General features: G+C 35.9%; 1 protein-coding gene and 2 pseudogenes across 1 annotated transcript in view; 2 read left to right on the top strand and 1 right to left on the bottom strand.

Annotated features, from left to right (window-relative positions):
* LOC114197586 (serine/threonine-protein phosphatase 4 regulatory subunit 3B-like) overlaps window positions 1-1,122 on the top strand; it is a 2,346-nt gene extending 1,224 nt beyond the window's left edge. Inside the window, exons 1-2 of the mRNA XM_028088659.1 lie at window positions 1-286; window positions 446-1,122. The exon at window positions 1-286 is cut by the window's left edge and continues 1,224 nt beyond it. Coding sequence (XP_027944460.1) covers window positions 1-286; window positions 446-1,122 — 963 coding nt within the window. The remainder of the gene's footprint in view (window positions 287-445) is intronic.
* A 33,842-nt stretch (window positions 1,123-34,964) lies between these two features.
* On the top strand, window positions 34,965-35,450 carry LOC114197606 (protein tyrosine phosphatase type IVA 1 pseudogene; annotated as a pseudogene).
* A 200,695-nt stretch (window positions 35,451-236,145) lies between these two features.
* LOC114197585 (nuclear transport factor 2 pseudogene) lies at window positions 236,146-236,529 on the bottom strand (annotated as a pseudogene).
* Between the last annotated feature and the right edge of the window lie 51,829 nt (window positions 236,530-288,358).

Below are 288,358 nucleotides of genomic sequence, written 5' to 3' on the forward strand. Positions count from 1 at the left end.
AGTGAAGACGGTAACCTTTTCATTAATGTAGTCATTGAGCAAATGATCTGTGATACTGATCCTGAGCTAGGAGGTGCTGTTCATTTAATGGGACTTCTTCGTATTCTACTTGATCCAGAAAACATGCTAGCAACACCTAATAAATGTGAAAGAAGTGAATTTCTACATTTCTTCTACAAGCACTGTATACATAATTTCATAGCACCACTTTTTGCCACCACTTCAGAAGATATATGTGACGGGGATAATGTAGCTGGATCCGACAGAAACAACACAAATTGCCTCAATAATTATCAAACAGCACAGCTGCTTTCTTTAATTTTAGAGCTGCTCACATTTTGTGTGCAACATCACACATACTACATAAAAAACTATATTTTGAGCAAAGACTTGCTGAGAAGAGTCTTGATCTTGATGAATTCAAAGCACACTTTCCTGGTCTTGTGTGCTCTCCGCTTTATGAGAAGGATGATTGGACTTAAAGATGAACTTTATAATTGTTACATCATCAAGGGAAATCTTTTTGAGCCAGTTGTCAATGCTCTCCTGAATAACGGAACTCGGTACAATATGTTGAATTCAGCTGTTATTGAGCTGTTTGAATACATAAGAGTGGAAAATATCAAATCTCTTGTTGCACATATAGTAGAAAAGTTTTATAAAACACTTGAATCGATTGAATATGTTCAGACATTCAAAGGATTAAAGATTAAATATGAAGAAGAGAAAGACCAGCAGAATCATATACAGAGGAATTTACACTCTATACCGTATAGTAGAATACTTCACAGGCGTACCAGAGTCGTGGAGAAGGAAGAAAAGTGTTTTAAAGGAAATTCAGAAGAAGGAGAAGCAATTATGCCGCCATTGGAAAATGATTTTCAGGATCGTTACAAATTTATGGAGACTAAAAAAACAAAAGAAAATGAAGACAAGGTAGATCCTCCTAAAAGAGCATCTCGGGGGGGCTACAAATTTGCTTCATCCCATTCTGCTCCTGCTGCTAATGAAACACATAGCCTGCACGGTAGCAGCACAGTTGGCTTAATGAATCGTCTGGATGATGAAAAAGATAAGGAAGATGAAACACCCCCCAGGAAGAGACCACGTCTTAGCTTCTAAAATCTTTATGAGAGACCCTCAACATGACTGAAATCTACATTACGAAAATTCTGTAAACATCAGTTAGCTGAAAAGTCTGAATCCAAAAGCTTTCTCATTTGAACTTCTAAGTATACAATAAGTAGCAAAGATGTCAGGGTCATCACCTAAGACGGTTTAGTTCTGCAAAAACCAAACTTCACAGAATTAAAAAAAAAGAAAAAGAAAAAAAAAAGAACTAAACTAAAAAACTAACCAGAACCTGAATGATAAATTCTTTGCAAGAAAAAAAATCTTAGCTGGGGGGGGGGGGGTTGGGGAGGAGAGGAAACAGGTTGATAATATAAGATGAATGTAGTTTTGTTCCAGGGCTGTATTTTAAAAACAGCTATTAATACTGCAGTTGCAAAGCCTATAACATTACTTGCCTAGTGGTTCTGACTATGGTTTTCTTTGCCTCAGTTGCCTCTTTTTTTTTTTTTGCCATAAAAATTCTTGTTTACGTGGAAAACAAAGTCAACTCTAATCAAAAAAACAAACTGAAGCTATTCACATGTCTGTGAAGATATAACACAAATTCAGCCTCTGGGTAATTGGAGGGAAGTAACTTGCTGTGTGTATTTTCATAAATAAAAAAGGAAGCTGGATTCAAAATGTGCAGTTGTGAATTTAACTTTTTTTTTTTAGATAAGAGATGCCAAGAATCAGTCCACTGGTATTCTGAAAAGGTGTTCTCTATTACCCTGGTGGTGGGTAGATCAGAACACTTCCAACTGCCAGATGGTGAAAGGTACTTCTGAAGGTATTTCCTGACTCATTAATAAAGTTGTGTCCATCTTCAGAACAGCAGGTTAAGTTTTAAAGTATAATTTACAAAGACTAACAAAAAATAGTGCTGAATGAGGTGGCATTTAATACCTAGGAATCATTTTGGACCAAGAAGAGGTTACTTAAGTGTCGAATTCCACCTATAGTACCTGAAGTGTTTTTTCTAAAAACAAACAAGGGTGTAATATGAAAGGTGCTTTATGAAAGAATGAATGCAATGCATTTTTTTTTTTAAGATTTTATTTGTCAGAGAGAGAGCACAAGCAGGGGGAGCGGCAGGCAGAGGGAGAAGCAGGCTCCCCACTGAGCAGGGAGCCGGATGCGGGACCCTAGGATCATGACATGAGCCGAAGGCAGACGCTTAACGACTGAGCCACCCAAGCACCCAATATGATGCATTTCTAAAAATAAGTTGTAAGCAAAGAGTTAAGAGGATTTATTTTTAGAGGAGCAAGTTAACTAGAGGAGCAGGTTTTCCTGGAATGGCTAAAACTGAAGCAGTATCTCCTGTTTTGAAGATTTTAGAGTTGATTTTAATTTTGGTCATTGTTTGACCCAGATGGGCTGTGTCGATATAAAGTATAGTTTTCCATAAGACAGATTTTTGTTTTCTATTCAAAATACCATAGTAGTTGTTTTGCACCGTTTGATGATATTCATGCTGAACTATAAAATTCAGAAATTAAAAAGTCACCTTGTAATACCAAAAATAAAAGAGACCATTTTAAATGTACTATTGTGCCAATAGAAGACACATCTCCTGCAACAGTAAGAGTTGTGTAAGAGCTACAAAGAGAGTGTATTCTTAAAATAAATAATCATTTCATCAGACATAAAGCCTGCTAAAGTGTGGACATGACCTCAGGAGATATAATCACATATTGCTGAGGACATGACACAGCACGGAAACTGCATTTTTACATGTCTCAAGCCATGCTGGTTAAATGTTTTAATGGGACTATTCATGTTGTGAGTATATGTCAAAAAAGGCAGTTTGTTCCAAGAGCATCTCATGTTTTCCTTCTGGCTAGACTGTCATGGGGAATGTTATCCAGAGTACACACATTTACATGCATACTCAGAATGTTGTTTTGAAAAAAATATGCTTAACCCTTTGTTTTGGTGGGAGTAGCCCCAATTCCTTAACAGAGCAGCTATTTACAACTAGACAGAGAAGAACAATTTCTCTAGGCTCTTTCTGGTTATTCTCTTCAGCTAGTTTTAATCAGCCGTTAAAAGATGGGCACTGTAGGAGAAAAAAAAAAAAAGAGTATTTGCATTTCTTGCTGTACTGTTTCCAGTGAATTTGTAAGGAAGGGTGGAGGAAGGCATAAGTGTAATGGGAAGTTAAAAAAAAAGAAAAGAAAAAAGGACAGGCTTTCTATTGAGCTGTGTAACCTCTATGAGCCCTTTCCTAGTCTCACCTACTTAATGTTAGGGAAACAACATGACAGGCAAAATGGTGCAAAGGCAATCTGCCCATCAGATGGCATAACCTACTATTACAGGAACACTTAAGAGGGCAACAAAACACAGAAGAGCAATCCTTACTGTCTGCACACTGAGTGAAAAATTGACCAAAATGTTCAGCCTCTCGATACTGTGTGTGAGGAAATACCATGTCAAAAATAATTAATTTCATCTTTAAGATTTTTAGAAGTAATTTTAAAAGGACCCTTAAGTGGGTAATTTATGAAAAGAAACAGTTTGGAATGGCTTCGTATGTACAATAAAATATAGGTGAGCATTTTTGGAGAGGCACCCTGGGCTCATCAAGATCAGGGCTTTAAATACACGACTTCCAGTAATTTTTATGGCACAGGGACTTTCTAAATACACCAACAAAGGAAAGGTGATACAAGAGATAAGGCAAAAGCTTCATATTTGGGAGAAGAACCATGAGAGACTACGGACTCTGAGAAACAAACTGAGGGTTCTAGAGGGGAGGGGGGTGGGGGATGGGTTAGCCCGGTGATGGGTATTAAGGAGGGCACGTATCGCATGGAGCACTGGGTGTTATACGAAAACAATGAATCATGGAACACTACATCAAAAACTAATGATGTAATGTATGGTGACTAACATAACATAAGAAAATACAATTTTAAAAAATAAAAAAAAAAAAACTTCATATTCAGACAGCCCTTGCTGACAGTACAGGCTCTGACGCTTACCAGCCCCATGACCTTAGACAATTTACTATTTTTTTCCTCTGACCACAATTTCTCCATCTTGTCTGAAAACTCAGAAACTATATGTAAACTACCCAGATCATATTCAGCACTTAATAAATAGCTTTTGAAATTCTTTGTTATCAGCAATAGTAGCATAATCATTTCCCAGAAGATTGTGGATAAAGTCAGGTAAAAACACTTATATCACAAGTTATACTCATAAATCAATAATCCTATATTCTCAAATTAGTAGCAACATGATAAATTACAAATTGATGAGTTCAGTTCTGTTTAGCAGACAAGTCTATGTGTATGCCTCACGCCCCGCTGAGACACAGCTGAAATAAAAAACATTAAAGTATGGGGTGCCTGGGTGGCTCAGATGGTTAAGCGTCTGCCTTCGGCTCATGTCATGATCTCAGGGTCCTGGGATCGAGTCCCACATCGGGCTCCTTGCTTAGCAAGGATACTGCTTCTCCCTCTGCCTGCCACCCCCCCTGCTTGTAATCTTCCTCTCTTTCTCTCTGGCAAATAAATAAATAAAATCTTTTTAAAAAAATTAAAGTACAAACAAAAATAAGCTTGTGTAGCAATAAAGACACTTGGGTGGAGTGGTGTCTGGGTTGTTAAATATGGAGCGTAGAGCGAAATTGAAATCAGAAGAGTAGCAGGAGAGGTGGGGAGGGCATCCAAGATTTGTGAAAGTGACAAGAGTAACTAAGCATTATTCCCTTCCCTCCCACGCCCCGCCCCAGCAAGCAGAGCAGTCAGCTAGAACGTATCCATAGATAACAATCCAAGTGTCCTTCTCCTTAAAGCAAATGAAGTAATGGACAAAGCGGAGGGCCCTGGTATGGAGGTTGTAGCCTCAGAGTTAAGCTCTGCTCTTTAGGGTGTTGGGAGGATCCCAGATGCTGCAAGTTTCCCATCCTAAGGTGCAAGTCATGGTGCTTTGAAGATGCTTCTAACAGTTTGGAAGAGCTGCACCAGAATGTTTTCCTTGGGGAGGAAGCTTTCAGAAGCAGTTTTGAAAGACAGAGGTCCCTTAATGCGCCTTCCTCCCCTGTGCAACCCTTGATTCTGGGTTGTTGCTCTTCCATTTCCACAATACCTGAGTGTCTCTTTCTAGTAACTATAACTTTGCCCTTTCTTTCAGTTATTCCTTACTCTCACCCAAACTTTTCATCTAGGAGGATCCGGTGTGAGAGGGACAAAGACATTTTTATAAAACCAGAATCAAGTTTGAATCACATAGGTTTCATTTTTGCCAGGCTGCCACCCAGAGCCTATACCAACCAGCTGGCCTAGGGAAAGAAATCTGCATCATACTCAGGAATGGTCAGGACAGAATCCTGAATTTTCAAGATAGGTCTAGATAACTTCCTATCCCTTTAGTCCTGACTCAATGACCAAATTATCTTACTCTAATGTAGGGCTTCTCAGTCTCACCACGGTTGACATTTTGAGCCAGATATTTCATTGTTTTGGAAGGCATTCCTGTGCATTGTAAGAAATTTTGCAGCATCCCTGACATCTACCCACCAAATGCCAGCAGCACACCCCCACTTGTGACAACCAGAAATGTATACAGAAGATAATAAATATCCCTCAGGAGGCAAACTCACCTTTAATCGTGAATCATTAGTCTAAAGACACACAGAGCTTGATTCAAGAGCTTCTCTTACTTTATGGATATTGGGTTAACACTCACTAGGCTGAGTTACCTTTTTTCTTATGCTCTACCTGAAAGGGCCAAGTACATACAAGGGTCAGGTGTATAATACACTTTAATGAAAAGAGAATAGACTTTGCTTGGAATTACAGAGATCCTGTTTCTGCTTTTCATTACTTATGTAACCATGGCATTGGATGTGACACCTCTAATTCTCAGAGTTCTTATTTTTAGTGTATGGATGACGACACTGTTATGGGTGAATTGTGTCCCCCAAAGTTCCCATGTTGTAGTTCTAACACCCAGGGCCTCAGAATAGGACTGTATTTGGAGATAGGGTCTTAAAAGAGATAATTAAGTTAAAATAAAGTCGTTAGGATGGACCCGACTCCAATATAAGTGGTAGCCTTAAAGAAGAAATTTAGACACAGAGATGCACACAGAGGGAAGATACACACAAGATGGCCATCTACAAGCCAAAGAGATAGACTTCTGAAGAAACCAACTCTGCTGACACCTTGATCTTGACTTCTAGCCTCCACAACTGTGAGAAAACAAATTTCCACCATTTAAGTCCCCCAGTCTGTGGTACTTTGTTATGGCAGCCTTAGCAAACTAATACAAACACCTAATGGGAAGAAGTTTCCTGAGGATTAAACAATGTGTAACTTATGAATATCCCTGTTATTATGATATGATATTATGTTATTATGATAAACAGTTCACAAATAACATATGACAATAGCTATTCTTTTATTGAGCATGTATTACATGTCAAGCACACTTTCCCAGGCAATTTACCCATCTCATTTCTAATTTCACAGTAAATCTGCAAAAGGAAGATGTGGTGGCCATGAGAACGCACCTTGTAGAGAGGGAATATAATAAAATACAAGTAAAGGCCCCAGCCACTGCTCTGTAGTCATTGCCCCACTTTCTCCCAAGCCATGCTTCCTGGGGGCTGCTCCCAGCTAGTGACTTGCACAGCAGGGGTACTGAAGCAGCCCTGTTCTTGCGGGATGAGAGACTCCTCTGACTGGAGAGTTGCCTTGAGGACTTTCTGAAGGCTCTCCTGAACAATCTTTAGACTACAGGGTCATCCAGGACGCTTCCATCATTCCCTCTTTTCTTCATTTGAGGTCAGAGTGTGTGATGATCTGATGTTTTTTCCACCCTCCTCCAGCTTGCTCTCCATTGCCCTTCATCAGCATTTTCTCGAATGAAATCCTTGCATGCTAACTTCTCTCATGATGGCTCCTTCTTGGAGAACACGGACTAACACAGTATGGATTTTGACTCTTTTACAGAAGAAACAGAGGCACCCAGAAGTACGTAACTAGTACTTGGGAGAGTGTATTCAGATGTGTTCGTCTGACTCCATAGACCAAGTTCTTTCTCCTACATACAATGTGTCTTGAAATGTATCATGAAATTACTTTAAACATTAGAACCATTATGTGTACCTACCATATATATTTATTAATAATAAAGTAGAAATCTGTTATCAGTATATCAGGTCTATGAACAATCTATGCACACAGTGTCCCTCTTTCTGCTTTACCCATGCTTCCAAAGGTCATGTAAAGCTAACACTGCTTGAATTCTTCTCCATAAAAACACAGTACTCTGCAAACCACTGTCATTACACTCACCACAGGAGTTGCTAAAGAGGTAGCCTGTGAAATTTTTACCCTTGCCTCAGAAGTCAAGAGAGAGAAAATAACTAACTTTCACTATATGCCAAGCACCCCCACTAAAGTACTTTATATGTGTCATGGGATACGTTGACATGAAAAATGGAGGTCCGTATCACCAGTTCTTCTCATGCATTCCCCCATGCTGCAATTTCATTGTTAATGTGAGAAAAATGTTGGGAATAGAGGCCTACTTAATTTACTGAGATTAAGTTTCAGTCCCATTGAAGAATGGGGGCTTGAAATAGAAATTAAGCCCAATTATATACAACTCGAAATTAAATACCTTGCACATCTGAGTGTGTAGACTGAGTTTCCTAGCCACTAGACTTGCATCAGTTCCTGGTCCTTTTCTACCTTTCTTTTGGATTTTTCTTGTTTCTTTCCCCTTTCCCCTTTATTGCTTTGAAAGGTATTCTTTTGATTCTAATCTAGTAGTTAGTTACCTTTATGTTGTAACATGCACACTTCATTTTGCAAAGACTAAATTTAATCAGTCTATCCTCCCCTGGAATAATAAAGGAAATTGTTTTAGATCTACCATCCCTCTATAGTATTGCATATGATTGCTATTTTAATACAGCTGATACTTTTAGCTGTTTTTACTAGGTTTTTGGTCTCCAAACTGTTGGAATCAGAAGCAAACCAAATTTGAGATACATTATTTCCTGCCCCCACTGCAATGACTAAATTGAGCAATTACGTGGGTAGTATTTGGAGAAAACTGCAGAAAACTACTTTTGTTGGAGAGTTACTAAGGCAACCCTTTAGAAAAGAAGGACACATGAATGGACTGAGGAGCCTGATAAGCTAACCAATAATATTGGGATGTTTCTGCTGTACACATTTTCAAAGATACCCTAAAAAATCTGAAGAGTGCTTTAGTCTATCACATTTGGCAGTGGAGAAGATACAGTATTTTTGATGTATTTCCAAAGATTGCAAAATATCAAAGAATGGTTGATAGTCTGTGGAAAGCTATTTATATTTTTCTCAAATTTGAGTATCACTCTTTAAATGTAATAAAATTTTGTATGATTTCTATTGATCTTAAATATGAAGATCCTTTTCAATGTAGAATAGATTACATATTATGGGGAAAATGGCACTATGTTAGAGTTTAGAAAATACATCAGTGTCCTATAGATGAACACATTTTAAAAAAATTTTTTATTTAAATTCAGTTTAGTTAACATATAGTGTATTATTAGTTTCAGGGGTAGAATTTAGTGATTGATCAATTGCATATATTACAGTGCTCATTACATCAAGTGCCCTCCTCAATGACCATCACCCAATTATCCAATCCCCCCACCCCCTCCCCTCCAGCAACCCTCAGTTTGTTTCCTAGAGTTAAGTCTCTGATGGTTTGCCTCCCTCTCTGTTTTCATCTTATTTTTCCTTCCCTTCCCCTATGTTCATCTGGTTTGTTTCTTAAATTCCATGTATGAATGAGATCATGTTATTTCTCCTTCTCTGACTTAGCATAATACCCTCTAGTTACTTTTTTCCAGATTTATTAAGATACAATTGATGTGTAACATTGAATCAGTTCAAAGTGTACAACACAATGATTTGATATATGTGTATATTGTGAAATGATCACCACAAGTTTAGGTAATATCAATTAGCTCACATAGTTATAAATTCCTTCAGATAAATATGTTTTTAATAGTAGTACTGTGCATGATGCCTTTATTTATCTTCACTAATATTTCAGACATAGATGAAAAGTGTATTGTAAGGGATATGCATTTAGAATGGCTGGGTTTGTGTCATTACTGAAGCACTTCCTACCTATCTGGCTTTAGTTCATTCCTATAACGTCTCTGAGTCTCTGGGCATTTATCTATAAAATGATGCTTATGCTATAAATAACAATGTAGGTAAAATTATAAAATCTTAAAGTACCACAAGGATGTCAATAAACATTTCCTACTTAGTTAATATGATATTGTAACAATTTTTCTTTTATACCTAACAACTAATGTGATTTCATTATTATTTCTCAAAAAAATATTATATCAGGTATGCAGATATATTACTCCACATGATACCGTGAAAGTGAACTATGAGCAATGATTTACAGTAACTTCTATATGTTGTTCTTAACTGTAAGAAAATTGGCACGTTTTTCTTTTCTTCCTTTCTTCCTGTTTGAAATTTATAAAATGATATTTAATATATGAATATATTATTCCTATAAAAATACAAACTAGTAAGATTAAATCTCCTTTTACCATTATCTGAAATCTAAGATCTGTTTTTCTTATACTTTGCTCAGGAGCTCTTTCTTAACAGTTTGATGTACATGAATTTGGTGTTCCATGGGCTTTAAATATACTCACAGCAAATTCATATTATAGGTGTGTGCATATGTACATAAAATATATAATTTACTATGAAACATTAATAGATATTTACTCTTTGTCTTTTCCATTCTCCCTCCCTTTCCTTAAGAAGTATTCTAAATTTCTGGGACACCTGGGTGGCTCAGTCATTTAAGCATCTGCCTTTGGCCCAGGTCATGATCCTGGGGTCTCGGGATCCAGTCGCACATCGGGCTCCTTGCTCAAAGGGGAGCCTGCTTCTCCTTCTGCCTGCCACTCCTCCTGCTTGTGCTGACTCTCTCTTTCTCTGTCTCTCTCTCACCCATACAAATAAAAAATAAAATAAAAAAAAATAAATCTAAAAAAAGGAAAGAAAATGTCTTTTAAAAAAAGTATTCTAAATTTCCAGTAGGAAATTCAATTCCCAATTCTTAGCCAAGCCATCTAGGTGAGATTGACCCTTCCCCATCAGCAGCCCCAGGGATGTATTAAGGTATTCCTTGACATTTGTCACTGATACATGGAGAGATATACAACAAAGGCAGAGCAAATGAAATGCACAAACTTCTAGGAATTATACTCTCTTCTTCCATGAGAACTACTTGAAGAGATTCTCTCTGCTGCTGGCTGCAAATGAGAAATGTGTCCCTTTTGGAGCTGGTGGCAGCCATATTTTGAAAACAAGGGAAGAAGCTTTCTGCAGAAGAAACAAGTATCAAAGAAGCAAGGCATATAATGTCTTGAGAGAAATGCATCTATAATATTTAATCCCTAGATCAAGTGGCACCTGACACTTTGCTTTTGGATTATTGGATAACAAGAGAAACTGTTTCCTTTGTAATTTAAGCTAATCTACATTGGATTTTCTGTTATTTGAAATGTTCTGAGACTATAACAGGTGAATTGTTTAATCTTAAAGGAAAAAAAATTAACTCCAATGCAATTTTACATGTTTCAGGATGCAGACAGAGAAAAGAAGCTTCCAAACACTTCAAAAATTGGATTAGAATTTTACCAGAAAGAAAACAGACAAGGAGAACCCTCCTCCAAAAAAAATTAATTCATATTGAAGCAAATGCCTACATAGAATATCACCAATTGTAGCCTATTAGGGAGTGCATCATGATCATCATTTTATCCAGGGAGTAAAGAGAGTTTTCCATATTAAAACTACAATGAGAAAAATATATTCAGCTCACAGAAGGCAAAAAAGGAATTATAAAATTCAACGCCTATATCTGCTAAAAAGTAATACTCCTTTACCTGTGTGTAGCATGTATTCATGAGCTGATATTTGGTCAGTACATACTGGTACAGCACATTAGGTGGTGTACAATTGGACTGGTTGCTCAGTGCTCATAGACAGAGGTCAGAGTCTGTTGGGTGGATACTGTAGTATGTTTTGAATATCATTCCATTGTATGTACTGGTGTGTGTGTATGTGTGTATGTCTCTTTTAATGAAAATATGTTCCCTATGTACATATGAAAATCAGCATCATATTTAATGGTGAATCTAGAGGACTGTCTACTATAGTTGAGAACAAGATAGCAATGTAAATTAGCAGCCATTATTTTACACTGAACTGTTGCTCCAAGCCTATGCAATTAGATAAGAAAGAGTAAGAAATGAGACCTATAAATATTGGGAGGAAGGAGGGCATATTATGTTTTTCAGATATTATAATATACTGTGAAAATCCAGAAGAATATGAAAAATAGTAAGAAAATTCAGTAAAGGTATTGATGACATAAATTAGTACGTGACAATCAATAACTTTTCTTTATCCAGTAATAAGCATAGTAGCTACTTAAAATTAAATTGTAATAAATATGATACGAATCTATACGGAGGAAGCATTAAAGTTTTTTAAGCTACACAAAATCCTTTAATAAGATTTTTAATAAAAATCCTTTAATAAAAACAAGCCTTGATTTGGGATGGGAAATCATTATTATGAGGCATTCCATTTTTCCAAACATAAATTTGTTAATTTAATGCAATCTGAGGACAAGTACGATGAGGATTTTCTTTTATTTTCTTTTTAAAAATACAAAATGCCTATGAAATTCATCTGGAAATATTACTAGTCAGGAGTAACATGGACTTTTAAGAAAAATGATAACGTTAGAGGACAAGTTCTACCAGATATCAACATATGTAAGTCCGGTTTGAGAGAAACATGACTGCTTGGGTGCAGCAGGAAAGAAACATTTTGGTGGAAAGAAAGTGCAGAGATATGTGTAAGGGGTTTCTCATATGCTAAATATGGGGTAAGCTATGTTATACAAAACTGGTGTCGTTTCAGCAGGCTAGAAACTAGAAGAAAAATGCAGCTTCATTTTATATTACTTTTCTTATTAAAATAAATTTTACTGAAGTCAGATAGATACTTCAAGGAAAAAATTATAAACCTCTTAGATGTGTATTTGGTGAAAATTTTACTAATAGTAGATAGTAAAGGCCTGTTATTTTTATAATGACAAGAAATCCAAGTGGTGACAATGGGGAAGACTGATACATTTGATGGCTAAAAAATGTTCTGTATTAGTAGGGAAAAAGCCAAATATATCCCCTTTTCTATGGGTTAGGCCTTCATTTTCACAGTGAAAAATAGAAACATGCAAATGACTAGATTTGACCATAGGAGGAAACAGAAATTAGCAGTTTGCAGAAAAGGAAATACCCGAAATCAGTGAACATATCATGTACTCTGTGGCAAGCTGAAAATGATAACCCCCAAAAGATATTTACATCCGGAAACCTATGAATGTTACTTTGTATAGCAAATTCTTTGCAGATGTGACTACATTAAGGCTCTTGGGACGGCAAGAATAACCTGGATTATCCAGGTTGGCCCCAGATGCAATCAATCATGTGCATTGAGGTGCAAGAGGAAGGTGGGGGGAGGTTTGGCACACACACATACAGAGCAAACGACAATGTAAAGATTGAGCAGAGAGACATTTGAAATCTTAGCCTCAAAGACTGGAATAGTGTGGCTGTAAACCAAGGAATGCCAGCCATCGCCAGAACCTGGAAGAGGCAAGAACCAGATTCTCTTCTAGAGCCTCTGGAGGGAATGTGGCCCTGCTGATACCTAGTGATACTAATTTTTGAACTTTTGGCCCCTAGAAGTGTAAGAGAATCTGTTGTTGTTTTAAGGCACCTAGTTTGTGTAGTTTGTTACAGCAGCCACAGGAAGCTAATCCATGTTCTAACCATTAAAAATATAAATTAAAATAGCAATGACATGTTATTCTGTGCTAATCTCATGGGCAGAGATTTTAAGACCTTAATGAAATATGGAGATAGAAGAAAAGTGGGGTACTTTTGTTCTGTTTCACTGCAATTTCAAATATGCAAGGAAAAAGGCATAACCCTTGATTCATACATAATCTTCTTGGAATTTTTCCTAGTAGCATATTCAAAAATTGTGAAGAGATAAATGTACCTTGATATTAATTGCAACAGTTTTTAGAGCAACAGATTCTGTAAGTAGCTGATGTGTCCATTGAGTAACTAGAATTACCCATTAAGCATAGTATGCACTAATGTAAGATTATTTTATTTTTTTTATTTATTTATTTTTTTAAAGATTTTATTTATTTATTTGAGAGAAAGAATGAGAGAGAGAGCTCATGAGAGGGGGTAGGGTCAGAGGAAGAAGCAGACTCCCTGCCGAGCAGGGAGCCGGATGCGGGACTCGATCCTGAGACTCCAGGATCATGACCTGAGCCGAAAGCAGTCGCTTAACCGACTGAGCCACCCAGGCGCCCTTGTAAGATTATTTTAAATAAGATTCTTTTTGTCTAAGTTTCAGCTGAAGCCCTAACATTGGACAACAAAACAATAGTTGCTGAAGTGAGGCACTAATCCTTTTATGCAGTTCATATAAAGAAGTTACATGAAAAAGGTCTTGTGACCCATAGCCCACACCTGAGACTATAAGGGAATTTAAATTGAAGTTAGGTAAGGAGAGAATATCTTTTGGAAATGTTTGTGGTAAGACTCATACTTACTCTTATTTCACCATTACACTTATTTCTTGGAAGGAGAAGATGAAGGTACTTCTCACTGTTAGTCTAGTGAGAGGGGCTTTATTTAAGGAAAGCAGCTGAAGATTCTGAAAAGTGTCCACTGAAGTTTGGGGAACACAGAGTTCCGGTGTTCGACTCATACCTGAGAATTCTAAAGAGGCTGTGGAATTATCCAGAGAGAAAAAGAGTCATACTGGGGACAAACTGCACTTCCGCCCACAGAATGAGCAAGGCTATGAGTGTGTTTTCCACAAACTGGTATGCTGATATGTGATCAGAGATAAAGAAAGAAAATGGCTTGAAACCATCTTAGCAGGGAGTTGGCTCAAAACAGTTACCTGAAAGAGAACTGGGGCTCTAGTCTGGAGACTACCAGACACGAAGGAACTGAAGGGCCATCCCACACATTATATGGATGAATTTCTCAGAAAACTTTAAAATCATCCTGTGAAAGAATACGCTATCTTTGACCAACTGCCGAACCAAGAGATTGATGGCTGAGTACGTCTGTAACTCTAAACACCCCCCTCCTCGAATGGTCAGAAACTAATATAGTTAGTTAGGAAATGAAGAGGCAGTTGGTGAGGGGAGAGAGAGAGTGCATGCAAGCTAATTCTCTTTGCAGATTTCTTGCCTGAAACAGAATTAAGCTGAATCAAGATGCCCTTTGGAGGTTCATCTTGTTGGAAGGTTCATCACACTGACCAATTTATTATTCAAATGAAATGGATATAGTATCTGAAAGGTACCAGTGAACTATTGCTATTACTATCTGAAAGTAAGTGGAAAAAGTTGTAAGTATTATCCAAGAGGCAAAGAAGAGAGTCCACAAAACAAGTAGGAAGGCACCACTGGAATTCTTGCACCCAGTCAATTTGAACCTCCTCAATAAGACCGTTAAAAAAATTACGGGGTAAAGTTGATCAAAATATGTAGGCCCAGGAAAATATACCACAGATGCATTTTTAAGTAAGAATATAAAATGGATGTAGAAGAATACGAATAGTAATATTCCATTATGTATTTCTATAAAAATTCACTCAAGGAAGACGATGGTGAAGAAGGTTGCAATGAGGATGATGACAAAGAAGATGAAAAAGAGAAATAACGTATTGTACCCTTTGCTGCTACAAATGTCCCTTGCACTCTGTATTTCCACAGGACCTTAGCTTTACTGCCTCTGCTTTAAGAGCCTGGCCAATAAAAACGAAGGGTTTGTTCAAGCCCTACATGAATTGAATACCAGGCACTGTACCCTCTGATCCGTATCAGTGGTTCTTTCCCCGGCTTTGGGTAGTGTGTTCTCACACCAATCTGCTGATTAGTGGTCAGCCAAATTCTTGAGGGGCACCCTCTGCAGATCCCAGGAGTGGTCTCTCTCTCTCCAGTTCTCTTTTCTAAGAATAAGAGCTACCCTGGTCTCCCTGGACTCTCAGCTCCATCCCAGGGATCCTACAGGGCCATGCCTAGAAACTCGATGGCCAGGAAATTCTCTCTAAGGAGTGAGCTCGAGCAGTTCTAGGCCTCACCTTGTTTATTTCCCCTCTCTCAAGAATCACTCTCCTTTATTCCCTGATGTTCAGTCTCTTGCAACTGTTCTCTGTGCTTGGTTGTTCCAAGTGAGAGGATGAATATGGCCCCTGTTATTCCACATTTGTCACAACTGCAGCTTCAAGGTTTTTGAAGTAAAATTGCCAGGGAAAAAAAACAATAAAATTCTAAACAAAATGTAAAAGAGAGTCAGATCAAACACATATATCTTCCCTCTCATCCAAGAGGCTTTTGAAATGACAGCAAGAATAAATCTCTAAAAATCTGAATTCCTTGTCTTCACCTAGTTAACTCTTCCTTCAGATCTCAGCTCACTTTCAAGATTCATTTCCCTTATCCCTCACTTTTTTTTTTTTTGGTAAAGATTTATTTATTTATTTGAGGGGTGCCTGGGTGGCTCAGTTGGTTAAGCGTCTGCCTTCGGCTCAGGTCATGATCCCAGGGTCCTGGGATCAAGCCCCATGTCGGGCTCTCTGCTCAGAAGGGAGTCTGCATCTCCTTCTCCCTCTGCTGCTCTCCCTGCTTGTCCTCTCTCTGTCAAATAAACAAATTAAAAAAAAAAAGATTTATTTATTTAAGAGAGAGAGAGAGGGAGAGAGCACGAGCAGGGAAGGGGGAAAGGGAGAGAATCTTCAAACAGATCCCCCTGCTGAACGGGCGGAGCCCAACTCAGAGCTCGATCTCACATCATGACCCGAATCAAAACCAAAAGTCAGCCGCTCAACTGACTAAGCCACCCAGGCGCCCCCCTCATCTCTCACTTTTGAGGCTCTGTATTCCCACAATTCATAGTATATGCCTAGGTTACACTTTTATTTTTATAGAAGCAATCATTTGGTTAATCTCCATTTCCCTTTCTAGACTGCAAGCACTGTGAGGATAGGTGCCTAGGCCTTTTTTGCTCACTACTCTCTCCCCAGTGGCTATTTGTTACAGTGCTAGAGAACAAGCAACTGTGTCTCCTACATAATTTGAGGTACTCCAGGAAGATGCATATAGATGGAATCATACTGACAGAGAAATTTGAGCAAAGGAAAATATTTTCTAAGATTAGGCCATCAAATACATTCGCTAACATCCTTATAAGAATTTTGAAAAGCTATGTACCCTCCCACACACATATTTAAGTGGCATTTAGTTTCAGCGTAATTTGAAATCATTGTGAAGGATGTAATTTCTGATATACTGTAAAAATTATAATTTAAAATAAACCATGACATCATTTTTAAAATTGTAACCAATGAAATTTAAACATCATGAGTTTTTACTCATCATCATCATCCATTAAAAAATACATGAAAAGATCTTTATGTAGAGATTCTATATTTTCCGTTAATTTCTTGAAAATTGTCATAATCTATTTTATGTTTCCACATATTTTGTTGATCATTGTTAATGGTAAATTAACAAAAACTCAGAAATAAGACACTTGAGACTCTAAAGGCGTTCAAGTTGAAGGTAGGTAAAGAAATCACGTTTTTCCTTTCTCATACTGGACCATTGTCCAAAAGGTTCACTTGAGATTATTTGATTCTTTAAGGGATTGTGCCTTTGGTGTATTATTTATTATTTATTAGGGTTTAGGCTCTATGAAGTTACCTGTTAATTTATAGAGATGGTATGTAGTAGAGATGCACTGTTTCTCTCAGATAGAGAAAATAATTCTAATAGTTTATTTTTCCAGTAAGATATTAAATAGCTTTGTCTCAAACTAGCAAATGTATTTCAGCATGCCTCTCTTAAACTGACAACATAACCACTGTTTGAATTCTCCTTTGAACAAGCTTTCCCACATGCTGTTTTCTTCATTATTTCCCTCATTATTGAGTTAAATAAATATTTGACATATGTTCACTTTAAACTTTAGCTGTTGAAAGTTATTCTTGTATAATATCCTACCCTAAGTTAGAAAATGAAAATACTGTACATACATGGATTGAAATTTTAATGTGTCTTATGCCCCCGGGCATAAGAATTTAAGGATTAAAATAGGTCTTGGGGGTTTATTTTTGTTACAATGATGGTTGGTATATAACTGGTCAAACAGTATAAGTACGTTATACATTTTTATAATTATTACAAAGTAAAGTTTTATAGAAACTGTTCTTCCTCATAAAATAAAATAGGTTAGAAATTAGCCTCATTATTTGATATCTGGCAGCTAGCATTTTATTTTTTGTTAATGGGTGGTAGAAAATATTAAACATTTTACAAAATGAAATGAGAATTGAATGTAAAAAGAATAAATATTTCATAGTATGACAAAATAGGTTTAACTTCATTATCAAAAGCCTACACTAAATCTGAAAGAAATCACATAGAAGTTTTATCCTTGAATTTTATCCAGTGTGTCTTGCAAATGCTGCATATGAACCTTCCACTTCCATATGACAGTATTAAGATCACTAACCAGTACTACTGTGGCTACTGGAAGGTAGCTTTCTTTCAGGCCGATGACTTGCCCTTAGGGATGAGTATTGAGAAGAAGCTGAAAAGAGTTGCTTATATTTGTGTATGTGGAAAAATATCATTCTGAGCATTCAGTATGTCTTACTAAATCTTTCCTTACTTTTCTCTTATGAGACTCTCCTTCAAAGATGTGTTCCTTAACAATAGTCTGATGGAGGAGAGAGTCATTAAATAAAAATTATTGTTACTGTTACCATCACACTGTACTACATACCTGAATTCAGAATATCTCATCTTGGGGCAAAATACCAACTTTCTAACAGATGACTCATAACTGAAATATGTAGAAAACAGGAAAATACAGGAAACTTTACATGTTTATGCTTTCTTGATTCAAGTTTAAAACAGGCTTTCCTTTGGTTGGTGCCCTGGAGATTTTCATACCCTGAGGCAATGCTCCATAGTAGGCTTAGGGTTGGGTGAGAGTTGCAAAGATGGCTCAATATGTCATTCCTATGTAAAGACAGAGGAATTCTACTGAAAATACTGTACGTACAGCTTCCTTAGTCAAATCAGTTTCAGAGAAACATACTAATGGAACGCGACTATTTGGGATTTTATGCCTTTAAAATTATCTATCTATTCAGGGTGCCTGGGTGGCTCACTTGGTTAAGCGTCTTCTTTTGGCTCAGGTCATGATCCCGGGGTCCTGGGATCGAATCCCGCATCAGCCTCCTTGCTCAGCGGGAAGCCTGCTTCTCCCTCTGCCTGCAGCTCCCCCTGCTTGTGCTCTCTCTGTCTGTCAAATAAAATAAAAATAAAATCTTAAAAAAAAATTAAAAATAAAATTATCTATTCATAATTCCCTACACCCAGAAAAGGTTTGAGTAACCTCCAAGGATGGCTGATCTCCAGATAGAAGGCTTTGTCCAAAGCAGTCAGTGTGCTTCAGAGCAGAGAAATACAGAATGCAGAAATGTGCCACAGGGCAGTGTTTCCTAAATTTTTCTAATGATAAGAATTCCCTGATGTTCTTGCTAAACTTTGCAAATCCACTGGCCTTCCCTGGAAATTCTGATTCAGTAGATCCGGAGTGGGACCCTAAAATCTGTAGTTTTAACACATGATGAGGTGATATTTGCAACATCTAAAACTAGTTACACTTGGAGAAAAATGCCTCAAGGATGTGATTTTCGAATCTGGCTTCTCAATTATTGATTTAGGACTGCTAAAAAAAGAAGCAAGAAACAGTTGCCCAGCTTACTTCAATTAAATCAGACTTTATGGGTTGTAGAGCATAGAAAACTTTTTATTAAGACTTGATTGTTTAGTGTAGTTTTAAATTCACAACAAAACTGAGGGGAACATACAGAGATTTCCCACATGCCCCCTGCCTCCACACATGCATAACTTTCCCAGTATCAACATCCTGGCTCAGAGGGGCACAGTTGTCACAATTGATGAACCCACAATGACTGGTCATAATCACCCAAAGCCCATACTTTACTTAGGGTTCACTCTTGATCTTGTTCATTCTATGGGTTTGGACAGATGTATAATGACATATATCCATCATTATGGTATTATATGGAGTATTTTCACAGCCCTAAAAGTCCTCTGTGCCTCTATCTATTCACCACCCCCACCCCCCACCCTGCCCTCCCCAGACCCTGGCAAACACAGATCTTTTTACTGTCTCAAGAGTTTTGCCCTCTCCAGGATGCCATATAGTTGGAATCATAAAGTATGTAGCCTTTTCAGATTGAGTCTTCTACTTAGTTTTATGCATTTAGGGTTCATGGCTTGATAGTCCATTTCTTTTTAGCACTGAATAATATTATTCCATTGTCTGGATGTGCCACAGTTTATTTATCCATTCATTTGCTGACGGACATCTTGGTCACTCCCAAGTTTTGGCAATTATGAATAAAGTTGCTCTAACATCCATGTGCAGATTTTGGTGTGGACCTAAGTTTTCAAGTTTTCACCTCCTTTGGGTAAATAACCCAAGAGCATGACTGCTGGATCTTATGTTAAGGGTATGCTCAGTTTTCTAAGAAACTGCCTGTCTTCCAAAGTGGCTGTATGACCTTGCATTCCCAGCAGCAGTGAATGAGAGTTCCTGTTGCCCCACATGTGGTGTTGTCAGTATTCTGGATTCGGGCCATTCTAATAGCTATGTGGTGGTATCTCATTGTTGTTTTAATTTGCATTTCCCTGATGACATGTGACGTGGACCCTCTTTTCATATGCTTATTTGCCATCTGTAGAGACATCACTTTTTAAAGTAACTTGGATGTTTCGGTGCAAACTCTGGATTGGAGGAGGGTAGCAAACTACTTCACAGGGGCCAAATCTGGCCCACTGCCTGGTTTTGTAAATGCAGTTTCATTGGAACATAGCCACTCCAATTTGTTTATGTATTGTCTATGGCTGTTTTCATGCTACAATGGCATGGTTGAGTAGTTGTGACAGAGACCATATGGCCTATAAAGCCTGAAATATTTACTCTCTGGCCCTTTATAGAAAATATTTGCTTACCACTGCCTTAAATTTAGAGCAATCATGATGGTGTTTTAATTACTCTAGAAAGACCTGGGGTAGAGGGGAGGAGCAAGATAGCAGAGGAGTAGGAGACCTACATTTCGTCTGATCCCGGGAATTCAGCTAGATAAGGATCAAACCATTCTGAACACCTATGAAATCAAAAGGAGAGCAAAGTAAAGAATAGCAGCAACTCTCTGAACAGAAAAGCGACCTCTTTCTGGAAGGTAGGACGTGCAGAGAAGTGAATCCGAGACAATATATGGGAAGATAGAGAGCAGGGCGAGGGGGCCTCCGTCAGCTGCTTCTGGCAAGTGATAGAGCCGCAGAGCACAAAATTGGAACATATAAGAAGTCAGCTCCACTAAGGGACGTCACTCCAGTGGCTAAGCGGAGGGTGGAACCCTCACTGGGACAGTGTGGTCTCAGGACCCTCGGGGTTACAGAAAGACCGGGGGTGCCTGAGTGCGGCAGAGCTCCCAGGTATCGGAGCGGGGAAGCCGGCTGCAGAGACGGAGCCGAGGCACGGGATCTCAGCTCGGGGTTGCCATAAACTGTGATCCATGGCACAGTCAGGCCACTGCTCTTCCAGCAGGGACCCAACAAGCGGCAGATCCGGGGAGGCTCTCCCTCCTCCCCTCCCCCGGGAGGAGCGGCGCGGGAGCGCACCGCAGGGATCTGCTGGGTTTGGAGACTCCACACGGGGTCAGGTTCCAGAGATAGAAATGCTTGGTCACAGGTCGGGTGAGCACGGAGTGCGGCCGGAGACCGGGGAGACGGGAGTGAGTGACTACTTTTCTCTTGGGGGCACACTGAGGAGTGCAGCCCCGAGTTCTCGGCTCCTCCAGGGTGGAGATTGGGAGGCCGCCATTTTCAGTCTCCTCCTCCCAAGCTGTACCGAGAGCTTGCAGGGAACAAAAGCTCCGGAGAGCAAACCAGAGCAGATTACTTAGCCCGGACCGGCAAGGGCGGGGCAATTCCGCCTCCGGCAAAGACATTTGGGAACCATGGCAACAGGCCCCTCCCCCAGAAGATCAGCAAGAACAGCCAGCAGGCCAAGACCAAGTTTACCGATCAGTGAGAAACGCAGAACTCCAGCGCTGGGAGAATACTGCACATAGAATTCATGGCTTTTTTCCCATGGTACTTTAGTCTTTCAAAGTTAATTCTTTTTAACTTTCTTTTTCTTTTCCTTTTTTGAATTTTTCTTTTTCCCTTTTTTAAAAAATCTTTTTTATTTTTCATTTTTAGAGTCATATTCTATCCCTTCATAGTAGTTAACCTTATTTTTGGTACATATATATAAGTTGTTCTCTCTTTAAAATTTTGGTATACAGTTTCTTCTAACAGACAAAAATATACCCTAACTCTCTAGTTTATGGCTTTGTTCTAGTCTCCTGCCTGTTCACATTCTCTCCCTTTTATCTTTTAATCCTCTTTCTTTTTTCAACAAACTTCTTATCTTATCAATTCCGTTTATAAAACTTTTATAATTTTCATCTTTACAGTCATATTCCATCCCTTCATCATATTTACACTTATTTTGTATATATATAAGTTTTTCTTTCTTTAAAATTTTGGGAGGCAGTTTCTTCTAACAGACCAAAATATGCCCCAAATCTAGTGTGTGGCAATGATCTATGCACCAGCCTGATCATATTTGATCATATCCTGTTTCTTTTTTGTTTCTTTGTTTTTATCTTTTTCTTTTTCTTTTTTTTTTCTTTTTTCGTTCTTTCCCTTTCTTTTCCCCCGGTTTCAGGTCTCTTCTGATTAGTTTAGTGTAGATTTTTCTGGGGTCATTGTTACCCTGTTAGCATTTTGTTCTCTCATTCATCTATTCTCCTCTGGAAAAAATGACAAGATGGAAAAACTCACCTCAAAAAAAAGAACAAGAGGCAGTACCAACTGTCAGGGACCTAATCAATATGGACATTAGTAAGATGTCGGAACTAGAGTTCAGAATGACGATTTTAAAGATACTAGCTGGGCTTGGAAAGAAACATGGAAGATATTAGAGAAACCCTTTCTGGAGAAATAAAAGAAATAAAATCTATCCAAGTCGAAATCAAAAAGGCTATTAATGAGGTGCAATAAAAAATAGAGGCTCTAACTGCTAGGATAAATGAGGCAGAAGAGAAAATTAGTGATAGAGAAGACCAAATGATGGAGAATAAAGAAGCTGAGAAAAAGAGAGAAAAACAACTACAGATCACAAGGGCAGAATTCGAGAGATAAGTGATACCATAAGATGAAACAATATTAGAATAATTGGGATCCCAGAAGAAGAAGAAAGAGAGAGGGGGGCAGAAGGCATATTGGAGCAAATTATAGCAAAGAACTTCCCTAATTTGGGGAAGGAAACAGATATCAAAATCCAGGAGGCACAGAGAACCCCCTTAAAATCAGTAAAAATAGGTCAACACCCTGACATCTAGTAGTAAAACTTACAAGTCTCAGAGACAAAGAGAAAATCCTGAAAGCAGCTTGGGACAAGAGATCTGTAACCAACAGACCTATCCACAGAGACCTGGCAGGCCAGAAAGGACTGGCATGATAGATTCAAAGCACTAAATGAGAAATATATGCAGCCAAGAATACTATATCCACTAGGCTGTCATTGAAAATAGAAGGAGAGGTAAAAAGCTTCCAGGACAAACAAAAACTAAAGGAATTTGCAAACATGAAACCAGCCCTACAAGAAATATTGAAAGGGGTCCTCTAAGCAAAGAGAGAGCCTAAAAGTAACATAGACCAGAAAGGAACACAGACAATATACAGTAACAGTCACCTTACAGGTGATACAATGCCACTAAATTCATATATTTCAATAGTTAGCCTGAATGTAAATGGGCTAAATGCCCCAATCAAAAGACACAGGGTATCAGATTGGATAAAAAAACAAGACCCATCAATATGCTGTCTGCAAGAGACTCATTTTAGACCCAAAGACACCCCCACATTGAAAGTGAGGGGGTGGAAAACAATTTACCATGCTAATGGACATCAAAAGAAAACTGGGGTGGCAATCCTTATATCAGACAAATTAGATTTTAAACCAAAGACTGTAGTAAGAGATGAGGAAGGACACTATATCCTACTTAAAGGGTCTATCCAACAAGAAGATCTAACAATTGTAAATATCTATGCCCCTAACATGGGAGCAGCCAAGTATACAAGGCAATTAATAACAAAAGCAAAGAAACACATCAACAACAATACAATAATAGTGGGGGACTTTAACACCCCCCTCACTGAAATGGACAGATCATCTAGGCAAAAGATCAACAAGGAAATAAAGACTTTAAATGACACACTGGGCCAAATGGACTTCACAGATATATTCAGAACATTCCATCCCAAAGCAACAGAATACACATTCTTCTCTAGTGCCCATGGAACATTCTCCAGAATAGATCACATCCTAGGCCAATAATCAAGTCTCAAGTGGTATCAAAAGATTGGGATCATTCCCTGCATATTTTCAGACCACAATGCTTTGAAACTAGAACTCAATCACAAAAGGAAAGTCGGAAAGAACTCAAATACATGGAGGCTAAAGAGCACCCTACTAAAGAATGAATGGGTCAACCAGGAAATTAAAGAAGGATTTAAAAAAATTCATGGAAACCAATGAAAATGAAAACACAACTGTTCAAAATCTTTGGAATGTGGCAAAGGCAGTCCTAAGAGAAAACTATATAGCAATACAAGCCTTTCTTAAGAAACAAGAAAGGTCTCAAATACACAACCTAACCCTACACCTAGAGGAGCTGGAAAAAGAACAGCAAATAAAGCCTAAACCCAGCAGGAGAAGAGAAATAATAAAGATCAGAGCAGAAAGCAATGAAATAAAACCAAAAGAACAGTAGAACCGATCAATGAAACTAGGAGCTGGTTCTTTGAAAGAATTAATAACATTGATAAACCCCTGGCCAGACTTACCAAAAGAAAAGAGAAAGGACCCAAATAAATAAAATCATGAATGAAAACAGGAGAGATCACAACCAACACCAAAGAAATACAAACAATTATAAGAACAGGTTATGAGCAAGTATATGCCAGCAAATTAGATAATCTGGAAGAAATGGATGCATTCCTAGAGATGTATCAACTACCAAAACTGAACCAGGAAGAAATAGAAAACCTGAACAGACCTATAACCACTAAGGAAATTGAAGCAGTCATCAAAAATCTCCCAACAAACAAACCCTAGGGCAGGATGGCTTCCCAGGGGAATTCTATCAAACATTTAAAGAAGAATTAATACCTATTCTCCTGAAACTGTTCCAAAAAATAGAAATGGAAGGAAAACTTCCAAACTCATTTTATGAGGCCACCATTACCTTGATCCCAAAACCAGACAAAGACCCCATCAAAAAGAATTACAGACCAACATCCTTGATGAGCATAGATGCAAAAATTCTCACCAAAATACTAGCCAATAGGATCCAACAGTACATTAAAAGGGTTATTCACCACGACCAAGTGGGATTTTATCCCTGGGCTGCAAGGTTGGTTCAACATCCACAAATCAATGTGGTACAATACATTAATAAAAGAAAGAACAAGAACCATATGGTCCTCTCAGTAGATGCAGAAAAAGCATTTGACAAAATACAGCATCCTTTCTTGATCAAAACTCTTCAGCATATAGGGATAGAGGGTGCATACCTCAATATCATAAAAGCCATCCATGAAAAACCCACAGAGAATATCATTCTGAATGGGGAAAACCTGAGAGCTTTCCTCCTAAGGTCAGGAACACAGCAGGGATGTCCATTATCACCACTGCAATTCAACGTAGTATTAGAAGTCCTAGCCACAGCAATCAGACAACAAAAAGAAATAAAAGGCATCCAAATTGGCAAAGAAGAAGTCAAACTCTCACTCTTTGCAGATGATATGATACTTTATGTGGAAAACCCAAAGACCCCACCCCAAAACTACTAGCAGTCATTCAGGAATTCAGTAAGGTGGCAGGATATAAAATCAATGCACAGAAATCAGTGGCATTCCTATACACCAACAACAAGAAAGAGGAAAGAGAAATTAGGGAGTCGATCCCATTTACAACTGCACCCAAAACCATAAGATACCTAGGAATAAATCTAAGCAAAGAGGCAAAGAATCTGTACTCAGAAAACTATAAAATACTCATGAAAGAAATTGAGGAAGACACAAAGAAATGGAAAAACCTTCCATGCTCGTGGATTGGAAGAACAAATATTGTGAAGATGTCAATGCTACCTAGAGCAATCTACACATTCAATGCAATCCCCATCAAAATACCATCAAATTTTTTCAAAGAAATGGAACAAACAGTCCTAAAATTTGTATGGAACCAGAAAAGACCCCGAATAGCCAGAGGAATGTTGAAAAAGAAAAACAAAGCTGGTGGCGTCACAATTCCGAACTTCCAGCTCTATTACAAAGCTGTCATCATCAAGACAGTATGGTACTGGCACAAAAACAGACACATAGATCAATGGAACAGAATAGAGAGCCCAGAAATGGACCCTCAACTCTATGGTCAACTAATCTTCAACAAAGCAGGAAAGAATGTCCAATGGAAAAAAGACAGTCTCTTCAACAAATGGTGTTGGGAAAATTGGACAGCCACATGCAGAAGAATGAAACTGGATATTTCCTTACACCACACACAAAAATAGACTCAAAATGGTTGAAAGACCTAAATGTGAGACAGGACTCCATCAAAATCCTAATGGAGAACACAGGCAGCAACCTCTTCGACCTCAGCCGCAGCAACTTCTTCCTAGAAACATTGCCAAAGGCAAGGGATGTAAGGGCAAAAGTGAACTATTGGGACTTCATCAAGATAAAAAGCTTTTGCACAGCAAAAGAAACAGTCCACAAAACCAAAAGACAACCGACAGAATGGGAGAAGATATTTGCAAATGACGTATCAGGTAAAGAGCTAGTATCCAAAATCTATAAAGAACTTCTTTAACTCAACCCCCAAAGAACAAATGATCCAATCAAGAAATGGGCAGAAGACATGAACAGACATTTTTCCAAAGAAGACGTCCAGATGGCCAACAGATACATGAAAAAGTGCTCAACATCGCTCGGCATCAGGGAAATCCAAATCAAAACCTCAATGAGATACCACCTCACACCAGTCAGAATGGCTAAAATTAACAAGTCAGGAAATGACAGATGTTGGCAGGGATGCGGAGAAAGGGGAACCCTTCTACACTTTTGGTGGGAATGCAAGCTGGTTCAGCCACTCTGGAAAACAATACGGAGGTTCCTCAAAAAGTTGAAAATAGAGGTACCATACAACCCAGCAATCACACTACTGGGTATTTACCCCAAAGATAGAAATGTAGTGATCCGAAGGGATATGGGCACCCCATGTTCATAGCAACAATGTTCACATTAGCCAAAGTATGGAAAGAGCCAAGATGTCCATTGACAGATGAATGGATAAAGAAGAAGTGGTATATATATACAACGGAATATTATGCAGCCATCAAAAGGAATGAGATCTTGCCATTTGCATCGACATGGATGGAACTGGAGGGTATTATGCTGAGCGAAATAAGTCAATCAGAGAAAGACATGTATCATATGATCTCACTGATATGAGGAATTCTTAATCTCAGGAAACAAACTGAAGGTTGCTGGAGTGTTGGGGGTTTGGGAGTGTGGGGTGGCTGGGTGATAGACATTGGGGAGGGTATGTGCTATGGTGAGTGCTGTGAATTGTGCAAGACTGTTGAATCACAGACCTGTACCTCTGAAACAAATAATACATTATATGTTAAAAAAAAAAGAAGATAGTAGGAAGGGAAAAATGAAGGGGGGGAATCGGAAGGGGAGATGAACCATGAGAGACTATGGACTCTGAGAAACAAACTGAGGGTTCTAGAGGGGAGGGGGTGGGGGGATGGCTTAGCCTGGTGATGGGTATTAAAGAGGGCACGTACTGAATGGAGCACTGGGTGTTATACGCAAACAATGAATCATGGAACACTACATTAAAAACTAATGATGTAATGTACGGTGATTAACATAGCATAATAAAAACAAAAAAAGAAAGACCTGGGGTAATTGATGAGTTGTACTCCAACTAAAAGAAACATGGCTGATAGCTTTCAGCTTCCCCTTCAATATTGTACTTCTTTAAGAAGTGGATGATTTTCCCGGAAAAGGGTCCTAGTGTGGTCTAAGGGAAATGGCACAAGATTTGAGGTAACTGCACAGTTCAAAAACACAGACAGATACTTGTTTCTGAGGTACCGTGGTCTCCCCTTATTTCTGGTTTCTCTTTGCACAGTTTCGCTTCCACAGTTTCAGTTAGCCTGGCTAACCGCAGTCTGTCAACAAATTGTCCTCCTTTTGAGGAATCTTCAGAAAGTCACTAGTACTTAACGCTCATCACAATGCCTGCATCATTCACGTCACACCATCACTCGAAGGGTGAGTACAGTACAATAAGATGTTTTGAGAGAGAGAAAGACCATATCCACATAACTTTTATTACGCTATGTTGTTATAATTGTTCTATTATTATTGTTAATCTCTTACTGTGCCTATTTATAAATTAAAGTTTATCATAGGTATGTATGTATAGGAAAAAACAAAGTATATATAGGGTTCGGTACTGTTTGTGGTCTTAGGCATCCACTGGACGTCTTGGAATGTATCCCCTGCAGATAAGGAGGGACTACTGTTCATGTTTGGAAATGCAATTTTGCTTATGACAAACTTGTATATGAATAAAACTCCATTGTCCAAAGGACAGGAAGTTGGTTAAATACTAAGCACACAATCGAGGTCTTGCATAGATGGGGAAACTGTTTACTTATATGGGTAAACTCAAAATTATCACTTTCTCCTACATCAATCTATAACTCCAATACAATTCTAAATGAGTTTATTATTACCAATTAAAATAATTGAAAAAGTCATAGAGAAATTAAGACAGAAGAATTGCTAGGGGAAAACTTACAAACATAGGAATAAAGAGGGGATTCCTCTCCAGATATTCAATTATTTATAATGTTTACAATGAAATCTATTATTGGCTCAGGAATAGACAAATCACTAGGATTTATTAATATATGAAAATTTAGCTTTTTATATCAATTGGAGAAAACTGTAGATTGCTTTCATTCTCTCAAATACGATGAAAAGTGTTCACCAGTCCCAAGAGTTTGAAAAAAACCTTGTTAAAAGCTGAATGCTATAACTTTAGGTTTCCTAAAGTTGGATGATGTGTGACCACATAGAGAAAGATAAACAAAGACTCAGAAATCAATAATTAGCATTTGACTATAACATGGTCAGTCTTAAACTATCTGATACATGATGTTAGGAAAATCTGTTTAGTATTTATAGAAAAATAAAAAATAAAACCTGATTCCTGCTTTATCAAATATAAAAAGATGAATTCCAGATGGTTTAGAAAGCTACATATGGAAGACAAAATTATAAAGTCAGTATAGAACAATTTAGGAGAATATAATTGTCAACTAAGTTTGGGTGAGAACTTAAATAAGGCTCAAAAAGCATCAGTCATGAGGTCCAGAAAAGGAGTGATTTGATTAAATCAAAATAAAGGTTTTTGTGGATTTTTCCTGATGAGAGACACTAAGAATGAATCTAAGAGACAGAAAACATGAGGAAATTATATTTGCAACATCTACAACCAATAAAAACATAATCAGAGGATATAAACAGACAATTCAGCAAAGAGGACACTCAACAGGTGAATGAGTACGTGAAAACATAATCAAACACATTCATAATCAAAAAATGCAATTACAATAACAAGGAGCTACCACTTTACATTGACAAATAAGAAAAAGTTGCACATTGCAAATATTGGTGAAGGTGTGGGAAATAGGAACCCTTGTGTCCTGCTGTTGACTGTTGCGAATCTGGATATCAGTTTGCCAGTACTTAATCAAATTAAATTTGAATGTACTCTAGGATATGGTGATACCACTGAGCAGATACCTGGAAACAATTTAAATGTCTTCAACAAGTGAATGGATAAACAAATGTGATATATTCACAAAATGGAAGGATATTTGGATGTATGCTATATGAGTTTCCCAAGGTTGCTGTAAAAATGTGCCATAAACTGGATGACTTAAAAAACAGAAATTCATTGTCTCACATTTCTGGAGACCGAAATCAAGGTGTGTCGACAGGTCCAAGCACCATCTGAAACATGTAGGGACACTCCTTCCTTGCCTCTTCTCAGCTTCTGGTGGTTTTCAGGCCATCTTGGGGTTCCTTGGCTTGTAGATGCATCGCTCTAATGGTCCATCATCAGACGGCAAGGCATTCTTCCTGTATGTATCTTCACAGTCTTTTCTCTGTGTTGTCTTGTGTCCAAATGGCCACTTTTTAAAAAGGCACCAGTCACATTGCTTCAGGTCCCACCTCGCAGCTGCAGCACTTATTTTTCTGCCTCTGTCAATGCATGACATCTTCCTCCCACATGTCTGTGTGTCTCTCTCGTGTCCTCTTCTTGTAAGGACATCAGTCATAGTGGAAGAAGAGCTTACCCTACTCCAGTATGACCTCATCTTAATGTAAATAATTGCATCTGCAATGACCCTATTCCCAAATAAAATCACAGTCTGAGGTCCTGGGTATTAGGACTTCAACATATCTTTTTGGGAGACAAAATTCAACCCCTAATACAAGCTATAACGTGGATGAATCTCAAAACATTATTCTGAGTAAAAGAAGCCTGTGATGAAAGAGTATATACTGCATGATCCTATTTAAATAAAATTCCAGGAAATTCAACTGAATGTATAATAGCATAGAAAGGTTGCCTATGGTTGGGTGGCAGGGGCAATGTTAAGGGTTAAAAGGAGAGATTATAAAGGAAACTTTTGGGGACGATGCATATGCTAATTATCTTGATGGTTTCATGGGTATATACATATGTCACAATTTATCAAATTATACACCTTAAATATGTGCAGTTTGTTAAATGACAATTACATCTAAATATTTATGTTAAAATAGGTGCAAATTTTCATATTCCTAAAAAAGTATGAAGTATTATTCATTTCAGGATTCTAAATTTTATGTAGGCTTTGAAACTGTGATATAAAGGAAAGAGGCATCATGATGTCTTGACTCACAATTTACATTTTGCCCTGGGTGGACGCATTTGCTCTTAGAGGGGGAGTATGTGTTATTTCATCCGTACCTCTCTAAAGTAGTATGTAATGCTGTTTTTAACCATATTGTAATGGTCAAAATGTATATGCCGGGACTGAAGATACCACTAATGCATGTCCTCAGGAAAAATTTAAATCAACTCTGTTCTCATTAAATTCAAATGAATGCCAGCAGCCAGGCACTTTAATTGTTTTTGCCTCCCAAAGAATGGAGCAGATTTTATTGTGTGAATATTAATGGTGGTCCTGGTCTGGAAATTAACTCTTTTTGCACTCTTCATTGCGTGTATGAATATTGCATCACAACATTAATGCAACAGTCAGGTAACAGGCCATCTATTATGTGAACTGTTTAGCCATAGTGGCAAGAAAGGAATTCATTTATAACACAAACGCGGACAACATTAAATCCTGTTGTTTTCACATATAGTGCTATTTGGCAAGAGTTTGCTTTTCATACTTCCCTTTACCTTTAAGACCCAGGACAAAAGGGAAGAAAGGAATTTCTCCAAATCTCTCCCATGCTCTTTTTATCCTTTCTCTTTCCCAAGTTCTCCCTGATTATTATTCCCCTCCCTATTTTTTTCCTCTTCTATTCTATTGAATCTCCTTTGTCATTAAAAAAAAATGTTTTTTTCCCCTGATCTAGTAAAATGACAAGAAAATGAAATTTCAAGAAAACTTTGGGGTTTTGTACCCTTAAAAAATTAAGTGGCAAGATGGTCTAAAATAGTTACATCAACATCTTTTCACAATACCTGTCATTGTTCCCCTTTCTATCATCCAGATACAATTGTTTATTCTGATTTCAGCTTTCAGAGTTTAGGCTTACACAAGGTATTTGTTACAGATGCACTCTGTAAATAAATTTAAAGAAAGGAATTGAGAATAAAAATTTTAGACCACATCTAATGAATACCATTTATTTAGTCACATATTTTACAAACAAAACAATCTTGATAAGTTAGAATAGGCCTTAATAATTTATGTGAAAAATAATCATTTTCTGATATCTAAGATATCTAGCAATTTCTAAAATACTCTAGATATGTGGCAGAAGGGGGAAAAACTACTGTTCATTCAGCCTTATGCTTTTCTTTGCTTTTTATTTAGTAAATAGTATAACCTTTTATTCTTCATGAATCAAAATCAAAATAAAATGTCAAAAAACTAAAAATTTCAAAAATATAATTTCTACTGGGTTTATAGTTATCTTTGCCAAATATCTTAAAATATCTCTCATATTTCATATATCTTACATAAATAATCCAGTTTTCCCTCTAAGAATCCCTTGAAGAGGTGTTAGAAATTTTTTATGTAGAATTTATTTTTTTTATTCAGTTCTAAGTAGTTTGGTTTCACAGGCAGCAGGTTCGATTTTAATTTGCAAGTCTTCCAGTTTTCTCTGCTCTTTCTAGGGCATCAAAGAGCCATTACTGAGCTAATTATTTTTCTTATTTCTTCCTAGTTGTATTTCACTCCAACTTGCATGATGTTTCCTTCTTTACTAATCTCGCCTCACTTCTCCATTGGTTATTTGCTGTCAATTTTTTTTCATGGGCATTTTACCCTCATAAAAGCATATATAGTATACATCTATTGTAGAGACATATTGCAGTTAAAATGGTGAAAGATCAATGTACGAATGTAATAAATGTCCCTTAGTCCAAGAAGCCTTGTTCTAGCATCCTGCTTCATATGCCAGGCAGATTTACTCGTATCCTCCCCTGCACTCAGTTCGTTCTTATTAGAGGTATAATGTCTTTCATTTTTTTAACTTAGTTTTATATATGTGGATGTAGAACTCCTCCTGTAGATAACAAGCTTCTAATGGTCTAGGTCTAGATTTTACCAATATTTATATGTCTGGCATATACGAGAGCCTTAATAAATGTTTATTGAATTAATGCAGAAATCCCCCCCATGGTCTCCCTTTATACATATCCATTAATAACACATTTTTACTTTTTATGAGATGTTATAAATATGTTATTTTAAAATGCATATATGTCCTCTCATTTCATGGAGTTCTAGTCAGGAGTTGGGGAGATGCATGTGCTCTGACAGCGAACATAATTTTACAAAATATGGTAACAAAATAAGAGTCTTGAAAATAAGATTCTTTTCTTCCAGATTTTTATTTAATATGTCTGGAAAGGGAAAAGGAATATGTTTCCAGAGAAACTATAGGTAAATATGACAAATGGCTTCTTAGTCTACTTTTAATTATGGCTAATTTGGATATGTCATCTCAGAGAAGGAAATATGTACTACACATGTTTGCAGAAGCAGAACTAATTTATCATACACAATGTAATGAAAGTAATGCATGCTTGCATATGCACGTGTGTGAATATATGCATATATGCATAGAGTTGTACCTATGCATATAAATCATGGGATTTGCAATTCTCCAGTGACTCAGTGAATTATAGAAGTTAATCATACTGTGTTATGGCAAGTGTAGTGTAATTTTGAATTACCCACTCACTGTTTCCTTACCATGTGCTTGAATAAAGAACATGAATATATACCATGTAGGCTTATATCATTTTTCTTCTTATCTACTCTGAGAAGATAAGTATAATAAGTTCTCATTTTACACATACATGCATCGTATAAGACCTTTCCACAATCTCTTTTTCCACACTAACTTCCTTCTCACCCACTGTAGTTTAGATAGTGAAAATAGTTCCTTTGGATTTTTCAGAAAACACAGTGGTCACTTGTATTCTCTTGTGCCAATCCCCACTCCAGGATAGAAGGAGCTGGTTGTTCTTATTCACTCCACAATCCCTTTCCCAGTCCCTTATCCTGGATAAAAGTAAAGACAGGGAGGTTTATATTCCTCTTTAGACTGGTTGCCTTATTTTCATTCTTTTATTTATTTTCTCTCTCTCTCTTTTTTGTTAGATTTTATTTATTTATTTGAGAGAGAGAGAGAGCACAAGCAGGGGGAGCGGCAGGCAGAGGGAGAGGGAGAAGCAGGCTCCCCGCTGAGCAGTGAGCCCAACACGGGGCTCAATCCCAGGACCCTGGGATCATGACCTGAGCTGAAGGCAGACGCTTAACCGACTGAGCCACCCAGGCACCTCTATTTATTCTCTTTTTAATACTTTTTATTTTTAAGTCTTAGAAACCAGATCATACTCGTATGTGGGGAAACTGATTTGAAATGCCTTTAGAGGCTGGATCTAGAACACATCAGTTCTGCCGCAAATGGAGGAAAAAACTGGAAGATTTCTAAGTCGGTCTGCAGTCCAAAACCACCTAACAGCTGTGCCAAAAGAATAACCAGCATCATAACCAATTATTCTGTTGTTAAAGGATTATTAAATTGCCATGTTAATACAGGACAACCTCTAATATCAATTTTTATTTCTTGTTTATCTGTAGAAAGGGAACTGACACTCGATGGTCATGTAATATGAAACACGATGTGTGCCTTAGAGGTGATGCATGGGAAGACCTGTAGACTAGTTTGTGAAACATTTCTGTAGAAATAAACAGCTCTGGCATGTGAGCTGCCACTTCCCCTTTGAGACGCTCCAGGCGTCTCTTTACCCCTGCCTTGTTCCTCTTAGTAGTAGGCTGAGATCCCTTGATCATGACTGGTGGCCAAACTCTCCCTTTGTCCTTTGTGCAGAGAAAGGAGAAAGAGAAAGCTTGTGGTATAGAACATTTAAGGCACGTTTTGGACTCAGATGGCAATAGATCTGCTCAGAGATGCATTTTCCCCTGAGCTGTGCACTGCGCAACGTCACCTCTGCCTCGGGACTGCTGTCTGATTAGACCACATTCATCAATGAACAAACGTATCCCTCACTTCTCTGGTGTTCTTGGGCACACATTTACGGACTTAGTAAGGGGTAGTCCAACCTCTATGTAGACTAGTGAATTCTAGGAAGTTGTTACTACCTGAGAAGCACCCATAAAAATGAATAACCTGAACATTTAAGAGCCGAACTGAATGGCAGAACATTTTACAAGAGTTCTGACGCAAATGGGGTAAAGCTGAGTGCACTTCTTTTTTATTGACTCAGTATTACTGTACTGAAACATTGAAACTTTTTGTTTGAAGGTTGATTTCATTTGCTATTACTCCCAACTTTATATTCAACTCACTGAAAATTTCAACTGGTGTATTTTGGGTTTTTTTGTTTTTGTTTTTTAAGATTTTGTTTATTTATTTTAGAGAGAGAGAGCACGAGCAGGGTGGCGGGAGGGCAGAGGGAAAGGGAGAGAGAATCTCAAGCAGACTCTGTGCCCAGTGTGGAGCCTGATGTGGGGCTCAATCTCACAACCCTAAGATCACAATCTGAGCCAAAATCAAGAGCCGGTGCTCAACCAACTGTGCCACCCAGGTGCCCCTCAACTGGTGTATTTTGAAGTAGACTTCAGTTTCTTTCTGTATTTTTTTAATGTAATTATGTCAACACAACTGGGATGAACTACCCTGCTCTTGTAGAGATTGCATACAGGAATATGTGGTTTCTTATTGTGCACTATCCAACCCGTGCCTCCTTAAACAAATTCTTAAATGAATTTAAGAAGAACACAGTTACCACCATCATGAGTGTGTGAGGTACCTTACCACACTGCCAGTTTGGAGGAAGAGGGCATCCAGATTCTGGACTGGCCTTCTGATGATGGTTTTTGATAAATGCTTAAAACTTAAAAAAAAAAAAAAGAAATTTCATGAAGATCCTGGTTCTTGTATTGAGGTTTGCTGTGCTGCAGGTCTTGGGAGCTCCAGTGCTGGTTGCCCGAGAATTAAATGAAGGTGGAGTGAAATATGAAGATGTAGTACAATTCATAAGACAAAAGCAACGTGGAGCTTTTAACAGCAAGAAACTTTTGTATTTGGAGAAGTATCGTCCTACAGTGTGCTTGCCCCTCAGAAACATCAGATATAACTGTTTCATTCAATGAAAGGGTGCTGCCTGATGCTATGGCCTTGGAAGTGAAACTTGAGAGAGAATCTTATTTTGTTTATATTTTATATTAGCCAATATATGGACCCTTGGTGGATACTATGTCAAATGAAGCTTCCGTAGGAACATTGAAAAGCAGTTTTAGCAGGCCACAAGCTTGCCAGAATTAGAATTTGATGTTATTTTCACACTTAGTAAAAGATTCTAACTCTTCAATATTTAAAATATGTTTTCCATTTGTATCAATTGTATCTCATCAATATTTAGGAACCCTAGAGTTATGAAGTGCCGAAATACTCAGCACAATACCTGTACACTTCTAGTCTCAAGTAGTCCTTAGGTGATTTATTCCTTTAGTCATTCCAAACGCTGAAGGTAGTACCTGTATGGTCACCTGCTCGCTTATATTTACATCTTCCATATTCAAACTGATATATAGTAAAGTTTTGCTGAATTAGTACAAAGTCTTAGGTGAGTTTTAATTTGTTTCTATACATTTAATTTTTCTTCTAAAACAGTTGTACTCATAAACTATAGAAGTGTATCATATGAGCATTGCTATTAAAAATATAAAAAGAAAGATGGTGGGTTCTGGAGTTGTCTATTCTTTCTCTGATTGTTAGTATTTTAGAAAATAATTATAATGAATTAAAATGAAAAAAGGGGCACCTGTGTGGCTCAGTTGGTTAACTGTCTGCCTTTGGCTCCCACTGTGATCCCAGGATGCTGGGATGGAGAGCTATGTCCGGTTCCCTGCTCAGCAGGGAGTCTGTGTCTCCCTCTCCCTTTGCCCCTCCTTCCTGCTAGTCCTCTTTCTCAAATAAAGGAATAAAATCTTAAAAAAAAAAAGAAAATTTAATCTTTTCAATGTTATCTTCAGAAATTTATATACTTTTCTGATTGAGTCATTAGCTATTATTTTATTTTGATTCTTAGTATGTTTAAGATTATTTTCAAGTACCAGCAAGTTTGGAGCAGGTAATTCTGTCTCTCTGTCTCTCTCTCCCATGTATACTACTCATTCCCTTAAAATATTTTTGCTGAGTTATAATATCATTATGGTCTATATTTAAACTGATATATGGTTTTATTCCAGTGCTTTGTATCTATATAATGTGCCATAACACAAAAACAAGTTTAATGTTTTATTTTTGAACCACACAAGGATTGCCTGTTTATAATACATGAGCTGTAGAACTTAAAAATGCCTTACAGAAAGCATCACCTCGAGGAATATAAACTGTTCTACTACTTTTTTCACAAATTTAAATGCTGTGATCAAAGCCAGCAATTATCTTTCTTTAATAACAGCTGTAAAGGGCCTTTTTTGTTTCCATGTTGGTGCTTCCTAAATTGATCTTGGTTTTATTGAGTACCAAAATATACTTATCTTAGTGCCTCTCCATATTAGTATATTATATAGTTACAGGTTTAGAAGTAGTTCTTTTTTTTTTAAAGGTTTTATTTATTTATTTGACAGAGAGAGAGAGAGAGCACAAGCAGGGGGAGCAGTTGAAGGAGAGGGAGAAGCAGACTCCCCGCCAAGCAGGGAGCCTGACTTGGGTCTCGATCCCAGGACCCTGGGATCATGACCTGAGCCCAAGACAGATGCTTAACCATCTGAGCCACCCAGGCGCCCCTAGAAGTAGTTCCTCTTAAAGAAAAGTTAAATGAAATTTTTTTAGAAACTATCAGTTTGTAGAAATTAAGTCATATGTAAATTTAACAAGTTTATTGGTATTTTCTAGTTTGCTTTTTTGAAAAACATGGTCACAGTGATTAAAGATAATGGTTATACCATGCAAGATCAATTGTCTATTATTGCAAGTAACAAATACTTAAACGGAAGGAGAACATGTAAGCACCATCACTGTGAAACAATTAAATGCTTTATGGTCTGAGTTTATGTAAATTGAGATAGACCTGTCTATAAAGGACAAGCCAGTCTGCCTCTATATCTATAGTGTATGCTTTATTTGCTTTTTGGGTTAAATATCACAAAGCATTTACTAATCAGAGTGCAAGTTAACATAAAGCCATGAGAAACCAGCATATTAAATTCAAATTAATGAGGTTAATATATATCCCTCCTTTTAGGCTCTCAAGTTTTTTTAAGGATAATTTTTTCCTAATAGCCTTATTGAAATACAATTCACCTATCAAACAACTCATCCACTTAATATGCACAATTCAGTGGTTTTTAGTATATTCACACAATTGTATACTCATCACAGTAAATTTGAGAACATTTGCATCACTTCAAAAAGAAAACCTATACTATTTAGCTATCATCCTTTAATCCCCCAGCCATGAACAGCCATCATTCTACTTCTATCTCTATATGTTTGCCTAGTCCAGATCTTTCACATAAAAGGAATCATACGGCATGTGGCTTTTTGTGACTGGCTTTTATCACTTGGCCTAATGTTTGCAAATTTATCCATGTTGTAGCATCTATCAGTACTTCAATCCTTTTTCACAGGCGAATACTATTCCGTTGTATGAATATACCACATTTTGTTTGCCTATTCATCACCTGATGAATATTGGGTTTTTTTTTTTTTTTACCTTTTGGTTATTATGAATAATGACGCTATGAACAATTATGTGCAAGTTTTTGTGTGGATGCATATTTTCATTTTTCTACAATATAAACCTAGGAGTAAAATTGCTGGTAACTCTATGTCTAACTTTTTTTTTCTTTTCAAATTTTTATTTAAATTCTAGTTAGGTTAACATACAGTGCAGTATTGGTTTCAGGAGTGGAATTTAGTGATTCATCACTTACATACAACACCTAGTGTTCATCACAACATGTGCCTTCCTTAATACCTATCACCCATTTAGCCCATCCCCTACCCACCTCCCTCCAGCAACTCTCAGGTTGTTCTCTATCATTAAGAGTCTCTTATGGTTTGTTTCCCTCCCTCTTTTTTCTTTTTCCTTTTCCCCCCTCCCATATGTTCATCTGTTTTGTTTCTTAAATTCTATTTATAAATGAAATCATAGGGTATTTGTCTTTGCCTCCGGTTTTGTTTTTCTTTTTCAGGATTGCTCTGGCTATTCAGGGTCTTTTGTGGTTCCACACAAATTCTAGGATTGTTTGTTCTAACTCTGAGAAAAATGCTGTTGGTATTTTGATAGGCATTGCCTTAAATGTGTAGATTGCTTTGGGTAGTATAGTATGTCTACTTTTTGAGGAGACTGTTTTCCAAAGTCACTGTATCATTTTGCATCAACACTAGCAGTGAAAGAGGATTTCAGTTTCTCTACATCCTCACCAATCCTTGTTATTATCTGACTTTTTGATTACAGTCATCCTACTGAGTGTGAAGTATCTCATTGGTGTTTGTGATTTGCATTTTTTGAGGACTAATGATATAGAGCATCTTTTCATGGTTTATTGGCCATTTGTATATCTTCTTTGGAGAAATGTATATTCAGAGTCTTTGTCCACTTTCAATTTGGGTTATTTGTCTTTTTTATTATTGAGCCCTTAGAATCATTTTAAAATTTTCACCTAAACTTTTTTACCTGACAAATCTTATCTTTATTTTTTCCAGTCTTGTTGAGATATGATAGACAAATAAAAATTGTGTATAGATTGTACAGTGTTATTTTGGTGTACAATGTGATGACTTAATATAAATATACATACATATGTATACACATACATACACATATACACACCAATTCAATGGGTGAGTTGTTTGATGTGTGAATTATATTTCAATAAAGCTATTAGAAGAAAATAATCCTTAAAAAGCTGAGAGCCCAAAAGAAGAGATATGTATCAACTTCATTAATTTAAATTTAATATGATGGCTTCTTCAGGCTTTAAATACATATACATTGTGAAATGATTACCACAATCAAGTTGATTAACACATCTAGCACCTTAAAGTTAACCTTGTGTGTTTGCGTGATGAGAGGACTTAAGACTTACTCTTCTAGCAAGTTTCAAGCATATAATACAGTATTAACTATAATCACCATGCTGTACATTTAGATCCCCAGCATATATTTATCTTATAACTGAAAATTTGTACCCTTTATCAGCATTTCCGCATTTCCTCCACCCTCAGTCTTGGTAACATTCATTCTATTCTCTGCTTCTGTTAGTTGGGAGTTTTTTTCAATTCCACATATAAATGAGATCATATGGTATTTGTCATTCTGTGTCTGGCTTATTTCAATTAGCATAATGTCCTCTTGTGTGATATTGTAATTTATAATAAGAAATATATATTTGGTCTTCTTCCCCATTTCTGGCACAGAACTCCTAAACCCCTTGGAATTTCCTAAATGCGGAGAGCAATAGAGGTGTCTTTTGTTCTGTTAACAAGGCGAATATTGGAAAGCACCTAGGATGGGGGCTGTTTGCCAGTGGAGCCAAACTTGTGGTTAGAGGGTTGGAACTTACAGTCCTACTTCTTGACCTCCCTGGGAGGGCAGAGGGTCTGGAGATAAAGTTTAAACACCAATGATCAATCATTTAATCAATCATGCATATATAATGAAGTCTCCATAAAAACACAAAAGGGCAGGGTTTGGGAAGCTTCTGGACTGGTGAACACATGAAAGTGCTGGGAGAGTGCTGTGCCTGGAAAGAGCATAGCAATGCCGCACCCTTTCCCCTGCCTTGCCCTATGAATCTCTTCCATCTGGCTGTTCCTGAGTTCTATCCTTTTATAATACACTAGTCATCTAGTAAGTAAAATGTGTCTGTGCTCTGTGAGCCACTCTAGCACATTAGTCGAACCCAAGGAAGGAGGGGGTCATGGGAACTTCTGATTTATAGCCAGTCGGTTAGGAGCATAGCTGACAACCTGAGGCTTATGACTGGCATCTGACCTGTATGTGTTTAGTCTTGTGGGACAGAGCCCTTTACCTGTAGAATCTGATGCTACTTCTGTGTAGATAGTGTTAGGATTAGTGAGTTGAAGTCTCAGACCCCCTGCTGCTATCCGAGAATTGCTTGTTGGTGTGGGGAAGCTACACACACACATGTTGGAACTGGGTCCAGGAACCCAAAAGATTGTGGTAAATCCATGCTGTCACAAATGGCAGTTTAGATCCTAGGTACAAGTCCCTCATCACATATATGATATCCAAATATTTATTTCCATTCTGTAGGTTATCTTTTTATGCTCTTTATAATGTCCTTTAATATTTTTAATTTTTATAAAGTCCAATTTATCTATTTTTTGTTTTGATACTTTTGTTTTTGGTATCATATCTAACAATCTATTGCCAAATCCAAGGTTACAAAGATTTACCTATATGTTTTCTTCTATGAGTTTTATAGTTTGGGTTTTCACATTTAGGTCATTGATTTATTTTGAATTAGTTTTTGTATATTATTTGAGGAAAGAGTGTAACTTCATTATTTTCTCTTTTGCTATCCAGCTGTCCTAGAAACATTTGTTGAAAAAGCTGTTATTTCTCCATTGAATCATCTTGGCATCTTTATTGGAAAATATAGTTACTTTTAGTAAACATGTTTTACTTATACTAACATGTAGTGAATTTATTATTGATATTTTTTATTAAATAGTTATACAATTTCTCAGTTTTTATTTTTATATCAGTAATGATAGATATAACCCATATAGGGGCGCCTGGATGGCTCAGTTGGTTAAGCGACTGCCTTTGGCTCAGGTCATGATCCTGGAGTCCTGGGATGGAGTCCTGCATCGGGCTCCCTGCTCAGCAGGGAGTCTGCTTCTCCCTCTGACCCTCCTCCCTCTCATGCTCTCTCTCTCAAATAAATAAATAAAATCTTTAAAAAAAAAGTATAACCCATATAAACAAAATATCTTGTAAGTATCTTGTAATTTTTAGTGTAAAGAGGTACTGAGAGCAAAGTGGTTAAGAACAGTTGGTTTGGGTTATGGAAGAGAGAGCAGAGTTCTGGAACTAGCAGCTGGGGCAGTGTTTTTCAGATTATGACAGAGGCAATGTGGTTTGAGAACTGACAGACATCTAGAGTTGTAGATTCCCTTTTTGACAGGCAACTTCCTAATTCTGAATGTCTGATCTTGGCAGGTTCAGAAGCCTCCTTGTTGGTCCATTTTTGTTCATGGCTTTGAGGTTCAGCCATTTTGTATTTCTCAGCCTGGCCAATTATTCAGTCATACATTTAATACTGTGTAATTAATCTGCTGTTTTTTTTTTAAATAGCTAGAATGGATTCTATTCTCTGGCAAAGAACTAGAAACCACAGGAAAGTAATAGCAGATTTTCGAATAAACCAAATAGAAATTCTAAAACCAAACAAAACTTCAAGAACCTTGGAGAGAAAAAAAAGTACAGAAGAGAGAGGAAGGTTAAGATAAATAGGATATAGAAAGAACTTCCAATATTACTTTAATTGGAGTCCCAGAAATAGAAAAATAAATGTTAGACCAAAAGAAATATTTGAGGAGATAATGGCAGACAATATCAAAAAGAGATAAGAAATTCCTACAAAGTCCAGGTAGCATATATACATAGAAAGGAACATTGATTAGACAGAAAACAGTATTTTAACAGAAACAATGGAAACTTGAACACAGTGAAGTGATATATTTAGATAGATGTATAGAAGTATCTCACTATGATTTCTTTTTTTTTAAAGATTTTATTTATTTATTTGAGAGAGAGAGAGAATGAGAGATAGAAAGCACGTGAGGGAAGAGGGTCAGAGGGAGAAGCAGACCCCCTGCTGAGCAGGAAGCCCGATGCGGGACTCGATCCCGGGACTCCAGGATCATGACCTGAGCCGAAGGCAGTCGCTTAACCAACTGGGCCACCCAGGCACCCCCCACTATGATTTCAATTTGTTTTTCCCCAAAGAATAATCTTATTCAGGAACTTTATACACTTATTGGCTTTTGGGGCCTCTTCTTTTGTGAAGTTCCTTTTCAAGTCTTTTGTCCATTTTTAAAGATAGGTTTTCTTACATTTACTTACTGATTGGAGGAGGAATTGCAGAATACACAATTTTATCAAGCATGCATTCAAAACTTATAAAATGTGGCCATATAGTGTCAAGGAATGAAAACATTCAGAGGTTCTTTCTCTTTTTTCTATATAGCTGCCTTAGAAGTCAATATAAAAAGATAAGTAATCCCCACCATATTTGAAATGAAATTTAATTATAAATTACAAAAGAAAATTTTAAATTACCCATTAGGTCAAAAGCAAGATTACAATGGATATTAACATTTCAGTGATAATGAATTATACTGATAATAATGATGATAATGAACATAGATCATTGCCAAGAACAGTAAATCCAAAAACAGAAGAAAGAAAATAATAATATAAAATGGGAGATAATCATTTTAATCCAGAACTGGTTGACTGGATGGCTCAGTCAGATAAGCATCCGGCTCTTGGTTTCAATTCAGGTCATGGTCTCAGGGTCGTGAGATCGACCCCCAAGTTGGGCTCTGCACTGGGCATGGAGCCTGCTTAAGATTCTCTCTCTCCCTCTCCCTCTCACCCCATTGACCACCTCTCTCTCCCCTCTCCCTCTCTAAAAAAAAAAAAAAAAAGAAGAAAGAAAGAAAGAAAAAAAGAAAGCTAACCAGAAAAATGAAGAAATAAGACAGAATAACTATAAGCCAGTAGGATGGAAGCATCTTTACAAATTCAGTGGATATTGAAAGAGATAATGAAATGATAATATGAACAACTGTCTTAGTCCACTTGGGCTGCTATAATAGAATACTACAGACTGGGTGGCCTATAAACAATGCTATAACAGAACACCATAGACTGTCCTATAAAGAGAAATTTATTTCTTACAATTTTGGAGACTGGGAAGTCCAAGATCAAGGTGCTGGGATTTTTAGTGTCTGGTGAGAGCCTGCTTCCTGGTTCATAGATAATTATCTTTTCTCTGTGTCCTCACATGGTAGAAGGAGGTAGAGGAGCTCTCTGGCCTTTCTTTATAAGGGTGCTAATGCCATTGATGAGGGCTATACCCTCATGACCTAATCACCTTCCAAAGGCTGCATCTCCTAATACCATCACATTGGGAACTAAGTTTCAACATGAATTTTGGGGAGACCCAAACTCTATACCATTAAACTGGGAAATTTTTATGAAATTGCCAAATTACAAAACAAGAGCAAAACCAAAACTGGCCGAATAATTATATAAATATTAAATAAATTGAATAAATTGTTAAAATTATTTTCCACAGAAAACTCCATCCCAGTTGGCTTCACTAGAGAATTATAACAAACACTTGAGGAAAAAAATTAAACCAATTTACACAGACCTTTCCAGGAAACAGAGATAGCTGGAATAATTACCACTACTGTGGATATCGTAATGCCCTCTGTAAGCAGAGGGCATTCTCTTCTCTTTCTCCTAGCTCATCTAAAAGGGCTGGGGTAACTATTTTTCTTGAAGAGTTGCTTCACTGTCAGTCTATTCTATAGCATGGCTTTGAAAATATTCTCCATTACCTTGTAGTAGCCCGTGGAGGGAGAATTTGGGATATTTTTAAGAAATAAGAAAGTGGGAAACAGTTTATGCTCTTTTGTATCCCTTATTAATTTCAGCCTGATTTTTTTTAACTCAGATTTACTATTGAAGATTTTTTGTGCTCTAGCGCTAACGATTATATACTCATTTTGTAATACCAGGACAATACAAATGTATTGAAATATTAACTTCAATTTACTTTTGATTCCCTAGTCAAATTCAGCCAACAAAATATTGAGCCCACTAATAATAACAATTCCCTAAGTCGTTTTTGCTTTGGATACTCTTATATAAGAAATAGGAAAAAATAAAATAACCTAATAATTAAGAAATGTATCACCAGGATTCCTGTTTTAAGATCTGGCAGGATTGTTTTGTCCTGTTTTTAAGCCATTGCAATTTAAGTAGTAAAATATAATAATCAACATAAAAATGGTTTTCATAATTATCTGAGGAAATAGTTGTAGCTAATAAGGGACTAACATGAAAAGAATTGGTTGCTATTTGCCAGTATAACCGGTGATAAACATAGTGAGCTCTTCAAGTACCTACCAGTATTAATCCCACAGGTTCTGGCAATGAAATTCTTATAATGATGAACAGTCACTGTTAATGAAAATGAAGATTATACAGTAGTTTCAACAAGGGAACTATTTATATAATAGAAAGATTGACTTTTTAAAAAAATATATTTTATTTATTTATTTGACAGAGAGAGAGAGTACAAGCAGGGGGAGCAGCAGTGGGAGAGGGAGAAGCAGGCTCCCCACTGAGCAGAGAGCCCAACATGGAGCTTGATTCCAGGAACCTGGAATCATGACCTGAGCCAAAGTCAGATGCTTAACCGACTGAGCGCCAGGCGCCCCGAAAGATTGACTTTAATCTAGTCAATAAACACCAGGGGTGAGGGTGCGGTGAAGGGATAGAGGCTGGTTTCTAACAATAAGTATTTGACTTCTCAGGTCCCAGATCATGTTAATGGAGTTTGGCTTGTGTAGTCTTCTGTGGATGCAAACAAGAAACAAACTGATAAGGAATATGAAATTAACTCTATTTCTATTAAAATTACCCCATGAAAATAGTATGCAAATATGTGCTTTTAAAATTATACATGATTAGTTTGGGGAAATGGCTTGATTTTGGTATCATGTCACAATCAGAAGAATAGAATCTTTTCAGGGGCACCTGGGTGGCTCAGTCCGTTCATTGAGCACCTGACTCTTGATTTCAGCTCAGGTCGTGATCTCTTGGGTCATGGGACCAAGCCCCCATGTGGGGCTCTGTGCTCAGTGAGGAGTTGGCTTCAAGATTCTCTCCCTCTGCCCCCCCAACTCATGCCCACTCTCTCCTTCTCTCTCTCTCTCAAATAAATAAATAAACCTTTTTTTTTTTTTTAAAGAATAGAATCCTTTTAGGAGCTTTCATACAGAGTTATTCTAGAATATGAAATATAAAATTAAGAAAACATGGTATTTTAGTAAATGTCCACAATAGAAAGTATGAAGCAACTCTCTCTAAGGACTTGGGTAAGTGATACTGAGTCATCCAATAATTTGTGATTTAATTAATCAGCTTAATTTTCCTTAGTATATTAACATGAATACCTGTTCTTCAGGATTAAGGTTCAAATACCAAGTTTGACATATAGTGTGTGTCAAGAGACCACAGAGTTTTGCTTTATTCTTAGTTTTAGAGTCTGTGGTATAGATTAATATGAACAAATTTTATAGAATGGGAAATCATATATAGAGTCATACTGTGCAGTACATCTATAAATTATGTGTTCCTAAACACTATATTTTACTTGTCTTTCTTTAACTGTATCATTATATAGCTGATGACTTTACAAGGTTTTGAATATTATTTTGAACTGTTGAATATGCCCAGAATGACAGAGACTCAAATTGAGAATCATAGTATGTTTAATGTACAATTAAGAATTCATTTTTTTGCTAGAGTCCTTGATCATATTGAATTAATTGAAGTTGCAGTCAGAAAGCAAATTTAAGATTGAAATTCATAAATGCTGCTATTAAGAAGTTACTGTAACACAGTAGATACTGAGTAAATATCCCGTTGTTTGAACTAATTGTACAATCAAAGTAACACACTAGTAATTGTATCAATTATGCCCATTACATTTTGATAAAAATTATTTTCACATGATAGAATAATTAAAATAATGTATAGCTGCCAATTATATGCCCATAAATATGGATAACTTAAATTTTAAAATTGAAATTCTGTGAACAGTTTATAAACAGTGAAGAATTAGTGTCCTATTTTCACATTAAAATATCCTTCTTTAAAAAGCCACTAATCCTTTTATACTTTCTCTAATTGCCTATAAAAGAGATTTAAAATATAAATCTCAACAACTTGATATTCAAGGCCATGTAAGAACACGTGCTATAACCTCAGACTGAAAAGTTCATAAGAATTTTGAAGAGTGAAATATATCACCTAAGGTAGAACTTGCAGAAGGTATAATGTATTAAATCTAGAAGGTTGCTTGACTAAGCAATCATTTCAGGCTGAATAGGGGGTTGGCAATGGGTCAGCTTCTGGCAATTCAACTGAGACTTCGGTCCTATTACAGGTTTACTTATGTATCTCAGATCTGGGATATATCCAAAAGCACAACTCATAAACTAGAATAACTGCAGGTGAAAATAACCTATAATGTCACTGAGCCTGATCCTGCAAACTGCTTTGGAAAACCGTCCCTGAAATCTTTGTATGAACTCAAATGAGGGTATTCATACTATCCTGCCATGTGAGAATTTTACTGCTCTTTTTCCAGGATGCTTTTATACATTTCCTGTTGCAACAAATGGGCCTTGGTTATAGATCATGCTTTAGACCCATGATTCAATTACAAAATCCAATTTCATATATGTTCTTCCATTTTTATCCATATTATGACTTATGAATAAAAATTTCTGGGAATTGAAATAAAGTAAAACCTTTGATTTACCACTTCATAAGTGAACTTATGATTATAGCAGGAGGTGGTAGTTCTTCTAAAGATAACAGAGAATATTTAAACAAATATTTATTGAGCAACTACTATGTTCTAGATACTCTCCTAGATACTGATTTTAGTACTCTTCCAATCGAAATATTTTATTTGAAATACATTAGGTGCCAGACATTCCTGTAGGATCAGAGGTTACAATGGTGAATAAGCATAAGCTCAGTTACTGCCTTAACAGAGAAAAGTTTCAGTGGCAAAAGAGAAAAAAATTTAAAAAATCAACATTTGATAAATGTTATGGCAGAGAAGTATGGATGTTCCAGGAGTACCTAAGAAGGATACTTAACTTGATTTGGAGGGGGGGGCAGGGAAGTCTTTTCAGAGGAAAGTGACATCAATACTGAATCTGAAATGTGAGTAGGATATTGTTCAAGGCGAGAAAAATCAGATTTGAAGAGTAAGAAGAGAGAGCATGGTGCATTCAAGTATTTATAAAATTTTTACTCACATATGAAGATGGGATATTGGATTTAAGAAAAGCACCAGAAAATTATATTCTATTTTCATATTTATATACTGTTTGCATGATGTCTGTATACACTATTGATCGCCTGGTAGGGAATTGCCATAGTTTACTGTATACCATTTGCTAATACAATAGAAAAATATGCTTTTGCATTTGTATTAATAGATAAAATAATTGTCAATTCAATGATGCAAAAGATAGATATAGATATACACATCTACACATGTTTATATGGAAATATTAATCAAGATTAAACAACTAGAATTGGACGCCTGGGTGGCTCAGTCGATTAAGCATCTGCCTTCGGCTCAGGTCATGATCCTAGGGTCCTGAGATCGAGCCCCACATCGGGCTCCCTGCTCAGCAGGGAGTCTGCTTCTCCCTCTCACTCTCTTGCTCTCTGTTCTCTCTCTCTCTCTCTCTCTCTCTCAAATAAATAAAATCTTAAAAAAAATAAAGAATAAAGAACTGGAATTTTTTCCCCCTTTGGCCATGTTCTTCTTTAATAAAAGGCATGATTTTTCTTTTATGACCAGAATATAGGGCTCAAGTGTTTAAAAAAAAAAGTTGTAATTAATATCTGCAGATATTTTTGGCCTTTTTTTGCACCCCAGAGATTATTTTTTTTAAAGATTTTACTTATTTATTTGAGAGAGAGAGAATGGGAGACAGAGAGCATGAGAGGGAAGAGGGTCAGAGGGAGAGGCAGACCCCCTGCTGAGCAGGGAGTCCGATGTGGGACTCGATCCCGGGACTCCAGGATCATGACCTGAGCCGAAGGCAGTCGCTTAACCAACTGAGCCACCCAGGCGCCCGCGCCCCAGAGATTATTAAGAATACTTGGGAGACAGCTTAAAAGAAATCTTGTAGTACAGATGTTCCAGAGTTTTATAAAATATGAGTGCATCATTTCTTACTTTTTAAGAAATATCCTGGCTAAGTCCGAAGCAGCAATGTACAAGCAAATGGATTTAACTCCCTTCTTCCCCTCCTTTTTTTTCCCCCAAGGGAATGCTCATCCCTTCTTTATATATGGTAGCATTAAACGAAAGATATTAAAATGTGACTATTTTTCAGATGATAAAAATTAGGTAGATGCATCAAGGCAATAATAAAGTGTAGAACAATATAGCTGAACAAGATAGATAACATACTGCCTTTTCTTAGCACATAAATAGGGTTTGCTGGTTTCTTTCATATTGAAAGCTAAAACTTTTCTCAAACAGGACAGATTTCTACTGCAGTAGTGGATTGTATATTGATAATTTATGCAAAATCTAAGTTATTTCATGCCTTTAGTCAATCATACATGCAGCGTTTCTATAGAAATTATTGTATGTGTTAGCACTTCATATGATTTTAAAATATGTTTTTTAATATACCCATCAGAACCTTTTCAGAAGACTACAATGATTTTAATAAAAGAATGTTTATCCCGGCCTTTGCTTGCTTGTTTGTTGTAGCTAGAGATGGTTCTCCTACCGGCAGAGTTCTCACACCATCTTCTCTAAACATTAGGCGGTGATCATTTTTTTTCTTACAAAGTATGGCCGAATATGGTTCCATTGTCTCATCATGTGAATTGATGAGATAGGATTTTAATTTTTCGTTGTGATGATATATATACATGGACTATTTTTTCATCCTGTTTTATAAGTTTAAATTGTCATTCTTGTAACAAATAGGATTAAATAAAAATTATTGTGTCTTAATTATTTGATCTGAGTATAACACATATTAATAGTTGTAGAAGTAGGGGCGCTTGGGTGGCTCAGTCGTTAAGCATCTGCCTTCGGCTCAGGTCATGATCCCAGGGTCCTGGGATCGAGCCCCACGTCGGTCTCCCTGCTCAGTGGGAAACCTGCTTCTCCCTCTCCCACTCCCCCTGCTTGTGTTCCCTCTATTGCTGTCTCTCTCTCTGTGTCAAAATAAATAAATAAAATCTTTAATAAAAAAATAAAATTAAAAAATAGTTGTGGAAGTAACCTTAAAAAGCTATTGTAATTCAAAATATTTGAGGGTATTTTGGCCAATAATCAAGAAGCATTACTTTTTCCATTCAGATCTCTAGAGCTATGAACATTTTAAGTCGGTGAATGAAAGGTTCAAATTTCTGAGGGACAAGATCTCAGTCAAAAAGGTCTTTAAAAATATTCTAATTAGGTTAATTTTACATGATAATCAGATATTACCAACTCTGGTTCCCTGCCCCTCTTAACTATTGTGCTAGTTCCATGATCCAAGCAAAGCTTCAAAACATATATCACCCTATTTCGTGACCCATATATCACCCATATATCATGACTCCCCTCTCCTACCTTTTAGGACAATTATTAGAAGGTTTGTCCATGGTCAAGCAGTGTGAAAATTAACTAGTGACCTCTTCTCTCTCTTGAAGTGGACTGTCTTCTTTTCACCCCAAAATGTTTGACAATGATGACATAAAATTTTTTTTCTTTCTCATTTTGGATACTGGTCAGGAAGTTTCCACTGTTCACCAAAAGTATATTTCAAGTTGTAAGGCAGAAGAGTTTCTGATGACACACCGTTGAACACAAAGAAACAGCTGGCAATTCTTCATATTCACTGAGCCAGTAGAAAAGAAAGGCCCTACTCTATTTCCAAAATCTCTGCTCCATGCCAAGAAGATAAGATTTTCCTTAATAACTTGGTCAATAACGTTAGTCAACCTCATGACAGGCAATGAGAGTTCATTCATTTATCTATTTATTTACTAGATACTTAACATTTACATAATATTAAAAAAACTTCAATTTTTTAAAGATAGAGAATAAAGGTTCTGCCTTCTATGAGCTCTGGGTATGGTATCATTGTGACCTAATTCTTTAAAAATATCATTACCTTACCCATAATGAGGCTTATTTTTGCACAGAGATCTACAAACTTTAGTCTGGGCTATTTTCTTTGATCAATATTTGGATCACAGTTTGGACTTTATTCATTTATTAAATAACTAAAATTGTCAAGATCTTGCTAATGCTCTGTACTGTGGCGATATGGAGAAGAGAAATTTGTCACAAGATTTCACAAATGTTCACAAAGTATAGAAGTATCCAAAATATTATATATGTCCATATCAATGTACATTTGTATACATGTATGTATGCAGTAAATCATCCTATGATAAAAATGTGTTAGCAGTGGGTTAGCAATCCACTGATTTAGCCATTAAATCAAATCAGGAGTTTAAGGAAGGGTGTCAGGGACAGAAAAAAATTCGGTTTGAATGTGCAGCATTTATCCCATTGGAAAATATGGTTGAGGGAATACTTTTTTTTTGTGGGGTGTAAAAAGCCAGAAAACTTCAGGATATTATAACATGGCTAGATAGAAGAGTGTTTTGATCACATGGTGGAAGATAAGGATGAAGATGTAAGGGGCAGAGCATGAGAGACCTTGTGTAACAAAACCGAGAGATTTCTTCTGAAAGGTTTTGAGAGAGAGAGGAAAAGCTGCCTTTTATTAGCATATGGATGATGATTGATAAGTGGCAAAACTGGTGACAGGGAACAGTTAGGAAAAGCATTACTATAAGCCTGGGAAATTATGACAGCTTAAATAAGGCAATGACAAAGCAGATATGAAGGTGCGGATAGCTCTGAGTTCTGTAAGATTCATGGTATAGCGACGTGTGTTTGTCTCTCATCTATTCTGTCCCACTTGCTTGCTTGTGCTTCTTTGGGAGCAACTCCCTAATAAACTACCCACAACCAAGTCCTTGTTTCAGAATCTGATTTGGCGGAAAACTGCAGGTGTCATCTTGTCGTTCCTCATATCTCAAACATCCTCTCCGGCCAAGAACCTACTGATGATCTCATTTAATTTCACAGCAAAAAGTAAAGTTACCAGGGTAATACCGCCAGTATTAGACATGTACACCAACTTACCTGCTTTTTAAACCACGCACTCTGTCTTTTTTCCATTATATGGGATGGAATCTCTCTTCTATCTAGTGCCAGCTCTTCTTTTAACCACTGAAACTCATTTTCTATTGTCCCCTTAAAGGCTTTGCTCTTGGAATTCTCTCTTACTCTTTATGCACCATTATTTGCAATTCTCTATATTATCATTACTATTAAAGCATCTGGGAGAGTTTTCATCTGGTGGAAAAAAGAAAACCTTCTTTGACTTTGCATCCTCCTCAGCTGTGTACTTTTCCTTCCTCCCTCTTTAGAGAAAACATCTCTAAAGAGTTATCTGTGCTTGCCCCTTTTTATTTTCTCACTTCCGTTCATTCTAGAACACACTCCTATCAAACTTGGATTCCCACTGTGCTACCGAGATCACTTTAAATTACTGGATGACTTACACATCGCCAAAGTCAGAGCAGAATTTTAAGTTCTCATCCCATCCAAACCTTCAATAGCTTCTGACATTTAATCGCTTTTTCTTCATAGCACTTAGTAATATTTGACATTTTGTTGGTATATATTTATTTGATTCCTGTTCTCCCACAGAAGGTAGGCTCCATGAGGGCAAGAACTATGTACTTTTTTAGTTTACTATTTAATCCCTACTGCTTAGGACAGAGCCTGTTAACATTCCTGAATAAATTGCTAAACAGATGGTACAGAAAACTACAAGAATGCTAACTTTGGTTACTTCATGATGAAGAAAAAGCCACCTTGTCATTTGAGATATTAAAAGCAGATGTAGGAAAGTGTTGCTTCCCTAATCTCTAAGCAAACTGAATTTTCTTAACTATTCAACAAAACATCAGATATTTTTCATAACTGGAAGTTCTAAAAGGAAAAGCCATTTTAAAGGACTTTCAAGTAAAGATTTGGTGGTCCTGATGTGAGAGACATTAATGTGACTGCTAATGGATCTTAACAGAAAATTTAAACATGATAAAGGAGAGCATACTACTCAAGTCATTATCATCATAACCATCATTTTAAGTTGATGAGGCTGGAAGGAATAACCTGAAGCACAGGCCAATATATATGAAAGCCCCAAAATAATAGGCCAATTAAAAGTATTTCTACAAAAGAAATAAAGCAAATCATATGTTTATTTTAAACTGTATTTAGGGGCACCTGGGTGGCTCAGTCGTTAAGTGTCTGCCTTCGGCTCAGGTCATGATCCCAGGGTCCTAGGATCGAGCCCCACGTCGGGCTCCCTGCTCCACGGGGAGCCTGCTTCTCCCTCTCCCACTCCCCCTGCTTGTGTTCCCTCTCTCGCTGTGTCTCTCTCTGTCAAATGAATAAATAAAATCTTAAAAAAAAAATAAAAATAAACTGTATTTAGATTTACTGTTTGAATTGTTTTAGTGGCTGATTTTTATAAGATTCAAGGAGTAGCGGCATAGATTCATTTGCCTGTCTTCCAAAATATCTCTTCAGCAAGTATGCATTTTTAAAAAGTTAGCAGAAAGGATGAAGTGTTAACTTATATGGAATGTTCATAATTTGAAGTCAACCAGCATTTGGAAGTCTGCCAAGTTTTCTAGCTATGATTTGAAGAAAACCAAAAAGCAAGAAAGCCATGCATTTCATAACAAGTCTTGACAAAATTTGTCTCATAATTTTCATTTTTCTCAATCAGCTGCTAAAGGCACTCATTTTCATCTTCTTGATTAGATGCTGTTGTGACTGATTACTGGCTTTAATAGTTCTTTTTAATGGAACATTGTCATTTGCTTTTCTATGATTACCTTAAAATACCACATATCACCCATTAGGGTTTTTTTCCTATTTCTTTTTCCAAATTGTCAGTTCCCTTATTTATTTCTAGTTTCTCCTCTTTATATTCCAGCTCCAAACTCCAAGCCCCTCATTTCTGCCAAACCACTCAGGTTGCCCAAAGTAATCTCATATTTGGCATTCCCTTATCATTTACTTAAGCTTGTGTTAAATCCTGCTTGGGCCATGAAACCTTCCACTAACTTATAGGAAGCAACAATAAGATACCTACCTTTCTTTAAGCAATTCATAAACTTTGCTACCATTTAATGTCTATTTGCCTTAAAAATAATAAAATAGCAAAATTGTTTTATTTCTCCTAGATCTAGCCAAGATTTTTTTTTTCTATTTAATAGCACATCTTGCTATTAGTAGGATCTAGAGTTATGATAAGTAGATAGGATTGGTATCATTTCCTTTTTCAGTAGAAGAAAATGCAGGTCTTAAGAATTGTAAAAACAAAGTCCCTTTACTTACTAAAACTACAGTCTTCCCATCAGACAATATTAATATGTGAAATAACTATAAATGATAGCTTTCTTTGAATCATTGAAATTATTATTTGATATTTCCTGAGACAGTGCAGTATACATGATACTAGAGGGCATTTTTTGACATATACTGTTAGAGTTCTTTTATTGTTAAAAATTATTCCCTTAAAAAAATTCTCACCTAAATAATGTTAAACATTCACATGTAGATGACATTTGCTTTCTAATTATAAAAATTACATCCTGAATAAATTTGAGCCTTATTCAGAATTTCATATTCCATGGCTTTGCAGTCTCCAGTTAAAATTCAAATAGCTAATAACTGTGCCTCATTTCTAAATTGAACTCTTTCAGTGATATTTACATAGCAAATATCATTTTATAAGAACGCAAACTTAAAGCACATTTAGCTGTTATAATGAAAACCTCTACATGGTCTGTAATATGATATGAATACATTTTTTATAATGACTTATAGGGTTTAAGACTCATTTAGAGATTGTCTTGCTCCCCACTGTCAAGTCTGATTCTCATAGCAGTGGGTAGGTAAGCAAATATTATCAACATTTTAAATGTGAACTGACTGAAATTCTGAAAGGTTAGGCATGTTGCCTAAGGTTACAAAACAGGCACAGAAATACAAATAATGAAAACCAAATTTCTGACCCATAGGCCCAAAGTTCTTTCTATCACAGAACTAGCTTCGAAGTGCTGGAAGGGATTTCCACGTTACTTAATTCCGTATCTCTAGCTTTATAGATGAGTAATGTAGCTACAAATGAGATAGATGTCTTGCCCTTTCCCTCTCTCAGCCTCTCCATATATTAAAATAAATCATTTGGAAGCTTATTTTCCCCCTCTTGATATTATTTCTTAATGTTCACACTTTTTTTAAAAACATATTTTTTCATGTTTTTGGACTCAATAATGTTAAATCTTATTTTCTTTCTTCTTCCCCTTCCAGTTTTCCTTCTTGGTCATCACCACTCTTTTCCTCACATTCCTCTTCTTCAACTGTACATCATAATAAGTCTTGTAATTGAGATCTACTTAATTCCTGGTTGCTGTCTGAAACATAAACTGTGCATCTGTTTCTTTTATTAAATCTGTTAAGCCTGAATTGTTTCTTAAGCTTCTGAAACTTGTTTTAATTTGGATATGAGAAAAAAATAGTATTTTTTAAGAAGAAAAATGACAACTGCAACATTTTGTTTTAATAAAGTTTTCATCAAAGTTTAACAAGCATACAAAGAAGTATACAAGTCATAAGTTACAGATTGATTAATTTTCACAAATAACACCCATGTGACTAGAATGCAGAGGAAGAAATTTAACATCATTAGAAATGATGGGATTTTAATTGGGATTATATTGAATTTGTGACTCAGTGTGGGGAAATTAAAAATATTGAATCTTTTAATCCATAAAGGTATTGTACCATTCCAATTGTTCATGTCTTCATTATATTTCTCAACAATTTTCCACAGTTTACAGTGTATAGATCTTGCACATCTTTCATTAAACTTATACTCTGGAGTTTGATGTTCTTTGATGCCATTTTTGTTTTTTGTTTTGCTTTTTTGTTTTTTTAATTTTTTTAAGTAGTCTCTACACCCAACATGGGGCTCAAATCCATGAACCCGACATCAAGAGTCGTTTGCTCTTCTAACTGAGGCAGCTAGGCGCCCCTTTGATGCCATTTGAAATGGTACTTTCACAGTAACGTAACTTTTTAATTACTTGTTTGTGGCATCTAGGATTACACTTGAGTTTTTTTCTTTAGGTTGTACCAAGTAATCTTGCTAAATTGACTAATTTATTCTAGCACACTAGCTATAGATCACTTTTATGTATAACCACATAAACATGCAACCTCTGAATATGGCAATTGCATTCCTTCTCTTCCAATCCTTATGCCTTTGTTTTTATCTTTTTCATGCATTATTGCCCTGGCTAGGGCCTCCCTAAAATGTTGAGTAAAACTGGTGATGATAAGCAGACTTGTCTTGTTCCTCATATCGAGGGGTTAAGTTTTCAATATTTCACCAGTCGTTATCACATTTGCTTCAGTTTTCTGAGCTTTTTTTTATTCTTATTATATGTGGTAAATTTTGTCCAATGGCATTTCTGCGTAGTTTGGGATAATCCTGTGATTTTATTCCTTTGTTCTGTTAACTTTGTTTCATTTCCAAATGATACAAACTATGACTTTATTTTTGGATTAAACATTATTTGTTCATGTGTATTACAGTTGCTATATCTTAGACTCAGTTTGTTAAGCATCCTGTTTCTTTTGCATTTGGTCATGAAAGAGAAAACTTTGATTCTACTCTCCTATAAGGTCCTTGTCAGCTTGGTGTAACATTTCAAATGGGTCAAATTTAACCTTACTGGCAGTTTTTTACTGCTTTTATTTTCTGGAGGAGGTGGTGCAAGATCGGTGTTATTTCTTTCTCATTTATATGGAAAAGTTCACAACTTCAGGTACCAGTGCCAGGGTATGGACTTCATTTACAGGAGGATTTCTCTTTACACTCTCAATTTATTTAATAAATATATGATTAATCAGATTTCCCTTCTTAAGTTTTCTTTTTTAAAGTGTGTTTTCCTTGGAACTTTATCATTTCATCTCATGTCAAATTTATTGGATACAACTGCTTACAATTCCATGTCTGTGCCTCTAGAATCTGTAGTGATGACCACCCTTATATTCTAAATATAGATTATGTGTGCCTTTTCCTTTTCCTATATTGGTCTTCCTCAGTGTTTATCAATTTCATTAAACTTTACAAAAAAAAGAAAACTTTTGGTTTGGTTGATATTCTCTTTGTAATTTTTAAAATTCATTAAATTTTGTTTTTAAATTTATTGTTTTCTTTTATTTACTTCACTTTACCTTACCATTTTTTTTCAAAGTCTTGTGAGGAATAGCCAAACCCTGAATTTTCCAGCATGTTCTTTTTTGCATTTAATGTAGGAAATTTTCTTTAGACACATGTCTTGGTCCATCCTGTACACGAGAAAAGATTTATTGAGGTATAATTGATATACAATAGACCCTACAACTTTAAAATGTACATTGTGGTCTGATTTGTACATATGTATATATTCGTGAAACAAGATAATAACCATATCTGTTACCTGCCAAAATTTCCATATAGAGCTGTATGATCACTTCTTTTGACTCTCCCTATGGCCCCCTGTCTAGGCAATGAATACTTTTATACAAATATGTGTATGGATATATGCTCTAATCACATCCTAGATAAGATAAAGTAAATGAATTTTTCCAAATAAGTGAATCATTTAATGCTCTCCCAGTAGTGTATGAAAGTCACAGTAGCTCTACATCCTTGCCAGCCCTTGGAAAGGTTAATATTTTTAATTGTAGTCCTTCTAGTAGTTGTACAGTGATATCTCACTGTCACTCTAAATTGTATGGGTGTAACCAAGTCATTGATCTTTCTGTCCCAGGCATCCTCAGTAAATGGAGAAAATATAATATAGGCTGATCTTAATCCTTTTTCCATTCATTTTTGCATGTATAAGTTATTTTTAATTGCAAACTAGGTTTTCTGTATGAAATACTGTGGAGATAACTGGAGGCCAGGCGACATTTTATTTTGCTTTTGAGGAGCAGTTAGTGTGGGAGCAATTCATCTCCTAACAATGAAGGCTTGAGTCCTTTTGAAGCTGGGTGTCAGGTTTTGTGAGTTTTGTATTTCTGGTTCATGTTACATTTAGGGCATATCTTCTCAGAAGTGTCATATGATTTGTTGGATTGTTTTACAGAACCTTTCCTCCCTGTTGCGTATCAGGTCCAATCTGTATTCCCTAGGCTGGTGAGATTGCTGGAAGCCTTGATCAGTTACATATCCTTTTAGCTATGACTTTCTGCTTTGCATTTTGCATCCTCAATTATCTCTTTGGAATTAGTAAAGGACTTAAGGGGGAAAAGTGGTACAGGGTGTCACCAGTTGGGCTTCTCTTTTCTCTGAAATCCTGTCTCTTCCTTGGCATTTTGGTGCCTTTGAATAATATCTGTAAGATCTTCTAGCTTTTCTAGTTTTTCTCAGCAGCGTGGTTGGTACTGCCATTACTGGAAGTAGACATTGCTACAAATCCTATTTTTTTTAAATGTATTAATTTGTAATAGCTTTGCTTCTTAAAGCCAAGTAATCCAAGCTCGATATTAAGGTGAACAAATTCCTTCAAGGCAAATGTTCTTCGTGAGGGTTCAATCCTTTTTATTGTCATTTGCTTAATTTCCTTCTATCTAAAATTTTTGCTGAATCCGTAAATGTTCTCTCAGTTCCCACCATGTGCCAATGACTGATCTGTTGGAGGAACATTATTGTGTTACTCCCTAATGTGGAAATAGTCAAGTAGATAAGGAAATATATTAGAGAAGATAAAGGCTAAGACAACAAGTATGTACATGCTCTTATACTTGCATAAATTTATGACACCCTGTCATATATTAAGTCACAAAATATGTATTAAGGATTTCAAAAAAGTTTTACCAAACAAATTACAATCTCTGACCCAGTTATTCGGCCTATCTATCTATCTATCTGATAAAAACCACCTAAATGTCCATCATTTGAAAATAAATGAACTAGAATTACGTATGTCAACATGGATGAATCTCAGAAACAAAATGTTGAGCCAAAATAAACAAAGTCAGTGGCATGATATATACTCATTTATATATATTCGAGATGCTTAACTGATCAAGGCTGACTAGGCAAATCAGATCACCTGTAAACTTGAAATGCTGAAAAAGAGAGAAAGAGAGAGATTAAAGAACTAACAAAGGGCAATGGTCTGTCAGAAATTTTACAAAGTGAACATCCATAGAATTCAGCTCTTTCCCCTTGAGGGATCTATAGCTTCAGGTACCTTACTTAGAGGCAAAACAATGAACAGAACTTCCAATAAACTGACTAGGCCGCAGGGTAAACCAGATTTCAGGATTTGCTAATCAGTGTGTATGTGTGGTGGACTGCAGAACAGGAGGGTGTAAATTCTGCTGGGTTTGGATGGGATATGGAGGACTATGGTTTGAGAGCAACAGTGAATCTGAAATTGACCAACTTTTACCAGGCTCAACTTTGAATCATTTGAATCTCTGGATTAATTAGGTCTGAAGATGATAGTGCTGGTAGTTGCTCAGACAGGGTGAAATTAAATTTGAATTATCTCTGAGATTTTCTTATATAGTTCTGGCATACAGTTAAAAATTATGAGGATAAGTAGGAGAAAGGAACATGTGACCAGAAAGCAATTGAAACAATAAGTAATGGAAATATAAACAAAAGGTACTCAGGTAAAAGAACTGTCAGATATGCATTAAAATGTCTAATATGTTCAAACAAATAGAAGAAAAAATTAAGAATTTTAGCAGAGAAGTGAAAATTATAAAAAAATTTGGATCTTGTTTCATGTACATTGAAGTAAAACGTCCATCTGTATCTCCAGTTACACTGTTTCTTGAAGTCAGCTTTATTGGCATTAATGTACCAAATCAAGCTTTCTTATGCTTTATTTAGATGATGTATTATTTTTTATATTATTACTTTCATGCTGTGTCTTGCAATTCAAATTACTTCGCATGTAAACACATAAACTGGGACTTGCTTTGTTTCTAGTCTGAAAAACTCCATTTTAATTGGAATGGTTAGCTCTTCTTAAATTTAATATTATTATTAATATAGTTTGTTTTAAAGTTGACCAACTTGCCCTTCATTTTCTATTTTGCCATTTCTTTTATTTCTCTGTTCTTCCCTTTGTGCCAACTTTTCTATTGAATTTTTTTATTGATTTATTTTTTATTTATTTTTTTAAAGATTTTATTTATTTATTTGAGAGAGAGAGAGAATGAGAGACAGAGAGCACGAGAGGGAAGAGGGTCAGAGGGAGAAGCAGAGCCCCGCCGAGCAGGGAGCCCGATGCGGGATTCGATCCCGGGACTCCAGGATCATGACCTGAGCCGAAGGCTGTCGCTTAACCAACTGAGCCACCCAGGTGCCCTCTATTGAATATTTTTTATTGTTCAATTTAAATTCCTCTTGTGATTTTTATCTGTGGCCGTTTAAAAACATGTCCATACATTCTTTAACACCTTTTCCCTCAAGAGATGGGTTTTATGGCTCCTCCCAGGATTCTGAACCAAGCTTAGCGAAGCTTTGTAACTAATACAACGCAGCCGTTGTAATGCTGCATAAATACCTGGGCTGAAATTGCAGCTGACACTACCAATTGCCACCAGCAGAGGGCGCCATCATGGCCCTCCACCGGGCCCTCTTCGCGCATTTCCATGGTTCTCACTTTCCGTCAAGTGCCCTTTCCCTTCAACCTGTAGAACTTCCGGTAGCAACATAAATTACGAGTTGTCCACCAACGAATTGTCTTAGGTTTGTTTATGTGACTATGTCTTAATTTACTCTCGCTTCTTAATTCAGTCTCGTGTCTTGATTCACTCTCAGTTTTCTGAGATAATTTTGCTGGACATAGAATGTTATTGATAATTTCATTGTTTATTTTGGAATTGAAAAGATTCTGCTCCATTATCTCCGGTTCTCTGAATTCTGTTGAGAAGGCAGCCATCGTTTAAATCATGGTTCCTGCGGAGGTAACGTATTGTCTCAGAGGTCCGGACTTTGTACGGTTCATTAGTATTCTTTATATTTCATATAAGTTCCTAATATATAGTTTACTATTAAAATATTTTAAGACTTAAATTTCTGCTTTGTCAATCCAAAATTTTTCATTTGTATAAATAAAAGGGTAATTTATTGGATTGACAATAGCAAAAAAAAAAAAAGAATAGCTCATATGAAAAATAGCAAAAACCAAAACATCTTCTTCTTAAAATACATACAAATACCTGCATAGATTATATATAAGTTAAAGCAATTTAAGCACTTTCATAAGCAAAGTATCAAAATGGTTTGTTGCTATAATTGTTCTGATACTAACACTGAACTGGATGAGAAACTGTAAGACTCTTTGAGGAAGTGACACATATTACCTAGAGCAAGATATTTATATCTACTGTAGTTATGTATTGAATAATAAAATCCTGCTTTGGAAAACATACTGTTGGTGATATGATTTATATAAATAAAGGACATATCAAAACCAATTCAGTAACAGGATATATAGAATGTGAGTGAAAATAACAAGTTTATGCATATACATACTCATATATGTATGTACTTAATAATATAATAATTTTCGTATTCCAATAGTTTTGAAAGTATATACTTGTATTCATAACATGTATATGTGATATGTACAAAAATAAGTATTAATTGGCAGTGTACAATAAGCTTAAGACTTAGTGGAAATTAAATAAATACCAAGATACAAACTTTTCTATACATTGATACCAGAGTTTGGAGGGAGTATAAAATGGTACTTAGTTTTTGGAAATTAATTTGCTATTTTTTTACTGATACTTTAAATTTGCCTCCCCACAGTAATTGCGTTTCTGTGACAGAACTTGTCAAACGTGCATAAAAATATAGATATAAAAAGGCAAACCTCAGCTATTTTTAATACACTATACTGTGTTCATACTATAAATGCTCTGCAGATTTTACATCCAGTCAGACACATTGTAAATAATTGCAGGACTTATTTTTAATAAAAAAACAAATAAATTGTAATTTATTTCACATGTGTTCGCAAGTATTAATTATGTAAATGCATAGTTGTATGCATATTTGTTAAACTATACTCTTCACTGCTTATCATAGTTATTTCTGTGAAAGAATATATATCTGCAGTTTTTGGAACTTTTACACTGAATGCACACCTTATTTGTAATCAATAGAATAAAATAAATTGTCAAATGATAGCATATTACTAATGATTCTTTTGAGCCATCTACTTTTTTAAAAGTAGTACAAGATAGTAATAAGTTATGCTTAGAGCCAGAATTGGAACAGAGCTGCTAGATAAAAAAGAAATAATAAGAAGAAATATAGAAAATTTACATGGAGAAATAATTAGTTGTGAATCGTCTATAAGAAGGTGACCTGTATTTAGTCATTAAAATCATTAAACTGGGGGCCATAAGTGAAATTGTCGTGAAGAATGTTCTTTTTACTTCTATTAGGATTAAATGTCAAGCATAATGTAGAGTTTATTTAATATTCAGGGGACTTTGTTGCCATGATATCAGAAAAAATGACAACAATAATTAGGGTTAAAATCCTCTCAATTTGTAACTGATCAGGGTATGGAAAAGGACTTAACACTATGATCGTGCAGTATAGGGTTTTCACATTAATATGATGCATACAAAATGTTTAGTGGGAATTGCTTTTCTCAGAAAAATGTGTTTAGATTTAACTGTATAGGATCCAGCAATATTGCTAAATGCAATTATTATCTAATTTATTACATGTAGATTGTTTTTAGACATTATGGAAACAGAAACATACAGTCTGTGAATAAGGACAGGTTCATTTATTTCTTTCCAATCATTTATGCATTTTTAAACTTTTCCCTGCATTATTGGTTTTTAACTTCCAGAAAGTGTTGAATAGAACTGGTGATAGTAGGCATCCTTGCCTCCATCCTGATCACAGGTTGTGTTTTTCAGTACTGAATCGCTAATGATATTTGCTATAGTTTTCTGAGATTTTTAAAAACTGGTTAACTGGAAGGAAAATTTACCAAATGGTTTCTCTTTATCTTTTGTGACAGTGCCATGATTTTGTCTTTTGTTAAAGAGATTTGATTTTAAAACGTTAAGCCAGTAAGAATTTATTCTTGGATTAAACCCAATTTGTTCATGGGATTTTATAATTGAAGGGTGTTTCAATTCCATTTTTCAAAAATAAGGATTTTTTCTTAATTTGTTATGATGCATATCAACCACTGATTTTTTTAAAGCTTTTATTTATTTGAAAAAGAGAGAGAGTGGGAGCATGAGCAGGGAGAGGGGCAGAGGGGGGGCAGAGGGAGACAGGCTCCCTGCTCAGCAGGGAGCCCAACGTGCGGCTCAATCACAAGGTCCTGGGATCGTGACCTGAGCTGAAGGCAGCCACTTAACTGACTGAGCCACCCAGGTGCCCCAACCACTGATTTTTTTCTTTCTTATAATATCCTTATCATTCTATTGTAAAATTTATAGGGATCACATTCAACATTTTGTTGAGTGTTTTCACATTTCTGTTCTGAGGAAGAGGTTGTGAAAGATTGTGCAAATAACATATTTGTTATTTGTTTATGAATTCTATGGAAAAGTTCACAAAATTCATCAAGCCATAGAAATCATTTGTAGGAAGGATTTAAATTATGGATACAGTTTAATTAAAACCTACAGGATTTTCTAAATTTCTTGTTTTGTGATCCTGTGGTTTCTGGAATTTTGTCATGTCGTATAACTTAAAATATTATGTAAGGATCTCAAGCATGTATGGTGATGATCTACTCTATATTCCTGGTATTGATAATTGTGTGTGTGTGTGTGTGATCAGTTTTGCCAGGATTTACTATCTTTGAAACCCCTCCCCTCAAAATTAACAACTTTGGATTTGTTGATCTTAACTTTAAAGTTTTTTCTGAATTTCATTAACTGATTTTAATTTTCTTTTATTTTTATTATTCTTTTGATTCAGATCAGCTCTTGTGTTCTCAATTTTTAAGGTGGATTATCACATTTTAAATTTTCACAATTTCTTTTGCTTTTAATGCTACACTGTTTCTTTAGATACATGTTTTGGCAGATCCCACACATGTTTAACAGCTTTTTTTAGGTATGGTTGAATTAAAGTAAACTGCACAACATTAAAGTAATGCAAATTTTGAAATATGTACATATTTTTGAAACCATTGCCACAATTACGTTGATGAACATATTCATCCCCCTCTCAGGTTTCCATTTGCATCTTTGGATTTCCCACCTTCTGATCCAGCCTGAGCCCTTCCCTCTTTTCCTTATGTCCTTACATCCTTATGGATGTTTTATATAATTCGTCGTGTGCATGTACATTTTCATTTTTCTTGGATAAACATCAAGGCATGGAGTGGTGGAGTTACATGATATGTGTATCTTTAAGATACTTTAGAAAATGCCAAAGTGATTTATAATCTGGTTACATCATTTTACATCCTACTAGCAGTGTATGAGTGGCACTGTTGCTCTATATTACCTGTTGGCGCTTGTTACAGTTAGTATTTTTAATGGTTTTGCTTCTGATACATGTGCTGTGCTATCTCAGTGTCACTCTAAATTGTGTGGGTGTAGCTAAATCATTCATTGTTCTTTCTGTCCCGGGAATCTCTAGTAAATGGAAAAAAATGGGTTGCAGGCCTGATGCTACTGATCCTTTCGTTTCCATTCATATTTTGCATGTATAGTTATTTTTTTATTGCATACAGGAATTTATATATGAAATACTATAGAGGTAATTGGAGGTCCTGGGTGATTGTATCTTCCTCCAGGGAGTATTATCTTTTGCTTCTGGGAGGCAGTTGGGTAGGGAAGTTCATCTCATTACAATCCGTGATTGAGCCTTTTGAAGCTGGGTCTCAGGTTTTGTGAGTAGTTTTCTATTTCAGGTGTATATTGATATTTAGAGCCTAGACCCTTACGGATGTTAAATTAACACCGGGTTGTTTTCCAGATCTGTGTGCCACAGTGGGTTGGTGACCCCTGGGTTGGTGAGACTACAGGAGGCACTGATCAGCTGCTTACCTTGTCAGCTTGTAATTGTTCTCTTAGCATCAGGTGTTCTCAGTCACCTTTAAATCAGCAAAAGGCTTGTGGATGAAAGGGGTAGCAGAGGGATGCCTGGGTGGCTCAGTCGGTTAAGTGTCTGCCTTGTGCCCAGGTCATGATAGCGGGATCCGGGAATCGGCCCCCGTCAACCTGAGTAGGGCTCCCTGCTCTCCCTCGCCGCCCCACCCCGTACTCTCTCTTGTGCTCTCTCTCTCAAATAAATAAAAGTCTTTAAAAAGGGGGGCTAGCAGATTTGTGTTTCATCACCTGGGCTTCTCCCCTGGGTCCAGTTTTTTCAAATGCTTGCTTCTTTGTGTTTGTGGTGCCTTTGAACAAAATGTTTAATATCTTCCAGCTTTCTTAGTTTTTCTCAGCAGGATGGCTGGGCAGAAATGGTTAGTCTACCATTACTGAAAGAAGACAGCTCTGGGGACGCCTGGGTGGCTTAGTCATTAAGCGTCTGCCTTCGGCTCGGGTCATGATCCCGGGGTCCTGGGATCAAGCCCCGCATTGGGCTCCCTGCTCGGCGGGAAGCCTGCTTCTCCCTCTCCCATCCCCCTGCTTCTGTTCCCTCTCTTGTTATGTCTCTCTCTGTCAAATAAATAAATACAATCTTTGAAAAAGAAAAAAAAAAGATTTACTCGATAATTAATTTAAAAAAAAGAAGACAGCTCTGCCCATACTGTTTTTTGAAATGTATTTTAGTTTTAGTTATTCTTCCTCCTATAGCCAGTTACCCAGTCTTTCACCAAAATGTTTCTTTAGTTTCCTACCTGTACCAGGTACATGTAGGTACTTGCAGATACATTATTGAAGTATAGTCTAATGGAAAACAGACAAGTATGGAGTATATTATAGAAGATAGGTTTTGTGCTATTTTTTTATGTGTAGTAATAACCAGAATGCACCTATACCTGGTTTCTATTATATTTACTGGTTAGTGAAAGGACTGGCCTGCAAATCTAAATTATCCTGATCTTAGAGTTAAGATAGTACCCGTTTATGTGTATGTAACATCACAACAGTATGAATCCACTTATTCTCCCTTTATGCTCTTTTGTCAAATATTTTGTTTAAATATTCTTATTTGAAAACTTAAATTGATTATATATAATTTAGTTTTGCCCTTTAATTTTCTTAGATTAAGTACATTATACAGTTAAAAGCAAAAATCTTAAGCTTACAGTTTAATTTTGTAAATTACGTTTTTTACATCAGAAATACTATTTATCATTTTTACTTCAAGTAATCGGTTTTTTAAAAGGAAGTAATAGAAGTAGTCTTTTCTGTTTATCCACATAGTTCTCCTATTTTTTTTTTTTTTTCCATTTGGCCTGAAGAGCTTTCTGTAGCATTATGTATTATTTTTTTGGACAAGGACAAATTGTCTCAAGTCTGTTTATGTGTCTGTGTCTTATTTCACTCTCACTTTGGAAGGATGGTTTGGTGGATAAAGAATTCTGGGTTGATAGTTTTATTTATTTTTTTCTTTCAGCATTGGAAATATGCTGCTGCATTTTCACCATTTCTCCAAGGATTCTTTTGAGAACACAGCCATCATTTAAGTCATCGTTCTTGGTAGGTAAGGTGCTTTATTTTTCAGTTTTTGCTGGTATACATTTGTATACTTCACTAGTATCTGTATATTCCACTTAGATGTCTAATATGTATTTTACTGATAAAATATTTTAAAATTTTAATAGCTATTTTATCAATCCAAATTTTTCCATTCAAGTAAATAACGATAATTTATTAGATTGACAATAGCAACAAAAGCCAAAAAAGAAAAAGCTTATGTAAAACAATGTTTTACAAAAGCCAAATATCCGATTTTTATTTCTCATTAAAATACATAAAAATAGCCTCATATATTATGTATAAATTAAACTGAGTTATGCAAATTCCCATGCAAAATACTAAAAAGCGTCATTTTCATTTCTAATTTGACGCTAATGACATGTATGAGAAATTGTATGAGAGCAAATAAAACTCTAGATAAATAATAATGAAATCATGCATACTACTTAAGGCAAAATATTTTGTATTTATAGTAACTTTATAATATACAATAATATTCAATTTGGCAGATGTCTTTATCTGAAATGATTTATATAAATACATATCAGAATAAATTCATAACAGGCCATATATATGTAAGTGAAAGTAACAAAGATATATGTGTATATATACGATTCATATAGGATAATTTTGGTATGTCAAATATTTATGAGATGATTGACTATTTAATGACTGGAATAATAAAATAAGCAATTCTGGAAATAAATTTAGACCATCCAAAGGAGGACAAGAAAATGCAAGGGAGTCAGCCAACATCACTTATATTTGGCAGAGACTCAAAGGCAGGCAGTGGAGTGTGAAAGCTTATAGTGGAAAAAAGGGAAGACCTTGGGTGTGTTCTGATGGGAGATTGTTGGCTTAGGGAAGGTAGAGGCAGGCTAACTAGAAGTGGTATATTACATATGTTTGGTTAGGGGATCATACTTGGCTTCTTCTTGTTCATCCTAAATTGGAAGCAGGGACAAAAACTAAAGATGTTGGCAAAATGAAAACGGGAAAATACAATTAAAAAAAATAAAGAAGCTTTGTAGAAAGAATAATTTGTGATCCACTTAAAAACAGTAGCTGAAAGCTGATCTCTAATTTGTCGGTGAGATCAATAAACTGGAGGCCATAAGTAAACTTCACAAAGAATACTCTTTTCATTTTTCCTTTGGATTAAATGACAAGTGTGTTACCAATTTTATTTTGTGTCTTGGAGTGTCTATTGGTCATGGTATCAGAAGAAAAAATGACAATAGTAATCACGGTTATAATGACTCTTAAAGATTATCTGGTAATTATATTGAGAAAACCTTAAAAAAATAGAATTTGTCCTATAGGGTTTCATGCCATTTCTTAAAATATGTATAGAAAATTTAAGTAAGAATTACTATTCTCAGAAAAATATGGTATCCATCAATCTTGAGAAATCTTATTAATTGTAATATCTTAACAGTAGCCACCTATGGATCAGAATATGTTATTGACGATAAGTTTTGTGGTAATTAGTCTGGAAACATAAACCTGCAGTTTGTGAAAAAAGTCAAATTAATTTCTTCCTTTTCAGTATTATTCCTTTCTTTTCTCTTTTTCTTGCATTATGACCCTAGCTGGGACCTCCCTAAAATGTTGAATAAACTGGTGATAACAAGCGTCCTTTTCTGAGTCTTTTTCTCAGGGATAGGTTTTCAGCATTTCACCAGCAAGTATGGTATTTGCTGTAGCTTTCTGAGTATTTTTTTAAATTAATAAATGAGTAGTAGATTATGTCAAATGACTTCTCTGTATCTATTGTGATAGTAACATAATTTTATTTCTCTGTTTGCCACAGTGGTTTGATTTCAGAATGATAACACAATAACCATTTCTTGGGTGAAACCCCATTTGTTCATAGGTTACTGTAATTGAAATATCTTTGGCTTCTGTTTGCAAGGCAAAACCTTTACATTTTACTTACTTGGTTTTTGTGTTTTGTCATGAGGCATACGGACTTTTAATAGTCTTTATGTATAATGTTCTTATCGGTTTGATATAAACTTAATAAGGATCTCCTAAAACATTTGAGAGTGTTATTATGACTGTTAGAAATCTATGGAAGAGATTGTACAAGTTTGCCATTTATCTTTCTTAAATACATGGGAAAGATCAGGAATTGAGACATCAGGGCATTGAATTCATTTGTAGGGAGGTTCTCAATACAGATGCATTTTATGCAGTAAATAGAGAATTTTTGAGATCTCCTAGTTTACCCAGTTAAGTGTTTTCTTCTTTGTAATTTCATGATTTCATGTAATTTGAAATTTATTGGCATAAATTTGATTATAATGTAATGTATGTGTCTCCAGGACCTATAGTGATAATCCCCTCTACATTCCTGCTCTTGACAATGTGTGTCTTCTTGTTATCATTGTCATGGTCATTATCTTCCTCCTCCTTTAGTTCTTCCCCTCTGCCTCTTCCTCCCTCTCCCCCGATTCCTCCTCCTTTTTAATCAGTCTTGCCAGGGTTTCTCAATTTTTTTTTAACCTTTAAAAAAATAACAACTCTTTAGTATTGTTGACCATTTAATTTTTTTCAGTTTGATTAATTGATCTTAATTTAATTTTTTTAATGTTTCAGGCTTTGGTCTATATTCCTGCTTTATTTTTAATTTTGTGAGGTATATTACCAACTTCTAAATTTTCAAGATTTAGCGTGTTGCATTAACGGTACAAATTTTCCCTGAGGCATGTATTTTGATGCATCTACACAATTTTTAATAGCTTCAGTGAGGTATAGTAGATTTAAAATAAACTGCACAATATAAAATAGCGTGTTTTGAGATATGTATGTACTTATGAAGTCATCACCGTAGTTAAGATAATGTAAATATCCATCCTTTCTCACCCAGCTTCCTTGTTGACTGTTGTATTTTCCCTCCCTGTTCCTGCCCAAGCTGTCTCCCCATTCATATGCTATGAGCACTCTTGCAGACGTTTTTTTGTGAACATACGATTTTCTTTTTGTTTGTTTGTTGGGAAAAAAAATCAAAGAAAACAATGGCTGGAACTCCTGAGAAGTGTATGTTTAATTTTTTCTAAAATGTGTCAGAGTGTCCTACAGTGTGATTATACTATTTTACATCCTACCAGTGGTGTGTGTTGCATTTGTTGTACATTTGCCAGCACTTGTTATGGTTAGTATTTTCAGCTGGGGTCCTTCTAATCAGTGTGCAGTGAAATCTCACAGTCACTCTGAATTGCATGGCTTTGACCAAGTCTTAGCTCTTTTTGTCCCAAGTATCCAGTGAATGGAGAAAATGGGTCACAATTCTGAACCTAACCCTTTCCTTCCTATTATATTTTGTAAGCACAGTTATTTTTTATTGGGTGCTATATTTTCAGTATGAAATACTGTAGAGATAATTGGAGGTTCTGGGTGATTCCGTTTTTGTTCTGGGAACATTTTCTTTTTGTTTTGGAAGTTGAGGTGGAGTAGTTCACCTTACCTCAGTCAGTGAGTGAGTCCCTTTGAAGCTATATGTAATATTTTGTAAGGAATTTTCTATTTCTGGTTCATATTGGCACCAAGAACATTGCCCATCAGGGATGCAAAATCAATCCTTGGGTTATTTTCCAGATCCTTTCTGCTATTGGCTGTTGGGCTATTCATGGTCATTGGGCCATGAACCCAATTTATGTCCACTGAGTTTATGAGATTGTTGGAAGCCCTGGTCAGCGGCTTAACTTCTGAATTAAAACTTTCTACTTAGCCCCTGGGGTTCTCAGTTCCTTTGAATCAGTAAAAAAGCCTTGAGGGAAAAGAGGTACCAAATTGGGGTCTCACCACTTGGACTTCTCTTCTAATTCAGATCCAGTTTCTGCAAATACTTGCTTCCTTGGGTTTGTGATGCCTTCAAACAAAAGATTTATTATCTTCAAGCTTTCCTTGTTTTTCTCAGCAAGGATAATTGGACAGAAATGACTGGTTTGCCATTAATGGAAGCAGTTTCATACGTGCTATTTTTGAAATATGTTTTTGTTTTCAGCTGTTTTTCCTTCTATAGCCAATTAATGCAATTTTTATATCAATAAAATAGAACAAATTTTATGGCATTCATCTGCCCAAGCAGTGCAGCTTCTCTATCCTTACTTGGTTAATATACTCCAATTGCATTTTTTTACTGATTGCCTAAATGTTTCCCTAGTTCCCAACATGTGCCAGGTATGCATTATGTGATGAAAGTACATCATTGAGGTATAGCTTAGTGGAAAACAAACAAGTAAATAAGAGTATATCGTATATCATAGGGGTGCCTGGGTGGCACAGTCGGTTAAGCATCAGACTCTTGGTTTCGGCTCAGGTCATGATCTCAGGGTCGTGAGATCAAGGTCCGTGTTGGGCTCTGTGGTCAGTGCAGAGTCAGCTTCACCTTTCTTGCTCTCCCTCTGCCTCTCCCACTCACGCTCCCTCTTTCAAATAAATAAATGAATCTTTTTTAAAAAGAGCATATTATGTATTATCGACATGCTGTTGATAATTTGTTATGCGGCAGTGGCAACCAGAATATCACTTATGCCACTTTTTATTATGTTCAGTAATTGCTCTAGGGACTGTTGTGTGAATTCTTCACTGATTTTGGCCTACTTCCAGGTAGGATTCTACCACATGGTGTAAATGTAATTTTATAACAGTACAATCCATTTATTCTCCTTTTCCCTTGTTCTCTTTTGGTCATATATTTTTAATTAAATATTTTATTGAAATTTATTTATATTTTATTTATACTATTATTTATACTTGCTTTATAATTTTGGTTAAGGGGTTAAAACACATTCAGTTAAATAAGTCTTCTAGTTTGATGACTTTTTTGGATTTTTTTTATTATTAACATATAACGTATTATTTGTTTCAGGGGTACAGGTCTGTGATTCATCAGTCTTACACAACACACAGCACTCACCACAACACATACCCTCCCCAATGTCCATCACCCAGCCACCCCATCTCCCCACCCTCCCCTCCAGCAACCCCCAGTTTGTTTCTTGAGATTAAGAGTCTTTTATGGTTCGTCTCCCTCTCTGGTTTCATCTTGTTTCACTTTTTCCTCTCCTCCCCTATGATCCTCTGCCTTGTTTCTTAAATTCCACATATCAGTGAGATCATATGGTAATTGACTTTCTCTGATTGACTTATTTTGCTTAGCAATACCCTCTAGTTCCATCCATGTCATTGCAAATAGCAAGATTTCAATTTTTGATGGCTGTGTAATATCCTGTCATACACACACACATACACACACACACACACACACACACACACACACACACACACCTTTTTTATCCATTCATCTGTCGATGGACATCTGGGCTCTTTCCATAGTTTGGCTATTGTGGACATTGCTGCTATAAACATTGGGGTGCACGGGCCCCTTCGGATCACTACATTTGTATCTTTGGGGTAAATACCCAGTAGTGAAATTGCTGGGTCGTAGGGTAGCTCTATTTTCAACTTTTTGAGGAACCTCCATACTGTTTTCCAGAGTGGCTGCACCAGCTTGCATTCCCACCAACAGTGTAGGAGGGTTCGCCTTTCTCTGCATCCTCGCCAACATCTGTCGTTTCCTGACTTGTTAATTTTAGCCATTCTGACTGGTGTGAGGTGATATCTCAGGCAGTGGATTTCCCTGATGCCGAGCGATGTTGAGCACTTTTTCATGGCTGTTGGCCATTTGGATGTCTTCTTTGGAAAAATGTCTGTTCATGTCTTCTGCCCATTTCTTGATTGGATCATTTGTTCTTTGGGGGTTGAGTTTGATAAGTTCTTTATAGATTTTGGATACTAGCCCTTTATCTGAATGTCATTTGCAAATATCTTCTCCCATTCTGTCAGTTGTCTTTTGTTTTTGTTGACTGTTTCTTTTGCTGTGCAAAAGATTTTTATCCTGATGAAGTCCCAATATTTATTTATTTTAGAGAGAGAAAGAGAGAGAGCATGCTTGTGAGCAGGGGGAGGAGCAGAAGGGGAGGGAGAGGGAACGGGAGAGAATCCCAAGCAGACTCTGAGCTGAGTGTGGAGCTGGATGGGGGCTTGATGTCACGACCCTGAGATCACGACCTGAGCCAAAACCAAGAGTCTGATGCTTAATTGACTGAGCCACCAGGTGCCCCATAGTAAAATATTTTTTATAAACTATAATTGTATATAATAAAATATAATTCTTTTTTCGAAAAATGTTTTATAGGTGAAGTGATTTATATATGGTACCTATCAGAATCAAGTCACTAACAGGAAATGTGTAGAACATAAATGACAGTAACAAGAATTTATGCATATACATAGGCCTAATATATAATGATTTTGGTATTCAAGTAATAATGACATGATAGCCTTTTTACAATTAAAAGTAGAATTAGTAAAATTCATCAAGGATCTATACAAAAATAAGAATGAATTGGCAGTTAATATTAAATATGCTTAATACTTAGTAGAAATTATATAGTAATTGTCTTTCTATGACTATATCTGACAGAGCTTGCTAAACATGTGCATAAAAGTATGATACAAAAAGCCAAAACAACTATTTTTAAAATAACATACACTGTGTTAATACTGTATAAATTTTACACTTAATTGGGCAGATCTTACTGCAAAAGATATATCAAAGATGTATTGCTAATAAAGAAAGCAAATTGTAGTTTGTAGGTACAAGTATATGAATTTATTGGTTATGTAAATGTTTCTATATATATTTGCTCATATATACACTTCACTGCTAATCATGGTAACTTCTGTGAAGTAATAAACATTTCTAGTTTTGGGAAATTTTGCCCTGAGCATATGCCAAATTGATACTTAGTAGAAGAAAATCAAAGAAATGTTCATGTGAAACCATACCACTAATGATTTTTTGAAAGATCCACTCTTTTTCTTTTGTTAGGTAGTACAGAACAGATAAAAAATTGTGTTTAAAACCAGAAATAGAACAGAGTTAGAGAAGAAAGAAGAAAATACATAAATAGTTTATGTAAAGAAAATAATATAATTTAGTAGACCATTTAGAAGTAGCTCACCGCTAATTACTTGATGAGATCATTAACCTAGGCACCATAAGTAAAATTGGCATAATGAATGCTCTTTAAGTTGTTCCAAGAGGGTTACCAGGGGTTAGGAGTAAAAGGAATGGGGAGTTATTTTTTAATGTGTATAGATTTTGGTCTTGCAATTGAAAGAAAAGGGTCTGGATGTTGGTTACAGAAGAACATGAATGTACTTATCACTATTAAACTGTACACTTAAAAGTGGTTAAGAGGGTAAATGTAATGCTATGTGTATTTTAGCACAAAATAAAATCAATGGCAACCTGATTTTTTAAGAAGTAAGAAAATTGTGGTCAATATTGACAGGTCATGTGATTGATAGAGTATGATATAACCATTAGATGTTATAATTGTACATAGTGTAAGAAATCTTATGGTATTTAAGTTTTAAAACATTCAAAATTCATATTTATAGACATATAATCAAATATAAAAATGAAAATAAGTGTTAAAATGTGTAGGACTGTATATGTATAAACTTAATGATTTATTTATATTATTCTACAGTAATATTATTTGTGAAATAAAATTGTTACTACTCCTCCAACAAAAAAGTTCCACAAGGATTAAATAGCAAGTGTATTGGGAAGTTTGTTGTATATTTGGGGGCCTCTATTACAATGATAGTAGAAAAAGTGAAGCAATAATGAGAGTTATAATGACTCTTGAATTTTCTCTGATAATTATATAGAAAAAAAATCTTTAAAATATGACCTTATCTTGTAGGGTTTTGCGCTATTTCTTAGGAGATGTATAATAAAGTTTAGTAACAATTGTTATTCTCAGAGAAATATGTTTAGATGTAACTCTATGGAATTGTGCAATCCTGCTAAATTCACTTACCAATTCTAATAAAGTATTTATAGATTCCTTTTCCATAGCCTGGAAACATGATTGTCTGATCTTCAAATAAAGGTGGTTTCTTTTCTTTTCATTCTTCACAATTTTTATGCATTTTCTCTTTTTCTTGCATTTTCTTCCTGGCTATGACTGTTCTAAAATATTGAATGGTGATGGTAGGCATTCTTACCTCTTGCTATCATCTCAGGGGGGAGGTTTTCAAATTTCACCATTAATTATATTTGCTGCAGTTTTAGAGGTTTTTTTTTGACATAACTAAATGGTAAATTTTGTCATATAAACCATATGACAATGGTGATGGCAGCATAATTCTGTCCTTTGGTTTGTTGAAGTATGTAGTTTCATTCTAAAATGTTAACCCCAAAATAATTCATGCTTGGATTCTATCCATTTGTTCATGGGCTTAGTAGTGGCAGTATCTTTGGGTTCTGTTTGTCAATTGTAAGTTGTTTTTTGTTTTTTGTTGTTTTGTTTTTTTTTCCAGCCAGTGAGTGGTGTGATTTCCTGAGGAATATATGTATTTGTTTTTACTTTCTTGTAATATCTTCATCATCATGGTGTGAAGTTTGTAAAGTTCACATGAAACGTTTTGGGAAGCATTTTACTGTTATTTGGAAGAGCTTGTGCAAGACTGGTGTCATTTTTTAAAATTATATGCAAGGTGCATGCCTTCAGGCACCAGCGCTTGGAATTCATTTGTAAAAAATATGTTTTTGATATAAACACAGCTTATTTATGACATGCAGGACTATTGAGATTTCCTAAGTTTTTTTTTGTTGTTGTTGTTAAGCTGTGTTTTCTTAGAACATTCTCATTTTGTATAATATCAAACTTATTAGCACAAATTTTCTTATATAGTTATGTATGTGTCTCCAGGATGTGGAGTGAGGATTTCCTTTACAGTGCTGATACTGATTATATCTTTTGTTTTCCTTAATCAATCTGGCTGGGGGGTTATCAGTTGTTTTTTAAAACTTTATGAAAATAAACATCTTCAGGTTTGTCCATTTCTCTTTACAATTTTTAAAATATAATTCTCACTGTCCTTAATTTTATTGTTTTGTGTTGTCACCTTTTACCACTAGAGCTCTTAGCTTACTAATCATAGTTCTTAAAAATTCCTGGTCTGGTAATTCTAAAGTACCTGCCATACCTGAATCTAGGTTTGTTGCTTTTTGATGCTCTGTCTCTCCAAATGATGTTTTTTTTTTTTTTTGTCCTTCAGCGTATCTTGTACTTTTTTGTTGAAAGGCAAACACGGTGTATTGGGTTAAAAAAAAAAAAAAAAAAAACTGAGGTAAATAGACCTCTATTGTAAGGTTTTATGTTTTTTAGGTTTTAAAGAGGTAGACTGTTAACTGTTAGCTGTAGCTTTAGGTGTCATAGGCTAAAATTTCCTCTGGTGTCCTTGTTTTGTTTTGCTTGTTGTCTTTGAGTTTCCCTGGAGACCTTTTTAATAAGGTCTGGGATGTGCAAGTCTTTCCACTGTAAAATACCCTTGCTGTGGGCTCCAGTGGCAGGCTTCTGCTGCAGTACACTGTGATTCTCAGTGTTTGCCTGTCTCTCCAATATCTGGAGGGTAGCATTTGGCCCTGCAAAATCCATTCTCTGATGATTAAGAATTGTTGATTTTCACTTTGTTCAGCTTTTTTCTTATTGTGAAAATGAGAGTGAGGACCTTCAGGCCTCTTAACATGTCAGCTAGAAACCGGAAGTCTTCAGTGTTTTATTTCTATACGTTTTTGGTAGTAACTTACTGCTTTTTAAACAAAATCTTGAGATATATTATGAAATCATAAATTTTCAGGAGTACATTTTGCATTTATTGGTTATAAACGTCCTTTTAAGATATATATTGGTATATCTTATACTTGACAACAGAGTCATTGGAGTATATTGTTTAAATAGATTTTATAATTTTAAACAATATATTTTTTCATGTATATGTATTTATATATGTATATGTAAATAAATATACATATATGTATACATATATTTGTGAACCCATTACCAAAAGCAAGATAACATACATATCCATGGCTACACTCAAGGTTTGTTGTGAAGTTTTGGATTTCCCTTTCCTGATTCTTCCCCATGATGTTTTTATTATTGTAGAAATCTTTGTATGTATATTTTTATTTTCTTACATAAACATCTAAGGAATGGTATGTGTGCATTACCTGGTGTGTATCTTTCAGTTGTTTTAGAAAATGTCAAAGTGTTTTGCCATCTCGATTGCACTGTTTTATTCCCTATTAGCAGTGTATGAGAGCCACAGGTGCTTTGTATCCTTGCCAGGACTTGTTATGGTTATTATTTTTCATTGCATCCCTTCTAATGGGTGTGTGGTGGTGTCTCAGGGCGGTCGGTTTGTAAACCAGTAGCTCTCATTCTGTTATATAGATCTTTGTGTCTGTCCATTTACCAGTACCACATTTTCTTGATTATGGTAGCTATATAATGCATTTTGAAATTGTGTATTGTGATTCTGCCAACTTTATTTTTAATCTTCAAAGTTGTTTTATCTATTCTAGTTCCCTTTGTCTTTCCATATAAATATTAGAACCGTCCTTTCTATATCTTAAAAAAAATCTTTTCATAATTTTGTTAGGAATTATATTAAACCAGTATGTAGATTTGAGGAGAAATGAAATCTTGCTATGTTCAGTCTTCTCATCCATGAACATGGCATGTCTCTCCATTGGTTTAGATTGGCTTTGATTTTTTTTTTTATCATTACCATGAACTTTTTAGCATAGAAGGCCATTACATGTTTCATCTGATTTATATTCAAGTATTTCACTTTATTTACCAATTATAAATTTTGTTGTATTTTTAGTATGGTGTCTTACATATTCATTGCTAATATAAAAAAAATACAATTGATTTTGTATCTTCATCTAATGGCCTGTGTCCTTGATGAACTCAGTCATTTCTTGTAGAAGCTTTTTATTTCTTCTGTTGAGGTCTGTATGCCTTTTAGCATTTTTTTCTTTTTCTTTCTTTCTTTTTTTTTTTTCCTTTACATCCCTACTTACTTTCCAGTATTATATTAAGTAACAGTAGGGAAAGCAGACATACTTGCTCTGTTCCTAAACCTAGGGAGAGAGCATTTAGTTTTTCACCAGTATATAGCTTAAGTAAAATGTTAGCTGTAGGTTTCTTGTGGATGTTCTCTATAAAGTTTAAGAAGGCTTCTTCTGGGGGTGCCTGGGTGGCTCAGTCAGCTAAGCGTACACCTACTGATCTCAGCTCAGGTCTTGATCTCAGGGTCATGAGTTGAAGCCCCACATTGGGCTCCATTCTGGGTGTGGAGCCTACTTAAAAAAAAAATAGTTTCCTCTGTATTTTTCAGTGGGTTCTTAAAAATCATGAATGGGTATTGAATTTAGTTGTTTTTCTTCATAGATTGATAAGATCATGTTATTTTTTTCTTCAGCTTGTTTATATGTAGACTACATTGATTGATTTTCAAATATTGAACCAGCTTGATAATCCTGAAATTAAAACCACTTGGTCATGGTGGATAATCTCTTTATATATGAAAGAATTCTGTTTGATAGTATTTTATTAAGGACTTTGTGCCTGTATTCAAGGGATATTAGTCAGTTGTTTTCTTTTTTTGGTGTATATTATGTCCCAGTATATGGCCTATTTTGGAGCATGTTTCATGGATTTGAAAAATAGGGATATTCTGCATCTATTGAGGGGATGGCTCTGTTCATCTTGATTAGGTCTTGTTGGTTGATGGTCTTGTTGAGGTCTTTTTTATTATAGCTGATTCTACCTAGTTATTGTATAACTATTGCAAAAGGGCACTTGAAATTTTCAATAATAATTACAGATCTTATATTTCTCCTTTCATGTTCATCAGTTTAGATTTACATATTTTTCAGAAAGATTGTTTGGAGCATACACATTTAGGATTGCTATGTCCTCTTATAGGATTGACCCTTTTATCATTATATAATGTTTTTTTCTGTCTCTGAGAATTTTCTTTGTTCAGAGTTTTACTTTATCTGATGTCAATATAACCATTTTTGCTTATTTTTATTATTACTGGCATATATATTTACCCATACTTTTGCTTTCAATATGCTTTTATCATTATGTTTAAAATGAGGTTGTTGTAGACAGCAATAGTTGAGTCATGATTTTTTAATCCAGTCTGCCAATGTCTGTCTTTCAGTTTGTGTATATATACCATTTATATTCATGTTATTACCTGTATGCTATAGCTTAAGTCCACCATTTTTTTCCTGTTTGTTCTGTCTCTCTCTGTTTCTCTGTTTCCCCTTTTCTGCCTTCCTATGGGCTGTGATGAAAGGTATAGTTTTGGTTAGCTTGGGCTGCTGTAATAAAATCCCATTGACTAGGTGGCTTAAACAACAGAAGTTTATTTTCTCATAGTTCTGGAGGTTAAAAGTCCAAAATAAGGGTGCCAGCATGACTGGGTTCTGGTGAGAACTCTATTCCTGGCTTTCAGGTGGCCATTTTCTCATTTGTGTACTCACATGGCAAAGAGACAGGGAGAGAGATGTGGGGAGAGGGAGAGGGAGAGAGGAGGGAAGGAGGAAGAGAAGGAGGAAAAAATAGGAGGGCAGGAGAAAAGGAGGAAGGGAGGGAGAAAGAGAGAGGGAGAGGGGAGGGGCATGGAGAGGGCAGGTGAGAGAGTGATCCCTCTCTCCTGTCTTTTCTTATAAGGGCACTAATTAATCTCATGAGGACCTCACCCTCATAACCTCATCGAAACCTAATTATCTCCCCAAGGCCCTATCTTCAAGTACTATCACAGTGGGGTTTAGGGCTTCAACATATGAATTTTGGGAGGACACAATTCAGTCCACAGCAGTCATTAATCTCTACCAAGCCTCTTCTGTCACTACTCCAGCAAGGAGGGGAGAGGTGCTTCATTACTTCACAGGAGGGTTGAAGTTGAGGCTCTCCACATGCTATCCATTAACCCACTGCTGCAGGGGGAGTGCTCTCTATCATCCATCAAGGATGAAAGTTCCAGCTGTTTATTGAGCCATCTCTGACAACATTGGAGGGCATTTTGGGGTGATTCCTTATGTCCTGGTGAGGCTGGAAATCTAGGCTTCTCACTAGCATCCATTTGCTGGCATGGATAAGGATGGTGTTTAGCTGTAGTTATGTAGCTGTTGATTTAAAAGTTTTCTGTATTGTTAAGTTGTGCCTTTCCTAGCTCTTTTTGTCTACAGAAAGGAAGCTTTTGTTGTGGCTTTTTGTCTCTGAACCTTTTGGAATTTCCAGGTTGCAGATTTTTCAGCTCTAGCGCTACAATGTATAAGTCAAAACCAAAACAAATCAGAACAGGGGGGAAAAAGAAAGGGAAAACACTGTTGTGTTGTTTATTGGGTCCTGAGGTCCCTACCAGTCTCTCATCTTCTCTCCACCTTTCAGAGTTTTCATATGTTTCTTTAACATCTAACATTTAGTTTTTCAGTTGTGCCTAGGAGAAATAGGGAAAGTATGTTTATTCTACCTCCTTAGAAGCAGATCCCCAAAAGTTTTTTCTTACTCAGTGATCTTCATAAGCAGTAGATTTCCCTTTGCCATCATTTGCTTAATTTTTTCCAGTCCAGTTATTTCATTTATCCCATAAATGTTTCTTCAGTTCCCACTACATGCCAGGTGTGGACCATGTGCTGTAGTTAACATTATTGAGAGACAGCCTTGTGGGAAACCAGACAATGGAGTATATTATAAAAGATAAGTTTTGTAGTAATTTGTTCTGTATTGCTACACTATTAGCTATATATTTTTGTGTTATTTTAGGTGGATTTTTAAGGGATTGGTATTCCTTGAGAATTTGAATTCTTTACTTTTGATGTTATTCAGTGTAATTTCCTGTATTACATAATACCATCTGTCTTGGCAACATATATTTTACATGCAAAATGATTTTTATAAATATAATACATTTCTTCATTAAGTAAGTACCATACAATATATAGAACATAAGTGAAAGCAATGAGTGTTTGCATTTCTCTATCTATGTATCTATTTATGGGCTTAATATATAATAATTTTGGTAATCAAATAATTAGAAAATGAGAGTACTTAAAAAGCAGAATTAGGAACATCTATCAAAGGATATACAAAAATTAAATATAAGTGGGCAGTTACCTATTAAGTATGCTTTATTCTTGATGTAAATTATTTAAGTAAGAATTAAGTAAATTATTTTTATCTTGATACCGAGTTATTGAAGGAGTATAAAATGATAATGAGTTTTTAGAAAATTATTTTGGTATTTTTTAGCAAAATTACAAATTTATCTACAGTTTACCTAGTATTTGCCTTCTATGACTATATCAGACACAGGTACTCACACACGTGCATTAAATTATGGATACATAAAAGTCAAAACAGCTATTTTTTCATAAATTATATTGTGTGTATACTATGAGTACTATGCAATTTTTACAAACAATTAGATGTAGATGTTACATATTGGAAAGATACTACAAAAGACATCTTCAGGGTATATTGCTAATAATGAATGGTAAATTACATGGAAATATGTGTATGGTTATGTAAATATATTTGTGTTAATATGTGTACATCTGTTTACACACTTCTCAGCTAATTACAATTACTTCTGGAAAGGGTAATGTATCATTTTTTTTTGAAAATCTTACACTGTACATATACCATATATGTATGTTACTGACTGAATGTTTGTGACCCCCAGTATTCATATGTTGAAACCTAACCCCTCAGTGTGATGATATTAGGAGGTAGGGATTTTGGGAGGTGATTAGGTCATGAGGGTGGAGCCCTCTTGAAATGAACTCATGTTCTAAGCAGAGGCCCCAGTGAGCTACCTCATCTTTTCTACCATGTGACATTACAGGGAGAAAATGACCATCTATCAATCAGGAAAGTGGGCTCTCACCAGATACCAAATCTGTAATGCCTTGATCTTGGAAGTCCCAGCCTCCAGAACTGTGAGAAATAAATTTCTCTTGTTTATAAGCTGCCTAGTCTATGCTATTTAGTTATAGCAACATGGAAGGACTGAGACAATGTGCATAATTAAAGATATAAGTAAAAAGACACTTTATGATGATATATTAGTAATTAATTTTTAAAGGATCTACACTTTGCTTTCTTATTGTTTAAGTAGTATGGAATGAGATAAGACAAGACATTGGAAGAAATACAGGAGATTTACAAAAGAGAAAGGAAAATAAAAATAGAAACAACATGAAAAATAATTTGTTAAGTTGAACTCTTAGTAACATCATTTAAACAGGGATCATTAGGAAATCAGTTACAAAGAATGATCTTTTTATTTTTCTACTACAGTTACCGTGTATATAAAGTTTATCGTACAGGTCGCTATTACTGTAACAGGAGTATAAAAATGACAAGAATAAGGGTTAAAATCTCCTTGAGTTTTATCTGATCAGTATATGAAAATAAGCCTTAAAAATATAACCTTGTAATATAGGGTTTTTGTGCTGTATCTTATGATGTATATAAAAAGGTTAATAACATTTTATGTTCTGAGAAGAATGTATTAATACTTAACTGTATGGAATCTAAAACTCTTGCTAAATTTACTGTTTAATTTCAAAGGGAGGTTTTCAGTATTTTATCAGTAGATATGGTATTTGCAGTTTTTGATTTTTTTAATTTAATTTTATTATGTTATGTTAATCACCATACATTACATCATTAGTTTTTGATGTAGTGTTCCATGATTCATTGTTTGCGTGTAACACCCAGTGCTCCATTCAATATGTGCCCTCTTTAATACCCATCACCAGGCTAACCCATCCCCCCCTGGAACCCTCAGTTTGTTTCTCAGAGTCCATAGTCTCTCATGGTTCGTCTCCCCTGCCGATTTCCACCCCCCCTTCATTTTTCTCCTTCCTACTATCTTCTTCTTTTCTTTTTTAACATATAATGTATTATTTGTTTCAGAGGTACAGGTCTGTGACTCAACAGTCTTACACAATTCACAGCGCTCACCATAGCACATACCCTCCCCAATGTCTATCACCCAGCCACCCCATCCCTCCCACCCCCCACCACTTCAGCAATGCTCAGTTTCTATATGATCTCACTGATAGGAGGAATTCTTAATCTCGGTTTTTGAGGTTTTTTTTTTTTAATTCATGACTTGATGGCAAATTTGGTCATATTGTTTTTATTATGTAATATGATCCCCCCCCTTTTTTTTTTGGTGATAGGTGATTGATACTGATATTTTTCTCACGCTAGAATTGATTCTTGGTTTAAACCCAGTATGTGCATGGGGTATTATAGTTGAAGTACCTTTGTTTTTTGTTTGTTGAATTATAAGTTAAGTTTTTTGGGGGAAGCAGGAATTTTGGTGATTTGATGAGGGAAATACACCATTGATTTTCCTAACTATATTTTCCTTATCTTTTTGGTGTAAAGTTTATAGGGGTTTTGCAAAGCATTTTGGTAAGCATTTTTACTATTTTTATTTTTTGGAAAGGCTTGTGCAAGATTGGTGTTACTTCTTTTTCCATTATACGGGAAAGTTCATTACTTCAGGCACCAGCATGTGGTTTCATTTATAGGAAGAGATTTCATTATAGACACAGTTTATTTACACAATTTATAAGACAGTTAAGATTTTGTAAGTTTTATTGTTCATTAGGGTATGTTTTCCTTGGTATTTTCTGTTTTCATATATTGAACTTTTTAGGATAAGGTTGTTTATATAATTATGTATATGTCACCAGGATATGACATGAAAATTTCCTTTTTGTATTGCTGATATTGAATGTATGCTTATGCTTCTTTATCTTTTTTCCCTTTATCATTCCAGCCAGAGTTTGTGTAACTCTTTGAAAAATCTTAAACTTGTTAAAAAAAATCTACTCTTTCTTTTAGTATCACCCACAAACTTTTATTTTATTATTTCATTTTCATTGGTTTGTTATTGAATTATGGATTTTTCCTCAATATTTTGAGATGGATTTCTCAATCACAAATTTCAGGATTTTTGCATTTATTGCTATAAATGTTCCTTGAGCCACACATATTCTTCTATCTCACACTTTGTAACAGCTTCATGGAAGTATAATTGAGTTTAAATAAACTTGGCAAATTTATTTAATTTTTTAAAGATTTTATTTTTTTATTTGAGAGAGAGCACAAACAGGGGAGAGAGGCGGGGGGGAGGGAGAAGCAGGCTCCTTACTGAGCAGGGAGCCTGATGTGGGACTCAATCCCAAGACCCTGGGGTCCTGACCTGAGCCGAAGGCAGACACTTAACCAACTGCGCCACCCAGGCTTCTCAAACTGCAAATTTAAATTGAACAATATAAGTTTTGACATTTGTATATGTATTTGCAAAACTATCATCAACATCATAATACTGTACATATTCATCCCTTCACTCAGGTTTCCGTGTACAACTTTGTATTTTCCCCTCCTGCTTCTTCCCAAACCTCCCTTCTTTCCCGTGGTGTGTACATTATTGTACAAGTCTTAGTGTGGACATATATTTTTATTTTTATGGATGAACATGAAAGAATGGTATGGATAGATCACATGGTAGGTATACTTTAAGTTACTTAGAATATGTCAAAGAGTTTCCAGTGTGACAGTGCTTATGTGAGAGTCTCAGTTGCAATGCATTCTTACGGTAATTATTTTGTGTTGTAGCCCTTCTAATAAATGTGTGGTGGTATCTCAGTGTCTGTCTAAATTGCATAGATGTAACCAAGTCCTCTATTTCTTTCTTTTGCATGCCCAGTAAATGGAAAAAATAGATCACTATGGGCAGAGATGATTTGGTTGAGTCTTTGCAGCCTGGTAATGGTGAACATGTGTCTTCTCCGCTGGTCCTCAGCTGTGGTGGATGAGGTTGGTGTTTGGCATAGAACTTTTATTGTCTGTAAATATCCTGTCTTGTTTGGCTGCATCTTTCCTAGTCCTTTATCTGTAGAGAGCAGGGTTTTTTGGGTTTTTTGAGCTTCTTTTTTTGTCTACACCCTTTGTCATTTTCAGGTTGCCTGATTTTTTTGGTCTGGGTCTGGGATATATGAGGTCAAAAGAAAATAAAACATACAAGAAAACGTGGAAACCACTATAGTGTTCTTCCTTGGCTTCTGAGGTTCCTACTCAGTTTTCATTAGTCTTTCTGCCTTTCAGAGTATTTTTTTGTTTGTTTTTGTATGTACTGTCAAGGAATTTTAGTTGTAGTTGGGGAGAGAAATGAGGAGAGTGTATCTACATCTTCTACATCTTCTGGGAAACAGATATCCAACTTCTTTTTTAACTAAGTCATCTTTACAAGTAGTAGATTCCTTTTTATTTTAATTTTTGCATCATTTGCTTAATTTCTTTTAATGTAATTATTTCATTTTTTCCCATTAATATGTCTTCAGTTTCAAGCATGTGCTAAGTACAGGTGATGTACTAGAGTTAAATATTGGAGGAAAGCCTAGTGGGAAAACAAGCAAGTAAGTAGGGAGTATATTGGGGAAAATAAGTTTTGTGGTAATTATCCAGTCTTACTGGTTATCTAGTAGTAGAATAGAATATTATCTATACATTTTTGTGTTATGTTTAGTGGTTGCTCACGGGATTTATATTTAAATTCTTTACTTTTCATCATTTCCCCAGAAGTACATAGTACCACTTCCTGTAAATGTAACCTCACTACCCGCTAATGCTTTTGTATGCTACCTTTCCTTTGTGTTTGTTCTCTAGTTTATATCAGTAATATCATTTATCGTTTTTTGCTTTAAAGAGACAGATGTCAATAAAAAAGTCAGATGTGTCTCAAAAAATAGTAGAAAACATTAGTCTTTTATGTTCATCTATTTATTTTTCCCTACCCAGTGTTCTTCACACCTTCTTGTAGTGCTTTAGTTCTTAATTTCCATCAGGTGTCCTTTCCATTCAGCCTGAAAAAAATTCCTTATTGTTGTATTGTGTCATCCTAACAAGTCCTAATTTCCAGCACCTCAAAATGTACTTTATTTGGAAATAGGGGCTTTGCAGATGTAGTCAACTTAAGATGCGGTCATTAGGATAGGCCTAATTCAGTATAACTGGTGTCCTTAAAAGGGGGGGGCGGGAATTTGGATATACACACAGATATGTATGGAGGAAAGACTGTGAAGATATGCTCAGGAAGAACGCCACGTGAAGATGGAGGATTTGGAGTAATGCCAGAGATTGTTGGGAAGAGGCCAGGAAGGATGCTCCTATAGGTTTTAGAGGGGTGCATGGTTCTGCCTACTGCTTGATTTCAGATTTCTGGCCTCAGGAAGAACTGTGAGACAATAAATTTCTATTTTTTTAAGCAGTCCAGTTTATAGTATTTTGTTATGACAATCCTAGGAAACTAATACATTCCTTAAGCATGGCTTGTATTACAGTTTGGCCAGCAGAAAATTGTCTCAAGTTTGCTTATCTGGATGTGTCTTATTTCACTTTCAGTTTAGAAGGGTGATTTTGTTGAATATAAAGTTCAGGGTTGAAAATTCTATCTTTGTACTTATCATTGGAAAAATGATGCTTAATTTTTCACTGATTATCCTCAACATTAAAGTAATTCCTGGAGAGGTAATATTTATTTTTTGAAGCTTTTGGTAGAGATACATTTGTTCAATTCATTAAAATGCGTTATATCTTGTATAGATGTCCAATATATGGTTTACTAATGAAATATTTCTAAAACTTCATTAGTTATTATAAAATTGCATTTATGTAAAAAAGTTCAGTTTTGATCAACAATAGCAAAAAAGCTACAGGAAATTACTATAACCAAAAAAGAACCAATTCCTTCTTATTACAACATGTAAATACATCTGTACTATTTGTATGCAAATAAAAATAATTTCAGTACATTTACAATTAGAGTATCAAAAATGTTTTAATTATTATTTCTGATCTGATGCTAATGTTGACCTAGATGTGACAGTGTATGAGACCAGGCGAAAAGTCTTGATAACAAATAATAGAATGACACTTGTATTAAATATAGAAATGTTTTATTTTATATCCACCATACTTATATACAATGTATTTTACAGGTAAAATGATTTATATAATAAAGATAATATACATCAGAATCAATTTGGTACCAAGCAGTGTATAGAACCTAATTGAAAGCAATAAGAATTTGTGTGTAATTATGTATGTGTGTGTGTGTGTATAAAATGTTTGGCATATAATTTTGTTAATGATTATGAAATGATAAACTGTGCCAAATGGGATTAATAATGTCTATCAAAGAATATATGAATAATAAATATATATGGGTAATTGCTGTCTTAAGTATGCTTAATATTTGGTGTAAATAATTTAAGTAACGGTACCTTTTTAAAATCTTGATACCAGATTATCAAGGGAATACAAAATGGTAATGAGTTTTGGAAAGTAGTATTTTTTTTTTTACAAAGTTGTGAATTTTCCTAGTTTTACACAGAAGTTAGCCTTTTAGAACTGTATCTGACATAGCTGCTCGCATGTGCATTAAAGTATGGACACAAAATAGTCAGAATAACTCTGTTTTGGTAAATTACACTGTGTCCATAATATGATGCCGTGCAGATTTTACAACCAGTCAGGTAGATGTTAAATATTTAAAGAGGACATCTCCAAGATATATTGTTAATTAAAAAGAAACTAAGTATAATTTACTTACAGATATGTGTATAATTATGTAAATTTGTTATTCATGTAGATAAAAGTTTATGTTTACATCCATTTATATACACACTTTACTGCTCATCACAATTACTTCTGAAGAGGGATACCTATCAGCTTTTTAGGAAATTTTACACCATGTATATGCAGTATGTCTATGTCATAGAGTATGTAAATCAAAAATTAATCGTATGATAATGACATCTTTCTAATAATTTTTTAAAAGATATTCTCTTTGCTTTTTTATTTTCAAGTACAGAACAAATCAGAAGTTAGATATACTCTTTGCTTTTTTATTTTAAAGTTCAGAATGGAATAAGAAGTTAATCTTACAAATAGAAGGTTTAGAAAAAAGAAGGGAAAAATAGGAAAAATATAACCAAGATATGAGGAGAAATAATTTAATTGTGAGCCCTTTATAAGAAGCTAACCTCTAATTAATCAGTAAGATCATTAAACTAGGGACCATAGGTAAAATTGTCACAGAGAATGCTCTTTTTATTGTTCCATCAGAATTAAATGTCAGCTGTATGATAAAGGACTCTGTTGCCATGATAGCAGAAACATTGAAAACAGTAATCAGGGTTAAAATGCTTTCAGATTTTGTCTGATTCATATATGGAAAAAGCCTAAAAACATAACCTTGTCACATAGGGTTTTTTGTGCCACTTATTATGTTGTGTATAAAAAATAGTAGCAATTACTATTAGAAAATGTTTACTGTTAGAAAATGCTGATGTTTAACTGTATAGAATCCAGCAATTTTCCTAAATTTTCTGTTTAATTCAGTGTATTATCTCTTTTCTGTAATCTGGAAATAAAAACAGGATATCTATGATTAAAAGTTATTTAGTATCTTCCTGTCCAGTTGTTAATGCTTTTTAAAAAATTAAAATTTTTCTTTTTTTATTGCCCTGGCTCTCTTTAAAATGTGTAATATAACTGGTAATAGCAGGTGATTCCTCATCTCTTTTCTGATGGCAATGGCTTTTCCATTGTTATAATCTTCTTATCATTTGGTATCAGGTTGATAGGGGTCTCATAAAACATTTTAAGGGAGCATTTTTACTGAAATCCTTTATGTCCCACAGGCTTGTGAGTTTACCGGAAACATTACTCAGTTGCCTAGCTTTTAGCTATACTCTTCTGCTTCGCATCTTGGGTTTTCATTCTCATCTGAGGAAGAATATCATGTGGGGGAAAGAATCAAATTTGGTTCTCACCCTCTTTGCTAGATTTTTCTTGAGATCTAGTCTTTTCAGTGCTTAATTATTTGGGTTTCTGATATTTTCAAACAGATGTCTTGTATGTTTGCATCTTTCAGTTTTTCTCATCAGAATCTTTGGCCGGAAATGTCTGGTCTGCCATCACTAGAAGAAGGTATCTTCAAAAGCATTATTTTTGGAATGCATTTTAATTTGTATATATAGGGGCGCCTGGGTGGCTCAGTCTTAGCATCTGCCTTCAGCCCAGGTCATGATCCCAGGGTCCTGGGATGGAGTCCCTCATGAGGCTCCCTGCTCAGCGGGGAGTGTGCTTCTCCCTCTCCCTGCTTGTGCTCTCTCTCTTATACTCTCTCTGTCTCTCAAATAAATAAAATATTTTAAAAAATAATTTATATATATATTTGCTGCTTCTATCCACCTAACTCAATCTGTATATTAAGAATATAAACCGTTTTAATTAAACTTTCTTCTTTGGGATAATTGGGCAATGATTTACAGCTACAAAAATTTATACAGAGATACCTTGTGTACATTTTACCCATTTCTAACCAATTTAACATGTTGCAGAATTATAGTAAAATATCCCAATCAGAATATTTACTTTGATACAGTCAAGGCGTAGGTAACATTTCCATCACCACGAAGACCCTTGTGTTGCACTTAGAGGCACACCCAATTCCTCATCCCTTTCTGTCCCTGAATTCTGGCAACTTCTAATCTGCTCTTCATTTCTAAAACTTTTCATTTCAAGATTGTCATATAGATAGAATCATACTGTATGTGACATTTGGGATTAGCTTATTTCAGAATGTGTAATTTTCTAGAGATTCATCAAAGTTACTGCATGTATCAGCAGTTCGTTCCTTTTTCTTTTTGAGTAGCATTTTATAGTGTGGATGTACCACATTTTGTTCAGTCATTCTCTCTTTGAAGACTATCTGGTTGTTTCCAGTTTTTGGCTGATACTGATATATCTGCTGTAAACATTTATTTATACATTTCTGTGTGAACATAATCTTCATTTTTCTGGTATTAATATCCAAGAGTGCAATTGCTGTTTCATATACTATTTCCAAGTTTAGTTTTTTAAGAACCTATCTATTTTCCAGAATGGCTGTAATATTTTACATTCCTATAAGCAATATATGAGTGAGCCAGCTTACTTCTATCTTGCCAGCATTTGTTTATGTGACTGTTTTTTTATTTTAGGCATTCTGATAAGTGTAATGATATCTCAGTGTGGTTTTAATTTGCATTTACCTGATGGCTTTGATATCGAACATCCTCTCGTGTGCTTACTTGACATCTACACATGCTCTTTGGAAAAATTTTGGTTTGTGTCTTTCATTCATTTTCAAATTGAATTGTTTATTTTATATTGTTGGGTTTAGGAGGTTGTTTATATATTCTAGATACTACTTATTTATGAATATATGCCTTAAATATATTTTCTCCAAATCTGTAGCTTTTCTGTTCATACTCTTAACTGAGGAGAAATCTTTTTTAATCGCACAATCTTTAAATATTATGGAGTCCAAATGATCAAATTTACCTTTAGGGGTCATGTTTTTCTGACATCATGGCATGGGCAGTTTGAGGTGATTAGTTACCTCCTGGCAAGTATGGGAGGCTAGGCTTCCCACAGGGCCTTTTCTGGCAAGGGTGAACATGGGATATCCATTTTGTCTGTCATGCTGGCTGGAGTAAGATGCTTATTGCCTTAAAGTTTTCTGTCTTGTTAAGCTGTTCTTTACCTACTCTTTTTCCGAAGCTTTATTTTGGAGGGTGGGTTTTGTTTTTGTTTTGGTCTAAAACCTTTGCTCTGGGGCACCTGGGTGGCTCAGTTGCTTAAGCTTCTGCCTTTGGCTCAGGTCATGATCCCAGGGTCCTGGGATCAAGCCTCACATGCAGCTCTCTGCTCATTGGGGAGGCTACTTCTCCTCCTTCTGCTGCTCCCCCTCCTTGTCCTCTCTCTCTCTCTCTCAAATAAATAAATAAAAATCTTAAAATAAAATAAAATAAAACAAAACCTTTGTTCTTTACAAGTTTCTGGATTCTTCAGCTGCATGCCTGGAGTGTATGAGCAAAAACAAAACAAAACAGGGACCCCAAAGCCCCAAAAGAGACAAAAATAGGGAATTCACCATCATGTTGTTTTCCTGCATTCTGATGTCCCTAGTAAGTCTTGCTTCTCTCCACAATTGAGTCTTGTTATGTTTGTTTTATATATAACAACCAGGACTTTTAGTTGTTTTTAGGGGTGGAAATAAGGGAAAGTATGTCTATTCCTTTCTCTTAGAAGCCAAGGTCCAACAATTTTTTTTCTCCAAATGATCTTCACAGATACTGGAATTTTTTTCATCACGTGCTTAATTTCTTTCAGGTAAATTATTTCATTCATCCCATAAATGTTTCTTCAGTTCTCAGGATGTGTCCATGTGGACCATGGACTAGAGTTACATTATTGATGGAGAGCCTAGTGAGAAAACAGAAAAGTAAATGTGTATATCATAGAAGTTTAATGGTATATAATTTTAGTGTTATTTCTTAGGCAGTAATAGTAACTAGAACATCACCTACATATTTTTGTGTTATTTTTAGTGATTTCTCATGGGATTGGTATTTGAATTCTTTACTCTTCATGTTCTGCCTAGAGTTCTGTCATCTCCTGTAATATACAATACCATTGTGCTTTGGCAAAATATATTTTACATGCAAAATTATTTATTATTTATGTAAACATAATACATGTCAGAAGCAATGAAGTACCAAGCAATATATAGACTATATGTACAAGTATTTATGCACCTAGCTATCTGTCAGTATTTGTGTGTGTGTGTGTGTGTGTTTAATGTATTGTAATTTTGTTAATCAAATAATTGTGAAATGATAGAAGAGTACTTAATGGAATTAGTAACACCTATGAAAGGATAAATATAAATGGGTAATTACCTCTTGAGTATGCTATAAATTTAATGTAAATGTATTATAGTTACAGTAAGTAGAACATTATCCACATTTTTTCTTCAGGGAATTTTTAAGATTTTATTTATTTGAGAGAGATAGAGCACATGAACTGGGGGAGGGGCAAGGAGAGAGGGAGAAGCAGACTCCCCACTGAGCAGGGAGCCCATTGTGGGGCTTGATCCTAGAACCCTGAGATCATGACCTGAGCCGAAGGCAGACACAACCGACTGAGCCACCCAGGCACCCCTTATCCAAATATTTTTGTGTTATGTTTGGTGCTTAGTCAAGGGCTTGGTATTTGAATCCTTTACTTTTCATGGTCTACCTCGTTTTACACACTATCATCTCTTGTAAATATAACCTTACAACAGGACATTTCCATTTATTCCCATTTTCTTTGTGTTCTTGTTGCATTGTTTGCATCTGTAATATAGTTTATTACTTTGCTATAAAGAGTTAATTTTCTTCCTAAGAAATAATAGAAAGTGTTAACCTTTTATAATTATCCACATATTTGCCCTAGCCACTGCTTTTAATCCATAGCTGTACATTTTAGTTTCTAGCAGGTGTCCTTTACCTTCAGCCTGAAGAATTTCCTTGAGCATCATTTCTGTTACAGGTTGACCGGCCATGAATTGTCTCAGGCTCGGTTATGGCTGTGTCTACTTTCCCTCTCAGTTTGGAAGGATAATTTTGCTGGATAGAAAATATGGGTTGAAAGTTCTGTCTTTTCTTTTGTCGTTGGAGGAATGCTGTCCCACTTTCTTTGGTTTTTCTTGAATTCTTTTGAGAAGACAGTCGTTTAAATCATCATTCCATGGTAGGTAATGTATCCTTAGTTCTTTGAATTTTTTGGTAGATGAACATTTGTTCAATTCCCTAATATAATTTATATTTCATATAGATGTCTAATAAATAGTTTATTGATATATCTCAAAAATTTAGCTACTTTATCAGTGAAAATTATTCCATTTATTTAAGAAAATAACTTCTTTAATTGACAAGAGCAAAAAATATCAAAAGCTAAAAAAGCTGCACGAAAAGCACTAATACAGAATAAAATTATTTCTTAATAACATTTGCATAGTAATTTTCCTTCTAGGACTATATCTCACAAAGCTACTTACACATGTGCATTAAAACAAGATACAAAAAGGCAAAACAAATGCCACAGAATTATTTACTTTCAAGTGGCTTATGTTATATGATTTTTTTAAAATTTTTTTATTGTTATGTTAATCACCATATATTACATCATTTGTTTTGGTGTAGTGTTCCATGATTCATTGTTTGTTCATAACACCCAGTGCTCCATGCAGAATGTGCCCTCTTTAATACCCATCACCAGGCTAACCCATCCCCCCACCCTCCTCCCCTCTAGAAACCTCAGTTTGTTTTTCAGAGTCCATCATCTCTCCTGGTTCGTCTCCCCCTCTGACTTACTCCCCTTCATTCTTCCTCTCCTGCTATCTTCTTCTTTTTCTTTTTTCTTAAAATATGTTGCGTTATTTGTTTCAGAAGTACAGATCTTCATTTTTATGAAACTAAGAAAAGAAGGGATTGAAAGGCAGAACAGCTTTTTAAAAAATAATGTTTTCCTATACTTTTATTGCTTTGCCACTTTTATAGTCACTCACTTAAATATTAAATTTTTACAGTATTCATCTCCAAGATTTATTGCTAATAAAAAAGAAAGCAAATTGTAATTTACTTAATACATGCATAGAAATATGTAAATACATGATTCACTGTATATACACTGGTCTGTGCCAATCATTATCATTTTATTATCATTTCTTTTTTATTTTATTTTTTTTAAGATTTATTTATTTTTTTGAAAGAGAGAGAGAATGAGAGAGAGAGAGCACATGGGGGGCGGTCAGAGGGAGAAGCAGACTCCCCGCTGAGCAGGGAGCCCGATGTAGGACTCGATCCCGGGACTCCAGGATCATGACCTGAGCTGAAGGCAGTCGCTTAACCAACTGAGCCACCCAGGCGCCCTGTCATTTCTTTTTTTAGAGAGAAAGTACCAGCAGGGGCGTAGGGGGAGGAACAGAGGGAGAGGGGCTGGATCTCATGACCCTGAGATCATGACCTGAGCCAAAATCAAGAGTTGGATGCCCAACAGACTGAGCCACCCAGGCACCCCCATTATCATTTCTTACAGCGATACACATCGGCATTTTTGAAAATTTTATACTGAGTACATGCCATATATGTATTCAATAAAAGGTATAAATAAAAACAGTCACATGACAACCTATTACTAATTGTTTTTGAAAGATATACACTATCTCTTTTTGTAAGTAGTATAAGTTAGGCTTATAGACAGATTTGGAAGAGTTAAAAAGGAAAAAATACTATGAAAATGTAAAAAAAAGATACATGAAGAAAATAATTTAACTGTGAACCACTTAAAAGAAGGTGAGCTCTGGTTAATGAGGTTATTAAACTGTGGGTCATAAGTAAAATTATCACAAAGAATGCTCTTTTTTATTGTTCCACTTGGATTAAATGTCAGATGTATTGCAAATTTTATCTTATTTACTGGTGTCTCTGTTACCATATCAGAAAAATATGGCAAAAATGCTCAGGATTATAACTAGTTTTATCTGATAAATGTACAGTAAAAGCCTTAAAATATAACATTAGCATGCAGGGTATTTGTGCCATTTGCTATGTGTAAAAAATTTATTAAGAATTGATATTAAGGGGCGCCTGGGTGGCTCAGTTGGTTAAGTGGCTGCCTTTGGCTCAGGTCATGATCCCAGGGCCCTGGGATCGAGCCCTGCATCGGGCTCCCTGCTCCACGGGGGGCCTGCTTCTCCCTCTCCCACTTCCCCTGCTTGTGTTCCCTCTCTCGCTGTGTCTCTCTCTGTCAAATAAATAAATAAAATCTTAAAAAAAAGAAGAATTGATACTAGGAAAATATATTTATGTTTAACTGAATGGAATCTAACAAATCTAATATATTCTCTAAGCAATCCTAATTGTCTACAGATTGCTTTTAGTCTGTAAGCACAATTACGTTCTTGAATAAAGTTGTTTTCATTTCTCCCTTTTTAATCCTTTTTTTCCTTTTATATGTTTATACAAAAAACAATTTTTCTGGTTTTGGGGTTTTTTTTGTTTTTGTTTTTGTTTTTTTTTCTGTATTATTGCCCTGGCTAAGACCTCTGTAGAATGTTCGCTAGAACTGGTGATAGAAGGCATCCTTTTCTCAGCCCTCATCTCAAGGGGAAAATTCTCAATATTTCAGTGCTAATCATGATATTCCTTAGCTCTCCAAGTTACCATTCTTAATCATAAGTGAATGGTAAATTTTGTCAAATCTTTTCTCTATCATGGTAAGACATGATTTTGTTCCTTTGTTTTGTTAAAGTTATTTGATTTCCAAATGTTGAATCTATAATAATTCATTGTTGGCTTAAACCCAAATTGTTGATGTTGTATTAGGTATTTGATGTATTTTAGCATTCTGTTTGTCAGAAAAAAAGATTTTTTGTTGTTTGTTGTAGGGGATATAAACCTATGAACCTCCTTCTTTATAATATCCTTAATAGTTTTATGTAAAGTTTATACAGCTCCCCCAAAAAAATTTTTTTAAAGATTTTATTTATTTGTCAGAGAGAGAGAGTGAGCAGGCAGGGGGAATGGCAGGCAGAGGGAGAAGTAGGCCACCCACAGAGCAAGAAGCCCGATGCGGCACTTGATCTCTGGACCCTGGGATCATGACTTGAGCCAAAGTCATACACTTAACCAACTGAGCCACCCAGGTGTCCCACCCACAAAAAATTTTTGGAGAGTTCATACAAAATTTTAGTTCTTTCTCAATTGTTTGGGAAAGTTCATGCTTGGGGTACCAGGCATGGAAATCAGTTGTAGATAGTTTTGTTAGACAAAATTTACATGATGATATAGGATTATTGATATTTCCTAAGATTTTTAGATATATGTTTATTTCTCTTTGACTTTTGCCATTTGTATAATTTCAAATGTATTAGAAGGAATTTCCTTATAACATTATGTGTATGTTTTCAGGATCTGTAGTATTGTACTTTCTACATTCTTGGTATGATAATATGAACCTACTTTTTTTCTTGATCTGTCTTCCCATGAATTTACCATTTTTTAACCATTTTACAAACAATGAAAACCAACTTTTGAATTTATTGATAGTCTCTGTAATTTTGTTCAGTTTATTTCCCTAATCTTAATATTATCATTTCATTTCTATTATTTTTGCTGCTGAATTACTGTTTCTTTTTCATTTTCTTGAGCTAAATTACCAGCTCTTAAATTTTCCAGATTTCCACTCTTGAATTTAATGCTCTATAGTTTCTTTTAGACACGTCTTTTCATACATCCTACACATTTTATAACAGCTTCACTGAGATTGAATTGACTTAAAATAACCTGTACAACATTAAAATTAACAATGTAAGTTTGGAAATATATATACATCTATGAAGTCATCACCACAGTCAGTAAAATGTGAATGTCCATCCAATGTGTCCACGTTTCCTTCTGCTTCTTTGTATTTCCTCCCTCTTAGTCCTGCTCAAGACCTCTCCTCTTTGCCATAAAATAAACTTTCTTATAAATGTCTTTATGTGGACATATAATTTCATTTTTCTTGGATAAGCTTCAAAGAATGGAATGACTGGATCATATGGTTGATGTGTCTTTAAGTTACTTTAGAAAGTATCAAAGTGGTTTGCAACTTGTTTAAACCATTGTCTAACCACCCAGCAGTATGTGAGACTTGCAGTTGCTCTATACCCTTGCCAACACATGCAGTGGTCACTATTTTTTTTAATGACCCCATTCTGCTCTTGATAATATAGTAATTGTATTTACTTATTTAAAGTATAATTAATATATAGTGTTATATTAGTTTCAGGTGTAATTATGATTCAACAATTCTATACATTATTAAGTGTTCATCAAGATAGATATATTCTTAGTCCCCTTCTCCCTTAAACCACCTTCTCTCTCTGGCAACTACCAGTTTGTTCTCTGTATTTCAGAGTCTTTATTGCTGTTGTTGTCTGTCTTTCTTTATTTTGTTTCTTAAATTCCACATATGAGTAAAATCACATGGTATTTGATTTCCTTTGACTGACTTATTTTACTTAGTAGTATACCCTCTAGGTTGATCCATGTTGTTGCAAATGGCAAGGTTTCATTCTTTTTTATGGCTGAGTAATATTCCTCTTTTTGGTGTGTGTGTGTGTGTGTGTGTGTGTGTGTGTGTGTGTGTGTGTGTGTGTGTTTATCCATCTATGGATGGACATTTGGGTTGCTTCTATATCTTGGCTATTATAAATAATGCTGCGAGAAATAGAGGGGTGCATATATATTTTTAAATTAGTGTTTTCATATTCTTTAAATACTCAATAGTGGAATTACTGAATCATATAATTCTATTTTTAATTTTTTGAGGAACCTGCACAGTTTCCCACAGTGGCTACACCAGTTTGCATTCCCACCAACAGTGCATGAGGGTACCTTTTTCTCTGCATCCACACCAACACTTTTTACATCCTATATTTTTTATTTTAGCCATTCTGACAGGTATAAAGTGACATCTCATTGTGGTTTTGATTTGCATTTCCCTGATGATGAGTGATGTTTAGCATCGTTTCATGTGTGTGTTGGCCATCTATATATCTTCTTTGGAAAAATGTCAATTCACGTCTTCTGCCCACTTTTAATTGCATTATTTGTTTTTTGATGTTGAGTTGTATAAGTTCTTTATATATTTTGGATATTAATGTCTGATCAGATACATCATTTACAAATATCTTCTCCCATTCAATAGATTGCTTTTTTGTTTTGTTGATGGTTTCCTTCGCTGTACAGAAGTTTTTTATTTTGATATACTTTCAGTAGTTTAATTTTGCTTTTCTTTCCCCTACCTGAGGACACATACCTAGAAAACTGTTGTTAACATTTAACATAGAAATGATGTCGTAGAAATTACTGCCTATGTTTTCTTCTAGTTTTATGGTTTCAGGTCTCACATTTAGGTCTTTAATCCATTTTGAGTTTATTTTTGTGTATGGTGTAAGAAAATGGTTCAGTTTCATTCTTTTTCATGAAGCTGTCCAGTTTTCCCAGCATCATTTGTTGAAGAGATTGTCTTTTCCCCATTGTACATTCTTACCTTCTTTTCATAGATTGATTGACCATATAAGCATGGGTTTATTTCTGGGCTCTCTATTCTGTTCCTTAATCTACGTGTCTGCTTTTGTGCCATACCATGTTGTTTTGATTACTATAGCTTTGTAGTATCTGGGATTGTGATACATCTGGTTTTGTTCTTTTTCAAGCTTGCTTTGGCTATTTGGGGTCTTTTGTGGCCATATAATTTTTAGGATTATTCATTCTAGCTCTGTGAAAAATGTTGTTGGTGTTTTGATAGGGATTGCATTGACTCTGTACATTGGTTTGGGTAGTATGGACATTTAACAATATTGATTCTTCCAAATAGTTGTTGTTTTTAATTGTAGCTCTTCTAATAGGTATGCAGTGATGTGTCAGTGTCACTCTAAATTGCATAGGTATAACCAAGTCATTGTTCTTTTTTTTTCCCAAGCATCCTAGCAAATGGTGATGATTGATCACATTTCCATTCATATTTTGTTTATATGGTTCTTCTGTATTGCGAGCTAGATTTTCTGTATGAAATACTGTGGAGATAATTGGAGGCCAGGGAGCATTTAAAAAATTTTTTTTGTCATTAGCATGGGACTGTTAGTATGGGAGTAGTTCATCTCATAACTATCAAGGATTGAGAAGCTGGGTCACAGGTTTTGTCAGTTTGGTCTGTCCAGTTCATATTGACATTTAGGTATAGTCCTTCAGGAATGTCGAATGAAGTCCTGGTATGTTTTTCATAGATCCCCTCCTCCTTGGTGTACCCTGAGGTCCAGTTTGTTTCTCCTAGGTTGCTGAGACTGCTAGAAGCCCCAATCAGTTGCTTAGCTTCTCAGCTCGAGCTTTCTGCTTAGTATCTCTGCTTCTCAGTCATCTGCTGTGAATCAGTAAAAGCCTGGAGGGAAAAGGGGTACCAAATTTGGGTCTTACCACCTGGGATTCTCTTCTAATTGAGGTCCTGTCTCTTCAAATACTTGTTTCCTTGGGTTTGTGGTGCTTTCAAACACATATTTTTTTTTAAGATTTTATTTATTTATTTGACAGAGAGAGACACAGTGAGAGAGGGAACACAAGCAGGGGGAGTGGGAGAGGGAAAAGCAGGCTTTCCACTGAGCAGGGAGCCCAGTGCGGGGCTCGATCCCAGGATCCTGGGATCATGACCAGAGCTGAAGGCAGACGCTTAATGACTGAGCCACTCAGGCGCCCCTCAAACACATATTTTTAATATGCCTCCAGCTTTCCTAATTTTTGGCAGCAGCACGGTTGGGCTGTAAAGTCTGGACTGCTATTTGTAAAAAAATATTTTTCTGCAAACATTACCTTTAAAAAATATTTTTTAGTTTTTAGCCGTTTTTTTTTTTTTGCTATAGCCAATTAATCTAAGCTATATATCAATTTATTTAAGGCAAATGATCTTCCTAAGAAGTACATCTTTTTTCTTTACATTTTACTGAATTTATTTTAATTACATATTCATTGATTGAAATAAATCTTTCTTCAGTTCACAGAATGTGCCAAGTACTGGGCCAGGTAATGTGGATACTTTATTGATGGAAAGTGGGAAAAATTTGAGTAAATAGCAGCATATTATTATAGATAATCTCAGTGGTCATTGATGATCCAGCCATACCAGATTATTATCTTATGTCTTTTTTTTTTTTTTTTTGACAGAGGGACCAGTGCGACAGGGCTACTGTTTTATTTTATTTTATTTTATTTTTAAAGATTTTACCTATGCACTTGACAGAGAGAGAAAGGGAGAGAGCACAAGCCTGGGGAACCACAGGCGGAGGGAGAGGGAGAAGCAGACTCCTTGCAGAACAGGGAGCCCCATGCAGGGCTTGATCCCAGGACCTGGAGATCATGACCTGAGCCAAAGGCAGATGCTTAACCGACTGAGCCACCCAGGCATCCCTACTTATATCTTCTTACCATTTTTAATTATCACTCTAGGGATTGGCATATGAATCTTTATCTTATCTTAGTCTCCTAGGATTTATGGTAGCACCACCCCATGTAAATATAATCTCACAACATTACATTTCCATTTAAGACCCTTTGCTTTGTGTCTCATCATATATTTTACATATTCACTACTGTTTACCACTTTTTGTTTGTGGAGTCAGACATATTTCAAAAATAAAGAAAAGTTGTCTTTTATATTTATTTATGTGCATATTTTCCCTCTCTGGTCTTTATTCCTCCTAGAGTTCTTAATTTCCATGAGGTATCTTTTCCTTTAGTCTAAAGAACTTGTAGTATTACTTGTATTATAGGTGGTCCAGCAACAAATGGCCTCAAGTTTGCGTGAATGTGTCTTACTTCATCGTCAGTTAGGAAGAATAATTTTGAGGGATATATGATTCTAGGTTGACAGCTTTGTTTTTTCTTTCAACTTTGGAAAGATACTGCTCCATATTCTGTGGATTCTTTTGAGAAGGCAGACATCATTTAAGTCATCAATCTCAAGCAGGAAATCCATCTGTATTCTTCTGGAAATGTTAATTTTTTTAAAAAATCTTTGGATCACAGCAGTTTGAGTATGATGTATGCCCATGAATAACTGTTCCTGCTTAACCTGCTTTGGTTCCATTGATCTTGGATCTGTAATTTGACATACTTCTAAAAATTTGGGAAGTTTTGCCCGCTTTTTTATAAAACATTTTTTTCTTCTGATCCATTTTGGTTCCTCTTCACATTAGGTGTCAATGAAACATTTGTTTGATGATTGAATACTATCTCACAGGTTGCTGTAGGTCACTCTACTCTGGCTAGGCCAGAGCCCTTCCCCCAACCCCAACACCAGTCTTTGGGCACTGCCTGGTATCTCTGTTCTTCTCTTAGCCTCACATCCACTGTCTGCTAGACCTTGATGTGTCTTTTGCACATGCACAGTCTAACCCTTGACTAAAGACCTGTTGTGGACTCCCACACAGACTTCCACCCTGGTCCTGTATACAACTCCTTTATCTGCAGTACTATAACCAGCTGCATTAGCAGCCCTGTTTCCAGTCTCTGTCTTGTCAGCTCAGCAACACTTCCACATTGGCCTGGTCTCAAACTTCCTGCCAAAGGAGAGTTTGCCCCATGCAAAGGGCCTGGGCAGACGAGGCTCTCTCCCTGACAATACCTTGTTTTGGTGAGGAACTCTCGTATATTGCTTGTGGGAGAGGAAATTGCATCAACAACTCTGGCAAAGTTTTGGCAGGTTCTTTAAAGCTGAACATACCTATACAGTATGATGTAGTGATTCTACTCTGTCTTATGTATATGTGTGCCTAAAGGCATTTAGAAACTCTAATTCCTAATTGCCCTCAACTGGAAACAGTCTCAAAGTCTACCATCTCTAAAAATGGGTAAAAACTGCTGCATCATACAATATAATATACACCAGTGAATATGAACAAACTTCTGCATATGGATAAGTCCAGTAAACATATTGTTGAGCAAAGGAATCCAGACACCCCCCTCCCCCGAAAATCATATTTTTTAAACTATTTATGAATTTCTAAAACAGCTCTTTTGTCATGAGTTGAATTGTGAAATCAGATATGTAAATGGTAGACTTTATACCAAATTTTAATTATTCAAAGGTTAGAGGCAAACATTCCGCCAAAACGCACAATATTTGTGGGAGCAAGAAAGCATCAAACAGAGCCCCTAGTAGTGCTCCCTTTCTTGCACATCAGGATATGTTTTAGTTTCACAATTAAAGATGAGTTGTGATGTTGAGTAATGTTTGTAAAAATATTATTTACCAAAGGGAGTCGTTTAGTGTTTTGACTCATTTCATCTTATACTGTTAATTACACAGCCTCTGTTAATAACACTACTTGCCATTCTCCAGATTCCTAACCTCCAAGGTAATTTACAGTAAACAACCTAGACAGATAAGGAATACCCTGGTAAAACAATAGCATCTATTAACATGTTTAGGAGTTACTATCAATGTCATTAGCACATTTACTAGGAGCTTATTTACTCTTATCAGGTATTATACGCAGGAAATAGTTACAGGCCTGCTCTTACTCCTTTCCTTCAGGACAGGCAACATGAGCCTAAGATATTAGGAGTCAGGGAACTGGTTACTTGGGGAAAAGGGAAGGCATAATGATGGGAGGTGGAAAAAAGAATTTGCCTTTTTTATTCTTCTGGAAATCTGATGATGTTTTATTCTACACCTAAGTAGTGGTTTACACAGCTGTGTTCTCTTTGGCTAATTTCATGTCGCTGGTCAGTTGGTATTATGGCACTCTTCTCCATTTGTACCATGGTTTGAGAGACCTACAAATACAATAAATATAGCCTCAATAAGCAGGCAAATGATCAACACCAAATTTTTGAGGGGTGAGTGCATATGGAGGTGTGCTCACACCTATGTTTTCCTAGGAGGAGGCAGAATGATAGAATTGGGGAAGTGCCTATATGGGGTCCCAAAGGCATTAGATCTGTTTTCTTTCAGGTGGTTATAATTCGTCTCCTTTATTAATAATTTTTATATTTCAAATATATGTCAAATATATAGTTTTCTAATAAAATATTTCAAAAATTTCTAAAGATTTTTTTCAATTAAAATTATTTCCTATATGGGAAGTAAAGCATACCTACTTTGGCTGACAATAGAAGCAAAATGAAATAAAATAATTAAAAGGTTGACTAAATGTCATGAAAGCCAAAAAAAAAATCCAAGTTAGAAAATTTATATTAAAATAACCAAAAAGATCTGAATAAACTATACACAAATTAAAATAATATAAGCATATTCCTAAGGAAAATTCCAAATGAAATGTCCTGATAATTGATGATCTGAATCTAGTATTGACCAAGATGAAAAATTATATGAGAACTGGCAAGTTCTTTTGATAAAGTAAATTAACACCTGTGTTGTATCAAAATATTTAATTTTGGGGGCACCTGGGTGGCTCAGTTGGTTGAGCGACTGCCTTTAGCTCAGGTCATGATCCTGGAGTCCCAGAATCGAATCCCACATCGGGCTCCCTGCTCAGCAGGGAGTCTGCTTCTCCCTCTGCCCCTCTTCCCTCTCGTGCTCTCTATCTCTCCTTCTCTCTCTCTCAAATAAATAAATAAAATCTTTAAAAAAATATTTAATTTTTACAGTAATACACAGTAACATTCAGTTCTGGGAAAGCATTTTATATCTATAATAATTTATATAGCCTTATTAAAGAACATTAAATTTAAAAATTTAAAATATAGTACTTTTTAAAAATTTCTGGTACTAGATTTTGTGAAGAGTATAAAATGGTACTGGATTTTTGGAAAGCTGATTAGCATTTTGTACCAAAATTTTGAGTTATATATCCTTTACACAATAATTCTACTCCTAGGACTATATATCTCCTGAGGGAAGTGCAGAAAAGTATTTGGTACCAAAAAAAGGGAACAGACCAATTTTTAAATAAATTATGATGTATCCATACAATAACTACAGTTCAACTTTTGCAGTTAATCAGATATGTCTGTATATGTTTCCATAAAACATCTCCAAGACATATTGCTAAGGGAAAAAAGTGCATTGTACTTTAATTTCACTTGTGTGCACCAATATATAAATGTGTATGTTATACACATATATATGTGTATGTTAATGTATGGTTATGTGTGTATCTGTTCATCTACAGACTTTGCTAATCGTGGTTATTTCTGAGAAGGAATAAGTATCTGCAGTTTTTCAGTATTTTACACTGAGCACGCTCTGTGTAAAATAAAAGAAAAAACATAGAGGTGTCTGGCTGACTCAGTAGAGCATGTGATTCTTGAACTTGGGGTCGTGAGTTCAAGCCCTACATTGGGCATAGAGCTTACTTAAAAAAAACAACGTAGAATGTAATATCACTAATGCTTATCTTGGAAGATCTACTCCCTGCTTTTTCTTTTTATAAGTAATACAGAACGAAATAAAATGTTATACCTAAAGAGAGTACAATTAGAAAAGAGATTACAAAGGAAAGAAATGATAAGAAAATATATAAATAAGCTATGTGGAAAAAATAATTTATTTGTGAACCACTTAAAAGCTGATTTTCTCTTTAGTCAGTGAGATCATTAAGTGAGGCATCATAAATAAAACTGTCACTTGGAATAATTTTTTATTCCACTAGGAGAGGATTAAATGCCATGTGTATTATGAGGTTTATCTTATATTAAGGGTTTCTGTTCCCATGACAGCAGGAAAAATGACAATAATGGTCAGGGTTCTAGTGACTCTTAGATGTTATGTGGTAAGTATATAAAAGAAAGTATTAAAAGTATAATGTTGTCCTGTTGAGTTGTTGTGCCATCTCTTGCAATGTGTATAAAAACCTTATGAAGGATTGTTATTCTCAGAAAACTGAATTTATGTTTTAACTGCATGATAGGATCATGGCCAAGTGCGGAGAACCACTTAGGTGCTATCGAAATCACTGGATAATTCAACATGTTTTGAAAGGGAAGACTATAATGTATAAGAACAACCAGTTCCCAGAAATAATTTCTTAAAGCACAATTCTTGGTTTGTATGTGATTAAGTATCATAGGAATTGAAAAAATAATTAGTTCTGACTCAAACCAAAATAGAGTCCAGTTCTAGCATATATTCAAATTTGAGGAAATTATTCTGATGGTTTTGAATTTGCCTACTTCCCATTTAAAGGTAGGCACGCTTGTTAATAAATGGCCACTTTTATGGAAACTCATCTTAAACGAATAGCATAGTGTAACAGTCAAGACAAGGTTACAAGAGGGGGACTCCTAGATTCAGTTGTGCCATTGTCTCTCCATGAACTTGAGAAAATCACTCTGACCTTAGTGTCTTTTTTCTTAAACAAGGGAAGCAAAATTTGTTAATTGCTTAAAATCTATAGGATCTATATACCCAAGTACATGGCACAAACGTGAACATAACTTATCTACAGTATTTCACAGTGATGATAACATTTAAATGTTCAGCAAATTACACATCTCATCTTCTATATGAGCATGCCATTTTAAAGTAATCATTAAAGTGCAGAATCTCCCCATGGTTTGAAAGACTCACACAGAATACTAGGCTACAGAAAATCCAATAGTTAGGTTATCAGATACCCAAACACTCATAAATTATAGAATCATATGAACTCAGATTTTAACCTCTAAAGTGTAGCTGTCACAGGCCATCAACCTATCTTTAATTACCCAGTAGAATATCTTCACCAGGGTACTCTTACAGCTTCTACTTGAACTTTAGGGGCAGGAAGCCACAATTTTCAGAACTGTTCTTACCATTCAACAGTAGGTTTTTCCTTCTTTCTGTTTAACTGGAATCTAACTTTGCATTCATTCTCCCTATTAGCCCATTTTTTAATTTATGCCTTTACAGAACATGCTGAATTATTGGAAATGCTGGGACTTGACTTGGTTCACACTGAATGGGCATTGCATGTGCTTCAAAGTGGAAAAGTTGATCACCTGAAAAAAATGAAACTTCTGTTAATAAACTTTGGATACCATTCCATTTGTTCGTATCTTCATTAATTCCTATCAATAATGTTTGATAGTGTGCTATGTAAAGAGGTTGCACAAATTTCATTGAAATTTTACTTAGGAGTTTGATAATCTTTGGGGTTGTAAATGGTATTTATAATGGATTTAGTCTTCTAGTTATTTGTTCCTGGCATTTGGAATGACAATTATAATTGATTTTTTGGTTAATCATGTGTTTAGCAATCTCGCTAGATTCACTTATTAATTCTAATATATCATATGTAGATTGATGTTAGTCTAGGAATACAGTCATCCATTATGAATAATGGCAGTTCCATTTCTTCCTTTCCCATCCTTATGTCTTTTTGTCTTTTTTTATAAAAAATGTTTTATTGCAGTATAATTGACATACAACTGTTATATTAGTTTCAGGTGTACAACGTAAGTGATTCAACCTTTTTTTTTCATTTTCATATATTATTGCCCTACATAAATATTAAATTGAAATGGTGTTAGGAATCCTTCTCTCATTCCTGATCTCAGGGTAAGATTTAAATATTTCAGCACTTATTATATTAACTACAGTTTATGAATTTTTAACAATCCTAAGTGGGTGATAAGTTATGTCTCCTTTTTTTTTGTATCTGTTAAAATAATCACACTATTTTGTTCTTTGTTTTATTGAAGTGATTTGATTTCAAAGTGTTAATTCAACATGAATTTATTCTTGGATAAAACCCAATTTGTTCATGGTGTATCAGACTTGATTCACTTTGTTAAACATACTTTTTTTTTTTTTTTTTGCATTTAGTCATCAGAGATAAAAGCCTTTGATTTTCCTTTTTAGGTGATATTCTTCTCAGTTTGTTGTGAAGTTTTTATGGCATTCTTGAAACATTTAGAGGGGTTGCCTACTATTTGTGTTCTCTGTAATGTCTTGTGTAATACTGGTGTCATTTCTTTCTCAATTGTAGAAGAAAATTCACTAATTCAATCACCAGAGCATGGGACTCACTTACAGAAGATTTGTCATTATAGGTTCAATTTATTTAATAAACACAGGACGATGCAGATTTCCCAAGTCTTATTTTTTGTTAAGTTGGGCTTTACATTTCATATGTAGTAACATAAAAATTTATTTAGCATAAAATCACTTATAGTTTGTCTATTTCCAGGATCTGTAATGATGGCATTTCTCATTTAAGTAATGTGTTTCTTCTGTTCCTGAAGAATGAATCCTTTAATCATAATGAAATGTCCCTCTTTATCTCTCCCTTTTTTCCCGGAAGTCTAGTTTCTTTAGCATTAATTTACCCGTCTCACTTTTCTTATGCTTAATTCTGCATGGTATATCATTTTCTATGTTATGACTCTGAACAATACAGTATCTTTCAATTTAAATTGCTTTTCATATAAACAGCATATATTTGGGAACTGCTTTTTTTCTAGCCTGAAAATTTTTACATTTTAGTTGAAATGTTTAACTTGAAAAAAATTAATGTTTTTGTTAATATAGATTGATTTATAATTGTCCATCTTGTCCTTCATTTTCTGTTTTCCCCATCTCTTTTTATTTCTGTCTTCTTTTTGTGCCTCCTTTTGTTTGTTGAATAATTTTTGTTATTCAATTTAAATGCTTCTTTTGGATTTTTACCTGGGGCAATTTAAAAACATGCCTACATATTTTTTGACATTCTCTTGCTTCAAAAAATGGGGTTTATGGCCCCTCCCAGGATTCTGGGCCAACCTTAGTGATTCTCTTGTAACCAATAAAATGCCGTGGTTTGCTGCTACATAAATTGCTAATTTCAATCAACTGCCATTACCAACTGTCAACAGCGGAGGGCGCCCTATTGGCTCTCCGGTCCTGGCTCTTCATACCGTGGTTCTGTTTTCACTACGTGCTGAGCAGCATAAGTACAGTTTTCAAGCAGTAAATTGTCTCAGGTTTGTTTATGTGGCCGTGTCTTATTTAACTCTTAGTTTGGAAGGATAATTTTGGTAGATATAGAATTCTGGGTTGACAGTTGTAATTTTTCTTTCAGCATTAGAAAGATTCTTATTTTTCTCCTGTTCTCGATGGATTCTGCTGAGAAGGCAGCCATCTTTTAAATCATCTTTGTGGGGTAGGTAATGTATCTTTATTTCTCAGATGTTTTTAATTGTTCACTTCAGTGATATGCTTATATTTCATATAGATAGTATTCTAGCATAGAATTCAATAATAAAATATTTCAGAATTGCAGTACATATATGGTCAATCCAAACTACTCTGCTCTAAGTAAAAATAAAAATTTATTTGATTTCCGATTACAACAAAATGTAGCAAAGCAAAGGAAAATCTCCCATAGGAAAAAAAAGATACTTAATTTTTATTTCTTATTGAATATGTATCATATATAAAGTAAAATAATATAAGCACATTCTAAGTATCAAAATTGTTTTTATAATTGCTCATCTGTGGCTAATGTTGATAGGCATATACGAGAAGAAATTAAAATCCTTTATAAAGAGTAATAAAGTAACACTTGTATTACCTAAGGCAAAATACTTGTTTTGGCAAATCATATCCTATAGCCGAAACTATCTATCTAAATACAGTACATGTAATACTATAAATATAGGAATACTAATTCAGTAAAGGCAATATATAGAATATAGGGGAAAGCAACAATAGTATATGCATATATATATAGCTTTAATATATAAAATTTTTGTTATTTCAAATAATTATAAAATGATAAACTAACAACAGTTTATACAAACAAGTGTAAATTGTCATTAAATATGCTTAATAATTATTGCAAATTAAATAGGTAAGAAGATAGTCTTTATCTTAATGGCAGATTATCAAGGCATTACAAACTGGTAACGGACTTTTGAAAATTAATCTAGCAATTTTAGCAACTTCTTTTTTTTTAATATACTTTTTAAAATACTAATTTGCCTTTTAGGACTGTATCCAACACAGCTACTCACAATTGAGCATAAACATATGTTTACAAAATTGGCAAAGGAGCTATTTGTAAATAAATGTTCATTCCGTGGATATTCTGAAACTTTATAGCAAATCAGGTAACTCTTATTTATTACAGATGATAACTCCATGACCTATTGCTAATAAAAAAGAAAGCAAATTATAATTGCAGGTGTGCACATGTATACAAATATATTCTTTATATAAATACATATTTATGTGAATAACTGTTTTTATACACTGAGAAAATATGCATCTGCATTTTTTGAAAAGTCTGCACCAAGTGTACACTGAATTTACAAGTAGGAAAAGAAAATTTTAAAAATAGTCACATGATGGTATATCACTAGTGATTTTTTTTTAATGTCTGCTCTACATTTTTTTCCTTTATGGTAGTGTAGAATAGGTCAGAAGTCATGCTGAAAACACATTAGAAACCAGAGAAATAAAAATGTAAAAAGCTTTGTGGAGAAAATAATTTAATTTAATTATGGTCCAGTTTGAGGAAGCTGACTCTAGTCAATGAGGTCGTTAAACTAGGGACCGTGGACAAAATTGTCACAAATAATGCTTTTATTGTTTCTCTTGGATTAAATGTCAAGCGTATAGTAAAGTTTATCTTGTATTTTGGGTTCTGCAATACCACGATATCAGAAAAGAAAATGACAACCGTATTCTGAGTTATAATGACTGAAAATTTATCTGAAAAAGTAAATAGAAAAAGCCTTAAAACTGTATCCTTGGGGCACTCAGTCGGTTAAGCATCTGCCTTGGGTTCAGGTCATGATCCCAGGATCGGGCTCCCTGCTTAGCGGGGAGCCTGCCTCTCCCTCTGCCAGCTGCTTCCCCTGCTTGTGCGCTCGCTCGCGCTCTCTCTCGCTCTCTTTCTCTGTGTCAAATAAATAAAGTCTTTTCAAAAAAAATGTGTCCTTGTCCTGTGGAGCTTTTGTGCCATTTCTTATGATGTATATGAAAAGTCTATCAGTTGCTGTTCTCAGAAAAATGTGTTCATGTTTAAGTCTTTGGTATCCATCAATTTGGTAAATTAACTTATTAATTCTAGTAAGTTCTAATTAATTCTAATAATTCTCATGCATGAGCTACAGGTTGCTTTTAGATAGTCTGGAAACATAATTATGTGACCTTTGAATAAAAGCGAGTTCATTTTGTTGTTTCTAAACTTGATGCCTTTTTTCTTCTTTTTCTTGTGTTATTGCCCTGACTAAATTTTCCCTAAAATGATCGACAGAAATGGTGATAATAGACATCCTTGTCTTCATTTTGATCTCAAGGAGTTTTTCAGTATTTTACTACTAATTATAGGTGCTGCAGTTTTCTAAGCTGTTTTAAAAATCATAAGTAGGTGGTTAATTATATCAAATAGTTTTTCTGTATCCTCTGACATAATGACATGATTTCGCTCTTTTGTTTGTCAAGGTTGTTTGATTTGAAATGTTAAATCAAGAATCCATTCTTATATTAAGCCCAATTTGTTCCTTGTGTACTATAGTTGAATTCTCTTTAGATTCTGTTTGTCAAACATAAGGTTTTAACTTTTTTAATGTTTCTCGTGAGGCATAAAACTTTGATTTTCTTTTCCTATAATGATCCTATTGGCTTGGTGTCAAATTTATAGGGGTCTTATAAAGCATTTTGGCTAGAGGTTTTACTGTTTCTCTCTCGTGGAAGAGGTTGTTCATGATTGGTTATTGATTTTTCAATTATATGGCAAACATCAGGAATTGAGACATCAGGACATGGAATTCATTTGTAGGAAGATTTTTCTATACAGATACAGTTTATTGAATAAGTATAGAATCCTTGAGATTTCCTATTTTGTTATTTTAAAAATTTCATCATTTTATGAATTTCAAATCTGTAGACGTATGTTTCCTTATAACATAATGTATATGTTTTTAGGATCCTAATGATGATCCTTTTTACCATCCTGCTATTGATAACATGTCTTCTTTATTCACTTAATTTTGGATTTCTCATTCATTTTTTTATAACTGATATTAAGTTTTCATGTTCAGAATTTTGGTTTAAATTCCTGCTTTGTTTTCTAATTTTATAAAGTGCATTTTCAAATCTTAAAGTTTCAGGATTTTATTTTTTGCATTAGTGCTCTGAACATTTTTTAGACCTGTATTTTGATGCATCCTCCACGATTTTTAACAATTCAGTTGAGGCTTAATTGATGTAAAATAAACTGCACAATTTAAAAGTAAACAGTGCATATTTTGATATGTGTGTTTGTGAAACCATTACCACAATCAAGATAGTGAGCTTATATTCATTCTTCTCTCTAGATTTCTTTGTGCACATTTGGACAGCCCCCTCCGAATCTTGCCTAAACACTCCGCACTTTCCCTGCAGTGGATATTCTCTTACAGGAATAGAATGACTGGATCATATGAGAGGTGTATTTAAAGGTTGTTTTAGAATATGTCGAAATGTTTTGCAACATGAATGTGCCGTTTACATCTTGACAACAGTGTGAGGGTTATAGTTGATTTACATTCTTGCCAACTCTTGTTATGGTCAGTGTTTTTAATCATAGCTCTTCTAATAGACGTACAGTGGCATCTCACCGTAGCTCCACATTGTATGGGTATGCAAAAAGGTGTCATTCTCCATAAATGGAAAAAATGGATCACAAGACTGATGGTAATCCTTTCCTTCCCATTTATGCTTTTGTATGTATGGCTATTCTTTATTGCATGCTGGATTTTCTGTTTGAAATACCGCTAAAGTAACTGGAGGTTCTGAATGAATTTTCCTTCGTCTAGTGAGCATTTGTTTTTGCTTCTGAGAGACAGCGAATATGTGGGCAGTTCATGTTATGGCAGTCAGAGAATTCATTCTTCTGAAGCTGGATCTCAGGTTTTGTGAGAGGTTTTCTATGTTGGGTTCATATAGATATTTAGGGTAGATCTTCCCAGGGGGTGCCAAATGGACCCCTCGGTTGTCATTAAGAGCCTTTCTCCTTGGTGCACCTTCAGTTCCAGCCAGTTCCCTGAGCTGGTGAGACTGCTAGAAGCCCTACTCAGCTGTTTTGTCTCAACTCTAACTTTCTGCTTAGCATCTTGGCTTCTTGATCACCCCTTTTAGAAAAGCATATACTTCGAGGGGAAGAGAGGTACCACATTTGAGTCTCATCACCTGGGTTTCTTTTCTGAGATCTTTTGTCTCTTCAAATGCTTGTCTCCTTGGGTGTGTGGTGCCTTCAAATATCTTTAATATCTTCCAGCTTTCCTAGTTTTTTTTTTTTTCCAGCAAAATAGTTGGGCTGATAGAGTTTCTTAGTTGTTACTGAAAGCTGACAGCTATATATATGTGTGTGTGTGTGTGTGTGTGTGTGTGTGTGTGTGTGTGTGTGTATTCTTTTTCTTTTTTTGGAATAAGTTTTTGTGGTTTTTTTTCCTCCTAGATTTTATTAATTCAATCTTTATATCAATAAGATTTTAAAAAATTTGTTAAGACAAATGATCTCCCAAAGAGTAGAACTCTAATGTCCTTATTTGGTTAATGTACTCTAGTTAAATTTCATTGTTGATTGACTAAATGTTTCCCTAGTTCCCAACATGTGCCAGATATAAATTATGTAGTAGAGGTACATAATTTTACTAGGTAGACCCCAGTGAAACACAAACAAGTAAATATGGATTATATTATAAAAGGCAAATTTGTGGCAATTTTTTAAGCTACAGTAGTCTAAAATGTTATCTGTACCACTTTGTATTATGTTTACCGGTCCCTCTAGAGGTTGGCATATAAAACCTTTACTTATCTTCATCTACTTAGAATTAACAAAATGCCAAATTATGTACAGGCAGTCTCACAACAAGAAAATGCCTCTGTTCCCCTTTTCTTTGTGGTCTTTTTGTCACATATTTTATTTATAATTTTATTAAAAAGTGGTTATTGGTGATTATTGTAATTTTTTCCTTTAATTAAATGAAGTAAACTTTATGTTCAGTTAAATACATGAATCTTGAGCTTACCGTTCAGTGAATTTTGCAAGTCATATACTTTACATACAGAATGGTATTTAACATTTTTGCTTAAAAAATGAGCTTTTTCATTTTCTGATTTCCTATTTGAATTCTTCTTTGACATACTGCTTATGTGGTCCGCTGTGGTTTAATTTCCCCTCATCTTTAAATTTTCCAAATTTATCTCAGTTGGTTTCTTTTAATAGCTTTCTTGAGGTATAATTGATAATCAAAACCCTGCACATAAATAATGTATACAATTTGATGGATTTGAACACATGCATAAACCTGTAAAACCATTACCGCAATCAAGGTAATAAACATAACCATCTAATTTCAGTCCATTGTGTCAGAAAACATACCTTGTTTGGTTTAAGTCCTTTTGAAACTATTGAGGTTTGTTCTATGGCCTAGTGTTATATTTTTGTGTTATTATCTTAGTGGTTTCTCTATGGCTTAAAATATAAATCTTAACTAGAATATCCTTTAGATTTACATTGAATTAATTCCAGTAAAATATAGAACATTAATTCCTATAGAGCTCCCTCATTTTTCTATTATTATACATATTATGTTAAAATATGTTATATACCCATCATGACATTGTTATATAGTGTAGTAATTGTTTTATATAGTTTTATGTCTGTTGAAGAAGCTAGAGGAAAGGAGAATAAATTGTGTTTATAGATTTTTTTATATTAAACTTTTTATGTACTGTTTCTGAATCTGTTCATCTCTTCCTGTGAATTGGTGGTACCATATGGTTTTACTTCTTTACTCTAAGATAGATTCATTTACAACTTCCTCTTCTGTGTTCCTGTTGTCAAATATATTATATTTGTATGTGTTATATGACCACAATACAATTTTATAATTATAAAATTATAATTTTATAGATACTGTTTTGTGAAGTCTTTTAAATCAGTTGTGCTATGAAAGGAACATTAATATTTATATTTGGTATTATCATTACCTACATAATTATTTTACTAGAGATCTTTCTTTTTTTCCATATGGATTTTAATCGCTGTCTGGTATCATTCCTTTCATGCTGAAGAGCTTCCTTTAGGATTTCTTATATTGCAGAATTTGTAACAACACATTTTCTTTGCACGTCTCAGACTGATTCCCCCACCTGGCTTGTTGTTATTGTTTGTTTTTTTATTTGATGACAAGGCTGAACTAATTATGTATTCTGTTTCCACTGCACTGTGTAGTTTCTGATATGATTGCTTAGATTTTTCCTCATTTAAAAAAAAATCTGTTAGCAAGGCTCCTTAGGTGTTCTCCTCTAGTCAGTATAAGACACTTATTGGTCAAATATTGTGTACTTTGGTCCCTGAACCAAAAAGACTTGTGACTGGGAATACTGCTTTCGTAGTTGTGGGTTTAAATTTGCATTTTTTCCTTGAGCATTGAAAAGAGTCTGCTCCATTTTTCTGGTTCTCTTTGAATCCTGTTGAGAAGGTAGCCATCGTTTAAGTCACTGTTCATAGATGACTAATGTGTATTTCTCAGAAGGTTTTAGTGTGCATACATTTGTTCATCTCATTAATATTTATATTTGCTATAGATGTCAGATACAGTGTTTACTAGTAAAAGTCTTCAAAAACTTCAGTAGCTTTTATGTTAATCCAAATTATTCCATCTGTGTAAATAAAAGGATAATTCATTTGATTGACCCTAGAAATAAAGCAAAGCAAAAGCAAAAATTATAGCTGGTATGAAAAATAACAAAAGCCAGAAATAAAAAAAAATTATATTCAATTCATAAAGATATCTGCACATAAACACAAATTAAAATAAATCACATTCCTCCCAAAAATATCAAAATGGTTTGTTACTGTTATTGCTAATCTGGTATTACTTGTGACTTAGAGGAGAAGTTGAATGAGAATAGCCAAAGTCTCAAAGTGATTCTTGTATTGCCTATTGCAAAATATTTTATATCTACTATTTTTTTAAAGATTTTATTTATTTGTCAGAGGGAGAGAGAGCACAAGCAGGAGGAGCAGCAGGAGCAGCAGGCAGAGGGAGAAGCAGGCTCCCCGCTGAGCAGAGAGCCCGATGCGGGGCTCGATCCCGGGATCCCGGGATCATGACCTGAGCCGAAGGCAGACGCTTAACCAACTGAGCCACCCAGGCATCCCCATATCTACAACTGTTATATAACATATAATATCATCATGCTTTGGCAAAACATAATCTATATTAGAAGTGATTTATAGAGGTGCTTGAGTGGCTCAGTTGGTTGAGCAGCTGCCTTTGGCTCAGGTCATGATCCCAGAGTCCTGGGATTGAGCCCCACATGGGGTTCCCTGCTCAGTAGGGAGCCTGCTTCTCTCTCTCCTTCTTCTCCTCCCCACCGTTCGTGCTCTTTCTCTCAAATAAATAAATCTTTTTTAAAAAAGTGATTTATATAAATATAGTAAATATCAGAACCAGTCACTGACAAGCAATATATAGAAAATAAAGAAAATAATGAGAAGCTATGTTTAAGATTATCTATAGGTTTAAGAAGTAGTATTTTTGGTATTCAAATAATTATATAATAATTGGTTAACAAATGGACTTAGCAATTGTATCTAGGTATAGGTATATACATAAACATAAATGGGCAATTACTCTATTAAAAATATGCTTAACACTTAGAGCAAGTTAAATTCATATTAAGACACTTCTTTGTCTTGATATTGGCTTATTGAAGGGGTATAAAATTACCCTGGCTTCTTAATAGTAATTTGGCCTTTTCCACCCTCCCAGTTTTAAAATTTACCTACACTTTAAACTCCACAGTAATTTGCCTTCTAGTACTGCATCTGACACACAGACTCATACATGTGTGAAAGGATGGGTACAAAAGAGGCAAAACTGCTGTTTCTGAATAAATCATGCTTTGTTTGTACCATGAATACTGTGCAGCTTTTGCAACCAATCAAGAAGAACTGTATATATTTACAGAAGAAAAGTTTGAGACCAATTGCTAAACAAAGCAAATTATAAGTTACTTTCAGATATGTGAAAATTTTAAATACATTATTTATGTGAATACATATTTGTGTGTATATCTGCTAGTATATACACTTCGTTGCTAATCCTGGTTACCTCTCAGAGGGAATATATGTCTGCATTTTTGAAGATTTTTCACTGAGTACATAATATATGTGTAATTAATAAATGATAAGTCAAAGAAATAGAAACAAGATGGCTTGCATTTTGCCTTTTTGCCTGTTTTTGAGTTAGCGCACAACAGAGTAAGAAGTTATGCTTAAAAACAAGAGAGTTAGAAAAGAGTTGTACTGGCATTAAATGTCAAGTGTGTTATAAAGTCTGTCTTATGTTCAGTGGCTTGTGTTACATGCTGTCAGAGAAAATGATAACAATGATTAGGGTTATAGTGACTCTCAAAGTTTATCTGATAAGTTTATAGAATAAACCTCAAAAATAAAACTTTGTCCTGTGGAGTTTTAGTGCCATTTCTAATGATAAACATAAAAAGTTTATTAAGGATTGTGTTTCTCAATAGTATGTGTTTATGTTTCATTGTATGGTATTCATCAATCTTAATAAATCTTTTAGCTTACTAGTTTTAATATATTGCCTACAGGTTACTTTTGGATAGTCTGGAACCATAAACACATAATCTGTGAAAAGTGACAATTTCATTTCTTTCCAATTTAAGATCTTTTGAATATTTTCTTGTTTTTCCCTGGCTAGGAACCATCATAAAATGTTAATAGAACTAACGACAGTAGAAATCCTTGTGTCTTTTCTGATCTGAGGTGTCCAGTTTTTCAGTATTTCATCACTAAGTATGATGTTTGCTGCAGTGTTCTCATTTTTCCGTTTTGGGGTTTTTGTTTGTTTTTTTAAGTTTTAAGTGGGTGGTAAATTATGTCAAATGGTTTCTCTATATCTATTGCAATAGTACATGATTTTCTTCCTTTGTTTTCTTAAAGTGGTTTGATTTCAAAATGTTAAACCCACAAGAATTCATTCTTGAATTAACCTCAATTTGTACATTGTGTTTTATATTTGATATATTCTTGATTCCATTTGTCAAACATAAGTTGTTTTGTGCATTTGGTCATACGAGACATAAACCTTACGTTTTGCTTTCTTACATTATCTTCATCAGTTCGGTGTAAAGTTTATAAGGGTCTCCTAGAACGTTTGGGGGAGTGTTTTTGCATTTTGTGAGAGAGTTTATGCACGATTGTTGTTATTTCTTTCTTATTATGTGGAAAAGATCAGGAATCCAGACGCTAGGACATGGCGTTCATTTGTAAGAAGGATTTTCATTAGAGACACAATTTATTTAGTGATTATAGGACTACTGAAATTTCTCAAGATTTAACAAACTATAGAAATGATTTCAAATTTATAAGTATGCTTTTAAAAAATATTATGTATTTGTCTCCAGGATCTGTAGTGATGATCCCTTCTACATTTATTTTATTGATAATGTATATCTGTAATTTTCTTGATAAATCTTGCAGGGAGTTTTTAAATTTTTATTCCGTATTTTTGAGATATAATTGACACAAGTACCTGTATTTAAGGTGTACATTGTCATGATTTGATATATGTGAACATTGTGAAATGATTACCACAATCAGGTTAGTTATTTTCTTCTATTCAAAAAAAAAAAAAAAAAACCCTTCTGGATTTGTCAACAGTCTTCTCTTTGCACTCATTCAAAATCCATTAACTGGTCTTAATCTTGTTGTTTCATATTTTTAATTATTAGAAAATTATACTTTTTAAAAACTTTTTGAGGTGAATTACCAGGTGTTAAGTTTTTACCATTTCCACTTGTGTAGTTAATGCTATAAATTTTCCTTTAGATACATATTTTGGTGCATCTCATATTTTAATAGCTTTATGGAAGTATAATTAATTTAAAATAAACTGCACAAATTTAAAATAAGCAGTATACATTATGAGATATGTACATATTTGTGAAGCAAACAGTATAATCAAGGTGATGTAAATATCCATGTGACCCACCTTTCCACGTTTTCTGGTGGTACATTCATATTTCTTTCCTGCTGATGCTGCCCAGATGCTCCCCTTTTGCGCATGCTGAGTACATTCTTGTACAGGTCTTTATATGATGATGTATTTTCATTTGTTTGGATAAACCTCACAGAATGGATTGCTGGATCACATGATTAGGGTCTCTTTAAGTTATTTTACAATGCAACAAATATTTTGCAACATTATCATATCAGTTTATACCCTATCAGCAGTGTGAATGTCTCAGTCACTCCACATCATAGTCAGCACTTGTTATGGTCATTTTTTTTAGCTGTATCCCTTCTGGTAAGTATGCAGTGGTATCTCACCATCACTCTGAATTGCATGGGGATAACCAATCCTTTCTTTTCCAGGCATCCCCCGTAAATGGAGAAAACAGATCAAAGGCCTGATGTTAATCCTTTCCATTTGTACTTTTCCGTGTATGGTTACTTTTATTGCTTGATAGATTTTCTGTATGAAATACTGCAGAAATAACTGTAAGCTCTGAGTGATATTTTTCTTTCTCTAGGGACAATTTTGTTTGCTTTTTAGAGGCAGTTACCTGCGGGAAGTTCTTTTCTTCCTTGAGACCTTGTGAAACGGGGTCTCAAGTTTTATGAGGTGTTTTGAATTTCTGGTTCATATGGACATTGAAGGTGTAGCCCCTCGGGGATATTAAAAGAATGCATGAGGTTTGTTTTGTTTCTTTAGCCTTCTACGTCTCCGGATCCTAAGCTCAGTGTGTGTCCCCTGACAAGGTGAGAGTATAGGAGACCTACCTGCTCAGGTGCCTTAGCTGCTTAGCTTCTACTTTCTGCTTAGTGCTTTGGATGTTCAGTCACCTCTTTTGAATTAGCAAATACTTTGTAGGGAAAGTGGTTCTAAATTCGGATCTCACTACCTGGGCTTTTCTTCTTCCTGAGGTCCTAGGCCTTCCATGCTTGTTTCCTTGAGTCTGTGGTATCTTGAAGAGATATCTTTTATATATTTCCAGCTTTCCCACTTTTCCTCAATAGGATATTCAGGCTAGTTGACTGTTATAAGAAACAGGTATCTTCCCTCAAACTGCATTTTGAAATAAGTTTCAGTTAACAGGTATTTTTTCCTCCCATAGCCAGTTGATTCCAACTTTACATCAAGACTACAGATAACAATTTAGCTTTCTCTTTGGAGGTGATTATACCTTCATTTGCAATTATAAGAAATAATACAGAGACATTTTTGTACTCTTTGCCCAGGTTCTTCCAAGTTTAACATCTTTTAAAACTATATACAGTATGTCAACCAAGATATTAACACCTACACAGGCAAAACATGGAATATTTTAATTACTGAAAGAATCCCTGATGTTTCCGTTTTATAGGCAAGCCCCTCCCTCCCTGCCCGTTTGCTAATCTCTGACTCCAGGCAACTAATCTGTTCTTCATTTCTATAATTTTTCATTTAATGTATATTTTATAAATGGAATCATTCTTCATTTGACCTTTGGGATTGGCTTTTTCTCACTCAGCATAATCATCTGGAGATTCATCAAGGTTGTTGAGTGTATAAATAGGTTTTTTTTGTTGTTGCTGTTTTTACTGAGAATTCCATGGTATGGATGTACCACATTTTGTTTAATCATTCACTCTTAAAGACATCTGGGTGTTTCCAATTTTTGGCTTTTACGGAAAAAGCTGTGATAAACATTTCAGTACATGTTTCCTTGTGAACATGAGTCTTCAATTCTCTGGGATAAATACTCAGAAGTACTATTTCTGTGTCATATGGTATTTGCATGTTCAGTTTTTATGGGAACTGCCTAACTTTTTCAGAATGACTGTGTTTTACATTGTAACGAACCGTATATGAGTTGTCTGCATCCTTGCCAGCGTTTTTCAGTGTAACTAGTTTTTATTTTAGCCATTCTAATAGGTGTGTAGTGGTATCTCATTGTGACTTTAATTTGCATTTGCCTAATGGCTATGATGTTAAACATATTTTGTGTGATTATTTACTATATGTATATCCTCTTTGGTGAAATTTCTGTTCATTTCTTTTGATCTTTTTCCAGTTGGAGTTTAAAAAATTTATGTTATATATTATAGATACTCATCCTTGGTCAGATATATGGCTTGTAAATAATTTCTTCCAATATGTAACTTGTTCCCAGTTACTTAACAGAAGATAAAACTGTTAGCACAGCAAAAGTTTTAAATTTTGATGAAGTCTAATTTATTAATTTTCCCTTGTATGGATTGTACATTGGTGTCAAATCTATCGACTCTTTGCTTAGCCATAGGACCTGAATGTTCCTGTTTCTTTTCTATATGTTTTATAGATTTTGTTTTACATTTTGATCTATGAGACATTTTCCAAGCTGACTTTTGGTATGAGGTGTGAAGTTTAAATTGCAACTCTATTTTGAGCCTATGTGTATCCAATTACTATAGCACAGTTTTTGAAAAGACCATTATTTCTCAATGGAATTGCTTCTGCAGCTTTATAAAAAATAAACCAGCCATACTGCATATGGCTATTACTAGGTTTCCATTCTGTTTCATTGATCTATGTGTCTAGTTCTCTAGTAATACCACAGTATCATGAATATTGTACCTGTATAATACATCTTGAAGTTGGGTGGAGTGATTCCTCCAACTTTATTCTACTATTTCAAAATTTTATTAGGTGTTCTAGTTCCATTTTGTGTTCATTTCAATTTTAGAATGCTCTTGTTAATAACTACAAAATATATTGTTAGAATTTACTTAGGAATTACATTAAACCTGTATATCATTGTGGGGAGTATTTAAATCTTTACTAAATCTAAGATCTTCTACTCCATGAGCGTGGTATATTTCTCCATTTGTTTAAATATTCTTTGGTTTCTTTCATTAGTTTTTGTATACAAGGCCTATACATATTTTGTTAGATTTGCCTGCAAATATTTAATTTTTGAAGCACTTGTAAATTCTATCTTTTTAAAATTTCAGTGTACACAAGATCATTGCTAGTATATAGAAATACTGTTGAACGTGTATGTTCATCTTGTGTCATGTAGCCTTGCTGATGTCATTTTAATAGATTCCTTGGGATTTTCTATGTGGACACATCATGTCATCTACAGATAGCAATAGTTTTATTTCTTCCTTTCAGGTTTATATGCCTTTTATTTCCTTTTTCTTGCCTTATTATCCTGGCTCACCTTCCAGCACTATTTTGAATAAATGTGAGAGTGAGCATACTTGCCTTTTATTCTTGAACTTAGCAGGAAAGCATTCATTTTTTAACCATTATGCATAATGTATATTTTAGATCTTTAGTATATGCTCTTTAGCAAGATTAGAAGTTTCTCTGTATTCCTATTTCTCTGAGAAATTTTTATCGTGAATAACTAGGTGTTGAATTTGGTTAATGGATTTTACTTCATGAACTGGTAAGTTTATGTCATACTCATTTTTTAGCATGTTAATATGGTAGATTACATTGATAGGTTTTCAAATACTGTACCAGCCTTGGATGCCTGAATTTAAACTCACTTGTTTGTGGTGCTTAAATCTTTTTATATGCTTCTGAGTTCTATTTGCTAATATTATGTTAAGGATTTTGTGTCTGTATTCAAGAGTTATTAATTAATCTCTCCTGGCTTTATATCTTTGTCTAATTTTTATCTTAGTAATACTAGCTTCATAAAATGAATTGGGAAATGTTTCCTCTTTTATTTGCTATTTTTCTATTTCTGTTTTTGATCTTAAATTTTGATATGTTGTATTTTTTTTTCATTTATTTCAGTGATTTAAATTTTTTTTCCTTGATACTTCTTTGACCTAGGGATTTTTTACAAGTGTGGTGTTTTGTGTGCAAATTTTTGAAGATTTCTTGTTATATTTCTGTTATTGATTTCCCATTTGATTCCAATATGGTCAAAGAACATACTGTTAGGATTTCAATTATTTTCAATTTGTTGAGCTTTCTTTTTTGCCCCAGGATATGTTCTATCTTGGTATATATTCCATGGACACTTGAAAAGAATTTGTATTTTGTTGCTATGTGGTATAGTGTTATATAAATATCAGTTAGGTACTGTCAGTTAATGGTGTTGATTTCTTCAGCATCCTTGCTGTCTCTGTACATTTATTCTATCAACTATAAAGAGAGAAGGGTTGACATTTCCAGGTGTAATTATGGATTCATCTATTTCTTCTTTCAGTTATATCAGTTTTGATTCTCATGTTGTAGCTCTGGTTTGTTGGATACAGGATTACTGTATCTTATTGGATTGAGGATACATCTTTGTGCGGTGTCCATTTCTGTCTCTGGTAATTTTCTTTGCTCTGAATTTTGTTTATCTGATACTAATATTGCCTTTCTTGCTTTCATTTGATTATTGTTGGCATGATGTATCTTTACCCATCGTTTGCTTTCAAGTCTACCTAAATCATATTTAAAGTGAGTTTGCAGTAGACAGAAAATGGTTGTCTTGTCTTTTCTTTTTTTTTTAAGTTCAATCAGCCAGTATCTGTCTTTTAATTGATATATGTAGGCCATTTTCATTTAATGTTATCATCTATATATTAGGACTTGCGTGTGTCTTTTTTTTTTCTATTCATTCACCGTATTTTTAATTTTTCTATTTTTATTTTGTCAACCTTCCCATGGATACTTGAACAGGTTTTTAGAATTCAGATTTTACTTATGTATACTATATTTGAGTGTATCTTTTTGCATTAGTCTTTTTACTGATTACTCTGGATGTCATATATCTGCTATGAATCAGTTGATCAATTGTTTTTTCTATCATTATCATCATTTTCTCACTTCTAGTGAAGTGTAGAAATCTTACCTCCTAAAACATCCCTTTTATTCTCCTCCTGCTTTTAATATTTTGTCTTAAATATTTCTTCTATGTACTTTCAGAATCCATACCAGACAGTGTTAGAATTTTTGTTTCAGCTGAAAAGATAATACAGAAAACTAAAAAGGAGAAAGAACATTTATTGTATTCATCTGTGTATTTGCTTACCTTGTTCTTTCTTCTTTTTTGATGTTTCAAGATTACTTCTGTCATTCCCTTCTATTTAGAAAGGAAACATTTTAGAACTTCCCTTAGCAATTCTCTTGGCGTATTTTGCTGGCATTCAGTTCTTTTCGTGTTCGCTGATCTGAGAATATCTTCATTTTCACTTCAGTCCGGAGATAATTTTACTGGTTGTAGGGTTCTGGGTTGACAGTTGTTTCCTTTCAGCACTTGAAAAATGTGTCACTATCTCCTGGCTTCCTTGGTTTCTGGTGAAAATATAGACTAAATTTGAATGTTGTTTTTCCCTATAGGTAAGGTGTTGTTTCTGTCTTGCTGCTTTCAAAAACTTATTTCTGTCTTTAGTTTTTCGAAGTTTGACTATGATGTTTCCTGGTGTGGATTTCTTTAAGTTTATCCTGATAGGGCATCATTAAGCTTCTTGAATCTGTAGGTTCATGTCTTTTGAAAAACTGAGAAGGCATTATATATTATTCTTTCAGTTCCATACTTTATTTAGTCCTTATGGGATTCCACTAACAGGATTGTTAGAATGTTTGTTATGGACCCACAGGTTCCTGAGTCTTAGTTTTTTGGGTTTTTAAAAAACCCCATCTGTTTCCTCTCCATTGTTTTGATTGGGTAATTTCTGTTTCCTCCTTCAAGATCAATTATTATTTCCTCTGGTATTATACCATGAAGGGAAAGGTGAAGTCACTGCCTCTATTGCTGGGTGATTGTAGCAGTCCATGTTCCATCCTTGTCCTCCATTGACTCATGAATAGGGAATGTTCTTGGTTATTGCTACGTGGCATTGGGAGTTCTGGCTCGCCACTAGACCTTCACTAATTCCTCCCTGATGTGAGTAGTAGGAATGTCAGGTTACAGAACCTCATGTAGACTCCATTGACACCATACAGAATGACTTCTTTAGCATGGGCTGTGGTGAAAGTCATTAATCTTTACTAGATCTCCTCTGACAGTACCTCAGCAAGGAAGGGAGCAGCATGTTATTAAATTTCAGGGACTGGAAGTCCAGACTTGCCACATGCTGTCCATTGGCAGTGAACTGTAGTGAAAGACAGCTCTTTACCACCAAGCAGTTATTAAGGTTTCAGCTCCCTGCTTGAAGCTTGTTGGACATCATGGGTTGGGAGGTTTGGGTTAACTATTTACAATGTGGTAAGGGTGGACTTTTGGTGGTATGACTGAGGATGGAGTCTCAGGTTTTTCTGTGGTATTTGGGTGCCGTAGAGCAGTTATTCTAGTTAATTATCATTTAAAGAAATAATAGAAAATAATCTTATTTTAATCACATAATTATATATATATATATATATGTTGTGCAAGTGTGGTTTTTCTGCATATGGAATTCTAGGTTGACATTTTTATTTTTCTTTCAGTATTGGAATGGTGGTGCTTCATTTCTCCAGTTCTCTATTATAAACCATTGATTTTCTTATAATATTCTTGTTGTTTTGGTATAAAGTTTATAGTAGTCTCATAACATGATTGAGGAGTGTTTTTAATGTTTCTATTCTCTGGAAAAGATTATGCAAGATTAGTGTTGTTTCTTTTTAACTATATGGAAAACATCAGGCCCTCAGGCACAAGGGTATCATTGGTAAGAAGGATTTAATTACAGATGCAATTTATTAAGTAGATACAGAATTGTTGAAATTTTCTAAATTTTCTTTTTCCTTTTTTTTTGAGCTGATTATTTCTTGGAATTTACTGAATTCAGGTAACTTCAAAATATCGTCATTAACTTATGCTATTATGCATGTGTCTCAAGGATCTATAGTGATAATCCACTCTACACTCTTGGTAGTGATAATATAATGTTTTACATATATTTTTCTTTTTACAGGTGGGGGGTAAGTGTTGTTAAGAGTGTATAATTTTTTGCCTTCTTCCAAAAAGAACAACAGCAGCAACATCAAAAAACAACTTTTGGATTTTTAACTTTTCTCTTTGTAATTTATTAATTTCATTCATTTATCTTAATTTTATCATTTTATTTCTATTATGTTTTCTTTTTTTATTTTATTATGTTAATCACCATACATTACATCATTAGGTTTTGATGTAGTGTTCCATGATTCATTGTTTGCGTATAACACCCAGTGCTCCATTCAGTATGTGCCCTCTTTAATACCCATCACCAGGCTAACCCATCCCCCCACACCCTCTAGAATCCTCAGTTTGTTTCTCAGAGTCCATAGTCTCTCATGGTTCGTCTCCCCCTCCGATTTCCCCCCCTTCATTTTTCCCTTCCTGCTATCTTCTTCTTTTTTTTTAACATATAATGTATTATTTGTTTCAGAGGTACATATCTGTGATTCAACAGTCTTACACAATTCACAGAGCTTACCATAACTATGATGTTTTGGTTAAAAATTACTTCGTTTTTCAGTTTCTTGAAGTGGATGATCATTTAAAACTTTCAGTACTTCCTCTTTGGGGATTTAATGCTTTATCTAGACTTTCTTTAAGACACATATTTGGTGCATGCTACACACATTTTGAACAGGTTCATTGAGGTATAATTGATTTAAAATAAATTGCACATTAAAATTAACTAAGTTTCTAGATACGTGTGTATTATGAAACCATCACCACAATTAAGATAATGTAAATATCTACTCCTCCGCCTCAGGGTTCCTTTGAACTTCATATTTCTTTCTGACCCTGCCGCAGCCCTTTTCACTTTCCCATGTTTAGACATTTCTGGAGTTGTTTTTTTTTTTTCCCCCCCAGATTTTATTTATTTATTTGACAGAGAGAGAGAGAGTGCACAAGCACAAGCAGGGGAATGGGAGAGGGAGAAGCAGACTGCTCGCTGAGCAGGGAGCCCAATGGGGGCTTGATCCCAGGACCCTGGGATCAGGCCCTGAGCCAAAGGCAGATGCTTAACCAACTGAGCCACCCAGGCACCCCATTTTTGGAGTTTTTATATGGAGATATAAATTCATTTTTACTAGGAAAAATGTCAAGAAACAGAACGACTGGATCATATGACAGTTGTATATTTCAGTTATTTTACAGTATGTCAAACTGTTATGTGTTGTGAATATACAGTTGTACACCTTACCAGCAGAGTATGAGAATTGCATTTGTTCTGTTTCCTTGTCATCATTTGTTACGGTCAACATTTTTCATTGTTGCCCATCTAATAGGTACGTAGTGCTATCTCACTGTTGCTCTAAATTGCTTGGTGTAGCCAAGTCTTAGTATTCTTTGTCCCATCATCCTCACTAGAGAAAAGGAATCTCACATGTGATGAAACAGGTGTTCTTTTCCTGCCCATTCACTTTTTGTATGTGTGGTTATTTTTTTAATGCAGGCTGGATTTTCTGTATGAAATAATATAGAAGTAATTGAAGTTTCTGGGTGATTTTATCTTTCTTTTGTGAGCTTTTGCTCTTGGGAGGCAGTTATGGTGGGGGTAGTTCATCTCACTGCAGTTAGAAATTGAATCATTTTGAAGCTGGATTTCGGGTTTTGTGTGGAGTTACTTATTTGAGGTTCAAATTGACATTAGGGCATAGCCCTAAGGGGGTGCCAAATGGACCTTGGTTTTTCAGAGCCTCTCTTTCCTGGTACACTATCAGGTCCAGTTTGTGTCCCTTGATTAGTTGAGACTGCTGCAAGTCCTTTACACCTTCTTAGCTACAACTTCCTGTTTAATATTATGGATACTCAGTCACATCTTTGGAATCAGTAAAAGCCTTCAAGAGAAAAGGAGTAGTAAATTTTGGTGGATCACACAACATAGGCTTCGTGTCTGAGATTCTGTCTCTTCAAAAGTTTGCTTCCTTGAATTAATATCTTCCACCTTTCTTAAATTTTCTCAGCAGGATGGTTGGGCTAAAGAGGCTGGAATACCATTAAAAATGTTTATTTCTATAAAAGCTAGTTATTGAAATACTTTTGGATCTGTAGGGTTTTTTTAATAGAAAATTAATATAATCTATATGTCCATAAGATAGTTTTTCTTCCCAAGGAGTGCATCTTTTTTATCATTTCACATAATCTATTTCATTTTACATAATTTATTTCATTTTAAATATTTCATTGATTCATTAAATTTTTCTTCACTTTCCAACATGTGCCAGATACAAACCACTTGATGGTTGTATTTATTGAGGTACATCCTTGTGGGAAACAAAAACAGTAAATAATGAGTAAATAAGTTTCGGAGGAACTCGTTATATAGCCATACTAACCATATTACTACTTATCATATTAGTGCTTTCAGGACTGACATACTAATTGCTATCTTATCCCGGTGTGCAGAGTTATGAAAGTGCCACTTGATGTGAATGTATCCTCCCAACACTATATTTCCTTTAATCCTTTGCCTTTCTTTTGTCATATTTCCTGTATGAAAAATATATCTCTGTCGTGTATTTTACATATGCAATACTATTTACCATTTTTGCTTCAGAGATGTTTTTCAAACATAGAGAAAAGTTGTCATACTTATCCACCTATTTTCCCCCTCTAGTACTTCACTCCTTCCCGTAGTTTTTAATTTCCATGAGGGGTCCTTTCCCTTCAGCCTGAAGACCTTCCTTTAGTATTACTTGCATTATACATTGTACAGCAATAATGGTCTCTGGTTTGATTGTGTGAATATGTCTTGTTTTGTCCTTAGTTTGGAAAGAATTTTGGTGGATATAGAATTCTGGGTGGACAGCTGTGTTTTTTCTTTCAGCATTGAAAACGTCCTGCCCCATTTTGTACAGTTCTCCATGGAAACTCTTGAGAAAACAGGAATTACTATTTAAATCATCATTCCCAGGTAGGCAATTTATCTTTATTTCTCTGACACTTTTAATTGTTTTTTATTCTTTGGCTCTTAGCAGTTTAAGTATGATGTACCCACATGAATATCTGTTTTGATTTAACCTGCTTTGGTTTATTGATCTTGGATCAATAATTTGACATACTTCTAAAAACTTGGGAATTCTTAATTTTGATTTCCACATGTTCATATTTAGTATATAGAAATATGGTTATATTTTGTGTTTCATCTTGCTTCCTGCAACTCTGCTGAAGTCACTTATTCTATGAGGATTTTTAGTAGATTGATTGGAATTTTTAACAGACAATATGTTCCATAAAATGGCATGATTTTAGTTCTTCTTTCCGATATGTATGTATATTATTTATTTCTTGACATTTTAATGGCAAGACTTTCTAATATTCTCTTCAGTAAGAGTGGTGGTAGCAGACTCCCTTGCTTTTTTTTTTTTAATTTTATTTATTTATTTGACAGATAGAGCACAAGTAGGCAGAGTGGCAGGCAGATGGAGAGGGAGAAGCAGGCTCTCTGCTGAGCAGGGAGCTGGATGTGGGGCTTGATCCCAAGACCCCAGGATAATGACCTGAGCCGAAGACAGCCACTTAAAGGACTGAGTCACCCAGGTGCCCCCAGACTCCCTTGTCTTGTTTTTCAAATTAGAGTGAAAGTTGGGGCACTTGGATGGCTCAGGTAAGTGTCCGACTCAGTTTCAGTTCAGATCCTGATCTCTCATGGGTCGTGGGATCAAGCTCCATGCTCAGCAGGGAGTCTGCTTAATATTCCCTCCCTCTCCTTCTGCCTCGCCCCCTGCTTGCACGTGCAACGTTCTCTCTCTCTGTCTCTCTCTAAAATAAATAAATCTTTTTTTTTAAAGATTTTATTTATTTATTTGAGAGAGAGAATGAGATAGAGAGAGAGCATGAGAGGGGAGAGGGTCAGAGGGAGAAGCAGACTCCCTGCCGAGCAGGGAGCCTGATGCGGGACCCGATCCCAGGACTCCAGGATCATGACCTGAGCCGAAGGCAGCCGCTTAACCAGCTGAGCCACCCAGGCACCCTAAAATAAATAAATCTTTAAAAAAAATTAGAGTGAAAGCATTCAGTCTTTAATAATTAAATATAATGTTCGCTGTAGTTGTTTTTTTTAAGATGCTCTTTAGTAAATAGTGGTAGATAGCCCCTATTGATAACTTGCTGAGATGTTTTTTTCTTTAATTATAAAAGGTTGTTCAATTTTTTAAAACACCTTTTCCATGTCAGTTGTTACAGTCATGTATATATATGTTTTTCTTTATCATGGTGATATGGTGGCTTACAGTAATTGATTTTTAAATGATGATGCAGCTTTGCATAGCTGGAATTTATCCCATTTTGTCATGATGCCTAATCAATATCATACATCATTGCATTAAGTTTACTAATTCATTGATGATTTTTGCATTTACATTCATCTAAGAGATTGGTCTGTAGTTTTCTCTTGTACTGTCTTTGTCTATTTTTGATATCAGGACATTACTGGCCTTAGAAAATGAGTTAGGAAACATTCCTTTTTTTTTTTTTTTTTCTATTTTCTGAAAGAGGTTGTATAAATTTGGTGTTAATTCTTTGAATAATTGTTAGATTACCCGTGAAACCATCTGGGCCTGGAAACTTCTTTGGCAGGTTTTTTAAATTTTGAATTCAATTCTTTCAATGGACATAGGCTATTCAGATTGTCTGTTTCATCTTGATTGAGTTTAGGTGTTTGTGGTTTTCAAGGCATTGATCCATTTTTTCCAAACTGTCTAATTTATTTGTGTAAAGTTGATTGTAGTATTCCCTTGTTATCCTTTTAATGGTTGTAATGTGTGCAATGATAGCTTGCTTCTCTTTCATTCCTGATATTGGTGATTTTGTCTTTTTTTTTTTTTTTTTTTGTCTTTGTCAAGTCTTGCTGTATAGGTTTACCAACTTTATTGATTTTTTTAAAGAATTTTTTTCATTGGTTTATGTGTTGTTTTCTATATTTTCAATTTCATTGTTTCCTGCTCTTTTATTATTCCCTTTCTTCTGCTTGCTTTGTGATTATTTTGTTCTTTTTTTCTAGTTTATAGCAGTGTTAACTTACATAATTGACTTAAAGAATTTTTCTTTTTTAAAGTAAGTGCTCCTTATTAATAATTTCTTTCTCAGCACTAGTATAACTGTGTCCCACACTTTCTGATCTGTTAATTTTCATTTTCACTCAGTTTTATATATTTTTAAATATTTATCTTCAGGCTTCCTTGTAGACCATGGGGTATCTAGAAGTATGTGTTCAATTTCCAAGTGTTTGGAGATTTTCCTCTTGTTTTGTGTTACTGATTGCTAGTTAGATTCCATTACAGTCAAATGACATTCTCTGTATGATTTCCAGCTCTTTCTTTTGTTGATTTCTAGTTTAATTTGTTTTATAATCTGAGAGCAGACACTGTATGATTTCTATTCTTTTAAATATGTTAATACATGTTTTATGGCTCAGAATGGGGATTAGCTTGGTGGTTCTTTGTGAGCCTGAGAAGTTGTGTATTCTGATGTTGTTGGAAGTAGACTATAGATGTCAGTTATATCTAGTTGATGGTGTTGGGGAGTTCAACTGTGTTCTTACTGATTTTCTGCCTTCTGGATCTGTCTGTTTCTGATAGTGTTCCAGTCTCCAACTCTAATAGTGGATTCATCTATTTCTCTTTGCAGTTATATCAGCATTTTACACACATATTTTGATACTCTGTTATTAGACACATACACATTGAAGAGTCCTATATCTTACTGGGTTATTGACTCCTTTATCATTATGTAATACCCCTCTTTATCTCTAATAGTTTTACTTGATCTGAAGTCTGTTGTGTGGGAAATTAATAAAGCTGCTCCCACTTTCTTATGATTAGTGTTAGAATAATATAACCATCTCCATCCCTCTACTTTTAATCTGTATGTTTCTGTATATTTAAGTGGTTTTCTCATGGACAACATATGGCAAGGTTTTTTTTTTTTTATCTTTTCTGACAATCACTGTCTTTTAACTGGTACATTTAGTCTTTTGATGTTGAAAGTGATTTTTGGTATAGTTGAATTAATATCTACCATATTTAATATTGTTTTCTATTTGATGTCCTGGTAATTTGTTCTTATTTTTACTTCCTCACTTCTTCTGATATAATTGACATATGTATACAATGTGGATTAATTAACATATGTATCATCTTACATAGTTACCTTTTTTTATTTCTTGGTGAGAACACTTAAGATTTACTCTCCTAGCAAGTTTAAAGTGTACAATATAGTATCAGAAACTGTATCACCATGCTGTACATCCAAGATCTCCAAAACTTCTTCATCCTGAGTACCTGAGACTTTGTACCCTTCAACCAGTATCTCCCCATTTCCTTACCTCCCACCCCCTGGCAACCACCATTCTCCTCTCCACCTTTATGAGTCTGACTTTTTTATATTCTATATATAAGTGTGGTTTTAATTGAACATTGTGTATGTTCCTTTTTCTCTCTTAGGATATTATTATACTTCCTTTTTACTTTTTTTTAGTTTTGCCTGAATATACATTCACATATAATCCAAGCCCACTTTCAAATGCAGCTATACTGCTTCATGGGTGGTGGTACAGGTACCTTATCATAACAAACTATTCCTAATTCCTTCTCCCCATCCATTTTATCATTGCTGCCATTCATTTCACTTATACATAAGCATACATGACACAAATACATATGTATGTATATACATATATATTATCAAACATGTTCCTGGAATTATTTTGAACAAGCTTTTATCTGTTATATCAATTTAGAAAAGGAAAAATAAAAGTTTGTATTTTACCTTTATTTATTCATTTTTCAACATTCTTCCTTTTTTTTTTTTTTTTTTTTTTTTTTTTGCAGACAGGAGTTTCTGACCTATATCATTTTCCTTTCCTCTAAACTTCTTTTTGCGTTTCTTGCAAGGCAGGTCTACTGAAAACATATACCCTCAATTGTTTGCCTGAGGAGATTTTATTTTTCCTTCACTTTTGAAGGATAATTTCACCAGCAGAATTGTAGGTTAGTGGTGTGATATAGAACCTTTACTGCTCTATAGCTCCATTCCCACTCACCTTCACTGTGCTATCATTTTTATACATACTATCTCTGTATCTGTTATATAGCCAATAATACATTGTCAAAATTATTCCTTTATGTAAGTATTTGTCTATTGAAAAATCTAGTGGAAAGGGACATATATATATATATTTACAGAGTTTATTTTATATTAAACTTCTTATGTCCCATTTCTTCCTGTGAATTCATGGTACCGCTTGGTGTTATTTCCTTGCTCTAATATAGCTTCATTCACAACCCTTTCCTTTGTGTTTATTGTGAAATATATATTTGTGTATGTTATATGAGCAAAATATAACTTTATAGATAGTTTTGTGTAATTGTCTTTTACATCAGTTATGATAAGAAAGGAACATCAATATGTAATTATACTTGCCTAATTATTTACATAATTGTTTTTACTGAATATCTATTTTTTCCATATAGGTTTATATTGTATAAGTCTGGTGCCACTCCTTTTATGCTGAAGAACTTCCTTTAGAATTTCTTATTGCAGGATTCATAACAGATTCTTTCAGTTTTAGTTCCTCTGGGAATGTCTTCATTTTGCCTTCATTTTGAAAGATAGCTGTGCTGGATATAGGAACCTTGGTTGTCAGTTCATTTATTTATTTGTTTCAACACTTTGAATATGTTGTCCCCTGGCATTCTGGCAGTGTTTCTCATGAAATGTCAGCTGTTGGTCTCATGGGTGTTAATTTCCACGTGATGATTCACTCTTTTCTTGCTTTCAATATTTTGTCTTTATTTTTTGCTTTCAGCATTTTGACTGTGATGTCTCTGGGTATGGATCTTCTTACATTTACCCTCCTCTTTGGAATTAGATGAGTTTCTTAGATGTATAGATTAGTGATTTTCATCAAATCTGGGAACTTTTTAGCTATGATTTCTGGAAATATATTTTCTGTTCTATTCTCTCTCACTTCTCCATCTGGCATTTTCATTATGCGTGTGCTGGTACTCTTGATAGTGTCCCACTTTCTCTGAAAACTTCACAATTTTGCTTGTGTGTGCTTCAGTTTACATAATTCCTATTGACTTATCTTCAAGTTTGCTGATTCATTCTTCTGTTGTAATGAATCTACTTTTAAGTCCCCCTAGTGAATTCTTCATTTTGTTTACCATAGTTTTCTACTCTAGAAGTTTAGTTTGCTTCTTTTTAAGAAATAAATAAAGTAATTTCTAAGTTGTTTTTTTGGCCAAGGTTCGTTTGCTTAAGGCCTTTTTTGTTTATTTGTTTTGATTGTAGTTCACATACAATTTTATATTAGTTTTAGGTGTACAACATAGTGATTCAAAAATTCTGTACATTACTCAATGTTCACCATGATAAGTATAGTCACCATCTGCAGCTATATAATATTATTACAATATTATTGACTATATTCCCTATTCTGTACTTTTCATCTCCATGACTTAATATATTTTATAGTTGGAAGTACCTCTTAATCCCCCTGATCTCTTTTGCTTATAATCCCATCCATCTTCCCTTTGGCAACCATCAGTTTGTTCTCTGTATTTAAGAGTCTCTTTGGTTTCTGTTTGTTCACTGGGTTTGGTTTTTGGATTCTGTATGTAAGTGAAATCATATGGTATTTGTCTTTCTCTGTCTGACTTATTTCACTTAGCATAATACCCTTTAGGGCCATCCAAGTTGTCACAGATGGCAAAATACCATTCTTTTTTATGGCTGAATAATATTCTAGTGTGAGTATGCATGTGCACACCACATCTTTATCCATTATTTTGATGTGTGTGTGTTTTCAAAGGAGGCAGGGTGATACAATTGGACAAGTGTGTGTATATGGGATCCCAAAGGTATTGGTAATATTTTCTTTCAGATGGACATACATTTATTCACTTCATTGACAGTCTTTATGTTATGTGAAATGTCAAATGTATAGTTTACTAATATTTCAAAAAATAGGTAGCTTTAGTTTTTTTAAAAGATTTTATTTATTTATTTGAGAGACAGAGATTGAGAGAACAAGTGGGAGGAGGGGCAGAGGGAGAAGCAGACTCCCTGTGGAACAGGGCGCCTGATGCGGCACTTGATCCTAGGACCTTGGGATCACGACCTGAGCCAAAAGCAGATTAAGCCACCCACGCGCCCCCCAAAATAGGTAGCTTTATTTAACTGGACTTCTGTGCTGTGTACTCTTTTGCGTTCAGCTTGTTTTGCTAAGTGTAATATCCGTGTACTTGTTTGTAGGATACCTTCACATTTTGCTTTCTGTGCCTAATATTCTATTGCATATATATTTCATTGTATTGACATTTATCCATTCTACCTGGATATTTGCCTGCCATTTGAGTTGAATTCTATTTGGGGCTACTTTGGATAAAGCATCTATGCATATTTTAGCATTGTTAAGGGCCCGGATATTTTAGTTACTAAAAATGGTTCTTTATTTTTGGGACTAAAGTGACCAGAAGAAATTTTTCTCTCTAAGTGAATGAAAAGTTGTGGAAGATACTTAGGGTTTTATCCACGGTGTGCAGAGAATAGGTGGTGAACAAATTGAAAAGGGCAGTGAAAGGCCTAGGGAATACATTTTTTTGGTTCCAGATTGAGTGCTAGTTGTTAAATAAAATGGTTACATTTCTACACGTTAGAGAAGCACCAATGGTGTTTTGGGATTAATTCACCTCATATAATGTAATAACAGAGTAAGAATTGGTGCTCTTGATTATTCACTTTTGAAAGCGTGTTAAGCAATGTACTCTTTCAATGACACCATCTTCTGCATTGGCCTTAGATTTATAAAAGGGTAGTGTTACTGCCACCTGCCATTTGTTTATTGGCGCCAGATTCCACCATTTATAGAAGCAATACAGTGAAAACAGTGGCAATCATAGGAAACAGGATTATCAAAAGAATACCATATTTTGTTTCATTAGGAAATAAACATGACCTACTCTCAGCATCAGAGGGCACTTATATTCATCAAGAAACAATTATGTGATCAAAGTTCACATAGTTTAGACTTGAAATGTTCACTGTGTTTTAGCTTTGCTTAAATGGATATGCAAATGAAGAGATGGAATAAGAATGCCTAAGAATTGGCAATATTGAGAGTTACACCTAAGAGAAAACTGGTATTAAAAGGGAAATGGAACCAATAATAACAATAACAGGTACTAATTTTTGAATGCTTACTATGTGTTATATGCTGTGTAAAGAACTTGGAATAAATTATTGTATTTGATTTCACAACACTAACATAGAGATTAATAAATATTCTAATGATGCCACTGGGATTTCAGAAGTACACACTTTGGCCATGGAAACTGATGAAACTGAGAGTTATGTCTAGATACTTAAAACTCTCTGTTTCTTCTTACACCTTCACTGTAGACACAACTCACAGATGGATTTTTTTTTTTTTCTTGTGAACAGCAGTTTTGGTAAAGGTACTGTGGCTAAAATATCCTGGTAATTGTGTAAAATTTTGTTCTCCCTTTTCTTCTTCCTTCATCCTTTACTCCTCCTCTGTCTTGTCTCTTCCTCCTCCTCTTCCTTCATCAACGTCATCATAATCCTTATATATAATGGTGGAGCATGATTTTTCTCTACAAAATGAGGTTTGCCTGCATAATCATTTAAAAAATGGCAATAATTAAAAACTCAAATAAAATTCACTGTCTGCTATGTCAGCTGTAGCTTGATTCTCTTTGCTATGTGATGAGAGACAGTCTAAGAGAGGGATTTCTAACTTAAAAGCAATGCAGAATTCTATGTGGAAAAACAGTCAGCATTTCTCTGTAAGTTTGAAGAAAGGAAAGCATGAGAAATGTATTAAGAGAAACAGAAAAGGTTTCCCTTTATAATTATTCTTATTTAAAAATGCAGAGCTATGAAAATTCAAGTGTAATGTGTAAATTGTATATATACACGCAAAATGTGTATATACATACATAACATGTATAATATATACCTAGGTATATTAATTTATTATTCTAGTAAAATGTATTAAATCATGTATATTGAATTGTGTAATAATTATATATAAAATGTTGTGTGTGTGTATGTAGTTATATGGTAGTAATCTTGGAAGTGTCTGTGAGAAAATGATAATGGCAAAGAAATACCCAAATCACAATCTATAAATACTAAAAAAAACCCATAATGGATAACAATTTTCTCATTTTATGTACTACCTAGATTCTATTATTACAGAAGAAAACTCTTACTCTGGGCAAAATATTATAATTCCTTATTATTTAAAATATTTTACCACTGTTGGGCAAAAATGTCTATTAAGCATTATCCAATTTCCTATATCCTTATTTGCATTTTACCTCAAATTTCATTTACAGAATGTCTGCACTTCCAGGTATGGTTTTATAAGGTGAAATAAAGCATAACTTTGTCTTGTAATTTCACAATTTAGTGGGAGAGATGGAAAAGAAAACAAATGGTGTCTGTAGAATAAGAAATGATACCAAGTAGTGAAAAGAGGGTGCAAATGATGTCTTGGGAGCACAGAGAACAAGTGCAATAGGCAAGAATGCTTGAAGGTTTAAGTTACATTCTTAATCCATAACAATGACAACGGGGCAAGTAACTGCCCCTGAGGGAAATGCAGCATGATCCATTAGGTGCCAGGAGAAAACCAATAGAAAATTTTCTTTTAAAATGATGAGATCATTAAACCTGGCAACTGAATAGTTTGAGGTTAAAATTATATAAGATGAAAACTCTCATTGCCACCCAAGTTAACTTTTTGAAAGTTCCACCTCTCCAACATTTAATATAGTAAAATTCTTTGATATTCTATTTCTTTCTAGGATAAAATGTTTCTAAAGTGTCCATATTAAAGTATTAAGTTAAGGGGTGCTCTCCCTTTCCCTCCTACCCCCCGGCCCATGTGTGTACACTCTCTCTCTCTCCAAAAAAATTTTTAAAAATTAAAAAACAAACGTGTATTAAGTTCAGTCTGTAGTACTATGTAATACAAATCTAATCTATGTACGTTTTTGGATAAAATCACAATTGAATTCTTTCATTTTTAATTGCTTAAATGTTGATTCTAATATTCACTGTTTTAGGCTAAGCCTAACAGACCTCTGGAATCCAAGGTGACAAACATTTTGCTAAGGAAAGCTTTATCAGTGGTAGAGAGACTCATTGCAGCCATATTATAAATTATTTTTTTACCCCTAAACAAAAGTCTTTCCAAAAATTAGATTTACATCAGAGATTGAGACAAATTCTTCAGAGGCATCCTTCTGGCCCGTTTCCTCTATCTTCACCCATTTATTCTCCACTGACTTTCCCCTTAGCCTCTAAAACCCCAACAAGTGATTACAAGAAGAGGAAAAAAAAAAATTAACCATTAACTGGGCTCCTTAACAGTCTCCTGGCCTACACTGCCCCCTTACCTTCCTTTAATCATCAAAAATGCAGTATCGCCTCTCAGTTGGTCACTTGAGGATAAGTAAATTACTCTAGAGCTTATTTTGGGGGTATCTCTCAACTCATAAATCTGAGCCTGGGAATTCTTCACTGTATTATTACCTCTTTGGTATTTATAGTTTTTTAAAGTTACTTCATTGACAATGATGATGTCTATAATCCACTTCACCATTACCAGTAGGCATTTTTATCTTGTCTGTTAGACTTCCTTATCCAAACTCTGAATGTGTGCATGTGTGCACACACACATGCTCACACATACATATTTAAAGTTTAGATTTTCCTCATGCTTTCTCTGCCAAGACCCAGTAATTACAAAGCATCATATTAAACAGTCCATGAATTTTGTACTTTTTTTCTCCCTAATTAGGTATGAAATCCTCAAGATTCCACCCTCTAGATGTCTTACACTGCTACTCATTTTTCTCCACCCTTACTATTCCAACCTCAGGTTTTTACCTCATGAACTCTGCTTGTTCAGGCACTTGTTGCCCCTGTCATGCCCTCATAAATGATCTCAGTACTAGAAATTCTTCGAGTGAAACAAGCTTCCTTTCCCTTCCCCTGTTCTGCATATATTATATTTTTCTTATTTCTGGAATATCCTTACTCATTTGTCTCTCTTGTAAGTATACACTCATTCTTCAGTTATCAAATCATATGTGCCTCAGGGGAAAGATAAACAACATATTGGATAGCTTGTCTGTGAGCATTATGAATGTGCCAGCCTTTGAATACAAGATAATGGTTAGCCACAGACTCATGCACCTCTGCTCACCACCTTCAGTTTCTACTGGGCTTTGCAATGCAAGTCACTTACTACAATTACTTTCCAAGTCAGGAATAATAGATTGTTCTTGAGTCATGAATTAGTATCTTAGAGGTTTCTAGTGTTCCTGAAAGAATATCATAGTTTCCTCCTCACAGTACTTGATGACTTGTCCTCCAAGTCCCCATTGTATGCCATTTGCACGTATGGCAGTTTCTTGGACTTAAAATCCATTAGAATTGATTCTACTTAAGGAGTACCCTTGGTTTAGCAACACACACACACACACACACACACACACACACACACACACAGCCTTTTATAGTTGTTAATCATCTCATGGTGGATGTAAATATAAACCCTGCAAGATACTCCTGTGTAAGAAAAATGAAGTTGCAGGGCACGTGGGTCGATTAAGTGTCTCACTCTTGATTTCAGCTGAGGTCATGAACCTTGCTTTCAATTTGAAATACCCAGTGGTGTATAGTCAGTGTACTGCTTCTTCAGGGGTTTTCTAGGTGCTTGAAAGAATCTTATGCTCATGAGACTCATAGTCTTCTCCCCAAGGGGCTTACTGACCTCTCCTCTGTGCCATTGCCTTCCGCTTTGCTAGATCGCACTTATTTTTCCAGGATAGAATAAATAGGTTACGTTTCTATCTAGATGACTCATCCTGTGTTCACCCCACTCAGGGCTGTTTACACTTATTATGCAACATGCGATGCATAGTGTAATCATACACCCAACAGGATATTCCTTGTGCAAGGAAAGTGAAGGTGCTATTCTGTGTAGGCCTAGCAGTGATTTCCCCAGAACTGCCTCTCCTGAGTTGAATACGTTCATTTTCTGCTGAGCTTGACCATAATTGGGAAGATTGGGCAGCAAAATCAAGTCATTGTCGTGTTATTTCTGTTGTTCTTCACAGGCCAAAAAGAATGTTATGGCCATGGAGCTAAACGTCTTCTGTTCAGATGTTTGACATCCATCTACTTAAAACCCTGGTAGATGTAGCTTAGCTTGATATTTTTTAATCTATTGCATTGAGCTTCTCAAGTATCTCTCTCTAAGTTTACACTGTATGGCGCCTGGTGAATAATGCTGAACTTGGTCACCCTAAATTCATGTTCAGACCTGGGAAGAACAGGCATCTCTCAATTCATTGTGGTACAGATTCAGATGTTCCCCTGAGGTCCAGAGGAATATCAAGACCATTGGACTAAAATCCTTCGGCTCAAAATGTGTCACATCCTCTCCTTTAACTCTTTTCTTTTTTCCCCAACTTGGTGGCAGTAAGTTGCTTTCATTAAAATACATTGGCTTTGTTATCCCCTTCGTCACTTGCCCTTTGGTAAAAGGGTTCAGCATTAGCAGGACAGTGATCACAACCCCCTTGAGATAATGGATTTCACCAGTCCTGAGAAGAGTAACTAGTGTATCATCTCAATATAGGGTTGCTTCACATTTTCCTTACATTCTGAAGAGATGCTAATTTTCCTGAGCCCTCGGGAATGCATTGCTTCACAAGCACTCAATACCTTTTCTATGATGCCTTGCTGTGTGGTCCCCCAGGTTGCTGGCCATGAAGGTGCCTGACTGAGAACCTGTTGACTGAGTACCATAAACCGTACTTCCACTGTTATCACCTCCTGAAGCACATGCTGGACTGTCACCACAATCATCCAGGCCTGAAAAAAATGACTGGTCTGTCAGGTCACTGAAATACTGCTTCATATGTATTTCACAGGCCTGAAATTACATTATGGCTATGAGGCTGAATCCTTTTTTCTCAAAGTGTGTAAGGACCTTTCCAATAAGTTCCCACCTTAAGCACCCAAGCTTGAAAGCAATTAAGGTGACAGACTTAGAACCCATTGGATTCTTTTCCTCAAGCATCCCATTGTTGTATTCACATTCTTCAACGCCCACAGCTCAGTCACTTCAACTGGCCCTGAATTCATGTCATGCACCGACACTGAAAAGAATGGGTAATCATTTCGATGTAGAGTTTATAAGGAGTTCCGCAAATCCCAAAGGATAATTGTGTTCATGAATCTGAATCCCTTCTGCTGAGAGTGACTGCTGTCTGTTCTGTGACACCAGGCTTAATACCACATGGCTTGGTGAGAAAAGGAAAGGTCTTTTTTTTTTTTTAAAGATTTTATTTATTTAATTGACAGAGAGAGACAGAGAGAGAGGGAACACAAGCAGGGGGAGTGGGAGAGGGAGAAGCAGGCTTCCCGCCGAGCAGGGAGCCCGATGCAGGGCGCGATCCCAGGACCCTGGGACCATGACCGGAGCTGAAGGCAGCTGCTTAACCAACTGAGCCACCCAGGCGCCCCGAGAAAAGGAAAGGTCTTGTCATAGAATGCACTGGATTGATCTCCCAGTGCATGCCTCCTCTTGTGTTTACACCCTTCAGTGCCTACTGAACAATAGCTACAACCTTCCCTCAGGTCATGTACTTCACCAGCCCTGGGAAGACTGACTGGTCTCATGAGTTAAAATATTGCTGCTTCATGGTTTCCTTGGAGTCCTTAGGGAATGTCACATCCCCGAGATTGATTATAGTCTTCTCATAGTGTTTGATGACCTCTTGTGTAAGTAAGTCCCCACTGCATGCCACTGGGCTGGATGGCAGTGGAGGTAACTGGCTTAGAATTGCCTGGATTACAACTCTCAGAATGAATTATCCTATATTCACTCCTGTCAAGGCCAATTGTAGCTATTTTTAAGTAGATGCTGCCAGCTTTGAACATCCACTCCATGGGGCGAAAAAAGGGCTTAATGACTATAAAGGTGCTAGTCTTAGAACACAGTGGATTGGTTTTCCTCGGGATCGGTTGCCCTTTGTTCACCACCTTCAGCTTCTAGTGCACTTGGCCCCAAATGACCCTAAATGCACATACTTGCCCAGGCTTTGCAGAAAGGGTGATATACCAGATCAATGTTTTGTTTCATGTATGCTTCAGAAATTCTAATGAATTTCGGTGTAATGATGCTTAATCCCTTCTGCTAAAACACTTGACTGCTATAAGGCTTTGCTGTTTGTCATTCTGCTGGATGGCAATGAGAGTAGGCTGAATGTTTGCCATGGTTGGTTAAGTTGATGGAGGGCTGGAGTGGCGGAATGAGGTTCTGGAACCTGGTTTACCATTTTTAAAGTACCTTTAAAATTATTGTTTCTTTATATTTTGTACAAAGTCTTTGGAGTGTGAACAAGGCAGTAGTGGAAGAATGAGAAAACTGAGGGATAAGTATTTAAGCAGAATAGGTCTGCGATTACTGATGGGTTGTTTTTGTTGAGTCAGCCCTTTTTTAAAAGAAAAATTTTAATTTATGTCTTTAGTGTTAATTCAATTACTTCATTTTTGGTGTTTACTTTATTATAATCCATGGAAGAGAATTGGTTCAGTATATGAAATGTTTCCTCTTGCTTTTCATCATTTTTCTCTCCACCTAAGCAGCCCCTCTTCGGAATACATCTCTGACCATCTGTCTAAGGTATCGCCCTAAGTCATTCTCTGAATCTCTGTTAGTCTTCCTGTTTTATCTTTACATTATTTATCAACATCTAATTTTTATAAATATTTGTTGATGTAAATTTTGGTCAACATGCAGATTCAATGAGAGCAAGGACCCTGTTTTCATATTCCCTTCTTTTATCACATTATCTGTAAAAGTGCATGATATACATACATACATACATACATACATATACATTTAACTACACATTTCTGCTGAATGAATGCATGCATGAACTAATAAATTGTTATGTCCACATAGATTTCTGAGGAATATAGAGTTGAGCCACAAAAAATACACAGTAGAGTATAAAGGAATCATGAATAAAATAACTAACTCACACACCTACCTACTATAATCTTACAGAGAGATACTATTAGCAGTTATTTAGCATATTAAATAAATTAGCTAAAGATGATTCTGTATTTTGGCCCCTAGGTTTTTTTACTATTTACTGAAACTTATTAGCTCAAGAACCCACCAACACTGAACTCAAAATTTTGCACCATCCAGTCGTTTTAAACATGAACCAAATAAACAGATTTTTAGCCAATTAGAGCTTGCTTTCTTTGCATACCCTGTGAAACTGTGCCATAAATAAGGTAAACTCCAGGGCTGTGAGGACCATGATATTGCCTTTTGAGATTTCTGACCCAGTGTCTCTCTGCCTTGTTGACTGAGTGGCATTACCTAGACACATAAGCTCCCTCTCCAAACCCCCTCTCCCCCAGGAGTTTTCTTGCCTTCTTCACCTGCTGGAGGATGTCCCCTGCACAGAGCCTCTGCACAGTCTCATGCTTTGAGGGATTTCCCCCACATGCAAACCTGTCAAAGCATATTCCAAGTAAAGCTTGTGTTGGCTGCCGTATTGTAGTCTTATCTTTTTCCTTGATCAGCCCTGCAATCCCTAGAGCCCTGTACGTAGAGACAAGAAGAAAGGCAGGTAGCAACAATGGAATCTTTGATTTATAAGAGTCCTTCTGGAACATATCACATTTCGTATATGCCAAGGAGTTTTGGGCTTGGGGTGAGGATATTTTTGCAAAAAGCACTATGCTACAACAGTAATTACTTTTGCAGAAGTTTGTGCACAGTGAACTACTGGCCCAGCGCTTAAAAAAATCAATTTAGTTTATCAGGGATAGTTTAGTGAGGTACTAGTTTAGAAAATTCAAAATCTAAGATATCTTCAGTTTCTCCTTTTCACATTCAGTGAGTGAACAGTTCCTTTTATTTGTATCCCTAATTATTTCCTTTACATAATTGCTTCTCACCAGTTCCACCACTGTTAGCTGACTCTTGCTGTTCATCTACTTTCATCTAGCATGTTTTAATGGTTTTCTGTCTTGTCACTATGCCTCCAAACTCAAATCCTTAGGGTTCATCATCCATAATCACACTATCCTGATCTTTCAAAAAAAGGAGATTTGTTCATGGTACTTCTATCTTAAAACTCATTTTTGGCTACCATTACCTTGAGAAGTCCCAGTCAACCCCAGAATGGCATTTATGTGAAGACTTTCTTAACCTTTAGAGTTAAGTGCCTAACTGCCCTTTTTGTATTTGTTACCATTTATGGAGCCCATAACCATATTAATTAGACCTGTTAGACTCAGCATATAAACAGATAATAGAATGTCTCATCTGAGTTTTCCTTGCACCTTGTACTGCTTTTGGCAAATGGCAGATACTGATACATGGTGATGAGTTGGTTGAATCAGTGAATGAGTAGAGAATTGAATGAATGTCTGAAGAGTGTAAGTTTTCATTTAATTAAAATGTATTTTAAATACCTGCATCTGAATAGATATTCACTTGTGATTCTGGGCCCATGATTTTAATTGTATTCAGTTGACAATATACATATATGTTTATATATATAATAAAGGGAGATTGGATTGGGAAAATATTTTTTCCCAATCATATATCTTAGAAAGCTTTTGTTTTATTTTATTACATCTGTTTTATTGGTTTGTTCCTCAGTTTGATATATTGGAGTGAATAAAAGCATACAGAATATGGAAATAGATAAAATATCACTTATCTTTCTATCTTTATGAACTGCTTGGTTTCTAAATAAAGAAGAGTTTATTCAACTAATGAAAAATGACAACAATTTCCTATCACATAAGAGTGGCAAGAAATAAATGATCTTTTTTTCTATATGCATATAAATTTAAATAGAAGAGATCTCCAAAGAGAAATTCTTTGTCCAGAAATGGTTTAAATGAAAAGAATATGCCCCTGCCACCTTCTCTTTCTCTCTGAGTTGTTGTAGTACACCGCATTTATAAAACTGGCATTTCTCTCCTGAATTTATTTCAGAACAAACCAAATAGTATTTTATCTTTAGAAACTAATTGGTTTTTGTGTTTAAAACCAAATGGATTCTCGTCTTCATTCTTTGAAGAAAAACTATTTTACATGTTGATCTTTACACAAGCAATGTATAAATACTTACTAATTTTCTATTTGGTAAGTTGGTAGAAAGAATCATTCAGTAGTACATTATAACTCTGTAAAGGAATTTGCTGAAATTAAGTCAGTGGCAGATATAGGGTTAAAATATAAAACATCAATTCTTCATGAAGTTACATAAGTAATACCTTTTGAAGATTTAGAAAGTTAATTTCATTTGAACTTACCAGAAATTAATGTTCAGCAAGAGTTTTAGCATGGGTGACTTTGTTTCAGGGATTTTACTTACCCTTTATGTAAATTATTTATTTCTCCATTTTGGTAGTCACTTTATTCAGACTAATTTTTTTCCTTTTTATAAAAAATAGTTTTGAAAGTTTTCTGGGAAGTGGTATCTACAATTATATCCTACCATTAAAGCATGTTATTTATCATTTATTAAATGTGTGAACTTGCCTCGTTCCAAATATGAAAAGTTCAAGTAGCATGTTCCTTAAAATGTCTTTGAAGCCAGTTCAATATGATAGACAATAAATTTTGAAAAGACAAAACGCTATCACTCTAAACTATAAAATCAAGTAGTTTTTAAAATAGTACGTACAGGGGTGCCTGGTGGCTCAGTCCATTAAGCGTCTGCCTTCGGCTCAGGTCATGATCCCAGGGTCCTGGGATTGGGCCCCACATCGGGCTCCTTGCTCAGCGGGAAGCCTGTTGCTCCCCCTGCTTGTGCTTGCTCTCTCCCCTTCTCTCTTTCTCTTCTCCCTCTCTCTGTGTGTGAAATGGATAAATAAAATCTTAAAAAATAAAATAAAATAGTATGTACAAATAGAGCAATAAACTGTATTCCCTTGAATAAATGTCAATTTAAATAATTATTCTGTCAGGAGATGTGGTGGATGAGGGCTTGTAAAACTGGATTGACCCCTTCAGAAGAGTAGAAAACTCAGATTATTTTAAGGAATGTAAGCTTCATGTGAAATATCATTTTATAAATTATGTTGAAATTTTTAATCTCTCATTTAGTCATGTAAAAACTCTTACCATGAATCAGAAAAGTTTTTAAAGATAGCACAGTAATCCCATTTCCTTTTCCCTGTTGTTTGAATTCAACATATATAACCCTAACTCTATTATTAATTAAAATCATACATTTACATCAGGCAATAGGCAATATATGATACTGGAAAGCAATTTTCATTTGCTATTCATGTCTAAGGACAATATAACCCCTTAAGTTACATTATTTGCAATAATAACATGTTATATTTCATTAGAAAAAAATTCAATAATTTATATATATGACCGGTCACTTGCATTTGACTGTTAAAGTAGGATGAAAATCTAGGTCTACATTAGATTTTTAAAATCTGTTTTATATTTTTTACAAAGTCACCTTTTTTCTCAAGCATCTTTCCCTTGGAAGAATATATAGTGGAAAGAATTTCGGAGAAAAACCTTATAAAGATAGCTGATAATAGATGCTGAAAGTTCTGTTATCTTAAAATTGAGGGAGTCATAGAGAAACAAAGATTTTTGGAACCAAACTGTCCTTCACTTAAATGAAGAAAAGCTTCAGAAATGGTTTGTAATGAAGATACATGTCTGTGAGAAATAATATACTTGGACTAAAAGAACTGGTATGTTGTTAGTTCACTTTTGTTATATTTATATAAGTTCACTGAAAGATAGAGGTTAGTAGGACATAAATTTTAACCAGTTTTCCTTTTCTCAAACATTTCACGTTATCATAAAAATTAGCATTTCACAGTCTTCCCACATTACACTTCATAGTTTAGAGTTTATCATTAAGTCTTAGAGATGTCAAACTGAATGACAAATTCCATTTTACTGCTCAGAGGAGTCATGAGTCTCTCTCTTTTTTAAAACTTTATTGAGATATAATTGACATATGGCATTGTGCAAGTTTATTGTGTACCATGTGCTAAGTCTTATTAAAAAGAGGACTATTTTTTCGTTTTTCAACACCTTGAGACCAGTGTCAAGGGGAGACTGACAATGAAATATGATGGCAGAGCAGACAAGAGCTCACTATTACCACTTCCATGTCCCTTCCTAACACAACCCTTGGCAAGTGTGGTAAAGAGGGAGAATGGAGGTCCCTACTGCCTTGAGATCAATAAAACCATAAACTCTATGCTCCATGAAGTTAGCCAACACATGTGTCTTGCTAAATGATCTCTTCATCACTGTCCCCATTGCCAGGCACACAGAAGATTCTATCAGTCAGCCAGTTGGGTATGTTTATAAACAATTGCTCTGAGATCTGAAATAAACTACATATCATACATAGTGATGGATAATAGTTATTAAAAGACCATGCCTACAAAGAGCATGGTGAAGTACCTGGTACATTAAATCACTCAAGTGAAATAAAAAGAATATAATAAAAATTAACTGTATTAAAATGCAAATATACAATGAACATATATTGGCAGTTTCTTAATATAAATTGTAATTTTAGATTCATAGCAGTGACCTGATTACTTCATTAGGCTCATTATCACAAGGATATTTGAAAGCCTGTTAACATAAGATTTAATTTGCTGTCAATCAGATATGTTTTCATTTTAATACTACTGAAGATAGAAATTTGATTTTTTTTAAAAAAACATCAGAAAGAAGAGAAAGAAAACGTTTGTTGGAAGTTTTTTAAATGCTCTACAGAATTGTGGTTTATTTTAAAACTCACTTAAATTAAAATATATTTTGTTTTCTTGGGGCTTTTTTCAGTAGTTCAGTATTTTTTGCAGAGCAACATAGGTAAAAATGAAAAAAAATTGGTAATACAGTACACACATTATAAGCAACTAGTGATTTTGATATTTCTGACAATTCTTTAGAGTACTTAAATCTAGTTTTTATTTAGAGTAGTGTACTGTTTTTTTTATTTTTTTAAAAATTTGCTTATTTGTCAGAGAGGGAGAGCACAAGCAGTGGGAACAAGGGGCAGAGGGAGAAGCAGCCTCCCTGCTGAGCAAGAAGCCCAATGTGGGGCTGGATCCGAAGCAGACACTTAACTGACCTAGCCACCCAGGTGTCCCAAGAGAGTAGAGTACTTTTCTTTACAGTAGAGTACTTAATTTCTTTAGAGTAGAGTACTTAAATCTAGTTCTTGTTCAGCACTTTGTGGGATTGACAAATTGCAGAAGCTCTTTTACCTCTAAGTCAAACCCTGCTTGCAGCCAGTAGATACAGTTGGACTGTATATCACCAGTTTAGCTTTGATAATTGCCTTTTTTATTAGTGTATTTCATCTTTGTCATATTTGTATTTAATTTTGAGGTATTTTACAAGGATCATTTATAAATATAATATAATATGTGTATATGTATTCTCTTAAATGTATACAAATAAGCCTTATTAACTTGATAAATACTAGCTGTGTCCATAGACGGGGAAGTAGTTTACAGGAAAAAGTTGAATGACTGCTTCAAACACCCAATGAGGGTTTTCATTGTTACTTTCAGTCTTCTTTCACACTTCTATTCCCCTTTCACAGTGCTTCCATGAAACTAAGGGAGACAAGGGAAGCTGGACCAAGAATATCCCTTCCATACTTACTGTGATGTTGTGTTTTAAATACTAAATGAAAGTATGATATTTGTAGGATCGTAGCTCACAATCTATTGAACAGGACCAGTACTCAAATATGAGTTCAGAGCAGAGGTTGGCAAATTTTCTCTGTAAAAATGAATATTTTATACTTTGAGGACCATCTGGTTCTGTCTCAGCTACTCACTCTACTGTAGTATCATGAAAATGGCTATAGATCATACATAAATGGACAAGCATAGCTCTGCTCCAAAAAAAACCCTTTTTCTTTGCAAAATCAGGCAGTGGGCCACATTTGGCCTTTGGACTGTCAATCCACTTGTTTAGAGGATAGGTTCTCTTGCCCGTATTTCCCAAGGCACATTCCAGTTGACATAAAATCAAAACAAAATTTTATATAATAATTTCCAAGCTATTCAGTGATGCATGAAAATTCAATGTTTATAACTAAAAATTGATATTCAGATAGAAACTGGTTTACCTGTTTATTAAGTAATACATTAATTGAATAGAGGACATAATGGACTAAAGAACAGTGGAGATTCAAGTAGAAAAAACAAAATATATATATATATATACAGATATATAGATATATCTGTATATATCTATATATCTCTGAAAGTATAGATAATTTGAATGTTATGGATACATTTTATATGATGGTTATGTAATCTGTGATGCTGAATTCATGCCAATGTATCCTGTTAAGTTGATAAATATCAACTAGAACATAGGACTCAACTTTGAATGCACATCTGAATTCCCTTGGGAGTTTCAAGAATCACAGATGAAGCATTTCCTTTATGATCATGGCAGAATGACTGATAATAACAACGTGCCACACTACTCCCCTCCCACTGCTGGAACAGCCTGAGAAATGGACAGAATATGTGAAACACATCTTCTCACATGTGACCATCTGGCAGTGCTGGATCCCTGAGACAAGGAAAAGAACCAGGTGATCCTTACAGTAGCCCCAGATTTGAGCCTGGAGGCATTTACTAGACTCTGGCAGAGGGAAGGTGATCCGAAACTGAACACAGTGGACTTTAAAAGAGACTACAGTTTGGAAGGCTGAAGTGGCTGCAATTTGTGGGACAGTACCATAACAGAGAGTTTTGCACTGAATGAGTCTCTTGTATCTGAATTAGCGTCCTCTTGAATGTTTGGCTAAATAAGTGTCACATGCATAAAGTGAGACTTGACAAGGTCAGCCAGAGAATAACTATCAGAGAGCTATAAACTGAACAGTTCTCGAAGTTCACATGGGGCTGGAACATAACCAAAGTAGAGCCTTATTGATAACCATGAGAATTCAGTAGAGGCCTCAGAAAAGCCACATTATAGGAAGAAGGTTATACTACCCCTAGAATAAAGACTAATAACCTAGACCCATCCTAACAAAGCTTAGGAAAAAGTCTCAAGAAGAAAATGCTGATATGCAAGTACATAAATATCCAAAGTGAAAGTCAGTGTTCTTTCAAGGAAACCAATGATGTCTGGACAACAACATTCATAATGCCTGGCATCCAATCAACAATTAGTAAACTTCATGCAGCAGGGAACAGTGACTCATAACCAGAAAAGATCAGTTAAAATGACCTAGAATTGACAGGATAAAATTGACAAAGAATTAAATAGTTATTATAAACATGATTAAGGAAATAAAGGTAACATGAATGTCATGAAGAGAGAAATTGAAACTGTAAAAAACAAACCAACCAACAAAAAAAGAAACGGCAAGTTGGAAGTTGTACAAGTTGGACTTGGAAATTATGCCGTGGCTGCATTCATTCTCTTAGCTCACTTGTCCTTCACTTGTCAGTAGTAAGGAAATAGTTAATAGCTAATGCTCTGCTGCTATTTTTGCCTCGTTTGGCATATATAAATGAAATATTATTTATAGTGTATATTTATATTCACTTTTACTGGAGATTGTTCTACTCTATAAAACTCGTATCTAGTAAAATTAACTGCTGAGATTATTTAAAAGAATTGAACTAATTTGACTATTAAGTATATTTCTTAAATCAACTGCGATATGTATTTGTTAAAATTCCAATGGAACTAAATCACCAAGTATCATTTAAAGTTAATTTTTTAAAGTGTGTAGCTGCACTACATACTTGAAAGTTAAATCTGAGTCTGATTAGAGGATGTTTTTCCTTAATTCACTTCCATTTTCCCTTTCAAAAAGATTTGCGTACCTGTTCTAAATTTGACAAGGATAATTTACTATATTTTCGCAAGCAATTTCTGGATGTTCTAAAGATATATCAGTAACCATCATATGCACCCGTAATTAATGCCAGAGTTGAGTCAGCATACAGAAAGTGTGGCCTTTGGATGGCAACTCTTGGCTGAATTCCTAATGTTCTGTTTCAATTTCTGATGAGGTGATGAAGTGGAAAGCTTATACGATGTAATTTTGCCATATGTTTGTTTTGGGATTTTTGAAATGGGATCAACGGCTTAAAATCAGCAGATGAAACATTTCAGCTCTTCAGAGACTACAATGAGGAAGGTCAAAGCCAATGTTTTTTGAAATTCTACCTGAGGTTCTCAGTCCATTCCAAATAAACCCAACTAGAGTGATATAGTAATACTTATTAGGACTATAGTAATATGGCATAAAATATGTGAAGTCTAGTATAATTCATACATAATCCGTATGTTTAGTATTAGAAACGGATACACTATTAGTTCTCCACCCATTAACATAATACCAGTACTTCAAAACATAAATGTTTCAGTCTAAATCAGCCCAAAGCATGATGAGACTCAATTTATGAATAATATTTTTCAGTAATTACCTTTTAATAATCTCTGCTGTAATCCTAATACTTGCCAAGTAAATTAATTTTGGATGATAGTCTGCGGTTAGGACTTGCTTACAGTTTAGTCTTTATAATGTTTGCAAAATGAGCATTCACCCTAAAGAACACCAGTTTCTAAATGTTTGAAACTGGTTTGGTTTCAGACATTCTTTTAATAAAGGCACTAACATCTGTACACGTTTTTTAGAAAAAAAATTATAGGAATATTCCTCTGACCAGCCTGATTTTATAAGGCTTAAAAAGCTTTTTAAAGACATTCTACTTACCCAGCCAGGATAAAGAAAATGCTAGACTATTCCAAAGGAATTGCTTAAAACAAAGAAATTAGGACCACTCTGAAGTCACCTGAAAATTTCTTGCCTTTTATGTTTCTGATAAGAGTGATCTTATTTCCCCTATGTTACCTGTCTATACCTTTCAGTTTTTCCATTGGAATAATTTTGTTCTTCTAGAATAATAAGAAGCTGCTATGTTCTGTCCCCCATCCCCACTCTATCAAGAATGTAAATGAATTAATATTTAGGCTAGCTCAACTAGAAAATAGTTCTACTTTGTGTATGAAGTATATATCTTACACAGAAAAAAATGGATATATTATTCATTGTGTTATATTAGCTGTCTTTCTGAGAAAATATATATTTACCGTACAGAAATTTCTAAGATTGTAATGGAACCTGTCTATTCAGACTTCTGTCCCCTTTAATTTTTTTAATGATTTTCAGGGCAGAGTATGGATCTTGTTAACATTTGCAAAGTATTTTGCACAGTTTGATCTGGCTTATCTCTTCTCAACATCTGAGTATGAAAATTTCCAAGCATACAGAAAATTTGAAATACTTGCCTAGTGACTATCCAGAAGACACCTACCATTTAAATTCTACAATTGCTAGCATCTTGGTATATTTGCTTTATCTCATACCACATATCTATGCATCCCCATATCCATCCATCTGTTAATCCATCTTACTCTTTGATACATTTTACTCCTAAACACATCAGCATGCATATCTTTAGAGTTCAATATTTGTTTTTAGACCTTATATTCCTAGAGGCAAAATTCATACACAATGAAATCAGATCTTAAGTGTATTATGCCATGAGTTTTGACCAAAGCGTACACTCTGTAACCTTCTCAAGATATGAAACATGCAAATCCCTATCAAGATGAGAAATATTTCTATCACCCCAGAGAATTCCTGCATCTCTCCCAAGTCAACTCCTTAGAAATAACCCCTGTTCTGATTTTCCCCACAGTTTAGTTTAGTTTTGGGCTAAGTCTGTTTTCTTTGCTTCTAGTTTCTCCACACTCAAGTAGTTCATTTTTCTTTTTTAAAATTATTTTTTATTGAATTATAGCTAATATACAATGTTACATTAGTTTCAGGTGTTCACCATAGTGATTTGACAAGTCTATGCATCATGTTGTGCTCACCACAAGTGTAGCTACCATCTGTCACCATACAGTGCTATTGTAATATCATTGACTACATTCCATTGCTGTACCTTTCATCCCCGTGACTTGCTCATTCCATTACTGGAAACCTGTATCTTCCACTTCTCTTCACTTATTTTGCCCACCCCCATACTCCACTCCCCTCTGGCAACCACCAGTTTGTTCTCTGTATTCGTGGGTCTGTTTCTGCTTCAGCTTGTTTGATTTTTAGATTCTGCATGTAAGTGAAATCATATGGCATTTATCTTTCTCTCTCTGATTTATTTCAGTTAGCATAATACCCTCTAGGTCCATCCATGTTGTCACAAAAGGCAAGATCTCACTCTTTTTTATTAGTGAGTAATACTCGATCATATATATACACCACATCTTTTTTATCCATTCATCTATCAATGGGCACCTAAGTTGCTTCCATATCTTGGCTATTGTAAATAATGCTGCAGTAAACAGGGGTGCATATATCTTTTTGAATTAGTGTTTTCACTTTCTTTGGGTAAATAGTAGTAGAATTACTACTGTATTGTATAGTATTTTTATTTTTAATTTTTGAGGAACTTCCATACTGTTTTCCATAGTGGTTGCACCAATTTGCATTCCCACCAACAGTGCACTAGATTTCCTTTTTTTTCTCAATCCTCACTAACACTTGTTATTTCTTGTCTTTTTGATATTAGCCATTCTGACAGGTGTAAGGTGATATCTCATTGTGGTCTTGATTTGCATTTCCCTCATGATGAGTAATACTGAGCATCTTTTATCTGTCTGTTGGCCATCCCAGAAGTCCATTTTTTACACTGTGCTAGAAAATGATACCACTTCTATGGTGAAAATCAAATACATAAACAAAATAATATAAATTAAAAATAATTGACCCCGCTTCCCTTAAACAGCATTAAACATCATGAGATTCCACATCTATTAAAGTTTGGTCCCAAATTTATTTTCTAGTATTACCTATGGCATTCCCCAAAATTGCCACCAATTCTGTAATCATGGTGGACAACCTTTTATTCCCTGAATAAGCCATTAATATATTAATATTATACTATTATTGTGGGTCACACAGTATCATTTAATAGATTTGATAGTCATGGTTTTAGCTATCTGAGCATCCATGACATGTAGTAAATTTAAATACAGCTGAATGACAGATTTGAATCACAAGTTTTACAAAACTAATGTGTGGAAGCAAGTCCTACAGTAAGTGAATGAGTGCAGGCATCCCCATGCATCTGCCTTTCAATGTAATGACATTTGTTTTACTTCCAATATACAGTTACTCTTGCCAAAATTTTGAAGGGATCACTTAATTTAACTCTGTTTTAAAGAAGAAATTGTAAGCTATAGGGAAACACAACTTACAGGATTCACAGCCTTAGGATTTATTCCTAAGATATATAAATGCTTACCCTAGTTACTTCTCTGTGCAAGAAATAGGAAAATAAACTTTTATTCTTATTCTAAATATATTAGTTTCTATCATAGCCTTTTATGCCTTTTCTTAATTACCTATTTACATGCAAATTCTTCCTTACAAATTAAAGAAAATTAGAAAGCATCCCACATACTTGAAATGCTGTAGATTGCTTTTTAGAATATATAATTGAGCTATTTTTTCTAAGATATAAAAGAATTTTTAGAGACCATGATGAATTGGTTATATATAGAAACTAATATCAATCTAATATCTTAAAAAATATCATATATGCATAATTATTTATTTTCCTTTCACCTATTTTGAAAATTTTTTTCTATTACACTACCTTATGTGCTATATTCACACAAAGTCAAGAATAAAATGGGGAAGGACACATTTTTTTCCTCATATTATCAATTTCAGTTAATTTTGTTTAAGAAATCAGGAAAAGATTAGAAATAGGTCTTTAAATATCATTCTTATGTCTCAGAAATTTTCTTCTATTGTACTGACAATAAAACTGCCCAATTTTGAGAGATACACATAGGAGTAGATAAATATGTACAACACATAAGTAAGACTCGCAACAAAAATAAACTGACTTGTAAAAGCATGTAAGTATTCATAGATAAACTCCCCAAAGCTAGCTAAACTGTTGAGGAAATATTTTTTTAAAAAAACTATCAAGAGTTCATGAGATGAACATACCATATTATCCAAAGACAGTATTCACATTAAATCAGGAAGGTTAAGTTAGAATCTCAGAAGCTCAACACAAGAGTTTATTTCTAACTTATACTTGAGTCAAATGCAGGTTAGCAGAGGATCTGCACATCATAGTCATTCAGGGACACAGGCTGATGGAAGCTCCAAACAGAAATATTTCTGTGCTCTCTCAAAGTGAGGGATTGTGGGAAATCATGCACAGGCTTGTAAAGATTGCATTTAGAGTAAGGATGCTTTTCTTACCCTGAATTTTAATTGGCTAAAACAAGTCACATTCCACATATACCTTTCAAAGGTATAAGGACGTCCCAACTTACCATGTGTCTGAAAAGAGAAGAGGAGCAGCATGCACATAGCCTAATGAAACATGAAGAGTAGTCAGTAATATTGTGATAGGGATATAGTGGAACAGACGGTAGCTACACTTATGGCGAATATAGCATAACATATAAATTCATCCGATCACTAGATTGCACACCTGAAACTAACGTAACATTGTGGGTCAACTGTACTCAAAAAAATAAATTGAAAACTTTACTTAAAAAATAATCAAATTAATCTAACAACGAGGTGCTGTTTTTTGTATGTACAGGTTACCCTTGAACAGCATGGGTTTGAACTGTGTGGGTCCACTTCTATGCAGATTTTTTCAATAAATACAATACAGTACTATGAATATATTTTCTCATGATTTTCTTAACTTTTTTTCTCCTTAGCTTACTTTGTTATGAGAGTACAGTATTTAAGACATATAACATACAAAATATGTGTTAATTAGTTCTTTATGTTATTGGTAAGGTTTCTAGTCAAGAGTAGGCTATTAGTAGTTAAGTTTTTAGGAAGTCAAAAGTTATATGAGCACTGGGTGTTGCATGCAACTAATGAATCACTAAACACTACCTCAAAAACTAGTGATGTACTGTATGGTGGCTAACTTAACATAATAAAAAAATAAATAAAAAGAATTAAATGGGAATTCTAGAAATTAAAAATACAGCAACAACAACAAAAAGTTATATATGTGGATTTTCAACTATGTGGGGGATTGCCATCCCTAATCCAGGCATTGTTCAGGGATCAGCGGTAGTTATCAAGCAGCAAATGTCTAATGCTTGAGCATACTTAACAGAGAGTATAAATTGTAATTACATGTCTGTATTATATTTAGATTATATTTATTTAAAGTGCATAGTCTAAATATAATACAGGCATGTAAATACAATTTATACTCTCTAAATAAGCTCAAGCTATTAATATCAATAGCTATTAATACTGTTGGACTTGGCTCTTCTAATTCTCACAATCTTTCCTAAAGAAATGATCCAAAGTGCAGATTTTCATAAAATAATTTTAGCATCATTTATAATTGAACACTTATATATATCCAATTCAACAATTCAAATATAAAAAAAAGTCTTGGGCGCCTGGGTGGCTCAGATGGTTAAGCGTCTGCCTTCAGCTCAGGTCATGATCCCAGGGTCCTGGGATCGAGTCCCGTATCGGGCTCCCTGCTCCTTGGGAGCCTGCTTCTCCCTCTGCTTCTCTCTCTCTCTCTCTCTCTCCCCATCTCTCATGAATAAATAAATAAATAAAATCTTTTTTTAAAAAAAGGCTTAATGATTACTTTATTATTCTTGGTAATTGATGATCTATTGGTTTTTTTGAAAGCCTGGGATTTTTTTTTTTCTTTTTCTTGCTTTTGCATTTGTAGTTACGACTTTTTATCACCACTGAAAACAGCAATGCACTTAAGTTTTGGAGTGAGGTTTTTTTTGTTTGTTTTTTTAACTCCCTTCATTATATCAAGTAACCCATCATTCACAGTTATCTTAGCTTTCCATATACTTACTAGCTGAGGGACGATTGCGAATCTAATGGCCCATCCCATTAACTGAGCAATAATGCTGAATTTGCGGTATCATTGTACCTCAAATACCATGGGCTTTTCTTTCCTTTTTGTGCCTTCTTCCATCGCCATAAAATACAAGATGAGTCCATCAAATTCACCATGGTGCCTTGTTATATTTAGCCTTTTCAGATACATATATTTTTTTTATACATATGTATAAGTTCTGGGAAAATGGAAATGCATACTAGTGATGTCCAGTGAGGGTTTGAAGGTTTCAGGAAAATAAAATGGCCCAGTTGGGTCTGAAACTAGAACTTGGGCTTGAAGGGTATTCTAGGAAAATAAGAGCAGGAACCAGCATGTCTTATGCCAAAGCAACACAAACAATTCAGTATAAGGGAGGACCGGAACAGACAAGGACTAGATCATGACATGTCTTATGTTATGCTAAGAATTTTGGATATTATCCTATAAATAAGATTACAATAAGAAGAACATGTTTTGGATATATTCTGTGTATCTGGTTGAATATAGCCATTAGACAGTTGGAAATTTCAGTTGAAGCTATGAAGATAGCTTTTTGCTGGTGAAATAGACTTGAATATGATCAGCATATAGATGGTGGTGAATAGTGGAAACTGGAAAATTTATCCTGGGAAAATTACTTGCAGAGTATAAAGCAGGGGGCAAGTAATGAAACCAAAGATTCTTGAATATATTATTATTTCCAATTTTTACTAGTTATAAGGAAGAGCTTACTTTTCACTGTGGCATCTGTTGACAGCAATTCTGAAAATGACCAGCAAGGAGAAGTACAGTATGCTGTAAAAGCCATAATGGTGGGGATAAGGAGAGCAGAGGGTGAGCTATTCAAGCTTGTCAAATAAAAAGGAAATGATAGCCAGCAGCTTGTTTGTAGTGATCACTATGTAACGGGTACTGTTCTAAATTATATCCTCACTTAAACTTCGGGATAAATTGCAACAGAGAAAGGTTAAGTAACTTGCCAAGCTATTAAGCATTAAAACAGGGATTTTTTTCTTTTTTTTCTTTTTTTATTAATTTTTTTAAAGATTTTATTTATTTATTTGAGAGAGCGAGAATGAGAGAGCAAGAGGGAGCACATGAGAGGGGGGAGGGTCAGAGGGAGAAGCAGACCCCCCGCTGAGCAGCAGGGAGCCTGATGCGGGATTCGATCCTGGGACTCCAGGATCATGACCTGAGCGGAAGGCAGTCGCTTAACCAACTGAGCCACCCAGGCGGCCTTTTTTTTTCTTTTAAGAGCAGAATTTTTTCCCAGGTAGTCTGGCTCCAGCATCTCCGTTCACCATCACTGCTTTTCTCTGCTTAAACTAATCCACAGTTTTTAGAATTTAGCTAGTGAGATTATCGTGATATTTAAAAATCTTTTTAACTTCAGTATGGTCTCCCCAGCCTTGTATTAGAAGTATCTAATATAGTACCTTTTCTTGCTCCAGTATGTACTGTAGTAGGTTCTGATTTCTAATAATCATTATAGTGATGTTAACCATAACATATGAAATGTTAAGTATTACTATTTTTTAAATTAACTACTATTCATTGAAAAAGCAGAAGCTATTTAAACTGTTTTCAAAATGAAAAATCCATAAAGGAAATAGAACTATTAAGAGAATTTAGAATAAAGATGTCCTGTGATAAAGATATCCAGCTCTTTAATCTTTCTGACCTCAGTTTCCTCATCAATAAAACGGTGTCTCCATTACCGAATAGTTATGAGAGTCAAAGTTGCTATGCACAGAATGTCTAGTATAATATTTGCAAACTAATTTCTCAATATTTTGTATACTTCATTTAAAAATATATATGAAATTACAACTCAAATCAAAGTCATATTCCAAACGTAATGATTGCTATAAGCAAGCGAAACATTATTGTTTGGCCATTAGTGGAATGTGAAATAGTCTTACCTCCATTCACTTCACTAAATCTAATTTCATGTAAAATTTAAAACTTAGAATAATGATCTTAGTGTCAGGTTTTGAGTACTTAGACATTTTTAGTTTGAGTATTCTAAAATTATACACATAATTTGCACTGCCTCAAAGTACACTCATAAACCTCTTTCATACATCCAAGTTTGTGAGGTAGAGCTAATATGACTTTAAAATAACATTTTAGTCATAGGTAAAGGGAAAATAAATTTCTCAAAAATATCCCATTAAGATAAGGAAAGAATAAAATCACTGAAATGAAAATCCCTTCACATAATAGTCTGCTATCATGTATAATTAAAAACTCATTTGGGCTTTAAAAGTCTAGGAAAATATTCCCATTCACATATAAGCTGCTTATAAAGAAGCGGGGAAGATGAAGTAGAGGGCTGTATTTTTTTCTAGTCATATATAATGTCTGTATGTGCATGTTAGCATTTTTGAATTTGCATTAATATTGAAATATTAATTTGAGTCGATTGCAAAAACATTTACTGAATACCGACTCTTTGTGTAGCATTATGTTAGTTTCTGAAGGTATAGAGGAGCAATGGTCCTTACCAGCAAGCAAATGACAACCTAGTGGAAGACAACATATCAGAAAATCAGTAACTTCAAGAGCAACAGGAAGAAATTACTATGCAAACACAGAATGAGTGCCACATTCTTACAGACATGATTAGGAAAAGCTTAATAAATGAAATTGTATTTTACCTGGACTTACACATTCTCAGTTGGAGGGGATAGGTACATAGTAGTGTGATCATGAGTAATAGCAGAGGGGAAGAAAAAAGGATCAGAGAATCTCGGTAGTAACAGTAAATTATATTTTAGACAATTAAAATGTTCATAATACCTACTTATTCATAATATATACTTATAACTATTTTATGAGAATATGCAAAAATATTCCAATTGAGAAAACTTTTTAGTTTCACACAATGTTGTCTTTGATTTAGCAAAATTATTTTAGTGGTTTTACAAAATATTGAATTGGTAATACGTGAAAACCTTGTAAATACATGTAAAATCTGTGTGATCATATCAGGCTTTTGTAAATAATACAATATATTTTTTTAAAGAACACAATGTATTTTTAAAGTTACTTTTCTCAAAGAAAAAAAATACAGACTGTATATTGAGTGCAAGTGGGAAACTATTTTAACAAAACCACCTTTTCTAAGTCTTGATATAAAACTGAGAATTGTTCACCTATCTTGTTAGAATTAGGTCATGACATGCAGTAGCTGCTTGTGGCTAAGAAGATGGTAAGAAAGTAATTAAAACTTTCTAGAATGTAGGATTTTTGGAGTTTATGTCCTAGGGCTTTAGGCGTTGTAGCTGCATAGGGCCAACTGTTGGAAGTAATGTGATTATAGACTGTGTCTTACCATGTCATTCTCCCCCTACTTGTCCTCCCTCTTTTTTTTTTCTCCTGAGAGTTAGATATCACATAGTTAGCTAGCACTCTAACTTGTGTACTTGTCCTGCACCCCTAAACCCACCCCTTGGAGATGGCTTGTATTGAGAGGCATTTTGGTGACCAGTGATTGTGGAATCAAAGGATATCACTCTGGAAACATATTAACTTAGTAGTTACTTATCCAAAACCTAAAATAGCTCTTATGAAGAAGTAGGTTGAACTAAATAGAGCAATTACTATTCTTAGAAGATTAAGAAGATATCATCATCAAAATAGTCTAGAAGAAAAAGCACTCTTCTATGCAATTTAAGTATATTGTTTTAACATACAAAAACTACAGGCATGTAAAACCTACACAGACACACACACATACACACACATGTGCCTAAACTAAAACAGAGGTGCTGCTTTGGAAATAGACACTTTATTATATTGTCTTTACAAATAAATAACTGGAAAATAGCAAAACTGTTTAGCTTGAGAAACTGAGTTCTTCCAAATGTGGATGTTGAGTGTAAGCCAACGCCATTAATTTCAGTGGACTGTCCAAATGCAAGCCTCTGGATGGGAGCGTATTAACAAGAATCAGCTTTCTAACTAAAATAGCTCAAATATTAGTTTACAGCATTATATATGTTTTAAGCCAAAATTACGATTGCCAGTCTATTTTATCTAAGCCACTGAACAAATGTTAGCATTAGCAAATTGTCTTCACCCTTCCAGCTGTGGCAGGTAATGTCTGTTGTCTTTAAGTTGTCTTACTGACATTCTGTACTGTAGTGTATCCCGCAGGGCATATCTGGTGGAAACTAACATTTTCCAAACCCATTTGGTCATTGTTGGGTGATAATTCTCTCTCTGGGTCTCTTACATTTCTACATGTTTTGCAAGTGCCCTCTTTTACCAGTTCTCTTTTCAAGGATACTTGTATAGCAAAAAGCCATGAAAGATAAAGGCTAAAGCTGCTCCAAGAGGAATATGCATCCTTGTAAAAATAACTTTAATATGAAGCTGATTGTACGGTACAGTTAGAGAAATTTTAATTAGTAAAATTATAAAGTAAAATGTAATAATATACATCTTCAACAGTATTTTAATAGAGATCTCAGCAAGCTATTGTATTCCAGCTAAATTAAACTTCCTTTGTTCTTTTTATATTAAAATTTTATATATCTGCTTTTATGAATGGTATTCAAAGTTTAATTTGGCAAAGCTCTATTTTATTTAGCAGTATATTGAAGCAAAGAGAATATGGAATAAGAAGCATAAGACCTGGGTTACATTCTGCCTTTTTACATTCTAATCAAATGCCTAACCAGAATTACCCAAACATATTTGATGTCTACTTTCCCAGAAAATTGTCAGTAAAAAATCTACCCTTCACTACTTTTACTTCCCATCCTTTTGGTATGGGTCAAATGAAATAAAGTAAGTGATGTACTTCCATATTATACATTGCTCTATAAAAAGTAATTGTTTATTATTTATATTTTGCTTTATTACAGATTTTGCTTTATTAGCATATTGAACTAATGCAAATCCCCTTTGCTCCCCATCTATGTCCACATATAACGAATACAAGCACATAGAAGTGTTGGATGAAATAAATTTTAAAATTGCAAGTATTTTTACAACATAAGGCAATCTCAAAATAAAGAGGGGGTCTACTCACAAAGAGTCAGCAAAGAGTAAGGAACAGAAATACAACAAGGGGTGATCTGGTGCCATGGGGGTTTAAATACTTAATTTTTGTACCTGAAGATAGAACTGTAAAATAAATCTCTTCATAACAGCACGGTCTTAGATACACATTACAATATGAATGAAACCTAAGAATTACGCTTGGTGAAAAAACATGACCCAAAAGATTACGTCCTGGGCTCCTGGTCAAAGATAGAATGGAATAAATTTATTTTCCCCTGCTTCTCCCTGATAAAGGACAACTGAAAACTCAGAAATTATAACAATAACCGTAAGAGGACTCAGAGGAGGCAAGAAGAGGGCAGACTGGCTGGGGAATCTCTTGTCTTGAGCAATGGCATGATGATAAGTTCTCTGTTTTTTCTTTCTTCTTCTTCTTCTTTTTTTTAAAATACTCTATATATCCTGACTGGGCACTGGATTACTTGGAACACTAAACAGGTGCATACCCAAAAAGGCCAAAGAAAAGCCTGATTTCTCAGCCAAAAGATGAGGAAAAGGGGAGCCCAGGATGATAGAAACTTTTTTGACAAATAATTGCCAGACCCCAACCAAATACCATAGATGCCCTCCAGCTCCCCCCACCACCCCCTGTGGGGTCAGTGGAAACTGAGTGAGGTGTCCGGACTTCACATTCTGCTCCTGGTGGGTACAGGTGAAGCCCCTCATCTTCTCAACTAGTGAGTTGGAAAATCTCAGAGAGGAAGAAATAGGAGAAAGGGATTCTTTAAATTTGCATATAAAGTCCTGAGCAGACCCTTGAGCACCCCACATACGGGAGATTATTACACCAAAGGGTTTAAGAACTGAAATACAGTGTGGATTAACACCCAGGTTTTCAGAGCAGTTTCTGCGTAGTATACTTCATAAATGAAGTAGACTACAATAGCACTGCAAAGGCTCTGAAAATTCTCATTGGATCCACAACTCTCAAAAGTAGGCCAGGACCTACCTGCTAACGTAAACAGGGTGACTGACTGACTGCTAAAATCAAAGATTTAAATAAGATCTAGAATTTCTTTTTTTTTTAAAGATTTTATTTTGTTTATTTGTGAGAGCGAGAATGAGAGAGAGAGAGAGCACATGAGAGGGGGAAGGGTCAGAGGGAGAAGCAGACTCCCCGCCGAGCAGGGAGCCCGATGCGGGACTCGATCCCGGGACTCCAGGATCATGACCTGAGCTGAAGGCAGTTGCTTAACCAACTGAGCCACCCAGGCGCCCCAGATCTAGAATTTCTTAAAGTCAAAATATTCAGTATACAATTGGAAATCTCTAGTCACACCAAGAACTGGTAAAATTACAACCAGAATTAAGAAAGATAATCAAGAGATGCCACTTCCAAGATGACTCAGATGCTGAAATTGTCCAACAAGGATTTTAAAGTAGCTATCATAAAAATGCTTCAATGAGCAGTGCTTGAAACAAATGAAACAAAATATCAGCCAAGAAATAGAAGAGCTACAAAAGAGCCAAATGAATGGCTTGAGCCAGCGAAGAGTTCATAACCTGACATATAATGGCCATTTAAAATATTAAGAATACCATGAAAACTAGGCAAATACATTTGACAAAAATGTTAAAAATGAAAAATTGTATATAAAAGCGTAGCTTAGAAGTTTAACTTAGAAAAGAGAGAGAAACTCAGGATAAAAAATAGAAAAAAAACTTAAAAGTGAATCAGTCAAAATGAAACATTCGCATAAAGCACTGGAGAGCACGGGTGGGTGGGGGAGCAACTGGGTGGCTCAGTCTGTTAAGTATCCCGACTCTTGGTTTTGGCTTAGGTCATGATCTCAGGGTCTTGAGATTGAGCCCCTCATCTGGCTTGGCACTCAGCCCAGAGTCTGCTTGTCTCTCTCCCTCTGCTCCTCCCCCCTCCCATCCATAAAAAAATAAATAAAATCTTTAGAAAAATAAAGCACTGGGATTACATGATTTTTCTATTAGTTATTATTCAAGGAAATATAGCTGCTGTCTTATACAAAGTGATTCAGAAAATAGAAATAGAGGAAAAGCATCATTACCATTAGGTTAAAATTTGATCTTAAGATTTTAGCTGAAATTTCATTTATAGCAGGAGTACAGGTAATTTATTTCCCAATAACAAAATGCCACACTCAACCATTAAAAATGTCTAACACCTTAATATAGTTTAACCATTACCAATATATTACTAGGTAATTAAATTGCTCAGTTTTTTATAGACTGGTTTTCTATGAGCTAGTTAAATGATGGAGGGCATCTAACAGGTATAATGATTTTGGTTTAGAAATAATCAGAATCCATTATTTCAGACAGTAATTAGAAAGTGGATCCTGTTTTCTGTGATAGCCACTTCCATATATATATATATATATATATATATAACAACAGAATATACAAATATATGACAACAGAATCATCTTTTCAATTTATGAGAGAGTGCTCACCCTTCTATTTCCTATAGCAAAAGCAGGACAAAGGAAAATAGTGAAGTAAACAGTTGATTCAAAACTGTTATAAAATCACAAAAGCTTAGTGAAAAAGATAGAAGGTGAGTAAGAAGGGAACGTATCCCTGTTCACTTTAAGGACACTGTTTTCTGTTTCTCCAACACCCACTAAGCCTTCTGTCACAATAGCATTAAGGCACAGGTTCTAATATCAGAAACAGAAGATCTAGATTGAGTTTTTCATTACTGTTTGACTTAAAGCACTTAGGCATATTCCTACCCTTAGAAGGATGTGCCAGGGAAATATCAAGAAAAGGGTCAGTCTTAGTGTAGATATAAATTGCTATTGCCTTTCTGGAGGCAAATGGACAGCATATATTGAAATTTAAATGTGACTACAGTTTTCAGTAGTAATTTTGTTTAAAATTGGGGAGTAGAGAACAGTTGTTATGAACGTTGATTCTGATGCATGATGGGATGTGTGGAAAACCCAGATCTAGCACTTACTAGCTGTGTGAACTTAGACAAGTCGCTTTTTACCTTCAGAGCAGTGAGGAAATAATAATAACCTTTTTTGCATAACATGGTGCCTGGCACATATTACCTTAAAGAAATCATTGTACAAGTACACCAAGATTCTTCCTAACCAAGATTCCTAACCTAACCTAACCAAGATTCTTCTAAAAGCTTAAAATAATAAGCTACTGACAACTAGCACAGAAGTTGCTAAACATTTGCATTTATGTATCTTGGATCACCGTACATAAATGAGATCTATTTCATACTACAGAATGACAAAAGCTTCAATACAAATTGTTAAATGGGAAAAATTACAGTTTGACATACACCAAATTATTTAATTTGCCTATAAAATTAAAAAAAACCTATTTGTCTTATAGGTATTTTAATAGATGTATTTAAACCCCTAGAGGGAGATCTAAAGGTATAAACATCAAATTGATAGCAGTAGTTACTTTGGGGAGAGGACTGGAATTTTGGTGAAATCAAGAGGAATTTTTTTTTGTATGTAATATTCTAATTGTTACGAGATTTATACATGTGTGACTTCATTTTAAAAATTAAAAATTAAATTGAGATCATACAATTTTTATAAGTTGTTGTCACAGTGTAGTAAAGGAATATTGTCCAAAAACAATGTTGCATTTCTAGAATAAATTCTAATTATGTATTTAAATGGCATGATCACCTGTTAATCCAATAGGCCTAAGCTTCGTGATTTTTTAAGCTGCAGAGTACATTTGTTTTTTTGTTTTTTTAATTTAATTTAATTTTATTATGTTATGTTACTCACCTTACAATACATCATTAGTTTTTTTTTTTTTTTTAAAGATTTTATTTATTTATTTGACAGAGAGAGACACAGTGAGAGAAGGAACACAAGCAGGGAGAGTGGGAGAGGGAGAAGCAGGCTTCCCGCTGAGCAAGGAGCCCAATGTGGGGCTCGATCCCAGGACCCTGGGATTATGACCTGAGCCGAAGGCAGACGCTTAAGGACCGAGCCACCCAGGCGCCCCACATCATTAGTTTTTGATGTAGTGATCCACGATTCATTGTTTTCATATAACACCCAGTGCTCCATGCAGTACGTGCCCTCCTTAATACCCATCACCGGGCTAACCCATCCCCCACCCCCCTCCCCTCTAAAACCCTCAGTTTGTTTCTCAGAGTCCATAGTCTGTCATGGTTCCTCTCCCCCTCCGATTCCCCCTCCCTTCATTTTTCCCTTCCTTCTCCTAATGTCCTCCATGCTGTTCCTTATGTTCCACAAATAAGTGAAACCATATGATAATTGACTTTCTCTGCTTGACTTATTTCACTTAGCATAATGCTTTGTGATTAATAAATGAACAAATTTTTAGAAAATAAGACAAATTACCCTTTTGGTGCAAACAACCTGGACCTTATCCAGTGAATTAATAAACACCCTCAAAATTTGAGGAGTAGAAAATCCTGTCTGGATGCTTTATATATTTAAGCTTTTGAATCACATATTAAAACAGGAGCATTTCCATAGCGAGGCCAAAGAAGCCTTTTGTATATAGAGTTCAAAGTATTGGCTTTCCTTTACAAAATTTATTTTGCCAATGTAAGAAAAGTTGACAATTTAGATCTGGGTTCCCAGGCCCTCATTCACCAAAGTCACATGACTGATGACTAGTCCCCAACCTTCTAATTCCTGGACTTAGCGGTCAGTATTTAGGTGTTCAGAAACAGTTAAATGGGACACAAATAGTAAAGCTTAAAGGGCTATTCTTAAAAGATCAAATATCCTAGGATGTATCAATTGCTACAGATAGAATAGTGGAAAGATTGAAATAAATCTCTTCTAATTTCCCATCTCTTCGCTTCAGGGTAAAACCTGAAGAAATAAGATTTTTGGAGGAGAAACCATGTGATCAGGAATTATCTTTTTTATCCTCAGAATTAGATGATAAAATATTACCATTTTTATCACCTTTCTTTTTACAAAAGTTCTGTAGATGAATCCAAAAATAACAAAATTGTGATATTCATAAATACCCATCACACTCATAAGTGATATTCATAAATGACCATGTTGCTGAGGTTAAAATAAAGAAAAAACCTGCATACTAAAATGTTGGTGGTACACCTTTAATATGTAATAACATTTTAAAAAACATTAAGCCATAGAACAAGTGGTAAGCAAGTATAACAAGAGTTCTGTTTTTTCCTTTGATGACAGACTTGGCGTTTTATTGAAAATTCTTAACAAAAACCCTAACCAAAATCAGTGTCTATATTTTTCTGCTGCTCTAAATATTTAGTTTGCTTTTTGGATAAGCTGGCATTAAGTCCTGACCCCCCCCCCCAAAAAAAGAGGACCTCTATAAGCACGTCCACTTCCATTGAAAAGGAATGAAATGAACTTGTGTTGGTCTCATTAGAAACTACTGTATTTTTCCCAATTATGCATATATTCTGATACAAAATGAGACATTCTTTTTTTAACTCAGTTAAAACCATTTTCCTGTTTCAAATGTTTCATATTAACTCATGTCAATTTAGTTTATACATGGTATATGTGTTTTTAATGTATTATCAGGGTTTTTATTTACCAATGTCACTGAAGAAAAAGTTGTAAGTATCATCTCATTGAAGATAATTGCAGTTGATGAAATCATGGAAAAGAAGGTGGATGTGTAAATGCATAAGTAGACTGTCTTATTACATAATAGTTGGTATATAAAGTTCTGAAATGGACAGTACATTCCGTATTTAACCAAGTAATTACAAGTATATTTTACATTTGTAACATTATAGTCTTAATGTGGATCACATAAATTGACTTTTCAAAAAAATAATTTTTATTGTAAAGCCCATAGTAAACCTCTTACTGATTGCAAATAAAACAAAGACAAAAGAAAAACATACTATTCCTCCATTTTGAGATTCTTGAAGAATCCAAGTTTGTCTTATCTCCTGGTCTCCAGCACTTTGTCCTATGCAGATACACAGAAATGTATCTACTGTATGTTCGTCTGAATTTAGTTCATACAACTTTAGTGGAAAAATACAAGACGAGGTCAGGTATCTATCAGTAAGTTTAGGGATACTAACTGAACTTATATCCATTAATCCATAATTATCAAGATATTTTAAGCCAACCTAAATATATCTAAATATATATCTTCTTTGTCTTATTTTTCTGGATGATTTGGATACCGACATATTTGTAACCCTGAATTACTAATGTAATTATGGTTGTGTGCTCATGTGGCTAGATGAGTAGTGATTTTGGGGTCCCATTACCTTGGCATCTGTTCTGAGTTAATAAAAATAAAATTCAGCATGTTTCTTGATCGTTTGGTTTTCTTGTTTTGTCCTTGCACACCTGCAAATATGACAGTAGGACACTCTTATTCGGAGCTATGAAAAAGTATGAGAAATCAAGAAGTACTAATGACATTTACCAATTTCATTACTTCATAATAGGTATCTACTTAAACTTTATTGGCCTCCTGAAAGTTGGTGGAAAAAATGAAAATGACAGAATAATGACCAAGTAACACTTGAAGTGAGAGTTTCATTAAAAATTATGTGTGTATATGTACATCATTATATATATTATATGTATGGGGCGCCTTGGTGGCTCAGTTGGTTAAGCGTCTGCTTTTGGCTCCAGTCATGATCTCAGGGTCCTGGGATCAAGCCCTGCGACAGGCTCCCTGCTCAACAGGGAGCCTGCTTCTTCTGCCTCTCCCCTCCCCTCCGCTGCTGTTCTCTCTCTCTCTCCAAAATAAATAAATAAATAAATAATAAAAATATACACACACACATATATATATTATGTGTATGTTATGTATTAACATTAGTCAAGCTTTAGAGGAAATTTTAGATTCTCAAAAACTTAATTGTACCCACATAGTCTGAAACAAAAAATTAGCTTTAAAAGTAGAAAAAAATGTATCTAAATTGTGTTTCTGTTCAAGAAACTTTTTAAATATTTGTTTCTCAAAGCCTGTGTTTTACTTGTGAACTACTACATAGGAAACCATCCTAAACTTAATGGTGCAAAATGACAGCTATTTTTTTTATGCTCATGGATTTTGTAGTAGAGGAATTTGGAAAGGGCACATTAGGGTCATCTGTTCCATAATGTTGGAGTCCCCAGCTTACAAAATGAATCCACAGTTGGGGGCTGGAATCATCAATAAGTTTCTTCAATCACAAGTCTAGTGATTAATGCTGGCCTTCGTTACCTTAGAAGTGTTTCTTGGCCAGAACACTTACATGTGGCTTCTCCATGTGGTTCCTTGTGTTTCCTCACTGCACGGTGGCCAGATTCCAAGAGGAAGCATCCCATGAAAACTAGGTGGAAACTGTATCACCTTTTTTGACCTTTAAGGACTTATTTTCAGAAGTCACAGGATTTCCCCAATTCAGAAAAGAGGAACAGAGACCCTGTCTCTTGATTGTCAGTGTGTAACAATCACATTATAAGAAAAGCATTTGGGTCAAGAAATACTGTTGTGGCTGTTATTGGTTAAGTGCAGTCTGGCACAGGCTGATTGGACAGATACTTTACCCAAGAAGATATACAAATGGACCAATAAACAGAAGAAAATACAGTCAGCATCATTAGTCATCGGGGAAATGCAAATGAAAACCACAATCAATTATTACCATCCACTGACTAGAATGGCTTTAAATTAAAAAGACAGAATATACCTAGTGTTAGTATATGGAGCAACTGGAACACTCATACACTGCCAGGGGGAATGCAAAGACTGTGACCACTTTGTAAATTAGCTTGGCAATTCCTTACAAGTAAAAAATACCCTTATCTCATAATCTAGCAGTTGCACTCCGAATTGTTTACCCAAGAGAAATTAAGACATATGTACACACAGATATTTGTATATGAATGTTTATAGCAACTTTTTATTTTGGCAAAAATCTGGAAACAACTCCAAGCCCATCAGTAGGTGAATAGATAATCAGATTTTGCTATTTCTATGGAATTCTACTCAGCAATGAAAGGGAGAAAATTACTAATACATGCGTCAACAAGGAAAAAATTCAAAAACATTATGCTGTGCAAAAGGAGCCAGATGGAAAAGAATACGTGATTCCAATTATATGAAATTCTAGAAAACAAAAATTATCTATATTGATCAAGAACAGACTAGTGGTTGTCTGAGGCTGAGAGTGGGTGGGAGGAAAACCACCCTATGGAAGCTCCAATGTAAGCCTGCTTTAGGTTTAGCTGATCGTGAACTCCCCCCTCAGGAATTTGAATCTAAAGAAATGGTGTGGTGACGGTAGAGTAGTTGAGAATTCAGTCATTCCTGCTGTGACATGCCTGCTATGACAGCATCTAAGTCTGGCAAAATGATGCCGAATCAAAACCATATCCTGGCCGTTCCTGTAGCATGGCATTGTTTGTGTCTACCATTGCCGAGGATCCCTTTGTTTTACTACTCATCTCCTGAGCTTGGCTCTTAAGCCTTCCTATTGATTCTGTGAGCTACAGCTATTCTTCCGACAAATTTATATTCAGCGGAAGTCACTTAGAGTCAGCTCCTGTTGCCTTAAAAAAAAAAAAAAAAAAAGAACCCTGACTGAAACAGACTCTTAGGTGCTGAATAATGGAAATTTTTCTTATTATGCAGCAGGAAACTTCTTCAGTAGGGAATTCAGTAGGAAGATACTATTGTGTGTAATATACCTAATGATACCATTGCTTTCCATACACACTGGCTTACATTACAATCATGTTCTAAGAATCATCGTACTCAATCTTAATTTTGCAAATGATGGTAATAAATCGCCTTGTTTCTTGATTTTTCACCTATCAAGTTCCCTCATTTGGGACTGCTTAATTTTAAAATTCAGGCTCAAACCAATATCCCACTCTGGAATAATGTCCCTTCTATTGGAGGGTTTCTTACTGTCAGTTGATAATTCTATTGATCAACTTCAAGTTCACCTTTGATGCTGATTTGGCTCGTATTTCTAATAACTGGTTCTTGGCTATATTCTTGTTGAAGGCTTTTCTTTATTTTTCTAGTTAATTCAGTAGATCCTTGTAATTTCCCCATCTCTGAGCGGACATCTTAGTACTCAGTCCCTTAACCACCTTGGTACTACCCAAAGCCTCCATCATGATAAGCATTGCCTTTTAATAATTTTATTGACCACGAGTCAACAGATTTTCCTAACACCATGTTCCTGCCAGAGAATCCACTGGCTGTCCTCCAGTAGACATTGCTGATTACATGGGCAGGCTGCCTGCTTGCTTATCTTTCTGCTACTGTATACTGGCATATTCCCCTAACACTGAAATAGCTAGTCCAGATTCATACTATTAATTGCCAAAAACTTCTCAGACCATGTTTCTTATGGCTTGATAAGGTCTCTGGTTCATAGGCCTGTTGGTGTGTCTCCTGAGTTCTGATGGATGATTTGGTAAAATCCTAACTTTTTTCATTTTTATTGTAGTTAAAATCCATTATTCTTCTTATACTTGGCCTCACTAGATTATGTTTCTCGTATTACATATTCTCTCTTTGTCTCTGTCTCTCTCAGTGTAGTTAGAGAAATTCATCATTATTGAAGCCACCAGGAAATATCTGGGTACATTATCCAAATCTAAATTTATTCAAGAAGATATTCACAGTAGAGTTTTTGTAATACTGTGAATTTACTTCCTCTTTCTGAGAAGAGGTACATAACACAGGCTGAATTTCAACAAAAGTACAGATTAGATTTTCTCCATGTCTTACATATTTTCATTTCATTTCATTCTCATTATGTTTTAGATTAGATTTGTTCTTTGATAAGATCAATATAATAGGGGGTTGGTGGTCAAAACATGTAACATCAGTATTTGGAGCTAAAGTTTTTTTTTTTTTTCTATTGACTCACAAAATATTTTCAAAGACCATCTTTTTTAATGTATGTATGTGGACAAGCAAAATCTACCTAAACATGTTATGTTTTTCATAATCTAAAACCACTTGAAACTGAAACTACCAGGTTTATAAATGCACTCATGCTGTTTATCTGAATTGGTACCTTAGAATGTTTATCAGGACAGAGGTACACTCTATATGTTCTAATGAAAGACAGGCGGATGTGGGAATAGGCATTGAATTTTTTATATTGGGATTAATATAAATGCTTGTTTAAAGTTATCAGAGGCAAGTTTAATTATATTCCATTTCAAAGGACGTTTCATTCTGTTTTTATGGAATTTTATTCATGAGAAAAATACCAAATCAATATTATGTATACAGTTATGATTAGCTTTTTTTTCACGTAACCATTTATCTTTCATGGACAAAAGTATGAAAACAAACTATCTATGTCTACATAGTCAAACTTAAGGTCTATTAATATGATAGCTAATGATTCTCAATGTCCCATTGATTTGGTTTGGCTTTCAATATCCCAAAACAGTAATTACCTAGGGAGCAGATTTCAGTTTACTTTTACTAAAGTTTACTACAAAAGAGTATCTCGACAATGTCTATGCTTATTTTTTTTTAAAGATTTTTATTTATTCATTTGAGACAGAGATACAGAGAGAGAGAGAGCATGAGCAGGGAGAGAGGCAGAGGGAGAGGGAGAAGCAGGCTCCCCGCTGAGCCAGGAGCCCGATGAGGGGCTCGATCCCAGGACTCTGGGATCATGACCTGAACTGAAGGCAGACGCTTAACCATCTGAGCCACCCAGGCGCCCCATTGTCTATGCTTATATTAAAACCTGTGCATTGGGCCAGCATTCTTAAGCACTGAAATGAAGATTGAAAATAATTCCATCATTCAGGTGTTTAGGGGTGTGGTTTACAGCCATTTCATTCTGATAGGCCTACATTTGAGCAATAGTCTTTCCTTTTCTACCCTCCAACACCAAATCAGATGTTTTTGATTCTCTATTATTTTTTTCTCAATTAGATAAATTTGTTCATTTTCTTTTTAAAGTTTTTCAGGCTAACTTGTCTTTTACTGTCTTTTCCTTCTGACTTATGCTCTGGTATTATGGCTAATAACACCTACATGGATGGAAATCCAAATTTGTTTTTAAGGGTATTGTTGACCTGGCCTATAATCATATTTGTGGCATTTTTCTGTATAAGGATGTGGTAAATTTTGGGAGAAATGTGTTAAGTGTCTCAGTTTTCACAAGAGAAAATTATGTTTATTACTTATCTGGAGAGTTAAAGTATTTGCAGTAAATAATTGCTTATTTGCATTTTAGGCACACAGTTAACTTTCACTTGATGTCCTTAAGGAGCTGAGGAAATACTGTTCACAAAATCCACATTATAATGACAATTTATTTTTTTATTTTTTTTTAAAGATTGTATTTATTTATTTGAGAGAGAGAGAATGAGAGATAGCACGAGAGAGAAGAGGGTCAGAGGGAGAAGCAGACTCCCTGCCGAGCAGGGAGCCCGATGTCCGACTCGATCCCGGGACTCCAGGATCATAACCTGAGCCAAAGGCAGTCGCTTAACCAACTGAGCCACCCAGGCGCCCTCCACATTATAATGACAATTTAACAGATAATTGGTTATTCTGGGTTTAAAGATTTAGTTTAAATTTTCCCATTTAAAGATTCCCGAAGAGCAATGTATTTGCACTGTATTCATTCAGCTGCTTCAAGAAATGCTTTTGTTTTTATATAGAACTAGGTAAACATATTCATCTGATTATATTTCTGTGTTCCTTGCTAACTTTGTCTCTATTCTAAAGAGCTTCTGATCTTCGTTTTACTTGATTAATTCCAATAGCATAAAATTTTTCAAACATTTCTAGATACGGATATAAAATAACTGGTCAGTACTCTCCTCTTCCTGGTTGGAGGATTGTCTTACCCTATTTTATCCTAAGCCCTCCAGTACGTTAACTGAGTCAGTGCAGTTTAAGCTTAGTTGCTTTTGCATTTTCTCATTAGCTTCATTATTTTGGCTATACTTTATTGAACACATACTCTGTGCAAGAAGGAAGTAGAGTAGTAAGTGTTGTATTTTTTAAAAATATTTTTCTCCCATTAAATCCTCACAACTGCATATTTAAAGGCAAAATATTAATTGAGAAGTTAGTGGTATTTAATTGACTGTTAAAAACAGGGGCTCAATTTGTGGTGCCAGGCAGCAAGAATTTCCTGTCCTCTCCAAGGTCTTTCTGGCTGGACTAAAAACCAAATTGACATGAGACAGATTAACAGAAGAAAATCAGATTTAATAGAGTACATATGAGGAATGCACACAGATATGGAAATTCCAAAGACAGGCAAAATGAGGTATAGATGTCATTCTGAACTAAAGGAAGGGGTAGGGGCCTGGGACTTCAAAAGGAAGGAAAGCAATTTACTGGAAGATGATAAAAGTGTACATGTTTGGTGAATGTTTGCTGGGACATAGAGGTTTTTGAACAAACTGGCCTTGGTAGGTTCCTCCCCATCTACCATAACTAGTCCATAGTATAATGGACTTATCTCTGGTGATAGCTCTCTTCCTACTGCACATCTTCTATCTAAATTCTTTTTAGGCAGTTGAGAGGGAGGTAAAGAGTTTTTCCTGAATCTGCTGGGTTTTGATTGCTTTTTAATTCAAAATAATCTTCATGGCAAAGTGGCCCATCTTGGGGGCAGACTGCTCTTGGCCCCTACATTAGTATGATTTTTTAGAAAATAACAAATTAGCTTTCTAACATCCTCTCTAAACAGGCTTTCTAATTTTTTCTGCAATATTATAGGACCTGAACATACTTTAAAATTAATTAAAAATAAGATGGATTGATGGACTGATGGAGAGATAGAAATGTGATAAAGCAAATACAGCAAAATGTTTTTGTAGGATCTAGGTGGTACATATATGAGTGTTCATTGATTATTTTCCATCTTCTGTCTGCTTAAAACTTCATAATAAAATGCTGGAAAAAAAAACAAATGCTTGCTTGTTATATGCTTATGTGAAGGTTTTCTCATATTATGTTGGTCCTTGACTACTCAGCCAGTGTGTGTATTTTGTCCAATGATTTGTAGGTACCACCTTCCTTATACATAAGGAAGAGCATAGTGGCCAAAAACAATCTCTGGAGTTAGATCTTTTTACTTTTACTTTCTGGCTCCTCCACTTATCAGCATTTGAACTTCAGGGTTTCTCATTTGCATATCAGGAAAAAGAAATAGTACCTACCCCTATGATTATAGATTAAATGAAAGGATAAATAGAAAGCACTTAGAAAAATGACTGATACATGTTAGGAGCTCAATAGATTTTAGCTATTATTATTGCTTACCTGATGATGCAGGTATGGGTGTTGCTGATTTTTCCCTGTTGTACTCTTATTAACCAAAAGTAGCCATCAGAAAGATAACAGACTGGGGTGTCTGGGTGACTCAGTCTGTTAGTCCAGCTCTTGGTTTCTACTCGGGTCATGATCTCAGGGTCCTGGGATCGAGCCCCAAGTCCGGCTCTGTGCTCAACACAGAGTCTGCTTGGGATTCTTTCCCCTCCTTCTCACTCCCCCTCTGCTCCACCCTCTGCTTATGCTTGCATCTACAATCTCCCTCTCTCAAATAAATAAATAAAATCCTTAAAAAAAAAAAGAGATAACAGACTATGGGTATTTTCATTTTAACCTTTGACCTTACCCAAAATAGGAAATGTTGGTAGGGCTTATATATGTCATATTTTTGTGTATTTTAACGTTTCTGTCTTTGGAAACAATATTATAATCAATGTGAATCTTTAATTCATTGGTGTTTATATATCTTTTTTTAATTTCTTATTTAAATTCAATTTAATTCATGTATAGTGTATTATTAGTTTCAGAGGTAGAATTTAGTGATTCATCAGTTGCATGTAGCACCCAGTGCTCATTCCATCAAGTGCCCTCCTAAATACCCATCACGCATACCAGGCAGATTTTTCCAACGGACATTATTCACTCCATAAAGTCAACCCTAGTTTCTTAATGCTGTCTGGTGATATCTGAGTTTATGCACATCATTTTCAAATATGACATCCCAATCAAAGCCATCATTGATAATATAACCAGTGTTTCCAACTGTGTCCTGTTACAAAAACATTTTTATTGAACTTATGCAAATATCTATATTACCATGAAAATAAGAACACTAAGTTTCCAAATTCTAGAGGGATCAGGTAGGGAGAAAAAGTAATTGTTTCATCTCCATTCACAGAGGTTCATCTTTCCAAATTGTTGATAGCTTAAAAGAAAAGAGAAAAAGGTTCCCTTAAATCTAGAAAAACAAAGCGTAAAAAACCAGCAATGCTACAAACAAAAAGTCATATAAATTATAATCATGCTCCTCACTTCATTCAGTTCCATGTAATTAATACTTGTTCTTCTTGAATTCAGTTTTTCCATTAGTTTTAGAAATTATTAGCCAGCTCAGTTGCATGATCTTAAAGTTATCAGAAACCTATACTTGTCAAAAGTCCTTTCCTTAAATTTCCTTGAAGATGAAATACTTATGCAAAGCATCGGAGTAAAACAATAACTGCCTGTAAATGACAACAGATTTATGATGCTCATTGTTAAAGAGCTGATGAGAGTTCATTATAATGGAACTGACAAAGAAATTTGGTTATTTCTATGACATTACAACATTTTAAGATAACTAGAATTATGACTGATAATATTATACCAGGATATATCAGAATTTTAGGAATTTCATACAACTTCTAGACTACTTAAATTAATAACATACAGTATAATCTAGTAAAGTTTATCATCACTTATTTGCCAATGCTTTCCATGTAATTTAGCATTAGAAATAAGACTAATTAGTTTAAAATCTGTCTTCTTATAAGGAGAGAGCAAATCTTTTGAGCTATTCCAGGGGCCCTCTGAAATACCTCAAACTTAGTTTGAGGTTAAAAAAAAAAAGAATTTAGAATTTGATTTTGGGAAGTTTGTCAAAAATATCAAAAGGTGTGGTCAACTGACTAAATAGCATCATAGATCATTACAAAATAAGACTTAATTATCCATTTAACCAAGATAACAATAAAAGATTTCAAAGGCAAACACAGAAAGTTACATAGTTGTGCAAAATTTAGCTCTTTTAATATTAAGAATACTTAATTTTCCTAAGCAATCAAAGACCTGATAAAGTCCAGAAAATTTTTTTGGTAAAACGTGGAATCTTTGCTTTCTAGACATATTACTTAAAAGGTAAAGAAAAGCATTAATAATCTCTTCTCAGGAGCAGACCAATAGTGTAAGAAAACATTGTCCTTTTAGAAGACTAAGGAAAATTAAGTTTTAGTTTTACATAAGTACAGTACTGGTTTTAAGAAGTTTAATTTTATAACCCTTATAATAAATTCATTCAATTTTAGCCAAATTCAACACACAAGGTAAGATTTTCCCTCTATTTCTCTTTTCCCAACATTCTGTTTAATATATTCTTTATTCTCCCCTTTCCCATTTTGAAATAACTAGTTCTACTCTGGGACAAATTTACTTCCTTTTCTCTCAACAAAAATGCATATTCATATCTTATACCTCTTCTTACTAAAAATACATCTTACATTCCTTGCATTGAGTTATCTTATTATTTCTAGTAGTTGTAATTACAGATAATGATCAGAATTCTTAATCCTTTATAAACTTTAATTTCTAGTGAAAAATAAGTAGTAAACAATTGTGAACTGTTACACCAGTATTCTTTTAGGTTAGCAAATTTATGAAAACATTTTATAATTTCTAGAAGCATATGCTTCTTCATAGTAGTCTTTTAACATAAGACATGTTTACTAATACATCCATGTTATCTTTAGTTTCTCTGCAATAAGAAGCAAAAGCGGATAAACCTATGCTCAGTAATTAATGTTTCACTATTTTATTTATTTGAAAATGATCTAGATATTTAATAAATATCCACCATTTAACTAAACTTAGCAAACTCTAGAGTTTTAAGTTACCAAAAAGATTCTGGGGGCTTCTGAGTGGCACATTTGGTTAAGTATCCAACTCTTGGTTTTGCCTTCAGGTCGTGATCTCAGGGTCCTGGGATCGAGCCTGTCATCAGGCTCCATGCTCGGCAGGGAGTCTGCTTGAGATTCTCTCTCCCTCTCCCTCTGCACCTCCCACTTGTGCTGTCTCTCTCTCTTGAAATTAAATAAATCTTTAAAAAAAAAAGATTCTGGAAGCTATTTTTAAGTACACATACTATAAAATATAATTATTGCTAAAAACTTTACCTAAAAAAACTTCTCACCTCAATCTTAAATCACTTACTCCCTAAATTATATTTAGACTATTCACAAAAACTTCATGAAACATTAGACAAAGTCAGCCATAATCCCAAGCTATTTTTCTTGCTGACAAATTTTGTAAACAATGTATACAAACTTATTTGACTGGTAAACCAAAGCAGAGTAAAAATTGTATGTCTGCATTATATTCAGTGTTGTAACTCAAAAGACGTGTATTTTAATTAAAGAAATGAGCTTAAACTAGCTTTAGTACTGAATAATTTTTGAGACCATATGATCCTGAAAAGCATTTGAGTTAGTTTCTGTTATATTTCCTGAGAAGTTTAAGAATACTTATTTTATAAACACTTATTTTTAAGCCAGTTAGAACGCTATACAAATTAATTTTGTCAATCCATCCAGAGGTAGAAGAATACTATAACATATATACACAAGTATACATAAACATACAGACAGACATAAACAGAAATCTTATACGTTTCATTCCAAGGCTTTAGTCATGAATCAGGTACAATATAAAGCTCACTGTTTCTGGCAGACCAGTAAGATAACCTACCCAATTGCTTTTGTGTGTGTGTGTGTGGCTAATAATTACATAGAAAAAATGTTAAGATTGGTATTTATTCTTAATAAATAATGTTAAGGACACTGTGGTCTAGAGTTTGGGTAAGAGAGACTTTTTAGCAGTTTGTATTTTAAAAAGGACTCTTGCCGCCCCCCCACACACACACATACGGCCACCTTTTTCCCTTCATGTAAGAATTACCTTCCCCTAAATTTGTACTTTAAGGAGATAGCCTAGAGAAGACTTAACAATTACATCTCAAAGGCACAGGGAAAGAATTTAAGTTCCTCCGAGAAGAACTTTGGTTCTTTTTCTTTTTATATTCAATTAACAGAGTCCCATTTATTAAAAACTCCATGATTTCTTCATATTTTTCACATTTGAGTTAAATCAAGTGACCATAAATACATGATTCTGTTTTACATTATTTATTCTGTTATGTTTCTCTGTTTATCCTGGTGCAGTACCAAACTATCTTAATTGCTGTAGCTTTTTTTTTTTTTTTAGTATTTAAGCATCATGATTTTTAAATTTAAATTCAATTAATTAACATATAATGTATTATTAGTTTCAGAGGTAGAGGTCAGTGATTCATCAGTCTTATATAATACCCAGTGCTCATTACATCATGTGCCATCCTTAATGCCCATCACCCATTTACCCTATCCTGCCCACCGCTCTCCCCTCCAGCAACTCGCAGTTTGTTTCCTATGATTAAGAGTCTCTCGTGGTTTCTCTTCCTCTCTGACTTGATCTTGTTTTATTTTTTTCCTCTTCCCCTATGATCCTCTGTTTTGTTTCTTAAATTCCACATATGAGTGAGAACATATGATAATTGTCTTTCTCTGACTTATTTTGCTTAGCATGATACCCTCTAGTTCCATCCACGACATTGCAAATGGCAAGATTTCATTTTTTTGATGCCTGAGTATTATTCCATTGTATAAATATACCACATCTTCTTTACCCATTCATCTGTCCATGGACATCTGGGCTCTTGCCATAGTTTCGCTATTGTGGCCATGGCTGTTATAAACATTTGGGTGCAGGTGCCCCTTCAGATCACTACATTTGTATCTTTGGGATAAATCCCTACTAGTGCAATTGCTGGGTAGCCCTATTTTCAACTTTTTGAGGAACCTCCATACTGTTTTCCAGAGTGGCTGCACCAGCTTGCATTCCCACCAACAGTGTAAGAGGGTTCCCCTTTCTCCACATCCTCACCAACATCTGTCCTTTCCTGACTTGTTAATTTTAGCCATCTGACTGGTGTGAGGTGGTGTCTCATTGTGGTTTTGATTTGTATTTCCCTGATGCCGAGTGATGTTGAGAATATTTTCATGTGTCTGTTGGCTATTTGTATGTCTTCTTTGGAGAAATGTCTGTCCATGCCTTCTGCCCATTTCTTGATTGGATTATTTGTTCTTTGGGTGTTGACTTTGATAAGTTCTTTATAGATCTTTGGATACTAGCCCTTTATCTGATAACACATTTGCAAATATCCTCTCCCATTCTGTTGGTTGTCTTTTGGTTTTGTTACTGTTTTCTTTGCTGTGCGAAAGCTTTTTATCTTGATGAAGTCCCAATAGTTCATTTTTGCCTTTGTTTCCCTTGCCTTTGGAGACCTATCTAGCAACAAGATGCTACGGCTGAGGTCATAAAGGTTGCTACCTGTGTTTTCCTCTAGGATTTGGATGGATTCCTTTCTCACATTTAGGTCTTTCATCCAGTTTGAGTCTCTTTTGTGTATGGTGTAAGGAAATGGTTCAGTTTCATTCAGTTTCATTCTTCTGCATGTGGCTGTCCAGTTTTCCCAACACCATTTGTCGAAAGAGACTGTTTTTTCCATTGGATATTCTTTTCTGTCGAGTCATTAGTCTATTAGTTGGCCATAGAGTTGAGGGTCCATTTCTGGGTTCTCTATTCTGTTCCATTGATCTATGTGTCTTTTTTTGTGCCAGTACCATACTGTCTTAATGATTAGAGCTTGAAGTCCGGGATTATGATGTCACCAGTTTTGGTTTTCTTTTTCAACATTCCTTTGGCTATTCGGGGTCTGTTCTGGTTCCATAGAAATTTTAGGATTATTTGCTCCAGCTCTGTGAAAAAAAGTTGATGGTATTTTCATACGGATTGCATTGAATGTGTAGATTGCTGTAGGTAGCATAGACATTTTAACAATATTTGTTCTTCCAGTCCATGAATATGGAACATTTTTCCATTTCTTTGTGTCTTCATCAATTTCTTTCATGAGTGTTCTATAGTTTTCTGAGTACCGATCCTTTGCCTCTTTGGTTAGATTTATTCCTAGGTATCTCATGGTTTTGGGTGCAATTGTAAATGGGATCAACTCCTTAATTTATTTTTTCTGTCTCATTGTTAGTGTATAGAAAGACAACTGATTCCTGTGCATTGATTTTATATCCTGCCACTTTGCTGTATGAGTTCTAGGAGTTTTGGGGTGGAGTCTTTTGGGTTTTCCACATAAAGTATCTTGTCATCAGCGAAGAGTGAGAGTTTGACTTCTTTGCCAATTCGGATGCCTTTTATTTCTGTTTGATGTCTGATTGCTGAGGCGGGACTTCCAGTACTATGTTGAACAACAGTGGTGATAGTGAACATCTCTGCCGTGTTCCTGACCTTAGGGGAAAAGCTCTCAGTTTTTCCCCATTGGAAATGATATTTGCTGTGGGCTTTTTGTATATGGCTTTTACGATATTGAGGTATGTTTCCTCTAACCCTACAGTGTGAAGAGTTTTAATCAAGAAAGAATGCTGCACTTTGTCAGATGCTTTTTCTGCATCTATTAAGAGGATCATATGGTTCTTGTCCTTTCTTTTATTAATGTAGTGTATTGCATTGATTGATTTGTGGATGTTGAACTGACCTTGCAGCCCAGGAATAAATCCCACTTGGACGTGGTGAATACTCCTTTTAATGTACTGTTGAATCCTGTTGGCTAGTATCTTGATGAGAATTTTTACGTCCATGTTCGTCAGGGATATTAGTCTGTAATTCTCCTTTTTGATGGGGTCTTTGCTTTTGGGATCAAGGTAATGCCTCATAGAAAGAGTTTGGAAGTTTTCCTTCCATTTCTATTTTTTGAAACAGCTTCAAAAGAAGAGGAATTAATTCTTTAAATGCTTGGTAGAATTCCCTTGGGAAGCCACTCGTCCCTGGACTCTTGTTTGTTGGAAGGTTTTTTTGATTACTGCTTCAATTTCCTTGCTGGTTATAGGTCTGTTCAGGTTTTCTATTTATTCCTGTTTCAGTTTTGGTAGTTTATACATCTTTAGGAATGCATCCATTTCTTCCAGATTGCCTAATTTGTTGGCATATAGTTGCTCATAATATGTTCTTATAATTGTTTGTATTTCTTTGGTGTTGGTTGTGATCTCTCCTCTTTCATTCATTATTTTATGTATTTGGGTACTTTCTCTTTTCTTTTTGATAAGTCTGACCAGTGGTTTATTGATTGTACTAATTCTTTCAAAGAACCAGCTGCTAGTTTCATTGATCTGTTCTACTGTTCTTTTGGTTTCTCTTTCATTGATTTCTGCTCTAATCTTTATTAATTATCTTCTCCTGCTGGGTTTAGGCTTTATTTGCTGTTCTTTCTCCAGCTCCTTTAGGTGTAGGGTTAGCTTGTGTATTTCAGACCTTTCTTGTTTCTTGAGAAAGGCCTATATTGCTATATACTTCCCTCTTAGGACTGCCTTTGCTGCATCACAAAGGTTTTGAACAGTGTGTTTTCATTTTCATTTGTTTCCATGAATTTTTTAATTATTCTTTAATTTCCTGGTTGACCCATTCATTCTTTAGTAAGATGCTCTTTAGCCTCCATGCATTTGAGTTCTTTCCAACTTTCCTCTTGTGATTAAGTTCGATTTTCAAAGGATTGTGGTCTGAAAATATGCAGGGAATGATCCCATCTTTTGGTACTGGTTGAGACCTGATTTGTGACCCAGAATGTGATCTATTCTGGAGAATGTTCCATCTGCACTTGAGAAAAATGTGTGTTCTGTTGCTTTAGGATGGAATGCTCTGAATATATCTGTGAAGTCTATCTGGTCCAGTGTGTCATTCAGAGACCTTGTTTCCTTGTTGATCTTCTGCTTAGATGATCTGTCCAATGCAGCGAGTGGTATGTTAAAATCCCCTACTATTATTGTATTATTATCTATGTGTTTCTTTAATTTGGCTATTAATTGGTTTATTTAATTGGCTGCTCCCATGCTAGGGGCATAAATATTTACAATTGCTAGATCTTCTTCTTGGATAGACCCTTTAATTATGATACAGTGTCCTTCTCATCTCTTATTAGAGTCTTTGGTTTAAAATCTAATTTGTCTGATGTAAGGATTGCCACCCCAGTTTTCTTCTGATGTCCATTAGCATGGTAAATGGTTTTCCACTCTCTCACTTTCTTTTTTTTTTCTTTTTTTTAGATTTTATTTATTTATTTGAGAGAGAGAATGAGATAGAGAGCATGAGAGGAGAGAGGGTCAGAGGGAGAAGCAGACTCCCTGCTGAGCAGGGAGCCCGATGTGGGACTTGATCCTGTGACTCCAGGATCATGTCCTGAGCCAAAGGCAGTTGCCTAACCAACTGAGCCACCCAGGCGCCCTCCACTCCCTCACTTTCAATCTGGAGGAGTCTTTGGTTCTAAAATGAGTCTCTTGCAGACAGCATAACAATGGGTTTTGCTCTTTTTATCCAGTCTGATACCCTTTGTCTTTTGATTGGGGCATTTAGCCCATTTACATTCAGAGTAATTATTGAAAGATATGAATTTAGTGCCATTGTATTACCTGTAAAGTCACTGTTTCTGTATATTATCTCTGTTCCTTTCCAATCTATGTTACTTTTGGGCTCTTTCTTCACTTAAAGGATCCCTTTTAATATTTCTTGCAGGGCTGGTTTAGTGATCTCAAGGACAATATTTACAAGCCTTTGCGATAAAAAGGGAAAGTTTTGAGATTGGTAAAAAGAATAGGTTGGCTTTGAATTGTCCTGGGGCATATTTCTAATTTTGCAAATATTTGTAAGATGAGGGCACTTGCTTTCAATTCTTCAAAGAATTAGGTTGTAGCTAATATGACATCATAGGTTGATCCATCCATCTAACAACATTATCTTCAATTTGCCTTTTTTTAATATCAGGTAGCTTTGGAATGTCTTAGTACATCCTTCTACAAAGTCTTGAGAAGGTTTTTCTTTCCTTCTGGATTCATTTAGCTGCTTGTTAGCTTAGGGGAGAGGGCCAAAATAAAATCATTCTTCCTTTTAAATATCTTGTCAGTTTTCAGCTGGGAAAAAACAGTAAATATTTCTGGCAGTATTAAACAACCACTCTTGGATGTAAGAGAGGTCCCCAGAGAGGGTGCAAAGGATATTAACTTCCCACGATTCAGAGTCATTCCCAAAATTAGTCAAAAGAAAGAAACAACAACCTGCATATCCCAGTCTGGCAGAAAGCCAAGCCAAGTGTTTAGGACACAAAACAAGATAAACAAGAAGTCAGTAGCTATCCCTAGGAGAGAAAGGATCAATAATCAATAAGTCTGGATTGGGAAAGGAAGGGACAACATGAAACTTTATTTTCTGCTGTCCAGGGAACATGGATTCTTTGGGTGGGGATCTAGGATATTTCTGTGAAGGACATTGCATAGGAAAGTCTTATTAAGCTGGCAAAGCCTGATTATAGAACCCAGCAAAGAGAGCCCTACTGCCTGCCTGTCCCATGTGCTTCTGCTAAATTCACTTCCTGACTTTCAGCATTTACATAAGTCTCCTATTTGCCCTGGGCCTGGAGATCAGGCTGGAGTGCTCTCTGTAAATCTTGTAGGTAAAACAAAGTTAAAACAGGCCGATGGGGTCAGATTTTGAGAAGGCAAATTTACATTGGTTTTAGTTTTTGTTCTAGGTGTCATTTCTGGTTTGTCATCTTGTTAAGGTTGTCCCTGAAGCTAGCTGTTTTATTTCTTTGTATCTTCTTTAATTTGGTCATTCTGTGGGTACCAATAAGACACTTATTTAGGATGAGAGCTTCTCTAAAGTATTTTCTTTCAAATATAGTCAATTCAAAGGACCATTCATCATCTGGCCATTGATGCATAGGGCCTTACATTAATCTCAATAGAAACTCAAACACATAAGTCTTTTACGGCTTAACCCTGGCACAAGAGGTGTCCCCAAATGAGAATGTGAAAAATGCAGCCCTCACAAGATCCAGAAAGTTCACTCCCAAAGGTAGCCTAAGAAAGATCTAGCTGCACATGGGGTACAATCCACACTGCTGTCCTGCCAAATTAGTGACAAGACGACAAAGGCCCCATATCAACTGGGATCCCTTCTGTCAAATTTCCCTGGTTGCTGGCAGAGTCGGATAAAGAGAACATTGTCTATCAGATCCACAGAGAACATTGTTTATCAGATCCATAGCCTCTTTGGCTGGGCAGCAGATACATGCTGGTACATGCATCCTCTGGTTGGCTGAGATTCTCAAGACATGGTACAAGAAGAAAGGGAAACCTCATCAGTTTTTTTCTGATACACATTTTAACATCTTTAGCTAAGCCTTGGTCTCTCAGAGCCAAACTGATAACTAAGAGTGGTATGCCACTGCTTTGAGGATTGTGTGATGCTTTACAGAGAACGTCATTGCCAGGAAATTGTCTTGAAGTTGAAAGGTGACCTAGTGACAGTGTAGCCTGTTCTGTGACTGCCTTATCCTAACAAGGAAGTCTTTGGCTTAGGTGGCAAGTACACTAACAGCTCTTAAGTGCTTGACCCATACTCACCAAACTTTGCAGCTTTGGCTTCTGAGAGGTTTCTTAGCAACAGTCTTTACTTCGTGTGCACATTAATCCACAAGAAAGTTTACCTAAATAAACACTGGTCTGGTCTGGTAAGAAATGTGAAGTCACCAGTCTCTGAGGCCAGCTTGAAGCTTATAGGGCCTATGCCTGTGTTCTACCCTATGATTTTCCTCCTTACGACCAATGACACAACAGAGACAAAGAAAAACAGTGACCACCTATAGGAGGAAAACAATTAATAAAAATCAATACTTATATCACATTTTTAACAGGGTTGCTATACCCAAGGAACTAGTTCTACCAATGTTTCCTCCTACAAGTCTAAATTTAGAAAAGGAAAAGACTCACAATTTTCACTTCCACGGGTCCTTGAAGGCAGATATCTGGGAGACCAATGTGGTAAGAATTCATACTTTCTGGGTGCCTGAGTGGCTCAGTGGGTTAAGCGACTGCCTTCGGCTCAGGTCATGACCCTGGAGTCGCAGGATCGAGTCCCGCATCGGGCTCCCTGCTCGGCGAGGAGCCTGCTTCTCCCTCAGACCCTCCCCCCTCTCATGCTCTCTCTCTCTGTCTCATTCTCTCTCTCAAATAAATAAATAAAATCTTTAAAAAAAAAGAATTCATACTTTCTGCTGCTTTTTTGTCAGAGGTCTTAGCATCTCTCTGCTGCAGAAGTCTTGGAGTGAGTAGTGTCCAACCAGTGAATTTTGTTCCATCTGGGTCACTAATGGTAGGAGAGGTAAAATTTTCCTTCTACCCTTCCAGGTGCTTTTGACTGGCCTATTAAGTAAATTTGGTTTTCTCCTGTTAATCTGTTTTCTGTCAATTTGATTAATAGACCATCAAAATAACCTAGAAAGGTAGGGTAAAATTTTTCTTCTACACTCATTTAGGTAAAATACAGTTAGGGAAGTTAATTGCCAATGACTTTTTAAAAACTAAAACTATTATCTGTGTTTCCTAGTAACTGGATTATTTGTCTTTTTTGACCACTATCAGTTCTGCATAGAAGTGGATGAGTTACAACATTTTTTAAACAAATACTATTATAGATCTCTCATTGGCAAAAAGGAAATTAGAACACCTTTGCCATTTGTTTGTAGAGGAATTGCATTGGGTAAAAATAATATTTGCTTAATAAATAAGGTTGTGAGATCTAAATCATAGCAAAATTAAATGAATACTGATTCAGGAAATGTTTACAATTTAAATACTCATAGGAAAACAAACAAGGCGTTTACATGCCTACTCAAAACAGCATGCTATAGCTAGCAATACCTTCAAGTAAAGACATTTCTTATATTTCTTTCCATTGTTCTGAAATACAGAACAGAGTCATCACCAATCCAGTGCCTGACTGATCACTTTTTAAGTCATATTTTAAACTCTACCTTGTTTGGAAAACAACCATGAATATGGAATAACTTGGACCCAATATAAATTGTAATAGGGAGGGTATGTGTTGTGGTGAGCACTGTGTGTTGTGTAAGACTGATGAATCACAGATCTGTACCCTTGAAACAAATAATACATCATATGTTAATAATAATAATAATAAAATTTTAAAAATTATAGTAGGGAGCAAAAAGGTTTTTTTTCAATTTTCTAAAATTTTCAGATTTGTGATGGGTAAGTATATTTCTTCACGGTTCTTAGAAACACTTCATATGGCTGAGAAGGAAAAGAAGGGAGAACACAATAGGATGGTTTCTGTATGCCATATAAATTCCCATTGCAACTTCTGAAACTAGGTTACATATAGTGAGCACTGCATAAATATTTGTTGATGATGAAGATAGATTGCACATTTTGTAAGCACTAATGTCAGTGCATGAGCACATTGCTTGTATTTCTAAAACCAAAGCAAGCAGTAATGTTGACAAATGACCACGTTCTCAGGTGCTTCTAAGTACTGATAGTTCAAAGTCAAGGGCCCTCATCCATTTATCAAGACTATAACTGAAATTCAGCTGCAGTGTATTTGTCCAACCTGAGCATTTAAGCATAAACACCATTTATCTGGAGTTACTTCTTTTCTCTTCAGATAGGTCTTGGGGTCAAACTTTCTTCTCAAAGTACGCTGGACACATTTAGAAGCACTGGCTTCTACATGAAGTATGAGGGTTCTGTACTCTAAAAAATGAAAATAATAATTTAAAAAAACTTCCATTATATTTTGTGAAAGTTAGGCTAGTTTGTTGCGGCAGTTTACCTTTTACTCTTTGGAACCAGAAAAGGCTGTCTTCAGATCTTATTCCACCTATTTCTAGCTACGTGTCCTTGGACATATAACTGAACCTTGTGAAGTCTTCTTAAAGTCAAGTGTAAAATGCTGCTACTAAGATTTCCTACCTCATGGAGGTTTTGTAAGAATCAAATGGCATAATATACATTATGCATTTAACAAAATATCTGGTATATATTAAGTACTTTAAAAATTAGCTAAAATACCAATTTGCAGGTGTTCTAATTTTAAAACATCCACATCAGGTAACTTTTTTCTAACCATCACATTAGTACATTTCCTATTATTCTTGGTGTTTATCTAGTCCCTTTCTTGCTCTATGCTTTATAGAAAATTCTTTAGTTTTCCAAATGTTCGTCTATAACCAAGTGGCTTCATTAGATTTTATGGAAGAAGAGGATCTCAACATTAGCACCTTTAAAAGCTTTCTATTGTGGGGAATTTTAAATTAATATAGAACTATAGAGAAAAGTAAAATTAATTGACTCTTTATACCCATTCATAGCCTCAACAATTGTCAAATTTTGCAAACATTGTTTACCTATTTCCTGAGAAGTAAGCTCATCTATATCAACATGACTTAGTTGCTTTATTTTCTTTCCAGGAAACCTTTGTTCTGGAAAGATGAGATTACAAATTAATAAATAACTTTATTTGCTTCAGAAAATTCCTACAAATCAGTTTATCAAAGAAAATAGTCTGGGGGCACCTGGGTGGCTCAGTCGGTTAAGCGTCTGCCTTCGGCTTGGGTCATGATCTCAGGGTCCTGGGATTGAGCTGCACGCACATCAGGCTCCCTGCTCAGCAGGAGTCTGTTTCTCCCTCTACCTGTGCCCCTCCCTCCAGTTCATGCTCTCTCTCTCGTTCTGCTCTCTCTCAAATAAATACATAAAATCTTTAAAAAAAAAAAAAGATAGTCTGTTTATCTAGGTAAACAGCTCACATATTAAATAACAATTTACTTATGAAAACTTGCTTTAAGACACTTGCTATGTCACTAGTCCTGAATTATTATATTATGAATTTTGTCCAGTCCCATTCTGTTTCCCACCTTAAATCACGTTAGCCTGAGATACTGCTGAGACCTTATCAATATGGTGTTCTCCCCTACTGAAATGATTTTGAACAGACTTAAGTGTTGCTTTATTAATAGGTTGTCTGGTGATACTTTTGGAAGCCAATGCCCTTATATATGATGTATGTGTATGTGCGTGTGCAAGCAAAAAATTTTTGGTGAGGTTAAAAGTAAAATAAAGGTTATCATATAATTTCAACTATAAATTTTCCATTTGGCATCTTTAACTGATATCCATCATACTTAATATAATTAATGATTATTTCCTAATATCAACTAGTACTCAGTCTGTATTCAAGTTTCTGTGATTATCTCAAAGGTGATTTTTAAATATTTTTTCTTTTAAATTAGAATTCAAATAAATTCCATACATTACATTTGGCTACTAGGTTTCTAATGCCTCTTTTATTCTGTGACACTGTCCCCACTTTTTTTGTTTAATGTTATTGGTTTGTTTGATAAACCAGGTCACTGTTCTGTAAAAAAAACCTATGTTCTAAATTTGACTTTTCTCATCATGTGCTTTCAGTTTCTATTCTACATATCACTCCCATATATCCTGTAAACTTAAAATAGATAAATGTTTTATTATACTCAAGTATAATGATTTGAGAAGGTATCTTATTGTTGGTATTATCTATTTCCTTTGGTATCTTATCAGTAGACACATAAAGTAAGGTTGTCCAACTATTAGTTATAGTGAGATTGATCACTGGCTTCATGTGGTATCAGTGTTATCCTCCATTATAAATTTCTCCATCACAACCTTGCGTAAAGGATTGAGCATCCATTGAAGTTTATTAGATACTTCCATTATTTCATTAGATTTTAAGATTGCAATTTTTAATACTCTCATTCTTTCTGTGTTTATTTGCTGAAATTCCCTTATAAAGAAGAACTTCCTTCATCAGATATTTGATTACTCTGACATAGAGTGTGTATGAGAAATAGAGGGTAAATGTGGATTCTTTCCTTCTCTATCAATCTTCAGAGCAGTGAAATGGTACCCTAGCATCCAGTAGTGACCAATAAGGATTTTTGAGCAACATTATGAGCTCATTGATTTTTAAAAACTTATATCTGATGTATTGGCAGCTGAAAAAAGTCACTCCTTATAGTCCAGTAGGAGCCCCCTTTCATTTTATTTTATCTTATCTTATTTGTAATTTAAACATAAAATTCCTTACCTATCTTGCTTCCTTACTGAAACTTGATGGTGGTAGCTGAAATATTCGTGCATTCTTGGATGCTTATATGTTTATTTTTTATTTTATTTTTTTAAGATTTATTTGTTTTTATTTGAGAGAGAGAGAGCGAGAGAGAGCATGAGTGAGCGGGGTGAAGGGCAGAGGGAGAAGCAGACTTCCTGCTGAGCAGGGAGCCCAATGTGGGACTTGATCCTGGCACTCACAGGTGCCCATGTGTCTTTAAAATAGTACTTTACTGAATAATTTACATGTAGTAACATGTGAACATATTAAATGCACAGTTTAATTACTATACATATACATATGTGTGTGTGTATACTTATAAATCCATGTGACCACTCCCTAGATAAAGATTTTTCCACTACCTCAAAGAGTTCCCTTGTGATTTTCTTTCCAGTCAATAGCAACTCCCACACTTCTCCTTTGTGGTTAATCACTATTTTTTTTTTAACTATTATATTAGCCAGCATATAGAATCACTATTTTTGATTTCTTTCACCATGAGTTGGTTTCCCCATTCCTGAATTTTACATAAACAGCATAATATATTAAAAATAAATAAAATAAAATAAAATTCTTGAAGACATATTCACAACTCCTAAGTATACATATGGTGAATTATGACAAAGCGATTACACTTATGTGATCACACCACCGCTAAAAATTAAATGAAATATTAATTCCCCCTTTATGCCTCATCCTGATAATTTTTTCCTTACTAAAGATTGCCAGTATCATGATTTAACAATATAGATTAGTTTTCCTTATTTTTGAACTTGAAATAATGAAATTGTCCAGTACATATCCTGTTGTGGATGGATGTTTTTGCTCAACATTATTTTTATGTGATTCACCATTAATGATGCAAGAAATTGTAGTTTGTTCATCTTCATTACATTTGCCTATTACATGAATGTAATCTAATATATTAGTCTATTCATTTCCCAATACCATGCTGTCATAAATAGCTCTTTAATAAATAAATTGCTATAAAATAAGTCTTGATATACAATATGTTCTCCTAGTTTGTTAAGATTGATTTAGTTTTTCTTTTTCATATAAATTTTAGAATCAGCTGGTTAATTTCCACTTACACACACAGAAAAGAAAACCAAATTAAAACCTGCTGGGATTTTTATTGTAAACTTACTGGACCTATAGATCAATTTGAGGAGAATTGACACATTTATAATACCTGATATTCCAATACATAGCTAATTCTGATTTATATAAACTCTCACAATCCATTCTGCACATCCTTCCTTGTGAATCAGTATTTTAAGTATTTCTGTCAAAGTGACTTTTACCAATTTTTCTTTTTATAGATTGCATATCAGTTTTTTCTCTTGTTTTTAAATATAAAATTATACTCTAAGAGTTAACAGGATTTTCCTCCTACACGTGGTTTTCCTGTTGTACCCAGTTATTCCTGCTTACTCCCAGACCCTTGTGGATTTTTTTCCATTAAAGTTGATGATAGATACCATACACTTAAAGTTTTAGCGAGACAAAATATACAGTCACCAAACTACCCCATTAAATTTTATGGTGTGTCTGCCTGTTAGATTAGGAGACTGTACTGTATAAAGCTAGCTATTTTTAGTGCAGTGTTACTGTCTTTTTTGTCTCTAGCTATATCTACATGATTTCAGTGTTGACTTTATTTCACTAAATTAGTTGTCTCTAAAGCCTTGCAGATTCTGACATCATAGCCTTACCCTTTCCTCATGTTTTATTCTTTCTTTCTCTTTCTCTCTCTGAGCTTGGCTTTGCTTAGATTAATGCTGAACATTCCAACTAATGTTTAATTCCAACTAAACTAATCATTTCCAACTAAAAGAGAGGAAGAAAAAAAATTTTTTGAAGCAGCAATTATTTTGACTTGCCTGAAATAATTTCAGTAAATCTATTTTAGTTGTCAGTTAGTAGTTTTATTTGCTTTATCTCTTAATTACTTGGCTAAAAAGCCTTTATGTCTATTTAGCAGATAAAAGTTTAGCTATTCTTTCTCAAACTTCAGCTGTTCAAAAAGAACAAGTTCAGAGAAAACTGCTTTTTTCCTCAGGTTAACATATCTGAGCTCACATGTTATTTGTCACTTTTGAAATGTTTCCTTTAGCCAAACTGGCATTTCGGTTCTTTGAGAACATCCTGCCTAATTTTCTCATGTATCACAGACACTTTATTTAAAGTAAAGTGAACTTTGATCTCTCAAACTCTGTCTCTGTTGAAGATTTCAGTAAAGTATTTGATCAAAAGGTCTTAAGAGTTTGAAATAGACTATGAATTGTCAGAATCTGCATAGTCAGCCTGAAAATTTCCAAAGGAAAAAATAATCTCTGTGCTACCATAGTTCCCACTTATGCACAAGTATCTGAAACCCCTGAGATTTCTCCTTAAAATAATTAAGGTAGGAGGAGAGAGCAGTAAACTCAAGAGCAGGACTTCTCATCCTCAGCACTATTGGCATTTGGGGCCAGATAATTTTTTGTCATGGGGTATTCTCCTGTATGTTTTAGGAAGTTAGTAGTATCTCTGACCCTTAACCTGCTTAATGACAGTACTACTCAGTTCCACCCAGTTGAAACAACCAAAAATGTCTCCAGACATTGCTAAAGGTTCCGCGAAGAGGGGGTGCAAAATCACCACTGACTGAGAACCACTACTCTAGAGTGTAAAAGCCATGACTATTTAAAGAAAACTTCTTTCTTCCTTAATTTCTCTCCCTGTTCCTGTTAGAGAAAGAGCTATAAAACTGAAGTGAGGAGTAGCAGCCTATTCTATCTGAATAAGAAGAGTTTCTGGAAGAAGTAAGTATGAATTCCTTATCCCTAATCTAACCCATCTCTGGAGGAAGGTAGAGATAGGTGATCCTATAAGTATATTCTCATGAAGAGGGGAACAATCCTAAAAGTTCAAAGACAGAGCATACATCTGGAAATAATAGCCCATACTAATCCAACCAACATTTCAGAAATAGTTGATATTCAGAAAGAATACAAGAAGACATACGTTATGTGCTAAAATATAAGAAAGCCAGGATTCACCAGGCTTGAATGAATCAGCAGGATTAAGTGAAAGAGGTGGATAAAATTAGATGACACAAGACAAAATTAGATATAAGATTGCAGGGTAAATAAAATTGAGTAGCAGTTTATAAACCTGTTTTGGAAAAAAAGAACAGAATATACAATATTGTGTATACTTAAATACATTTATTCAGTGACAAGCCCTTTGCTTTATATTTGCCATATTATTTAATTTTCACAACAATCTCTGCATTGGGTAATATGAACCAAGGTGGGGCTAATGACCTGTAAAGCCAGGTTTTCACTGTAGTGCTCTTTTACTCGAGTTGCTTGAGAAGTTCCAAAGGTTGAGAAAAACACAAAGTAACTACTATATAGGGAGAGTTGTGCTGGCAAGGGTGGGTAATGTAAATACAAAATATAGAAAAGGTGAAGAGGCAGATGACATAGAAACAGTAACCAACTGATCAGTGTTACAACTGATGAAAAGGTGCTTGAACAACAGCCGCAGCAACAAGAAATCAGTCTGAGAATGAAGATCAAAAAACAGTCATGGGGAGTGCCTAGGGGGCTCATTCATTAAGCATCTGCCTTCAGCTCTGGTCATGGTCCCAGGGTCCTGGGATTGAGCCCCGCATCAGGCTTCCTGCTCCGCGGAGAGTGGGCTTCTCCCTCTCCCACTCCCCCTGCTTCTCCCTCTGCCCCTCCCCCAGCTCGTGCGCGCGCTCTCTCTCTCTCTCTCTGTCTCTCTCAAATAAATAAAGTCTTAGAAAACAAAAACAAAAACAAAACAGTCGTGGAACACCTGCAAAATCAATGTAAGGAAAGCTACATCTAGATACTTTGCTGAATGGGCTAGGATACATTACAAAGTGGAGTGTAAAAGTCTATAAAAATCCAGGTTGAGAAAGAGAAATAAAACATTACCTAGAAAAGAATGAAAACAAGAATGCCTTTAGACTTTTTTTTTATTTTTTTAAATATGAAGCACCACAAGACAGTGAATTCATACTTCTGTATTTCTTAGGGGGCGGGGTGGGAATGTGGTGACCTGAGAATTATATAGCTCAGATAAATTGTTTTTCATTCTTGGAGACCAACGATTTAATTGTTGGAAGAGTTAAGAGTTTGAAAAGTATACTATCCATGTATCTTTCTTCAAAATATTACTTTTAGACTTTTTCCAAAATTAATACTAAATTCCAGACTGTTTAAATTATGACATAAATTGACTTTCTTAACAAATTGAATGCCCTGAATGCAATTTATCTCTGGGTGATTTATTGCCAGATGGATTGTGCAGCTTAAGTGAATGTTTCTCAGAGCTTGCTGAAGTTATCTTCGTCTGATAATTACAGGCTTGGTGTAGTCCTAGAAGGTTTTTTTTCTTTTTTCTTTTGTTTTTGTTTGTTTTATTTTGTTTATTTTGTCTTGTGTCTCCCATCTCACAGTTTAGGGGAAAATCTTAATCATTTTTTATGATGTCATAAACTAATTACTCTTGCTGTCCTAAAAAAGGAATTGGTAATAACACCTAATCTACTTTGGAGACTTTGCAGGATGAAATTGCACCTAAAATGAGTTTTCTCTCTATCCACAAAAGCAAACTTGAATAGAAAATTATTATAACCTCACTCTTATTAGAGACATGTAATGATTTTCTGCGACTTTAAGTACTGTATCAGATGAGTTGAGCCATTTTCATTGTTTTATTTTTGTCCCTACCATTTAAAATCTTCAATGTAGGGTTTATGCATGTTCCCAAATTAACCTTTTTTAAAAGTCCGGTAGATTCTGATTGATGTAAACTATGAAAAAATATGCAATAACAAGGATAATAAGGAAATGCACTCAAATGATAAGTCATTATATCTCAGTGTGGGAATTTGTGTGATGATTTTCAATCATAATTTCTCATGTTTTTCATATTTTTAGAAATAACTTATAGTAAAATAAGAATTATGTATGCAATTGATCGTAAACGATATTCATTAAAAATACATAGAAAAATATAGCAAGGTACAAATTGTTTTTCAGGATGGTAAAATTATTGATATTTTTTCTTTCATCTGATTTTCTGTATTTTCCTTTCATATCTGAAGAATCAGCTTCTATCCTTCCTGTACCAGATACAGCATGAGTGCCTTTCTCCATCATATATGGAAAAAAAAAATCTCAAATTGTCTCCCAGGCAATGTGCTTTAAACTCTATGCACTGTTTTTATTCCCTCACCCACTGCAATAAATCTCTACTACAAGGTGCTTTTTCCTCCCGTAAAAGTCAATGAGAGACTAAATGTGAGGAACACCAGGGCTGTCTTTACTGGTCCTTCTGCATCTCTAAAACACAAAACCATCCTCCCTTCTTCTAATGATTAAGATCAATTATTCCTGTCAGTGTGATGACTCTTTTCCCAGCCTGCCAGAAGTGACCAGGCATCAGTCATAGCTTAATGTTAAATGGGTTTCTTAGTAACAGGATTCCAAAATAAGGGGGGGGGGGTGTCTTTTCACAAAAGCTCTTACACCCTCTTCCCCCTCCTCTGTCTTGGTGGTGAACAATAAAACTAAAACTATATTTTCTGATAAAGAGTTTATATAGTAATCATTATCTTCATCATGATAATGATACCCTTAGGGAAATTTAAATTTTTAATGACTAAAAAGTAATATATAGGAACAACTAACATCCAGCCACTTCTTGCTTTCAGCTTACTCTGGTCCTCCTTTAAAGGTTATTGGAGAGGATTAATAAACTTGAGACAGCGGAAAACTCCTAGATTGGGCTTGCCATCATATTTGCATATTAGAAGTTCTAGTTTAGTCTAATCTTGCTCTTTTTCCTTTAATTAAACTATTTTGATTAGGCTAGCTTGTGCATGTTGCTTGGAAATTATTTTTCCAAGCAAAGCTACTGTTTTGTGTGTTGTAGAGATTCTACTTGTATATGTGTTAAATCTGTATAAATACTTTTTTCTGATTTCTTTATTTTTTTGTTATTCATCTATCATTTTTAAATAAAGACATTAATTTGTTGTGTAGTTTCTTTATTATCATTGGAAATGTTTAGTGATTTAACTTTCTTTATATAAAACAACATCCTGTCTGATATTAATATCAGGGTCCGTATTCCCACTATTTTTAGGATATTCTTCAATGGCCGTTGTGACATTCGGCTAGCTTATTTATTTAGAATAGAATGTTTCTTAGGTTTATGTCTTCTTTTTATGCTTTTTGAGCTTTTTAGTCTCTTGTGCTCACAAAGGTTTATTTGCATCACGTTTACATTTTGGAATGTATTGCAGTTGTCTTTGCACATATGATATTTTAATGGAACCCAAGTTCATCTACCTGATGCACAGCAAAGCCAATCACTGCGATATCAGGTGTGCAGCAAGGAAAGGGTTTATTCTAGGAGAGGCAGCCAAATGAGGAGACAGGAGGACAGGCCTCAAATCTGCTTTCCTGAAGGGGAAAGAACAAGTTTTTTTTATAATGATAGGGGTTGAGATTACATATATATTGAAGAAAAGGGCAGGGAAACTTCTGACTATTCATGAGGAAGAAATGGAGTGCGCACCATGAGCAAACATATACATAGCATATATCCCCATGTTCACTTTGGGGTGGAGAGTTAACATCAGAATGAGGAAAAATTACTTCCTGATGTCAGGAGGTTCTTTTAGGACAAGGAGAAGGGGCTATGGGCATGCTCTAAGAGCTGGCAAGAAGTGAATGGGGACTTGGGCTTGTTATTTTGGGTAAGGAATGCAGGGCCTTGCTTGTTCCTAGGCGAAAACTGAATCAATTGACATTGAGTCCAGGCCTCTGCAGGGACAGCTAGTGGATTTGTTAGTGGGATCTGAAAAGACACAATAGCTGATGAGGGGAAAACAGTTTTCTGAAAAACAAGCTTTAAATTTTCTACTAGTTTCACCCTCATTAACTCTATGGCGCATGGTTTCAATATGGACATTTGTTTCTGTATCTCTCTTGATGCCTAAAAAGTAACTTATTGTGTGGGGCATTGATTTTAAAGAAATCTTTTGCATGAAGTTATTTTTAGTATTACTTAGATCTCTCTATTCTTGTTTTATTTGGCTTATGATCTATCAAGAATTGAGATACTGGTGTAAAAATCACATAAAGACTTAATGTTTCTGTTGATTTCTTCTTCTATTTATAAGTCCTTTATATTATAAATATAATGGTAGATACATATGGTACTCACAAAATAAGTTCATTGTCCTACTTAATAACTTCTACCTTGAAGTCATTGTTGAAGTTAATAGTTTAAGTATCTTTTTGTTTCATTAGCATGGTGAGTCTTTATTGTTTTCACTTATAGTTAGTTCTTTCAGGGCAATTACTGAGATAACATAGGTTTGGCTTTTTAGTTTTTTTCTTTGTTTTCCTTGACATTGAGAGTCATATTAATTTTTATATATAAATTATATCCCCTTTGTGTTTATTGTCAAAATTGGTATGACTGGTCTTGCTTTTGAAAGGCTCATTTACTTTATTTTGTGACTTTAAGTTTTCTTTGTTTTCTGTTTTGTGTGTTGTGCTCTAAATTATGTGAATTTTGATTCTTGTATTTTTATATCACGCTTTTTTTAAAATTAGGACATACATATCCTGTTTGGTATCCCTAGTTTCCAGATATTAAGAATGCATTCTTTAAGCCAGGTGTCCCTTCTTAAGTACAAAATTGGTATTCATTTTATTTTAGTTCTGGCTGTTTCTTTAAAAATTAGCCCTTTGTGGTACATAAATGATAGACTCCTTGAATCCTTGCAATTCAAGTTTATTTTTCTATTTCCTTAATTTGTGATGGACTTGTCAGAATAGAATTTCCTGGTAAAAACTTCTTTGTTTTGACTCTGCTGTAGAAATTACTCTGTTGGCATATAGCAGTTACGGTTGTAGAAGAGAATTGTAGTTAATGTAATTTGTCTATCCCGCCCTTGGTTAATGTGATTCTCTCTGTATGATTGTAGTATTCACTTTTTAGTATTGGAGCTGCATAACTTCATAATATAGGTTTGGTGTGTAGTTAATATTTATTAAATAATCTTTCTAAGTGTTGAGACTTTCAATTGTGCATATTTATGTTTTCCTTCATTTTAAGAAAGTTTTCCCATTATATTTATGTAATTAAGACATTTCTTCTTTTGTTCTAGTCTCTTCTTTTAACATACTAGTTTTCCTATTGTCCTCTCTCTAGTATTCACATTTTTGTCCTTCTCTACTGAATTCAATATATTTTTTCTCTAGTAAACCTTAAATATCACTGATTTTTCAATTTTTAATAAAATATTTGATGCTACTGATTTATACTTTTAATTTAGTTTTCAGTTTTATAATGTTATTATCTTCCTTAAAATGGTTTTTATAATTTGCCAGTTGCTTTGGAAGGGGAGCAGAATCTGCCACCCCAAAAGATGCCTTTTTTGCACAAGAGTTATTTTGAGTTGGTTGCTCTTAAAAAACCAAGGACACAGGAGAAGCTCTGAAAACCAAATGCAAGTTACTCTTTTGTAAGACTCTTATACATTTATAAAGGAAATATGCATTCATAAAGGTGTCCCTTTCTTGGTACTTAGAAGAGAAGGTAACTCAGTTTCTATGAACTCTTATCGATGGAGAAGGCAAGGACTTAAATTTGCATAAGAACTATAGCTTTGTTTACTATGGTTTTCCTGGTAACCTCCTATAACTGGCCTCCCTACCCCAATATCTTCTTTTGTTTCTAGCCAGAGATGTTATTTAAGGTGGTGGTGTGAGCTGTTTCAAGGAGTTACTCAGTTTTTACTGGGCATTTCCCATGTATACAGGAGATGCACACGTTACTAAACTTCTGTTTGTTTTTCTACTGTTAGTCTATCTTTTATTATGGGCAGGGGTGAGGTCTCAGCCAAGAGCCTAGAAAGGTAGAATAAAAATTATTTTTTCTCCCCTATACTTTCTAATTTAATTATTAACTCATTAACTCATCACTGTCTAATTTACAGAGTCCAGAAACATATAAACAAAAATCTCCCTCTTTTTTTTAACTGGTGTTTTCATTTCCTTACTTTGTTGATTTATTCATCTTTAAGTGTGTATATGGGGCAATCATTTTAAGTTTACCTTACCCAACTGGATTCTACACAAATGTGGGTGGTGTTGATGTGGAAAAATTTTCCTATACCCTTCTAGGTTCTTTGCCTGGTAAATTGATAGAAAACAGAGTAACAGGGAAAACATTATTTTAGTCATGTCTGAGACCCCTAGCCAGTCAGGCCGTTGAGGCTTATAGGCCATCCTGAGCTAAGGAGAAGGTAGGGGTCTTCAAAGGGGAAGAAGACAATTCCTAGGAAAATGGGAAGAGCGATTGTTTGTTAAACAAATGTTTGCTATGCCATACAAAGACAATGGGACATAGAAAGGAATTTGATCTCCAAGCTCTCCCTGCTGGAGCTTCCCCCAACAGCTTACCATACCTAGCCCATATTCTTTGTGGTTATGTCTGGTGATAGTTCTCTTCCTGGACCAGGACACCTATCTAAATTCTTTTAAGCAGTTGAGGGGGGAATAAAAGCTCTTGCTGAGTCCTTTGAGCCTTGATTGACTTTAGCTCAAAGTAATCCACATGCCAAAGTAGCACATTTTGGGGCTGCTCGTTCTGTACCTACCTCTTCAGTGGTATTTGTTTGACTCCTCTTCCAGATGAAGCAAATATTTTTAGGATCAGAATCTTTAAATTTGAGCTCAGAGATTAGATGCTGATTTTTTTTTATTTTTTATGCTTAGCTATTAAGTTTTTCAAGGTCATTGAGAAGAAGATTGGCTCCCCGGTCGCTTCCTACTGGGATCATTATCTTCCTGTATTTTCTGTCTGAATATTTTGCAAATTATGTAATGTAAAATTTTAAACCTAAAGGAAAATTTAAAGAATTGTAATCCAGACTTTATATTCCCAACACCTAGATTCTAGTGTAAGTATTTTACTATACTTTTTAAATTACACATCTCTTTGTCTTTCTGTCCATCTATACATTATTAGTCCATCTTACATTTTATGCATTTCAAATTGAATTTTAGATATTAGTATTCTTCCCTCTAAATACATCAACAGGTATGTTATTAACTAATGTGAAATTTGTTTGCCATGTTTTCTCTCTTGATGTGAAATTTGTTTTAATCTTAAATATACATTTGTTAAGTTTTGACACTTACATAAACCTGTGTAACCCAATCTTCTATTGAAACATAAAATATTATAAAACTACAATAAGTACCCTCATGCCCCTTCTTAGAAAAATCCTGGCCCTTACCCTTCCAGAAATAAACAGTGTTCTGATATTTTTCTCTGTGCATTAGTTTTGCCTGTTCTAAAAATTAATATAAGCAGAATCATGCAGTATATATTATACCACTTAGGAATATAGGACAGAATATAATATGGTAAAGAGCATTGTAGGGAAAAGAGAAACTTTTCCTTTCTTTCTAGGTTCTTCGGTCTGATATTTAAATTGACACAAGATACATTCATAGGAAAACAACATTTAATTCATACATATGGGTTCTCATAGAAATATGAGTATCGAAGAACTGACTAGAATAGGCAGCTTTTGAATCTTTTAAACAAACCATAAATTTGTGAAGAATTGGGAAGGTAAAGGGGTTTGGGCTTAGGGTGGCAAATTAGTGAAGAAGTAACAAGGTTTGTTTATATAACCATCATGGCCTTGAATTTCCTATCTCTAGCCATAAGGATGCCTTTACCCTTCAGGTGCAGGAAGGGTACCTTTTACGTGGGGAATTTATTGTCTGTTTTCAGTGGGATGGAGGAAGGTCAGAGTGTCCTTGACTGGCTATTTCTTAAGTACTTTAATTCAAAATAATTAATATGCCAAAGTGATATATTTTGGGGCAGCCTCCCTGAAGCACATCAGTATACATTCTTGTATAAGGCTCCTTTCACTCAGCATAATAATTTTGAGATCTGTCCATGTCGTTGAGTATATCACTAAATTGTTCATTTTACTGCTAAGCCATATTCTGTTACATGAATTTACCATAGTTTGTGTATTCTCCAATTGATGAACACCTGGGGTGTTTATAGTTTTGGTTATTATGAATAAATCTGTGAACAATTTTTGCATCTCATTGTAAACATATGTTTTCATTTCTCTTATAACTGAGAGAAGGACTGTGTCATATGATAGATGTATGGTTAGTTTTTTAAGATACTTCCAGACTTTTTTTTGAAATGCTATACCATTTCACACCCCCACCAACAATGTATGTGAGTTATGGTTGCTCACAACCCCACTGACACTTGGTTTTCTCAGTTTTTCATTTTAACCATTCTCCTAGATATGTAATATAATCTCATTTGTTAGTAGACATATATTTTTCAGAGAAAATTCATCTCTGGTATATAGGTACAAAATGCTGTTGTTTCCAGATTTCAGAAACGAGTACTGATCAGCCTGTGTTTTTAATGCAGTTTTCATTGTTGAAATGTGGTTAGGAAAGAAACCCTATAGACCAAACAGCCCTAGGCCCTTCAGTATTGAAAGTGTCCAGCAGAGTCCTTCAGAACAAATTCTGCTAGATATTTTCAACACAGAGTTTTCTGTCAGCTCCCAAAATCTTTTTTTTTAATTGAAGTATGATTAACATACAATGTTAGATTAGTTTTAGGTATGCAACATATTGATTCAGAAATTCCATACTTTACTCAGTGCTAACCACGATAAATGTAGTCACCATTTGTCACCATACAACATTGTTACAGTATTATTTACCACATTCCCTATGTTGCATTTTTTTATCTCCATGACTTAATTATTTTATAATTGGAAGTTTGTACCTCTTAATCCCTTTCATCTATTCCACCCATTTCCAACCCATCTTTCCTCTGGCAACCAACAATTTTTTTTCTCTGTTCCCCAAACCCTCTTTCAGCTGGGACCTAAGTGCAGTGTATTTGGTGTAATTGCTTCCAATATGGTGATTGGAGCCGCTTCTTATTTTAGTAATAAATGATGTTTTAGTCTCTGTTTTTCATTATTGTCACTAATTTTGAAAGGAAGCGAGAGTTGTATGTGGGCATTTACTTAACCATTTCCCTATCTTCTCATAGGGAAATGTTTAAAAGGAAAAAAAGCAACAGGTTATATACAGTTTTTGAATTACAAAACAACATTGCAAAAAGGCCCATTAATTCCCAAGTCCATTTTTATCATCATATTCTAGTAGTGAGAATGGAACTGTTTGCAATCTATTTTTCATCACTATATTAATGAATTTGGGATGATTTTGTTTTATTTTAATCTCTATTGAAAGTTCACCCCAAGCAGGATTTTCTTATTGAAATTTATAATAAGGAGATTTTCCATGTTGTTGGTAGATTGTGTTTGAGGCTTTTTAATTTTATTTTTTTCAAACAGGAACAATCAGTTTCTAAGCTGTGACATAACAAAAGCTCCCACCAATTCTAATGTACTAAAATACAATTGAAGTAACTTGCTGGCCTGGGGAAAAAAATAAAACTAAATAAATGTGCATTGTGATATTAACTTTTCATTTTTCAAGGCAGAGATTAGAGTTTATGTCTAAAAGTTAATGTTCTGTTACTAAAAATTCTGATATCTAGTCAGTTTTTTAATTTACAAGGCCAACTGGTTGTCACTGCTTGTGTTGAAAAACATTATCATTCAATAAACATTTTCCTTTCTACCTCCATCTCTTTCTTCCTTCTATCCTTCCTCCATCTCTGTCTCTCACACATTCTTCCTTCCTTTCTTTTTATTTCTCTCTCTCTCTCTCTTTCTGACTCATTTCCACATGTAGGCCCTGGAAGAACTCTAATGAATATTTGAAAATAACATCCTGGTTAAAAAAAAAAAAAAATCTCGTGGTGGATGTGCTGCCATATGGCAGGTGAAGGCACCCTGCCTATGACTTCTATGAACAGGTTCAAATATGCTGGTCCTTGTCAAGCTTGTGGTAGAGCAGCTGTTTAACCCATTCAAACTGGAAATTAATGAATACCAGCCAACTGAGAACACTTAAAGGCTATTTATTTGCAGCTTGCTCTAGCAAGAGAGTGAGCCACCATCATTTGAGTTTTGGCAAAGATTCAAAAGCAGGCAGGGAAGGGGTAAAGCTTTATAGAGGAAAAAAGGGAAGGCTTCAGGTACACCCTCCATGGTTGAATAGAGATAGTGGTCTGAATTCCTATAAGTCTGACTAATAGTTAATAGTTGGCTTCCTGGGCTGGTTAGTATAGATAAGAAATTGGCTTCTTGGGCAGGTTGCTGCAGGTTGTGGGTGAGAGCTCTGTTTCTATGTATGGTTTGGCCCTTGTCCCTTTGTATTTTCAGTTCCTCAGGTACAAAATTTCAGTTTTACAAGTTGAGGAGAGTTCTGGGTAGTGATGATTGTACAAAAATATGAATGTACTTGATAGCACTGAACTATACACTTAAAATGGTTAATTGTATGAGTATTTTATAACAATAAAATAACTGGAAAAAAACGAAACCTCTGCATAGGAACACAATATGAATGGAACTTTCCTGTTATTATGCAAACAGTACATAACTTTGAACAGAAAGTACAAATAGCCCTCATCTCAAAGATTCCAGTGCTTATGTTTTTTGTTTTGTTTTTTATTTTCTTAAATAATTAATTTTTATTTTATTTTGATTCTAGTATAGTTAACATACAGCGCTAAACTAGTTTCAGGTATACAGTATAGTGATTCAACAAATCTATATATTACTCAATGATCATCAAGATAAATGTACTCTTAGTTCCCTTCACCTATCCCCGCCCCCCCCCCCCCCCGGTCTGGTAATCATCAATTTGTTCTCTATAGTTAAGAATCTGTTTTTTGGTTTTTCTTTTTTCCTTTGTTCATTTGTTTTGTTTCTTAAATTCCACATATGAGTGAAACCATATGGTGCTTGTCTTTCTCTGACTGACTGACTTTGCTTAGTATTATACTCTCTAGATCCATTCATGTCCTTGCAAATGACAAGATTCCATTCTTTTTTTATGGCTGAGTAATATTCTGTTGTATAGACATACCACATCTTCTTCATCCAGTCATCAGTCGGGGACACTTGAGCTATTTCCATACTCTGGCTATTGTAGATAATGCTGCCATAAACATTACAGTGCATGTATCCTTTTGAATTAGTGTTTTTGTATTCTTTAGGTAAATACCTAGTAGAGCAATTGCTGGATCATAGGATAGTTCTTTTAACTTTTTGAAGAACCTCCATTCTGTTTTCCAGAGTAGCTGTACCAGTTGGCGTTCCCACCAACAGCGCTTGAGTGTTCCATTTTCTCCACATCCTCACCAACACCTGTTGTTTCCTGTGTTGTTGATTTTAGCCATTCTGACAGGTGTGAGGTGATATCTCATTGTAGTTTTGATTTGCATTTCCATGATGATAAGTGATGTTGAGCATCTTGTCATCTGTCTTTTGGCCATCTGGATGTCTTCTTTGGAAAAATGTCTCTTCATGTCTTCTGCCTATTTGTTTAAGTGGATTATTCCTTTTATGGGTGTTGAGTTCTGTAAGTTGTGTATATATTTTGGATGCTAACCCTTTATTGAATATGTCATTTGCAAATATCTTCTCCTATTCACTAGGTTCCCTTTTAGTTTTGTTGAGTGTTTCCTTTGCTGTGCAGAAGCTTTTTATTTTGAAGTAGTCCCAATAGTTTACTTTTTATTTTGTTTCCCTTGCCTCAGAAGATACATCTAGAAAGAAGTTGCTACAGCTGATGTCAAAGAATTTCTGCCTTTGTTCTTTTCTCAAATTTTGATGGTTTCGGATTTCACATTTAGGTCTTTCATCCATTTTGAATTTATTTTTGTGTGTGGTTTAAGAAAGTGGTCCAGTTTCATTTTTTTCATGTCCAGTTTTCCCAACACCATTTGTTGAAGAGACCATCTTTTTTCATTAGATATTCTTTCCTGCTTTGTTGAAGATTAATTGACCATATGACTGTGGGTTCATTTCTGGGTGTTCTGTTCTGTTGATCTTTGTATCTATTTTTGTGGCAGTATCATACTGTTTTGTTCACCACAGCTTTGTAATATAACTTGAAGTCCAGAATTGTGATGCCTCCAGCTTGTTTTTCTTTCTCAAGGTTGTTTTGGCTACTCGGGGTCTTTTGTGATTCCACACAAATTGTAGGATTGTTTGTTCTAGCTCTGTGAAAAATGCTGGTGGTATTTTGATAGGGATCGCCTTATATGTGTAGATTGCTTTGGGTAGTATAGACATTTTAACAGTGTTCTTCCAGTCCATGAGCATGGAATGTCTTTCCATTTCTTTGTGTCATATTCAATTTCTTTCATCAATGTTTTATAGTTTTCCAAGTACAGGTCTTTCACCTCCTTGGTTAGGTTTATTCCTAAGTATCTTATTGTTTCTGGTGCAGTTGTAAATGGGATTGATTCCTTAATTTCTCTTTCTGCTGCTTCATTATTGGTGTATATAAATGCAATGGATTTTTGTACACTGCTTTTGTATCCTGTGACTTTACTGAATTCATTTATCAGTTCTAGCAGTTTTTTGATGGAGTCTTTTGGGTTTTCTCTGTATAGTATCATGTCACCTGTGAATAGTGAAAGTTTTACCTCTGCCTTGCCAATTTGGATGCCTTTTGTTTTGTTGTCTGATTGCTGTGGATAGGACTTCAGTACTATGTTGAATAAAAGTGGTCAGAGTGGACATCCCTTTCATGTTCCTGACTGTAGAGGAAAAGCTGAGTTTATCCCCATTTAGGATGATATTACTTGTGGGTTTTTCATATATGGGCTTTATGATGTTGAGGTATGTTCCCTCTAAACCTACTTTATTGAGGGTTTTTATCATGAATGGTTGTTGTACTTTGTCAAATTCTTTTTCTGTGTCTGTTGAAAGGATCATATGGTTCTTATTCTTTCTTTTATTAATTTGATGTATCGTGTTCGTTGATTTGTGAATACTGAACCACCCTTGCAATCTAAGAATAAATCCCACTTGATCATGGTGAATGATGTTTTTAATGTATTGTTGAATTTGGTTTGCTGGTATTTTATTGAGGATTTTTACATCTATGCTCATGAGGGATATTGGCCTATAGTTCTCTTATTTAGTGATGTCCTTATCTGGTTTTTGTATCAGGGTAATGTTGGCCTGATGGAATTAATTTGGAAGTTTTCCTTCCTTTTCTATATTTTGGAATAGTTTGAGAAGAATAGATATTAACTCTTCTTTAAATGGTAGAATTCGTCTGTGAAGTCGTCTGGTCCTGGACTTTTGTTTGTTTGGAGATTTTTAAATTACTGATGCAGTTTCTTTGGTTGTTATCAACCTGTTCAAGTTTTCTAGTTATTCCTGTTTCAGTTTTGGTAGTTTATATGTTTCTAGGAATTAATCCATTTCTTCCAGGTTGTCTAATTTGTTGGCATAGTTTTTCATAATATTCTCTTCTAATTGTTTATATTTCTATGGTGTTGGTTGTTATTTCTCCTCTTTCATTTGTGATTTCATTTATTTGAGTCCTTTCTCTTTTTTTCTTCATAAATCAGGCTAGAGGTTTACCAGTTTTATTGATTTTTTTCCAAAGAACCAGATCCTGGTTTCACTGATCTGTTCTATTGTTTTTTTTAGTTTCTATATCATTTATTTCTGCTCTCATCTTTATTATTTCCTTCCTTCTGCTGGATTTAGGCTTTGTTTGTTCTTTTTCCAGTTCCTTTAGGTATAAAGTTAGGTTGTTTATTTGAGATTTTTCTTGCTTCTTGAGGTAGGCCTGTATTGCTCTATACATCCCTCTTAGGACTGCCTTTGCTGCATCCCAAAGGTTTTGGACTGTTGTGTTTTCATGTTTTTTTGTTTTTTTTTTTTAATTCTTAGATTTCCTGGTTGACCCATTCATTGTTTAGTAGCATATTGTTTAACCGCCATGTATTTGTGGTCTTTCCAGATTTTTTCTTGTGGTTGACTTCTGGTTTCATAGCATTGTGGTCAGAAAAGGGGTATGGTATGACTGTAGTCTTTTTCTATTTGTTGAGGCCTGTTTTGTGACCTAATCTGTGATCTCTTCTGGAGAATGTCCCATGTGCACTTGAAAAGAATGTGTATCCTGCTGTTTTAGGATGGAGTGGTCTGAATGTATCTGTTAAGTCCATCTGGTCTGGTGTATCATTCAAAGCCATTGTTTCCTTGTTGATTCTCTGTTTAGATGGTCTGTCCATTGATGTGAATGTGGTTGTTAGATCCCTTGCTATGATTGTATTACTATCAAATAGTTCCTTTATGTTTGTTATTGTGTTATATATTGGTGTGCTCCCATGTTGGGTGCATAAATATTTACAATTTTAACATTTTCTTGTATGGTTCCTTTTATTATATAGTGCCCTTCTTTGTCTCTTACTGCACTCTTTGTTTTAAAGTCCATTTTGTCCATTGGAAGTATTGCTACTCTGGCTTTCTTTGGACATCCATTTGCATGATAAGTATTTCTCCATCCCCTCACTTTCTTTCTTTTTTTTTTCTTTCATTAGAGAATACTTTATTAGTTTCTGTAGTCCATCCCCTTACTTTCAATCTATCTGCAGGTGTCTTTAGGTCTAAAATGAGCCTCTTGCAGGCAGCATATAGATGGGTCTTATTTTTTTGTTGATTCTGACAACCTATGTCTTTTGATTGGAGTGCTTAGTCCATTTGCATTCAAAGTAATTATTGATACATATGTATTTATTACCATTTTGTTAATTGTTTTGTGGTTGTTCTGGAGATTTACTCTGATCCTTTCTTGTCTTTCTCTCATATTTTGCTGATTTTCTTTAGTGATACATTTGGATTTCTTTCTCTTTATTCTTTGCATGTTTTTTAGTGGTTTTTGATATATGGTTACTATTGGATTTGTATATAAGCTCTTCTGCAAATAGCAGTCTATATTAAGTTGATGGTCACTCAAGTTTGAACCCATTCTTTTCTCCTCTCCTCTCCACATTTAGGTATATGTTAATATAATTTATATCCTTTTTGTGTGTGTTTGCTTGACTGACTTCTACAGAAATGTTCATTTTTACTGCTTTTGTGCTTCCTATCTTTATACTGTCACTTTTGGACTCTACTTTCCACTCAGAGTCCCCTTCAGTATTTTTTGCAGGGCTGGTTTAGTGGTCACAAACTTCTTTAGTTTTTGTTTTTGACTGGGAAACTCTATCTCTCCTATTCTGAATGATAGCCTTACTGGATAGTTTCTTGGCTGCAGATTTTTCTCATTCAGCGTGTTGAATATATCATGCCACTTTCTTCTGGCTTGCCAAGTTTCTGTTAAAAATCTCCTGCTAGGCTTACAGGTTTTCCCTTGTAAGTTAATGACTTCTTTGGTCTTGTTGCTTTTAAGATTTTTTCTTTATCACTGTATTTTGCAAATTTAATTGCAATCTGTCTTCATATTGGCCTGTTTTGTTGATTTTCATGGGAGTTCTCTGTGCCTCCTGGATCTGGATGTCTGTTTCCTTTCCCAGATTAGGAAAATTTTCAGCTGTTATTTCTTCAAATAAATTTTCTGCCCCCTTTTCTCCATCTTCTTCTGGGACTCCTATAATATCAATGTCATTATGTTTAATGGAGTTACTGGGTTCCCTTAGTCTGTTCTTGTGTTGCATAATTCTCTCTTTTATTCAACTTCATTGCTTTCCATTACTTTGTCTTCAAGGCCATTAATTCATTCCTCTGCTTTTTCCAGCCAGCTCTTCATTGCATCATGTGTTTCTACTCTTTTTTATTGCACCCTTCGTTTCTGATTCTTTTTTAACTGATTCTTTTTTACCTGTGATAAGGGTCTCCCTGATGCCTTCTGTTCTTTTCTCAAGCTCAGTGAGTATCCTTTATGATCGTTGCTTTTAAATTATCCATCAGGCATGTTATTTATATCTGTTTCACTTAGATTTCTGGCCATGGACTTATCTTGTTCTTTCACTTGGAATAAATTCCTCTATCTTCACATTTCAAGTCTCTGCCTTCTCTGTGTTAGAAAAGCCAGTTATATCTCCTGCTCCTGACCATAATGACCTTAGGAAAAAGAGGTTATGTAGTGCCAAGGGCCTGGCACTTCAGGGAGTATCTCCATTGTGTGCTGTATTTGCTCTGCTATTGTTTTCTTATTGCTCTTTCAGGCCAGTCATCTGCAGGGGCTCTCCTTGCCTGCTGTTGCCAATGTTTGGCCCCTGTCCTGAATGTGCCAAGTTTTAGCTAGGTGTGTTCTGGTCTGCTTGTGAAATGAGACCTGTCACTACATCCACCAGAACTGAAACCTGGCTATACTCTCTGGTTGGGAGACATGGTTTGGGCAGGGGCTTGTGCTGGTCTTTGTTCATTAGCTGTTCCCTACCATCTAATTTCTTATACTGAAACATAAGTACTACTGTGGAGAACAGTTTAGAGGCTCCTCAAAAAATTAAAAATAGAATTACCATATGATCAATAAGTCAGTCAGAGAAAGACAAATACCATATGATTTCACTCATATGTGGAATTTAAAAAACAAAACAAATGAGCAAAGGGAAAAAAGAGAGAGAGGCAAGCCAAGAAACAGACTCTTAACTGTAGAGAACAAACTGATGGTTACAGGGCGGGGGGGATGGGTGAAACAGGTGATAAGGATTAAGGAGTGCACTTGTGATGAGCACCCGGTAATGTATGGAAGTGTTGAATCACTATAGTGTATACCTGATACTAATAGTACACTGTGTGATAAGTAACTAGAACTTAAATAAAAGCTTAAAAAAAAAGACAACAAAGAAAAAAAATAAAAATGGAGTAATTGCTTAAATAAGAATTTATATATAAAATCTAATCTTTTTGAATCCTTTTATTTAATAGTCTGTTTTTGCTTTCTCGTATATTGTCACTAGAAAAGCTGTCTGATATACATACTCCACTTGGTGCTATGCAAGTCTTCAGACAAAGAATGTCTAAGTTGAAGAATCTACACAGTAGGAATAAAAAAATTGATTGTATATTTCCACTTGTTTATTAGCGTTGGGTTAGGATATGAGGATTTTTTTCTATAGAAAATGAATATCCAGGGCCATTATACCCACAGACTTCAGGGTTTGAGGCAGCATAAAGATACAGAAATTCTCTGGACACTTAACACCCACCTCCTGAAAGAATTCCACCTAATAGCAGACATACTGGTGTTAAAGAAGGAGAATAATTGATAATTTGAAACTAGGACCTCTGAGAGCTGGTGTAGGGGCAGAAAAGTTGTCCCCTTCTTCCTTTCTAGGTTCTTTGGCTGATCAAATAATTAAATTGACATAAGACAAATGTATAGGAGAAAACAAAATTTAGTTACATGTATACCTCCTGTATACCTGGGAGAGGGCCAAGAAAACTGAATAACTCTCTGCAGTGGCCAAAGCCATCATCTTAAATACCATCTTCAACCAAGACAATGGATGTTGGGGTTCAGAGTCAGTTATGGGAGGTTATCAGGAGAAGCACAGTAAATGAGGGTAGGGTTGTTATGCAGATTTAAGTCATTACCTTCTCTGTTCATATGTTTCTAGACATTTATAGTCATACTTCTTTTCTTGGTACAGTAATGGAGATTTCCCTTATAAATGTAAATGTCTCTTACAAAAGGGAACCTTCTACTCAGTTTTCAGAGCTTTTCTTGTGTCTGCTCTTTCTTAATAATAATCAGCCTAAAATAATCATTATGCCAAAGAAGCATATCTTGGGGGGCAAAATGTGCTCTTCTTCACTGTCCTAGGTGTAGGTGAACTTGATCTTTAAGAACTGACTGGCTCACTGAGGCAGCACACACATGCTTGAAAGCATAATGAATTGCAGCAGTGCTTTGGATGAGTTGAGGATGATAAAGAAGATATGTAAGACTGTAAAGTAAATATAAGCTGAGACATTCAAAAATGACCTAAGAAGTATAGAGATAAGAAAGTATACTGTACCAGTATCTGCAGAGGTAGAAGCATTTGAACCAGAAACCTGACTTGACATTCATATTCAACCACCAGTCCAAGCTGCTTTCAGTTACAGTGAATGGAAAGACATAATATTTTCAGTTCTCACCCTGAGTTCAGAGAGGAAAATTCTCTCCGAAAACTGAGAAACTGGGATTTTATTCAAGTTTAGGAGAAAGCTCTGCAGCTGAGTCAGAAAAAGGAAGGGCCGTTTTGTAGTTACCTTAGCACTACCATCCTTCCCCTAGTTCTCAAACAGGTGTGCACAGAATGACATGTAATTCTATACTGGTCTATAACTGTGTTAATTGTGGCAGTTAGACAAGTTTAGATTGTTAAAGGAGATTCACAGGACACAAAATAACAAGGTTCACAAATCTACCATTTATTGCCAGGAAAGGATATAATAAGTCAAATCTTTAGAGTCAGGATTTGCATCACAGCCACAGGCTACCTCACAGTAAGGGACTGGAAAGGCTGTAAGCACGCTCCTATCACCCTCCGTAATGGTCCTGCTTTATCACTTGGATCAGGAATCGCCAACATTTGCATGGAGCCAGGGATCCCAAGAGGGAGTCTCGACCAGACTTTCTTACACATTTCTGGTCATATTGCTGTGTGACCAACCCCAGTAACGTAGCCCTTGAGCAAACCATCAGTAATGCTGCTGTTATCAGGTGTAAACCATCAATCAGGTGCAAACCATAAACAACTTAATAAACAGTGCTGGCAAGGTGGCACAAAACATGCTAAAACTTGCCTTGGACCCATGGTTCTAAAACAGTACTGTTCATCATTATACTTCATTGACCATGGGTCAGTACCGTGCAGATACATCTCATACTCCAGCAAAACATCTCGAGCAGTTCCAGCTCTGCTGAAATTAACCCTTAAGGTACAATAATCAAAAGCTCTTTTTGTGTGTTTAGTCCATTTTTTGATTCTCCTTGGTATCTATTAATACTAAGCTACTCATACTGCTACTCAGTCCTCCATGCTAGTGGGTTTTTAGGGCAGCCCCCTGTGCCTCCACCAGCTAATGCTATCATTGTGATACTGTTGTCGGTCAAGGGCCCGTTGCCCAATATGCAACAAACCAAACTCTGACACCATTTTAGTGGAAGAGAAAAAGGGTTTTATTGCAGGGCACCAAGCAAAGAGGTGGGAGAAAATTTCTCAAATCTGCTTCCCCAGAGGATTGGGGTTGGGTATATTTAAGAATAAGGGGTCAAGATGTCACAGGGTGTGTAGGTGGAGTGGAATACACTGATTGGTTATAGGGGAAAAAAGTGTTTTCCTTTCTGAGCACACACATTCAGGAATCCTGTTTCTTCGTGGGACATATGTTCATTAAATGGTGGCATACACATGATGAGGGGGAAGATCTTGGGGCATGTCATCTCAGGGTTCCTTTTATTCACTCTCGGTCCCTTCTGTGCAACTGCAAGAATTCTTCCAGGTTTTCTTCCGTCTCAGCTAGTCTTACAGGTGTTCTGTCAACTTTTGCAGAACAAGATCTTAAATCAGTCAGCTTAACCAGAGTTTCCTTAGGGTACAGTGGTTAAGCATTTGTCTGCTCAATGTGTTGGTTTCAGTATTGTGATTTATAAGAAATACTTATTTGGCCTTAGAACCAGTTCCTGGCATAGGGCTCCTAAAACCCTTGGAATTTCCCATGATAAGAGCAATAAAGGTCTTTAGCTATGTTAATGAGGTAACTTTGGGAAAGCCTTTATGCAACCTAAGGCTGGGGGCTGGTTGCCAAAGGAACCCATCATGTGTTTAGAGGGTTAGAACCTCTAGTACCCACACTCCACTCCCAACCTCCTCCAGGGAGGGGAGAGGGCCTAGAGGTTGAATCAATCACCATGGCCAATGAATTCATCAGTCATGGCTAGGTAATGAAGCTCCCATAAAAACCCAAAAGGACAGGTTTCAGAGAGCTTCCGGGTTGGTGGATACATGGAGGTGCTGGGAGAGTGGTGCACTGGAGGGGACATGAAGGCTCTGCCCTCTTTCCCTGTATATTGCCCTTTGCATCTTCTCCATCTGGCTCTTCCTGAGTTATATCGTTTTATAATAAATCAGTGATGTAGCAAGTGAAATGTTTCTCTGAGTTCTTTGAACTGCTCTAGCAAATTAGTCAGACCCAAGGTGGGGGGCTTGGGAACTTCTGATTTATGGCTCGTTGGTGAAGCTCGCTGTGCTTCAAAATGGCATCTGAAGGGAGTGGGGGAAGTAGGGGAGGCAGGCTTGTAGGACTGAGTTCTCAACCTGTGGAATCTGATGCTATCTCCAGGTGGATAGTGTTACAGGATTTCTTTTCCTTCGGTGCCTGCAGTTCTTCAAAGAATGAAGAGGCAGACCAGATGAAGAGTGGTGGGCAGCAAAACAATGTTTATTGAGCAATATAGTAGAAGGCTCCCAAAAGGGGCGGGGACCCGAGAGGGTTGCTATCGGAGTTTCTAAGTCTAGGGGTTTTTATGGGCTTGTTGGCGAGCTGTTTTAATCTGATTAACCCTCCCTCCCTGCATCTGTCAGCCAATCAGGTTTTTGTCTGTTTATGTGGAAAAGGGTGGAGAGCTCCTTCCAAGGGGGTGTAAAATCCTTTTCAGAGTGGTTTCCTCTTGAGGGGGGGGCTTGTCCCTGCCTGCCTCTCTTCCGACTATCCTTCATTAATAGTATCAGGATTGAGTTGAATTGTAGGACACCCAGCTGTTGTCTGGAGATTTACTTGCTGCTCTGTGAGAAACACCCCCGTCCGCACATTAGAAATTGAGTCTCAGAACCATTTGAATAATACTATCATATTATTTTTTCATTTGTTTATTTTTCAAATGTTGCTAATTCTTCCTAAATAGTACACCAGCTTAGTAAACTCTTTTTCAGTATTATTTTCTATATAGGCATGTGTATCAAGATAATTTCTTAGTCTCTCTTGAATTATCATCATCATCATCATCATTCTTGGTTGGGCTTTCTGTTTACTGGGTTCTTTCTTTCTTTGTTTACTTACGTAGTTTCCTGAAAAAGAGAGCATGAGAAAAAAGTAGTATGAGTTATTATATGTCTAAAATATCTTTGTTCTCTTTTCATCCTTGATGGATGCTTTGGCTGAAACTAGTTTGAAATAACTGTCCCTCAGACTTTTTGTTTCATTTTCTTCTAGTTTCCTTTGTTGCTGTTGAGAAGTTCATGGTTGTTCTATAGGAAAATTTCCCTTTCTTTTCACTCGAAAGCATTTTGAATATTTTCTATAAGCCATAATCATTTTTCTTATCCAATTTATTTTGGCTATTACCTCCAAAACAATGTTAATTAATAGTAGTGAGAATGGACACCTTTTTTTCTTCTGCATAACTCGTGGAATGCTTTTAGGTGTCCTCATTAATCACATTAATCATAAAATCACCTTTGTCCTCTCACAAAATCTTTCCTCTTTCACTGTTGATGCATAAGAATTGGTGATCCTCTTTATTGTGGTTAATTTCTACATCCATGCTTCGACTTCTATCTGCTCTCCTTTCTCTGTAAGATTGCTCTCTTTATTCACTTTGTTCAGCATTTGTGTTTTTACCCTTTTCCTCTACCAACCAGTAGGATTTTAAAACATTTGAGTTTCTCATATTATTAAAAAATAAAAGTTCTTTGTTCTTATGATGTTCTTCATATCTCTATTAGACAACTTAGATACACTTAAAGTCTGCTTCAAAGTGTCCATTTTTTTTCAATAAACTGCATTCTAGTTTCTATTCACACTACTGCCTCTACTCTTGTCAGTGATATCAGCAGCCATCTTGTTGATAAGTCCAGTGGATTTTTCAGACCTTATTTGATAAAACACAAGTATTCAAAAATGTTAATCACTTACTTGTCCTTTAAAAAACTCCTCCTTCAGTTTTTATCACAACATATTCTCTTTTCTTTTTACAATTCTGGTTGTTTTTTTCTTCTTGTTGATGAATTTAATTCTGCCCATGAATGTTGGAGTTTTTTGGGTTTCAGTCTGAGGCTATCTCCTTTGCTTGATGGACAACCCTCTCTGGACAGTTCCACTATTCCCAGGACTTTAGTGGCTATCTGGCATATAGCTAACGTATAAGCTAACATTTCCAAATGTTTGCCTCCTGCCTAGGGCATTCCCTTCATCTTCAGATGCAAGAAGCCAACAGCCTTATAGATATTTCCACTTGGATTTCTTATAGGAACCTCGCACCAATCATATCCAGGTGATAGGGTTATCTTTACCACAAGAACTATTCTCATGAAGTATCTCTACCTTGTTGAATAATGCAGTTACCATAACAATAAAATTAAACCTTTTTCTTAACTCTTTTTTCCACTTCATGCCCAGTTTCAATAAATCACCTAATCTATTGATTATATATTTTAAATGCCTTTATAAATCTGTCATAAGAAACTAACATTCTTCCCATTGGTGGACTTATCATGACCAAATTCAGACTGAGATTTGTCTCTTGAAAGCTTTACTCATGTCTGGCTTAGGTTGGTCTCCTGTTTTCTTAAGTACCACAGACATTTGTACTTAATTACATTTATTGCATTGTATGTCAAATATTGATTTATTTATTTATATTTTGCACTAGGTTATAAACTTTGTAAATATCTGAGATTTTTTTGCTAGTCATCAAAAAACAACAACTAGCAAAATGGTAGGTTTAGTGGGCTCAGTAAACATAGTTCAAATTAATTAAAACATCTGAGATGATTTATTGTGTGTTGTCATTGCCAATGATTGTCTCATAGTCCAAAAGAAACAAAATCTATTAATTACATTTTCTTAAGAAAAACTTTGCCTAACAAATAAAACTCAAAAGATGAAGAGGAGGAATTTTAATATTACTGTGAAACCTATTGGCCAATATATCTTTAAATGTTATTTTTGTGTAATCATGAATCCATACAAAATTTTCATTACTTTACAATCAAGGCAAATTTAATAATAGTGTGGTCTTTTTAACCAGAGCTATTACTGAGAGTTATAGAAGAGCATACTCACTGTCAATTTTGTCAAATTGAATTATTGAGTTTTATTATATATGAAATTGGATGTGAAGAAATCAAAAACATTTCAAAGGTGCCATCTTTAGAAAGAGACAATTACAGGTTACCTTTATTGAAGTTTGTGTGCTTCTTATATTTATTTAGTTATTCATGTATCAGAGTATGCATGTATGTGGTAGATTACATTGATGTCCTGATCCTTCACTTCTGCCTGTATCCACACATTTTGCCATATTATTTGTAGCCTCGCCCCTCTTATCTTGCTTTGGCCAATGGGGTGTTAGCATATGCAATGTAAACAAAGACTTGAAATGAGCTTGCACATTAGATTCTACACTCTCTTGTGCCTCTGTCTTTACCATGAAAACATTCCTGACCTAGTCTAATGGAGAATGAAAGACATCTGGGCACAGTCAGATCACCCACATCACCCCAAAGACAGCCGAGATCAGTTGACCACCATATCACCTCAGAACATGTGAGTGAGCCCAGTTAGGATAGGCAGAAATGCTGAGCTGATGTTCATGGGAGCATATGAGTAATAAATGCTTACTGTTGTATGCCACTGAAGTTCTGTAGTTGTTATACAGTAAAAGATAACTGGTACGTTGCAATCCTTTCTGTATTTGGAGTTCATTCAAGGTAGTTTCTGAAGAAACACTGAAAAATTACTTTCATGTAGGTGGCAAACTTGAAATCAGTTTCTTTAAAAAATTCAACAAAGTATTAAGAATATTCTAACTTTGTCAATAAACCATAAAGAAACAGAAATTCAAGGAGTATTTAATAGTACAGAATTTCTCTTTGAATGTATTGAATATCCCTCCTTCACAACTTTAGCTGTAAAGCTGGAATCAAATGGCAGAGTCAATATCACCTGTAAAACATTTCCTCTTCCTGCATCCAGATGAGTTCATTTACCTGTCTCCCTTGCAGTTTGGCTAGAGTTGTGTTCTTAAGTTTTTACCAATAATGACATGAGAGAAATGTGTTGTTTATGCTTCAAGGCAATAAGAATGGATATGGGTTCTAGTTGGTCTATGTATGCATTATGGCAGCTAACAATAGTTATCCTAAATAATACAAGGTTACGTTCTCAAAATCCTTTACTGCATGGGTGAACATTCTCGATAGAATATTGTATTCATTATCTATTGGTGCATAACATATTTACCCCAAACCTTAGTAACTGCAAACAACACTATTGATTATTTAACAGTTTCTGTGGGTCAAGAATTCAGGGGTGGCTTAAGTGGGTCATTTTGGTTGAGGATCTCTTCTGAGGTTGCATGAATGAGGTTGATTGGGGCTGCAGTCATTTGAAGTGGAAGACCCACTTCCATCCTCATGTGCTTGTCGGCAAATTTCATTTCCTTGCCGTGTGTGTCTCCTCTGTAGGCTTCTATGAGTATCTTCACGACAAAGCAGCTGCTTTCCCTGTAGCGAATGATTTAGGAAAGAGAATGCCATAGTTTTTTATAATCTAATACCTGAAGTGATACACCATTGCTTCTGCTGTATCCTGTTGATCACACCAGTCAACTCTGATACACTGTGAGCAGGAATACCAGGAGAAGGGATCACTGGGGAACAGCTGAGAGTCAAGCTACCACAAACAGAATAGAGAATGAAGAAGCCTGAGATAAACTAAAGAGTACATGCCCTGCTAGAATAATTCTAGTTATGCTTTCTACAACACTATATGGGTCAAAAAAGCAAGTCTGCTAGTCTGATTACAACTGGAAAAAAGTACTCATTTAAAAACACTATATGGATCAGGGGGAAAGATGGGTAACAAGACACTTAAGTGAAAGAAAAAATGATATACTATTGGAATACATGTTATTTTCAGGTTGTATCAAGAGAAAGTGTCCTTTTGTGTATCTAATTTGAAATGGTAAGGTCTTCTTTTATTTCAGTGAGTTTTAAGGGGCAGGTGGTATAATTGTTTCGAGCTAGAGTCCTTAGTAGCTATCATTATATACACATTAGATAATGTAAACATGTAATTTGCATAAAGTGTCATCATAATCTTTAAGTCATTTTGCCCACTGTAAAGAAAGCCATCTGGCTAAATTTTAATTCTTAGTACTTGTTCAAAAAAACCCCATAAAAATTGTGGTTGTACCTTGATTCTCATGAATACAGCTCTCGTTTTTTAATGTTTCTTTTTGCCGTATATTCAATATTTGCAAAAAAAAAATGTAGGAGTTGGAGGAACATAACTATAAAAATAATTCCCATGTAGGTGGCTCATGAATTGAGGGAAAAAAGAGGTGGGCTGAATACTAAGGAATGTAAAAGGAAAACTCTGTATGTAATACAATTTCTGGAACTTGGAAAAAATAGAGGTATATTTCTAACATAGAGTAAGTTAATTGTATAAAGTAATGGCATCTGTAATTGATAGAGGCAGAAGGAAGAATTCAGAATCCGAGAAGGGCAAGAAAATTAGATAATAGATTTTGTTCCATTTGAAATGTCACAATTTTTTTTTTTTTTTCAGTTTACAGAGAACTTCCACAGCCTTGTTACTCTGGATGTATGTGTGTTTTTATGTATGCTCTTTAATCACACAGTTAACACAAAAATGTATACGTGCTTATCTTTCTGTTGTGACAGTTAATTGTCACATTTTATAGAGCAATTAACAAACCTCTCTATTGGAAAAATTCACATGGCAGATGAAGAAAATGAATTATAGCCTATATTGATATCCCCCTAAGGGAGTTCTTCCATTGAAGAGGTCCAGATTAAGAAAAAATAGTAAAAATAGTAAATCATAAAAATGGCAGCATCATGGTTTTTATTTATTATTATGAATAGCTACTTCAAATTTCTTTTTTTTTTAAGATTTTATTTATTTATTTGACAGAGAGACACACAGCAAGAGAGGGAACACAAGAAGGGGAAGTGGGAGAGGGAGAAGCAGGCTTCCCGCCAAAAGGGGAGCCCGACTCGGGGCTTGACCCCAGGACCCTGGGATCATGACCTGAGCCGAAGGCAGACGCTTAACAATTGAGCCACCCAGGTGCCCCGCTACTTCAAATTTCTGTAATGACACCTTGTCTATCAATAATGCCAGAAGAGCTATTCAGTAAGAGAAATCATAAGGTATCTAAAATACACCTTATGCATATGTGCAAACTAAGCAGATTGTTTTAGAAAGCAGTATGTAGTATTGATTTTATGCTCTATAACCATATAATGTTGACTGCACTTTCAGTTTTTCATAGCAACTTATGGGTCATCATTAAGATACGGTAATTGGGCACAGTAGTGATCTTGGATTTGACCTAGACCTGCTGCTCCTATTTTTAGTTGTGGGATCTAGTGATCTGATGCTCAAATCATCAGTTATTAAATGAAGGTAATAATGCCTGCTTCAAAGGACATTTGTGAGCATTAAATGAGCAACACATTTACAAATAATTAGGAATCTGAAAGGCACTACAGAAATGTTGGTTGACACTCATCTCCATCCTGTGCTGGAATGCAGTTTCTCCTTTTTTATGCATTCTTCTCCTTTTCTGCCATCTTCTACCATTGTCTCTGTTTCTGCTGTCATAGTGCAGGTCTCTAAAAAGTTCCTGCACTTACACCCTACTCATAGCCTGCTATTTCTGATATGCTGGGCACTAAAAATCAAAATAGAACAAAAAACAAACTACATGAGCAGCTTGTTGAAATTTTTGCATTAAATATCTAAGACTGTAATTTCAAGGCTCTGGTATAAAATAGGAGGCAGTGGTAATGCAGTAAAGTGGTAGCCTTATTTGGAATGATCTGGATCATTTACTAGTTATTTACCTCCTGGTTCCTGGTTGAATTCCAGAGAGATGAAATCCAAGAAGTGTGAAACTAGAATAAATGAAATGTTATAGTGTTGTATTTGGACATAATGTATGAATATATAAATATATTTATAGCTATGTAAAGTAACACAGTTCTTCCCTAGGTAATAAATTGTCCACATGGAGTTTGCTTACTATTTCTCAAATCTAATGCCTTATCTTGAGTCATTCTCCCATCTGAATGATCTTAAGAAAAATAAAACAAAATTTTATTTCTAACACAGTTTCCATGCACTGCCACACTAAAGTCACAGCATAATGTTAGTGTCATCAAGCCTAAGGTGATATATATGTTTAGTATTCAACCAGGTAAATAGCATAATATAGGTTTTTTTTTTTAATTCCTCCTATTGTTTCCTTTGGCTCCTGTGCATACCAGTATTGGACATTGTAATTGTCCTCTCCCATATAGGATGATTTTCTTCAGTGTCTCCCACACTAGTCTATAAATGCCTCTAGAGCACAAATCATATCCTTGTTCTCCTTGTATTACAAATAGACAACATAAGACTGATATTTAGTTCTCAATAAATGTTTTTTGAGTGGTTGGCTAAAATATGGGAGCAAAGAGGAGGGATGACTAATACAGCCAAAGGTAGTCAGAGAAAAATTCATTTACATATTAACATTTTATCTCTCTCTCTCTCTCTCTCTCTCTCTCTCTCTCTCTCTCTCCCTCTCCCTCTCCCTCCACACACACATACACACACACACATGCGCGCGTGCACACACACACACATCCCTCTCTCTTTTTGATTTTCTGTTTTTTTGGATTCGCTTTTCTTTTTCTTCAAATCCATGTAGGTATAATTTACACATCATTGATGCCACACATTGTAAGTGTTCAGTTCAATGAGTTTTAGTAATTCTCTGCTGTTATTGGTCTATTGCTGCAATCCAGAACACATCACACCAGAAGGTCCCCATACCCCCATGTGTAGTCGATCCCCCCTCCCACCCCCAGAAGGTCCCCATACCCCATGTGTAGTCAGTCCCCCTCCCACCCCCAGAAGGTCCCCATACCCCCATGTGTAGTCAGTCCCCCTCCCACCCCCAGAAGGTCCCCATACCCCATGTGTAGTCAGTCCCCCTCCCACCCCCAGAAGGTCCCCATACCCCCATGTGTAGTCGATCCCCCCTCCCACCCCCAGAAGGTCCCCATACCCCATGTGTAGTCAGTCTCCCCTCCCACCCCCAGAAGGTCCCCATACCCCATGTGTAGTCAGTCCCCCTCCCACCCCCAGAAGGTCCCCATACCCCATGTGTAGTCAGTCCCCCCTCCCACCCCCAGAAGGTCCCCATACCCCATGTGTAGTCAGTCCCCCTCCCACCCCCAGAAGGTCCCCATACCCCATGTGTAGTCAGTCCCCCTCCCACCCCCAGAAGGTCCCCATACCCCATGTGTAGTCAGTCCCCCCTCCCACCCCCAGAAGGTCCCCATACCCCATGTGTAGTCAGTCCCCCCTCCCACCCCCAGAAGGTCCCCATACCCCATGTGTAGTCAGTCCCCCCTCCCACCCCCAGAAGGTCCCCATACCCCCATGTGTAGTCAGTCCCCCTCCCACCCCCAGAAGGTCCCCATACCCCATGTGTAGTCAGTCCCCCTCCCACCCCCAGAAGGTCCCCATACCCCATGTGTAGTCAGTCCCCCTCCCACCCCCAGAAGGTCCCCATACCCCATGTGTAGTCAGTCCCCCTCCCACCCCCAGAAGGTCCCCATACCCCCATGTGTAATCAGTCCCCCCTCCCACCCCCAGAAGGTCCCCATACCCCATGTGTAGTCAGTCTCCCCTCCCACCCCCAGAAGGTCCCCATACCCCATGTGTAGTCAGTCCCCCTCCCACCCCCAGAAGGTCCCCATACCCCATGTGTAGTCAGTCCCCCTCCCACCCCCAGAAGGTCCCCATACCCCATGTGTAGTCAGTCCCCCTCCCACCCCCAGAAGGTCCCCATACCCCCATGTGTAGTCAGTCCCCCCTCCCACCCCCAGAAGGTCCCCATACCCCATGTGTAATCAGTCCCCCCTCCCACCCCCAGAAGGTCCCCATACCCCATGTGTAGTCAGTCTCCCCTCCCACCCCCAGAAGGTCCCCATACCCCATGTGTAGTCAGTCCCCCCCACCCCCAGAAGGTCTCCATACCCCCATGTGTAGTCAGTCCCCCTCCCACCCCCAGAAGGTCCCCATACCCCATGTGTAGTCGATCCCCCCTCCCACCCCCAGAAGGTCTCCATACCCCCATGTGTAGTCAGTCCCCCCTCCCACCCCCAGAAGGTCCCCATACCCCATGTGTAGTCGATCCCCCCTCCCACCCCCAGAAGGTCTCCATACCCCCATGTGTAGTCAGTCCCCCTCCCACCCCCAGAAGGTCCCCATACCCCATGTGTAGTCGATCCCCCCTCCCACCCCCAGAAGGTCTCCATACCCCCATGTGTAGTCAGTCCCCCCTCCCACCCCCAGAAGGTCCCCATACCCCCATGTGTAGTCAGTCCCCCTCCCACCCGCAGAAGGTCCCCATACCCCATGTGTAGTCAGTCCCCCTTCCCACCCCCAGCCCCAGGCAACTACTCGTCCACTTTCTGTATCTATAGTTGTGTTTTCCTGAAAATTTGATACAAATTGAAAATATAAAATACAGTCCTTAGTGCTTGGCTTCTATCACTTTTAGCATAGTGTTGTCAAGCTTCATCCATGCTTGTAGCATATACTGGGACTTGCTCTTCTTTTGCTCAAATGTGTTCCATTGCATGGATAATACTATGTTTTGTTCATCCATTCATCTTGGTTTTACAAACCTACTCTTTTTTGGGAGTTTAATCTTTCTTTGAGCTCTGCCAGTTTCAGGATAATTCCTGAGGCTGGCTGCCCTCCAGCTGCAGGAGAGAGAACCTTTTTATAAGCTTCTCAGGAGGCTTTCTGGTTTTTACAGTTGGCTTTTAATTGTCAGTTAATCACTATAAGCCTTAAAAAAAAAAAAAAAAACTATTCCCCAAGTGTCAGTTATGTTTAACAGTATCTTATTTCCACTGTCTTTATAGAGGCCATTTCTTTCATTTTTCTCAAATGCCTAGTATATCACCACACCTACTAGTTTATTTCCTTTTACTAGAATATGATCCCAGTTAACCACAGGAAAAATTATAAAAATTTTACTGTTACCTGTTCCAGGAATATGTATGCTCTACCTGCCATTAGTGATGGAATCCTCATTACTAGCTGAACAGCTGAAAATCCTTAATATCTGACTACTTCTGGCCCAACTATCAAAGGTGGGGTTCCCCAGAAAGCAAACTCAAAGGTAAAGATGAATGTGTGCAGATTTTATTAGGGAGTGCTCTTGGCATCAACATCAGTCAGAAGGAAGAGGAGGAAGCAGGATCTGACAGAAAGGGGAGGTCAGGCTGTGATGCAGTGTCACTGAAAGCTTCATACAACAAAATGGAGAGCTCTGAAGCTGGCATGGCCCTACAAAGTTGTCCAGAGTTGGGGCAAGGGAGGCGGGCCTTTGTACCCTACCCCCTCATTGATCAGTAGCAGTGACTTTGAGCAAGCTAACTCCTTCAGTGGAGCCACTTCTTGAGGAGAGCTGGTAGATTGTGGCTGTCTTTCTTTCTTTCTTTTTTTAATTTTATTTATTTATTTGAGAGAGAGGGAATGAGCAGGGAGAGGGGCAGAGGGAGAGGGGCAAACAGGTTCCCCAGTGAGCAGGGAGCCCAATGGTGGGGCTCCAATTCCAAGACTCTGGTACCAATACTTGAGCCGAAGGCAGACTCTTAACCTACTGAGCCACCCAGGCTGTCTATCAACACCAGTCAGAGTCTGGGGAAATAAACCCTTCTGTCCTGAAAGGGGATCCAGGTGGCATAACACAGCACCCACTACATAGAGCCAAAGGACTTTGTAACAAATGATATGAGGCTGTGAGGTAAATTGAGGCATCAAGGATGAATCCAAGGTTTAGGGCCTGAGCAACTAGAAGGATAGAGTTGTTGTTAACTGAGATGGCAAAGGCTGTAAGTGAAGATTTTTGAGGGAGATTTCAGGAATTTCATATGGGCCGTGTTGTGTGTGAGATGTCGATTAAACGTCCAAGTAGATATGTGAAGTTGACAGTTGGATATATAAGTCTGTCAAAGACTCAAGGTGATTTTATTAATAACTGCCAGTATTTTTCAACTGCACTTTCCAATTTTTGTGTTGTTATTTTGTTTTTGTTTTCTGGTGACCTTTGAAAATATTTTCAGTCAACTTCCTTAGCTGAAGTACTATGTTGTTCTATTTACTGAAACCTTAGAAATCTAAGAATAGCTTTATATATATATATATATTTTCCCCCACACTTGAATGGCAATGTGAGTCTATTTTATTTCCTGTGAAATGCTTAACTCTTCCTATATATTACTGTCTTTTTTCATGCATACACGTTTGTCACTGTTTCTAGACTTTTTCTCTTCAGTTGTAGTATATTCTCATAGAATCCATGCTTTAATTATTGTTTGTTGACTTATCCTTGAACATTATCAACAGCAAAAATCTATCTACACCCAGTGTTTGAATATACTTAAGATACATTGATTGAATCTGGCTCTTTCTCAATCACTGAGGCCAATTAAGAATTTATTTATTAACATAGGGCATATGCTGATATTTAAAAAGCTTAACAGTATTCTTCTTAATATTGTTGTCCAAATTATGCACATTGACTTGGGATGGTTAATATCAAATCAGCTGTTAACATATTTTTGTCTTAATCATCTCTGTTATTATAGGAGGTCGTATAAAATACTTCTGGTTTTAGAATATGTTCTCTTTTTATTATTAGTTTCAAACATTCCTGTTGTTGGGAAATTAGGAATAAGATTAGCAAAGCTTTCAGTTACTCAAATATCTTAATATCAACCTAGAATTTTTGATTGTGTATTAAAGATGAATAGAAGTTTATCACATGGATGGGGGTAAGAAATCCAAGTAACAAGAGTAAGTCCAAAATAATAATATTACAGAAGGTTATGTTCAAGGAAATGGGGTAGTCAGAGTGAGTATATGGGTAGGAACAGTAGCCTATTTTTGTACTTAACTCTATATTTATCAGATATTGAAACATTTGGTTTTAGGTTCACAGAAATTCTTTATTCTTACCCTGTGACACTAACAAGGTAATAAGGATTCTTATATGCTGACCATGCTTTCGTGCATATTTCTACTGTTGAGTTTAGCTACGGTAACAAAATCCCACAAGTTATTAGACAGATCTAGGACTTTGAAAGATTACAGGCAATAATTATGGTCAATCTGTTCTTACTTGTTGAATCCTGTGGTCCTTTCTTAGTGCATTCAGTGACACTTCAGTAACAAGACCATGAATTAAATTAGGAAGAGAAACTAAGTCTCTAAAAAGGTGTTGCTTTTTCAAAGTCAATGATAGTGACTAAACTGGATTAGAATCCTAGTGCCTTGAGCACCAGCCCAGAGCTATTTCCAATGTTACCTCATGATCACAAAATTCAAGGCTTCAATTTGACGTTTATTTTCTATTGTGGCTATTGATTTCCTAGGGAAAAAATGAAATGTGCTCTTGTGGTCCTGTGGGCTTTATTGGCCACATAAACTCGAATTGATTCAGAAGGCTTATGTACTATCCGTTAGTTTGTATATTACTGCAAATTTATTTCAATAAAGCTTCTTCAGTGATGGCTGATTGCAACTACATATATTAATAAATAATACTACTAATGTACAGTTATTACAGATTTATCTGTTTTATAGGCCTGCCTTAGCCCAAATAAAACCTTCAGTGTATTTTATAGTACTTTGTGAGGAGTTTTATAATTAAGCTCCTGTTTAAATGGAAAGAGGCATGACAATGGGATGCAGTCCTCAAATCCTTCAACTTCTCCTGACTGCATTGACAACTACAGAAGCCAAAGAAAGCTACTGATATATTTATAACTAAGCTATAAATAATACCTTTTGTTTAATATTTTTCTAAAAATGTAATATTTTCGCTAAGTTTAAAATTGTTTCATCCACCCATTACTGAAGACTCAAAAGGTATTACATTTCTCTTCAATATTTCTTATCCTCACATTCCTTTAATACTAGCTTAGTTAATTTTTCCTGTGTATTGATTATTATGAGTAACCTGGGTATAATTTAGTTTACTTTGATATGCTAAATTAACCATTCTTGGCTACAAACAAAATTAATCTAGTGTAAATCCATTTTGGGGAGGGAGACAATACTAGTCACTAAATGGAGACAGAGATGAATTCCCTTATGATTTTCCTGGTCTCCACTGGCAATATCTACTGTAATAGTACAAAAACCTTATGGAAAAATGATTTTGTTATCCTGTGCAGCCTTCACTGTTGCCTCTTGTTTTATGTCCCCAAAAGGCTGTATTAATGCAGAAGTAGGAATAGGATATAGAAGCAATGAAATAATGTAGCTTTCTTTGTACATCATCTGATGATGAAATAAATCAAGGTCTGAGCAGATGAAAAGATACACCATGTTCATAGATTGGAAGACTGACCATTATTAAGGGATCACTTCTCCCTAAATTAATATATAGACTTAACCCAATTAAATTATAGTTATTTAAACACACATACTTTGTACACCAAAAGACACTAAATTTACCAGTGTTCTCCATACTGCCATTTCTTTTTTTATTGTTATGTTAATCACCATACCTTACATCATTAGTTTTTGATGTAGTGTTCCATGATTCATTGTTTGCATATAACACCCAGTGCTCCATTCAATACGTGCCCTCTTTAATACCCATCACCAGGCTAACCTATTCCCCCACCCCTTCCCTCTAGAACCCTCAGTTGGTTTCTCAGAGTCCATAGTCTCTCATGGTTCATCTCCCCCTCCCGATTCCCCCCCTTCATTTTTCCCTTCCTACTATCTTTTTAACATATAATGTATTATTTGTTTCAGAGGTACAGGTCTGTGATTCAACAGTCTTACACAATTCACAGCGCTCACCATAGCACATACCCTCCCCAATGTCTATCACCCAGCCACCCCATCCCTCCCACCCCCCACCACTCCAGCAACCCTCAGTTTGTTTCCTGAGATTAAGAATTGTATTATGCTGAGCAAAATAAGTCAATCAGAGAAAGACATGTATCATATGATCTCACTGATATGAAGAATCCATACTGCCATTTCTAATGGATCTTTTTTCAGGGTTTTTTTGTTTTTTGTTTTTTAAAATAAGCTTCTCCATGATGATTATTGAGTTATCTGTCACAGCCGTGGCAAACAAAGGTAGTTTCTCAAATGCACTGTTTTGTTTTCTCAGAATTTTTAAAATTTCATGCACTGAAATTTAGCTCATGCTAATATCCCTCTGGCAGGGTTTCCTGAATCTCAGCTCTCATTTAAACACTTCCATAGGTGCTCCCATAGCACATTTGACTTACTTGCTGTTAAATTTATCACATTATATTGACTTACTCAACTGTTGAGGTACAAAACTCTTTGGCTATTTTTTCTGACTCCTGATTCAGGTTTCATTCATTCATTCATTCATCCAATAAATGTCTTCTCTTTCCCCATAGATGTGCTGTGCTATTCAAAGGTTTGTAACACCCATCTTAAGTTCCTTACTCTGTGTAATTTCCATATTGGTTTGAGAATAATGGGAAATCCATTTGTAGTTTGGTCTTATTTGATTAAAAATATAGCAAATTCTTCTACTAATTTTTTCACATAATCAATGCCAATGGGATATGAATATAATTGGCAAATATATGTAACTCAATCCTTTGTTCAACAAATACACATTGAATAAGCCACTATGTACCATGCTTTTTGAAATCCTTTGTAAAACATTTACCTGGTTTGTCTTTTTATGGAACTTAATAAATGGTATTGACCAGGTTTTTAGATTTTTTCCATCTTTGATATACATAGTCAACATTATAAGAAAAATGCTTTAAACGTATTCATACATTTGGACAAACATAGTTTTTTTTAAGATTTTATTTATTTATTTGAGAGAGAGCACGAGTGGAGGGAGGGGCAGAGGGACAAGCAGACTCCCTGCTGAGCGTGGAGCCCCACATGGGGCTCCATCCCAGAACCCTGATATCATGACCTGAGCCGAAGTCAGATGCTTAATCAACTGAGCCACCCAGTTTGCCCCTGCACAAACATAGTTTTAATAGTACAGCTGCCCCTGAAGGACATGTTGTGCCTCAAATGTCCATTTGAGCAAGAAATTTGATTGAAAAATATGCTTATTTTATATTATTTTCAGCCTTGTGAATAATAAAAAATAGGGACTCATGTTTATCACAGAATACAGTTTTGAGTCTCATATCTTTTGCAGTTCTAGAATATGTTTTAATTTCTAAAATTTTGATATTTAAGATTCACGATAGCATTTTAATCAAGTGATAGCAAAAAAGATTGACAAAATCGTAAAATGGTTTTATCTGTAGCTAAAATTATTCTCTAATTGGAAGACTTATCAAAATATGCTGATCTCTTAGTATTACTTACCATTTCAACTACGCAAGGCTATTTGCATTGAACATGGGAGAGCAGAATCAGCTTCAAATCAACCTCTTAAATTTACTGAATAGAAATACTTGTAGGAGACAAAATACCATAATATTATCTAACAAGTATTTTGTTTTTTAGGATATTAGAAATGTATTTCTTTTTTTCCTTCTGGTTTATCCATTGTATACATTTTTGCTGTAATTATGTTGATTTTGTTTTACATTTTATGTATCTGTTGTTTACTTAGAACTATATGTTCTAGTGTGTAGTCAGAGCAACTGTTTATATACCTGCTGTGATGTAGCTTTAAATTCCCCTTTAAGGTCTCACTCAAGTCTACATCTCTCTAGCTTTATTCATGAGTGGTAGATATCTGTTTTGGGTGGTTGGTCCAAGAACTGTTCCCAAGTTGCTGTTTTTAACTATAGCTAGATAAAACTACTCAGCAATATTTTAAAGGCAGACAATGACCATAATACAGAAATGAATTAAATTATATACATTTTTGTAAAATAAACAAGTTGTGATTTATTCATTATATTGTGCACTCTTTCTAATATTTGGATTTCTAATGCATTAATAAGAATAGAGAATGGAAAAATAAATCTGAAACATCAGTAAAGTCCACAGTTTCCCTACTCCAAGTTATTTCTGCAAAGGCACGATCAAATCCCTGAATCTTTTGTACTAACATTAAGGGCTCATTTATATCTATCACTGAGGAATTTTATTCCTCAAATGAGTCGGGATAATCTTCCTAAAAAAGCTATAATACATTCATGATGGGTTTGCTAAAAAATTAGATAACCTGCATATTTGCCTACTTGCCAAAGCATCTGAAAGAGCCACTGGCCTACATATATTTAGAAGACCTTGCTGCACACTTAACCTCTGAAAAGTCAGACTGTGAAGTTTAAAATCAGTAGCTCTTGGAGCACCTGGGTGGCTCAGTCAGTTGAACATTTGACTCTTGGTTTCAGCTCAGGTCATGATCAGGGTCATGAGATAGAGCCCCACTCAGACTCTGTGCTCAGTGCGGTGTCTGCTTGAGATTCTTTCCTTCTCCCTCTCCCTCTACCCCTCTCCCCAGTTGCTCTCTCTCTCTCTCCCAAATAAATAAATAAATAAATAAATAAATAAATAAATAAAATCTTCAAAAATAAAATAACTAGCTCTTTGATAAGTATTCAGTGTTATATGGAAGTGTTGAATCACTAAATTGTACACCTGAAACTAATATTACACTGTGTGTTAACTAACTGGAATTCATATATAAACTTAAAAAAATAAAATAAGTGGCTCTTGTTATAGATAACTACTTTTTTATCATCAAAACACAAACATATGGGGCGCCTGGGTGGCTCAATCGTTAAGCATCTGCCTTTGGCTCAGGTCATGATCCCAGGGTCCTGGGATCGAGCCCCGCATCGGGCTCCCTGCTCCGTGAGAAGCCTGCTTCTCCCTCTCCCACTCCCCCTGCTCGTGTTCCCTCTCTCGCTGTCTCTCTCTCTCTGTCAAATAAATAAAATCTTTAGAAAAAACAAAAACAAAACACAAACATAGTTACCACCCCCTTCGAAAAGTTACCAAGATAATTTAATTGCGATTTTCTAGAGTTGAATAATTTGAGATTGCTTATGTTGTAGCAACCTCATATTACATATATTTATATATGCATATATATATAGGAGATCCTGAGGATGATATATTTATTTTCAATACCAAGTAATATAAATTTTTTCTTTTGTTTTAAAGATTTTCTTTACTTATTTGAGAGAGAGAGAATGAGAGACAGAGAGCACAAGAGGGAAGAGGGTCAGAGGGAGAAGCAGACTCCCTGCTGAGCAGGGAGCCCGATGTGGGACTCGATCCCGGGACTCCAGGATCATGACCTGAGCCGAAGGCAGTCGCTTAACCAACTGAGCCACCCAGGCACCCCCAAGTAATATAAATTTTTAAGTGGAATGTGCAGCTAATCTTTTTCTAGTAATATGTCATAGGAAACTCCTTTCTAATCTCTGGATATATAAACCCATGTAGATGGATATAAAATACATACAAGCATAAGCATGTGTTATATGCACAGGATAAAAAGCATATGAAATTATAAACATTAAGCTTTTCTTCTTATGCCTCACTATAAATAGAATCCTTAGCTCCTTTCCTAAAAGATAGTAACATTTTCTGTGTATACCAATAATGGAGAACATACTATAGCAGCATGTGGAATTCTCTCTGAATCTTTTTTTTAAGTTGTATTCTGTTTCATTAAATGGATGCACACAAGCTTTTAATCATTCTTAAGGTGGTTGATTTTTGCTGTTAAAATCAATACAAGATTTTAAATGATATTATAATTAGTTCTTGTCATAGTCTTTGAGTAGGACTATGGAGTAATTCCCCAGTAAAAAATTGCAAGATCAAGGGTGGCTGAGTGGTTCAGTTGGTTAGGCAGCTGCCTTCAGCTCTGGTCATGATCCCAGGGTTCTGTGATCAAGCCCCGCATCGGGCTCTCTGCTCAGCAGGGAGTCTGCTTCTCTCTCTGCCTGCCGCTCCCCCTGCTTGTGCTCTCTCACTCTCTCTCTCTCTCTCTCTCTCTCTCTCTCTGACAAATAAATAAAATCTTTTTAAAAAATTGCAAGATCAAGGAGTTTCTGGAGTTTAAAATTTCTTGGACATTGAAAAATTGGCCTCCAAAAATGTTAAACTTATTTAGATGCTCACAAGTAGTTTTAAAATGGACTGTTTTTAAACACCATTTGCCAAATCATAATTTTACTTAACTTTTGTAATCTTATGGTTGAAAAAATGTTGTTTGCATTTCTTAAAGTTAAATGTCTTTTATGTTTTTAGTCATTTGTACTTTTATTTTCTTAGCTGCCTGATAAGTTTTGCACTTTTTTTCCTATTTGCTACCTTGTCTTTTTACAAACACATGCGCGCGCGTGCACACACACACACACACACACACACACACACACATGCTGCTTACATTTTAAAGTACTTGGAATTTTAGAACAAGTTTAAATAATAATGTTGTTATTCAGGGTTCTTTAGTTTTTCTAAATTTTCATGGATTTATTCTAATGTTTTTTGGCACATGGTGTGGAAAACCGTTCATGTTAAAGCTACTTGTGAGCATCTAAATAAATATTGTTTTTTCGTTAAGCATGATGCTTTCCTTGATTTTCAATATAGACAGTTTTTAAAAAACAAGACTGCAGGATATATTTACCTACTTGTTCCAAGTTTGTACCCTTAAACAACATAAATAAATCCTGGAGATCTAATGCACAGCATAGTGATTATAGACAACACTACTGTATTATAAACTTCAAAGTTGCTGAGAGACTAGATCTTAATTGTTCCTACCACAAAAAAGGACTGGTACTTATGTGATGTGATAGAGATATTAGCTAACTCTATAGTGGTAATCATATTGCAATATATAAATGTATCAAATCAACACATTGTACACCTTAAATTTATACAATATTATACATCAAGTATATTTTAATTAAAAAATCAGTACTGAATATTATTCTATGTGTTTTTAATGCAACAATGCATTTTTCCTCTGATCTACTTAAATTATATATATTATGTAATATATGTATTATGTAATATATGTATTATATGATATATATGTATTTTATATATTACATTATATATTTACTGGAATTGCCAATTTTGAACCACCCTTGTATTCCTGTCATTATTCATTCATACCATCAATACTTACTGTGTGCCTAAAATGTGGCAGATATTTTCCCAGATACTAGAGACTCAAATAAACAAAACATGTAAAATCCTTGCCCTAAAATTATATAGATATTTTAAAATACCAGTGTCTTTTCTTTTTAACACCTGATTTCTTACCTGAATATTGATATTAATAAATTTTACTCATTTGAATTTTGTTATCAGAATTTTTCTGATGAACAGACACTTTTCCAAAGAAGACATCCAAATGGCCAACAGACACATGAAAAAGTGCTCAAAAAATATTTTTAAGCATCACCTGAATTACTGCTCTAAAATTTTAAATTGCATTGGAATTAAATTCTTGGTTTAAAATTATTTACTATGAAACCATCTGGGTCTCTCAGTTTTTAGTGAGGTTTTTTATCAAATATTTTAGAATGAATTTGCCTGAAATTACTGGGTTGTTTAGATTTTCCATTTCCTCTGGGGCTAATTTTGGTAATTTATGTTATTTCTGTAATACAATACACTTAATCCTGGTTTTCAGAGAATTTTTACACAATTTGTTTTAAAGAATTTTGATATATATCTGTTAATTTTCTTTCTGTTTTTTCCTTTACTCATTTTTAATTTTGTTATTATAGCAATTTATCCTTTTTTGTATATTGATCTAGTGTCATTTTATCATTTAAAAATATATAACTGGTTTTGGATTTTTAATACTACTATTGATTTAAGACTTTAAAATTTTACTTTGTTATTTCCATGTCTATATGTTGGGGTTTTTTTCCCAAAAACTTTTAACATTGAAAATGTAACAATTAAAAAAAATACTATTTCTTATTTAGGGGTATATGAGTTTAAGACTCTCGATTTTTTTTTTTTTTACTAAGATTAGCTTTAGCATTATCTGTTTTTAAAACGTGTCCTGTATCATCATTGTCTCTCTATTGTGTAGTTTTGATTTGTAGTTCACCTTTAATCTAAGAGTTGTATAATAGTCTTTTGTCTCTAATTCTTAAATATTTTGAGATAATTTTAGATTTTCTTTCCTCCTTAATTTTAAGTATTACACCATTGTGGTCAGAAAATACGACTTTTTTTCCATTCTTTAATGCATTGTAATTTCCTTTGTGATTTAGCATATGCTCAATTTTAGCAGTCGCCTTATCGTACAGTGCCCTGCTCATATCCCTCAGACCTCACAGTTTTCATTGTGTACCTTTGAACTGCCAGCTGCAAGTGTCCATATCTCTCTAACACAGAGTTTTTCTCTTAGAAGCCTGTTCTGTTCCCATCGATAGTCCAGAAGCTCTGAATTAACGCATGCCCCACAACTCTCAACTGAAGACTGCTGGGATGCGGTATATAAACACTCTAGTTGCCTCCCTCCCTTTGGTGGGAAAATTTGGTCATATTTTATACCATTTCCCAAAGTTTTTCTGTGTGATTAATCTGTGACAGGTAGTTTAATTATGCGCCCTTTATAGGATGTTTTCCTTTCACTGTACACCTTTTCTCTTCCCTACTTGTGTCCCTTGTCTTCCCTAGTACATACATTTCACTGGAATTCTTGTCTCAAGACTTGCTTCTGGGGGAATTCAAAATGAGACAATACCAATCATATTACTACATTTTTTCTTGTTAGATTATATGGTAAACTACTCCAAAGATTATGTGACTTAGTCATTAGCAATTCATGGTAGGTTAAAATCGGTTTCTCGTTCATTGTTTCCCTTAATTTTGTTCTTGCAGTCTGTATTTCATATTTTCAACATTTTGTTACTCAGTAGCTTAATATTAATCACAAAATTTTCTCAGTATGAACAGTGCTCTTTATAACATGCCCTTTGTTTTCTTCTTTAAGAATTCTGTATTTTCTAGCATCAATATCATGGCACAACTTGGTTCATACTTTTGCTTTTAAATCATTTTAGATACACCCATTCGATACAGCATCTATATGCTAGTGTTATTTTTATCTGTTCAACCTGTTATTTCTAATATGTGAACTTTAATCCCATTTCTGCTTATTGATATACAGATATTTGGTCTTGGTTCTTTTATGTTTTTTTCTTAAATGCTTCCTTTGTTTTCTCTCTTCTGCTGTGTGAATTGTGTGTGGATTTCTTTTTTCTAGTGTTTGGCTTTAGAACCTTAGATGACATACGATGAATTTTGAAGGATGGAAAGAACCTCTCCTCTACAGGTTGACAGGGGGTGAAAGTCCTTCCATAAAGAGAGATTAATGTGTGCCCTTGCAAAGGAGGCAAATGTTGTTCTAGAAGGAATGAGAGTAGGTACCACCTTAATGAAACACTGGTCCTTTCTCTGGTACTGTCTTTTGGTGGGGGGGGAGAATTACTTAAAGGAAAATACTGTAATGGGGCCCTTGTAGTTCTGGCATTTAAATTCCTCATGATCTGAAATACCTTAAGATATCAAACGCCCCACTTTTCAACCCTTTAAAATAGTGCATTAAATTAGTTCAGATCCAAGTGCTTCTCTTCCAGTTTTGAAAAATTTGTTTTCTGATGATTCTTGTTTTCACTTTGGGATGGGTGGCTATGAATATGGAGCATTAATAATCGTTGTCATGATGTTTGTAAAGTTACTTGTCAGTGCTTTTCCAGATAATTATAATAAAAAAATGACACTAGTGATATCTAATACATAGTATTAGATATTTAATGAACACTGGTCCCTGTTATTTGTATGTAGCAACTCATTTAAGCCTTCTGAGTTAAATGAGATTATATTGCATACAACTATGAGCTGTATATTAATAAAACTATAAATTTATATCTGAAAAAACTGAGTCACAGAGGCTATATATCCTTCCCAGGGTTTCACATCCCTTTAATAGCAGAGCCAGGAGTTGATTTCATAATTCATTGTGCTTGCCTAATGAACTTTTAACCACTTTTTAAGCATGATACTACATATCCTCAGACAAGAGTCATCTTTTAAGAATACATATCTGGGAATATAAAATACTTCACTCTAATCCTTCTGTTTCTTATACCTAAAACGTGTATAAGATAAATGAAACAAACAGCAGAAGACTATGAAAGATGGAGAAAAGAAAGCCAATCCAGCTAGGGCCCTTGGTATTCCAGAAAGGAGTCAGAGTTGAGTCCCCTGGAGATTTTTTTTTTTTTTAACCTGTATATACCAACCTGAGTGTAAGAGAAGTTCTCAACTCAGAAATGTCAGCAGGTCGTGAGAAAAAAACAAAGAACAATGAAAAAAATAGAGTAAGTCTGCTTTTTTTCTGGTCAGGAGACTGGAGGGCAGTGGTTCTCAACTGGCAGTGATTTTGTTCCCCAGGGGACGTTTGGCAACATCTGGAGACATTTGGGGTGATCACTGGGGGTGAGGGAGCTCTATGGACATCTAGTGTCTAGAGGCCAGGAATGTTGCTCAGCACTCTACAATGCACAGAGCAGCTACCCCAAGTCAAAGAATTATCCAGCCCCAAATATCAATAGTGCCAAGGTGGAGAAATCCTGCTCTGAGTGGTCTAAGCAGGGATCAGCTAACTATGGCCCTCTTCACCAAATCCAGCCCACCACCTGTTTTTCATAAATGATGCCTCACTGGAACTTTGTTTGTGTGTAATACATATGATGTGTGTGTGTGTGTGTGTGTGTGTGTGTGTGTGAGAGAGAGAGAGAGAGAGAGAGACAGAGAGAGAGAGAGAGAGAGAGATAAGAGAGAGACTTGTTATGGACAGTTTTAATAGGAATTATTTTTGTTCAAAGTAACAAAAAAAAATAGCATTTAAGCATTTAAGCAGAATCTTCTTGCAATATACAGAAGGCTGTTGGGGGCAAGCCTTTACTCTATTTTTTGCTGCACTGATTTCACTGAGATCTGGTGGCGATGTTGTTTTCCTGATCAGCATACTCCGGGGGAAGGGTACTCTGCTATAGGCCTTGTAGTGTTCTATTACACTTCTCTACTCAACTTTCTCTTTGCTTTTGCAGATGTACTAAAAGTATAAGAAATAACAATAGACAATCTCTCTAAAGGAAATACTTTGTTGGAAAAATGAAATTATATTTTAAAGTTAGTATTTTCAGTAGAATTGATTACTTCATCATACTTCACTGTAATTTCTACATAGAGTGATACTTTTACGTATTTAACATGTATGAACTGATGACACACTGCAAATTCCTCATGAAGATTTTTTCATAGTGTTACAATTATTCTCTCTTCAAGATACATCTTAATTACAAATGTGGAAATAGTAACTTGACAGTAGAGAAACCTGATGGATACCTCCTTAACCAAGTGATCAAGGTTAATATCAGTAATAAGACATACCAACATCAAACCAATCCCTTGACATGATATAATGAGAAGAACTCACTTTTACTCCTGTAGCATTCTTGGCAAAATATGTATAACTGGAATTCCTCATGAAGAAACATCACACAAATCCAAATTGAGGAAAATTCAACAAAATAATTGGCCAGTTCTCTTCAAAAGTGTCAAGGCCATGACACTTCCCCAGATTGGAAAACATGACAGCTAAATGCTGTGTGTCATTCTGGATTGGATTCTGGAGTAGTAAAAGGACATTAATGTGACATTTGATGATATTTGATTAAATTTTGTAGATTAGTTAGTAGTTCTCTACCAGTGATAATTCCCAGGTTCTGGCAATAGCACTATGGTTATATAAAATGATAATATTCAGGGAAGCTATATAAAGATAGAGGAACTCTGTTTACTCTATTTTTGCAACTTGCAAATACATATATATATATATATATTGCTTTTCCTTCCATCAAGTCTAGCACAAATTAGCAGCTCCATTAAATCATAAATTAATAAAAATACATCCATTAGTTTAATCTTAAATTTTATTTGTCTGTACTTTCTTTTAACCATTTGTTTCCTGATACTAGACCATACTTTTACCTGCATGGAATCCAATTATTTTTTTGTATACAGAGACCTGCAAAATCCCAATACCCAACTGTGTCCACATGTATTTTCAAAGACTCTAATGATACCCCACATTTTCTGCTAGAAGATATGGCACTAGCAGCCTCTTTAGGATAATAAGGAAATCACTGATGGTACATACAATACCAGCAGAACTATCAGGGCCTGATTTGGAATGCTAGCATATCATTCATATTTATCATTGGATTCATGAACCCCTTTTAGTAACTGGAATATATATTTATATATTTTTAAGATATTAAAACCTTAGCTCTTTAATTTGTTTTATTTTTGTTGTTTTCTCTCATTTGTATTGAAGGCTTTTGGATACAGCACTCAGATAAGTCATGAATTCATTTTTAAAGCTGTCATAGTATTTGAACTTCCCATATCTCCCTTCACTTAAAAGGTACCTACAGTAGATACATAAAATATAAGTAATTCCACATGCCTCATATGCAAATCTCTACTTTTGTGTATTCCATATCTTTAATAATCAAGAGAAATAAATATTCTTTTGCTTTTTATAATCTTGATAAATATCATTACTATTCTAAAAGTATGATGATGTCATTGTTTGAAGCCTCTGGATGAAACAAATGAATTATAAGCTAGTTATCCTTTAGATTAAAAAAAAATCGAAACCTAAAAATCTTATTATTTGGAAGCAGCCAAATCTATTGTTAGATTTAACTTAACAAGATTTAACTTAACAAATTTAACTTAAAATTAAATTGTAGTATTTTATTGTCAAGATCAGAACAAAACTCAGCATTGCCTCCATGGAATCTAAAACGCTTACATAGCTAGATTTATTATAGTAAAAAAGATGTTAATAAAGCTAATATAAATGAATGGGCTCCCATTCTAGAACTGCTTTAAAATGAAAGGAGGCTTATTAAAGTGAATTATATTAGAGTTGTAGTGAAGAGTGAGCTTGAACATATTATTATTGTGGTTAAAATAATGGGTGTGGTCTGCTGACATATAAAAATTCTTAAATGAAATAAGTTAACTTTCATCTGGAGAAATTGCCTCATAGTCCAGGACTATCTACAATAAGATCCACATACATTAGGCAACCCAAAGATTGTCATCCTGCGGGTGATTTCTGTAGTGGAAACTCATTTCAGTATTATGCTCTTAAACTATCCATCTGTGAGAATTTTATTTTATTTTGTTTGTTAAGAAAATTTTCATGGTTTTGTTGTATCGTGAGGCATTGAAACATCTGAACAAATCAGTATGTGAATGGTGAGTCAGCTGCTTTCTCCTTCACTTCTTTGGGTTACTAGAGCTTGTCAGTATATTAAAAAAAAAAAAAAAAAGACAACCTTTTGTGTCATTTAAGTCTTTCCAAGGCATGCACTAGTACAATACAAACTTCTCCTGTCCAGGTAAAAGTAGCCTAGCATCCAGACATCATGCACAGTACCTCAGGAATAGCAGCACACTGCACCTGCTCCCAGCACAGTGCTGCTCATTTATGTATGATATTTGGAGCATCTGGAGGAGTATGAATGGTATAGGAAAGAGAATGGAGGGGGAAACAGTGTGAGTACCTGGAAGGGAGGAGAGGAGGTCAGCTGAAGTTGTGCAGGGCAAGCCTGAACATGTCATTGGTGCAAACTTAAGCATCTTTGATGTTCTTTAGTAGGAATATCTGTTGGAATCCCATCATGGGGTCTTCATCAGCCTTGAGCTGGCCCATGACCCTGGTGATGATGCAGCTATCTAGCACGGGCTAATGATCCTGTGCCATGATGCTGTGCTAGATTTTCTGAAGCAGAAGACTCGACAGTCTCTCCACAATTGTAGCTTTCCGCTGGAATTGCTGTCCTTCCCACCTGAGGCATGATGTGTCAATATAACTGGCACCTAAATGCATTCTGTCATTATTAAATAACTGGTAGTATTGTTGAATTAAGCTGGATCCATTCTGCTCCCAAATTGGCTTATTTCCCATTCTAGAGCATCACCCGACCTCACTGAGATCTGGGGAGCCTGCATGTCGACAGCAACGCTGATCTGCTGCCCTGAGAATCTTAAATATTGATTTCACTGTAATTAAAATAACTTCTGATATAAAATTGAAAAGACATCTATTTAAATCAAGCAAGCTTGTAAATAATTAGAGGGATGTATATAAATCCCACTTGCTATTAAAATGTGACACAGTTTTTAACTAAGACATGTGTTTAATGGTCTTTCAAATGATTTCCCATATTCAGGGTCTTTTCTGGCCTTTTATGATTGTATACCAAAGTTTTCAAGTTTAATGTTGTAGTTCTGTACATTTTTTTCCCTGTAAGATTTTAACAGTGTACGGGTTTTTTGTTCTTGTCCTTGTTTGGGTTTTTCTTTTGGTTGTTTTCTATTCAGCATATCCTAAAGAACAAACAGAAGAAAGGATAATATGGAAGATTCAAATCCACACATACTAGATATTAAATTAAATATAAGCAGACCAAATACTCCATTTTAAAAGTTAAAGGTCATCAGAAAAAAAATACATATAATCTTTAAAAGTGAGGGGCACCTGGGTGGCTCAGTGTTAAGCATCTGCCTTCAGCTTGGGTCATGATCCCAGGGTCCTGGGATCGAGCCCCACTTCGGGCTCCCTGCTCGGCGGGAGGCCTGCTTCTCCCTCTCCCACTCCCTCTGCTTGTGTTCCCTCTCTTGCTGTGTGTCTCTCTGTCAAATAAATAAAATCCTTAAAAAAAAAAGTGAACTGCATTGGCCTATGGAAAAGAGTCGGAAAAAATGTACAATGTGACAGTTAAGTAGAGAAAAGTTGGTTTTTTATTCTCATATGGGACAAGGTAGATTTAAGAGGCCAAATCCAAGAGAAAGATGTAAACATCCTAACCTTATATTTAGATAATAATATAGCCTCATTTGACAACACAGAAAGTGACAGAACTAGAAGGAGATATAGACAAATAATCACAGTGTAAGAATTTAACTCACCTATCTCTGAAACTAATAGAAAAATAAGGGGAAAAAACAAAAACAGCAGTTCTTACCACCTGAGCAATTCTTCTTCAGATCTTGTCCCTTTGGATTCTGCCTTCAAACAAATGTCTTTGATAATTTTTCCAGTTTTTCTAGATTTCCTCAGGAGGATGGTTGTGCTGAAAAAGGCTATTCTGCCATTGCTGGTAGCAGACATCTTCATAAACACAGTATACTTTTTTATGGTATGCTATAGTTTGTAGCTTTTCATCCATAAAGCCAATTAATGTAAAATTAAGAAAATAAACCATTTATTGTAGAGTACATGATCTTCATTAGCAATGGATCTACTACTATATAGCAATGGATCTACTGTTATAGATCTACTGCCTAGTAAGGAAAAGCATCAAGTAGATAAGGTCTGTTTGCAGATTCATGTATGCATAGGTTCCTGTATTAGCACATATTAATGAAACAAAATCATAATGCTAGGACTTAACAAAAACCTGAAGGAATTCAAGGAAACTATGAAAGAAGTCACAATCTCTAATCAAGCTTTCAGCAGCATATGAAGATCTGTAGTTTGAATATTGTGCTCATTTGTATTGTGGAGCTCTTCTGATCAAGGTAGACTGGGTAAATCAGACCATCTTTCCCCTGACTACAACCTGAGAAACTAGAATAAAGAGAGAAAGAGAGAGAGAGATTGGAAAACTAGCAAGGCAAATAAATATTACAGAGTAAAAATCCACAGAAGTGAGCTCAGCATTTTAAGTGTCTTTCATTTTGAGAAGTCTGCAGGTTCCATGAAGTTACTTAGAGACTGGACATTAAACAAAACTAACTTTCATTAAGTTCACCAGAATACAGGTAGAACAAAGTTCAGGAGTCACTAATTGTTGTCTTTATGTGGTAGGAGATGGAATGGATGTAAATTCTGTAGGGTTTGGGTGGGACACTGAAGGTTATGGTTTGGAAGCTATAGTGAACCTGAAATCAACCAATTCTAACCAGGTCCTAAAGCCTGACTTTGAGTTATTGGAGTCTCTGATTAAAGGTGTCTGGAAATGATAGTGCTGTGCTGTTAGTTGCTCAACCAGAGTACAGTTAAATTTGAATTATCTCTGTAATTTTCATATATTATTTCTGACACACAAGTAAAAATAACTAGGAAAAGTATGAGAAAAAAATGTGACTAAAACCCACCTGAAAGGGTGCTTGGCTGGCTCAGTTGGTGGAGTGTGCTACTCTTGATCTCAGAGTTGTGAGTTTGAGCCCCACATTGGGTGTAAAGATTACTTAAAAATAAAATATTTAAAAAAATAAAATTAAAAAAAAACAAACCCAACTGGTACAACAGATAAAAATAGATACACCAGATAACTGTATAATAGAGTTACCAGATATGCAATTTAAAATGTCACATATATATATTAAAAAAAAACAATTAAGAATTTAGCAGAGAACTGGAAATGAAAATAACAGGTTTTGTTTTATGTATTTGAGCTTCTTTTGTAAGGCACCCAAATATTTAGGTTTGTAGTATGCCTGTTAAATGGATCTTTTTATCAAAATAAAACATTCCTTCCTATTTCTAGTTATACTTCTTTTCTTACAGTTTATTTTGTCTAGCATCAGTGTACCTATTCCAGCTTTCTTATGCTTACTTTTGTTTGTTATATATTTTTTCATACTATTATTTTATACCTAACCGTATCTTTAAATATTAGTCGTGTGTCACGTAAATAGCATGTAATTGGGACTTAGTTTTTATTGTTGTTTTTCTTATCTAATCTGACAGTCTCCACTTTTAATTGGAATGTTTAGGTCTTTTTACATAGTTAACTATTAATATAGTTTGTTTTAAAATGTCAACTTTAAGTGCCCTTAATTTTCTATTTCCCATCTTTTTTTTTCCCTGTTCTTACTTTTGTGCATACTTCTGTGTTTATTAAACATTTTTTATTATCCACATTAAGTTCTTCTATTGGATTTTTATTCGAGGCAGGTTAGAACATGACCACGTATTCTTCAACATTTTTTTCTTTCAATAAATAAAATTTATGGCTCTTCCCAGGATTCTGGGTCAAACTCATGACGCTTTAATCAACAGAATGCAGTGGTTTTGAGGCTATATAAATTTCTAAGCTGAAATTCCAATCAATTGCCATTACCAACTGCCACCAAATGGAGGGCACCATCTTGGCCCGCCTCTCAGTGAATTTTAGGTTGTCAAGAGACAAATTGTCTCAGGTTTGTTTATGTGAATGTGTCTTATTTCATTCTCAGTTTGGAAGGATAATCTTGCTGAATATAGAATTCAACGATGACGGTTTTATTTTTCTTTCACTCTGGTTGTAGTTCTCCGTTGTTGCTTTTGAGAAGGCAGCCATCCTCTCAAAGCTCGCAATGACATCGCCTCACAAAAGCAGCTCCGCTTCTAACAAGAGGTTAGTTGCCTTTTAAATCATTGTTTACATGTTGGTAATATGTCCTTATTTCTCTGGCAATGTTGGTGGAAATGCATTTGTTAATTTCATCAATATTATTTATATTTCATGTATATGTCGAATGTATTGTATGCTAAAACTTTTCAAAAATTTATAGCTGTTTTTCAATCAAAATATTTAATTTACATAAACTGATTAATTTATATAAATGCAGTTATCTGACAGTAACAACACATAAAGCAAAAGGGGGGAAGCTAGCATAAAAGTAACAAAAACAAAAAAACAATTTTCTTTATTTCTGATTAAAATATGTTTGAAAAAATTATATGCCAATTAAAATAATTTAAACATATTTCTGAGCAAAATCTGAAAATATTAAAACTTTTTTCCTTATAATTTTTGATCTGCTTCTAATGTTGACCTGGATGAGAAATTTTACGAATAGGCATATTTTTACTACAGAAAATGAAGTCACACTTGTGTTACCTATAGCAAAAATTCTTATACTTACAATAATTATATAACATTCAGCTTGCACAAAACATTTTATATTCATAATTTATATAAAATAATTCAAATAAGAATCAATGCACTAACACAATTTATAAAACATAAATGAAAATATTCATATATACATGTGCTTAATACGTAATAATTTTGGTATTTCAAATAATAATTAAATGATTGCCTATTTAACAAATAGTAGTCGTAGAAAACATCAAAGGATAAATACAAAAAAGCATAAAATACCAGTGAGTATATTAAATATGCTTAATATTTAATGTAAATTAAATAATAAGATAATTTTTATATTTTTACCCTAGTATCAGATTATGAAGGAATTTAAAATGTTATTGTGTTTTGGAAAGAAATTTGACGCTATTCCACAAATTTTATATTTGCCTGCCCTTTTCATAGTAATTCCGCTTCTAGAACTGTATCTGACACAGCTGTTTAAACATGTACTGGGAGGGGGGCTCTTTAAGATAGGAGCTCTGGTGTCCCAGCTCCCTGTTTGCCCCAGCTGTGGCTCACCCTTCCTGGCGCCCCCTCCCTCTTTAAGAATTAACTTCAGAAAGGCAGTAGGAGTGAGGAGGCTCCCAGACCCAGGGGGTGGGGGTAATCTGTCCCAAAGAGAAGTCCTAGTCAGCTGAGCCACCAACTGAGTTCCCGCTCAGGTCCAAATTGGACCAGGAGGGCTTTAAGTTATTTCTGGTTATACTGTGTTCCTTTACTCAATTACAAAAAGAAAATGCTCCATGTAGGGCCCAGGCTCTTAGCAGCAGTGCAGCACTCTCCCCTTCTTCAATTAAACCTGGAACCACTTTTTTTTTTTTTTTTAAGTACATGAAAAGCAAACCAGTTGTGAAATAAAGTGTGTCCATACGGTGAATATTATACCACTTTTACAATCACTCTGTTAAATCTATATGTACTCACAGAAAATATCTTCAAGACACAATGTCAATAAAAAAGGTAAATTGAAGACTTTCAAATAAGCATACAGATGTATAAATACATTATTTATGTAACTATGTATGTGTGCTTGCATTTGCTAATACACACGTTTGATTGCTAATCATGATTTCTTTCCACAAAGAGAAATACATTTGCATTTTTTTTGCAAATTTTAGGATAAGTACATGTGGTATTTATAACTAATGTAAAAGTCAAAGAAATAGTCACATGAAGACATAATACTAAAGGTTATTTGGAAATATCTACAATCCTGCTTTTTGTCTCTACAGAATTGCCTTTTTGGGTAATTTTATGTTAATAGATTCATACAATATGTGGTGTAATTTGTCTTGCTTCCTTCATTTGGCATAGGCTTTTAGAGGTTCATCCATGTTCTAGCATGTATCAGAAATCAGTTCCTTCTCATCGCTGACTTAGAATTCCATTGTGTGGTTAATAACCACTTATTGTTTATGAGTTGATAGAGATTACAGTTCCTCCCAGATTTTGGATATTATAAATAAAGTGGCTATGAGCATTTCTGTAGAAGTGTTTGTATAGACATAAGCTTTCATTTCTCTTGGGTAAATACCTAGAAGTAGAGGGTTGGATCATATGGTGGAGTATGTTGAACTTTTTAAGAAATTGCCTAAATGTTTTCCATGTTATTGTACCATTTTGCAATCCCAACATCATTCTATGAAGTTCCAGTTATTCCACATCCACATCAACTTTTGGTTTTGTGACACTTTTAAAATTTACCCCTTAGAAGGGCATCTGGGTGGCTCAGTTGTTAAGCGTCTGCCTTCGGCTCAGGTCATGATCCCAGGGTCCTGGGACCGAGCCCCGCATCGGGCTCCCTGCTCAGCAGGGAGAAGCTTGCTTCTCCCTCTCCCACTCCACCTGCTTGTGTTTCCTCTCTCGCTGTGTCTCTCTCTGTCAAATAAATAAAAATCTTTAAAAAAATAAAATAAAATAAAATAAAATTTTATTTTTAGAGAATGTGGGGATTGGTATCCAATTATGGATTTTATTATTGTTTCCCTGGGAGACTAAAGGTGTTGGGGATTTGTTCATGTGCTTATTGAATAGTCTTTAGTGAAGTATTTACCAAAGATAAATTGTATGTATATTTAAAACTTGTTTTCTAATTATTGATTGGGATAATTCTTTATGTATTCTGGATATAAGTCCCTTTTTTAGATATATCTATTGTAATGTTTTCTCCAGATCTGTGCCTTGTTTTCCTTTTTTAACTTTTAGAACGAGAAGTTTATATATTTGATGAAGTATTTTTATCTTTTTAAAAAAAGATTTATTTATTTGAGAGAGAGAGAGAGAGCGTGCGCACATGAGTGGGGGGAGGGGCAGAGGGAGACACTCTGAAGCAGACTCACAGCTGAGTATGGAGCCTGACGTGGGGCTCTATCTCATGACCCATGAGATCATGACCTGAGCCAAAACCAAGAGTCAGATGCTTAACCAACTGAGCCACCTAGGCATCCAACATTTTATCTTTTTTTAATCTTGTCTTAATAAATCTTTTTCTATAGCAAGGATTGAAGGATTTTTTCCTATATGCTTCATAGTTTGTACTTTCATATTGAAGTCTAAGATCTATTTCACGTTCATTTGTGTGGTATGAAATCCATGTCCAAATGCATTTTTCCATATGGTTATTCAGTTGTTACAATACTTATTGAAATAACTCTTCTTCCTTTCGTTAGATTAGTTTGGCACCCTTGTCAAAAATTAATTGGCCAAATTTCTAGACTTTCTGTTCTGTTCCATTGTCTCCTTAATGCCAATACTATACCCTCTTGAATACTGGAGCTTCATAAGGAGTTCTGAAATCAGGTAGTAAGGATCCTTCAACTTGTTTTAAAATTTGGGGCTATTAAAGATCTTACACTTACATATTAATCTTAGAATAGTTTTGTAAATTTTTGCACAAAAAGCTTGCTGACATTTTTATTGAGGGTGAGTCTGTGGATAAATTTGGAAAGGACTGCTGTCTTAACACTATAGAGTTTTCTAATCCAAGGAAATTATGTATCACAACATTTCTTTACATTTCTTTTTTTTTCCCCAGCAATATTTGTAGTTTTCATTTGGAAGTTTTGCATATGTTTGCTAATGTTTCCTTGGGAATATTTTGTTTCTGGGTACTATTGTACATGATAAAGTTTCAGTTTCATTTTAATGTTTACTTGCTGGCCTATAGATGTGCAGTTGATTTTTTGTGCATTGACCTTGTATCCTGCAAACTTGATAAATTCACTTATTCTCTCTGCTTTTTTGTATATTTCAGATTTTCTATATATATGATAATGCTATTTCTGATAACAGAGACAATTATAAGTCATCTTTTCCAATCTATATATTTTCTGTTCTTGCCTCACTAGCACCATCATTTCAGTTTTGACCAGAAAAGATAAGAATCAGTACCCTTGCCTTGTTCCCAAACCTGTGGGAAGTCATTCAGTCTTTTTCTTCAAAATATTAGGCCAACTGTAGATTTTTCTTTTTTTTTTTTCCTAAGATTTTATTTATTTATTTGAGAGAAAGAATGAGAGAGAGAGAGAGCACATGAGAGGGGAGAGGGTCAGAGGGAGAAGCAGACTCCCCGCCGAGCGGGGAGCCCGACGCGGGACTCGATCCCGGGACTCCAGGATCATGACCTGAGCCGAAGGCAGTGGCTTAACCAACTGAGCCACCCAGGCGCCCTGTAGATTTTTCATTGATTCACTTAAGATGAGGAAATTCCTTTCTATTGCTGGTTTGTCAAATTTCATCACCTTGTACACTTATAATTGAGTTTAGGTGTATGTAAGTTATCCCTCAACAGCAGATTTAAAATGGGGAAATCACCTTAAATATTTGCTGGAACTATTGTTCAGGTTGTTAAATCCCACAGAATATTGATCATTTTCTCATATTTATTTAATGTGTTTTTCATCTATGCCTACTATTATATGTGCACATATGTAAAATAGGAAAATACAAGTCTCAATTCTCGGTTATTGTTACAATTAAATGATATGTTTAGGAAAGTATTTTATAAACTATGAGGATTTATAGAATTATCAAATTATTCTTCCTATTCAGAAAATTTATGTGTATGTATCTGATATTTCTGAGTGTATTTAAGGTTTTGATTTCATTGTTATACTCTGTATTTATGCAAGATGATAGCAATTTGGAAATAAGCAAAACTTCTTTTAGTTGTGAAAGAAGTGAGTTGCACATTGTTATGGAAACATTATCAGTAGAAATAAACAGGGCTTGGAATAGGAACAGATCAAGAAAAAAAATGCATCTATATAGTATCCAACAGTGATATCTAAACGCAGAAAGAAAGCATTATTTCTTTCAGAAGCTTCAACAATGATTTATTTTATCCTCTCTGAATTTTACCTGTCTCTAATAGTTAGCAATTATTTCCTGGGCATTCATCCTAGGTTGTTGCTAAGCAGTGACTATAAGCTTGTACCTTCTCAGTTTACTATTTGCTACACAGAATTTCTTGCATAAATCTTTGCCAAAATATTGCTTTTTTATTCTAAAAATGAATAAGGTACACCTATCTTATTTCATATAATTTTTTCTCTGTAATGCAGTCTTTAGGGAGGCAAAATTAAATTTGTTGGGTCATTGGCTCCTACAGAATTTGGTTAATTTGTAATTACTTTTTTTAGTACCCACACACACACACACACACACACACACATACACACACACACACACAGACAACTGAACAGGATCTACATAAAAGAAAAGCAGACCATATCATCACTATGACATATGGTTCATCTGATTTGATTCGGCTCATTTCCCTGGAAGAGATGCCTGCTGGGAACTGTATCTTTTCTATTTGTTTTGAATGCACTAAAAGACCAATTATAAACACTGGCACAGCATTTTATAATCTTATTTGTACTTTTATATTTCATTTTACAAACTTGTTTTAGTTTATTTTTCTATGGATCAAGTGAACCATCCAGACTTGTTGGGTTAGTGGTAATGATACTTACTGCAGTCACAGAAAAAAAAAAAAAAAAAAAGCAGTCACAATTCCAAACCTTGGAATGAGGCTTAACGAATCCTTAAGCAAATAATTGCATTTCTACAAACCTCAACTAACTTTATTGGCAATATGAAGACAATAATTATTTCCTCCTAAACCTGAGAAACTGTACAAATACATGCAGTCCTCCAAAACAAGGTTTGTTGTTATATTTCAGCCAACAAATTATGATCAAGGTCTTCCTTTTTTTAAAGGTTTATTTATTTTAGAGAGAGAGCGTGTGCATGCGCACATGAACACATGAGTGGGGAGAGGGACAAAGGGAGAGGGAGAGAGAGAGAATCTCCAGCAGACTCCCCACTGAGCAGGAAGCCCAATGTGGGGCTCGATCTCACCACCCTGAGATCATGACCTGAGCTGAAATCAAAAGTTGGATGCTTAACCAACTGAGCCACCCAGGCACCCCTCAAGGTCTCTTTCTTAGAACAGGGAAACATCTTTTCACTTTTTCTCCCCTCTTTTCATGTTTCTAACAATATTTTTTCTTTGCTGATACCAAGTTTTACATGGTTCTAACTATTTCCTAACAATGATAGGAAAATATTTCACTTCTCTCTGTATTTATTTAGGTTTCTTTATTAAGTAGAACTTAAAAGGTTGTCCTTCTGTAGATGTTACCATTTTTCTTTGCATCACAGATCAAGTCAGTCTATTTGTCTTTCTCTTTGTAATTTGCACAGTGAAATTCTCTGAGATCCAAAGTGAATTTAGAATTATGGAGGTACAAAATTTATTTTGGCATATTCAGATTTTTATTGTTTCTCTTTTGATCTGTTGCTCAAATATCTAAAATATGATAAACAATCAGACATATTTATATTTTTATTGTATTTATCTCTTTAAGTCACTCAAAATAGATACTTTGGTATCTTGTGTTAACAGTGGAGAGAATTTTTTGTCCAATTGTCAACTATTTGTCCTAACACTATTTAATAAATAATATTTTTAACCCACTAAACTGGGGGTTTTATCTCTATATCTTAAAATTTTATATATAAGAGAGTTTATTTCTGGGCTAACTCATTTAATCTATTTATGTACCATTACCATACTTTTATTTGTATTAGATAATAATTTTAGTATCTCTTAGCCAAGGTTTCTTGCAGTCCCAATTTCCAAAATTCTGTTATGGTTGCTTTGCTCTTTATTCCTCCCCATCCATTTGAGTTCATTTTGGTTAATGAGAAGGTAATCTTATTGGGACCAAATTGCACACTTTTTAGAAAAGATATTTGTAGAACAAATTGAGCCAGTAGAGGTAGAAAAGGAGACTGAATTACCACTTTTTGGAAAAATATTCTCTTCCTTGTTTATGTACTGGGCCTTCTTCCATTGGAAAAGAAAAGGGTACAACTTAAACACTAGAGGTTTTTTCATGACTGAAACATTGCACTTGCCAGGTCATATAATAATCTAAGTATAATACTACCATTACTTAGGTCATAATTGTTTCCCTTTAAATGTTTGTTTAAGAGTAAGGACAAAGAATTAAACTATGGTATTGCTTTGGTGATTAAATTGTAGCTCATAATGGTTTAACCATTCTAAGACTGATGCATAAAGATTTCTGGATATGTCAGAGGTACATTGTTATATTCAGCAAAGAAACATGGACACTTGTTAAAATGAAGAGAAATCAGCAAGTGATATTTCCCTTTGAGTGTTCACATAAGTATTACTTTTTCCTTGTTAGCAAGACAATTAATTATTCAGTCAATACTCAGAGAGTAAGTCACTATCAAAAAGAAAAAAAGAAAAATGATAAAACAGAGAGAAGGTTCTGTTTATAGAACACTTTATTCTAAATTGTAAGATATCTACATAAATATTTTTAATGCATACTAGAATGTGGTGAATGCCAAAATGAAAGTTACTGGGAATGATGGAACTTTGGAGGAGGGAGAAATTACTGTCATACACAGCAACCTGGTGTGACTTCATGGACGACTTGGCATGTGAGCTACACCTTGCCCAATGGTTTAGATTTGGGGTTGATGAGGTGGCATCACTGGAAGAGTTGAGACAAAGCAACTGAGGGGCAGAGACTTAATATACTCAGGAGAAACTAGGTAATTTATTTTGGCTAGAATATAAGAATGTGTGAGAAAAAACAGTGGGAGATAATTTTGGAAAGACAATTAGAGGCCAGATGGCAAAATATCTTAAATAGTAGCTATTAGATTTTGGGTTTTATCTTGTTGGTAATTTGGGGCCTGTGAAGTATTTTTTTTTTTTAAAGGCATTGGTATGAATGGTGCTATGCTTTAGAAGGTTACAAAACTGATTATCTTCCTAGATAAGCCTTTAGGTGGCCTTCATATGGTACTAAGGAGATTCTAAGATTCTAAATTCTTAAATCACCAGGTTCAGAAAGGTTTAGATGTTATCTTACCAGTGGTCACAAAGTTCATCTACTAAGCCATTTCTCTTTTTGTACTATTGTGTTTGATGTCAAATTAATATTTTTTCTTGTCTTTCCCTTTATTTAAAGAAAGATGTTAATATCCTTTGAAAGAAGTTAACTGAAGTATATAATCATTGCCTTTGAAATTATTAGAATAACAAATGTGATATGAAATATTAAAGGTTTCTAGTGCATTACAATAATTACAAAAGATCATGTCATTTGAACATAAATTTGCATTGTATCTGTTTCATATATTACATTTTTTTAGTTATAAATCAGTGCACCTTCAAGGTATCTCTGCTATACCCAGATTAAGAAATTGGAATATCACTACAGGTTAATTTAGTGTTTCATGTGAGATTATTAGTTTTATTTATTTAAAAAAAAAAACCCATACTCACCAAAAAACCTTCATTTTATTTATTATGTGCATTATTTATTGAATTATGGATATATGCAGTCGGTATTCATTTTGATAAACACTTTGGTATTCATTTTGATAAACACTAAAAATGTAAATGAAGTCAACTCAGTAACTAACTTGAGTGCTCATGCATTAAAAGAAATGACTAAGGAAGTAGCAAAATCTACTTATAACTGCTGGTAGTCCATTAGTGGAAACCAAATCAATTCTTAGTGACACATAATCTCATTATACTGCAATAGCTAGTGGATAATTTTTATTAAAAGTCAAGTGTCTACAACATTGTTACTATGCGTTTTGTTTAGGAACTAACATTGATGCCCTATAAAAGACTATAGCATAGGAATTTGGAAAACTGATAGGGATCAGGCTTTATAATTCTTAGGAAGTGAGGAGATTTTCAAGTTTAATGTTTATTAGTTTTGCGTATGTGAAGTTGTAGTTGCTGTCATATACTTCATCACTTCTGTCTTTTCAGTTGAGATGCTAACGTTTGGGAATATGTGGAGGTTATACAGGACCTACTAATGGACTGGATACAATAGAAAAAGAAAAGATTGACCCCTAGATTTTGGTTTGCCTAACAGAACGGCTTCATGGTTGCTGTCTTGGTCAGTTGCTGAAGTCCATATCTCAACATATACTACTGAAATTAGGATTATGAATAATTATGACATGAATAATGAATAATTATGATTATTATGATTATGAATAATTATGATAATTTTTAACACTTGTTTAATAATTACTGTTTGCTTAGTACTAAGTACTTTATCTGGATTGATTCATTAGTCTTCAGTAACATCATAAGGTGAGTACTATTATCTTTATTCACAAATGAGAAAAACAGGTTTAGAGAAAGTAAGAAACATATACAAATTAACACAGGTAGTAATTGGCGCATATGGGATTGGAACCCAGGCAACATAAATCCAGAGATTGTACAGTTAGCCTGTATGGTCCATTTCATCCAAATGGTCTGAAAAAAGTCCCCTTTGAATTTTTTCCTATATGTGAAGGATAAACAAGAATTTGTCAATGGAGAAAGGATTGAAGGCTGTCAAAGGTGTACTTTATTCTGTGCACATGTGATGTTCTGTTGAATGATAGAGTCAAGTGATACTGACTTCTCTTGAGCCTCCAAACTTGAGGAGTCATGTAAGGATCCTTGAGTGACAAGAGAATGGTATCACACATGGTATTTTGGTTAGTTCTGACATTGTCTCGAAGAATTACATTCCAGCTTTCCTTTAAGGAATTATGCATCCTGACATCTCAGTTTAGGAGGTTTAAGTAAATATAACCCCATCCCTATTTCTGCTAGGGTTGCATAAACTTAAGTGTATCAAAAAGAATGTCATACTCAACTGCCCAAAGGATTAATTGATAATGGCTTTCTTGATATGTAAAACTCTGTTTTGGGGGTGCCTGGCTAGCTCAGTTGGTAGAACATGTGACTCTTAATTTCAGGGCTGTCAATTCAAGCCCCACACTGGGGGTAGAACCTACTAAAAACAAACACAAAACAAATCAAAACAACTCTGTTTTTAAAAATTTGGAATTCTAACTCTATTAAGATAATATAAAAATATCTTCTAAATTTGCTGCCTTGATTCTTCTAGAAGGTTAATTCCTTGCTACTGCCCTAATCTGTGGAGATAACAATGTTATTCTTCTAGAATGGTATGTTGTGTTGAGGCATGAGCATGGTCTTAAAGATACAACAGATGTTAGTTGTGGATTCAAGGTGACTGTCCAAAGAGTTTAAGTGAGGACCACTCCACACACAATTAGTAATTCCCATGTTATTTGAATTACATAAAATGTGTTCACATTTCAGCATCATTTATTCCTTGGAGCACTCCAGATCTCTAACACCACCCTCAAGATAGATGATTTCTTAAAAGAATTCACAGAGGGGTGCCTGGGTGGCTGAGTCATTAAGTGTCTGCCTTCGGCTCAGGTCATGATCCCGGGGTCCTGGGATTGAGCCCTACATCTGGCTCCCTGCTCGTCAGGAGGCCTGCTTCTCCCTCTCCCACTCCCCCTGCTTGTGTTCCTGCTCTCGCTATCTCTTTCTCTGTCAAATAAATAAATAAAATCTTTTAAAAAATAAATTAATTAATTAAAGAATTCACAGAAACCAGGAAAGCTATTAAACTTACAATTATAGTTTATTACAGCAAAAAGATACATATGACAATCAGGAAAGGGAAAGGGCACATAGGGAGGAATCCAGGAGACACCAGGCACAGTTTCCAGTGACTCTCTTCCTAGAGTTACACATATAGTGCTTCGTTTTTCCAGCACTAACGTGCTGCAGCACATGCAAAATGTTGACAGCCTTCGTCACGTAAGCATGGAGTATGTCCACCGTAGCTCTTTAGTCTTAGCTCCTCAGTCTCCAGCCCTCACGGAAGACTCACTGAGACAGGATGACTCAATGCCTCAAAGCGCCAGATGTATAAAAAGATATTTACTGTAAATCACATCGCTAGCATCAGCTATCTGGTATGGCCCAAAGCATCAGGTATACAAACACATGCTTATCAGGCAGGATATTCTAAGGGCTCAGAGGTTACATATCAGGAGCTGGACAAGGACCAGCCCTGAAGAAGTTAGGCAAGTAGAGGCTTCGAGCAATCCAGGCCTCAGAGTTAACCTTTGAGGTTACTTTTTATGTATAGTATTACAATATTATGTATCATATTATGTATGTTACTTTTATGTATAGTATTTTGTCCTATGTAATGTCTTAGTGATTTTTTGTTATATATGAAAATGATTTCTAACTTTGTTTTCTTTTTTTTTAAGATTTTATTTGTTTTCATTTTCCATTTTATAAAATACTTTTAATTCTAATTCTTTTACTTCTAATTCTCATGACTTTGAGTTGTCCAGCATTGCCTACAAATATATACAATCATAACTACTTATGCATTTACAAAATAGTTATCTTTGAGTACCTCCTGATACTGCTGGGCCTTACTTCTTGTTTTTGTCTAAATGAATTTGAACTTCTGGGAAAATTTTTAGATGACTGAGGTGATAATTTTCTCATTGCTAAATTAAATGAGAAAATAGACAAGCCTTCAGCATGTGCAATAAGTTCGACATGAGAAAAAACAAAGTAAGCATTTTTTGTGAATTATAGAGTTATTGTGACCAGAGTTATTGTGACATATATATATATATGATTGAAAAATGTGACAGGTCCTTATGCAGTTGTATTTCAAAAGTGCAGAAAACACAAAACAGTAATATTTTTCTAGGAAAAAAAATTAGAAACTGTTTTATAATTGAAAAGAAACATGAATGTGACCATGATAGGCACTGAAATAAACAAGCAAACAAAACATTAACAAAGACATGGCAATAGAAGTTAAGAGCAAATGATTGATTAATTGGTCATCTGTTTTTTGTTCTTTTCACTGTCCAGTTCCCATTTTTCTGGTGCATCTTTAGGAAATAATCCCAAATTTCATTCCAAGTTCAAATAGAGCTGATGCTTCCTTACACCTCAGGGGAGAAGATATGAGTCCATTAATCAATCCTCCATCCCCCTGGCCAAAGTGCTTGGTCTAGGGATGAGTCCATAATCCTTGTTAGGTCAATGTGAGGTCTTTTCCTGCCATTGATGGAAACACAAGTTTGTTTTTCCTGCTGTATTTGGTAAATTTGGACGGGAGAGTGGTGGCTATCAAACTAACTGCACAATAAATCCCGGGGGAATTTGTTAAAGCCTGTTACCCAGGTCACAACCTACATCAACTAAATAAAAATTGCTGGTTTATGAAATCTGTGCTTCACTTGAGTTTACAGACTCCTCAGGGAATTCTGATTGGCATTCAGTGTTGAAAACCCACGATCCAGAGAATAGTGAGTCTCAAACTTTCGGATGTACCTGAATCAAGAGTGGGCTCAATAAAATCTAGTTTGTTTAGCCCAGCCACACCATTTCTTTCTCGTGAGGTATGGGTAGGTGGGATGGGGAATTTGTATCTCTATTAATTGCCCAGATGATGCTGATTCTGGACGAGACTTTGCAAATCACAGCACTAGCTGTGAAGGTTTGCATATGACATTGAAAAGGATGCTTTGCTTTTGAAGAGAAGAAAACATTAAAAGTTTAAAAAAAAAAAAAGACTGGGGCGCCCGGGGGCTTAGTTGGTTAAGTGTCAGGGTCTTGATTTCTGCTCAAGTCATGATCTCAGGTTCCTGGGATCGAGCTCGGCGTCAGGCTCTGTGCTAAGTGGGGAGTCTGCTTGAGGATTTCTCTCTCTCTGCCTCTGCCCCTGCCCCCACTGGCATACTCTCTTTCTCATATAAATAAATAAATCTTTAGAATAAAAAAAAGAAATTTAAAGTAACTGTAATGTTACAGGTAGACCTCAGTGGTTGGCCTTATGAGAGCTTGCATTTAGAAGATGCCAGTTTATGTCACTGATGCTATTTAGTGATCACGTTTTGAGGTCTGGCAATTGGTCAGTATGACTAGTGGTGATATCTACCGTGATGTGCTTATACTAAAGCTGCACTACATCTTAAGATTTTCATCTCATTTCACCTTCACTACCTAGTGAAGGTAGTCCAAATACGTCTAGTCTAGCAATAAACTAAACATCAGAATTAAATATTTTGCCTGAGGCCACAGAACAAATAAGTAGCAGAACTGAGATTGGAAACTAGAAAACCTACTCCAAAACCTGTGCTAATAAACAGGATGAGGAGGTGGAGGAGGTTTCATAGCAGATGGAGGTAACTGCCCCATGTCCTTCAGCATAGGGAAACCCCTGGTGTAAGGTCAGTCTGAGGACACAGCAGTATGTAGCCACCACTAAAAGGTAGCTTCAGGTCTGTTTACACACGTCTTGAAGAGGATTTAAAAATGTACTAAGTGTGCCAATAAAGTGTTCTGAGTGAAGGTACTGTGGGTCAGACATATCCCCGAATATCTGCATTATTTTGGATATTAAATGCTCCTGTTAAGGGAGAGGGTGGCACAAGACTTCAAAGACAAAAACACTAAATGCCAAATAACCTATTCCAAAATGAGGTGGTGTATGATCTTGCAAAGGACCTTACCAGAACTGGTTCGACAGCCATCAGCAAGAGAGTTGTTCAAGAGACTTGAGGTAGAAAAGAGAAAAATGTTTCTTTCATCTACTATTTATCTACATTTTTTAATTGTGCTCATATATGATGTTACATTAGTTTCAGGTGTACAACACAGTGATTCCACAAGTCTATATGTTATGCTGTGCTCACAAGTGTAGCTACCATCTGTCACCACACAATTCTAATACAATACCATTGACTGTATTCTGTATACTATGCCTTTTATTCCAGTGACTTATTCATTCCATAACTGGAAGCCTGTATCTCCCACTTTCCTTCACCCATTTTGCCCATCCACACCCTAGCAACCATCAGTTCTCTGTATTTTTGGGTCTATTTCTGCTTTCGGTTTGTTTATTCATTTGTTTTGTTTTTTAGATTTCACATGTAAGTGAAATCATATGGCATTTGTCTTTCTCTGACTTATTTCACTTAGCATAATACCCTCTGGGTCCAAACATGTTGTTGCAAATGGCAAGCTTTCATTCTTTTTATGGCTGAGTAATATTCCATTGTATATATGTACCACATCTTCTTTACCCATTCATCTATCAGTGGACACTTGGGTTGCTTCTGTATCTTGGCTATTGTAAATAATGCTGCAGTAAACATAGGTGTTCATGTATCTTTTTGAATTCGTGTTTTTGTTTTCTTTGGAATTACTGTATCTTATGATATTTCTATTTTTAATTTTTTGAGGAACCTACATACTGATTTCCACAGTGGTTGCACCAATTTGTATTCCCACCAACAGTACGCAAAAGTTCCTTTTTTCTCCACATCATCACCAACACTTGCTATTTTTTTTTTTTCTTTTCAATTCTAGCCATTCTGATGGGTCTCTGAGCTGATATATCACTGTGGTTTTGATTTGTAGTTCCCTCATGATTAGTGATGTTGAGCATCTTTTCATGTGTCTGTTAGCTATCTGGATGTCTTCTTTGGAGAAGTGTCTATTCATATCTTCTGCCCATTTTTTAACTGGATTAATTGTGTTGGGGGGGTTGAGTTTTATAAGTTCTTTATGGATTTTAGATACTAATCCTTTATCAGATATGTGATTTGCAAATATCTTCTCCCATTCTGTGGGCTGCCTTTTAGGTTTGTTGATTGTTTCCTTCACTGTGCAGAAGCTTTTTATCTTGATGAAGTCCCAATAGTTGATTTTTGCTTTTGTTTCCCTTGCCTTTGGAGATGTGACTAGCAAGAAGTTGCTGCAGCCGAGGTCAAAGAGGTTGCTGCCTGTGTTCTCATCTAGGATCTTGATGGTTTCCTATCTCATATTTAGGTCTTTGATCCATTTTGAATTTATTTTTGTGTATGCTGTAAGAAAGTGGTCCAGTTTCATTCTTCTGCATGTTGCTGTGTAGTTTTCCTGACACCATTTGTTGAAGAGACTGTCTTTTTTCCATTGGATATTCTTTCTTGCTTTGTCGAAGATTAGTTGACTGTATAGTTGTGGGTCCATTTCTGGGTTCTTTATTCTGTTCCATTGATCTGTGTGTCTCTTTTTGTGCCAGTACCATACTGTCTTGATGACTAGAGCTTTGTAATATAGCTTGAAATCCAGAATGGTGATGCTTCTAATTTTGTTTTGTTTTTTCAGGATTGCTTTGGCTATTCAGGGTCTTTTGTGGTTCCATACAAATTTTAGGATTGTTTGTTCTAGCTCTGTGAAAAATGCTCTTGGTATTTTGATAAGGATAGCATTAAATGTGTAGATTGCTTTGGGTAGCATAGACATTTGAACAATGTTTGTTCTGCCAATCCATGAGCACAGAATGCTTTTCCATTTTTTTGTGTCATCTTCAATTTTGGTCATAAGTGTTGTATGGTTTTCAGAGTACAGAACTTTACCTCTTTAGGTTTATGCCTAGGTATCTTAGTGTTTTTCATGCAATTTCAAATGGGGTCGATTCCTTGATTTCTTTTTCTGCTGCTTCATTATTGATGTATAGAAGTGCAACAGATATCTGCACATTGATTTTATATCCTGCAACTTTGCTGAATTCATGTATTGGTTCTAGCATTTTTTTTTTTTTTGTGGAGTCTTTCGGGTTTTCTATATAGAGTATCATGTCATCTGAAAATAGTGAAAGTTTGACTTCTTCCTTGACAATTCGGATGCCTTTTATTTCTTTTTGTTGTCTAATTGCTGAGGCTAAGACTTCCAGTACTCTGTTAAATGGTAATGATGAGAGTGGACATCCTTGTCTCATTCCTGACTGTAGGGGAAAGGCTCTCAGTTTCTCCCCACTGAAGATGGTATTAGCAGTGGGTCTTTCATATATGGCCTTTATTATGTAGCCCTCATATCTTTTTCAAGAAGAATTGCTCTATAAATAGGTGTAGATTTGGTGTATCCCAACAGCAGGTGAATTCAAGTTCTTCCTACGTTGCTATCCTGAACCAGAACTCCTTCACAAAATATTTTTTATTTTTTTATTTTTTTACGATTGTATTTATTTATTTGAGAGAGAATGAGAGAGTGAAAGCATGAGAGGGAGAGAGGGAGCATGAAAGGGGTGAGGGTCATAGGAGAAGCAGACTGTCTGCTGAGCAGGGAGCACGGTGTGGGACTCCATCCTGGGACTCCAGGATCATGACATGAGCCGAGGGCAGTTGCTTAACCAACTGAGTCACCCAGGCGCCCACAAAATATTTTTTTTAGAGTGGTAACAGGATGTATTTTCTCCAAACTCACAAGACAGGGACAGATGGTTTTCTTATTCTCTCAAGCCCAGTGCAAAGGGCTTTAGAACATTTGCCCCCATCAAGGTCAGCCCAGCAATAAATTCACTGCACGCTCAATGAATGATCTTCAAAACTCTGAGAGAAAAGAAGCTCTCTAAGAAAGTCTAAAATCCAAAAATAGCTGTTTAGATGACAGATCCAAAGGAGCACTGGAGATGATCGATTATTGACACATTCTCTGAGAATAATGAGGAGCTCACAACACCTGATAGAGCTGCAGGAACTCACACCTGTGGTGGTTTTCTCCTGTGCGTTGTGGGCTGCTGCAATGATGGGGTGGCTACTCTGGAGGCTCAGAAACTTCAGTGGTCAAAAGAGGATCCTCCTCAGTGGTCACAGCAGGTCCAGTAAGTGCTTCTTCCTGTGCCATTAGGTGGATATGAGATAGCAGCATTCCCTAAAATTATCTAGAAGGCTTGTTGAAACTCACATTGCTGGGCCCATTCCTAATGCCCAAGGTTCTGATCCAGTACATGTGAAGGTTTTGAGGGATTTACATCTTTAATGAGTGCCTAGGTGATGTTGATGTGGCTGCACTGGGCCACCCCTGCTTTACATCTAGGGCTAGTAACGGCAGGAAGATTGTCCAAGAACTAAAACAACATAGGTAAATCAGGAAGCTGGCCATACAAAAAGAACACAGGCTGAGTGTGCCGAGTGAAAGGAATGCATAGAATAGCAGACATCGTGGCCATTCTTTTCCTCTAATTTAAATGGAATAAAATTCCATTTCAAGAGAAAATAACCAGAGGGAAAAGCATTTTAAGGGGTGACATGTAAATATTCTCTAAGCTCAATTAAATGTGTCATGTAGTTCATAAATTACTCATCTAGCCCACCAACCAGCCCCACCATAAGTAGTTAGTTGCAACTATGCGGTCACGGTGGGCATGCCGCAATTGTGTTTTTTGAAAAAACGTGTTGGCGATGCATTAATTTTGCAGCAAGCAAGGAGTTGGTTTCAGAGGTTTGGAGAAGAGAAGTGACTCAGGCTATCTGGAATCATTCCCATCCAATCAGAGAATTAGTTACTCAACACCAGTATTTATTAGCGAAATACATGCAAAGTTGCAAGAAGTCTCTTGCTGTCTGTTGCTTTCCTTTCTTCCAGAAGGCGAATTCCTAGCTAGCTCCTGGCCTGATCTGTGGACACTACTCTGCTTCCAGTGGAGTCCTGTGGAGTCACTCGGCACCTCGTTCTCCCAGCAGTGACGTGTGGTCATCGTGTGCATGTTCTTGTGTAGCATGTCGCATGCCTGGTTCTGCTGTAGCTGCTTCAACCAGAGAGTTCAGACAGAGTGCCTGATCTCCTTGGCTTTCGGGATCCATAATCCTTTTTTTTTTTTTTAACATATTTAAAATCCTAATTCCATTATATAGTTGAAACATCTCTCCTGACCTGGGGTCTTCTCTTTTTCACCAGGTTGATTACTTCCTCCAGACTGATCTCTGGACTTTCCACTGCTCCCAGAGGAGTCCTGTGGATCTCACTTAAAACTTTTCCCACCAGTGATCTGTGAAAACTTCTGCAATTTTCAGTGCATTTCTTTCAATCTCCAACTTCACTGAAGCCAAATGAAACATAGTGTTGAGAAAGTGTTCCTACTCTCTTTGTCTTTGCTCTCACATAATCCCTAGTTTTACATATTTGAAATCCTAATTCGAATAATATACTTGAAATTTCCCCCAAGAAACTGCTGTGGTGTCCAGTTTCAGGAGGCTGCTTGCTTCCTGCAGATGATCTGGGGACATGTCAGTGTTTACAAGGCAGGCATGGGGTTGGGACTTGCCAGTTTTCCCACTGTGATCTCTGAAAACTTGTCTACATTTCAGTGCATACCTTCCCATCTCCAGCTTCTCTGTGGCTGATTAACCCAAACTCTTCAGAAAGCATGCCTGGTATCCTTGGCTTTGGTGCTCAGATTGACTGTGGCCACATACATCAAAATTGTGAGAAACTTTGCCTCTTGTCCTTGGCTCTGCTATTCGATGATCCCTTGATTTACATATTTGGAATCCTAATTCCATTACTATTGTTGAGATATCTCCCCTAAACCTGCTGTGATCCCTATTTCAGCAGACTGATTGCTGGTTTCAGATGGAGATGTGGACCTTCAGAGCCTGCAGGTGAATCCCACTGGTGATGATGACTAGTTTTCACCATAGTGTGTGTGAAACCTTGTGCACATTTCAGTACACGCCCTCCCATCCTCAGATTAACTGCGACCGCTTAAACCCGTTTTTAGAATGCATGCCTAGTCTCCTTAGCTTTGGTGTTCCAAAACCTATTGTTTCATTTAATTGGAATCCTAATGCCATTAATATTGTTGAGATATCTCTCGTGAACCTGCTGTGGTGCCTATTTCAGCTGGCTGATTGCTCCCACTAGACTGATCTGGGGGCATGCCAGTGCTTCTAAGCAATTCCCCCTGGAAGAGATTACTAGTTTTCCTACTAGAGACCTGTAAAAATCTGTGCACTTTTCAGTGCATTTCATCCCATCATCGCCTTCACTGTGGCTGATTAACCCAAAGTCTTCACAAGGCATGCCTGGTGTCCCTAGCTATAGTGCTCAGATTGACTGTGGCCACATATACCACAGTTGTGAGACACCTTGCCTCCTTTCCTTGGCATTGCTGTTTGATGATCCCTTGATTTTCATATTTGGAATCCTAATTCCATTGCTGTTGTTGAGGTATCTCTCCTGAACCGGCTGTGGTCCCTATTTCAGCAGACTGATTACTTGCCGCAGATCTGACCTGGGGGCATTCCAGTAGTTCTAGGCGATTGTCACTGGAAATAATTCCTAGTTTTCATGCCAGTGACGTGTGAGTATGGGTTCACTTTTCAGTGCATGTCATCCCATGTTCAGATTGACTGTGGCCCCGTACACCAAACTTTTAAGATACCATGCTTTTTCTCCTTGCCTTTGCTGTTCCATTATCCCTTGATTTACATATTTGGAATCCTAATTCCATTAATATTCTTGAGATATCTCTCATGAATCTGCTGTGGTGCCATGATTCAGCAGGCTGATTGCTCCGTCTAGACTGATCTGAGGGTGTTCCAGTGTTCTGGCGGATTCCTCCCTGAAAAAGCTCGCTAGCATTCCCAGCAGAGACGTGTGAAAATTTGTGACTTTTCAGTGCATGCCTTCCCTTCCCCGGCTTCTCTGTGGCTGATTAACCCAAAGTTTTCAGAACCATGCCTCTTCTCCTTACCTTGGTGCTTGGGACTCGTTTTCTGTCACGGATACGGAATTCTAATTCCATTAATATCATTGAGACATCTCTCCTGAATCTGCTGTGGTGCCCCGTTTCAGCAGACTCATTGCTCTTTCCAGATGGATCTCTGGGTGTTCAGAGCCTCCAGGCAAGTCCCGGTGGTAATGATGAGTAGTTCTCACCATAGTGTGTGTGAAACCTTGGGCACTTTTCAGTGCGTGCCTTCCTATCCTCAGATTGACTGTGGCCGCTTCAACCAGTTTGCAGAAATCATGCCTGGTCTCCTTTGTTTTGGTGTTCCAAACTCCCTTTTTTTATTTAATTGGAATCCTAATTCCAGTACTCTTATTGAGATAGCTCTCATGAACCTGCTATGGTGCCATGATGTAGCAGGCTGATTCTTCCCTCTAGAGTGATCTGAGGGCATTCCAGTGCTTCTAGGCGATTCCCCCTGGAAGAGATTACTGTTTTTCCCACCAGGGATTTGTAAAAATTTGTGCACTTTTCAGTGCATGCCTTCGCAACCCCGGCTTCTTTGTGGCTGATTATCCCAAAGTCCTCAGAAAGCATGACATTCGTACGAGTGAATAAGTAGTTTTCATCTACTGTGTGTGAAAACTTTTGTCCTTTTCAGTGCATGCCTTCCCATATCCAGCGTTTCTGCGGCTGATTAAACCAAAGTCTTCAGAAAGCATGCCTGGTGTCCTTAGCTTTGGTGCTCAGATTGACTGTGGTCACATATACCACAGTTGTGAGACACCTTGCCTATTTTCCTTGGTATTGTTGTTTGATGATCCCTTGATTTACATATTTGGAATCCTAATTCCATTGCTGTTGTTGAGGTATCTCTCCTGAACCTGCTGTGGTCCCTAATTCAGCAGACTGATTACTTGCCGCAGATCTGATCTGGGGGCATTCCAGTAGTTCTAGGCGATTGCCACTGGAAATAATTCCTAGTTTTCATGCCAGTGACGTGTGAATATGGGTCCACTTTTCAGTGCATGTCATCCCTTGCTCAAATGACTGTGGCCCTGTACACCAAACTTTTAAGAAACCATGCTTGTTCTCCTTGACTTTTCTGTTCCATAATCCCTTGATTTACATATCTGGATTCCTAATTCCATTAATATTGTTGAGATATCTCTCATGAATCTGCTGTGGTGCCATGATTCAGCAGGCTGATTGCTTCCTCTAGACTGATCTGAGGGTGTTCCAGTGTTCTGGCGGATTCCTCCCTGGAAAAGCTCACTAGAGTTCCCAGCAGAGACGTGTAAAAATTTGTGCACTTTTCAGTGCATGCTTTCCCATCCCCGCCTTCTCTGTGGCTGATTATCCCAAAGTCTTCAGAACCATGCCTCTTCTCCTTAGCTTTCGTGCTTCGGACTCTTTTTGTGTCCCGGATACGGAATTCTAATTCCATTCATATCGTTGAGACATCTCTCCTGAATCTGCTTTGGTGCCCGTTTCAGCAGACTCATTGCTCTTTCCAGATGGATCTCTGGGTGTTCAGAGCCTCCAGGCAAGTCCCGGTGGTAATGATGAGTAGTTCTCACCATAGTGTGTGTGAAACCTTGTGCACATTTCAGTGCGTGCCTTCCCATCCTCAGATTGACTGTGGCTGCTTCAACCAGTTTGCAGAAATCATGCCTGGTCTCCTTGGTTTTCGTGTTCCAAACTCCCTTTTTTTTTTTTTTCATTTAATTGGAATCCTACTTCCAGTACTCTTATTGAGATAGCTCTCATGAACCTGCTGTGGTGCCATGATGTAGCAGGCTGATTCTTCCCTCTAGAGTGATCTGGGGGCATTCCAGTGCTTCCAGGCGATTCCCCCTGGAAGAGATTACTAGTTTTCCCTCCAGGGACTTGTGAAAATGTGTGCACTTTTCAGTGCATGCCTTCCCATGCCCGGCTTCTTTGCGGCTGATTATCCCAAAGTCCTCAGGAAGCATGACATTTGCACGAGTGAATGAGTAGTTTCAATCTACTGTGTGTGAAAACTTGTCCTTTTCAGTGCATGCCTTCCCATATCCAGCGTTTCTGCGGCTGATTAACCCTAAGTCTTCAGAAAGCATGCCTGGTGTCCTTAGCTTTGGGGCTCAGATTGACTGTGGCCACATATACCACAGTTGTGAGACGTCTTGCCTATTTTCCTTGGTATTGTTGTTTGATGATCCCTTGATTTACATATTTGGAATCCTAATTCCATTGCTGTTGTTGAGGTATCTCTCCTGAACCTGCTGTGGTCCCTAATTCAGCAGACTGATCGCTTGCCGCAGATCGGATGTGGGGGCATTCCAATAGTTCTAGGCGATTGTCACTGGAAATAATTCCTAGTTTTCATGCCAGTGACGTGTGAATATGGGTCCACTTTTCAGTGCATGTCATCCCTTGCTCAAATGACTGTGGCCCCGTACACCAAACTTTTAAGAAACCATGCTTTTTCTCCTTGACTTTTCTGTTCCATAATCCCTGGATTTACATATCTGGATTCCTAATTCCATTAATATTGTTGAGATATCTCTCATGAATCTGCTGTGGTGCCATGATTCAGCAGGCTGATTGCTCCCTCTAGACTGATCTGAGGGTGTTCCAGTGTTCTGGCGGATTCCTCCCTGGAAAAGCTCACTAGCGTTCCCAGCAGAGACGTGTGAAAATTTGTGCACTTTTCAGTGCATGCCTTCCCATTCCCGGCTTCTCTGTGGCTGATTAACCCAAAGTCTTCAGAACCATGCCTCTTCGCCTTCGCTTTGGTGCTTCAGACTCCTTTTGTGTCATGGATTTGGAATCCTAATTCCATTAATATCTTTGAGACATCTTTCCTGAATCTGCTGTGGTGCCCCGTTTCTGCTGACTGATTGTTCGTTCCGGACGGATCTGTGGGTGTTCAGAGCGTCCAGGCAAGTCCCAGTGGTAATGATGAGTAGTTCTCACCATAGTGTGTGTGAAACCTTGTGTACTTTTCAGTACATTGCTTCCCATCCTCAGTTTGACTGTTTCTGCTTATGCCAGTTTTCAGATCATGCCTGGTCTCCTTGGCAAATTTTGAAGAGAACCTTTTTCTCAAATTTCAGCATTGAAGGAAACCTCGGAGGGCTTCTTTCCAAACCACACTGCCTCCACTCTTCTGTCTGAGGTAGGTCTGGGTAGGAGGTCTAAGGAATTCGCCATTCCTCCCAGTACCGCTTCATTGCTGGGTACATGGACCTCACTTTGGGAACCCCTGATCTTCTTGTGAGTTTATGTCCAACTACACCAATGCAAATGCTGTCTTTTCAGAAGGTGGAAGAGCAGACAACCTTTTGGGTTTTTGTTGTTGTTGTTGTTTTTAATTTTTAGGATAGGATTCTCAGGTTAATGACATTCATTCCAGGGTGGTGTGCATGCATCGGACACCCCTGAAATCAGGTATCCCCAAAGGTTCCATGCTGTCAAAATGCTGCTCCTTGGTCAATGCAATTTGACAACTAGGTCTTAGCTCACTCCCCCTTTGACATCTTTACACCAAGTCTGGAGTCTGGTCATATGACAACTACTGAGAGCTACTGCGTTGTGGGCCAGGCATCATACTAAAGCTTCTGTTTCTTCTCTCATTTCAGCCTCACCGCATGGAGAATGCGGTAGAGTGTGACTCTACAACAATAAAGGAACCGAGGATCCAAAAGAAATTACTTTCTTTAGGCCAGAGGGAAAATTGGTGGCAGAGGTTGGCTTGGAACCTAGCAAAGCCAGAGCCCAAAGCTGTGCTCTTGAGCACGGCGAGGAGAATGTCTCAGTCCTGCTCAAGATATCTGGCCTGTTGTCCTTCTGGGCAGGGAGCCATTTTCTCCATGGTCCGTCTGAGGCCACAGCAGTGTGGAGCCACTGCTTTTCCGTGGTAATCTCACACGTGTCTCTCTACCTCTTGGGGCAGATGTCAACACACACCGTGTGTTGTGTGTTGGCATGTGTGTGTGATGGGTCAGCCAGGGCCTCAAAGGACGGGTTGCTCTGGATGTGGAAAGCTGTAGAGCCTCCTACATGAGACTTTAGCCCCATGTTCCAAAACCAAAACCGCAATGGGCAGGTGCCCTCCTCTTTGAAAGGGAGATGCTGGGTTATCTTGCAAAGGACCTGGCCCAGATGGGTTCTGCAGGCCATACCTTACCTGTCAACCCAGAGCTACAAAAGCGTTGCTACAGAGTAACTTGAAAAAAACGGCAAAGGGTTCTTTCTCCACAGCGAGAATCTTTTCCAACCTCATGAGAGAGAGAGAGAGAGAGAGCGTGCATCCATCTACTTGCCCCTTGTTTCCAGCCAAGTGCAAGAGGCTTCAGAAGTTGTGCCCCCGTGAGGCCAGGTCTGCGGATACTCATTGCAGACACACTGAGTGGCTTGTAGTCTTGTGAAGCAAAGCTGCTTCCCCCTGAAAATCCACTAGTCCAGAGATCCCTGCTCAATGTTGGGATCCCACTGAGCTCGGGAGGTCATCCTTTATTAACATTTTCTCTGAGAACCACCAGGAGGGTGCAAAACCCAGAGGGAACTGAAGCAAGTTCCTTGGGTGGCTGTATCTGTGTGCTCCCTGAGGGCCCATAGAATGACAGGAAGACACACATTGCCTACTCTGGTGCCCTCAACTACAGGATGAGTGAAGACACTCTGGATTCCAAATGGCACCCAGTAAGTGTTCTCCCATGCGGTGTATGATTGTTTCTCACACATGAGCATGTGCATCGTGTCTGTGGAAAAGATTGCTAGACACCTTCCTGTACTCTCAGTGTTTAAGACTCAGGATGTCCAAGCGGGGCTTGGGTTTTTGCACATTTCCCATGAGAACAGCTGATAATACATAGGCCAGTTTGACTGTCACCCTCGGGGGACCGCCAGTGGAGCATGCAGGGCTGCCCCGGGAAGGGAGGATCTGGGGGGAAGAAGGCCAGTGCAGATATACTGGGAACTAAGAGATTCCTGATTCCATGATCTGAGGGCCAAATGTCCAGTGAAACACACTAGCACACGATCTCACCATGGTTTTGAAAAAAGGAAAAGTTCCTGTTCAAGTCCAAGCCTATAAAGGGAAGTGGAACTTTAAAGTAAACTAAAATACAATATGTCTATCAGTGATGTTTTGTGGAACGTAGATATTCATTATACGGAAGCGCATGGAGAGCAGACGCTTCCCCCAGGACCACAGGGAGAAGGCCAGGGGTCTGCTTCTCAATCCTCTGTGCCCCAGGCCAGGAGGTGGGCTGATGTGAAGTGTTTTCCTGAGATGTCTGTGAACAAGGCCTTTTCCTACTGTGTATATATACTGTTGGCCAGGAGAGGCAGAGAGCAGAGGTGGTGGGGGAAACTCCTAGAGCTCAAAGAGTCCCAGCAGGAGCCGCCCATAACACCTGCGGCCCTGGCGACCCCATCCCCCAAGTTAACCACAAATTCAGTGTGGGAGAAAAAATAAAACAAAATGAAACAACAAAAAGTACATGCTTCCGTCGTTTTTCTATTGACTTCCCAGAACACTTGCATTTGCAGAAAATCCTGATTAGAAGGAGTGACCTCTGGAGGGGTTTCTTCCAGCTCAGTGCTCATTGGTATCCCTGGGGCGCTTTTCATGTCCACATGGTTTGGCCCCACTTCTGCCTCTGACTGTCTGACTGGGCGGGTCTGGGTGGATAGAGTGTGCATTTCTATATCAAAGAGGTGCCCAGGTGTCACTGACCCGAGGAATGGACAGTGGGAATGACTGCTCTGCTCTTTGACTTAAGGTTTGACTGTACCAGAGAAACACAGCCACCCTCCTTCCTTACAAAGGGTCGCATAAACAGCCGAAAAACAGAGACAGGCAGGCAGACATGCACATGCGTGCACACACACACACACACTCACACCCATACACACACACAGTTGGATAGAATTCCTAGATTCCTAAGGTCTTCGAAGCATGTCTGTCCTATGTGGGTCCCCTATGTGTTTGAAGTTGAGAGAAGTTCCCAGTTGCATGACTACTGTTTCTGGTGGGGGGGCGGTTTGTGGGGGCACATTCAGACACAAACTGCTGTAGCTCTCTCACCGTCCTTTGAAAATTGTAGACGGAGTCCAAACTGTGGGTAGATGATGAGCAATGACAGCCGCTGTGTTGTGGACCGCAAGTTGTACTGAGGCTTGTGTTTTTCATCTCATTTCAGGTTCTCTTCAGGGGCAAGGTGTGGAAGTAGGACCCGTGTAGTGGCATTAGAAACTGAGGGTCTGAAAGCACTTTCCTCAGGCCATGGGGTAAATAAGTGTCAGAGGTCTGCCTAGGACTTAGAGAGCCAGGACCCAGAACCTGTGCTCTTGAGCAAGATGAAGAGGAGGTTTCACAGCAGGCAGAGTTGCCTGGTCCGGGTCCCTCTGGGCAGGGAATCATCTTGTCCAAGGTTGGTGTGAGGCCACAGCAGTATGCAGCCACTACTGCTTTGTGGTCGCCTCAGGCCCTGTCTCCTTTCCTCTCAGAAAGGACATGACATCCGCCCCTATTGCCTGTCCAGAGAGGCATTGTGAGTGAAGGTCTCATGGGTCAAACGTATGCCCGGAAGCCTGAATTCAACTGGGTGCTGAAAGCAGCAGTTCCTCTACGTGAGCATCTGGCCAGAGACGGCCAAGGCTAAACACAGAAGTTGGGGGGTTCCCCCGCTCCCATGTTGTGAAGCAAGGGGATGGCCAGTGACGGTCTTGCCAAAGGACCTGGCCAAAAGCGCTTCTGCAGGCGTTCGCTCTTCGCTCAGCGAGGTGACGTCCAAGAGCTGAGGTGCTCTTTGCAGGCAGTTCCTACCCTGTCAGGCATTTTCCCCAGGCTCAGGAGGGAAGGAGAAAAGATGGCTTTCTCTTTGTCTCAGGCCACGTTCAAGAGGCTTCGGGGCCTTTGCCCACATCAGGGCCAGCCCAGCAGTCAACTCATTGCAGACACAGTGTGTGGTCTTCCAACCTCTGAAAAGAAAGAGGCTCTCCGGGAAACCCTGTTGTCCAAAGATGGCTCTGTTTGGATGCCTGCTCAAGGAGGCACTGGAGAGGATCCACTGTTGACAACCCTCTCTGAGGATGCCGAGCGCTCACGCCCCCTGAGGAAGCTGCAGGAACTCACTGTGGCGGTTTCTTCCTGCACCTTTTAGGCTCCTAGGACGATGAGCAAAGTGATAGGATTGGCTGCTCCAGAGGCGCAGAAGTTGTCGTGGCCAAAGAGGATCCTCTTCAGTGGCCCCAGGGTCCCAGTAAGTGGTTCCTCCCGTGCCATTAGGTGTCTGTCTCACGGCAGTATTGCGTTAGGATCACCACAGAGGCTTGCGAAAGTTCACATTGCTGTTCCCCTACTCCCCCCTCCCCCAGATTTTCTGTCCCAGTACGTATGGGGTGCACTGTGGGCTTTCTGCATTTCTAACAAGTAGTTAGGTGACATGGATGCTGCTCCTTTGGGCCACCCCTACTTTCTCTTCTCGGCCTGATGTTGCAAGGAGATTCTCTGAGAATTTCATCAGCGTGGGGAGATCGGGAGCTGCAGTTGTGAGCACACTCGGTCTGAGTGTGCCTGGTGTCAGGACTGCCCCGGCAGCAGCCATCTTACCATTTGTTTTCCTCTATACTGAAGAGGAATAAAATCATTGTTTCAAGAGATCACATCCAAAGGGAAATGGGATCTTAAGTGCCAACTGGGGCACATGTAGATATTCTCTAAGCTCAATTAAATGTGTCATGTAGTTCATAAATTACTCATCTAGCCCACCAACCAGCCCCACCATAAGTAGTTTGTTGCAACTACGCGGTCACGGTGGGCATGCTACAATTGTGTTTTTTGAAAAACATGCTGACGATGCATTAATTTTGCAGCAAGCGTGCAATGGGTTTCAGAGGTTTGGAGAGGAGAAGTGACTCAGGCTATCTGGAATCATTCCCATCCAATCAGAGAATTAGTTACTCAACACCAGTATTTATTAGCGAAATATATGCAAAGTTGCAAGAAATCTCTTGCTGTCTGTTGCTTTCCTTTCTTCCAGAAGGTGGATTCTTTGTTCCTGGCCTGATCTGTGGACATACTCTGCTTCCAGTGGAGTCCTGTGTAGTCACCCGGCACCTTGTTCTCCCAGCAGTGACGTGTGGTCATTGTGTGCATGTTCTTGTGCAGCATGTCACATGCCTGGTTCCACTGTAGCTGCTTCATCCAAAGAGTTCAGATAGAGTGCCTGATCTCCTTGGCTTATGGGATTCATAATCTTTTATTTTTACGTGTTTGGAATCCTAATTCCATTAATGCTGTTGAAATATCTCGACATCTTGACTATATTTGGAGAAAGTGCTTAAGGAGTTAATTTCAGTGAAGTGAGATCATTTTGGTGGGGGCTTAATATGATAGGAATTTTGTCCTCAAAAGGAATGTTGGAGGTATACCAGATTGGCCCACTGGCTAGCACACGGGGCTCTGGATCTGTGGTCATGATTTAGGGTCCTACATTGGGCATATAGTAATTAAAAAATAAGTAAATAAATAAATATTATTTTAAAAAGAAGTGGAAGAGCACCAGACATCTCTTTGCATGTATACACAGAGGGAAGGTCATGTGTGGATACATGGGGAAGGCAGCATTCTTCAAGCCAGTGAGAGAGGCTTGCCTAATAACTCACCCTGCTGGTTCTTTGATTTGGGACTTACAGCCTGCTGAATTGTAAGAAAATAAATTTCTGTTTATGCCATGTTGCCTGTGGTATTTTTTTATGACAGACCGTACAAAATCGTACTTGATAATCAGCTAAGTCAGAAATTAAAAGTCACCCGTGATAGTTCACCTGAAGGTATATAAACTGTTAATGAAGTTTTTAAGTGCTAGTGAATTAATCCTCATAAACAGTCTCTTTGTGAATTTTGCTCCATCATGGTGATATTTCTATAGTAAAGACTACCTTGCCTGTCCTCTGCATTGTTAAAACATATTCATACTTGCTTTCATACACTGATCTTATCCACTACTTTCAAAGCAAAGTTAGCCTAACACATTTCTCACACTGTAGTTTGAATAATCATTTTTAAAATGAAAATCTGATTGCATCAATACTCTGCTTCCAAGTCTTTATCAATCTCCACTCAGTTTATTATTATATTTATTATCTGCCTTTTCCTAACCCTCTAACTATATGTGCACCATCTCCCTGTGGGACTCAGCTGTATTAAATGAAACAAACACAGAATTTAAATGAACAATTGTTCATGTTATAAAAGGTGATGCTAAGATATGCAGAATACAATCCAGAAAGAACAAATATGGAATTTCAGAGTTCAATAGTTTGAATAAAAGCAGGCTCAGGATGCTCCTAACCCAGTATGTGAAAAGAAAAGTGTCTAGATTTTTTTTTGCTGTAACCTTAAGGCAGGATATGTTTCTTAGTCATATCCACATCACTGGCTTCCAAGACAGTGTCTGTCTCAATAAATGCTCTTAAAAAAGATTAAGGAGCTGTCATTTCCACTAGGGAAACACCTAGAAAATTCAGGAGGATAGCCAAGAGAGGGGTGGAAAGGCTGCCTCCCTTTCTCACAGAAGAGTGAAGGCTTTTTCTCTCTACACTTATGACTTCAGCAAAGCCAATCTTCATTAATATATATTCTTCCAGTTCCTATATTCCCATATTAATGGTTTGATGTTTCTCTCACTTAAATCTTCCTTTAATTAAAATTATGGTTCTCTCTCCTCAACTAATAAACCCTGGGTGAGTGGGACTAAGAATCTCTTCCCTAGGGTTCAGCACTTCATAATGATTATCCTATGTTTACTGAATAAAAAGCAGAGAAAGCAAAAAAATTTTTTTTACAATTGTATTACGTTGCAGGCAAAGATTTCTTTTTTTTTTTAATTTATTTATTTATTTAAGAGAGAGAATGAGAGAGAGAGAGCATGAGAGCGGGGAGGGTCAGAGGGAGAAGCAGACTCCCCGCTGAGCAGGGAGCCCGATGTGGGACTCGATCCCGGGACTCCAGGATCATGACCTGAGCCGAAGGCAGTCGCTTAACCAACTGAGCCACCCAGGCGCCCGCAGGCAAAGATTTCTGTTCACTGACAACCACCATGGACATGACACAGTTTTTGAGGAATGAGTGAACACATGATATTTACAGTGTCTAAAATAGACAAGTAATTAGTACTGAATTATACAAGAAACAACTAAAGTTAAGAAAAACACATAATTGCTAATAGATAAGCAATCAATTTTTAGAATTGAAAATCTATAAAGTGAAAATAGCACTGGTAGAGCTGTTTAGGATACAGAACTAATCCGAAACACGCTAATTAAAATAACAAATTAATAGTCATTTGTAATAAGAATGTCTTGGCAACAGTTAAAAAAGCTGGATAATGCTAAGTGTTGGTGAGGGCTTGGAGGTACCATGTCCTACCGATGCAGCCATTCCGGAGAGTAATCAGGTGCTACATTGTCAAATTAAATAAATGTGACCTATATTCGAGCCATTCTACTATGTATATTTTCCAGGAAAATAGGTAGGCCTATGAACAGCTTTAAAGGATGATATACATTGCTTCATTATTTGTACACCTTTGGAAGCTACTGGTATGTGCCTCACCGGGAGAGTATATAGTAAAGAACTTTTGGGGGTGCCTGGGTGGCTTAGTCATTAAGCGTCTGCCTTCAGCTCAGGTTATGATCCCAGGGTCCTGGACTCGAGCCCCATATCGTGCTCCCTGCTCAACGGAGAGCCTGCTTCTCCCTCTCTACTGCTTGTGCTCTCTCATGTTGTCTCCTCTCAAATAATAAATAAATAAAATCTTAAAAAAAAAAGAACTTTTGGAAATAATTGATCATTATGCAGTAGTTAGAAACAACTGATTAGAAATGCATGAGCAATGCAAATGAATCCTAAAAATGAGGCTCAGTGAAAAATTCCATTTACATAAATTAAAAATACATGCTCATAAAATAATAATACATATTTTCCAATAATATGTTTAAGCAGAAAGTTAAGCATCAAATACACTAGAATTGATGAGGAAAGGAAGGATGGGATCCAGGCTTAGAGATGTAAGGGAAATTTAATGTTTCCTGAATATGATCTTCAACTGGGTGTGTTTAACGTAGACTATCGAAATTTTGTAATTTCCTGTCCATATATATCCAAAGTAATCAGGATTTTAATGGAAATTATGTTTGTGTATATGTAGGCATACATATCAGTATCTTTGTGATTACTGCTACCCAGGGGATAATTTTCTGTGTTTTCGACCTGTCTCTTAGACACTAGGTCTTATAGAGGTCTATCACCTAAAATTTAAAAAATCATCTGTGTGAATGGTGCTGGTGCTTTAAGTATTCAGTTTGTCAGTCCAGATTTTGCCTCTGAACTTTGCAAGGTACTGAGGGTGACATGGTCACATGGTAGCGTGAAGGGTTTTGGCTTTGCTCAGAACCTTTTCCTACCACTGCTCCCATGATCTAGAAAAGCTCTTATTGTTGAATAAATATATATTAGAGAGGTCTGGCCTAATGCACTGTAATGGCCACTGTTGAACTCTGAATCCTTGTCACAGCTCAAGAAAACATATGTAGTGGAACACGGGTGGAATGACTGGAAAAATAAATACCATCTCAGGACCAGAAAAACCATCTATCATGAAATTCTTCCCACTGAGTTCAAACTGAGTATGTAGCAAGGCCAGAAAAAAATCTAAAAGAATTTATTCTCCATTTTACAAGCCTAGCAGATGATTGCTGTGCAATTAAAGAAGAATATATTTGGCCGTCGCTATTTATGTTACCCTAGTCAGTGGTTCTCAGCAGGCACCATTTTGCTCCCCAAGAGGCATTTGCCAGTGTTTGAAGACATTTTTGTCTCAACTAGCTGGCTTCTAGCAGGTAGAACCCAGGATGATGGTGAACATCCTGTAACATACAGAACAGTCTCCACAAGAAAGAATGATCTGGCCCAATATGTCAATAGTGGTAGGGTTGAAAAACCCATGCCCTGAGCTAAAGGGTTAAGTAAATCAAATGTGTTCTTAGTACCCACACAGCCTGAAAGGCAACCTTCACCTCCTTTGACCTTGCTTGGACTGCTCTTCCAAAGATAATCTGCGTGGTTTCCTCCCACTCTTCTTTCAGGTTCTAAGTCAAATGAGGCCTTCTCAATGAGACTCTCTTTGACCAACTTACTAATATTGGCATTCTTATTTCACTCCTTGAAAATCCCTACCCATCTGCCTTGCCTTATTTTACTCCATATACCTACCAACTCATGGAATATGCTTTATTTATTTTATTTCTAAATAGCTCTATTAAAATTTAAGCAACCTTTATTATTACTGGATCTCCAATGGTGGGAGGAGTGCCTGACACAGAATAGTTGCTCAATAATTTCTTATTGAACAAATGAATGAACTCAGTCCCAAAGCTCTTACTTCAAATCAGATGTGCCATCTTTTTTTAGGTTTAGGCATTTTCACTCAGTCTTGAAATAATACTGATGATGGCATGAGCTTACCCTACTTTCTTATATCCTCTTCTCTATAATAAAAGACTAAGGGAAATGGGAAGCTTATCCAGCTTGCTTGTGAAGATTCAGAAAAAAATAAAGTCTTTGTTCACATTCAAGTGTCATATTCTGTTAAATTTCTTTCATTTATTAACATCTAAAAGGGCACCTAAAAGAAAAAAAAAAACACATTATAGTTTTCAGTGGTGGTTTTTTGCAAGAGAAAGTCAAGATCTGGCAAACAGGTCTGCACTTATCTACCATGGTGATTTTCCTATCCCTGCCAGTCCATACATACCACTCTCTTGTCCACACTCATGGAAAGATGTGAACAAGAAAACTCCCCTGATGGGTATAAGGGTGTTATGTACTCAGAGCCCTCTCCACTTACAACTGTTACCATTCTTGTCCATAAAGAAATGGTATATGCTTGGAACCAATAACGACTATATGCTAATTCCCCTTTACTGTTTTTCTAAATAAAATTACTTTTGAAAATCACTGTTACCCTGTCTTTCCCCTACCGTTATATTTTGGGTACACTGAGGTGGTTAAATTGATCATTTTCCACATAGGCTACATCTCAGTGATAAACCACATTCATAGAATGGTCTAATTATGAAAGTCTAATCAGCAACAGCTCTCTTTTAAGAACTTTACATTTCACTGGATCTCTAGACTTCCTAGAAATAGAGGGGCAGTTTTGGTTGCCTCTTACCACATCTACATTGGTCATGGTTCCCTCAGAAAATAGAATGCTAACTCAAAAACGTCTGATTGAATTTGGTGAAGGTTTTATATAAGCGGCAAGGACAGGATTAAGGGGACCAATAAGGAATGCTGGGACAGCCGGAAAGGTGCTGTGGGAATCCTTTCACCGCCCCTAATACTGGGAGACAAGAGGACGAAAAGCTGTTAGTGGAACCCTTCAGAAGGCCATGAAGGAGCAGGTGTTTAGGAAGAGCTGTAGGGCTTTAAAGGAACAAAAGTAGCTAATACCAAAATGTCTTTAGTACTACCAAAACTTTCCAGAAGTCACTGTATAACAGTATCACGGCGCTCTCCCTTTCTATAAGGAAGAGGACAAAATGAGCTCAAGGTTCTGCCCGTGGAGGGGAATTGCCTTTACCATGGTCTGTCAAGGCTCTCCATCTGTAAGGCTGTGATGCAGTAAACTCGTGCTGTCAGCTGGTCCCCACAGACGTGCAGAATCATCCACAAGTCAGGTCCATATTTTTCCTGATTCTTTGAACTTGTCTCAGGGAACTCCCCTGAAAGCCATAGCTGTGGGTGAGAGGAAGGAGGAGCTAGTAGAAGTAAGTAAGAGTATGAGCCACACGCGCATACAATTTACTTGTGCTATTAAAGCTGCTTTGCACCAGTATCCTATGTTTCATTTCATCTAAAAAATGGAATATTGATATATAAATTCAAATATATATATATATGTCAGCTAGCACATAATCGACAGTGGGAAGCTGAGGTTGCATGCTCACTTGATTTCCCATACCCACACATTCACGCTCTTTCGGTGTCTAGAACAAACTAGGACCTCATTTTCAAATGGTGTTGGAAGAGGTCAATGAGAGGACGTGACCTCTGGTTGACCCGGGAGCTAAACCCAGGCAGTCGGAGGCTCCCCATCAACACCTGTGCACCAAATGTACGTCCTGCGCATGCTCGCAATGCCTGCACTGTTGGCCAGGACGCAGCCGGGAGAGAGCACTGTGTTCCCGAGCCCACCTGCTCCGTGTATTGTGACCGAGCCCAGCGACCGCCTCTGTAAACTTTAAGATTCTGGTGGTGGAGGTGCCTGGCTGGCTCATTCGGTAGAGCATGCGATTCTGGATCACTCAAGATCATGAAGTGAAAAGCCACGCTGAGAAGGGAGCTTACTTAAAAAAAAAAAATCTGGCGACGGGTGTGGAGATCTCGTCTTTCGGTCCCCAAAACAAGCCTCACGGGTAAGTTCCCTTGTTTCTTAAACCCACCCCGCATCCATCCTGAGTGGCCACCTCTGTCTTGGCCCTCTCCTTGCCCTCTGCCTATGAGGGCCCAATTTGTGAACCCACAAAAGGGAAACGTTTTTGGTAGAATATAGCATTGCCTTCCTCCAGAACTCTAGGGCTCTCTGCTCTGATTCGTGTTTGTGTTTTGCCTCTATGCCATAGACACTTAAGTATCATGTGCTCAGGCATTTTGAGTCACAGTCTGAGCTTGCTGTAGAATTCTCTCTCATTTGAGGCTTTCGTCAAAAGCGGCTCTCTCCTGAGTTACCGAAATTGATGAGAAAAGCACTTCGAAGCACCGTTTGTTTTGCTTCACAGTTGCAAGAATTCGTTGTGGTAAGTTTGAGTTGTAGCAGCTTCTCACTTTAGAGGGAATATCCCAATGTTCCTTAGACTATTGGATACCTAGTAACTTCCGTGATGTGGCAAATGAACTTTCCGAGCATTATATGCCTGTATTTTGCCGCCTAGGGTGCTGGCTACTTCTTTGTGGTTCAGTTAGCATGATCACTGTAATAGACCAGAGCGTTGATCTGTGGGATCTGAATAAAACCAAAGTCCCCTTTAAGCTTTTGAGGTTGGCATTAATCTCTGACATCCTCTGGTGATGTGGTAGCATTTTGGCTTACTATTTTGGAAGAAGGGCACAGCTCCGCAGTCTTGAAATTGGCCCTTCTCTTTTTAAATAGCTCCCACCCCATGGATTCAGGAGCCAGTGTGGAATTTCTGTTAGATACTTCATAAGTCTTGGCCAATATATACTCAGTAACTAAGAACAGTCTGAACTCACTGTTAAATGAACTTAGCCCAAGACCCATTCTACATCTGATTTCCCTAAGCCTCCATTTGGATCAGCAGATCGAGGTAGCATTCCGACTCCTCGGGGAGTAGAGACAACTCATAGCTAGCATCTAATAATTCCCAAAAGTTTAGGGCACTTTATTTTCCCTAGTGCCCATACATCCTAGTAAATGGCTATCATTCTCTCTAGGAAAAGGCTTGAGGAATCACTGTAATCACTTCTGGCTGCATTGCAAGGATATCCTTCAATGTGTCTTGGCCTCCCCATCAGTCAAGGCTCTCTGGGTTTCTGAACTGACTTGAGTGTAGGAAATGGGTAAGTAGACCCACTTTGGAGATTGAGTCAGATTTTTGCTCACTCTAGCAAAAATTTGAAATATTAGAAAGCTGAAAACAATATTCCATTTCACCATTCTACCAAAATTTAGGCTCCAGCAACTGTTTTATATTTATTTGGGTCACCTGAGGATGCCCTTACTTTCTCTCTTCCTGAATTTACTAATTTGTAGATATCGTATGAGCCTGAGAGCCTGCATTCTTTACTTTTATTGCTCAATTCATTGATTTCAATGGGAAGGACGAGGGACACACTGTGATCATTTTATTGATGATTATTCATGTACTTATTTGACAAATGTTTATTGAACATTACTACATATCAGAAACTGTTCTAGGTCCTGGAGATACACCAGTGAGTCTATCAGGAAAAATATTTCTGCCCTCACAAGCAACTTGCATACTAGCAGGTGAAGACCAGTAATAACCAACAGGACATAGGTAAAATATTATATTACATGTTAGATAGTAACAATACAAATCATAAGATACAATACAAAAGAGGGATAGAGATGGTGAGAATGGGGAGAGTTTGTAATAGCATGATTGCAGTTTTAAATAGGTTAGCCAGGTAAGTCCTTACTGAGAAGGTGACATTTAAGACCAGAAGGAGGTAAAGGAGTGAGCTCCACAAGTATCTGTGGTCAGAACAATCAGGACAGGGAAAACAGTAAGCCTGGTGATCTTTGGGAGGGAACAGCACCATGTATGTTTGAGGAACAGAGATGACTAATAAGTGATGCAGAAATAATTGAAGAAATATAAATTAAATGCTAGCAAAGCTTAAAATTAACACTAGTAGAATTCAAAACAATGTATACCTTTTTTATCATTAGATAAGATAAAATCAAACAAATGAGCTTCCCATTACTGTTAGAAAGCAATAAGGGAATTTTTGATGATATGGGGGATGCTCACAAAATGAGCTGAATGCACAGCTTTAAAATTATATATCATTTTGAAATAAATAATGTAAGGCAAGAAAGTAATTCACCTAAAAGTTTTCTGAGTTGTGGGATTTGAGTAATATATATTTTCTTCCTTAGTCTTTTCTATATTGTCTACAGTGTCTGCAGTTTTGCTTTGTTTTGTTTTCTCTAAAGAAACTGTGTAATATAGCAGTTAAGAGCCAAGGATGTGAATTAGACAAACCTGGATCTATTTACTTGCTAACTGTGTTACTTTGGATAAATGATGTTAGCAGTATCCATATATGTAAAATAGAATAATAACCATATAGAATTATTTTAGATCATTAAATGCAGTACTATTTTTAAAGGTGTTAATATAGTGCCTGCTTTGTCATAAATAATAGTAACATTATTCTTAATCAAAAGTACAGCTTTTGTAATCAGATACTTTTTTTAAGTAATCTCTACCCCCAATGTGGGACTTGAACTCACAGCCCCAAGATCAAGTTGCATGTTCTATCAACTGAGCCAGCTTGGCACCCCTGTAAGCAGACAATTTTTTAAAGAATAGAAAGAGATAAAACCCAGTAGCTCAAACGTATACCTGTTAAATGATACCCTCTCCTCACTGAACTGTAAAGTAGTGATATTTCAGAGGGATTTCTACTCAAAACTCCCTTCACAGACACTGCTTTTTAAGTTACCATTTGTGTATGTGTGTGTGTTGAGATCCTGTAGGATCTACTCTCCTAGCAAATTTCAAAGGTACAATACAGTATTGTTATAGTCAACATGCAGCACGTTAGATCCCCTGAAAGTATGCATCTTTAACTGAAAATTTGTACCCTTTGACCACCCTCTTTTAATAGTTCAAACAGGATCCTCATTCTGATTAATAGCAGTATAGATAAGAAGTGGTGTTATAATTACTAAAAAAAAATGCATTTTTTTTCTTCATTTTAAAAGTGTTACATGATAGGGACACCTGGGTGGCTCAGTCGTTAAGCGTCTGCCTTCGGCTCAGGTCATGATCCCAGGGTCCTGGGATCAAGCCCCGCATCGGGCTCCCTGCTCAGTGGGAAGCCTGCTTCTCCCTCTCCCACTCCCCCTGCTTGTGTTGTCTCTCTCTGTCAAATAAATAAATAAAATCTTTTTTAAAAAAAAGTGCTACATGATTATTATGGACTGTTTTAAACAGGTAGATCATATAAGGAAAGCATGTCGTCAAAGACAACCAGATAATCACTATAATCTGTATGTGTTTCCTACCAATATTTTACAGCAATATTTAAAAATAATTTTAATCTGGAAAATGTTTAAAGTATACCTATATTATTTGACTAATGCAAATTGACACTTGTGAAATGAATTTTAGTTTTTCATAACTTAAAAAATAACATGAATGTTTTGCTTAACTAAAGGCATTTAAAACATACTAAATAATATGTACTTAGATTTAAGTTTTCAATAAAGTGAAAGAGAATCATATGTTATAATATGACCAATTCAAATATTGCTCTTGTATAGCACAAGACTGAAATAATATTTTTTAAAGATTTATTTATTCACTTGAGAGAGAGTGTGTGCATGCACACACGCAACCCTGAGTTGGGAGAGGGGCAGAAGGGGAGGGAGAGAAGCGACTCCCTGCTGAGCAAGGTGCCCGTTGTCACAGGGCTTGATCCCACAACCCTGACATTATGACCTGAGCTGAAACCAAGAGTCAGACACTCAACCAACTGAGCTACCCACGTGCCCCAAAATAACATTTTAAAACACAGTTTGACTAAATGTGTTTTTTGTTGGAATAACTATAAACCACCACATAATTACCATTTTAATCTAATTTATTTTCTAAAATATGATTAAAATGCTAATCATATAAATGATGCATGAACCAAGGGAAATTACAGTCCTTTTCATTGTTTTAAAGTGCTTATTCCTAGGCCATGCAAATCTGTCAGCATCTTTTCACCCAATCTAATGTACCAAGGTCAAATGCACTCTAGAGATATTTCTTAATGGAATTTTTAGGCAAGTCCATGCTGTTGTACAGTAGACTAAACAATTTGATGACCAGCACATTTGGAATATATATTATGTAATCTCAGAGAACTTTGGAAATGCAGGCGTGCCTTTTAAATGCTAAATAGTATCTTTGAATGTTCTTTCTGAAGAAAGATGGAAGAAATAATTTTGCTGACTTTTTTCCAGTGAGACAAAGTGCAGATGAACTGTGAGTGTAAATTTAATTCTTTCAGCTATGACTTTAGTAGACTAAAAGCATGTACAAAAATATTCAAAAGGAAAATAAGATAGAATGGCTGGAAGAACTTGGCTGTCATTAATTTGTTAACACTTGTTCACTGTTATGGAAGGCAAACTGGGTCTCCATCCATTAACTAACTTGTGAATATTATTCTGAATTAAGAGTATTTTATGTTATTAAATATATATTAAAGCACATTAACTAAGCTATTAACTCTATTTTAAGTAATTTTGCCCCAATCCATTTTATTATTATGACAAGAATTCTATAGTATTTATCAAAATGAAATTTGATGTTGAATAGTTACTCTGTCTTGAAATAATTTCCTCCCTTGTATTCTGTCAGGTTTACTGTTCATCTATATGTCGTTTTTTTTACTCCTTCCACTTCCCTCACGTATTAGTGGTGGTTTTGAAAAACAGTCTTTGTATGCCTAAAGTCTCTTTCTTGAAGATGGTTTTTTTTAAAGATTTTATTTATTTATTTGAGAGAGAGAGAGAATGAGAGATAGAAAGCACGAGAGGGAAGAGGGTCAGAGGGAGAAGCAGACTCCCTGCTGAGCAGGAAGCCCGATGTGGGACTCGATCCCGGGACTCCAGGATCATGACCTGAGCTGAAGGCAGTCGTTTAACCAACTGAGCCACCCAGGCACCCTCTTTCTTGAATATGTTCATCCAATCTTTTTTAGTTGATTTGCCAAGTATATACAGATAATAACCAAATGTTAGTCTCCTCAACTCTTTCCAGTTGCCAATTTCTAATTCCTATCTCTATCTGTGCCTTTCCAGTTAGTTCACCACTAAGTTTCAAAAAATCCATCTGAGATATCTCATCAATCTCTTCTCTCCTCTTCAATATCTGTTGCTGTAGCCATAAATAAGATAGGTAAGATTTATAGCTCTAGACAGTGCTAGCCAATAGAACTTTCTGCAATGATGGAAATGTTCTATATCTGTGCTGTCCAATATGGTAGCCATTAGGGGGGCTATTGAACACTTGAAATGTGGCTAATGCAAATGAGGAACTGAAACTTTAATTTTAATTAACATTCATTTAAAATTGAATGCACACTTAAGACTAGTAGCTACTATCTTGTAGAGCAGCTATAGAATGTTTTTGGTCCAAACGGGTCTCAGAAATTCCAAGATACATGCCTTTGGATGGCTGCGCTCTGAAACGCAGGAAGGTGTACATATCACCCTGCTACTTAAGACTTTCACTGCCTCCTCTTATGTTACTACTTAAACCAAATTCCATAGGCTCATATATAATGTGTTTGTTTCCATCACACTTTTCCAGTCACATATCCTTTAATCCCATCCTTACATACTCTAATCCCATCCAAACTGACTGAATTATCTTTATTATCTTTATTCTGAGTTCCCTGCTTATGCTTTTTCCACACTCAGAATTTGACTCATAGTTATTCTCTTTTAGAAATCTTAGGCCCAAACTGCATTTCCAAGTCATCTTAATAGTTTTGGGTTTTTTTTTTTTAATCTTTTTAAGGAAATTTCAAATGTATTTGGAATATAACAACAGAATACCTTTTGTGAAATTAGGTAGAACAAAGTAATCTCCCCATCAGCTATTTCAGTGGACTAGAGTCTGGTTTATATCAGAAGCCCCAGGATGCCTTAAGAATATTTGTCTGGGGGGCACCTGGGGGGCTCAGCTCAGGATCCTGGGGTCCTGGGATCGAGCCCCGCATCGGGCTCCCTGCTCCGCAGGAAGCCTGCTTCTCCCTCTCTCTCTGCTGCTCCTCCTGCCTGTGCTCTCTCTCTCTCTCTCTGTCAAATAAATAAAATCTTAAAAAAAAAATTTGTCTGGGGCGCCTGGGTGGCAAGGTTTGTTAAGTGTCCGACTCTTGGTTTTAGCTCAGGTCATGATTTCAAGGTCGTGAGATAGAGCCCCAGTCAGGCTCTGCGCTCAGCGTGCAGTCAGCTTCAGATTCTTTTTCCCTCTCCCTGCCCCTCCTGCTCATGTGCTCTCTCTCTCTCTCTCTCTCTCTCTCTCTCTCTCTCTCTCTCTTTCTAAAACAAATTTAAAAATCTTAAAAAAAAAAAAAAGATACTTGTCTCATTTGTCCCATTATTTTCCCCTCCAGGGAAATGTGCCTAATAAACTTTGTTATGTCTCTTCTAGGTGTTTTTTTTTTTTTTTTTTAATTCATTTTATTTAAAGTAAGAGGAAAAAAAAAGGTTTACCCATTCCTCCCACCCCTCACTCCCGCCTCTGGCAACCGTCAATCCGTTCTGTTCTCTGTATCTATGAGCTTGTTTTTTGTTTGTGTTTGTTTTTGTTTTTGTTTTAAGAGTCCAAATATAAGAAAAATCATATAGGTGTACCTGGCTGGCTCAGTCAGTGGAGCATGTGACTGTCCATCTTGGGGTTGTGAGTTCAAGCCCCATCTTGGGCATAAAGCTTACTTTAAAAAAAAAAAAGAAAAATCATATAATATTTGTCTTTTGTCTCTCTCTGACTTATTTCACTTAGCATAATACCCTCAAGGTCCATCCATGTTGTCACAAATGGCAAGATTTCATTCGTATTTATGACTTATTTATTATACATATACCCCTTCTTCTTTACCCATTCATCCATCTCTGGGCACTTAGGTTATTTCCTCATTTTGGAGATTGTGAATAATGCTGCACTGAACATGGGGGTGCATATATCTTTTCAAGTTAGTGTTTTCACTTTTTTTGGTTAAAAACCCAGAATTGCAAATGATGGATTATATGGTAGTTCTATTTTTAATTTTTTCAGGAACCTCCATACTGTTTTCCGCAGTGGCTGCACAGTTTGCATTCCCACCAGCAGTGCATGAGAATTCCCTTTTCTCCACATCCTTGTCAACACTTGTTTCTTGTGTTTCTGATGATGACCATTCTCACAGGCATGAGGTGATAGCTCATTGTGGTTTGATTTGCATTTCCTTGATGATGAGTAATGTTGAGCATCTTTTCATGTGTCCCCTGGCCATCTGATGTCTGCTTCAGAAAAATGTCTGTTCAGATACGCTACCCATTTTTCAATTGGATCAATTGTTGTTTCAAGTGAAGTTGCCATTGATTTCATGACACTTTTCCCAGTTTCCCATGATGTAAGCAAGTTTTCCCTCCACTGAATCACTCTAGTTATCTCTTTCCTCCTGGCATATATTTATTTGATTTTTCTGTAAGTTTATAAGCTCTTTGTGGTTACATCCTGTATCTGATTTATTCCATAATCTTCAGTCTTTGGTCCACTGTTTGGCATATAGAACACTCAAAACAACTGTTTGTCAAGTAATAGGATTAACTAATAAATAACTGAATGAATGTGGACATTTGAATTTGAGACTCTTATTTTCACCATCAGAACATATCAGAGGAAAGTAATCAAATCACTAGGTAGATATGAATTTATAAATGTATACATCCTGTATATAGAGACATGTTTTGTGTATATATATATATATATATATAAAACTTTTAAATATATAAATATATATGTATATACTCCCAAATATGCAAATAGTCTTTTTACTTATAACTGAATGGCTTGCATATTTTGCAGAAATTGTTTTCTCTTTTCATATGCATATATAACACATACATTTTTGTCTGATGTGTACTGAGAAAAGTAATTGTAATTTAAAATTTTTTCTAGATAATTGGCTCTGTTCTCTTTTTTATTGCCCACATGTAGAGCAATCTTAAACATTATATGTTACAAAACAAAACATCGTGTGAAAATATTTATTTTAAACCAGAATATTATGTTGAGAAGATTTTCCCACCGTGAACATTTGTTTGCCATCTGTATTCAGTCCAAGCAAACTGTTCATTACTATTAAGGAAAATTGCATAGTGGACATTCTACCCCTTGGAACTATTAAACTGTGGCACTTACCAATATATGAAAAACCTGATACTCCATTTAATATTTTATGAACTTCCTCTGGAGTATCTTGAAAAGTTCACTTCTTTTCTAGGAAATATTAGTCCCAAATAGCAAATAGGTATTTTCATATTGTAAACACAATCCAAACAGTCTGTAATACAGTCATTTTAATAACAAATGTTGCTTTATTTTTTTATCTTATTACAGAAATCAATGATTCCATTGTCAACAGTATTAAACGGCAAACTGCATTACGGATTAGACATTAGGCCATTAGGTATTAGGGTTCAATTGCTAAAGAAGAAAGACTCACAGGACCAACAACGATAAGGCTTAAAAATCTATAGTTCATTGCATGAGAAAGCTATAAGAAAGCAACAGCATTAAAGTCAGGATATGGATCACAGCCAAAGCCTTTTTCAGAGCAAGGGTCTAGAGAAGCCAGGCATAAGTTCCTATCGTCTTTCCTTTGCAAAGGCTATACCAGGATATACCTTATCTCTCAGACCAGGAACATGATTTTCTCTCATATCAGAAACCACCTGTGTGTGTACATAAAACCACAGAGTTGGGAAAGTCAAAGTGGAGTCTCAGCCAGGATTCCTTATACCCTGATGATCATGTAGGCATCTACCTCCTGCATAACCTGTCCTGATGGCAGAGTGCTCCAGGTCCCTCACCAATACCAGGTGCAAATCATCAGGCTTGCTTATCAATAAATAATGCTGACATGCATCCCAGAACTTCTTAGACCTATAGTTAAAAGCAACACCAGTAGGCAGTGTGGTTTATGTCCTGGTCAGCATCAGTGCTGTACAGGTACTTTTCTTTTTTCAATAAAACAACGCAGACCATTTCCAGACCTGTGGGGGTTACCTTTCACAGCTCAGAAACCAAATAACACATAAAAATGAAACACATAAAAATGACAAAGGATTAGTAATCAAAACATATAAGATGCACTTGCAAACTAGATAGAGAAACAACCCAATAAAAAGAAAGAGAAGCCCCAACATTTTTTAAACACACACATAAAAACTCACTAATGATTTAAGAATGGCAAAAAATGAATAATAATATGACACTCATCAGAATACCAAATTTTTCATAGGTCTGCTAGGTAAGTTTCATAAGAATTTGAGAAGACAAAAGCCCCCAAATGCTTCCATGGTAGGGTAAAATGGCACAGTCACTTAAAAGAAAAATTTGACAAGCTTTACAATTGTTAAGGATGTTCATGCCTTCATCGTAAGTCTTCATCTCATAGGAGTATACCCTAGGAAAACTAGAATACATAACATGAGGAAATATTTGTACAATTATTTGATACAAAATTGCTTATAATGGCAAAAATTTAGAAATCATCTATGACCTATACAAGAAAAGTAAATCAATAAATTATATATTTTCCAATGGAATACTTAGTAGATGTTAAAATGAATAAATAGGCATTTATATATCATGAGTCAGTGATGTAATGTTCTGCAAATCCTAAATTATAAATGTGCTATAGCATGAAAGTTTTATTTTTTTAATTTATATTTTTAAAAGATTTGTTTATGTAGAGAGAGAGAGAACAAGCAGAGGGAGAGAGAGAGAGAAGCAGACTCCCAGTTGAGCATGGAGCCCGATGGTGGGGTTCAATATCATGACCCTGAGATCATGACCTGAGCTGAAATCAAGAGGTGGCTGCTTAACTGACTAAGTCACCCAGGTGCCCCTATAGCACTAAAGTTTTAAAACAAAGAAAGGAAATAAGATTATAGAAAGATAACAAATTATATTGCATCACTTATATGAAGTTAAAAACAATGAAAAATTCATAATACATATTTATGCAACCAGATATAATGAAATATAAAATTTAAGAAAAATAAATACTACCTTGAAAAAAATTCAATTTTTAGTGAAGTATAATTGACATACAATATCCCATTAGTTTCAGCTATGCATCATAGTGATGCAGTATTTTTATACCTTACAAAATGATCCGCATAAGTCTAGTTACAATCTGCCACCATACAAAGTTATTAAAATATTATTTTCCCTATGTTGTACTTTTCATCCCCATGACTTATTTATTTTATAACTGGAATTTTGTACCTCTTAATCCCCTTCACCTATTTATTTATTTATTTATTTTTCCCTTCACCTATTTAGGCCATCCCCTAAACCCCTCCCCACTCTGGTAACCAACAGTTTGTTTCCTGTAACTTTGAGTCTGTTCCTGTTTTTTGTTTGTTTGCTTGTTTTGCTCTCATATAAGTGAAATCATATGTCATTTGTCTTTCTGTCTTACTTGTCTCACTTAGCAAAATATCTTCAAGGTCCATCCATACTGTTGTGAATGGCAAGCTTTCATTATTTTTTATGGCTGAGTAATATTCCATTGTATAAATACCACGTTTTCTTTATCCATTCATTTATCAATGGAAACTTAGGTTGCTTCTATATCTTGGCTATTGTAAATAATGTTGCAGTAAATATAGGGATTCATTTATCTCTTTGAATTGGTGCTTTCATTTTCTTCTGATAAATGCCTGGAAGTGGAATTGCTACATCATATGGCAGTTCTATTTTGAAATTTTTGAGGAACCTTCATAATGTTTTCCATAGTGACTGTACCAGTTTGCACTCCCACCAACAGTGTATGACGGTTCTCTTCTTTTTGTATTCTCACCAACACTTGTTATTTTTTTCCTCTTGTTAATTGCCTCTCTGACTGGTGTGAGGTGATATCTCATTGTGGTTTTGATTTGTGTTTCCCTGATGATTAGTGATGTTGAGCGTCTTTATATGTGCCCATTGGCCATCTGTATGTCTACACTGGAAAAATGTATATTCCAGTCCTCTGCCCATTTGTTAATTGGGTTGGATTTTTTTTTTTTTTATATTAAGTTGTGTGTGTTCTTTATGTATTTTGGATATTACCCCATTGTCAGATGTGTGATTGCAAATATCTTTTCCCATTCGGCAGATTGCCCTTTTGTTTTGTTGTGGTTTCCTTTGCTATGCTTTTTAGTTTGGTGTAATCCCATTCGTTTATTTTAGTTATTTTTGCCCATGCCTGAGAAGACTGGTCCAAAAAAATATTGCCAAGATCGATGTCAAAGAGCTTACTGCCTATATTTTCTTCTAGGAATTTTATGGTTTCTGGCCTTACATGCAAGTCGTTAATTCATTTCAATTTAGTTTTGTATATGGTGTAAGAGAGTGATCCAGTTTCATTATTTTACATGTAGCCATTCCTGCTAAACACCGTTTGGATGGTAGGTACCTCTGGGGAGAAACTTGAACATTCTCAGAGAGGGATCTGAAATGATTTAGTCATTTGAAAACAAGAACTTGTGGCAAATGTGGCACAGTGCTAACTACACCAGTTGGAAAATTAAAACTGCCTCCTAGAATTTGGGTTGTAGGGGGACTGGTGACAGATTTGGATCTGGAAAAAAAAAATACTGAATTGACATGGAGGCCACAGAAGTCAAATTGCCCACCCATCAAAAAATAAATAAATAAATAAATAATAAAAATTATAAAGCAGCTCACAGCATAGTAAGTGTGGACTTTATGTGAAGAAGCTTGGATTCTTCCCAAAATTATTGCCTGATTAGTTGTAGAATGTAACCCCAGCTTGTGAATAGAAATTGAGGGAAGTGTCCTGAGCATCCAGCCATAGAAGAGACATTTTCAAGGTCAAGAATGATGAACTTGGCTGCATCAAATTAGGCTATTTCTCAGTAATTCTCATAAACACAAAAAAGACATTCTGTGAAATAATTATTGGCATTAGGAATCTGCCATACTCTGAGGGAATCACCAAGGAAATACATCTGTCATTGATGTAAATCTTTTCTTGATCTTATAGGCTGCCCGTTTGGAGTAGGAGAGTGAGAAAAAGGAGAAGTGTAAGATGGGCTAAAGATGACAAAGAACCAGGAGAGATACAGGATTGTCTAGGTAAGAGAACCAGCTTCTAACTTAATAAGACTATAGAATTTTAATAATTATCCAAAAATGATATTTTAATTATAAAAATAAGACTGTTCTTTTTTTCCTTTAATTTTTTATTGTTATGTTAATCACCATACATTACATCATTAGTTGTTGATGTAGTGTTCCATGATCCATTGTTTGTGTATAACACCCAGTGCTCCACGCAGAAAAATAAGATTGTTCTTACGACTCAGTGTGACCAAATGTCTTCATTATCTAACAGTGTCATAAAGGTTATGGGATCTTCTTGAAATTTCATCCTAGGCAGGGAAAGACTTAGCCTTATGGAGCTGGTCTAAAGTGTCAGCGAGAGCAGTAAGTGTTTTACATCTGTGCCTTATAAGACACTACCTGTACAATAAACAGATTATATGGTTATTTTATGTAAAACCAACACAGTGCACAAAGGAATTTGTATCTTCCTTAGAGCATTTGTGGTAGAGACCTTAATCTGCTCCTGGGTGATTTCCCATCCTCATTATGATAAAACAGAAGAGGGAGGTTGGATTTGGTGACTATGTCAACTACTTAACAGTTCTGATATAATTAGAACTTTCAGAGTTTTTCAGATTTTTTGTGCCAGTCACTTTTCAAACCTATATATTTGTTTTGGAATCAATAACCAGAAAATGCCACATTGGAAACATAGAGGACAATTGGGGCATCATTCATATAACAAAAAGACAAAGAATGTGCTGACTGAATTTAATTTTTGCCTGAATCACTTAGATAAGCTTCTTTATCTCCAGTGTTTGTGGCTTCTTAAGTAAGAAGCTATAATACATTTTTCGTTTGTTTCAAAGTTTTGAATTTTTTTAAAGATGTATTTATTTATTTGAGAGAGAAAGAGCAGGGGTGAGGGGCAGAGCAGGGAGAGAGTCTCAAGCATACTCTGTGCTGAGCATGGAGCCTGACGTGGGGCTTGATCTCACGACCCTGAGATCATGACCTGAGCTGAAACCAAGAGTTGGATGCTTAACCGACTGCACCACCTAGGTGCCCCCACACAGTTTTGAATTTTTTAAATTAAATCTTACTTGTCACAAATGTTGTTTTCTAATTTGCAAAGATTCTGAATGCTTATAATTTCCTCTCGATATATCACCAAGAGTTCAAGTGACAATTTCAGGTCCTGAACTTAAGTTGCTGCAAATTAGTTGCTGAAGCTGATACCTGAGTGTGACGGTCATCAGGGTAAACTTCCACGCTATCACACAACTCGGTAGCCAAGATAATGCTTATCTGAGTTATTCAGTTGGGACAGTCTTTACTGCAAAAGGGTCTATTACAACATAACATTAGGTCATATCCAGGAGATCTCTATGAAGTTCGGAAACGAAGTTCAGAAACATGAAATCTGTAAAGTCATAGTCTTGATAACTATTAGCATGATATGATAGATCAACTGCACAATAAAGCCAGAATGTATACCTACCTATAGGATTGGATGATTATCAGTAGAGTAATCTAGATCAAAATATCAACATGGGTTCTCAAGCTAGCATCCAGTAAGCTGCTGTTTCTCTCCTTCTGGAGACATGACCAGTGGCCCAGGCAGGATTGGATGATTTGTCCAGAACTTTAAGTGACTTTGCAATTCCTTAGAATAGATTAATCATAAATTTATACTTTGTACTTTATACTTACACTAATATACCAGTATATTGGGTTCATTATGAAACATATACAAATATTAAAAATGTAAAATTTTTGAGATAAAGATTAACTGAGCATTATTTTCACAGAGATATTCTATGTGAGTGTTCAGCCAGACCAAATCTGATTCATTTTTGGCTTTGAGATTCTTAACTTCTTTTTAAAGTAACAAAATTAATAAGATGCCATAAGTACTTCAGCGTGTGCTGCTCCTATGAGATCTCATTTTGGAAGTCTGCAGATTATGAAATTTGGTAACCAGGGCAATGTTATGTGACAGAAATTAGCCAGCTTTCAAAAAGAATCCAAGTAGCTAATGTAAATGCATGCATAAAGCAAGCAAATATTGAGTACAGATATATTAGGGCAATAGGATTGTGTTAATGTTACGTATTGGAGAAGAAAATATTTTAAAAAGTTACCTGCCTCAAAGATGTAGAAATGAACACAATCATGGTGCATTTGTGGGATAGACCCAGGATGGGATAGTCAATCACACCAGCATTATTTTAATAAATTAATTTACAAGATATAAGAAAAGTAGAACCAATGACTTCTGCATAAAGGG

The sequence above is a fragment of the Eumetopias jubatus genome, unplaced genomic scaffold (assembly GCF_037043125.1).
Source record: "Eumetopias jubatus isolate StellerSeaLion01/CBP00866 unplaced genomic scaffold, mEumJub1_p1.0 scaffold_11, whole genome shotgun sequence".
Lineage (NCBI taxonomy): Eukaryota > Metazoa > Chordata > Mammalia > Carnivora > Otariidae > Eumetopias > Eumetopias jubatus.